The sequence below is a fragment of the Uloborus diversus genome, chromosome 9, assembly GCF_026930045.1.
Source record: "Uloborus diversus isolate 005 chromosome 9, Udiv.v.3.1, whole genome shotgun sequence".
In the NCBI taxonomy this organism is placed as follows: Eukaryota; Metazoa; Arthropoda; class Arachnida; order Araneae; family Uloboridae; genus Uloborus; species Uloborus diversus.
In genome coordinates, this window is record NC_072739.1 from 17,740,831 (window position 1) to 18,003,027 (window position 262,197).

Here is a 262,197-nt window from a genome sequence, read left to right on the forward strand (position 1 = left end):
TAACACAATTTTGGTATAAATTCTCTAATATGGGGGTGAAAAAAATACTTGCACATATTTACATTATATGTCCATCGAAAGCTCTGATTTTTCTGCAGAAGATGGTACCTGTTCGAAATTTCTAAGTAGAATAAAAAACGAGTTATGAGTTTTTTAGTTCCATGTTCGAATACTTACCTCAACTCAATACAGTATTTAGTATATCATCTCAACTCCCTGTCGATAGCGAAATTGTTGTATTATTGACTATCTTTGCTTTTCGTGACCGTTCAAGGCTTTTCTCAAGTCAAATCTTGCACAAAGCAAGATTTTTGCACAAGATTGGCAAATAATACATGGATTTGGCTGATTATTTTCCATTTTAATGCAACTTTGAGGCAATTAATGCGTTTTTTTTTTTTTTTAATTTATTTGTGTTGACTGGGTATTTAATCGATGAGTAGGAATCTAGCCAAACTTTTTTTGTGGAATCATTTCAATAGCCAAGGCATTCGGCTATTTTTTCAACTCTCGCTGTTTGTGAAGCTTAAGAATACGCTATACTGTTTTTCGGTTTTCACCATGTAACCAAATATCGCCATTTCTTTAGTATTTCTTTCTTTAAATTTGTTAACACTTAAAATTATTCGCCAACTAAATCAAGAAAATCCATAAACAGCACAAAAACTTCCATTAATTTGTCTTTGTGCGCATTTTCAAACAATTGCCAAATTTTTACTATTTATTGAAACATTTCGGGTAGCAACATTTTATATTCACCAGAAGTATCTCAGTATTTGGCAACACTATCTCTTCGATTAGAATGAGTAACACACAGTTTTACAAAATAGGGAGGAGGAGCCTCATTTAAGGTATCCCAATACGATTAATGCAAATTGGATAACATTTTAAATCACAGTAAGGGATTACAGGCGGCTACTTTTTTTAAAAATTTGTACTTCAATAGCAATATACAGAAAGTTTTAGACTATGTTCGGAAAAAAAAATAAATAAGTTAAATCTTTTTAAACAAGTGAAGTTAAATTTCATACTTTCGAAATTCCTCAAATTTGTATATGTTTAAGTATCGTTTTTTTTTTTTTTTTTTTTCGTTTCTAAAAGAATACTATTTTGTTCTTAATACTTATTGCCATTTATTTTTATGGGTTAGAAAAGAGCTCTATTTTTAATCACGTCAAAGCGGTGTGTTTTGAGGAATTTCAATTACAGCAGAGAACGAATAAAAGTAGCGATTGTTTCTCATTATTATTACAGACCCAGGCAACGCCGGGCATTTTTGCTAGGTACAATTATCTGGTAACTAAATAAAGTTATGAAATAGAATCGGCCCCTCTACCCCCAGTTACCGTCGAATAAAGATTAATTTTTCGCCAGGAACGTCCAAATACATGCAAAAATTTTCTTTATAGCGTCTTCTGTTTGGAATTAAAAATCATTTCTTATGAATATGGATTAACCAAACATTTTCGCAGTTTCATAAACTTGGCAAGTCTCTGGCGAATGTATGGTACTGTGGTCCTTTGGCGAATAATAATGGATTTGGATTTATTTTTTTTACATTTTAACGCTGCTTTTAATTGCAAAAATATATAATAAAACTAAACAAAATTACATTTTAAAAACTTATTTGATAGAAGAGTTATGATAACGTGTTCGGTTACGGAGTGTTCAAAAATTTGGGCGTTACAGCTACTACAAAAGTTTTATTAAAATGTAAAAATTTCGCCAAATTAATTTTGGTAAAAAGATCATTAAGTACTATGAGGTATTGAAGTTAAAATTAATCCGCCAAATTAGTGAAGCAACACTCTTAAATAACATTAAAACTACTATTAAAATGTAAATTAATCCACCAAATTCATTTTTATTTCCAATCTTACCAGGCGACTGCGTTAGTGCATTGGCGAATTATTTAAAATTTTTATGAAACTTTTCATTTTCTTTTTTCTTTTTCCTGTGTGTATTTTAAAGGGTTAATGATGCTAATTAGGATTTTGTGGATGTAATGTCCCTATTTTAATGGCGACAATGGAGAACATTGTTCTTTCTTACTTTCTTTTATTTTGTTTTTATTTTTTTATTTGTTTTTTTATCCTATCGTACCTGTACTGATGAAGATTTTTGGAAAAAATTATGACTGAGATCATCAGAGGGAAATGTTATTTGAAAACGCTGATAGAGACCATTCTAATAGAGACTTCTGGGGATTTTTCGCTTTGCGAAATGAGAAGTTTTTTGTACAATTTCTTCATTTAAATGGGAACTTAAAAAAAAACTGTTGTCCTTACTATGATTTTAATGGTATTTTCACTCTGAACTTTTTGATATTGTCATTAGGATCGTTTACGTTATTTAGAAACAGTTGATTTCCTTCTAATGGTGATTTTAAAGGTTTGATGTTCTCACTCTAAAGATACATTATTAGAATCAGGATTTGTAGTGATTGTTGACCATATTTTGTGACGATATCTCCGGTAAGAAGCTATACATTACAGATAACACAATAATTTAGATAGTCGATGTAGCGCGGGATATTATTTGACGGAGATCGGGATTATAAGGAAACTGTTTCACTTTATTTAGGAATAATTGACCTCACTCGAAGAGGATATTTTGAGAATTACCCAAACTAACTTCTTTAGAACTCCTGAACGTTTTCGTGATTTATTTTGTGTGATTTTTTGGGTGTCTTTCCAGTTTCACCGACATTTCATTTACTCGCCTTCTCCCTGGTTTTCAGTGTTAATCATACTTTTTGATACATTTAAAGGGGCTGGTCATTTCAAATGTCGGCGAAACTGGGGAGAAACCATTTTTTGGTAACTATTTGACCTCTGCCTGTGTTGACCGTTAACTTGAATCGATTGAAAAAAAACTACATCAACGAGAGCGAAACCGCGGGTAAAAGCTAGTATATCTATATATATATATAAATGGAGTTTGGTAAATTTGTTCCCTAAGATCTCAGAAACTGCCCGGCAGATTTGGCTGAAACTTTCACCGTTTGTTCTTTATGGCACTAGCGAGGTTTGTAGACCAGTTCGAAAAAAATCCGACTGATAGTTCCTTTTTATTCTAATTTGTCCAAATTTTCGCATAAATGCCCCAATATGACGGTGAAAAAATATGTGCACATATTAAAATTATGTGTCCATTGAAAGCGCTTATTTTTCTGCTGAAGATGGCATCTGTTAGAAAGTTCTAAGTTGTATGAAAAACGAGTTATGGGCTTTTTTATTCCATGTTCGAAAGTTTTCCTCAATACAATTCATTTTTTAGTGTATCATCTCAACTCCCAGTTCAAAGCTAGAATTGTTGAATATTTTTGTGTTTCGTCTGACTGTGTGAGGCTTTTCTCAAGTCAAATCTTAAAGTAACGTTTTTTCTCCAAGAATGGCTAATAACTAGATTTGGCTGATTATTTTCCATTTAAACGGAACTTCAATTGTAATTACTGCGTTTTTTATATTTATTTGTGCTGATTGAACACTTCATCATTATCCAATCTAACAGCAGAAACCTCGCCAAAATTTATGTAGAAAGATTTCAGTAGCGGATGCATTTGGCATTTTTTTCAACTGTCGCGGTTTTTGAAGCCAAAGAATATGTAATAATGTTTGTCAGCTTTCAGAATGTAAACAAAATATCGCCAATCAAAGAATCTTTAAAAACTTTTTTTTACTGTAAAATAATCCAGCAACTAAATTAGGCAAATCCATAAACAGCACAAAAACTTCCATTAATGTGACTTTGTGCACAAATTCAAACCAACGTCAAATTTTACTACTTATTTTGGAAACATTACGGATGAAATTGTCTAGCGCCATTTTATGGTGACCAAAAGTATTTTAGCATATGGCGACAATATCTCTTTAACAAAAATTAGTAACATACCGTTTTACAAAGTAAGGAGGGGGAGCATTATCCAAGGTATCCCAAAACGCAAATTCGGTAATATTTTAAATCGCACCAAGAACCCACAATAATGAAAATTTTCCAAAATAACTAAAGCAAGTTTAAGGGGATCACGGGCGCGCGGCTACATTTTTTTAAACAGTTCGTTCTTCAATAGACATGCAGAGAAGGTAAGACTCAATGTTAAAAAAAAAAAAAAAAAAAAAAAAAACAGTATTAACTGATAAATCTTTTTAAACATGTTAAGTTTGATTTCATATTTCGGAAATTCTTCACATTTGTATACGCTTAAATTTCGTGTTTTCGTTTCTAAATGAATACTATTTTCTCTTTTTACTTACTGCTACTTTAGTTTTATGAGTAAGGAAGAAGCTAGATTTTAAATCACGTCAAAAATGTGTGTTTTAAGTTCTTTCACTTAAAACAGAAAACAAATGCAAGTAACGATTGTTTCTCATAATTATTGCTAACCCAGGCAACGCCGGGTATTTTTGCTATTAGTTGACATTTTTCTTTGCCAAAGAAAAAAACATCCGCTTCACTTGCAAAAGGGCTGGGTTCCGGTAGCGTGGTCGCTTGGCGAGTTAGGCGCTGAGCAGTTCAGTCTAGGATTATATCTTTAAAGCAACCGTAAATGTAATTCATTGCTTTGGCGTTTTGTTTTGGAAGAAAAGAAACTTTTGATTTGTTTTTATCAGAGTGAAATGTACGACATTTTCTTCTTTTTTTCTAACGATGATTTTTAAATGTTCCACTGGATGTTTTTTTTTTTTTCGTTAGACGGATGGATTATGAGAGCGTGGTTGCTGGGCGAGTTTGGCGATAAACAATAGAGTTGCGGAACTATTTTTACATTTGAAAGATATTATTTCCACAATCAGTTTTGAAGCTATCGAATTCCGACAAAATATTCGTTCTGTGGCCCGTATGTCGTATGCGATCCACTAAATCCTCCAAATGTAATCTAAAATCATACAAAAAATCAATTTATGTTCGGAAATTATGTATCACTCAAAAAAAAGTCATTTATACGTAAAATTTTAAGTTTCCAAAAAAAAAAAGCGAAAACTTTAGCTGTGGGAAAACTGCAACGACGTGTTCACCAGTAAAGATAAAAGCTATTAAAAAGAGTTAAAAACTCAGTAAATAACAATGCGGAACGATATGCGTAAAATTGGATTAAATCTAAAATTTTCATTTTGATCAAAATTTGAGAAGGTATTATTCGACGTCACCAGCTCGTTCAAAAATCTCTTTCTGCTTATTTATTTATTTACTTATTTTTTTGATGATAGGGGAGGGGTGGGGGGGGGGATTTTTCTACACACATTGTTCTGGGCGTAAAAATTTACTTTCTGCTGCTATGTTTATCACCTATTCTTTCGGAGTGTATTTTCTAGATGTCGCTTATTCACGGTCCGCAGTATCATTTGTAAACATGACCGACTCGCATTACATAAATATGTATATACTTCAAAATATAAAAATATAATACACTGGAAGTTACACAAGCAAATGTTGATTTTTCAGATTTAAAGCATAATTGAGGATTTGTGAACAGAACTCGCATATTTGATAAAGCAAAAGGTTTAATGCATCTTCCCTGTCCTAATGAAATTTAGAAATTACGATGCAGTCAAGTCTGCCACAGGGGATGGCGACCTTTGATTGTTACGGAGCGCCCCCAACACTTATAGCCCAAATTAGTATTTATCTTGATTATCGTATGAAATAGTTGTCATCTGTTTGAGTGAAACAAAGACTGATTATCCGGTTTTACAAACTGGTACTGTAGTAGTTCTACATGTGCATTGTGCGATAACACAAATAAGTGGGATTATAAATCTTCAGCATGGCACTGTCTTCAAATAACATTTTTCAAGTAACCCTCCGCTGATGTTGTGGGCTTATAAACCTATTATCCCAAAAATTTCCAAATCCGATCCTCAGCCTCATTTATGTAAAAAAATTTTTTGCAACACTCGCTTTCCGAGCTGAGCGTCTGAACTGGTCAGACGTGTTTTTTCTCCCTGCTCCGTGCTGCGATGCTGAAGCAAAACACACGGAGGATATCGGACGCTCTCGGGGATAACGGCGTAGAGGCCTTTCTCAGGGCCGGCGGGGTTCCCCTCGTCATCAAAACCGTCCCCCAGGCCAGCACTCTCGTATCCCCCGCTTCGACCTCATCTACGACTTCCTCTCGGAACGATCGACCAGGACGACGAATCAAAGGACTTACTCCCGACTTTGTAGCTGTTTTTGAAAGATACAAGTACAAGTACCAAGAGGTCTATAACAAGATAGAAGGTTGCTCCGACAAACCTACCCTAGATGGAACTCATACGTATCTCACACAGTTACACAACGAACTCAATGCCTTGCACCTGGCAAATCATACCCACGCAGAAAACGTTATTTGCGACGACATAATGAGATTCCGGAAAGCGACCGAATGGCAGATCCACCAGATGTTTCCTCAGCCAAGACCCTCAGATCCAGACACCAGCAGCGACCTGGACTCATTTCTACAGAGCCCCTCAAAAAAGTAAAACGATCCTCTCCCCCCGTGACGATTCCCAGCAAAAAGGACGATCCTGTAATTCCCCTTAGCAACAAGTTCGAGCCTCTCGCCAGCAAGGTTGACGAGCCACCCCAGCGACTAATGACGACTAATCCTAGTATGCCTGACGCACCTGCCAAGACTAACAAAGCCAAACCAAGACCCCCACCCATTACGATTGCTGGCGTCGACGAGCCAGTTAGGATACTGGAGACTCTCGCCAAGATGTGTTCGGAGCCCATCCAGGGTAAAATTCGAGGAAATGACTTGCAGATCTTCCCCACACTTGTCGAGGACATGGAGCTGATCGAAAGTAACCTGCAAGACCAGAAAATACAGTTCCATAGCCGTCTCCTAGCGAGCAAGAGGCCCCTCAAGGTGGTGATAAGAGGTCTTCCCTTATCCCACCCGACCAAAGAAATCCAGGATGACCTGACTTGAATGGTCAACCTGACCTGGAGCTGGTTGAGAACTTGGGTGATGAGCGACATGACCTGTCCTGAAGATTGTAGTTGTTGAAGGGCAATCGGTCTGGGTATGAAGTCGGTGGGAGCTGTGCGTTGAGTCCTTCGGGTCCATGCATTATCGGCCTGGGCTGGAAAAGTCCTTGGGGTCCTGGGCATTCGGGGTTTCGGCCTCTCGGGGCAGACGGTAGCGTTCGCTGAGTGGTCGCCTCCGCAAAGGGCGCAGCATGCAGGAGTGGCTTTGTCCTTAACGCATTCGTAGGACCTGTGGTCTTGTGCGCACTTGAGGCAGCGGGGAGTTCTGTAGCACTTGGCAGTAGTGTGGCCGAAGCGTTGACATCTGTAACATTGGGCGGGAATCTGCTTCGGGCGGAGACGTTCCACGGAGATGTGGAGATATCTTAGGTGGCTGACACCGAGCACGTCGTCAGCATTGTCCGTCCTGTTGAGAATGGCGATGTATAGGGGCAAGGGTCTCTTTTCCGGGCCGGCTAGCATCTGTATAACCTTCGTGACTTCAAATCCAAAGTCAGGTCAGGTTGACCATTCAAGTCAGGTCATCCTGACCTGACTTTGGATTTGAAGTCACGAAGGTTATACAGATGCAAGCCGGCCCGGAAAAGAGACCCTTGCCCCTATACATCGCCATTCTCAACAGGGCCGATCCTAGCAGGTGTGCAGAGTGTGCACCGCACAAGGGCGGCCAAAGCAAGGGGCGGCCGCAGGCCGCATCATATAGTACTTTTAATCAAGCAAAATTCCTCAAGAATTTCTCAAGATAACATAATAAGTCGAATAATTATGCAGAATTTTAAATGTTCAATTATCAAAGTGCCAATTTTCCAACAGTATAGCATAATAAGAAAAATGGAATGTTAGAGCACATTGTGTTGCTCCATTATCCATTAATATCAACTCTTTACTCACTTGCTTCATTTGGTTGCAAAATTTGTGACAGAACTGGTAATCAGGCATGGATACAGGGGAGGGGCTCTAATGCTAATCCCCAGTCTCCCAAGCTGTTATTGACCCTTAACAATGAAGACATATTTTATGTTAAAAAAATTTTTGCTGATAGAATACTCTCGTAAGTATTTCAAACAACAAATTCTGTGTTCAGCAGTCGTGGATGCGTGGAGACTGGAGAGACAATGGAAAATTGCGACTCCCCTGAGAGTCAAACATATATAATTAACGAACTAAAATTTTTAATTTTCCCTCTTTACAGCAATTTTTTTCTAATTAAAATCACGAAAATGAACTGCCCGGTTTCAGATCAGGTAGGAGGACAGGGCCCTTGCCCTGGATTACAAATTTTAAGTGTAGCTCCAAAACGAAGATCCAAAAGGATGCCTTGACGAGACTAAGAAAGGCTTCAAACTGCGTTTTTAGGACTTTAATTCCGGAAAATTTCGCTGGTTGAACCACCGATTTTAAGGACCCAATGAAGTCTCTTATTCACCCTTTCTACCTTAATGTGATCAAACATAGCCTAAAAATGGTGGCTCCAAAATTTCTTTTCTGGGAACAGCTCTTCCTAACGTCATCAAAAATTGCTCAATGGTATTTTTCGAATTTCTTTTTTGAAATTTTTACGGTAGAGGACCCTGAAATTCATTCCCTAAGATTACTACCAAAGATGGTCTGAATTAGCGTCTCTAGAGAGGCCCCACATCCTACCCCCTCTCACTTAACGTATTCAAAAACAAACTAAAATTGAGTTTTTCAATCATCAGTTTCGAAGAACTTTGGGGGAAATACCGCGGATCCCCCTTTTCTCCAACGTAATCACTATAGCTCAAACTTTCGTTTTTAGGTGGTTCCGTGAAGCCACCAAACCCTTCCTGCCTAAACTAGCCTGAAATTGACTTCAGTTTCAAAAAACAGTTCTTGAGGGCACACTGAATCCCCAACCGCTCTTTGTCCCATCGTTATCAAACAATGCCTAAAATACGATTTTGGGACTTCCATTTCTAAAATATTTCGGATGGCATACGTAAGTTTTCACGGCGCTAGGGCATCTGGCATTCCCCATCAATCAGAGACACGTCTTTAGCTGTATTTTTCAGATATTAATATCGAAAAATATTCAGAAAGATCCGCTGAAGTTTCTCGGTTTCCTTAACGTCACCAAAGATAGCACAAAATTGCGCTTTTTAGAGCCCCAAAACCCTTTCTTCACAAAAATAGCCTTAAATTGATTTTAATTCCGAAAAATATTTCTCTCAGTTCGGAATATTTTCCCTTTTCCCCTATCGTGTCCAAATCTAGCGAAAAATATGTTTTTAAAACAATAATGCCGATAAGTTACCAGAGGAAAGATGCCAGACCCCCTACCGTCACCAAAGACAGTCTAAATTTGAGTTTTAAGCTTCAATTTTGAAAACTTTCGATAGGAGACGACCGAATCTCCCTCTCTCCAGCAACGTCAACAAAGATAACCCAAAATTGCTTGTTTAAAACTTCCGTTTCAGAAAAATTTCCGAAAGAGCGCCGACCCTTTCTAAACTAAGGTTACAAAAAATAGCTGCAATTTAACATCAATTTTGAAAGAATTTTAGGAAAGAACTCCAACAGTACTTTTCCCTCAAGTCTCAAAAAATTTCCTAAAATTGCAATTTTTGACGTCAATATTGAAAATTTCTCCATGGACCATGAATGTTCCCGACTCTTTTGTCCTTGCAACTTGCAACCAAACACAACCAAATATTAACTACAGCTATTTTTCATACGCCAATTTCGAATATTTTTTGGGGGCGATCCCCCCCCCCCCCCCCTCGTTTCTCCCGCCTCCGTCTTTCCTCTGATGTCACCAAAGACAGGCTATAAAATGCGTTTTCACGATTAGTAAATTTTTTGTACCTATTACTTTCTTCAAAGATATAAATTGTACCTAAGGAGCTTTTTCAAACTTTTTACATAAATTCATCCTTTTTGTTTTTATTTTTTAAATTACAACTTGATACAGAAATTTGAAGAAAGATTTGTACGGGCGTTATAGTTAAAAAATGCAAATTGCTCTTCAGGGGCGGCACATTAGGTCTTTGCACACGGGCGGCCGACACCCTAGGATCGGCCCTGATTCTCAACAGGACGGACAATGCTGACGACGTGCTCGGTGTCAGCCACCTAAGATATCTCCACATCTCCGTGGAACGTCTCCGCCCGAAGCAGATTCCCGCCCAATGCTACAGATGTCAACGCTTCGGCCACACTACTGCCAAGTGCTACAGAACTCCCCGCTGCCTCAAGTGCGCACAAGACCACAGGTCCTACGAATGCGTTAAGGACAAAGCCACTCCTGCATGCTGCGCCCTTTGCGGAGGCGACCACTCAGCGAACGCTACCGTCTGCCCCGAGAGGCCGAAACCCCGAATGCCCAGGACCCCAAGGACTTTTCCAGCCCAGGCCGATAATGCATGGACCCGAAGGACTCAACGCACAGCTCCCACCGACTTCATACCCAGACCGATTGCCCTTCAACAACTACAATCTTCAGGACAGGTCATGTCGCTCATCACCCAAGTTCTCAACCAGCTCCAGGCCCAGCAGAAGCAAATTAACGCCCTCATAAGCGATCACGCAGCCCGAGCGAGCCTGTAAGTTTATCTCCCCCCCCCCTTTTTTGTATTGACTTTTCCCAGGCATCCTAAATGCCTGGAGGCTCATTCAAAATCATTCCCTTCCCCTGTAACTCTAGCATTATCCTAAATCTGGGTAAAGATGCGAAAGCATCATAGGCTCAAACGCAAAATGTTGACTCTCTGCAACACTCGCAGTTGCTTGGACGCCTCGCTTGACCTTGTACTAAAATAGACAGTCTATGCCTCCCCACGACAGAGGAGGCACATGAAGAGGAAAGCTCGATAAGTGATGGTCTTCCCGGTATCTGTGGGAGCAAGAATTTAAACTTATAAATAACTGAACTGTTTCAAAAACTGGTAGTGAGTATAAAAGTGTCTCCAAATAACTTATATTAAATTAAAATATTAAAATAATCGTGACCTCGATTGTCTCAGCTCATTTTAAGATGACTCTCGCGGGAAAAAGTGCGCATTAAATTTAAATATTTTTACAAGAAATGAGAAAACAAGCAAAAAGAAAGATAATCACAACTACTGAGTTTTGCTAGTCGTAAAAGCAGAATCATGAGAGAAAATTGAAAATCCCTAACTAAAATCATTTACAAGTGTTTTGTTTGTTAACTCATAGGAATTGACAGTAGATAAGAATTTTAAATGATTAAGCTTTCTAATATTGTGTGCCAATAATGAAATCGTTACCAATCGCGTAAATAAAGGCTTAGAATTGTTCTTAAAACTTACTTGAGAAAGGTTATTTATAACATCAGTTCAATATGAATCAAAAGTCCCAAACGAATCCTTTCGCAAGCAGAAAAAAATGTGTTATTTCGATTGCTATCATCGGGTCAGTCCGAACACATATAAAATAAAATACTTTTTTTTTTCTTTTTTAGCAATCACGAATTGCGTACTATCTTCACTTCTTTCCACAAATCATGTGCGGCTTTATTTAATTTATATTTTTTCAGGGATTTTTTTTTTCTTTTTTTTGAGCAATTACGAATACTATCCTCACTTCACCAAAAAGGATGTTACATTCTCCTTTTACAGATTACCATGACGATGGTTGTTATTAGTATTTATTTAGAGAACGAAGTTTTCGTCATCATATAGTTACAAATCGTCCGCGTTTTATTCATTTTTTTTTTCGGGGCCCAACTCAAGCAGACTTTATATTTAAAAAAGAAGGGTTTTTGGGTAAAATTACGTTTTTTCAGGCGAAAACACTTGTATGGATGAATTTAAACAGTAAAACTTCATCTAAATGCAAAATTTCTCGATTACTCATACCCATCAGTTAACACTGATAAGAAATAAAAATACATAACGTAATACGCTCTAAATAATCTTTATGATAAATGTACTGGTGGACATTGGCCATAAAATCACAATCTTAATTACTGCATCCTTATCGCTATTTTATTTTTCATGGATATGCCTCGTATTATCTATTTTCTAAAATCATGAGTCATTCTTAGACGGGTGCAGATTTCTTTCCCATTTACATTCCATTTCATCTGTAGAAATATGAACTTCAACGAGTAGGGTCCTATCGCAATTCGTGTTTGCGGAAAACTCAAGATGTCGAAATTCACATGATTTTTTTTTTTCCTATAAATAACAAAGGACAGCACGGAAAAGGAAACGTAACTAAACTTCCAAGTGTTGCTACCCCCAAAAGTAGGATCAAGGGAAATTTTCAAATCTTTTTCAAAGCCTTTTTGCTGAAATAAATAAGAACTATTTTGTTTATTTAACAGAAACTGGCAACAGATAAAATTTTTAAATCAGTGATCTTTCCCTCGTCACCAATCGCATGCATGAATAAAAGCTAAGGATTGAAATGGATGATAAGGCTTATGGATGAAAAGACATCCGACAAAACCTTTTTTCGGATGTCTTTTCATCCATTAGCTCATTTCTTTTGCATTGATGAAGGCGTTCCTTGTAACGCCGAAACACGTGTCTGCAGTAATCTGCAATTTGTGCTTTCTGACGTTGTTACTTCTTACATAACTTTTCAGCACAAAAATATTTACTTATCTTATGTTACACCATGCACTACATTTTCATGGTTTTCAAAAACTGTTAGATTGATCAATGTGGTATATTTTCGGGCAATAATAAGTCATCTTTTACCATTAAAAAAAAATGGTTTCAAGGGCACTTTTAGATAATGTTTTGACTCACATATATGATATTAGCATGTTTTCTTTCTAAAAAAGAATGTATAAGAAAGTTTCAAAATAACGATTATCAAGCCCGTCTTAAATGATTCTGAAATATTAATTCTGAAACATCACTCTGAATTTCATATACATTTCTTTTACCATGTATTTTCTAATTCTAAGCGAATTATTTTCATGTTTTGTTTTGTTTTCATAATTATTTTAGGATTACCACAACTTGCTGATTTGCAACAACTGTATTTTTTTAAAAAGAAAAACATACTTATTTTTGATACCACTGCGCGATAAAAAAAAATAATAAAAGAAAAGAAATGAAAAAGCCTCTTCAAAAATGCTTTTGACATCATTCTTGCGGAACCATGAGGAAAAATGAGCCCCTAAATCCAAATATGACCACCGTCAGCCCCTTCCCCCTCACTTAAAATTTTTCGAAGTAGCATCCCCCTAATTAGTTTCCAGTATTTAGACAGTTAAATATCCATTATTTATTATTTTTTTTTGGAGGGGAAGAGAACATTTATCTGAGGTGCAAGAGAGGTAAAACGTTCAAAAGCATGAACATTTGTGGTAAGGACCCCTCCTTACCCCCCCCCCCCCCCATGAGGGAGTAATCCCTTCTCCCATCCCATACTCACTCATGGGGTTACTACAGCAAGAATTAATAAACTATGGGGGCGATGCATTACCCCAGAAATATAAATATACATTAATTATAATATAGGAAGGTTCATTACTGAGGATCTCGCCACTGATATCTTTTTTTACTTTTTAGTTCATACAGCTACAAAAGCGCTTTTTTATATTTTATTTTGTATCTATCATTTTATGTTTGCGTACACATTTTCAATAACTTCTTTCTTCAACTTTATATAATAAAGTAAAGACTTGGAATATAGACTTAAAATGTGCCTTTAATTTTAACCATTTTCGTACTTTTCCCACGGAAATGGGCGGAAAGCAATTCGTCAACGCAAGGAGAAAGAGGACAGTTTTATTACGGTTTTGGGGAAAAGGACTTTTTAAGTGTTTGCCTCGTTTGTTTTCTTTGTACTACTATCTTCAAGCGGGGAAGGGGGCTTCATTCGAAGAACACACACCCTCAGCAATGGGATGCTTTTGATCAAAAGAAGAAAAACAAGCGTTGGTCACTGCAGAAAAATACTTTCTCACGATTGATTCAAATTGCCCACTTTCTCAACATATCCATATCCAGTCCATTCCAACGATTCATTCTCTATTAACTTATGGCAATTCTATATTAATCTTATGGCAAACCAAAGTGATTTTGTTTGCTCATGCTTCGTGTGTGTGCGTGTTTAAGAAATGTTAAAAAGAAAAAAAAAATTGCTATGGGCGGAAGGGTGGGGGAGATTACGGAGAAATTAATTTAAAGGTTTGGTAAATGTCACAGGTAAGTAATTATAGTCCTGTGATAGGGGCACGGGCCCTCTGTGCCCCCCATAAAACCCGTTACTGCATACTTGTTAAAACCTTAATTCTGCACCATTCTATAGATATGCACACAGCACCATATAATGCTCTTCTCCAACCTGGTTCTCATTCTTATTCACATGCGTTAAATATATTTGCAATCTTATAAATACCGAAATTCTAGCTTTTGTTTTGAGGCTTTTCTTGAAGTCAAGGAATTTAAAAATTTTCTTTTTTGGTTATTTTTTCGCAATCTATCGGGAAATTTTGAAAATTTTTCTTGTTCATGCCTGATTGTTGAACACGCGTCACTTGACATAGCATTCATTTTCGAGGTAGATTTCGCAAAGTAGGGCGAAGCAGCTAGTTAATTATGTCGGAATGTAGATTCGGACCTGCCTAGAACCTCCACAATTGAAGCTCAGAAAATTATTTCTTGTCACAACACAAAGCATCAACTGATATACACAACTATAGTTCCAGGCTCAGATCCGTACATTTTAGGCCCCCCTGCAAAAACCTCTGTAGGGCCCTAATGGAGCCCCCCCCCCCCCCCATAGGCTGGTAGCTTAGGCAGATCCAAGCCTATATAGTTCCGACATTCTTTGTAGATGTAAATGATTCTAAGAAAAATACGTAGATACTCTATATTGGGAAGTACCGACACATTATGTATGACTTTATGCTATACGACTGCTTTTTGAAAGTACTTTTTAATTTCTAAATTCCTGTTAGTTTTAAAAAGTTTAGTTTTCACAGCCTTTAAATGCCTAATCTGTATAGAATAAAGCTGAAGAAAATGAAGAAGAAAGTGCTAATCTTTTATGAGAATAAAAAATTTTTGATTTTTGTTATTCTTATATAACTTTTTTGTTAAACTTTCAGGGTGTTTATGATTTTAAAATAATTAATAATAGTGTTGGGAGTTTAAATATAATTTCTTTTAATTTTTTCGAACTATTTCTTTACATTGTAAAAGAAATAGTCCTCAAAAAGATGAAAATATAATGCGATATGTCACAAATCTGTAAAAAAAAAAAAAAAACTCGGAATTGTGTAAAAGGAAAATTGATAAGTTTTTTTCTTCAATAAATTCTTTCCTGACGATAGAAAAAAAATTGTGTTTCAAAAATTATTATACCTCATAATTTTAGCTAAAAGCTTTTTTTTTTTTAATGTTTCTGATAACGTTGGTTTTTTTAAAAATAAATTTTAGGAAGACAACACAATACTTACAAAAAATATCTGCTGAATACTTGAGAAAGAAAACCTAAAACTTCCTTGTAGAAAAGAGATAAAGAGAGAAACATACAAAAACAATACTGTGAATGTAAAAAGACTTGTTTTCGTTTTACTTTAATTTTCGCGAGCTCATTATTATCGCGAAAATTTAAGCCACACGAAATATTTAAACTTTCTATTCTATTCACATACAATTCACTAAATTTTTTGTCTCGCAAAGTCACCGATACGTTCATTTTCGCAAAAATTACGACTCGTGTAAGTGCTTTTACAGTAAATGGTTAATAAATTGAAATCAATCTGCATTTGTTTAAGAAGTACTGTATTAAATAATCCTACGTTCTCGATGAAAAATACTAACATTTTTAATTATGCAATCAAAATTTTAATCAACAAATTATCTGTTTATTCTTACTCTTATTAAGCGAAACAAACAAAAAACGAAGGGAAAGAAAAACATATCTCCGAGCGCTCCGAGCGATGGAAGTTCCCTTCCTCTCCTTCTACGTCATCTCACGTCACCCCAAGTCTTGGCAATAATGGTTGCCGAAAAGTAGCCAAATTTTTATTCTTATACTAAATAAAAGTAAAAGAATTTTCTGCTTAATGATGTATATTTTCAGCAGACCGACAACGTGATGTGGTTAAAAACCGGTCATTTGATAACAAAAAGCAAATGGGTTATTTTTAAATATTTTTTAAAGCTTGCGAGCGTCCTCGTAGACTCCAATGCTAAGACCAGTTCCTAAGCCTAACGAGGGGAACATTGGGAGATTCGAAGGTTGCATCCTACCCCAATCCGATTCGACCCGATCCGCACTCCAGGGTTACTATACATCTCACTGGAACTACCGCTCTACCACCGAAGATAAATCATGCAGGGCTGCCAACGTTGGAGAAACAACCTGAGGGGTGACAGGAAAAAACGTCCCCAGCAAAACGTCCCCGGAAATAACGTCCCCGGAAGAAAAGTCCCCGGAAAAAATGTCCCCTAGGAAAAAAAGTCCCCTGGAAAAAACGTCCCCGATGAAAATGCGTCCCGTGTAAACAAAATTGAGATGCAAAGTGTGTTACCATTTCCACTGACGAATTGAATTTCGTGCAGTATTTGTTGGAATACTCTGTTTTATGGTAATTAAAGAGCATCACTGTGCGTGAATTACTGTATGTAAACAGACATAACGTTTCATTAACAAAATGAAAACGAATGTTTTATACACGGCGAATAAGTTTATTCAACGAGTTACCAAACAAATAAAATAATACGTATTAATCGATTTTAAAAAACTGGTAGTTTTTGATGCTCATGACTAATCCTCATACTTTATATACCTTTAATATTTGGTAAGTAAATTTTACTGGTGGCTACTTGACAATATACTAAACTTTATATTTTTTGTTTATTAAAACTAAATAAAACCGCTAAAATATTGGTGCACATGCAAACGTAATTTTTAAAAAAAAAAAAGCCTTTAATTACTTATGTGTTAATTACTTATTCGGTGTTAAAAGAGCGTGCGTCGTACACTTTGCATGCATCAGACAAATGATTTCCCATATTCCGTAAATTAGCGTTGGGTGAATTACATTAGTCGGGCTTTGAGGTACAGATTTATAACATTAACATGTAAAATAAATGTCGGATTAGTTTGTGAGGATTTTGAAAACTCGATCAAAACCAAATAAAAAAAAAGTCCTCGCCAAAGCAAGGAATTGTTCAGATTTTTATTCCTCGTACAAAGTTTTTCTTCTTACAAAAGTAACGTAAAAATATTAACAAGTAGGAAATATTAACAAGTAGGAAATTTATTAAAAACTTTTTTGTGAATTATTATGCATGGTTTTAAGAATATTCTATAAATTTTGGATCAAAAAATATCCGCAGACAAGCCGGTGACAGAAAGAAGATTTGCGTTGTTCACTGTATCTCAACTGACTTTTATCTGAAACCAAATTATAATTGAATTTAGTCAAAGTACAAATGTAGCAATATTTTGTAGCGTAATCACTGCAGTTTTTTCAGCCTATTGGTGGCAGTTAGCGTTGGCTAAGGCTCCTAGCGTTGGCCAACGAAAATAAAGTGTCAACTGTTTTTTTTTTTTTTTTTTTTTAAATCATGGCAGACCATATTTCTTTTCAAATGCAACTGAGAAATAAAGTACAGTAAATATCTAGCCACGATTTACAGACTGGCATTTTCAGTATTCATCTGACTTCAGAGATAAGTATAATTGTGTTATATAATTGGATAGAATATATAAACATAACTTTAATGCACATTTAGTGGAATAAAAAAACATAAACTAATTTTTGTAGATAAATTTCAAATACTTTATTTACTGATTAAAAAAAATGAATAAACTGGTAAAGCAATTCAATTTAGAAACAATTTTTTAAACACTTGATGAAACATATCATTTTACTCACTTTTCCTTACACTCTCATACTTCAAAATTAATTAAACTATAACATATCAAATTAACTTTTAAAACAATTCAACTTAAGAACAATTTTTGAAACGGTTGATAAAATATAACTTTTTTTCTTAGTTTCATTTAAATGATTTAAATGATGATTTAAATAAAATATTACGACTTAACTGTTAAAACGATTCAATTTGGAAAAAGTTTTAAGTCACTTTATGAAACAACATTTCGCTCACTTCTCATTGCAATTAAAATATTTATGTTTAACAATTAAAAAAAAACTGATGCAACACAATATTGTTCTCATTTTTCGTAAAAATTGTGCCTATTGTAATAAGTTAAAACAAAAAATGCAAATAAACTGTTACGGCATTTCAATCCAAAAAGATTTTTTAAAACGGTTAATTAAATATAACATTTCTTTCACGTTTCATTAGAATTACGTACTTTATAATGAGTTGATGTAAAATATTGAAAGCCAATTCTTAAAGCAAGTTAATTTAGAATTTTTAAATTAATTGACAAAACATAACATTTTGCACACTTTTTCGTTCAGTCACACCCCTTATCGTGAATTGACACAAAATATAGCAAAGAAACTGTTAAAACAATTCAACTTAGGAACAATTTTTGGCACGGTTGATAAAATATAACATTTTTCTCAGTTTCCCTTAAATTTCGAAACTTACAATGAGGTAAGGTAAAAGATTGCAAACAAGCTGTAAAAGCAACTTAATTTAAAAACTATTTTAAACACTTGACGAAATATATAATTTTACTCACTTTTCCTTACAATTACATACCTCATGATTGATCAAAATAACATATAGCAAAATGACTGTTAAAACATTCAATTCAGGACAATTTTTGAAACGATTGATACAATATATAATTTCTTTGATTAATGATTAAAATTACATATTACTTTGTAATGGACTAAAATAAAAAAGGCAAATTAACTATTAACACAAAACTTAACATTATCCCTTTTCATCAAAGTTACTTACGTGTAATTATAGGAATTCAAACAAAAATGTTGCAAATAAATGCGACAGCTGGGATAACCAATTTTAAACTGTAAAATTAAAATTATGTGCGATACCACGCAAATAGTCCAAAAGGTTTCTATTTTCAAAATCATTAACAATTGTCAAAATATTTTGATGGCGTGTTTTGTATGATTTTCTTGGGTGTGGAGCAACGAAACCAGCAATGCACTGTTCAATCTCAGCTTCATTTTTCGATTGCTCTAATTTGAGGCCATCAGTAAATTTCCAAATAGTGGGATGATCCCCAGACAACAAAGAAGAAAATGATTGGTGCCAGCCCTCTATCGAATTATTAGTCCTCGGTATGTTCCTTTTTGTGACTTCATGGCAGTTCCACATTTCTACCGAATAACGGGGAGACCTTCTTCTGTTTGCTCGCACGAGTTGTCCAATCCAAGTGCTCTCAAAATAATTTAAGAGCTGGCCGAGCATTTGTTCATGTTCTTCAAAAAAAGGAGAGCAAAATAATTGCTCATATGATTCGACTACTTGACCCTTAGGAACGAAAGCCAAAGCAGGGAGTTGTCGAAGATACAGTGCAAAATCTGGATTATTATCATCACAGTAATTTTTTCGCACTTCCCCTGTAACATTTCGGTAAACAGCTTGGCAAAAGGGAAAAAAGCAGCCATGTATTTCAATGGACGGAAATGTTTCCCGTATAGCATTTTCTGCTGCTTTTTCGAAATCTATTATAGCGAACTTCGGCCTCCAGTATGATCGCAAGCTTAATATCTCATCCAAAACCCTTTTATACGTCCCTTGTTGTTTATTTGGCAAGAGAGCAAACACTAACGGAAAGTTGCGATTATATTTCACAGCGTGTATAGTGTAGAGCTGCTCAAAGGGTTTGGGAGTGACTTTAAAAGTCCCATCAGCAAATATTTCTTCCGCCGAAGCTAAAAGATCCAAATTGCGGTTAGTGCCAAATATAATTATGCGGTGAGGTCCTCTTCCACTATCGTAAACAATAAAGCTTTTGCCTTTGTGTTCGTTATATGGCAAAGGAATATCAAAATCCAAAAAGCATTGCGGTTCTGGAAGAGGTGCTGCAACTCGATTTCTTTGATTCCGTATCGTTCTTTTCAATGAATCTTTGGTCGGTAGTTCTGCTTGCGCTGACAATGGCAAATTCATGACTGCCTCGGCTATGATGCGTCCAGGTGCTTCTTGAGTTTTTTCTGCCGCTCTTTTAATTTCATTTTTTACAATACGCATTCTTTGGCATACACTGTCTTCAACGTGGTTGTGGCATCCGCGTCTTTTGATGACTTCACCACTTCGTGTGTGAACTCGTCCGGCACACTTATTAACGTACCACTCTACGCATCTCCATATTTCTTTTTCATCTGTTCCGTTCTTTTGCTTAACATAGGAATATCCCTCATCGTGCAAAACATTTCTACCTTTGTTTGATTTTGTAAACGTTAAAGGCATTTTGCATTTCAACAAATATCAACTATACTTTCCATTCAAGCAGTCATATGCAACCGAGTCTTTTGGCGGCAAAAATGTAGTTTTCAAAGCAGCGCATGCGCACTTGACATCAGTTTCTTATTTTCCTCTGCACAGTTTCCTCAGCAGGGACGCAGCAAAGCATTAAAATATTAAAACCTGAAATTCACTTTTAGCGATTACAAAAAACAGAGAAAAAAAATCTCCTATTAAAATTCGAAATTCAGTTTTTAACTTAAAGTACCAAGAAAACTACACATGAAATTAAAATGATTTTAGTGACGCCATCTATTAGCTAGCTGCTTAACTAGAGCCGTACTACTGTAGGGGATGGAGCAATTAACAAAGGCAGCCACGTACGCGTCTTGTTAACCAGCTACTTAACAGATGGCACCACTAAAATCCTTTCTTAATTCAATATATTCAACCAAATGCTGATAAAATTTTAAACGATTGCATAAAATGATAAAAAAAACTTAGCATCTCAATTTTGTTTATACGAGACGTTTTTTCCAGGGGACGTTTTTTCCTAGGGGACATTTTTTCCGGGGACTTTTCTTCCGGGGATGTTATTTCCGGGGACGTTTTGCTGGGGACGTTTTTTCCTAGAAACAAAAATTGTAGTTATAATAACTAGATGCCTTTTTTTTTTTTTTTTGAATGCAACCTGTTTTTCAGAAACCAGTTGCTACATAGTCCTCGAGTTGTAACATTTCGCAAAACAACGGTTCACACTGATCAGTTTCATGGACCGGATGTGACCCGTGGGACGTAGGTTGGGCACCACTGGTTTATAATATTGTAAGAAGTGAAATAAAAAAAAGGAATACTTGGGTATCATCATTAGTTTTCGAGCTGTAAGCGTATAATCATAATACTGCTATTGCAATGTTTCGGAAGGGGGGGGGGAGAAAGAGGAGTGGGAGTCGGGACTTTGTCTTCTTTCAGTGTATACTTTTTGTACTAACATCTTGAAAAACATCCGCTTTCCCCAAATTAGTTGCGACACGAAAAGCGCATAATCATAGTACTGCTCTTGCAATGTTTCGGAGGGGGTGGGGAGGAAAGCAAGGGGGTGGGGATCGGAGCTTTGTACTTTTTTAAAGAATATATTACGTACTAACATCCTGCCAAAATTCAGCTTTCTCTTAATTAGTTGCGACACGAAAAGCGCACAATCATAGTACTGCTTTAGATGTGTTTCGAAGGGGGTGAGAGGGGGGATAAAGAGTGGTGGGGGTCGGGACTTTGTACTTTTTTAAAGAATACATTATATACTAACTTCCTGCCAAAATTTAGCTTTCCCCAAATTAGTTGCCACACAAAAAGCGTATAATCATAGTACCGCTATTGCAATGTTTCGGAGGGGGTGGGGGAAAGCAAGAGGGGTGGGGGTCGGGACTTTGTATTTTTTTAGTGTGTACTTTATGTACTAACATCCTGCCAAAATTCAGCTTTTCCCTAATTAGTTGCGAGACGAAAAGCGTATAATCATAATACTGCTCTTGCAATGTTTCGGAGGGGGTGGGGGAGAAAGCAAGAGGGGTGGGGGTAGGGACTTTATATTTTTTAGTGTATATTTTATATACTAACAACCTGCAAAAATTTAGCTTTCTTTAAATTAGTTGCGACACGAAACCTTTATTGACTAGTTGTTACACATCATCATTATCACTTCTACATATTACAAGAGCGTATGTTCGCTGTAACAAGTGCCTTAGCAACTTTCTGTGGATTCGCTGATCCTACCGGACATTGCACAATGCAGTGGCTCAGAAATTGAGCCGATGACTCGTTGAACGTAAGCCATCCCATTCGGTATTTTATCGTCAAAATTGGACTCCTTCTTTTTCTTTCTTTTTATTGCGAATTTTCTCTCTTTTTTCTTAATTATTGAATAAATATTTTCAAGATTTGAATAAATTTTATGTGCAGGGTTTTCTGTGAAAAAGAGATGTTCATTATTGTTAATAATACATTTAAAGCTATTTATATGCGTTCGAGGAAAAAATAGACCAGAAGAAAGCAAGAAGGTTGCTATAAGGTTTCCCGATATGCCACTTTCGTCGTTTACATGGCACCAGTTCATGCCCAGCCTAACGTTACTGATGTCGCCAATTGGCACATTTCTTTGCTTACATTTAATCTATCTTTTCCATGAGCACGCCATATTAGATCTCATTGTGTTTTACTCCCCTATCACATTTTCATGAAAAACAGGGTAAACATAAAAGAATATCCCAGTTTAAAAATTTATATTTTTTATAAACTATTATACTTAGCACTGTTAATGATACATAGATAAACAGTCCAAGTGTTTTTTCACTCAAAAATGTTCGATGTGTGCAGCTTTCGTAACGCGACACACTTCTAACATACATTTTTGAGCGTCTCTCTGTGTATTTTTTCGTAATGCTACACATATACTATCTTTCAGTTCTCGCAATGTTGTAATCAATGGTGGTGTATAGACACTGTCTATACACCACGAAACCTCATTATAAAAAAAAATCACATATGGTTAGATTTGGGGATCTGGCTCGCCAACGCATAAACATCATCACCTGCACATCCATTGGTAGAAGTTGTTTATAGCACGTACTTAAAGGAATCCGTCAAATGAATTGCATTACTTTTTTCGTTGTTTGTTTGTTTACTTTCTACTGTAGAAAAAATATGAAGAATTATCAATATATATTTTTTATGTGTTAATAGACAAGGACAAGGGGTTATCTTTCGGTACCATTTTCTCCGCTGTTTGTCAACCGATTTTCATCATTCTTTTTCTGTTCAGTGGTTGTGGCAGAGTTTTAGTGTCCTCGGTAAAAATGTTTGAACTCAGAATTGACGGAGATATTAATTAAAAAGGCATTTTCGCCCTGAATGGCTCTTCCTACACGAATGGATGGCTCACTTTTTACGAATTTGACAAGGTGGGAAAGGTCTTAAAAAATACACCCAAACGAAATTTTTCTCGAGGCGTCCCTGGTCCAATAATCTAAATCACCATAAAAAGAACGTATAAGTTTTTTTAGTTAGTGAAACACATAATTTTTAATTTTAACCCTTTTCTTTGTGAAAATTCATTGTTGGTAGCGTGAAACAAAGTTTTAATTGGTTTTTAAGTTTCTCTTTCTACACGAAAAATTTTTTTTAGCGCTTCAAGCTTGGTATGGTTGTAAAGCCCATAAAAGTACCCTTTAAGACCCCCAAAAGCAGTTTCAAAAGGCGAAGTGTCTACAGTGACGAGACAAAAAGCTAGAAGCAATTGTAAGTTGATAAAAATTTCATTTTTATTTGCTTTTTCACTTCATTTGCGTGAAGAAATTAACATTGACTAATAATAAGAGTTGATCGAGCTATGGCAACCCTTTTTCTGCTCACAAACCTAATCATGTGACAATATTCGTATGCTTTTAACGGTCCGCAAAAGCAAGGATTTTCTTTCTCAAAAATGAATAAATAAAAAAAATTAAAAAAAAGGAAAAGAAACAAAGGAATGAAAATCTTCACCGGTCTGCGACTTTTTCCAAGAGCTCTCACCGGTCGATGGGTCGAAAAAGATTGGGAAACGCTGGTCAAGACCGTTTTATCATGCACAAAGACTGGCCAAATGGCTCAAAACCAAGTTTTTCAGTGCCAACCCCCCAGTTGCGTTGATTTCGAGGTGCGCTGCTTTGCTTTTTCCAAGTGTACCGTAATTTGGTGTGAAGTCCGACTACTACAGTACACACGTGCCACGAGAGACCCCCCCCCCCCTCCCCGCTTACAGCGTACATTGGCAGAGGCATATTTGAACCACCAGTACCATTCATGGCATTGTCAGTATAACTTCTCTTTGCATCACTTTGCGGTTCATTTCCATTCCCCCTGCGACTAGCGACCCTTTATACTAAGAGATGCGACACAGGCTGAAATAGCGTTTCTGCGCATACTTCCGAGTCGAAAAAACCGTCCAACTCGAATTGGCGAGGGCATCCGCGCCTGGAGCGTTATCGCTTGTTTGGCGCAGAGCAGCCAGTTTCACGCGGTCAAAAATGAATATTCCACGCTTAATTTTGCCGTTTATGTATCATATCGTGTTTTTTATTTATTTTCAAGGATTGATATATTTGGGACAAGTGGTATTTCACAATATTGCTCTTTAGTCCTTCGAAATAAATCTTCGGCTGGGCCGGATTTACCTATAAGCTAAACAAGCTATAGCTTAGCCCCCCCCCCCCCGTTTTGTTGGGGCCCCTTACTCCCGACTCCCAATAAATTGCATGATTCGTTCCTTAAAAAATTGAAAAGTACTTGAAAAGCCAGTACCTAAGGCATTTAATTATAATAAACAAGCAATCTGCTCAATAAATTTAGTTAAGAGAGTAGTTAAATCTAAAACAGCTGAATTTTGAATTTTTTTGCCATACATTTTGCTTTGATACAGACTAATGAATGAATATATTTTAAACACTACGCAAATCAAATCTTGTTAAAGGTTTATAAAAAAATTTAATAATAATATTGAGGCAAACCTAACACGGCAGCGCTGCGTAGCCTTCACAATGTTGCGAGGTTATGTTTACGACCCCAACCATAGAACTTTTTATACACGTATTAAACACATTTAACATATTAAAAATTCATTAATATCAATATATGATATTTTAAATAAATTTCAGTGATGAATTAAGTTTCAACTACTTAAGTTTCAACTATTTTTTTTTTTTTTTTACTGGAGCATTTTGAATTCAAGCACATTAGCTTTTAATATCGTATGAGGAAGAAATCCGTAGAACTGAATTACAACGAAAATCGTTTCTTCGCTCAATTAAAATTTCATTCTGTAAAAGAATAATTGAGTGCATTATTTGTGCAAGTCATTTAAAAAAATTTCTATTTAAAAAAAAAAAACCCCGTCGAACTGAATTACAACGAAAATCGTTTCTTCGCTGAATTAAAATTAAATTCTGTAAAAGAATAATTGAGCGCATTATTTGTGCAAGTCATTTCAAAAAATTTCTACTTAAAAAAAAAAAATCTTTTTTTTTTTTAATAAATTTATTTTTATTTAGTAAAAAATTATTATTGGATTTTAATTGGTGATAAAACTAATTGTGGCAGTGATAATACTAAAAGTTTAAAATGCGCTGACGAAAACGTTTTGCTTCCATCGGGAATCGAACCGACGCCCTCTCTACCCCTAAGCGCGTCCCTTATCCACCATGCTACATAGCCTCGAAAACTGAGGAACTAAGTAATGTTCATATACGATACTGCAAGCATCGTGTTTCCAAAAATAAATATTGAAATTATCAGACATCATGATAATTTTAAAATAAACGTCGGATTTATATGTACTAATATAGCAGCAAACCCTGCGAAAACAGGAGGAAATAAAAAGAACTAAAATGTTTTTAGAATGTAGAAGCCAATTGATTCAAAAGTTCACGCTATCAGATTTAAAAAAAAAAGGTCAAACGTACACTTGCTAATGGTTTTAAAGCAACAACTTTATTATATAAATCACGTAAAAGAGAATCCTTCAATTATCCAGCTTTGTTTGTTTGTAAATACAAACTTTTTAACATTGAGTACAGTAACCTGATTGGCGCGTGTTTAAATCCCGAATGTCGCCAAAGCATGCTTCTTTCATGAATCGGAAAATCCAGCATTAAAACTAATATTACAGGAAAGAAAACACTATGAATTTCGAAAGAAAGTAAGTTAACACATTAAAGTATATCCTAAATGTATCGGTTTGCCATCAAAGTCGAAAATATCGCTTAGGTTACAAGAAACAAAACCTTGAACGTAAGCCTGGCAAAACAAAACAATTTTTCACAAATTCCTGGGAAAATTTTCTCCTTAGTGAAGGCAAGATATAGGTAACCAACACGTCAAGGAATGTAAAACCAAAAATTAAATTGCATAGTTTTCCGTATTTTAAAAGGAATCCACCTTTTTTCTTTAAGCGCGTGTTGCGCGCAATGCAAATCCTATGGACGGGAACTTGAGCGTTGGACGGTTTTTACCAGTGACCAATCAGCGCGCAGTACAACTGTGTCGCATCTCTCAGTATAAAGGGTCGCTACCTGCGACCGGCGAAGCAACAAGACGTGTTTTGCGCTCTCCCGCATGAGGAAGATACTTTTTCTCCCGCTCGGCCACCTACCTGATGATTCTCTCTCCGTCCACGACGGGTTAGGGTCCCCCTTCCCGCAAGTAGCCCGTTGGTTTGCCGCGGCCTTTTGAGATAGGTCCGGTATATCCTTCCGGCAAAACCGGGTCGCTTCCCGCTCGGCCCTTTTCAGGGCCATATTTGAGCACCTCCTCTTAGGAGTTCCCCTTTTTTCAACTCATGATGTCACAGTCTTCTCCTCCCCGCCCAGACGTTGGTCTACAGTCAGATACAGACGCTCCAAGAGATTGGGAACCTCACGAGGTAAGATGTTTTGGAGTTGACTACCCCCTCCCTTCCCTCCCTGTCAAAAGTGTTGAGGAACTTGTCTCTAAGATAAACCTCTATACCTTACAAACAAACGATGTATTTAAACTGGCAACTTGTGATGATAATCTACGCATCATATGCGACTTTTATGACAAAAAGATTGATGCTACTGACGATATAAATGCTAAATTCGCCCACGTCATGGCCAAGCAAAGGGCTATGAATGTCCGTGTCTCTCTTGCACATCATCTGAATGAAAAAGAGACTACTCGCCTATTTGAGGAAAACCAATTACTGAGAAATCAGAATGTTAACCTAAATGCTAGACTCACTGCCCTCGACACTAAACCATCAAAGAAAGCTGCACCAAATAACAGCACGACTCCCATCAAAGTCAGTATCCCTGTTGGGAATTAGTTTCAAGTACTGACTAACACTAAACTTGTAAAGAAAGTTGAAAAATCTAAATTCGCTGCTCCCAAGAGCAATAGCAACAGAAGGGTACTCAGAAAAAATACCAAACAAATTCGCATCTCTCAAGACTCAGAACGTGATTCCATTGATCAAACTATAGAAGATGTTGTTAAAGGATCGGCTAATACAGCCCTTAGTCCTATTGTGGAAACCACACCATTTGTACGTGCAGAATCAGTTGACCTCACCTCTGTTAATGGCGAGTCTGAATATGATGACATAGAAACACTCACAACAAATGATAATGACATTCCTAATGATGATAACTGTGAATTTCAATCACAGAAACTAAAAAGAAACAACAAAATTCCCCCCATTATTATTGATGAAATCGAAAATTCTGTTAAATTCATAGAAACTCTTAATGAGCTTACTAATAGCAAAATTACCGTAGAATATACTGGCTCCAAATACATTGTAAAACCTCCCACTGATGACGCCTACCGCACTATCGTTAGACACCTAACCCTAAACAATATATATTACCATACGTACACACTCAATGGGGATAAATGCCTATAAATTGTCATTAGGGGTCTCCCCCGTGACACTGACATCTCCTTTATTAAGGACAAGCTTGCCGAACTCGGGTTTCACCCCGACAATATATCCCAGATGCACGGGAAAAATCGACAAGCTCTCCCCTTATTCTTGGTCAATTTACCTCGCAACGAGGAAAGCAAACAGATTTACCACATAAATTATTTGCGATATTTTCAAATCAAAGTTGAAGCACTCAGGCTTAAATCCTCCCCAACACAATGCTTTAGATGCCAGGACTTTGGCCATTCTAGCCGAAACTGCTACAAGCCCTTTAAATGCCTAAAATGTGCTAGCGACCATCCGACTAGGGATTGTACCAAGCCTAAAGATACTCCCGCCAAATGTGCAAACTGTGGCGGTGACCATACGGCAAATTTTAGGGGTTGCCCTAAGAGGCCCCCGATAGAAATCCTAAAACTTCCCCCACTGAAAATCCAAATAACATTGTTAAAAATTCAGTGAATTTCCCAACATATGCTGAAAAGCTCCAAGGCTCCCCCACTGATGAGACTCCCCTCTCCACTCACACCCCTCCCTCCGATCAAATACAAGACTTAAGCAACTTGCTCAAAAACTTCACCAAAATCCCCCAACTGATTGCTAATATCCTCAAGGGAATGCAATCTCTCATGCGGGATCTTAATGACCTCAGTGCTGCCTTCCAACATGAATAGTACGCCTATGCTTCGCATCTGCTCATGGAATGCTAATGGCCTTCTCTCTAAAAGGGGGGAGGTCGAAAGCTTCCTCACTGAGCACACTCCTGACATTTTCTGCGTTCAAGAGACGCATCTTACCAATAACAATAAGGTGTACTTCCCTAATTACAAATGTTATCGTAATGACCGTACACATTCTCGTGGTGGCGGCACTGCGATCTTCATTAAGTTTAATATCCCCCACTACTCTAGACCCTGCTCCACGACTGGTTTTGAAAATACCACTATTGTCTGCAATATTGACAGCAAACTGGTTACTATTTCCTCCATTTATTTTCCCCCCGGGAATACCTTTTATGAACGTGATTTTGACAAATTACTTTTCCTCAATTCTTGCTCCATTTTAATTGGCGATCTAAATTGCTAGCATGAGATATGGACTGATGGTGTCCCAAATACAAATGGAGACAAACTTCTAAACTATATCATTGATAATGATGTCCAGCTCATCGCACCTGACACCCCCACCTATTACGGTACATCATCAAATTCCACCCTTGATCTCGCACTTTTAAAGTGCCTTAACTATCATACTAGGATATCAGCTGTCACGGAACTTAGTTCCGACCACTGCCCTGTCTTCCTTGACATTGGTATTTCTATGAGCTTTCCCGAAGCTCCTATCACCTCAACGATCACCAACTGGAGCTACTACACCAAAATTATTCATGACCGAATCCAGGGAAATCCCACCATCACCTCTATATCTGATATTGATAACTGCATCTCCACACTTACTGACAACATGAAATTTGCTCTTGAAAGAGCCAGTATTAAGAAATTCTCTAAACGCCTCCCTCTCCGATTTCCTCCCAATATCATTAATCTTATGAAATATAAAAACAGAATTAAAAAACACTAGCAACTTTCCAAAAAACCTGCTGTTAAAACTAGACTTAATGCCATCCAAAATGAAATTAAAAAACTGACTGGAGAGCATAAGTCGACTACTTTTAACAACTATCTGGGTTCACTTGACAATAACTCAAAAGCATTTTATACACTTGTCAGAAAGTTCTCCAATAAGGCGCATATTATGCCCACTATACATGCCGATCATGGCAAGCTGGTTTATACCACCCAAGATAAAGCTAGCGCTATCGCCAGCACTCTTGAAGACAATTTTCAGCTTAATGCTCATGAGTACGACGAAGATACGATCTCCGAAGTTAATCGGAGCATAAATCGTTTCTTCCAAGCTCCTCCCACATCTGTTCCTCCCCCTATCATCACCCCTCTTGAGATCATGATTACTATCAAGCACCTCCCAGTTAGAAAAGCAGGTGGTGAAGATGGTATTAAGAACGTTCATCTAAAGCACCTCCCCCTCAAAGCTGTCACTTTCCTTGCCAAAGTTATCAACAAAATATTCACACTTGGCTACTTCCCCAGCTCTTGGAAGAATGCTGTTGTCATACCCATCCCTAAGCCCAACTCCGATCATTCCTTCCCACAAAATTACAGACCTATTAGCCTCCTCTCTTCCCCATCCAAATTAATCGAGAAAATCCTCCTCACTAGAATTAAAGAACATATTCACTCACATAACCTAATTCCTGACTTCCAATTTGGCTTTAAAGAAAATCACTCTACCACCCATCAACTTGTTCGAATGATAAATTTTATCCAAGATAACTGCAACAAAGAAAAATACACTATTGGTGTCTTCTTCGATATTGCTAAAGCATTTGATAGAGTCTGGCATGCCGGACTAATTCACAAGCTCATTCTACTTAAATTCCCCAACTACATCATTCACCTCATACATAGCTACCTCCACAAACGTACCTTTCAAGTTAAAATTCAGAACTACTTATCAAGTAAACATAACATCATGGCTGGAGTGCCCCAGGGATCGGCGATAGGACCGACCCTCTACAACATTTACACTTATGACTTCCCCACTCACAACTCTCATCTAACTTGTCTCTTTGCTGATGATACCAGCATTCTTACCGGCGACCATTGCCGTGGCTTTGCCAGACATCGTCTACAAAAGTATGTTAATGGCATTCTAGATTACCTTAACAAATGGCGGATCGCCATAAATGCCAGTAAAACACAAGCTATTTGCTTTTACAATAACGACATCAAAAAATATCCTAAGCCCATCCAAGTTGGCGATGATATAATCCCCTACTCCAATACTGTCAAATACCTCGGTGTCCATCTCGATAAAAGCCTCACATTCAAACCACACATTGATAACGTTATAAAAAAAGCTAACAATAAGATTGGCTACCTCTATGGTTTACTTAACAAAACAAATTCCCTTAGCACAAAACATCGTCTCTTACTGTATACTACCATCATCAGACCAGCCCTTGTCTACAGTATACCCGCATGGGGGTATGCTGCCAAATCTAACATTGCAAAAATCCAAACAATACAAAATAAGATTCTTAGGAAAATATTTAAAGCCCCGTGGTACGTTTCCAACGCTACTCTACACAATGACTCTGGAGTCAATCACATTACTGACTTCATCATTGACACCTCTACTCACTTCTTCACAAATCTTGAAAATCACACCAACCCCCTTATTTATGAACAGGTATTATATACCTTTAACTCTGGCGGGAAAAATCTCCCGTCGGACTCAATGTTTATTCATTACACTCTCCACTAGTCTCCTATACCAGGGCTAGCAACCCTAGTATAGCTAGTGACATTGTTCACTTGCTCCCCCTCGTGGGAGTTGCTGCAACCTGCCAGGTTGGTCTGGCAGGTTGCTTTTCTCCATCTCATGACTTCGTTCATGTAAATTTTTGTATTATACTTCATACTTATTCTCAACTTCATGTTATTATTTATCCTAGTATCTCCTATTTATCCGGATTTTCATTATTCTTCTATTACACTGCCTTATCTCATGTTGTAAATATGTAAATATGTATATAGTGTGGCCCTGAAACGATTCCTTTTTTCTTGTTTTTCCTCCTCCCCCCCCTCCCCTCATGACCTAACTAATGTCAACTCCATCACATCTTATCCTTCATACAGAGTAAAAGAGCTTCGCTCTGACTCAAAATATTTATGATCTGTATCTGTATCTGCGGTTTGTATGGTTCTTCCCCAAAACAAAATAATCCGGACAGCTAAAGCTCTTCTACTAATGGGTATGAGAGCTAGTGCATCTGAGAGAAATTTGAGTTGCCTCAATCGCGTGGGGTGGAAGACGAAAGAGAGGGACTACGATTTGGAGTACAGCAAATGCATGCTGATACGTTATTTCATTTTCTTTTTGCACTCTATCTGTATTAATCCATGATGTCATAAACCACGGCTTCTCAAACTGTGGTCCGCAGACCACTTGGGGGTCAGCGAAACCTTAGTAGGGGGTCCGCGGCGGGAAAAAAATAATTTCAGAAGCAGATAGTAATATATATTTGATTTTTGCGAAACCGTGAAAGTTATCGTCAGGAAAATATTAGTAAATGTTTGATAGACATAACCAAGGACATAACTTCAAACTGCACCTTAAAATCTATCTGCCAATACACTTTACTTCGAGAATCTGACAAGTCCTACAAAAAAAAAAAAAAAAGAATGAAATGCCTTAGTGAGTGCCTCGAGAAATCGAGAATAATTAGCTTGGAATTAAAGACAAAGGGGTCGAGACTTGATAAAACCTTCGAGTGATAGTAATATTAAATGTAATTTTCGAAAATTGAACTACGCGCAGCAAGTGCCAAAATGAAAAACATTTTGCTTGATATTTATCATACGTTACATTATTCAAACCAAGAACTGCAAAATTTATTGATCACAAGATTTTTAAAACAATATTAAAGAAATTATTTAAACAATATTCGCTACAGATATGTCACAAAAATATTTAAAAACCGGCATTTATAATCAAGTCTCGGCATGGCTACCTTCAATCGACCTGCCCCATCGCGGGTAGCCGTGGTCTAGGTCAAATCGTTAATACTGCTTTTGTATTTATTACTTATGTAAGAACTACTATTATCCCCCTTCTCGTCTTCGGGAAATAACTCTTCAGCAATGCTCTGCATCTCCCGAAACTGCCTGTGTGGTTTGAGTAAAAGCAATTTACATAAACCATGTTCTGAATTAGACGAACCGTTTCCAAATATTTATGACAATTTACACTTGAACTTGGTTTCAAAATACTTCAAAACACGACTCAGTATGATCTGTATATTTTCCTGATTCCTCAAGTTTTTCTTTATTCACAGTCATGACGATTAATACTTTCAAGAGATCATATAAGTTCTATTCTGGTAAAAGATTTCACAGTTTCAGAAGAGTCTACAAAGGAATAATGAAAGTGTCCGAACTTGAAATAATAAGCGTTTAACACCTAAAAAACAAAATGACCGATGATGTTTTCGCAGAATATCATATCAGGCAGGCTAAATGTTGTGATCATTAAAAAAATATCCCGACTTGTGACCCGAAAAGTAATCAAAAACCTTAACTTCTAAAAAATTAAGATAAAAAATAAACACCACATTTCGACCTACTTTCATGCAGTCAGAAACTAAAATGTTAAGGTAAACAAACGCAACTGGATTTTAAATTCAGTTACGTACCTTCCTTTTCCATTTTCATAAGTTTCTTTTACTAAATAACATCACGCTTAAATTCAATAAAAAAAAGATTTAGAACAAAACGAAAATACGGAAACAATAGCGAGCAATTAAAAGAATATCTAAGTTCCGACGGGACATGAACGTGGAAATAACAGAAGAGATTTTTACTGTTGTCTTGATAGCTCAGTTGTCCGACGTCATGTAAAGTTGGATTTGAATAACGTTTGTCAAACTTTCAGATTTGATTTTTGTCCGGTTTTATAGGCCACATGCTTCTATGTGAACAGTTTGAAAATCGCTGCTCTATAATGCCACGGGAATGATGGCCACGGTGACTTAGAAGTATTAGGAGTTCCCCATATCGGGAAAGTTCTACAGTTTTAAACACGAACGCTAGGTGCACAATTTATAAAACGGCGTCTTGAGGCTTAATATACTTTTAAATAAAATGCTACTGGTGGTTAAGATTTATTTCATTTCGCATTGGAGTATTTATTTTCGACTGTAGAAACTAAAATTTTCCTTTTCAATTAAGACTTATCATGCTGTTTTCTATAGCCAAAACCGGACAGCACACGTAGTTTGGTCGGAACGAAAACCGGCACTTCAATATTGAAAGTCCATCTTCAGTCGTTGTGCAGTAAGCAACTGATCAATATTTTCGAATTTAACGTTCAACCATTCAATATTTATCAAAACATGTAACAGGTGATCAGAAAATGAGTATACATTTGAAAAATTGAAAACACATGGAATAATGTTTGATCCACATGCTTGAAATGACATGGAGTTTTATTGCAACCACGAAAAAAAAAAAAAAAAAAATCTGCGCAGGATTTTTATGCAGGATGGCGCTCTACCTTCATACCGCTAGTCGTGCGAAAGGTCTCTTGCTCACTTCGTTTGGAGATGAATTAACAATGCACCGCGATCGACTGACATCAGTAGAGAGGCTAAAATATAACATCAACGCCCATGTCTCAGTATCTTTTTCTTTTCTCCGTGGTTACTGTAAAATCCTATATTATTTCAAGTGTGTCTGGCAATTTTTACCTCTCTTCATACATTTCCGTGTATTATAAAATTTTCCACTGCACACTTATCTTCTGATTAGTCGACACATTGCTTCTCGGCTTCTATTTTGATATTCACTTAGGCTTGCCAGACGTCCCGGCCGCGAATTTAGAAACACGACCGCGTACGCAGGTCGTACAGATGGCGCTTTGGTCGCATTTCATTTGGCGCGGTTCGACTCGTCGCGTAAATGCGCCAAGGAAGCGATATCGCTTTTAAAGTACTTGCGCGTGCGTAATTATGTGATGTCTGTTTTTTTACCTTTGTTGTTGGTATTTCGTTGATTTTGTGATATGAATGGGTGTGTGGTCAAAATCGGTTGTTTTGCTACAAACTTCGATGTTTTTTAGCCTACGAACAAAACTCATTGTATTACTGAAATATTCTTTTGCGAATTTTTTCTTTGCATCTGAAAGTTCTGTGTTGAACTATCCTTGACATGAAAATTAAGAATGTTTCAATTTGTTCAACTAAAAATTACAAAACATTAGAAATTAATTCTTTAAAACCACGTTTGAATGGATGTGGTGTCAAAATGAGTTATTTTGCAACAAACATTTGCTTTTTTTAAACCTTCGGACATATCTTTATTGACATTGTAATATTCTTGCGTGAATTTCTTCTTTGCATCTGAAAGTTCTGGGTTGGATTGCCGTTGCGATGAAAATCAAGAATGTTTCAGTTTTCAAACTGGAAATTGCTAAACATTAGAAATTAATTCTTCAAAACCACCTTTTAATTATTTATGCATGTATGCGATAAATAATTATTTGAAGATATTTCATTAATTTAATTACTGATTCTTGCTTCGTTTATCAAAAGTAGTGATTTTATTCGTTTAAAGTGTCAAAGTGTCAACTGAAAGTAGAATTTTTAGCAATTAAAGTACAATTGACGTGTCAACAAAAAAGAAATCTTAATCTAGTTTGTTGACATACTTCATTAGTATTTAAAGGTATTTAACTGGTTATGTACATCGTCTACATTTCAGCAACAGCCTCAAGTGATTGAATTAAAACCTTTAGTTGTATTTTTAAATGCTTTCTTTTTTTAATGTTTTTTGTGTGCGTATTTTTTAAGTAAAGTCAAATCTCAATAACTCGAAGTCTCAAAAGACCGGTAGAAAGCTTCGAGTTATCGGTAGCTCAAGTTATTAGAGGTTCCTACGGTATTCTCAAGAGTTTGGGGCCCAGTGAAAAGTTTGAGGTGAAGGTATATTCAGGGGTCTCATCCCCTAAAAGCAAGGGCGTACTCCCTCTAAATATCGGGAAGACCCCCTCCCCCCCAAAAAAAGTGAAAACTACCCCTCAAAACAGTCCCCAATCCCTAAAAATTTTAATGTCGCACTCTGCACCCTGACCACCCCCACCCCCGCCCTAGCTAGGCACCCCTGGTATATTCGAGTTATAACTCTGCGAGTTATCGAGCCTCAACTGTGAGTAACTTCGATAGGACAAAACCAAACATAGTGACAGTAAATAAAATGAAAATCGTCACCAAGGTTAGAAGTGGGCAGTCTCGATAATTCGAAAATTATTACTCGAATATTCTTTTATCTCGAAGTTTTGAATGAAGTGTGAAGTGAAAAAAAGGGGGTGTTTGAAACGAGCACGAGCACTGAGAACACTGCACAATAAAAAGCATGTTGCAAGGACAAATGTTTCAAGGGAGGGATGATTGATTTCATTACGTATCCTTTACTACACATCTTGGTAATCTCCCTTCTGTTAGCATCAAAGATAGCCTAAAAAGGCCTTTTTTGAACTTTTTTGAATATTAAAAATTTACCAGTGGGGATGTACCCCTCCCTTGTATTTTTCTGTGGTGTGCTGGGACAGGCTGAAAGTTGTAGAGGGTGCTTTTCTGGGTAGTCGAAGAAATATACTGAGAAGCTGTCTGCATTGAAATGTTACAAAGCACCAAGTGCTATAATACTGCTAAAGAAATGCAGAACATGTTGTTTATGCTGACGCAGATTGCATTCTATTGAACAGTAATGAGATGTTTATACTATAGTACAGCATGCTCTATGAATCCACAGCAACAAAAAGGCTTCGTGTTTTAACTGTCCTACACAATGCTGCCTGCTACCTCTTTCATATGGCATATCTGGACTGTGATGCTGTTATATATGCCCTTCTGACCCTTTTCAAAACTTTTCCATATTCTTTGATCACCTTATATGTCGTATATCTTGTATCGTAACTTTACACCTCAGATCCAGACTAACATGACTCCAAAAATTTTGCAATCTTCACTTTATTACTGCATTGAACGTAGAATACCATTCCGTGTCAACATATGAGATCCTTATTCTATGAAAGATATTCCTTTACAAGTATTAGCTGCGTTAAAAGAGCGCAAGTCCCATCCTTTCTATGCCTCAGACAAACGTTTTCGCTCTCTCTTGAAAGGTAACGAAAATGGACTAACGCTAGTCTGGCTCAGAGGTACAGGTACCATAACCCTAAATTTGATTTGGTTGCATCAATACATAAATATCAAAACATTTTATTATTTTAGCATAAGCTGAACAGGTCATCAAATTAATTTTGTGCTCATTGTCTTTGGAAATCATAGTTGAGGGTGTATACACACAAATATCATTAGCAGTTAACCTTGAACAAAATTAGCAAGTTGTTTCTTCACATCCCATGATATTAGGATCCCATTCTTTCCTTCTGTGCATCTGAGATGAAATAGTTCTTTTTTTTAACTTCTCTACTCTCAAATAATAGATATCAATCAGAAACCTACTGCAAGTAGAATTTACACTTAAAACAATATTCCTTTTATCTCATACAAAATGGTTCTATGAGAGGAAGGAAAATAACTGTCTTAGAAGGTATTAAAAATGAAGTGATTATTTAATTAGAGGGAGAAATGTGTTGTTTAATTTATATGCTAATTTTATAATTGCATTGAATTTTTAATTGAAAACCGTATAAAAAAGATTTAAATGCTGCATATATCTTGCATGATTATTAAAAAGCGCTTTTAGTAAATGTTAATTATGATTTAGAAAGTTTTTACCTTGCTTGCCTTTTGTATCTAATATATTTGTTTACGTTTTAAGTCATAACACATGTGTATTTTTGTTTTTATTATGATCTGTAGTTATAAAAGGGAAAAAATGTTTAAAAAATGTTCTTTTCGGTGCACAAGCTAGTGTTTTGCAAAATTACTAAAAAGGAGAAACAAATAATTGCATTACTACATGCTTTTATTTTAAAATAATAATAATAATACAAAATGCTATGGCTTTTTGCATTAGCTCTATTAAAATTTATTTTTTGAGTTAAATTACGATTTCTTTTCGCTTTATATTGTACTTTGCACTTAAAGGGTCTTCCTGCGGGGATTCTGTTTGACCCTTTGGGCATTCCACTTCTTCTTGAAATATATGTCGGTTGAAGTTTTATTTTTCTACCTTTCCGTCTGGGTGAAAAAATTTTACTTATTAAATTTAATTTTTGATTCAATTATGTGCCCGTTTTGATATTTTTTAAATAGTCAACTTTGTTAATTTTGTTTTGTCAATATTTTCATATGACACTAGTCTTTTTAATTCGTCTACAAATAATTGCTTATCTTCAGCTGAGGTATTAATAACTTGAGAACTAGTAGAGGAAGCCTGTATTTCGTTTTTGATTTCTTGATGGTCAAGAGTCACTGATTTCATTGACTTCATTGTCTAATATGACATTTTCAAGTACCATCTCAGAGATGATGCTTCAGTTAAGCCAAGAAAAAAATTAGGGGCTGGACATTTGGGACCTAAAGCAATTTTAACTAATTCATGCCTATCTATATAATTAAGTTTGGTACTATTAGGCAATATAAGTCCATTTTTATCCTTTAGCAAATATTCGTAAATGAAGTCATTAGTAAAATAGAAATAATTAGTAAAAAAGTTAGAAATTTAAGCGGCAATCACGACTTGCGCCTGTGGCTCGAAGGCTGGCGATGAATCCCTTCCCAAACGTTTCTCCTTGCCAATCGATCGTAGCGCCATCTGTGCGACCTGCGAACGCGGTTGTGTTTCTAAATTCGCCTCCCGGTCATAGCGCAAATTAAAGTTATAAGTTTGACCGAAAACCTTATTCTGGATCTTTAAAACAGGTTTTTCGGCTAAAAGAAACAATTTTTAGACCTTGGGTCTATTTTTCGTCAGTAGCCAGCACCATAAGCTATATAATAAGCCGTAAATCAAAGAAATCGATCAAGAATTGAGGGACTTTGGCGTAGAAACCAAAAACAGGCTACAGAAATAATATATAAGGATGACTCTTTTTCATGCATGATACATAATTTCCGTACATAATTTAATTTTTGTATGATTTTAGATTACATTTGGAGGATTCAGTGGGTTACATGCGACCTACGGGCCACAGAACGAGTATTTTGACGGACTTCGATAGCTTCAAAACTGATTGTGGAAATAATTAGGCTTTTCCATTTACTCCCTGGTCTCTGGGATAAAAGGAAACATGCTAGAGTAAACAAAAATTTGGTTTTCGTTGGCTAACAAACAATCATTTAGAGAAATGTTTCATACCCAGTTACTTTCAGAGAATCTTAGACACCTCACGCCTCAATTCATTCAAAAGAAAGGAAAGTATCGAAAGGTGGAACACATTAATTTTGAAAATCTTGGGATTCATTTTTCTAGTTTGATGTACCAATACCGTTCACAAATTTATTGCTTAGGGCTCGTAAAGTTAGAACACCGTAAAAAGTTATTTGGAGACACTTTTATATTGTCTACCAGTTTTTGAAACAGTTCAATTACTTATAATTTAAAATTCCTGCTCCCTCGGTAATTTCGATGCATGAGGATTTCAGTTCATGTGCCGGCTCTCTCGTGGGGGTAGGCATAGTATCAGAACATGACAATTACCGAGCGGCCGCCACCTGAGAACTAGGGCTAGCGAGGCGTCCAAGCGGCAGCGAGTGTTGAAAAAAGTTTTTAACATAAATGCGGCCGAGGGTCGGATTTGGAAATTTCTGGGACAATAGGTTGACAAGCCCACAACATCAGCGGAGGGTTACTTGAGAAATGTTAATTGAAGACAGTGCCATGCTGAAGATTTATAATCCTTATATATTATTTCTGTAGCCTGTTTTTGTTTCTACGCCAAATTTCCCTCAATTCTTGATCGATTTCTTTGATTTACGGCTTATTTTATAGCTTATGGTGCTGGCTACTGACGAAAAATAGACCCAAGGTCTAAAAATTGTTTCTATTAGCCGAAAAACCTGTTTTAAAGAACCAGAATAAGGTTTTCGGTCAAACTTATAACTTTAATTTGCGCTATGACCGACAGAGCTGAGTAGCTTGATCGGCAGAGCGTTCTCTTCGTAACCAGGAGATTGCGTGTTCCGGCCCACGTCCGGACAATCTGCACCAAAAAAATCAGAGAAATATCGCGCATTACATGAACACTGAATTAAATGAATAACAACTATGAGGGAATAGAATAAATGAGAAGGAAATGCTCCTTGCTGATATGAAAACATTCAGTAATTTTGTGCTAAATTACTTCGAAATTGCACGTGTTTTTTTTTTTTTTTTTTTTAAAGCTTTGGCTCTGGAATGAAAATTAAAGCATAATGTAAGCGAAAATATAAGTAACAGGTTTAAGATTTCTGACTACAATAGAATTATATATTCAGTACATTACCGCCCATTAGCCAGGGCTAAAGCAGAAATACGTGAAATACACCGCCAGCTCAGTCATTTCCAGCCGAGGACTGCAGTTTCGTGCTTATTAGCACTCATCAGCCCGGCATAGGAAGGAAGCCAAGAGTGCGAAACCAGTTTGTTTCGCACTCTTGGCTTTCTTAAGAGGTTTTCCATCTCCAGCTCAGTCACTTTCCTATGCCGGGCTGATGAGTGCTAATAAGCACGAAACTGCAGTCCTCGGCTGGAAATGACTGAGCCGGCGGTGTATTTCACTTACAATAGAATTGTTTTTTGTTCAAAAAAACAAATAATAAATCGTATATTGAAATATATATTCTTCTAATGAGTTTTTGACTCTTTGTACAAATAAATAAAATACTACCTCAATTTGAAGGGTAAAAAATATATTTTTTCTTCTTTTTGCTAAAAAACAAAAAGCTTATCACATTTTTACTACATTCGACAATATAGGCTTAAAAAAGAGCATAGGTCAATTTATTTTGTATTTTAACCGTGCTGTTAAATGATGAACACGTGCTGCCATCTAAGTTATAACGGTTTAAGCAGCCTGCGATAACAAATTGTAAAAATTTTCAAAAATAAAAACATTTTTCTTCAATATCTTATCTTATATATTAATCCCCTCTCATTTTAAAACTTATCAGGCTGGCCAATGACGAAAAAAAGACTTACGGTCGAAAATTCAAGTTTTCGAAATCGCCTCTTGCTGTTTCAAAACCTTGATGCTGCCTGTAGTTCTTATGCATTTTTTAAAGCAAATTTCTAATGCAGTTTTCCATTTTTTACGCCGCTTTCGGCTAAAAAGAAAAAAAAAAAAAAATAGCCTGTGTGTGTGTTCATATTTTAATAAAGCTTAACAGCACTGGACTTAGTTGTTCGGTTTAATTGATAAGTTTTTTTCGGTAGAGCGCTCGGCTATAAACTATCTGAACTTCAGCCAAGCTTGGGCTGTCCGACATAATATCAAATTTATATTAGTATTACGCATTACATGTGCTCATAACATACACACCTAATAAAATAAATGCAGTGGGAATGCTACTTGGTGTTTCGACTCCTTTATGCAGGCTACAGTTATCATTCGGATAAGTTGATTGTTAATCGAACTGTGTTCTTTGACTACATCCAGACCACTCAACATAATGTAAGCATAAAAAAATATTTACCTAAAGAAATCCTTTTTGTGCAGAAAAACATTTTTATCGTATGCTAAAATGTAGATGTTTCTCATAGCAGTGTTCGACCTTTTGTACAAATGAAAAAATACTACGCCCGATTAAAACTACGATTTTCACTCAGTAAACCTTTAATTTTTTATTCGCGCGAATACGATATAAAGCATTAAAAGTATTATCAACTTCATTAGCAAGAAATTATTTTCTACTCCTCTGCTTTCTGCTGAAAAAAAAAATACATTTTGTCTACGTTCGAAAAATTGCACTTAAGAACGGACTCAGTTCAACTGGTTTTGGTTTTGAATTTTAAGTGTTCGATTAAAAGAGAAACATGTGAGGGCATTTAAGCCGTAACGGTTAAAGCAACCTTCTATGTGAAATAGTTCAATATTCAAAGATAAAAACACTTATTTTCAATCAAATTTATTACTTCTCTAGAATGTTTGTTTCAATCGCTACGTGAGATCTTCGTCATTCTTTAATCAAATTCCATGCTTTGCGAATAATTTTAAATCGTATCATGCTGGTTAATGACAAAACACAGATGCATGATCTTATTATTATTATTATTTTTATTTTTTTTGGCAAAAAGCTTTTTTGCTGTTTTTTACTACGCATTCCTTCAATGAATAGCTTTCGAAAAGGAAGGCGCAATTGCTAGGTTTGTTGGGGTGTCGGGCTGTTAGTCAGAATGGCGCCAATTCGAATACGTGCCAATAAATATCTCTTTAATGTTTCTTTTTTTCACGACAGATGCTGACATGTACAGGACTGTATTTGCCACAACCTGTTTTTTCACATGCACAATTATTGCTTTTTCACGAGTCACCACTCAGCCACACTTTTAATGACATTTATGTTTGCAATGAAAATATGTACGATTAAAAGGGGAGCTATGATCAAATTATCACAACGTTGTATTTAACGAGGTTTTGTTACTGATGTCTTTAAATTACATGCCTTCTCTTCTGCGCTTACTTTTTTTTCGGTTCTTCTTCATAATGTTCTTCCTTTGAAATTCTTAAGGAGCGAAATGCCTTATGAAACGATTTGAAGCACAGTGCGGAGTTCCGCACGGGTCGACTAGTCAAACATATTACATTTTCAGTAAATTACCGCCCATTAGCCAGGGATATTACTTTTTGTTTTTTAAATTTTTATTCTCCGCCGCGGGCCCCTACTAAGGTTTCGCGGACTCCCAAAGAGTCAACGGACCACAGTTTGGGAAGCCCTGGTATATGACATCATGGATCAATACAGGTAGAGTGCAAAAAGAAAATGAAACAACGTAAAAGCACACATTTGCTGTAATCTGAATCGTAGTACTGGGTCCCTCTCCTTCGTCTTGCATCGTACATAATGTTACGAAATTCTCTCAGAAACTCTAGCTCCTCGTACAAATTTGTGGATGAGCTTTAGTTGGGCTGGAGTTTTGTATAAATAAAAAAATGCAATGAAGTTGTGACGCAAAAAATATTTCTACTGACAACGCCACAAATGCTACTGGTGGTTTGAATATGCCTCTGTAAATGCATGCTGTTTAGGAAGCGCAGTAGAAATAATTCAGCTTGTCCTTTCTTTGTGTGAATGTGCTGTTATCACGGAGTAGGAAGAAGGAGAGAAATGTCCTACGGGTTTGCTACACTGCAAAAAATAATTGTTGTTTTTACAGTAATATACTACTTTTTCCTACAGTTTAATACTGCTTTGCTAAATAACAGAGAAAAACTGTAAAAATATTTTAGATTGCGCAAAACGATGCCCAAAAGGTGTTTCTTTCATACGGGAACAGAAACTAATGAATTCAAGATATTGGCAGCCATGTTTTTTGATGATTCAGGTGTGCTGAGGCAGGACTGCTGAACAGTAATCCAAGTTAAAGGTAAGTGCTGATTATATTATTCATTCCCTTTTCCTCAAAATATAGTTTTCTTTCTCATCGAGAATGTATGTAAAATAACAGTTTATTTTGAAATCGCAATTCGTATCCCAATATTCGTTGATGCTGACTTTGCGATTTCTTATAGTTGCTAAGTTGTAGCGATTGCTTTCTAGCAAAAATCCGAGTAGTTGTTGTTATTCTGAATATTTTATTGCATGTGTGATAGTTTTTAAACATTTTCTGAAACTCAAATTTTATTTAAAAATAAATCAATTCCTTTCTTGATCGTATTTAAAGTTATTAGAACATTAAACTTTGTGTATGATTATATTTTGTGTTATATACTATGTCAGTACTTAAAATTTAAATTTTTGGTTCTCCTCTGATATGCCCCCCTCTTGGCGAGATTTTAATTTTTCGCTCGATACGAAAATCGCCAATAAGGCGATAACTTGGCAACCCTGGTTTTGCAACTTGAACGCTGGAAAGTAGTTTCTCGCTCGAAGTCTGTCTTTTTGCACGTGTGTGTATGGTATTAGGTAGGTGCTCATATGTTCCGCTCTTAGGGAGATTTTAAGTTGAATACTCTAAAATAAAGTTTCAATTCAAACTTTATTTTAGAGTATTCTTTTTCTTGTTGTTTTTTAATGTTAATTTAGTTGAATTTTCTATTTTAATTATGAGTTTGGTTTGTGATGTTGTCCAAATGTATCAATTGAAATTTTTGAATGAATCTTCTTTTTCTTTTTCGTCAGGTCGTCCAACGTTTGGACGTACCGGAGTCCTAAATAGATTTTTTATATATATATTTTATATTTAAATATTTTTGTAAAGTAATGATAATAAAAAATGGGATAATTTCCCTAAGAGCGGAACATATGTGCACTGCCTCACGTGAGGAAGTAAAAGAAAAGTAAAAAAGGTAAGTGAACATATTTTGAATTTTTGTGTTTTTAGTGTGTTTCTGGTAGTTTGTATTTTGGTCTGGTTGGCATTTTATAGCACAAAAATGGTGTTAATTTCACATAAAATCTGTGACTTTATTGTATACTGAACGGAGGAGATCTGTGACTTATATCCGACTGTGATGTATATTAAAAGTCGGAGGGATAACGGACCGAGCGGCAGCGAGGTCCTGGCGAGCCCAAGGTGTCATAGTACTTTCGTAATGAGACCGAGGCAGGGCCGGCGAGCCGAGGTCTCATTACGAAAGTACTATGAGACCGAGGGCTCGTATCCCTGAGAAACAACGGAAAAAAATTAATGCATTAATTTCATTAAATAATTAATGACATAATTTGAATTTTTCCTGTTGGCGCTAAAAAAGCATCGCTAAGAACGATGTATGACATATGACGTCATACATAGTTTTCTTGGCGCCCCTTTTTTGGCGCCAACAGGAAAAAGTCGCCAAGAGGGGGGGTATATCAGATTTGTTCCAAATTTTTATTTTCTCTAGTGAATTTTTAACATATCGCGATTGACTTCTTTCTTCTGTTTTTTTTTTTTCTTATGTTCAGTTTTAAATTCTTTAACATTTCCCATTTAACCATTTTATTGAAAAATTTTACGTTATAGCATCAGTAGCTATTATACATAATTCGATGAATAAAATGAAAATAAATAAAATAACAACGTGACAGAGAGACATGCAAACAGTATACAATTTACTAATATTTTTTGTTGAAGAATTTGACACTGTGGAAATACAATACTCTGATGTCTGAACGACTCAAAATTCTCTAAAATCGGGAAATCGGGAGCCAGCTTTCATACTTAACGGTCGAAAGTAAAATAATAATAATTGAAAAAATCATCAATAAAGAACTCAAAAAAAAAAAAAAAAAAAGCACTCAAAAAATAAGCATCTTAAAATACAAACACAAAACCCTTGTGTTTTAAAAGTTTTATATTTGCGTCAGCAGGAAATTAAAGTTTTACTTCAGGAAAATTGCACTAGTACCATTGAAACTTGGGAACGTAAAAATTATTTTAGAAACTATATTCAAAGGCACTCGATTGGAGGTCACGGGAAGTCTCTCTGACCTCCCCAAAAATGCCATACTGGGAAAATTTTGTCTGGCTATTCGGCAAATTTGGGGACATAATTGTAATGTTGCAATTTTTAAATTCTCGAATGTGCAAATTTCATTAGCTATTGTACTTAATTGTGCGTACTTAATGTGTGCATTTACCAGTATTTTATTAATCGGCAAATATTTAAGTTCCGTTTGGCAAATTGAGATTATACGCCTTCCTAACGTATTTAAGTTCAAGTCGTGCCTGGCTATATTTTAAAATTTTCAGCTTTTCATTTCTGATCTGGCAGTGTTTCGTTCTCGTCAAAATTACAGCTTTTAAATTTAAAGTAGAATATTTACATTATTATGCATTGTTTGTCATATTTTATTCGCTTTGAAGGGCATGCTCATTTAGAAAAGTAGATGCTCGAGAACTACAGTAGAATTTGAAACTCTTACAACCTTGAAACTCATCAGTTTCCTTACATTTTAACTTTTAGAACACTTTGAGTCTTAAATTTTGGCATGAACATGTTCAGGATGAAGACAAAAAGTATATTATAAATAATGAAAAGTGTGATTCTGTACTTCACTGTCTTTCACTGCTTATCAAAAGTAAAAATATGTCAGATTGTTATCCGTGTAAAATGAAAAATTGGAGAATTTCATTTAAACCTGTAACGGAGATTCAAGCCAACACCCGGTAAGATCTTTTGCATTTGAATACGATGGGTTCCTTAGCAGTTGAGTTCTTTAAAGCGGGGGGGGGGGATTATTTTCACAATAATAGACGATTTTTCAAGAAACTCTCCAGTTTATTTCTTTAAGAAGAAAAGTTAGGTTTAAGAACATTTTGTCAGGTTTCAAAAGATAAGAGAGATTTGTGGCAAAGCTCCGATAACGGAAAGGAATTTCTGAACTCCCGGTTTAAAATTTACCTTAGCGACCAAAGCATAAGAATCGAAAAAACCAACAAATCCTCTAGTTCACAAAGTAGCGTCATAGAACACTATAAGTCAACATTAATTGCATGGAAACTTTGAAATGAATCGGGTTTGCCTCAGCACTTTTGAGCCGAAGCAGCTATGTACTTCCACTGCTTACGAACTAGAGCGGCTTTAAAAGGAAAAACCAAACCCTTTTTTGAGCTTTTTGGGGGAAGAAAGCCATCTATTAAACAAAACCTATTTTGAGCTATTTGGGGTAAGAAAGCCATCTATTAAACACTCCCGGGGTTTTTTTGGATGCATTTCGTATATTGGACTTCCAAAACAGAAAATAAACAAATTGGATATGAGAACTCAACAAGGAGTCATGGTAGGATATGCGTTTCATACGAAAGGTTACAGAATTTGGGATCTCAAAAATCGCGAAGTGACAGAAACGCTGAATGTTAAATTCGATGAAAATAAATTCTGGACGAACCCCCCCCCCCCCCAGGAACGAGAAACAGAGGGACACAGTTTTATTTTACTACTGAGTAAATCTGAAGTAGAAGAATATCCTGAAAATCATAAAATAGCATGTTGAGAATTAAACGGGTTAAAGCAAGTCCAAGGCAAAATAATGAATACAGGGATAAGTATTATTCTATTGAAACGACGGTTCTAAAGTCCGAATCGTGAAGCCGAGGTTTATTGTTCTGAAAATAACATTGAATATGACACAAAATATTTTAATTTCACTTGTGATGATAATTCAAGAAAAGTATAGGATTTTTATGAAGATAGGGGGGATAATTCAAGTATGCTAGAAACTAACATTTCCGAGATTTAAAATTGGCAAACGGAATGGCTCAAGAAATTCAGGTGATATGAGAAAGAAACGTTTACGTATTGGTTCCACTGAATGAAAGTGTTTGAAAGAAAAAAGGGTACAGATGTTTTTTTTTATTTAAAAACAAATGAGCAGAATGAAATAATGCGCTTCAAGACCAGACTGGTAATTTTAAATACCCACTAGGTGGGGGGGGGGGGGTACTTTTCGAAAGGTGTTCTCTCCAGTAATTTCCTTTCCTTTGATTGAAGCTTTCTTTTCATTTTTTGTGTATAAGCTACATTGAGTCCATTTCCATGTAGATGTTCGCAATGCGTATCTATATGCGGATGTAAAAGAGGAGATTTGTGAGACAACCTGAAAGGTTTGTCCGTCCCTGAAATCTAAATTTTGTCTGTAAATTGAATAAATCATTGTCATTCTGATACAGATTACGCCTCGAATCACGACGACCGGATTTCAATGGGGGGGGGGGGGGGCTTGTAGTGTTTTTGGATAGGGTACGAATAATATGGTGGTACATTCAAACAAAAATGCGTACAACTGTCAACGATGGAAGCGGAGTATATTTCAATTAGTGAATAATATAAGGTTGTGGGTTAAAGGAATTTTAAATCAATTGGCTACGAAAAGAGTTCAGAATTTTAGATTGTCACAGTACTGAGTACTATTAATCAATTTAGTTGCAATCGATTTTTCTAGTTCTGCAATTGAAAATTGCAGAACTAAGCAGATTGATGTGGGGTACTATTTTCCTAAGGATTTGATTGATAAAAATGAATTTGGAATACAATTTGATGAAACTAAAAATAATGTAGCTGATTGTTTTACAAAACCTTTCTCTAGGGAAAATTTACATAAAGCTTGAATTGCAATGACATATTTTTCTAGGGTTTTTTTTTTTTTTTTTTTTCGAAATGTTTCAATTATTCCAATATGTTTAAGTTATAATTTGTGCTCACAAACGGGTGGCCTGTAATATATTTCTATTTTTTTTTATTAATGTCTTAAAGTATTTCATTCCAGCCGCCTGAATTTCCTTCATCTAAATTTATTCACTAATGCAATATTATTTCTATGAGTTTAATGGTATGCAAATGTAAAGAACTACGTAACTTGTGACCAGAATTGAATGGGTGGTCTCATTTTATCAAGATGGCAATTCGTGGTTGTGTTCCGCTTGGAATTTCAAAGAAGCCTCTAGTCTGAACGATGTTGCGATGATTCACTTAGTGACATGAATGCCGGTAATGGAAGTTTATAAGTATCTTTTTCATTTATATTTTTATGTTTTAGGATGTAATTTGTAATCACAAATGCTTTTGAGCTTTAGAGCGTTCTTAGTCACTAAAGCCTATCCTACGGTCTGTGTGCCATATTGGGCCCCTGAAGCTGATTTTTGTGTGCCCGTTGTCAGGTTTTATGTTACAATCAAGAACTATGTATTGGAACAAGATAAACTAAATTTTGTTTTGATTTAAATGCGATGGATCATACAATTCATTTACGTCTGGGTTTTTTAAACTTGTAATTCAATATTGGTTTTTATGGGTAGTTGAATAATATCATTTCAAGAACCACCGGAATATGGAAATTTCTGTTAGTGCTAAATTAAACGTAATTTATTTCATTATTTATTTATTTTTTTATTTTTATTTTCCAGTAAATTTTGGAGCACTGATTCTTTGTTTTTACATGTTAGTAAAATTGAAGGAACCAAATCATAATGTTAAGTACTTTATTATTTATTGTACGTATGTTTGTAAAAATTTAAAGGAACAAAATTTAAAGTTAACTTTATAATGAGAGCAACAATAAAGATTAGAGTTTAAAGTACGATGTATTACAGCGTATGAAACTTTCTTCGTATATTCAGACTTGTGACACTTATCAAACAAAATTATAGATTATTTTTATTGTAATGTAAATAAAAAGCAGTTATTTTGCAAATGTGAGCATATTTAAATTTACAGTTAAAAGAGGTGCGGTCTTCTGGCAAGCATTTCCAAGAAGGGTAGCATTGTTTACAACAAGGACGGCGGGCCAAATGTGGACTTACAATTTCTTAATGATTAGAACTGGCAGTATCAGATTTAATCTATTTCTTGACAAGTTTGTCGATTTATTCTTTTGTTAAAGACTTTCAACTTTTCTGATCGATTTTCACTTTTTACTTAATTGACTTTAAGTCATCTTGATTTTGGGAATATAGAATTGTTTCTTCCGAGTTTCAGGTAAATTCTGAAAAACTTAAAGATAAATTGTCTAAATCCTATCAAAAGAAGTAGCACTTTAAAAAAAAAGCCGCTGGCGGATTAAATGGGGATATCGATAGCTGTTCAAAACGGGGGGGGGGGGGGGGTCCACATTTTAAAAGACATAAAATATAAATGAAACATCTTAAATTATGCTTAAATATTAAGACAGATATAAGATATTATATCTGTCTTAATATTTAAGCATAAGCATAATCTGCTCTTACGGTATTATTTTATTTCAACTCAAATGATTTTTTTATGCAGTTCCTTAGTACTTAGAAAAAAAGCTCCAAAAAATTAAATTTAAACAATATAACAACACAATTGTGGAATAAAATATATGAAAAAAAAATATTTTAAAAAATTAAAAGTAAAATATTTCATATTAAGTACAGAAATCTAAATTATTTTACATCACACATTGTTTCCTATTCAGATTTCTAATAATGGGCAGCTGTCGAAGAAAAAGAATATGAAGCTGGTATCAGTTGATCATAGCTCGAGCTGTTAACAAGTGTTGGAATGGAATATGAGTTAAAGAAAAAGAAAGAAAAAGCTACTAAAGCAACTCGGGGAGGGGGGGGGGGGCTAAAAGAGGCTAGATGAAGTATTCATTATTTTAAATGAACACCTCAATATTTCCCAATTGGTTGTCCTAAACGTCGACCTTGCTCCATTTTCTAAAAAAATAATTCTCTACCGCATCCTAATTATTGCTTTGAAGTAAACATATTGCAATCCAATAATCTGGAGCCTATTATAAGAAGAAACTAGTTTCAAGTTTTATTATCCTTAAGATATATATTCTCCCGATCACCAATCACTTCAGTTATCCGATCGAAAAAAATAAATATTACTCTTAATGAACGGTCTCCTATGTATTACAAAATCCTTCAAAACTACCGAAAGTTAGAAGGATTTTTTTAAATTGTATTTCAGAAACCAGTATAAGTGCATTTCTTGACATGGAAGATAAAATGTAAGATTATGTTCTTTCTTTTTTCTTTTTTGAGTTCTTATGTAAAGTATTCAGATTAGGTCTATTTTAATTAGACACTAATAAACCATCGTTTCAATTGCGTAGTTTCCAAATTGCTGCACAGCAGTTTATTTTTCTCCTTAAAACAACATATTTAGCGCTTAACTGGTTCCTGAAATAAACGATTCAATTACAATTTACGTATATGTTAAGCGGTTTCAAAATACAAGCAACTTCCAAGGCAATCTTAATTTCAGATCATTCAGAGTCCTAACTTTAATCGTTTTAGGGCGTATTTTGTACCTACGTAATTTGATTTTTCCATGAATGTTTTTTGGTGTCAACAAGTTTTATGAGATTCTAACAATTTTTATTTTGACAGATGCTTTCATGATATAAGGAATAATGATGGCACCTAAGTCGGCAAAGATGTCACAAAGAAGAATCAAGTTTGTAATGTAAAAATATTGGCCTTGGCATTTAGCAAATTAGCATTCGGTTTTAAATGAATTTCTGCAATTTCACTGTAAAAACTACTAATCGATATTTATAGGTGATGTATACGAAATAAAATAATTTGGCAATTTTTAATGGTGTGAATGTTTCATTTTTTCTCATGAAAACAGTATAACATAATATAAAGTTATATAATTTTTGGAGTAGTAAAATCAATTTTTAACTTTAATACTAGTACTCATAAACCTGCAGATTTTATTATACCGAGTGAAAAATTGTTTCTGTTTAGTAGCTCTGGAATTTTAAACCGTCACATATTTATAGTTTTCATCTATGTAAATTTTAAAAGGTTAATAGGATAAAGTATTATCTAATCTATAATAATCAGTTTAGAATAAAAATCATTCTGTGCAGTCTAAATGCTGTATACTGCACATATGGTGTGAAATAAAATTAGTTTGTTACTAGTATTTCTCAAATAAAGTAGATCCAAATGCAACTTATAACATTAAAAAAAGAAGAAAACCATGAAAATATTCTGTTTTACCATAAAAGAAAAATAAATGCATATAATTGCATGCATCAAGTTAAAATAAACTTAAAGGTTTAATGGATTGCATATTGCAAAACATTTCTCACGTTATGCTGCACATTTTAGCATTACAATAATGCTGGAAGTGAAAAAAGTACTTTTAGTGAAGATACGATGTAGTATTTTCAGTTATATATAAAAAACCTTTCTCATTTTTACTACCTCCATGGATCACAAAGTTTTGTATTATGAAAAAGCTATAACTCTTCTTAAAATAAAGCTTCAGACCATATTTTGCAATTTCCTTCAATTTGTAAATTTTTAAGTCTGCAATAGAGCTAAAAGTTTTTTGTAGAAATGAAAATACACCACTTTTTCTTCTTTAACATGTGTTTATAAAATATTGAGATGGGGCATTGATTTATTTTGTATACAAGGAAATTAATATCAATAAAACATATATTTAGCAGCAGTTAACTATTTTTATGTAAAAGTGTTTTATATTTCTTTATTTGTCGCTTTTCATAGCCTAAAACATTATTTTTGTTGTTGAAAAACTTAAGAAAAGATAAACAGATTTCGTATGTAGGCTGATTTATACAACGTACATACTGTCTCAATTGCTTTACTTTTCGATATTGTTCTTCAGCTGTAAAAGTAGTGATTTCGGCTATGAAAAGAAACGATAGGGTGAAAAAACCCTTTTGCATAAAAATTGATAACTTCATTTTATGGTTTACTGTTGTTAATTTTACTGTACAAATCATTTATAAAACCGTATACTACTGCTGCTTTTATGGCACAATTCAGTTGATTCCGCAGCATAATACTGCTAATTTTACAGTTTGATACTGTTAATTTTGCAGGGCAATTCCGTTACAAAACAGTATATAACTGTTAATTTTACATATTTTCTCTGTTAAATTAACAGGTCAAGTCATTCCTAAAACAGTATATTACTGCTAATTTTACAGTTTGATACTGTAAGTTTTACAGGGCAGTTCTATTAAAAAGCAGTATATTACTGCTAATTTTAGTTTATCGCTGTAAATTTCACAGTAAAAGTCTATTATAAAACAGTATATTACTGCAAATTTTATAGTTTAGAATCGTAATTTTTGCAGTTTTTCTTTGGAATGCGAGCTGCCAGTATTTTACTGTAAAAACAACAGCTTTTTTTTGCAGTGTAGCTGTTATTCACTTAATTAAGTGTTAATGTAATGCGCGATATTTCTCTAATTTTTTGTTGCAAATTGTCCGGACGTGGGCCCGAACACGCATTCTCCTGGTTATGAAGAGAACTCTCTGCCTATCAAGCTATTCAGCTCTGTCGGTCATAGCGCAAATTAAAGTTATAAGTTTAGCCGAAAACCTCATTCTGGTTCTTTAAAACAGGTTTTACGGCTGAAAAAAACAATTTTTAAACCGTTGGTCTATTTTTCGTCAGTAGCCAGCACCATAAGCTTTAAAATAAGGCGTAAATCAAAGAAATCGATCAAGAATTGAGGAAAATCTGGCGTAGAAACCAAAAAATAGGCTACAGAAATAATATATAAGGATATGTTGAGAGGTTTACTCCTCCATATAATCCTGATTCCCTAAACTTCCAAGTCAGAGTCATTTGTAATAACACTACTGACATCGATACTTTGATAAGGGATGTTCCTTACGAGAAAAACTAGGCCTCCACCACCCCTGTCTTTTCTATCATTGCGGTAGATATTATAACCCTTAACCTTGATAGAAGCACTAACATTTAGTTTAGACTTCTGAATGGCAATTATTTGGGCACCGTGAACTTCGGCCAAGCTAAGCACTTGATCCAATTTGGTCCTCGAGGCAGGAGTTGACATGCCATTTATATTTATCTGTACAATTTTTAGAGACTTACATTTCTTTGGAGACTGTAACACACTATTCAATCGAGATCCTCTACCTAAATCTCGATCGCGACCCATTTTTGACTGCGCGACGGCCGATGCAGCATGAGTTTCAGAGAGCGACAAAATCATAGCTGGAGGATAGGAGCAGCTTCTGTTGTCAAAGAAATGACAGGAGCACCATAAGGTAGAAGTCTGACTTTGCTCCGATGCCTGCAGACCTTAGCTGGGCATGTTGGAACGGCCTTCACGCCTTGGGTAACCCTAACAAGAGAATACTCTTCCGACGTACTTCGCCCGTTCCGCCCAAGAACACCCCCTCGCCACTTTGAGGCGGGCTGCAGGACTTGACGGGGAGGCGTTGCTAATCCCCGCTTTAACCGGTTAATGCTAGGGTTACCCGCTATTCTTACTTTATCCGTAACATGCTTTCACTTTTGTCACTTTAAAAAACAGTGACAAAGTTACTACAACTGAACTCATTGATAAATTTAGAAAATGAAGATATCGTCAAACAATGTAAAGTTTTTTTTTTCTTCTGGCAGCGGGAGGGGACAGCTGCCCGCTTTTCCCCCCCTCTGGATACGCCCATGGAATAGGAGTAGTAGTCAAACTGTCAAAACAGAAAAAAAAAAGTCATGCATCGTAAGATAATAGATATCACGTCAGCAAAAAGTATTAAATTCTGAAAAGGTGTTCAATCTAACTTTCAAAAATTCATAGAGCTTCCATGGTAAACGGATTTTTAAAAAAAAACTCGGTAGATAACATAAAAAATATATCGTTCACAAAATCCTATTTACCAATTTAGCTCTACTAGTCGACCGGTGCGGAACTCTGCACTGTGCTTCGAGTCGTTTCATAAAGCATTTCGCTCTTTAAATATTTCAAAGAAAGATCATTATGAAGAAGAACCGAAAAAAGTAAACGGAAAAAAAAGTAAGCGCACAAGAGAAGACATGTAATTTGAAGACATCAGTAACAAAACCTCGTTAAATACAAAGTTGTGATAAATTGATCATCGCTCACCTTTTGGTTGTACGTATTTTCAATGCAAACATAAATATCATTAAAAGTGTGGCTGAGTGACTCGTGAAAAAGCAGTAATTGTGCATATGAAAAAACAGGTTATGGCAAATAGAGTCCTGCCCATGTGAGCATCTGAAGAAAAAAAAAAGAGACTGTAAAGAGAGATGTATTGGCACGGATTCGAACTGGCGCCATTCTGATTAACAGCACGACACTCCAACAAACCTAGCAATTCTAGCAAACCCAGCAATTGCGCCTTCCTTTTTCGAATGCTATTCATTGAAGGAATGAGTAATAAAAAACAGCAAAAAAGCTTTTTGCCGAAAAAAAAATAAGAGCATGCGTCTATGTTTTGTCAGTAGAACGCATGATACGACTTAAAATTATTCGTAAAACAGGGAATTCGATTAAAGAATGAAGAAGATCTCACGTAGCGATTGAAACAAACATTATAAAGAAGAAATAAATTAGACAGAAAATAAGTGTTTTTATTTTTGAATATTGAACAATATCCCATAGCAGGCTGCTTTAACTGTTACGGCTTAAATGCAGGCAAATGTTTTTCTTTCAATCGAACACTTAAAATTCAAAACCAAAACCAGTTGAACCGAGTCCGTTTTTTAAGTGTGATTTTTCAAACGTAGACAAAATGTATCTTTTTTTCAGCTGATAGCACAGGAGTAGAAATGATTTCTTACTAATGAAGTTGATAATAATTTTAATGTTTCACATCGTATTCGAATAAATAATAAAGGTTTACTGGGTGAATCTCGTAATTTCAATTTGGCGTAGTATTTCTGCATTTGTACAAAAGGTCGAACACTGCTATTAGAAAAATCTACGTTTCAGCATGCAACGAAAAAATTTTTCTGCATAAAAAGGATTCCCTTGAGTAAATCTAATACTTTTTTATGCTTGCATTATGCTTAGTGGTCTGGACGTAGTAAAAGCTTTAAAAAAGGAAGTACACCCTTCTATTAACAGGGCAACTTATCTGAATGAAAACTGTAGCCTGCATAAAGGAGTCGAAACACCAAGTAGCATTCGCGTTGCATATATTTTATTACATGTGTTATCTGTTGTATGTTATGAGTACATGTATTGCGTAATAATAACTCTAAATTTGCTATTATGTCGGACAGCCCGCGCTTGCCCGAAGTTCAGATAGTTTATAGCCGAAAGCTCTACCGAAAAAACTTATCAATTTACCGAACAACTAAGTCCAGTCCCTTTAAGCTTTATTAAAAAAAAAAAAAAAAAACACATACACAGGTTAATTTATTTTTATTTACTTATTTATTTATTATATTTATTTATTTATTTATTTATTTATTTTTTGCCGAAAGCGACGCAAAAAAATTGGAAAATTGTATTAGAACTTTGCTTTAAAAATTTTTTAAAAAACTACATCACCCCGCCAAGGAAACCAAACGTCAGCAGCCAACAGAAGCAAATCCACCGCCAAAGACGAAAGAAAATAAAACCGACCAAGAACAAGATTACACGACAGAACAAGTTGGTTTTTTTTGGGGGGTTTTCACCCCTCTGTATCTCAGCCACATGAAGACCCCCGGAGTTGATTTTTGGTACACTCAATTTCTAGTGGCCCCTGACGCCGTAAACCGAAATACAATTCCCTGGACCATCAGGGGGAGGAGGTATTAAAGTTATAAAATCGCTGTTCAAAAAAGTTTTCGCTGTCTTTGACAGGGCTACAGCCCAGAAGAAAAAAGGAATCAAGCTGAAATTTCGCACACACATTCCTTGTGTCCTACTGATGTGCCTTTTGACCCCCCTCCCCTTCCCCCCTCGTTTTTACCCCCCCCCCCCCAAATTGGACCTTCCCGGGGTTCTATCACAGCCCACCGGGGGCTATGGTAATGATTTTTTGTATACATATTCTTGGGGTGCCATTGAGTACATATACAAAAATTCAACCCCCAGGGACATTATGGGCCGGAGTAATTGAAGTTTGAAAATCACAAATTTTCCCTAAATTCTTATGTACTTACTCTCAGCTCATAGGGTTTGTTTATCTCGGACAGCAATTGCAAGGTTAGAACAGATCTAACAGTTATTCCAAAGTTGTCTTAGGAAATGAAATTCAATCAAGACTAAAACATAGTCAACTAGACAGTTGCAACTAGACGTTAAATCGCGGATATCACAAATTTGCCACAGCGACTGCGCATGCGCGCAGACTTAGCTCATTGGGCTTTCTGTTTTCAGATTCTATGTTGTTTGTTTATACTTAAGCAGAAAACAAATTAATGAATGATATTAGAATGCTGTCCTCTCCCCCCTCCCCCCCCCCCGAAACTTTTGCTGATACGAAATTTCCTTCCCCCTGTTTTTCAGTTTTGATATATTTATGGAGGGAAGAAATTTTAAATGTTGGCGCGAAACTGGGTTAAAACCATTACAATATTTTACGTGACAAATTATATGAAACTGTACGCATATGCGCATATGAATACGGCACATATAACTTTTTAATTGAAAGCGAAAAATAGCACTTTTTTATTGTTTTGCTTATTTTCTAAACTAAAGGATTTTTCACAAACACATAATGAATTGAAAATATATGAAATACGTGTGTGGATATCCGTGCTTTGCAGTAATTTGTTAGCTGAAAAAATTTCTGCAATTAATTTAAGCAAGACTTTTAATGAGCTTAGTCCGCGCGCAACATGCGCATTCGCTATGGCAAATTTGGGATATCCGCGATTTGACATCGAGTAAAGTTGTATAGATCTTCTGACACATTCAAATTTAAAATATTTAATGGCTTATTTTTTTTTTTTTTTTTTTGCTTGGTGATAACATGCGTTATTTCGTTTTTTAAATGAACTTTTAAACAAAACTAGGTATTAAACAAGACAAAGACTTCTATCAAGAAAAAGATAAATCACCAAACAATTAAATTTATCCCATAAAATGTAAAATAAACCACGATTTAAGAAAAAATGTCATTGAACAAAAAGTGTAAAGCTAGATTAAAATAGCCCTTAAGCTGTAAAACATTTAAAGAAACCTCATGAAAATACATGAAATACACCGCCAACTCAGTCATTTCCAGCCGAGGACTGCAGTTTCGCGCTAATTAGATGATTAGCTGATTGATCGCGCTTAGCTGATGTGTGCTAATTAGCGCGAAACTGCAGTAGTCGGCTGGAAATGACTGAGTTGGCGGTGTATTTCATGTATTTCTGCTTTAGCCCTGGCTAATGGGCGGTAATTTACTCATGGAAATGTTGAATTATTTGTCAAATAAAGAAACTGTAATAGAATTTATTGCGAAATTGTAAAGTACTCGAAAACAATAATTTAAAATATAGTATTTTATTATTCAAGAAGTTTTCTTTGCAACCGAGAGGAAGGATACAAGGATTGCAATAAAATTTAAACCGCCCAATTCTCTCAAAAAGAACATAAAATCTTAATAGTCAGAAAATAACTTGACGTAAAATTAGGCTAGCCATTATTGTTCCTTAAAAACACAAGACAGCGTTGTTTCAATTGAAAATTTTCTGACTTGAAGTTCTCGATTCTAAAAATACAGACAAAGTAATAATATCAATGCAAAAAGATGTGATATCTCATCAAAAACAACCCTGTTGTAAAACTTTCCCCGCCAAGAAAACCTTTAACTTTTCCGCACAAAAAAGAAAACCTGCATCCTAAATCCAAAAACCCTCAGTCATATTATGATATCTAGTTTGCCCACTAAGTATCTGTCAAACTATCATCCTCCCTCTTCTCCTTTTTCATCACAGCTTCTTCCATTAGAACCTCCTCCCACCTTCAACTCCTCAGAAATATGGACAGATCTTTTAAATTGTTTATCTTGTTTGGCGGGAAGCTTTTTGCTCACCAAGCAAGCACTTTACTTTGAAAAGCATCATAGGTGAAAAAATTTTTGCGATACGATAAGTAGTTTTTTTTTAAATTAATTTTTAAAGTTCAAGCGCCTGTGACGTCAGATGGCATAGGAAGTGACGTCCGATAGGAGAGAAACGCTAGCGAACCGGTTCCCATGTCATGGGAGAAATCGAAGAAGCGCATTCGACTTCGAAGATGAAACGTAAAAGGCTTATCTTCTCGCGTTTCTGGAACATTAAACCTCTCATCCTCTCGGAAATATTCGAATATCACCATTGATATTATTTGAGGAAGATTATTTAGATTGTGCTTTAACGAATCCGGCCTCCATAGTGTGTTCAAAAGGATTATTGAATTTCTAAAAAATAAAAATATCAGCGCGCTCAAAATGTCCCTAGCGAAAACAAGGGATCTTCGGCGGAAGGCTGCACATTCGCGCCCTGTGACGTAGGCTCGTGACGTTTCAGAAGAGCGCACTTTTGCGCGTGGATTTTTAAAAATCCATTAAAAATCAACCACGGTGTTTTAAAATTCGGCGATGGTGAATTTTTTATAGTTTTGAGGGTCAATTAACAATATGCAATAGCCAAAATATGAACATTTAATAGGTTGCAACTTCCCTATTAAAACAACACGATTCGGTATTCACAATCATGGCGCATGCGGCGGGCATATATGGAATCCGTACTCGCTAGACCCCATGCTGCGAGCAAGTGGGAGGAGTTAACATTTTCGCGCGCTCTCACATCAACGTTTTCCCGCGTCAAACCGCGAAGTACCTACGCTGTCATTCTCCTGATCTGCCTGTGTTTACTTGCGTTTTCTCTTAGTTATATAATTTTATTTTCTTATATTTTTGAAAAGCATGTCTGGTAATTTGCCTACGGGATATAGGGTCTGGTGGGGGAAAGTGGTCAATGGGGTAAAGTGGTCATAATTCAAATAAATGCCTATAGCTTCGAAATTAATGTTCGAATGAATGTGAAAATTTTATTTTAGGGTAGTGCATTTAGAAACTACATTTTGAATACAGAATTTTATAACTGGCAAAATTTTATATAGATAAGAAGCAAGAATCATAAGAAACATATGGAATCAAACTCAAGGCTGATGCGCTTCATGCACATAAAACCAGAAACTGATGGATGCAAAACAGGTCACAAATTTATTACACAAAGACAATTTTACACAGTATTTTAGGTTTTGAGAAAGTTTTCAAGTTATTGATGAAATTTGCGGCCGGCAGCTATAATACATGCATCGCAATCACTCTGTTGCAATTAGAAATGAAGGCTACTGGCCTGTTCAGCTATATATTTTATGTCAGTGGAAAAAGAAATGAATGATTGTTTACTAAATATTTTCATTGTTGATTTTGAGTAAAATTTGGGGAGGTTTGGATACTATACAGTTGAATCCGCTTATAACGAGGGTGATGGGACCTTGATATTTGCTTGTTATACCCAGGTGCTTGTAAAAACTCCAGTTAGTGTAAAAAATCAAAAATATTCATTCATACATGCTATTGTTTTCTGTACAGTACCAAACAAGTTTGTGAATTTTCTTCGAACTGCCTTATTGTCTCTTATGTTATTGTTTTCAACGCATACTCATGGACCCAAAAAACAGTCATTTGCACCTCTGGTTTCGAAAAAAAGCTTTTCTGCACATCAAAAGTCACGGAGCATGTTATTGCGGGGTTGTTCTGCTTCATATTTTTCACATTTGTCAGTTTCTTTACTTTTTCATCTGCACTTAGCTTGAATTATAGCCACTGAGTGATAAAATTGACGTTAACAAATACTATATAATTTTCAAATGCTTCTTTACACCACCAAGTTAAAAAAAGGGGGGGGGGGAGCCTCTCTGAGTTTGACTCATCTCATCAGTCATCACTAACTTACGACTGACTTCAGAATTTTTCCAAAAAAGAATAAATTGAGCTGGAAGTCAATAGCAATTTTAGGTGCTAATATGCTATTCTAGCAATGCAATATTTTTGCAAATTTCTCTTTATTAATTTGTATTTGTAAGTTTAAATTTACAAGAATCGAAGCTGTTCATTGGAAAATATTTTTCATTGAATTTTACCTTGAAAGACTTATAAACTGCTTTGCTGCACTGCTTTAAGAATGTAGGTGGCTATGTGTAAATTTGATAGTGTTCCCTTGTAGCAACTAAATGATTTTAAAGGGAAGTTTGTTCCTGTCACTTTGACTTTTTCGGGGGGAAGGGAGAGGGGCAATGGGTGTGTACTCAATGCAAATTTAATCGGAAAGCATTAAAAAAAACCACTCCCATAGCAAAAACGTTACTTTCTTAAAGTTGGGGAGCACTTACCCCCCCCCCCCCCCCCCATTTTTCACTAAAATTTTTGACAGAATTTTTTTTAATACTAAGTATGAAAAGAGATGTTGACTTTGTTGAAAATAACTACATAATACCATTAATAATTTCCATTAACTACCAATTTTATTTTCAACCCCCCCCCCCCCCAACATTATGATATACCGCAAAATACGAAATACCATATTCATTTGTAGCAGTAGACAGTTCATCTTTTCTTTTGCATTTTGTCTTTAAATAAACGGAAAAGTAATTTAAGTAACAATTAAATTATTCAGATTTTAGTTGTGTTTCATAGATGGCGCCACTAGTTTTTCAATAAAAAAAAAAAAACTAGAAGTAAATGACCAATTAATAAAAGGATTTTAGATGTTCACTTTGCCAAACTATTAAAATAGTGATGAAAAGTAAAATTATTTCTGCTAAAGAAATGCTGCTTATCATATGGCAGAGTTATGCGTTCATATCAGCAAGGAGCATTTCCTTCTCATTTATTCTATTCCCTCATAGTTGATATTCATTTAATTCAGTGTTCATGTAATGCGCGATATTTCTCCAATTTCTTTGTTGCAGATTGTCTGGACATGGGCCCGAACACGTAATCTCCTGGTTACGAAGAGAACGCTCTGCCGATCAAGCTACTCAGCTCTGTCGGTCATAGCGCAAATTAAAGTTATAAGTTTGACCGAAAACCTTATTCTGGTTCTTTATAACAGGTTTTTTTGGCTAAAAAAAAAAACAATTTTTAGACCTTGGGTCAATTTTTCGTCAGTAGCCAGCACCATAAGCTATAAAATTAGCCGTAAATCAAAGAAATCGATCAAGAATTGAGGGAAATTTGGCGTAGAAACCAAAAACAGGCTACAGAAATAATATATAAGGATTTTTGCCAAACCTTGAAATCTGCCGTCAAGTGAATATGAATGTTTGATAGACATAACTTCTAAGTGCATCTTGAAATCTATCTTCCAGGATACTTTACTTCGAGAATCTGACAAGTCTGGCAAAAAAAAGAAAAAGAAAAAAAACCTTAGTTAAAATAGTTTTTTAAAAACAATATTATTTTCGAAACCATGTTTCACTGAATTTTGAACTCTAAAAAAATAATTTGTCCAGAGCCTAAAAATTTTACCTTGCTCCTTAGATTGTACAAGTTTTGTCAGTCTGTAGATATGCAACCCCCCATTTTTGTCTTGGTTGGAAAACAAAAACACCAATCGTCAAAAAAGCAAAGCCCGTTCTCCTAATAGCTGAATTCGAATTTTCAAAACATGCAACCACCAAAACTAAATACCGAAGCTGTCTAGATGCTGATCCTATTATTTAACAGCTGTCAAAAGTTAAACCCTAAGTATTAAACTGTGTCAGTTAAATCATCCTCACTTTCTCCCTTAGTTAGAGGTTCGATTTCGAATTTTAATCGCTTCGTTACCACTTGATTTCTGTCTGTTCAACTTTATTTTTGTACTCCAGAACTTGTGAATAAAGTAAAGCACTATAAATACCTTCCTTTAAAAAAAAATAGTAGCAATATTCCCCTCTACTTAGCAATAGTTAATTTAATTAAATCCAATAATATCTTTTAACTGCGTGTATCTATACACTCTGTCAGGGTTCCGCACTGAACATTTGTCCATGAAAGGGGTCTGCTGGCTAGTAAGTTTGGGAAGCCCTGTCATAAACACTTCACAGAACGCCTCGCTTCTCCTTACTGTACGTCATATGCCAGGTACCCAGTTTTGGATCCCCCATAGGATGCCCATATAGGGGGGCAAGGCGGAGCTCGAGCCCCCCTCTTTGAAATGAGAAATTCCTTGCTTTTAGTGCTTTTTTCTTTGCAAAATTTATAAAAATTTCTTTTTCAGCCATTAATAAATAAGTTATTAAAAATGTCAACTTTTAATGCGTCTAATCTGTACTGAAATCAGTTTCTACGGGGAAAATATTTTGCTAAACCATGGGGAAAATTTTTGAGCCCCCCCCCCTTAAAATTTTGCATATGGGCGCCCTTGCAAACGAATAAGTGCAAGCGGAACGATTTTTGTCCGATGCATGGAAAAACTTTTTCTATAAAAAAAACTTTTTTGTATAATTTGATATTGTTATTACCTTAAAGCGAATGAATCAATTATAGTAACCCTGTAAAGTTAATTCTAAATAACTAGGATTAAGTGATTATTTTCTATGATAATCCACTGAATTTAATCTATCTACTTACCATAGAATCTTGAAAATTTTACCTTGAATTTTTGAAACTTGGGTTGAAAAGCCTTTCAGATTTTAATAATTTTTGCTGACATGATATCTTTTATTTTACAAACATGTGAGAGTAACTATTTTTCATGTTTTGACCATTTGACTGCTACTTTCGTTCTCTAAGGATTGCGCAGGACTGATCTAACAGGAGCATAGTAATCCTGATGCTCACACATTGCCCTTTCCCATTTAGGAAGGCCTACACGCAGCATTTGCCAAACCGATATACATTTTGCTTGATATTTGTCATACGTTACATAATTTAAACTAAGAACTGGAAAGTTATTGATCACAAGATTTTTAAAAAGTATTAAAGAAATGATTTAAAACAATATTCTTAGTAACAGATATGTCACAAAAATATTTTAAAAACTAGCATATATAATCAACGGCATGGCTACCTACGATCGACCTGCCCTTATCGCAAGTAGCCATCGTCTAGTCAAATGGTCAATATTGCCTTTGTATTTATTACTCATGTAAGAACTACTATTATTCTCCTTCTCATCATCAGTAATAACTCTTCATTCAATGCTCTGCATCTCCCGAAACTGCCTGCGTGGTTTGAGTAAAAGCAATTTACATAAAACATGTTCTGAATTAGACGGACCGTTTTCAAATATTTATGACCAATTTACACTTGAACTCGGTTTTCAAAATACTTCAAAACACGACTCAATATGATCTGTATATTTTCCTGATTCCTCAAGTTTTTCTTTATTCACAGTCATGACGAAGAATACATTAAAGACATCATATAAATTGGATTCTAGTAAAAGATTTAACAGTTTCAGAAGAATCTACAAAGGAATAAGAAAAAAGTCCGAATTTGAAATAATAAGCATTTAACTCCTAAAAAACAAAATGGCGAATGATATTTTCGCAGAATATCATATCAGGCAGACTAAATTTTATAATCATAAAAAAAGTATAATCCCGACTTCACCCGAAAAATAATCAAAAACCTTAATTTCTAAAAAAATTAAGGTAAAAATAAGCACCCAATTTAAACCTACTTTCATACAGTCAGAAACTGAAATGTTAAAGTAAACCAATGCAACTGGATTTCAAATTCAGCTATGTATCTTCCTTTTCCATTTTCATAAGTTTCTTTTACTAAATAGCATCACATTTAAATTCAATTACAAAAAAAAAAACAAAGATTAGGAAGAAAAAGGAAAGACGGAAACAAAAGCGAGCAATTCAACAATGTCTAAGTTCGGACTAGCGAACATGAAAATGGAAATAACTGAAGAGATTTTTACTGTTGTATTGATTGAACAGTTATCCGATGTTGTGTAAAGTTGGATTTGAATTCCATTCATCAAACTTGTAGACTTGATTTTTGTCCGGCTTTATAGACCACATGAGCCTATGCGAACACTGAACAGTTTGAAAATCGTTGCTCTATAATGCTATGGGATTAATGGCGACGGCGACTTAGAAACTGTAGGAGCTCTCCACATCGGAAAAACTCTACAGTTTATAAATTAGACGTATCTAGGACCATAGCATTATAATTGGCATCTTCAGACTTATTATATTTTTCAATAAAATACTACTGGTGGTCAAGATTTATTTCATTTCGCATTGAAGTATTTAGTTTCGACTGTAGAAACTAAAATTTTCCTTTTCAATTAGGACTTATAGTGTTGTTTTCTATAGAACTTCGAACTCAAATATAGCCAAAACCGGACAACACTCTTAGTTTGGTCGGAATGAAAAACGGCACTTCAATATCTAAAATCAGCTTCAGTCATTGTGCAGTAATCAACTGATAAATATTTTCAAATTTAACATTCAATATTTATCAAAACATGTAACAGGTAATCAGAAAATGAGTATACATTCAAAAAATTTATAACGCAAGAAATAATGTTTGATCCACATGCCTAATGACATGGGGTTTTATTGTAACCAAAAAAAAGGGCAGGATTTTCATGCAGGCTGGCGCTCTACCCCATACCCCTAGGCGTACAAAAGGTCTCTTGCTCGTTTCGTTTGGAGATGAATTAACAATGCACCGCGGTAAAATATAACATCAACGCTCATGTCTCAGTAGCTTTTTTTTTTGTGGTTACTGTAAAACCCTACATTATTTCAAGTGTGAGTGGCAATTTTTACCTCTCTTTGTACATTTCCGTGTATTATAAAATTTTCAATTGCACACTCATTTTCTGATCATTCGGCGCATTGCTTCTCGGTATCCTATTTTGATATTCACTTAGGCTTGCCAGACGTCCCGGTTTTGAAACAAAATCCTGGTGTCCCGGCCTTTTTACTTCACGTACTGGCAAAGACAAATTTGATTTAAGTGACCAAAAAGGTCTAAAAATAATTAACCATGAAGGAGTATTTAGGATAATTACTTTATCATTTGTAACATTGATTTGTAAAATTAATACCGGATTAGCTTGTGACAATTTTAACAACATGATTATAAACAAAAAGGACTATAAAAAAGTCATATAAAAGTGAAAAGTATAACAAAATATTGTTCAACTTTTTATTCCTCATTCAAAGTTTTTTCTAGCTAGAAAAAAATGAAAATATTTATATCTCGAAAGTGAAATGTTCCAATTTTATCTGCTTATGCCATTTTTTACTACCCCTGTTTTTAGATGCATAATTAATAACCATTTATTCATAGCATTAAGAATAAACTGCCCTATAAACCGCTCCAAAAATCAGCCAGCGGTGTTTACAAATTTGAATGCTAAGGATGCTTGAACATTTCCGAAATCAGTCAAGCCTATTCACTAGTACTTTTCTGTTTCAGTTTCGCATTGTAGAAGCCACTTTTAATTCTGTTAAATGAAGAATGACTTATTACAAAAAATGCAAGTCAAGAATTTATGTTTTCTACATTATCACATCTCAGTATATGATCATCCTCAGGGATGTCTGTTTTGGTAACTTCAGCTATTCCCGACCTGGAAGTAACTCGCAACTCCAACAAACTACAGAGGCACTGCAGCCACCGTGTACTCATAGGCGTCGGAACCGGGGGAGCTAGGGGAGCTTGAGCTCCCCCTGGAATATTTCAAACCGGCTCAGCCTCCCCCGAAAAATTCTAGCATTGCAGCTTATTGCCGTACATTGATTTCCTCAAACCTGATTTCAAAAATGTGATCTGCCTTTTCTAGGAATTTCGGAATTTCCACCCAATAAGCAACAAAAGCAGGGGGCAGACGGAGTGGTCAGTGCACTTGAATTCACCTTCACCCTTTTTTTACTGTTAAAACATCTCTTGATTCCAGAAATGCGGAAAAATGGGCTCTACCCCCGCGGCCAGCGAAAATCAGTACCAGTACCAATATGGATTTGCTCCGCACCTTGAGCTCGTGTTTCGGCTTTCGAGAGCGGCATTGCAGTTCAGTTCATATTCTTATTGGTTTTGCATGCGGTTCATTTGTCCAATGCGGTGGCGAATCCAGAATTTTATTCTGGGGGCGGCTGAGGTAGTTAAAATTCTTGCTGAGGTCCTCATTGTCATTACCAAAGTTTATCGATGTAAACGAAAGTGTTCTGTATCATTATCTGCTATCTAGGGGTGTTAATGACTAATGAATCTTTCTGAGTTACATTTGAAATTATCTAAAATTTGGTATTCAGTGTTAAAATTCTAAATTTTAAATGTATATTCAAAGTTTTTTCATTCGTTTAGACAAATTTGTTATGCAATTTTGAAGGCAAAATTTTCAATTCTTGTTAAGGATGCAAAACAATTACGCTGACAAAATGATGTAAATGAAATAGAAGAATGAAAAGCTGAAAGATGTTAAACAAATAGTGAAAAACAGCGAGAAAGAAGACAAAATTTTAAGAATTGATATTAAACATGAAAATTAAAGAGAGAGAAAGAAAGAAAAACAAGTAGCTATTATATCTACACTTTTTTCTCCTTTCCTTCTTTCAGTGAGTAAATGTATAAATATTTAGAACAGGTAGGGAAAAAGTTCAGAAATTTGAAGGGAAATTTCGGAAAACTAACACTCCCTGTATCTGTTACTATCGCAAATTTGTGTATCAACTTTAAGAAGAGCGAAAACAAATTAATTGATAAAGATAGAATGGATGTAGGAAATTATATATATATATTTTAACATTAAGATGCATAGACAGAGGGTGAAAGAATTTATTTCTGGTATGGGGGTGGCTGCAGCCTCATAGCCCCCCCCCCTGGATTCGCCATAAGTCCAATGATCACAAAAAGAGATAATAATGAGCCAGTTTGGCATTTAAATATGAATAACATAGAAGGTGCTCCAGACATGACTGAAAAAAGGTTACTAAGCTTGTTTGTACTTGTTCAAATAATTTCAACTTTCCAAAAACTTACAGTGGCTCCCAAAAGTATTCGTACACTTACGATTTTCAATGAAATACGCCATTATCGATTCGTTAAAATTAATATTTTGGAACGGGTATTTAATTATAAGATCTATGATTTATTTTTTAACAAAACTACATGAAAATTGTTAATAACATAATAAAACTTGATTTTTAAGAAATCAATAATCAAAAAAGTGCCAGAAACTTGATCTCACCAAAGTCTTCGTACACTTTGAAAAAATGTCAAAAAAACTAGTAAATAATCTAACTTTTTACTAAGTTATTATTTAGTAGAATATCATGCAATATCAGCAACAGCTTTTAAACGTCTGGGAATAGATTTCATTTTTTTTTTTCTTTCTTTCTTTCTTTCCCTTTTTTTTTTTTTTTGGACAATTTCTGAGTAAGTGTTCAGCCGCACTTCGAGTCTTACTGTTTGTAATTCGTTTTCCGTTTCAATAGTGTATTTTCGTAATATATCCACCAGATATCTCCAAATATGTTATATTAAGTTTAAATCTGGCGATTAAAGAGATATTTCTAAGCTTAATGACAATATTTGTGGCACCAAACACAAACGTGTGCTTCTTATCGTTATCTTGATTAAAAAAAACGAAGTTGTTTCCGATTGCCAAATTTTGGGCTAATAATTTAAAATTGTTTTTAAAAATATTTCACTGAACAGCATGATTCATCGAAAAGTTTAAAACTTCCAAGTCCTGCACCCTCACACAAGAACACCTTCACTGTCCTGATTAGCTGATCCCAACTAAGTTCTTTAGATTTAATTTCTCATTTTTTTTATTTACAATTATGCAACAATTTAACCCAAAATTTTGAATTTATTTTTATTTTTAAGTAAGACGTTGTTCCAAAATGTTTTGAGCTTATTTATCATTGATTTTACGGCGGAAAACGTAAGCTTTCTGTTTTTCGCACGAACAAGAAAATTTCTGCAGGAAGAGGTCCCATTTAATCCAGGTAATCAGAGAACTTGGCGAATAATTTTAGGGGAAAATTAAACGAAAATGTTTCATTCAATTCTGCAGAAATTTTTTCATCACCAAAAGGTGTATTTTTCATAATTTTTTTAAACTGTAAATCTCCGATCACGCCTTGTTAACTTTGCATTTGACATTTTCTTACCTTGTTTTCGATCCTATTCTTGTCTTTAAAGCATTTTATCAAGCACTTCACAATAGAATGGTATAAATTAACTAATTTAGAGACATTTCACCCCAATTTACGGCTACTGAAAGAGAAAAAACATCAAATTTCGAATTGTGTTTTTGGTTTATGCGCATAGCTGCCATTTTAAAATAATAAGCAGAATATTAGGGCATAAATAAACAAAAAATTAAAGCCAAATGACTTTACAGTGTGTCATCACAATGCAAAAATAATAAAAAAAAAACAACTTATGATAATTTTAATCATGAGTTTATAGTTTATTCGAAAATATTTCAGTGTGAGATGACTTTTGTGGCGTATTTTTTTCTCTGACCCTTCGTCTTTTGACAAATTTCAAAAATAAAATCTGGCAATATTTTGAAAAAAAAAAAAAAACTACTGGGTTTTATTCAGAATGGCATAGGAATATTGTGAAAAAAAAAGACTTCATGTTCGAATTCAGTTGCGCGTTATTTTGATTTTACTACAAAATTTCAAGGTGTACGAACACTTTTGGGAGCCACTGTATCTCATTTTAAGTTATCTGACCCCTCAGATTATACTTTAAGAAGTTACAGTTATTCTTGTTTTTTGAGCAATCACGATTGCTTATTGCTTTCATTTGACTGTTTGGATGTGCTATCATTTTATTTTCCCGCCAGCACCCTCTGCAGCACCACCGTCGACCGGCCTCACGATGCTGCTCCTCTAGCGAAAACCATCTCCAGGTAGCGTCAATGTCCTACACTTACACGCATACATACACGCACGTACAAACAAACACATACACCTACACACATACACAAACACATACACACACACGCATACATACGGACATATATACACACACCTACACACAACTACCCACACACTCATGCCTGCACGGAGACACAAACACATATGCCTACACACACATACACATTCCCCCCCTACCACAAACACTCATACACACAACTACCCACACACTCATGCCTACACACAGACGCAAACACATATTCCTACACATACATACACACTCCCCCCCTACCACAAACACTCATACACGTATGCCTACACACACATACACATTCCCCCCCCCTACCACAAACACTCATACACACAACTACCCACACACTCATGCCTACACACACACACAAACACATATTCCTACACACACATACACATTCCCCCCTACCACAAACACTCATACACACAACTACCCACACACTCATACCTGCACACTGACACAAACACACACGCCTACATACACACACACACACTCACACACACTCGTGATTGCGAAAAACATAATTTGAATTCCAGATGTCAAAATTCAAATTAATTTTTTTTTTTTTTGCTTTCTCAAAATTACGATTTTTTCATCATTTACAGATATATTTTCATGCCAAAATTGTTACCTTTCATCTATTATTGCAGAAAAAAAGCCAACAATATTTTATAGTTTCTATCAAAGACTCAAAGACTTTAAACTAAAAATTTATCTGAACAATATAATATATAGTGAACAATTCATTTTAACACATATCCAACGTTCTGTTTTTCCTCCCTCCTGTTTCATCCATTCCCTTTTTTCTAGTTCTCAGAAAATAAGAAAGTCTTCTAAATGCTACGCTGTCGAAGCCTCCCCTTTCCTCCAAAATTATTACAAAGCGCCTCAAATTTTGTTTTCAAGGCTCAATTCCCTGAAAATTTCCGGAAGAGTGTCCTTTGAATGCCTTGCCCTCCAACAACATGGGAGATTATGTAATATTCCGTTTTTGGGACTTCAATTTCAAAAAAATTGCTGGACCCCTAACGCCAACAAATATGATCCACAGTCGCGTTTTTCAGCAACAACAATTTCGAAAAAATTAAGAAGAGAAACCTCTGAACTTTTTCTGATTACATCATTGAAAAACGCTCTTTATTAGGACTTCAATTTTGAAAAATTTCCAGAGTAGAGCCCTAGTACAGCCTTTTCCCCTGCCATCATTGAAGGTTGTCTACAATTACGTTTTTTAGGACTTCCAATTCGAAATATTGGGACGGAGATGTAAATCGTTCGAAAAATCGATCGAAGACAATCCTTCGAGTCATATTTTCACTCAAGGCAACAAATATGGTATATAATCGCGTTTTAAGACATTAATTTCGAAAATTTTTCAGGGAGGGTTTTCAAACCTTTTCTCCCCTTAACATTATCAAAGATCACCTATAAGTTCGATTTTAATACAAGAATTTTGAAAATTTTCCGGGAGAGACCCCGAAACACCTCTATTTCTACGTACTCATCTTCAAGTACTAATCGACTCCTTTTCAAAACCAGAAGTTTCATCACCTCATTCTCTCTATAAACAATTGTATATATACAATATTCAATAAGAGATGGAAGCTTCGAAGCCAATTTTTTATGGGGAAAAACGTTCAAAAGCCTCCCCCCCCGTCACCCCCTAAAAAAAATTATTTTCTGGTTGCGCCTCTGCTTCTACCCCTTAGATTCCAGACACTTCTTATACTGTGTCCCAGCTCCCCCTACTTCTACAAAGTTCCTACGCCTCTGCGTGTACTGGTGGATGAAAAAGGTAAAACGAACACATGCCGTAGCGTAGAAAATGCTAATAAGCCTAGTAATTTTTGTTTGTATGCATGACTTTTTTGTTTTATTCTTTTTAAATTAATTTTTAAAGTCTTGTTGAAATTGTGGCCCATATAAGAAGGAAATGAGAATTCAAGAATCATTTCTAAACGTTAGAAATTAATGCAAATTTCGTAGTTCGTAGTTGTAAGCACCCATTTCCCCGATGTTGAATTCCATATTTATCAATTCTTGATGGTTTATGTTCGTTGTGGCCATGAGAACACTATAAATATTTCATGTAGCAAAACCTTTGTTTATCAGTGTTATCAAAAGTGGAAAATGATACTTCTTTCTCTTGTTTGGCTAGCGCTAATTGTTTTACATTTGTAGCTGAGTTATTTCTCAAATTGCCAAATCAGTTAATTAAAATTTTTTTCTGTTTCATATGTTTCCAATTTCAGAATTAAGATTCAATTCTTTCATGCATCATCATTAAAATTCTCACGGATACATGTTGGTAGTTTATTCTCACCAGTAAGAAAAGCAATTTTCTTGAAATGTTTTATGTGTCTTTGTAATTGTACCGTCGTAACACCCATTCAAAACTTTAGTTACAACTATAAATTATAAGAGAACACTTCATGGGATGTTATAAATTAGTTCCAGCAATCAGATTAATAATATCTACTTATTTATTCTTGTTTTGTACATATTAGTGCTCGAGTGGTCAATTATTGGTAGGTGGTCAACCACTGGCAAATCACCCTACTTTAGATTTGGTGCAATCCCCTAATTGTTCAGTCAGGCAATATTAGTAAGGCCAAAAAATCCTTGTGCAGGCGGCACTGAATTTGGGGAGCCTACAATGGCCTTCCGTCTTGATTATCTAGCTAAACTTTTACAAGTCGCTTAATCAACAATGTGAAAATCTTATAATGTACAGCTCAATTTCAAGAAAAAAAAGGAGAAAAAAAATCAATTTTTGCCTCCCCCTCCCCCGCCTCATCTTTCACACCTCTTTTGACCCCTCACATTTTTTGGACTTTTTATGCCCTTGGTTATAGTATATGCTTACATTTCAATAAAATATAATTTTAATAAGGAAATTTTAATTAAATTAACAAATTCATAAGAAAACTAATTTCAGTCTGGGTTTTTACCTTCCGTAAACGTGTTCTGATAGCAGTTTTCATTGCGAACCCGTTGCGTAAAATCGAAAATGAGTCACTCAAATATTTCTACTTCATGGTTCCCACTCCACATATAGCTCAATTTTAGGAAAAAGGGAAAAAATCAACTTTCGGGGTACCCCCCTGAACTTCTGACACCTCACTTTTTTGACACACTAGTTGATTATGTCTCGACTGTACTAAACATGAAACACTGGCCATGTGCATTAAGCAATTTCCACTGAAGTAGTTTGAGAAAAAAAAAAAAAAAAACAAAGAAAGAAATAGCACGAAGCAATGTTGGCTACAAAACGAACAAAATTAACAAAAAAAAACAGCCAAATCCAGTAGATAATGCTAAAACCTTGAGGTATAGCGACTATACACAACTTAACCAACTCAACCAATGCTAATCAGTCGGATGAATCGCCCGTTCGGCAACTTCTTGGCGGGGTTTTTTCGTCTTGATATGTTTAGAGAATTGATTCGTACAAGACAAGACATTTCATTTTCTACAGGCCTGGGTGAAACCCATTTACCTGGTATCGAGTAGGGTAAGTGGAGTAGGCAAGAAGTGTTTAAACATTCAATACTTGGAACATAAAAAGGGGGGGGGGAGGGGGAAAATGTAGACAGGAGGGGGAGGGAAAAGGGAAAGTGAAATAAAATAAAGACATCATCAAGGCCACACTTGAAAAAAAAATTGACAAAAATTGAAAAACATTCTGATTTGAAAAAAATAGTATTTTTGGACATTTCATGAGATTTTACAGTGTTTTTTTTCCTCACTTAAATGAGGAGTGAAGTAATCAAAAGCAAATTGCAAAATCAAGGGCGGAAGCGATCATTAACATGTTTTTAGGAGTATCATACTAATTGACCCAAAAAACTGGTAGCTATAGAAAATGTTAGAAATTTCAAGCATTGCATTGCTGCATTTCCTTCACTCATACGTGGACTTTTCATCAGAATATTTAGGATCATGGATTGAATAACAAACAGGGTGAGAGATTCAAACAAGACATAAAGATATGGAGAGCAAATATCCAGGAAGATGAGACAGAAACTTGCTTGCCGACTAATGTTGGATATTAGCGAAAGATAAACCTGGGATTAAAAAAACCTAAAAAAAGAATGTCAAAAATAAGCATCAAAGTAAAAAGTACGAACTTGAATAGAAACTCTCTCTCTTTTTTTCAGAAAAATATTTAAAAAAAAAAAACTTTGATTCAAGCTTGCACACAATTTGCTCTTTTTGATTAGTTGACCATTTTATGCATGTTACACCTCAATAAAATCAGATCAAAGTATGTAGTACGTTGGGGATTTTCTTCTAGAAACTGAACCATAATTTAAAGTATAAAGTTTAAACCGAAGGGAACGTTCAGTTTTGCTCTTGAATAGAGGCAGCACGCGTAATATTGAAACGGCAATTTTCATCGATTTAAACTAATAAATAATAATTGATTGCTGAACAATCAATGTGAATCAATAAGAATCGATTATTGATTCCACATATAATAGATGAAAAAAAAGTACTTTAACCAGATACTAAGCGCAAACTTCACCCAGAGAATTATGTTTGAAATAGAACTTTAGCAAAACTAAAAATCAACTTTACAAAAAAAATCCTGACAGGATGGAAAAAATGGAGGTCATTTTCAGAATCAGGAGACCAAATAACATAAAGATCAGCCAAAATGTATTATGTATTTTTCCAAAACTTTATTTTCGCACAGTTGTGTAGTTAAACAAACACATCGCTTTATTACTCGAATCATAGCAGGCACTGCCCTTTTACTTCCAAAAGTAAAGTCCCTTTTCAGAGTTGAAAAATAATATTTGGTTCAAAAGCGATTTTTTATTGATAAATTGATTCATTTCACGAAATTTAAAACAAATATTTCCAAATAAATAAAATTTTCTTGTGTTTATTTCTGAAGAGTGGAACATTTAATTAGGTGGGGGTGGGGATCTATGGCGGTCATCTGTCCCGATTTTCTAGGAAAAATTCCATTGTTTAGAGGTCACTTAATCAGTATCGTAAAAATCCAGTAACATATAGCAAAAGGGAAAAAATCCAACTTTCCGGGTGCCTCCCCCAAATCCCCATACTTCTTTTGACTCCCCACTTTTTTGACGCACCAGCCGGCTATGACTTGACTGCACTAAATATGAAACATTGGTCAGGAGAAATTGAGCAATGACCACTGGAGCAGTTAGAAAAAAAAAGGCTACAATTTGAATTCTGACATTTTGAAATCAAGTTATGTTTTTCGCAATCACGAGTTGCAACAGGACCCTAATCTTTGGGGGTTATTGTTTATTAAAAGGATGAATTTATTTTTATTATAATCAGTGGCTCAATATCAAGAACACAATTACAGGCTATATCTTTGATATTCTAAATCCAAGTCAAAATGAGAAGTTCTCAGTCATTTTTAATTCAAATAAAGCAGAAGAGTAAAAAAAAAAAAAAACATACATACATACAAAAGGGTTTAAACTAAATGCCAAAACATATTTTGATGAGATATTAAAACCACCATCCAAGGGAGACTTTGCTTCGACTAAGAGATCAAGTTAAATAATTTTCACTACAGGGCTTTGAGAAATGGTTTTCGATTGAGCTTAATATAAAGCAGTGTATTAAAAATCAATCAAATCAACAAATAACAAAATTATTTTCTCAACTAATTTCTGGAAAACAAAAATCTATGTAAATAAAACAAAAAATTTACAGGGTGACCTGTAATTAACGTGTTGAAAAGAAATCACAATTTCTCGACAACTGTTTGGCGTATCAAGTCCAAACTTGGCAGTGCGTTGGCGGATTTTTTTTATTTGCGCAGTCTCATTGAGTTAGTTGGCTTTTGTTGTTTATTTTTCAGCGAAAATGTCGAGATATAGCATTTCTGACAGCATTTTCATAGTTCAAAAGTGTAATTCAAACAACCACAGCCTAATTTTAACTCAAAGAAAGTTTGTGACTGAGTTTAAGCTTAAAACAACGAACAGATTCACTTCTGAACAATATGTTGAAACTTTGAGAAATCAGTTCAGTCCAGCAATTCAAAGTGAGCTGAATTTGGAAAGCAAGTGGCTCATGCAAGATGCTGCCTCATCATTCCAATAAAGTGCTTGATCTGCTTGAAGAGCACTTTAATGAGTGGATTTTGACTTCAGGGTACCCGAAATCTAAAAATATGGGAATTAATTCTCCCGATTTGAACTCCTGCCATTCCTTTTTGCGGGTCATATCAAAGGCAAAGTTTATGCTAGAATCCCCCAAGAGCATCGAAGATCTGAAAACTGCGATTCAGATTGTTATTGAATGCATCAAAACTTCAACCCTTTAGGGAGTGATGCCGAGTTAGAGATGAAAAACACATCGAAAATGTATCAAACAAATTCCCATGTATTGTACTTTGATTTAGAATTTGAATTTAATTTTTTTGAATCGGTAGTTTTTGAGCAATTATTTTTTTTAAACATCAGCATGTTAATTGCTGGTCAGCCTGTATATAGTACAGTGCTGGTAAAAAAAAATTGCATCACCCTCGCATTTTCACAACTATGGGATAATGTGAGAAGTTTTGGTTGACCGATTAACAATGAATGTAGGTGAAATACTGCAAAACTTATAAAATAAACATTTAACAGAAGGAATCCGACAACTGTTTAGGTAGATTGGGGCTGTTTCCGGACCAACTCAAACTGCTGACCCCATGCTCGTTTTTCCATTTCTGAACCTGCGTGTGAGTTTAGAGAAAAAAAATTACTTAACCCAATGTGAATTTAAGTCTAATGTCAGGATAAAGGTTTTTTAAATTGTTACTTACCAGTTTTGCCCTATGGCACAGAGCAGAATCATCCTGGAAAATGACATTTCGAACTGAAGTAAAGAGATCCTGGACAATAGGAAGCAATTTCTCCTCCAAAATGCCAATATACACCTGAGCGTTTACTGTTCCTTGCACAAAGTGAAGCCCACCAACTCCTTGATCAAAAATACATCCCCAAATCATCTGAGATACGGGATGCTCGACTGTGTGTTGAATGCAGTCGGGATCATATTCCTCTCCTTTGCGGCGCCAGTGGACGGTGATACATTTTTTTTTACCACCACTGTATGTATATGTGTGTGTATGTTCCCTATCCAAATCCAGTTTACGTCGGATCTTGATCAAATTTGGCAGGGTGGCACTTGGGCACCCGAAAAGGAACCAGGAGGGTTTTCAAATGCCTAACAAATACTGAAACGTTAAAATTTTTATTTTAAGACGCGAAAATGGCATTAAATGGCTCTTTCTACCCGAAACAATTACGCAATCAATTCAAATATAGTATCATTTGAAAGCTAGTCGAAAATACTCCCTTAGATTTTTTTCCTTCTAGAATCCAAACCACCAAGTCCCTAAAATCATCAACAGAAAAGTTCTCAGCACTTTTAAGTAAAGGAAAACCAATTTTAATTCGAAAATTTATCGTCTGCCGATAGCTGTTTTAATTAGCGTAATAAAATTCTTGCTTTTGCTTTGTGGTTCTTACTGTATTCGGAAGATTGAAAATGTTCCCCCTTTTGGGTATTTTTCGGCAATCCGTCACGAAATTAAATTTTTTTTTCTTCAAGCCTGATTGTTGGTGTGTCACCTCACATAAATTTTATTTTCAAAGCACACTGTGCAGAGTCATGCAATGCAGCTAGTAAATAAATAATTAAAAAATATAAATAAATAAATGAGTACTTTTGTTACAATTTTAAAATAACTGCAGAACAAATTGGGGTGTTTTAAAATTTTGTTTTAATTGGATGTTTTTATGGAGAAAATATTATTATACATGAAAGTTTACCTAGGCATGGAAAAAATAGCATTCCTTTCTTGTGTTGGAAGTTTATAAGGTAGTCAATTGTTCTTTTTTAGCTCTTTTAGTTTTTGACACAATTCCAAATCTTCATGTTAAAAAGTAGAGCGAAAATTCCAAAGAGTTTTAACACAAAAACCAAGGTAGTTTGATATTCAACTAAACTGAAAAATGTCATGAGACTGTAAAAGATTTTTTAATTATTGGTCATATGATTGGTTGAGTAAAACACAAAAGCCAACAGTTTACACTTAACGCCAATGGTAGGCAACCCGTCAAACTCTGACCCAGTTTCAGAGTAGATCATAACAACAACATTCTGGACCATGTTTTTCATCAAAGAAAAAAAAATCTATTGTTTTCTGGAAAAAAAAAAAATAGAACTTCCAAATCAAAAGTTGTTTAATATTTTAAAAACTTTTTATGACTGCTAGAAATGTCATCAAGAAAAATTCTTTTGCTTTTCATTTTTGAAAAACGTTTGCAAAAGTTATATTATAGATTTGCAGATAAAAGTTGGTATAAATTTGGTAAAATCAAACACTTTCTCTGAAAATTTTAAAATAAGAGCAATGTCAGAAGGCGCAATTAAATGAAAACACTATTTTAAATGGTGTTTTTATCAGTTTTAAGAGCATTGGGAGGATCCCCCCCCCCATTCCCGAGTTGATCTTGGTATTCGCCAAAATTGGAAAGTAGATCGGCAGTTGGTTTGGGTTGCCTATCACTGCCTTACACTGTCTGAGGTCAAAGTGAGATCAATAAGAAATCATCTTCATTACTCAAAAAACAGCTAAATAAAAAATATTTTTATTATACAGTTTAAAAATAAACACAACATTTGGTCCTTAATGCAGTGAAAATACTCAGTCAATATCATCATCAATGCTACAGTCGTTGGAGGAAAAATTAGAATACTTCCCCAAGAGTTTATCTTCAATACCAGTTTGATTTATTGCCATGAGAGGGTACATTGCTGTCCTCAAGCTTCTATACAACATGGGAAATTGAACTTCTTGAGATGCTAGAAGCTGTTTCATCCTGTGACGTTCCTGAAGTAACATTAAAATGATTAATATATATTTTCATTTAGGAAAATTAAATGACTTGAAAACAAGAAACTTTGTGGCATAAAAGTTGTTGTAAAGAAGAAAAAAAAACACTAAGGCTAAAAGAAAGTTAACATACCTTTGGGGCTTCAAAACAAGCTGGACAATTTTCAGGAATTACAGGAAGTTTTTTCTAAAATATAATAATATTAATGAAATATGTGTGAAAACTAATTTTCTTTGCAATAGGTATAATTTTCAAAGAAATGTAAATAGGGGGGAAATGGTGAATAAAATTAAGACAGTACAAAAAAATCAAAATATCAGAAAATCAAGCCTGTTTTTTTTTTCTTGTATGACATTTCTTTAAGAAGATTAATGAAGCATGACAAGCATAAGAGAGATGTTTAAGCATAGAACCTATTTGAAATAAAACTTAAATTATAAGGAAATCCCAATAGTAATAAGAGCTATGAGAAAAAAACTTATTTTGCACCTCTATTTTCTGTTTTTTAAACAAAAATTATGCATAAAAAACATTTCAGTGAAACAAGGAAATCCCAATAGTAATAAGAGCTATGAGAAAAAAAACTTATTTTGCACCTCTATTTTCTGTTTTTTAAACAAAAATTATGCATAAAAAACATTTCAGTGAAACAAAAGCGAAATATGACATAAACTGGATTTTTTTTGCACATTATCACTAATTCAATAGAAATATGACTATGTGCCCCAAATTTTCAGTTCCTGTCCTGACTTATTACAGCTTTTTTTTTTAGTCCCAAATTCAAAGCATTTTTCCTGAATTATTCCGAAAAACAGTAGTTAGCAATACTAATTATTGAAACAAATGCTAAAACCGAGCAAGTATAAAGCTTATGAAGATTTTGGAATTGAGATCAGGCAGTTTAAAGCGACTGAAAAATATGTTAACCAGCAAAATAAAATTTATTGAAAATTGCAGATTTTTACAAGAAGGTCAAAATAGAAAAAGGAGTTTTTAAAACATCTATGTTTAGAGGAATTTAAAGGTATTTGGGAAACAATACTTTGTTTTGGTTTACGTTTTATACTGCACGTTAAAACAAAATATTACATATTACTGTTAAAAATGAAACAAAATTGCTGATTTTGATTTCATCAATCTACATACCATCTCCACCACAATAGCAAGAATAATAAAATAATTTGTTTATTATTTTTTAAAAATTATGATATATAGCGCAATATTAATAGCAGACAAATTCGGCAAGTTGGTATTGAAAAATAAAATGAAATGAATTTTCCCATCAAAATAACTTCCAGCAGATGAGAGTCATACATCATCCACTGTATTAGCCCCATATTACAGTCAATTTCCAGTAGTTTTTTTTTCTTTTTTTGCTTAATAGCTGCCTCTAACAAAATGAGAAGCTTAGCATCATTTATATTGATCTACTGCAATTGTTGGAAGCCGTTCGTCGGCAGCGCCGTCTGGAAAAAGTGAACAAATGTTGCCACTTCTAAATAGGAAAGATTTATCTCCTCCCTTCTAAATCCCTGGCTACCTGACAATGCTTTCTTCACTTTTGTGTTATTGCTCCCCTTATTGTTTTGAGCAGTGTACATATAAATTTAAATGTGATAACAGGCTCCAGGCCCAGGTAGGCTGGTCCTAGTCAGTTTTTATAAGTTCCCAATGAAGATCAGCGCCAACGAGAGGTCGTGTCAGCCTAGTCAAAGACTAGGGGCCCAGATCAAAACCAAGGTAGTATAAATTTTATAAGTTTTATGTGGGAGGGGTCCGGTGACCAAACTGAGAAGGGCCCAACCTTAACTCTTGGTGGCTCTGATGAAGATAGATGTAATTGTTGTTAGGCCAATTTCAGGAGTCACAAAAGACGGCTCAACCCTGTTGCTATAGCTGCACAACAGCTTTTATGTAGCAAATAAAAGCACTAAACAAACTGAAAATTATGCCTGAAAGTTGAAAGCATCAATGAACGGTGTTATGCAAAAATGGGTTAAACCACCAACAAGCAGTACTTTTGAGTAAATTGAATTCAAAGTTGAACTCCAATGCTCAGTTTAATTGACATGGGTAGGCATTTTGTTCATTAGATGGCATTTGTCTTGCAGAATTTCACTTAAATAATCTTCGTACTTCATAGTACGTCAGATTTATCAGCCAACTCAGTCAACTACTCATTTTTAAAATTTTTGTTGGTTAACACATTTTTGTATCCAATGAATGAGCATGAGGGAATGGTAAATAAGTTACAGAACAGTAGAACCAATGACACAAATTAAAAGTTAAGGAGACAGATTTTGTTGCAAATGGTGTGAAACTAGCATAGTTGATAGAAAATATGCTTTTAATTATCACTCTATAAAGAACAGGAAAGAAAACAGGCCCCAGAAATAGAAATGATAATGCCTGGGGCCTGTTGGCCCCAGGCATTATCATTTCTATGAACAGCCTTGGAGACACTGGGTACCTGCTACATTTGGAGTTTTCAAATCCATGACTGCAGTTTGTAACTTTCCATGACTCACAGGATGCAAGGTTTTTAGAAAAGACACATTTTTCACAAAAATTGCTAAATTAGTGCTTTGTGAAAATAAAATTACCACCATGCAAATACATATGTGATAGAATATTCAAATTAAATCAAAATGTAACGAGCTGAGCTACTATTCTAACTAAAAAGCAATTAAGGCAACATATGAATTTAATTTTATCTCCAAGCTAAAGGCTTGTGAATAACTTTTTAAGTCAATTTTATTTTCAAAAATATTAATAAATGTAAGATAAACACTGGTGAACATTTTTGAGAGTCATATCAGCTTGAACCGACTCGGATGCAAATGGTTCTAAATGTTCGAGTGGATGTGGCAAAACGACCAATGTACAAGTCTTCAATTACACAATATAAAATACGAGAAGAGTTAAAAATATTGGTAAATGCAAAGTTTAATGTCCCCACAGAAGAATTACATTGTAAATAAAACGTGAGAGTTTTATATAAGCAGATGCAGTAAGATTTTAAAATGCGTACAAAATCGGAACTTGCACACAAAAGCGTAATAAACAGCTAAAATGCGTTAATTTCATGTAAAGCCTGTGTGAGTTCTAGAACTCCAAATCCGTGACCAATAGTTAGTTTCCATAAATTTTGAGCTTTTTCGGCTGAAAATCATGACTTTCCATGAAATATTTTGATCATGAACAAAATCTATGATTTTCCAGGTATGTGAATACCGTGTACATATTATTTGGTTTTGTATTTCTCTAGTGTGTAACATATATACTGATGCAAAACTCCTGGTTTTTAAAAATAGTGGCAATTACCTGTTCACTAAACTGCCGAAGATCCTTCTCACGAACAAATACAAATGGTCTGATGATTCTCAAAGAAGATGATCTATAATACAGACACATATACAATATTACTTTTATTGAATAATATGTTATAATTTAAATTTTTCATATGAAAACAGCAACAAACTTATACTCTATGACTGTATTTTAATCTTACTGCTGCTTTTTTGTTTTTTTCCAAAAACTACAACTTGCATTATAGAAGTCGCAATATTTCAATCTATAAGACAGAAAAACGAGCCATTTTAAATCGAAATCTGTCTACAACTTGACACTAATTTTCAAGAATGTTTGAGGAAATTACATTGAATATTTTTGATGGGGTTTTAGAAAAAATGGCAAACGTCAAAAATTTAGATGGTTAAGGAGGCTATATAACTGAAAGAAAGTCTTGTATACTTTTATAATGCATGAGTTTTAAATGATACTTCCTTCAAAACTTTTGTGAAGCACAAATCAAAATATTATAATCTGTTTACTATAAGCAACTTCTATTTTCTTTAAGTTTTACCTTTATGGCTTGTTTCAGTTACTAGAGAATTTTATGAAATTCTAATTATAACCTTACCAATTTTCAATTTAATGTCACAATTGCATTAGGCTGTACATTATTACTTCAGTTCTGAGTTAGCAACATTTGTTTTAGAAACATTACTAAGAAAAAAAAAAGAGGATGTTTTTTCCTGCTTTTTAATTAGGGATATAGGGATATCAGCTTTGTGAAAGTCTTATTAAAATGAATAAGTGACGTTTTGCAGCTGGTATGATTTCGGTGATTATGAGATAGTAACACCACTGAATCGAGAAATACACAGAGATTCAAACGACGGCTAAATTTGATGGAGATAAGGAAACTAATTCAAAAGAAAGGATTCAGTATTTTTATGGGGCAATAAACACAGTTAAAACTGTAGGGTACTGCATTCAAGTTAAATTCAACACCACAGTTAAAGAATTAAGATTGATAATGATAAAAAATATTTATGTAATTAAAACATTTGTAATGTTTCAGTTTTGAAAGAAAAAAGTAAAGTAGCAGTAATTATTTCTTATACTTAGTTATGTACGCATTACCTTTAAAAAAGGTAGTACATATATAACTAAGTATAAGTAACTAGTACTAGTAGCAGTAATAGTTCTAGGCATTTTTAGCTTTCCTTATCAGAAATATTTTGGGCAATTTACTGATTTAAGGAACTGTCAGTAGCTTATTAATGAATAACGACAGGTGCTATGACTTAAAATTAACATTAATGATTTTATGAAGGTCTAAAAATAATAAAACATAAGAAGTTCCACATGACTTATTTCAAAATCATAACATTTTGAGTTCCAACTAAAAGTGATTTGCAAACTTTTTAATAATTTGCATGTGTTTGGAAGAAATCCTTGAGCTGTATGCAGGGGAGAACATCCCCCTCCCCCTCTAAGCAAGGGCACACCTCGAAAATGCTTTCAAAATCGCCCAAAAACAAGAGCCCACCAAAAGGAGAAAAGTACTCCTAAAAGCATACCCTTACAAATCTTAATAGTGCAGCCTGTGCCATGAACTCCTCCCCTCCCCCATTTAGGCATGCCAGTGGCATGTTCAAAACTGTGCTCAACATAGACTAGACAACAAGCAAATTTGTCGGCACATGTTAGCTTAAGTTAAAATTGCAATGTAAGATACAGTGTCAGAACTCTAATATTTGTTGTGATGATACCATAAGAAAGTAATGCAATTTCTAAAAAAAAAAAAAAAAACAGTAAAATTTATGCAAAAAATGAGATTATAAACAGCTACTTATTATAATTGATAAAATAATAAGAAATAAATAAATTTAAACAACTCAAAAGAATGTTAATTTTTAGCTTTTGTCAGCAATTTCAATCGAGCTGCTCTTCTCCCAGCAACAACTGCAGATAGAAATCAGGGTTGAGAGTGGTCAGAGAGCAAAAAGGAGGAAATCTAAAAAATTTCGTAAAAGGGATGGTATCCAAAAAGTTTCGTGAAAAGGATGATATATAACACCGCATCAAAATAGAACCTAAAAGCAATGATATTCGAAAATTCAACAAAAAATGTTTAATTTACCAGTTTTAAAGGTAATACGTATATATAACTAAGTATAAGCAATAATTTTGTACAAATTGCTGCATTGTACTATTTCTTGCAAGAGTGTTTATTCCTAAAAAAAACTAAATTTTGAAAACAAGGCAACAATTTCTAACCCGTGAGTCCTTGAACAAAGGGTTGGAGGAGCAAGAGGTCAATCTTGGCTGCATCACACAATAGTGTCAGTTTTACATATTTTTTAGAGAAAAATACATTTTTTCATTAAAAACATTTGAGTTTATAGTGTTAAACGAGTGAGAACATAGATTTTAAAATTAGGTCTGTTTATAAAGTAAAACTTTACAACAGAGAGAAAAATCTAAAATTTCTTTATGTGGTAGAGCGTACTTTTCATAGTAAGAATTGAAAATAAATACATATGTATATAAAGTATTGGTTATCTTTTTTCCTGCATTGGAACCTAAAATTTGTTTTCAAAAACTTCCTAATAGAATTTCGTAATCAAAAGAACAACTTGCAGTCGCCTCATTTAATTATGAAATCTCAAAATTTTTAACAGGCTGTAAATCCTAAACCATTTGCGATTCACAATGAATATGACTTTACACTTTCTTAAATACACAAAAAAGTAATCATGCCAAGTTTCAATAAAATTCGAGACTGTGGGTGCTAAGCCACATTTTTTGACTGACTTTTGCATTTTTTTCTAAATTCAATTAAAGAAATAAAAATACTATTGAAATGATGAATAAAAAGAGCAGATATGAGGTAGCATATAGTAAAAAAAAACACCCAACATTAAAAGTAATTGAAATATTTGCAGGATGCAAAACGATTGAAATCTCAAATGAGGCATGTAACTTTCGGCGCAGCACGTTTTTGACGTCGTTGACATAATTATAAAACATACGTTTTTGGCAGATATCGCGGAGGATGAAGATTTGAGGGGAAAAATAGAAAGAATAAGAAATCGGGGACCGAAAATAAAACAAATCATATTTTTTTTCCCGATTTTTGAGAAAAATAAAGCTTGAAGAATGCAAAAAAAAAAAAAAAAAAAAAAGGAGGAAAAGGAAGAAAGGTTTAAAAGCCAACAGAAAAAGCCGGAAAAATCTCATCACTGTAAAAATATAAGCACACAGAGAATGAATCTGCAGTTATTAAAAATCAGCTATCAAAATTGTTTGAACTCAGAGCATCTCATATCTATTTATAACATTAAAAACAATAATTTTTTTCAAAAATAAATAAAAATTTAACAATTTAAATGAAACTAAATTTCGAATCATATTGCTGTTAATATTTTTCTAATAAACATAGTTTTGCAACAAAACTTTTAAAACTTTCTTTGTCAAAGAAAACAACAATGCCTCTGAAATTACTAAGGTCTCTCAGAGTCATAGACAACTTCACCACATGTATTTCTATCTGTTTCACTTATAAACATTGAACATGCAATTTCTTGCAAGTCGAAACAGACAGCTGAAATTTTTATTAGTGAACTAGTTTGTTAATATGTTGATGTCGTGCATCATTTGATCAACCAGTTCTAATACACAATACACACAACAATATCCAACTTAACTCAAAGGCAACAAAATATTTTTAAACATTAATTTTTTTAGACATACTTAAACACATTACATAAATTATTTTAAATGTATAACAACAAGAGCAAATATCTTACTCATCTGTGTAATGTGCCTTCATGGTCCGTAATCTCCCATTATGGAAGACAGACATCAGAAAACTAAAATAAAAAGCAGAGCAAACAACAATATTACACAGGAAATTACCATAATTGTAAATAGGGTAACACAATCACATCATTTATTCAACTGTCCAGGTACTTAAAAACTAAAAATAAATGAAAAGCAATTTTTCATAGTTATGGTGCTTTCACAGCTTAGTTTCTCAACAAAGAAAACATTTATTTAAAAGCACACCAATCATATCCACAATTGAGCACAAATACTTAGAAAAATTGGTGGAATTTGACATTTTGTGACTTTTGGCTTTCTTTTCTGAATGACTTATCAAGATTTTTCATTAAAAGGTTATTTGCATGTCAAATAGTGCACAACTCATTCATTAGTAGATTGATCCTTGAAGTTGATTAAGAACTAATGTGCTTCTAAAAAGCTACGTACAACAAATTAACTACTTCATTTTATTTAAATACGAAATTTTTAAAAGTGCAAGCAACTTTTTTTTTTAACAAAGAAATCAGTTCTTGTGAGCGAATACTAAATTTCTAAGTTGAACTATGAAATCAATTTTAAGAAGTAGGGTAGATCGGGGCACATTTACGTGGATTTTTTTCAATGAATTTTCTAACTTTTATGTTTAAACCTAGGAAATTTTAGACATTGTGGTTTCATAAAGCAGTTAATGCAGTCAAAATATGTATATTCAGCTTGTGCTTCTAACTGTAGAAAAATGTTTTTTAAGTCCAAGTCAGTTGCTAAACTAGACCCGAACACGGGGCAAGTTTACGCATCAAGTGGGTTGCGTTTATGCACAATAAAAATGATACCAAAGAGTAAGTGGTATAGATATTTAAACAAATTTAAATGTTTTATTTCTCTTAAAACACTTTGAAAATAAGAAAATCACATAGTTAATTAAAAAATATTTTATAGGCTAAACTAAAATCATAGGGCTTATTGCTAATGAGAAACAGAAACTATTTAGTTATCTTCTTCATCACTGTTAGATTTTACTAACAAAAATATAGTATTTCTTTTCCCATACTTGTCATGGGACTGCGTTTTGACATCTAAGACGTTGAACCCTGTCTTGTCCCTTTTTGGATTGGTTGCGTGCTTTCATACAATAGATGCAAGCACAATTTTCTATTTTGTAAATTTCCTTTTTACTGAGTGTACTAACCTTTTACCTGTCGCAGGTTTCGGATTTATACTTTTTTCTTTGATGTGCCATGCACCCCCCCCTCCACCCATTCAGGCATGCCTACTGCATTTACAAAACTGTGCTCAACATAGACTAGACAACAAATAAATTTGTCTATACATGTTAGCTTAAATTAAAATTGCAATGAGAGATACAGTGCCAGAATTCTGTAATATTTGTTATGATGTACACTATGTAGCATTAGAAAAAGAATAAGAAATGAATAAATTAAAAAAACTCCAAAGAACGTTAGTTTTTAGCTTTTGTCAGCAATATCAATCCTGCTGCTCTTCCCCCAGCAACAACTGCAGATAGAAACATATACCAGAATGGGAAACAGTACTGCTCAGTACAAGAGCTCAAATCAGCAATCGAGAAAGCTTGGTGCAGACCCACTCTCGAAACTTTCCATTATCTCGAGCTATCAATGGAAAGTCGTGTATTTGAGCTTATTAGATGCAATGGTAACACCATAGGATACTTACAGACTTTAATGCTTTCTAAAATGTAAATATTTCGTTTTTGTGCATAAACTTTTGCGACAGCAAAAATTTTGATTTTTTTATGACATCTTATTCTAATTTCCATGAATTATTTCCAAATTCCAAACATGATTTTGTAAGCTGATTGTTTAAATACAGTAAAACTGTCTTAGCTATTCGTTGTATACTTTTCTTTTTATCAAAAGATTTCGGTTGTGCTTAAACTTGTGCGCTGCACTGTAATAAATAATGGGTTCATTATGAAAGCAATGTGCGTTTTATGGAGAAAAAATAGATTTTCTTCAGAACAATGTTTAAAAGTCTTCAAAATACTTTCCTCCTGCATCAATGCACTTGCAGCGACTTGTTTGCCACGCCTCAAAGGAATCTTGAAACTCCTTGAGGGGAGAAGAGTCCCAGGAACTTTGTGACATGGTTTTAAAGGGAAACAAAAGAAGTCACATGGAGCCAAGTGGGTACTGTAAGTCGCTTGGGGGACCACCAGGGTGCTGCTCCAGGCCAGAAAATTGATAAGGATGAAGGCGAGTGCTGAAAGGAAAACATTGGGATATTGTGGAAAACATCCAAAACTTGTAACAACGTTATTGAGAAACATCCCCGTTGAGGAGTTTCAAGGTGCCTTTGAGGCGTGGCAAACACGTCTTTGCAAGTGCATTGATGCAGGAGGACAGAATATTTAAGAATTTTAAATATTTGGACAAGTATGATCAATAGATCTATTTTTTTTCCCATTAAATGTGCATTACTTTCATAATGAACTCCTGCACGTCTGGCATTCTTTTCTTCAAAAAGAAGCACACATAAGGATTACAGGGGGAAATGGAAATATTTGGGTACATGGATTTGGCATGCACTTCAATCAATAAAGAATGATTTATGTTTGAATTAAGGGAGAGTCAGTTAAGTTTTTACTGATTAAAGTCAATTACTTTAATGAAGTCAGTTGTTAATTACACATGAGTGGAAATTTGCTGGCATGATTCTAAAAGCATTGTTGCAGGATTTTGACTTTGATTGAACGTCTGTACAAAAATGCCGATTGTATAATTACATGTTACATCAACAAGAAGGAAGCAATTTTCAAACTAATTTTACTACTAATCATTCAAACACAATTATTACATAAAAATACAGTTGATTCTCTATTTAAAAACTTTCAAAGGATCATGAAAAATCGTCCTTAAGTAGAAAGGGTCCTTATATAAAGTGATTTTAAAACTATTGCGAAGTATCTGGGACCTGAAAAGTAGTCTTTAAATAGAGAAAGTCATTAAATAGAGCATCTTTAAATGCATCGTTAAACAGAGAACCAACTGTATATTTCATTTACGTGCAGAAAGTAAAAGATTTCTGCTGTGGATGAGTCAAACTGCTTCAAAAAATTGCCCCTGCAAAGAATACACACTGTTGAGTTGACAAAATGAATACCTTTCAGCAAGATCGTCAAGATGCTGACCAAGCGCAATGACATTGTAGCCTTCTCTACGAGCACAGGCATAAATTCTTCCCCGTTTTAGTCGGCTGCAGAAGCTGCAGATGGATGAACATTCAACATTGGCCGCCTGACTAATTATATCTGAAAACATAAAATGTAAGACTCAACTTTAAAGAACAATTAAAAATACAAATAAATAAATAAATTAAATATAATTTTGTATTTAGGGTTCTCACAAAAATTAACAATGAATATCTCTAACTTTCAGATTAACAACTGAAAATTTTCCCAACCAACAATAATACAACTTCACCATTTTATAAAATAAATATATAATAACTTCCATCATCTCCTTGACCCCATACCTTTCTTTTTAATTTTTACCAATCTTCATTTTTAAATTCTTAACTTTGTTCTTATATGTAATGAATAGCAACAAATAATCTGTTAATGACAACTGATGAAAATGTACATTAGGTTGTTTGGGATAAATGGGTTATTCCCTCAAAACTAAAATATGTGTAGGACTTTTATTTATTTATTATTAATTATCATGTTACATTTCATCACACTACACTTCATGTGACTTTTTTTCAAGTCTTAGAGTTTATCTCAAATAAATTTTCTAAAGAATTCTTTTTGGAGTCAGAATTTTTTTATGCTGTTCCAGCAACACTTTCAAAGAGGGTTTTGAAGAAGATATTCCAAGTTAGTTTTTGCTATCGTTTATTAAAGTTTTATATATAGGTTAATTTAAAGTGCATACTGCAATAGCAATTTTTACTCTAAGTATTATTGATAAATGTCTTACAGGAGGGATTTCCTTACCCCATAAACTTTCACTACTTGAGGTAAGTGTTCTAATTATGTGGTAAGTGATTATACCCTCATTATAGTGATGATCCCCAAAGCAGAATACCTAACGATGTTCTGCAACGTAAAATCATTTGACCAAAAATGTGTTCTGCAAGTACTTCACGCATTGTATTTTCTCAAAATATGAACTGATTCCGGTGAAAGAAATGAAACATTTCATGTTTTTGAGGTGTTTGATCAAAAAATTAATGTTTTTCGACCGTTTTTGCTAACTTTCTTTGCATAAAAAATATTTTCAATAATAATATCATCCCAGAATTAGGTTCATATAGTGTAATTGAATAAAGAATATTCACATAACATATGATTGACCTATAACGCTTTGTGCTAGAGTGCACACCAGCTGAAAATAAGTCGCTTTGAGAAAATGCAATTGAAAAAAACTGCTGTGAATATTTTCCAATCTTCAATTTTTTAAGTGCTCATAGCATTGGAACTAAACAAAATTTTGATTTGAGATTGTGTCAACATATTTTTGAATAGTTCTACTAAAATTTTATGAACAAAAAATGGATTTTTTTTGACCCGTCTAAACTGGTTTCTCCCTTAAATTGCCCTAACAAGAGCCATTCAGTGTTTCTGATTTCATTTTCAACTTACGTTAGATAATTTACCGAAACTTTTGATCAATTGCATTATGTTCATTCAACACTGCTTCATATGTCAATATAAAATATGTACCTATAGATTAAAGATTTAATCATAAAGCTACAGTTACATCATCAAATTGTTATGTAATTACTTATTTCTAAATTAATACTTTGCAAGGTTTACAAAATTATAGCAGTGATTTTGATGCAATCAGAGATAGGGTATAATCCACATATGCCGTATACTCTCAAACATTTTTCAGACACATAGCATACACCCTCAAGCTTCAAAAAGTTTCATATTATGACATAATATGTATATAATGCATACACACATTGCACATAATGGATTACTGGGAGTATACCCTCTGAAAAAATGGTGGAAACATCATTGGATGCAATTATAAAGCTGCACCAAGTAAGCTCGGACGGCACACAATTTCTGAAGTTCTGAATTAATCTTGGTTTTAAGAGAAATCAGGATTTCATTTAATGATTTTTTTTTTTTTCAACTTAAACTGTTGCCTACAAATATTCAGCAGTAACTGAGAAAAAAAACATGAAAAATGCTCAAGGACTACCAGTGAAATAGAATTGATTGACAGGTAGGCATAATCAATTTTTCCCTGATACAAGATTAAATTAATAAAAAATCTCCCCCTCTTTCTGTGTGTTCGACTTTCCCCAAACAAACTGCAATTTCCTTGACTTTGAAGGTTTGTGGAAAACCTGAAATTAGCACAACACACACAAAAAAGCCCTAAATACTACGTAGTGTCCTAAATACTACGACTAACTCCACAGTACTTCTTAGGAAATCCTTTACTTTCAATTTATGTATTCTTCTAGGTATGGACTCAATTTGATCAGTTATTCAGAAATTAAGACACCTTGCACAAATACCTTGCTCTTCATAAAAGTATGGGACATTCAAAGCTTTTAAATATCCTTTCAGTGGGCTTGGATCATATGAAGGGCTTTTTGGATCAACTGTCATGGCTCCTAATTCAAACAGCACATCCTGAAAGAAAAAAAAATACATCAATTTTTTTTTTAATTTGAAGGGAATTAATTCAAATGTTACGAATAGTAATCAGAGCCGTAGCAAGACGTCTGTCAAGGGGATACTCTGTGGGGCAAACATATAGGATTCCCCTGTCAAAAATGCTCTTTTATCCTCAATGAACAGCTTACAACCATTTATTACTCCAGACCTCATGGATTCAGGCATAGAACATGGACTGGTGCCGCCCATCGCCTGCTGATTGTACTACCCTCAAGTCGCTGACTAAATACAAATCTAGCCAAACATCTGCTGAGAGTGGCAGTTCCTCAAAACAGTGTCCAGGCTAAAAATGGCAAACTCTGCTAATTGGAAATATAAGTAGAAGCAATCAGAGCTTGACTTAATTTTTACATAAGCAGTCACACACATAAAATGAATTAGATAATGAGAAAAAGATTTTAAAAAGAAAGGAATAACTTTAGTTCTCATAGTCGGACTTTACTTTTGTGCTTTAAGGGAGGAGTCTCGAATAGGCGACCACCTCCTTTCCCAGACCACTGATAACAATGTACAAATTTCTAAATAAATACTAACGAATATTACAAATACTAGCTAATGCCACTTTGGGCAAGTACCAAGTTACTAAATAGCAAGAACCAATTGAGAAGTAATTTATCAAAACGGGCATATCTGTTTTCCAAAAATGTTCATCAGGAGGAAGAAACAAATTAGGATAACCACTAGAGCAGCCAGAAATACCTTCTGGAGGATTTTTTTTTTTTTTAAATCAAAACAGCCTTTTCATATGCATAAACTACTGTATTAAAATTTGCATTTATGTTGAAACCAATGGCTCTGGGGGGGGGGGGGGGGTTCACCCCCAAAACCCCTCCTTTGTTGCACCACTGAGGATAACAGCAAAACAATTTTATCCTTTTCTCTGGGCACAGAAAAGTCTAACGGATTATGTCACAGAGTAAGAAATGTTGGCATAAAAAAACAAGGAAATGTTGCCATCTTAATTTTGGATATGTGCCCTTTTGACCAAAAAACCTGAATGTTGAGAGTTTAAATTTTAGCCAAACACCTAATATTTCACCAACTCATATACTCATTAGCGTGGGCCGACAAAATCAAATTTTTACAGCGCACTTAGCCTTAGTGCGAAAAATTTGTGACTCCCTAGTGCTAACTACTCTGCAAAATTTCGTGACCCTGATTTTTTGAGATGTTTAGAAAGACATCAAATAAAGAGAAAATTTATCAAATATTTTAAATTCCTCTGAACCTTAGTGCAGTAATTTCCTAACACAAACTACTGTGTAAAATTTCAAGCCCGTGAGTTAATTTTTTCTGCTCTGGCAAGAAGTCTGAATTTTGAGAATTTTACATAAAATTCCTTAAGTACGAGTGACATGTTACAAAGCAGCTACACACCTAATAGGCTGCAATAATTCAAATTTTTAATCACATCAACAGCATAAGAACACCCCTTGAACCAGGTCCTTCCTGTAAGGGGTTAGGATGAAGAGGGTCAATGGCCCCCTTACTTTAAAACACTAACGTTTTTACATATAAATGGGCGTGGTTTTGTAGTTTTTGATAAAATTTCATTGAATTCACGCCCTTTATCCCCTCACCCCGGAAAAATTGAAATAATAGGCTTGTCTTGAACTGAAATAGGCTTTATTTCATTGTTTATACCGGAAAAATGATAAGGAAGTCACGTGGCTTAAATATTTGTTAGAAGTTGTCTGTTGTATCTGATGCATATTTCAAAATACTTAAAATTCACTAGATTAAAAGCTGGAATCGTTCGCCAATTGGAGCAAAAGCTTCGCAGACTTCTCACGTGAGGTATTTTCCTTTTACATATTAACAAACTCTCGTTGCGGTCTCTTCTAGTTTGTTGATGGTTCAACATCCATCCAGTAAAATTAAAAAAGGCTGTGTGACTCTGAAAAGCATCCCATAATTGGTTTTAAGCCATTAGATTGCAAGTTGACCCGATGATGTTGAGTAAAAACCAACAATATTTACTAATATCACATGCCATAAAATAAGGCGTGTGCTCTCCTTATCTTACTAACGGCGATCAGGGTGCGCTAAATATGTCTCGCTGTCTGAAAACAGCTAATGGAATATTGAGTTTTTACACTTTAACTATAAAACCACCAACTTGTGCAAATCTTGGTCAAGTTTATTAATGTATATACTCCATCCTGGTTTAAAATAAAAACCAACCATTCTATTGGAGACAGAGCTAAGCATACGTGCGAATTCTTTTTACATCAAGATACTTGCCAAAAAAGGTATCAATGTAATTGATTCCGTCAATTGCTCTAAAAGGTACATTTTGTAGTTTTAATAATGCATAGTTTACAATCTTTAGAAGTAATTTTATAATTTTCCCTCAATGAATAGAAATCTGTATCCTAAATGCAGTTCTAATGCTTTGCCTATTTCCCAGAGAGTTTTTGTATTTGTATAAAAACATTGATTTTAATCAAATTTTTTCTTACATGCAATTTATTAGAACATTTAAGACCTTGTAAATTTTGCATATCTACCTACTTCCAACAGCCACACAATACTAATACAAAAAAAATGTTTTTTTTTTCCATTGAAATGTATACTTCCTGGCCGGAGCAGAGAAAATTAACCCAGAGATAGGAAACTTAGCATAATAATTTGTGTTAAGAGTTTATAAAATTTAGGACATTTTGAATTTTTCTGGGGGGGGGGAGGGCATAACTTAATGAAATTTGATTGGAAAACCACAAAACTAAGCCGACTTATAAGTAAAAGTGTTAGTTTTCTAAACTAGGGCATTAACCCCGTTCACCCTAACCCCTTAAAGGAAGGACTTAGTTCAAGTGGTGGTCTAATGCCGTTGATGTGATTAAAAATTTGAAGTATTGCAGCGCATCAGGTAAGCAGCTATTTTGTAATGTTTTAAGGAATTTGAAGTAAAATTCTTAAAACTCAGGCCTCTTGATAGGAGAAAAAATTAACTCACAGGCTTGAAATTTTATGTAGTAGTTTGTGTTAGGAAGTTAAAAAATTATCACACTAAGGGCTTAAAGTTCAGCGAGATTTAAAATAATTTGTAAATTTTCTCTTTATTTGATGTTTTTTTAAAAATCTCAAAAATTCAAGTCTCTTGCCAGAGCAGAAGACATTAATTCAGAGTCACAAAATTTTGTACAGTAATTAGTATTATGGAGTCACGAATTTTCCGCACTAAAGCTAAGTGCTCAGCAAAAATTCGATTTTTTTTTGGCCCACCCTAATACTCATATCCAAGTACTTTAACCAAATGACTAGTGGATAAAAATTTGGGAAATTTTGGATATGTGTTCTTTTGAGTCCAAAAGTTTTTGTACATCAGATTCATTCAGAATATGTCATCTTGGTTAAAAGTTAAAATTACAGAGGATAGTTTCGTAAAATTTTAAACAAAAAGTCAAACTTTATCCTTAAATAAACTAGGATTTGAACAGCTTAGACTTTTTGAGAGTAAAGCATTTGATTAAGGTCATCTGAAAGATTTGGAAAATATAAACTCAGATTTTAGAAAAAGTGGATAGGTTCCTCTTGATAAATAACTTCTTAATTGCATTTGAAAAGGACCACTGACGCACACATACATTTACAACATGTTAAACTGTGAGCTTTTAAAAGTGCTCAGCTTATTAACTTTAAGTGGAAGCTCAACCAGGACGTATGATACTTCATGTAAAAACATATTTATCTTGTACAACATCATGAAGAGCCAAATTTAAAAAGTAACTTATTTATTATGGCTATGATATATACAATGACATGTTAAAGGGAATATTGAGAATACGCTCTTTACATTATTAAGTAGCTCATAATACTTTAAATGACTTCTGAATCTAACTTTCTAAGTCAAAGTATGAAACGTTAAACATAATGAGCTATGATATTCATATCAAGAGCAGTAAGCCGAAACTATCGGCAAAAACGGACAGACTCAACTGAGCTGCCGAAAGAAACAACCAAGTCTGACTTGGGTTGCAAATTGAAAAGGGAAGAGAATGAAGCAAAGTGCCGGGAGCTTAAATGCTACCGGCAATTTGCATATTCTGCTGACGCGATCTCGTTGCAAGAAGGAATGAACAAATGAAAAACCTAATGCAAATTAAGGTTGCCAACACTTTTGGAAAATAATTTACTTCCTTTCGTAACAATGGCCCGCCTCTTGCAATCAAGATCGCATCAGAACATATGCAATAAAAATAACAATTTAAATTGAAATATTTCATTTCAGCATCTTGACTTGAAATTCTGGCACTGCAAAAATTAAAGTCCTTAGAACAGCACTTTCTTTTTTTTCAAAAAAATCAAACAAGTTGATGAATTGATCTGTTGACCCGCATCGGCTCCAGCGAACTTTGAAGGATCCAGAGGACATCATTATATTGGGAATGACAACATCAAAAGTCCTACTCGTGCTGTTGCGTTTAAACGCTCCAGAATTTCCAGATACATGAAAACAAATAACAATCAATAACATAATATGAAAATTTTTACAAAAAAATTTGCCAAAGTACACATGGAAATGTAATTGGACTTCGAAATTTTTTTTTTTTCATTTTAAAAAATTTCTTATGAAAAAGTTTAATTTAATTTTGTTCAAAGGTTTTGTAAAAATATCCGCGAAATTTTGTTTTGTATTCACATAATTTAAATCAAACAAATTTTCTAATATTAAATTTCTTAAAAAATGAAGTCTGATGTCTATGTGTTTTGTTCTACTGTTTTCTATTGGCGAATTTGAAAAATTAATTGCTGCTTGATTGTCGCAAAGTAAGTTAAACTGTGGTTTGATCTGAATAAATTCAAACTTTACAAGTTCATTTATTATGCGAACAATCCAAATTAATTCCTTTGCAGCTTCAGTAAGTGACACATATTCTGATTCCATTGTTGATAAGCTAACACATTTCTGTTTAAAAGTTTTCCAAATGATAGGAGATTGATCAATGAATAAAATCATTCCGCCAATCGAAATTCTATCATCGCGACTTGCTGCAAAACTTGCATCACTATAACATTCAACTTTTAAATTTGAAACGTTAGACAAACATAATTTCAGAGATTTTGTGTAATTTAAATAGCCAAGAAGTTTCAGTAGAATATTCCAGTGATTCAAACCTGGGTTAGATTGAAATTGAGATAATATGTTTACAGCGTAACTTAAATCTGGTCGCGTTCTACTTGCAATGAAGGAAATGCAACCTAAAATGTTACGGTAAGGCAATTTAGACATCATTTCAATTTCTTCCTTAGAATTCGGACATTGATCTTTGGAAAGTACAGTTCCTACACCAATCGGCAAAGAAACAATTGGAAAATTGTATGTTTGATATGTTTTGCATACTTTGTTGATATAGCTTTGTTGATGAATAAATAATGCATTGTCTATTTCCTCAAATTCAACGCCTAAAAGTTTTTGCGTTTTTCCGAGTACTTTGATGTCAAATTTAGATTTTAGACTAATAATAACATCATTCAGACATTTGTTATTTTCACAAAATACTACTATATCATCAACATAAAGTATTAAAATTACACTTGATTCAAAAATATAAACACAATTTGCCCATGATAATTTCTTAAAATTTAAACCAATAAGAACATTATGTATTTCCAAAAACCATTCACGACCCGATTGATGAAGTCCATAAATTGCACGATTTAATTTACAAACATAACCAATTTTCTCAGGATCTTGAAATCCCTGGGGTTGTGACATGTATATGTTTTCCTTTAGAGGAGCATATAAATAAGCACATTTTATATCAAATTGATGATGAATCCAATTCAGTTTACACACAAAGATAGAAAAAAATAATCGTACCAATGAGAATTCAATGACTGGACTAAATACCTGGTCATAGTGAATACCTTTTAATTGTCTATGACCTTGAATTACCAGGCGACTTCTGAAACGAATAATTTCATTTTTATCGTTTCTTTTCACAGTAAAAACCCAACGATTGCCAATTACTTTGGAATCAGCCGGTTTAGGCACAAGACTCCAAACGTTCCGGGTTTGCATAGTATGAATTTCATCTGACATTGAATTGTACCATTGGTCTGCCTCTGGTGTTTTTAAAGCATCATTGAAAGATTTTGGTATACGAACGTCTAGTCATGTTTCTGAATTACTCATGTCTGTAAAATTTACTTTCCCTGAAAATTTATTTTTCCCACTGAAATCAAAATTTTCTTTCAAATATTCTATTTTGTGAGATCTGCAAAACGCTTCAACATCATTATAAGACCGCAGTCTTGCGTTTGCACCTTCAATTGAATAATAGATATCGGTTCGTGATTTGTCAGGACGGGGAACAGCTTTCCGAATCCAAACAATTTTATCTGGAATTAGGGTTTGACTAGTACTTTGTTCATCGTGTTCCAGTACGGACACTGGTACAACATCATTGTCCCCCTCACTTAAACTTTCCCGATCAGAATCATTGTCGGAATCTGACGAATCCAGAAACTTAGTTGGGTCCAGTGAGGCTCCACTGCACTTAGATTCTGCTTCAAATCTAACATTAATCGATTCCACAATTTTCCGTTCTGTAGGAAGCCAAATTCTATATCCCCTTGTTTTTAAAGCATACCCGACGAAAATACCCTTTTTGGCCCGCATATCTAGTTTCCTTCTTAAATTTTTGGGGGTTCCAAGAAAAACAGGATTACCGAAAATTTTCAAATGCCTGACCGAAGGTTTTCGCCCAGAATAAAGTTCAAAAGGTGTTAAAGTTTGACCTTCATGACAAACACGATTCCACACATACGTGAAACATAGTAATGCCTCAGCCCAGAACTGATTTCCTAGTTTACTGGAATGTAAAATTGCCTTTACAGCGTCTAGAGCTGTGTAATTGAATCTCTCACTTACCCCGTTTTGCATTGGAGTATACGTATTTGTACGTTCTGGTCTTATACCCTGTTCATCTAAATAGGTCTCAAATTCGGCACTGCAGAATTCTAGTCCATTATCAGTTCGGACATTTACAATTTTCGTATTCAAAAACCTTTCAGCCCTTTTTTGATACTTTTTAAAACATTCTAGTGCCTGACTCTTTTCCTTCAGCGGAAAAACAGTGACTTTACGAGAATAATCATCAGTTATAGACAGAAAATATTTAAATCCCCCAATTGCGACATGTGGAAGTTTTCCACAAAGATCCATATGTACTAGTTGTAGGGGTTTTTCTGATCTGATCTTATTCAACGGCTTAAAAGAGACACGTCTAGATTTAGCTATTTTACAGGATTCACAATTTAATTCAGTTTTCTTAAAATCACCTAACCCATTTACAGCATTATTTTTACTAGTGTTAACAATATATTTAAAATTAATGTGACAAAAACGTTTGTGCCATACATTTAAATTGTTGTCAAATTTTCTACTAGAAAAAACACTATTAGATTTAGATTTTAAATCGCCGGAGTTGTTGGAGTTCTGACTAGAATTAGAACTTCCGGACTTAGACTCTACTTTTACATCATTTTCAGAAAAAAGAATCTGATTTTTCGGCTTTGCCGATAAATCATCAGTTTCGCGTTCTTTAATACTGTTAAGTTCCTTTACATTTTTACATTTATAGATTTTATTATTTTTAGTTTTTGCATTTACGCTTCTAGGGTATTTGGGCAAGAAAGAATAAAGCCCGTCTTTACATTTTGCAGATATTATAATTCTACTTTGATCTTTAGATTTTACATTTAAAACTCCATTTTTACATTCAAATGAATAACCATTTTTATCTAATTGTGAACCAGACAAAAGATTTCTCCGTAAGTTTGGAGAATAAAGAACATTATTTAAAACTAATTTGTCTTTATTACCTTTAGAGTCCAAAAGTAGCACAATTCTACCAGTTCCTTCAACCGGACAGCTTGGCCCTTTAATAGCTGTTGTAAGGCTGGATGCATTATTTGGAATATAATGCACAAAGAGTTTTAGGTCATTGCAACAATGATGGGTCGACGCACAGTCCACGTACCAGTCATTGGATACTTCTTCTGTGGAGTTGACACTGCAAACAAAATTCGATTCTTGCTTCTTTCTTTTGAAGCATTTCGCTTTCGTATGGCCGCATTTCCCGCAAAAACTACATTTTATTTTGTTTTTCTGTCCCGCTTTAATGGAAGTTTGAAAAGCTATAGCCGATGACTCAGAGTCCTTTTGCACTAATTTTAAACGAGATTCTTCAGCAAGTAATTCAGTCAAAATTTTATCAAACGTAAATTCGTCTTCTTTCCATCTATAAATTGACTGTACAATCTGCCCAAATTCAGCAGGCAAGTAACGAATCAACTGGAAAGACTGATAATATGACGGGATAGGTTTTCCCAAATCCTCTAACTGTTTGATAAGAGTTTTTAGTCGACTTGCATAGATATCAACCTCTTCACCTAACTCAATGTGACAATTGAAAAACTGGTCTGTCAAATCAATAATTCGTGCACGAGAGTCTGGTCGGAAATGCAGTTCTAATTTCTTCCATGCTTGAGAAGGATCATCAATCTGATTTATCAAGTTCTTGTATTCATCAGATATGTGCAAATAGATTAAACTATATGCTTTGTCTCTGCGTTTACAAAAGTCTGAAGTTTGCGGTGAATCTTTACCTGGCTCTTTTTCAACTTCGGTAACTAATCTCCAGCAATTTTTGCTCATTAACAAGGCTTTCATATCGTTTAGCCATGTGGAATAATTTTCCCTATTTAATTTCGAGATTTCCATGTTGAGCAAAAAATTTATCTGGCCCGCCGTCTGATAGACTTCTGTATCACGTTCGATGTTGAAAAAAAATTTAAGAATTTACGCATACCATCTCGTCAGGTTGGGCAAACGGCCCATAACCGATTTGTTAAACTGTGAGCTTTTAAAAGTGCTCAGCTTATTAACTTTAAGTGGAAGCTCAACCAGGACGTATGATACTTCATGTAAAAACATATTTATCTTGTACAACATCATGAAGAGCCAAATTTAAAAAGTAACTTATTTATTATGGCTATGATATATACAATGACATGTTAAAGGGAATATTGAGAATACGCTCTTTACATTATTAAGTAGCTCATAATACTTTAAATGACTTCTGAATCTAACTTTCTAAGTCAAAGTATGAAACGTTAAACATAATGAGCTATGATATTCATATCAAGAGCAGTAAGCCGAAACTATCGGCAAAAACGGACAGACTCAACTGAGCTGCCGAAAGAAACAACCAAGTCTGACTTGGGTTGCAAATTGAAAAGGGAAGAGAATGAAGCAAAGTGCCGGGAGCTTAAATGCTACCGGCAATTTGCATATTCTGCTGACGCGATCTCGTTGCAAGAAGGAATGAACGAATGAAAAACCTAATGCAAATTAAGGTTGCCAACACTTTTGGAAAATAATTTACTTCCTTTCGTAACACAACATAAAAATTCCCAAAATTTAAAATATTGCTATGAAAATGCTTCAACAAATGTCACCCAAATAAACTACATTTAATTGGAAACATTCCCACTGTTCCTTTACGTCATTTTAGAAAACGGAACGTTTTAGCAGGGTTGCGAACCTAGGAGAAACGATTTGCGGTGCATTTGTGCTGATTTTGAAATTTTACAGAGCATTTCGGTATTTACATATAAGTCATAAAAAAAAAAACTAAAATCACCTATCTAAGTTTTTGTGCTTTGATAACCATTTAAAACATTAACACAAAAATAATTATTAAATGCACCGACGAGTGAGAGCTAGAAAAGGGTTCTACTATCTCTTACCTTTTTCTTGGCATAAAACTGGTGCTGGCGTAGAGTGTGAAGTAAAGAAAGAGAATCTTTTCCTCCTGAAAGGCAAACCAGAACTCTATCACCAGGTTGGATCATATTAAATTCATTCACAGCCTAAACAAATAATAACAACATTTAGAAAGGGTATTGATTTCTGTAAAACTGAAAATGTAGGATAAACAGCCAATCAAAAAATTCTGAACATTATTTTGATGTACTGAAGGAAATAAGAAATGTAAGCAGGTAATTTTTATTTAATTTTTAAAAATTGTTTTTTTTTTTTTTTCATTTATTTATGTATGGTGGTGGTGTCACTAACAAAAATAAATAAATAAGTAAGTAAATAAAAAATGAAAAGAAAAAAAAATAGTTTTTGAAATAATTTAATCTGAACTATCCATTAAAAATATATCCGATTGCCGTCAACAGTATCCTTTTCCAAGTTCTTTAAATTCTTGCTAAGCAAAACCCACCTGCCCCCTTTTTTACCAGAAACAAATTCTGGCTATGTCTCAGACTGCTGCTTTAACATTTGGATTTTTTTTCCTTCTACACAATAGTGATTAAAGGATACACTTCCCAGGAATGAAAAAAATTGCTTTTACGTAAGGAGAAGTCTTTTTCTACGATAAAAAATAAATAAGCATGGTTGTACGGTACTATTTACTTATAACAGGCCAAAAATAAAACAACCTCAGCAGCAAGAAAGTGATAACTGCATATTGAAAAAGTATGCTGCTGTGGGCAAGTAAACGGCAGTATCTGAAGAAATGAGTTTTCAAGATATTTGAAGAAATGTGTGTTGGAATCAATACGAACAATAAGAAAATGTTGGAATTGTATTAGAAATGACGTTCCAATAGTGATCTCTGAAGAGGAACCTTGCTAAATGCAAACCAAAACTGTAAACTGAAACGGGAACTTTCAAATCCAAATGAAAACTTATTCATTTTTGTTCTGCGTTCGCATTCATATTGTATAACAGTCAGTCTCTCTCGAACCACCATAGTATGTAGATATGTGATATAATGTTAGCTAATAAATGTATTTAATTTCTTTATTAGTTAAATTATTGAGCAGTGACTACATAAAGCATGTAACAATGACAACACTACACAATTAAAAGAAATATAAAATGATTATAGAGAGAAAGCTCAATGTGAACAACAGATGAACAAATGAAAGTAAGCTCTTGGCTTATCTATTATCATCTTGTTTTATTTAAATTGATTTCATTTTAATGGATAATTATTATTATTAGAATGGCCTACCGATTTATAATAAATTGGATGTTTTTTTAGAACCTTGTTTTCAGCGAAAACCAAATAAGCAACCTTGTACAATAAAGCTAATGTACAACAGATGACAAAAATGTAAAAAAAAGAAAATTCTGCAGTTACTGTCCTTAACCTGCCCACGGCAGTATACAGGTATATCCATAGGACCACAAAGTAAACTAGGTATAAAGTTTATTTATACACAAGAAAAGGGGAATAAACCCATGAAATAGCATTATCAAACACAATGAGAACTTTAAAAAAGTCAAAAATATGTACATCAGACAAAAACAATTTTACAAAATAAATTACTTTTTTTGCCTTATGAAAGAGTTACAAGTACTCTTATAATGTACGTTATAAATACGTTTTTGAATGATGGAATTTTTTGAGTTATTGGTGACACTAGAATAGTGTGAACTAAAGCAACTTGTGGCTTTAACTTAGCATCAAATAAAAAGAAACAGTTCGTTTGAAATGACACATGTAAACTTATATTTAATCAACAAGGTTTACATGGAAAGTACTTTAATACTAAACAAACTGGCTGTGGCACCAAAATGGTATCAGATATAAACTCTAATCATTTTGTTATAATATCAGGCAGGCCCAAAATTTCGCATTAACAGGGTTTGCGTGTATAAGCAAATACACTTACTTTCAAGAAAGGCCTGAAGATGCAAGCAGGAGGGGAAAACCATTTGCATTTCCTCAAGGCTTCAGAAGTTTCGGAGGGATTTGAAATCACTAATTTGTTTCTTAGACTACATGTAATTTGGCATTCTTGATTGTTGTTTATTTCTTCTTCCAAACATAATCTATCTCTCTCGGGACAAACAACATTGCCATCTTGAACATTGCAATTTTCATCAACTAATTTCAATGGTGAGTCAAGTGTGCCATTTGAGCTGCCATTTAAGTAGGCATGTGGGATTTGTTTAGCAGTTCTTACGACAAATACAGGATTTTTGATTGGTTTAACTTGACTGCCAGTAAGGTATTGAGTTGCTTCACTTGGTAATAAAAACCACCTTATTTCAGATGCCTCTGTATCAAAGACAAGTTGCTGATCAGGCGTAAATTTCTTGGTTGCCATCTGGAAAAAAAAAAAGCTAGATAAGACCAGTCAATAAACATAGAAATAATATGGATCCCTAAAAATCACAAATACATTTTTTTTTCCAAAATTTGTGCTTTTAAAATGCTCTAAATGAATATGATACATAAATTATTAGAATGTATTCTAGTTATAAAACAGTTAGCCAACATAAAATGTAAATAAAAGTGCAAATAAAAACATTTCTATAGTATGTATTATCTATCTATTAGTATGTTGGTTTGCAACATTTTATTTAAATATTTATAAAACTGATTTGCTTTCTATTTTCCACATTTCAACTTCAGGCGCTCTTCTCTTTCATAGAATTCACTGACACACTTAAGCAAAAATGACACACTCAAGCAAAATCTGAGAGTCAAACCCAACCAGAATAGAAGGCAGAGGTACAACACAGCGGTTCTTGAAACAACACTGATCATTTAAAGAGTTCAAAAATGGAAAACATGTTACCAGTGAGACACTGGGAAACTAACAAGATATCTAGAATCCCAATTTAAAATTTCACTTTTTTCAAAACGTAATGTTTCACAGATAGTTGGGTATTGGCCCTCAGTAACTCAAATGTATCCGAACAGAATATAATTTAAAATGTGAGATCTGTACCACCAGCTAGAGAACATCATTTTAAGTTCATCGTAAGGATTGTCATCATCGGAGGGAAAGTTTTTGTGTCCTCCTCCCAGATTATTAGTTTTATTATAAAATTCTGCAACATACAAACTGAAGGTAAGTGTTGGCAACAGCTAGCAGACTGCTTTTGTGATTGATGATTTGAGAACATGTTGATTGCATCCACAATAATTTCCGTAACTGCTGAGTCATTCATAGTTCCACTTTGAGCATTTTTGGATGTATTCATTAAAAGACATTTAAGATTTTTTTAAAAATAAAATTTAAAGGACAATATCTTAAAAAAATTTGAAACTTTTAATTTTGAGAAAAAGTTTTTTTTCCCTCCAAAGTTTTTCAAACTACATATGAAATTAAAGTGCATATGGTTACATTTAAAATGAGTTATTATACAACTCTGTTGCTCGTATAAAACTTGAATTAAAACATTGCTAACAAGTAAAAAGAAGTGCTGTTTAGTGAAATTCAAAAATCAATTGCACATCGATCATGAATGATATAAAATTATACATAAATTTAAGACTTCAAAGAGTAAGGTTTCTGAAAGTTGCAAAGATCTGAGATGATCACAATGAGATATTTTTTTGATTTGACATGGAATGACCCAAAAACCTAAAAAAAAAATAGGGCCTTTGATTAATATTTAGAGCTTTTGATAACTAAATAGGAGGCAGTGAGAAGCAAAGGGATGCAAATACTGAAATTAAAAATTTGGAGATAATCAGTACAAACGATAATAGAAACCCGCCTATGTCTTGGGACACAAGATGCTACTAATATCTCTGGTGGGTGCTGCTATAAAACATTAGATTTAGAGAAAAAATTCAATGAAGGTCTACCTAGGATCTGAACTTTAAACGAGCTTTACTCAAAAGTTTAAAAAGTCCACTAACATCACTTTGCTTCTGATCGACTCATATGAACTTTAGAAAGATCACTACAAACAATACTTGGAGAGGGGCTTTTGAAGGCCTTTGAGAACCCTGTATGCATACCTTTATCATATTTAAAGTGCAACAAACCAAACTTCAATCACAATTTTCATTCAATCCATGGTGCAATCAAACAAATGATTAAAAAAAAAAAAAAATCCAAAAGTTTTCGGCAAAAAATATGTTGCATAACATATGGAAAACTGTTACTGATGCTTTAAAGTTACGTTCATTCATAAAATACTTGTTTTTCTGAGTATAATTAATTAACTATCAATCCTTTTCCTCAAGAGAGCATAGTCAGCCTACTTTCCCTTATAATAAACCCACACATAAATAGCCCAAAACTTTCAGTAAACTAACTAAATAGAAAGTTTTATCTTTCTTACCTGTTCAGCATTCTGAAATTGTGTTTCAGCATCACGTAACATATCCTGGAGAAAGAACAGAATGCTTTAAACAATACTTGTGTTTATTATAAGAAAAAATTAATCTCAAAAATAAATTATCAGCAAAAACAGCTAGGTGAGGAGATTTTGCATAAAATAACAGCAAATGTTAAACAAGTGGCTTGATGATTAAAAAAACAATGCAAGATTTTTCCCAAAATTCTATCTTTACACAATTGAAAAAAAAAAAAAAAAAATACATAAGTCAATAAATTAAAAAAAATAAATAATTAAATAAAACAATTAATAAATAAGGAAAAGATTTGTTTTTCAAACTGTTTGCACTTGAGAATTTCAAGTTAAAAGAATATGATTTGATTTGCTATTTTCCTATTATTAGACAAAAGACAGCAGCTATTTTATGCATGCACTAGTGGTACCCGCACGGCTTTGCCCGTAATAGAAAAATTAAAAGGTCTTTAGGTTTGCCTGTATATTTACAAATAATGTATGGTGAATTTTCTTGCCGATTGGCTTGTACCCATGTTACAGTTCCACGTTATGATAATTTCGTATCTCACCAATTGGCTTGTGCCCATATTACGGTTCCACGTTATGATGATTTCCTAATTTACTCGTCCATCTTATGATAATTTTCTTAAAATTGGAATAGAAAAAGAACCACATCGAATTTTTGAAAAATTGCTTCAAGGTGCACACCCCCATGCTACAAACTAACTTTGTGAAAAATTTCATGAAAATCGGCCAAACGGTCTAGGCGCTATGCACATCACAGAGATCCTGACAGACAGACAGAGATCCAGACAGAGAGAGATCCTGACAGACAAAGATCCGGACAGAGAGACTTTCAGCTTTATTATTAGTAAAGATTACATGCATATTAAGTTTGAGTTTAACATTAGTCATTTCATTTGAATGCACATGTAGGCTCATAATTAGATAAATGCCATTCCAAGCTGAGGCACAGGGCACCAAAGTTTTCATTTTTTAAAAAAGGTTTTTATAAGTTAAACCATTACTGGATGCACCTGCTCTCTCTAGAAGCTGGTTATCATATTTGTTATCCTCCAAACATTAAAGTTCTGTACTTAGTAATTACAGTATAACTTTGATTTAACAATACCAAATTTAAGGATTTCCTCAATTTAATAATATATTTCACTGGACCGGATTCGACTGTATTAGATGTCAATGCTGCCATGCTAAGCAGATGTGCGGTACCTACGGTAGAGCTCAAAATGAGAAATTGATGATTAAAGTTCTACAACTCGTGTTTTGACTTAAATGTTCAACTTGCAGTAGTTGCAGGGCTGCACAGTGTGGCATAGCAGGCAAAAAATCCACCAAACTCGCTGGTTTTGAGCTAGAATCTCAACGATTGAGAAAATAAAGTCTTGCAGGTTAAAACCTAACACCCTGTACATAAATTAAGCTTTTTCCGCTATTGTACAGATGCATTCTCGTGGAAATTGGTAGGATCTCAAGCTGAAATTCGGACTTGAGCGATTTTTCGGTGCTTTAGGGAGGTTTTGACCTTTTGAACTTTGGAAAATGAATGATAAGTTGCAGTTTAGAATTGAAATGTATTTGTTCTTGTGCGGGAAATGTGCGAAGACGGTTAAAACCCATTTTTTCAAAGGACAAAAACCTGAAAAATCATATTTTTAATGACTTATATGGTGGAAAAAAGTAGAGACGTACCGAGTACTCGGTAACTACTCGGTACTCGGCCTACTCGGCCAATATGCCGAGTACTCGGTACTCGGCCGAATTTTGATCAGATACTCGGCCAATACCGAGTAGTTGCAAAAAATTGAATGTATTAAAATTTACAAAAAAACTCAAGCATATATAATTTTCTGCAAACATTTACAATTCAAATTTAAATTTTGAGAATAATGAAGTTTGAAATACTTCAATGGAGTAAATCTTGGCTCGAATGTCTCGAAAGTTAATAAAACTTTTTTGTTAAAAATTGTGCAAATATGGAATTTTTGCTACAAACTAAAATTAGTTATAAGATATATAAAAGTACCTTAGCTTTAAAAATAAAAGGAAATAAAACAACGTTAGAAGCACAGTGCAGGATCACTGCAGACATGTGTTTTGGCGTTACGAGGAATTTCTTTTTCAATGCATAAAATGTGAGCTCGTTGATTTAAAGGCATCCGGCAAAAGTCGAATTTTTTGTCGTATGCCTTTACATTCTTTAGTTCACATGTTATGCCCTGAAAAGACGATCCCTGTAACACAGAAAAACGTGTCTGCAGTGTTCCAGCACATTTGTTTTTTTTTGCTTTTAAAAATTATTTATGTTTAGCGAACTAGACATATAATGAATAAATTTGTATAATTTGTTTTAATTCCAATTTGATAAGTCATACCTTTTATTTATTCATTTTTAGTTTAAAAAATATTATTTTTGCAAAATTTTGTAGTTAAATTTCAACAGGAATTTAGTTTAAAAACTATTATATGGACAAGGAGGTCTATACTACTATTTCAATAAGTTCAAAATTCATTGGTGTGTGTCGGTAGTCCTTCTTTCAACATAATTGGTACTGGGAAACTCGGCCGAGTAGTGAAAGGCCGAGTTACTCGGTAACTCGGTACTCGGCCGAGTAGTAAAAGGCCGAGTACTCAGTACTCGGCTACTCGGCCAAAGTGCTACTCGGTACGTCTCTAGAAAAAAGCATATCTTAACACCCAGCAGCAATCAAAAGTTGTGTTTTATCATCCAATTTCTCGATTTATACTAAGCATTCAGCCACATATCAGGGAAAAAATATAGTTATACATTTTAGTTTTCAAAATCGCAACTTGGGTCCATTCTGAGCTCTGCGGGGCTTAGGGGCGTAAGAAATTCAAAATTTTAGCACCGCTACAAAATAGTTGAAGAATTTTGCCGCATTTCGAGCTGTAATAGAAGATCCTAGCACAAAACCTGCAAGTTTGGCGGATTTATGCCCACTATGCCACACCAGTCTGGCCGTAACCAGAAAATAATTTCGAGGAGGGTTTAAAAACTTTCATGTGGTGCTTTGAGCTATTTGTGCTAATGGGGCATTCCACGGAAAAGGGTAATTTTGTCCCGCACGTGACGCTTCATATATTTCATAAAAAATAATAATTTAAAAGGATAATTAACAAAATTTTGTTGCTTAAGAAATCATAAATGCATGTGTGACTTCTTTCACAAAAACTTTCTTCAAAAATTATTTCTTTTTTATGAAATATAGGAACCGTCATGTGCAGGACAAAATGACCATTTTCAATGGAATGGGTATATACATTTTTTTTTTCAATGTTTTAAATAATTATTTCTAAACTAACGAGATATGTTTCCTTTACGTTGGAACTATAGCTTCCAAAATCTACAATTTGTTTTGTTATTACTGTATTAATAGAGCAAAAATATTAGCTTATTCATAAGCAAGTTACCAGAGGCTGACTTTGGATGTCCCGCATGTGACACATATAAATAAATTTTACTGTAAATAGCAAAATTGTTTAATAAAAATATAATTGTGTCATTAGTATCTTTGTATCAAATGTAAAGATTAAAAAAATTGCTTACCCCTGTTTCATCAAAATATTAAGAGATATGACAATAAGTTAATGAAGTTTAAGCGTATTCTTGCCCCGCATGTGACGGTGGAATGGCCCTAATGTTCAAGTTGTTCGTTTATCTATTATGAAAGCGTTTTATGCAATTAATATACATATAAAAGCCATTTGAGTTTTGGAACAATATTTTTTAAAAAATTTTAAATATAAACAAACATTTAAATGTCAAACCAAACTTTTTTTTGGGGGGGGGGTGAACCCTAAGAGCCCCCCTCCCTTGTATATGGCCCTGAGTAGTTGTTTCATAAATAGCTAATCTAACCTACATAAGATTTTTACATTTTTGTAAAATTCTTTATTCAAAATTAATAAATGTAGTTACGACAAATTTTCTCTTCAATACCTTTTCATATACTAGGTTACTTTCATCGTAAGTGACTATTACTAGTCATTTTTAGAGGTATCTTCATAGATACGAGAAAAATACCTTAGTAAAACGGCCTTGATGTATCATTAAATAATACTGAAAACATCTGCTTATTTGGATTTTGCTGTTGCTTTATTTTGTTAATACAAATCTAACAGAATAACAGCATTCTAAAAAATTCCATTTTCAAAATTTCGGACATTTAAAACTCTAAACTATAATAATTTTCTATTCTTAAAATTCCAAGAATGTCTTGACGCTATAATTTATAACATTTTATTTTCTAGATTCATTTTAACCAAGCATGAAGATAATTTTGACAGCAGACAATACTTTAAAAAATATATATTTGGCCGTAGAATGAAATCAGAGTTCCCACTTCCAGCAGATTGAGAAATAGGGCTTTTATTACCTTTTTCCCGACACATTTTTTAACTATACAGGGCCACTTCATGCCAATTATTTTTAATGTCCTAAATTTATTTATATGTTTTTTTTTTTTTTTTTTTTTTTTTTTTAAATCTATCATTCATAATTGATGAATAATTTTGAAATTAGTTAAAAAGCACCTTTTTTTACTTGACAGCAGTGCTTTAAAATGTTATAACTAAAGTTCTATGGGAGCTACAAAGTTGTATAATAGCTCATTTTAAAGACAATTACATGCACTTTAATTTAATATGTTTATGTAAATTGAATAATTGATGAGAATTTCTTTTCATAAATTGCCAAGTTCAAAAATTTTAAAGATAGTGTCTTTTAAATTTTTTGGAAAAAAAATTTACTATTGCACTTTAATGAATACAGAGAATTTCAGAGTGGGATTATGAAAGGATCATCAGTTATGGCAAAAAATGTAGGACACATCACTACAATTTTTGCTAAAACTTTTTAGTAACTGCACAACCCTTCATGTCCCACTCTGAAAAATTTCGGACACTTTTATAAACTAGTATGTTGTGGCCATCACGAAACTTTCTTCTATATTTTTCTTTTTTTTCTGATCCCTCCCCATGCTTGACGAGGAAGCAATATTCCCAACAAAAACAAAATGACACATGCAAAAACTTGACGACTATCCCAATGTCTGAATTATTGCAAAAGCAAAGCAAAGAGCGAAAATTGAAAGTTATTTTAAAAGCCTTGCTTGAATGAATTACAAATATTTTATTTGTTAACAAACATAAGATGGCAACAGTTAAAAATTTTAAATCATTGGGATAATATTTCCTATCATTTCCATACAATTAAAATCACGAGAAATACGCAGACGACAATCTATTACGATTTATCTTTCTTATTGTTGCATTAATAAAAATATTTTTATTCGCAAAAAAAAAAAAAAAAAATCAACACCTCTTGGAGCGATCGGCGTCAAAATAGAACCAAAGCCTGTTTACATATGGATTCACATATATTCCAAATTTCAACCAGAACGTAGCATTACTTCTTGAGATAGGGCACTCAAAATGGAAAAAAAGAACGGGTGATTGCGCTACCCCCTTTTTAGCTGTTGACACAAAAATAAAATCAGTTCTTATACCCACTAAGGGCTACTTGCCGATAAATTTTTCTTTCATTCCGTTCATTATTTCTTGAGATACAGCAGTCACAATTGACGACAAAAAACGTTCTATAGCTCACCCCCCGTTTGAGTTATTGACGCCAAAATTGAATCAGCACCTGTTCCTGTTAATACCAACATATGGACCAAATTTTGTTTGATTCCGCCAGTTACTTCCTGAGGAATAGCAAGCACGCGTAACTCGAAAAACGTCCCATTGCTCCACCCCCCTTGGAGGAATTCGCGCCAAAAACTAATGGGCACAAGTTCACATAGGGGCACATATGTGTACCAAATTTCGTTCGATTTCATGCGGTAGTTTTTGTTGTAGAGCGGCCACAAAAAACTGGTCACACACAGACGTGACACACATACATACACACACACATACATACATACACACACACACAGACAGACAGACATTTTCCAAAAATGGTCGAAATGGACTCAGCACACCTTAAAACGTTCGAATCCGTCAAAATTCGAAATTCGAAAATTTGCACGAATCCAATACTTTCTTCTATATATTAGATATAGAAGAAAGTAAAAATACATTATAAATCAAATAGTATTTTTAGAAAAGTTAAAGGGCACTATTTCAAAATTTTTTGTTGTAAAATTTTGCCGAAAATATTTTTTCTCAAAACACGTTCAAGTTACAAACTAAACTGCACCTAATTCTTTTTTTAAATGAGCTATTATCTATTGAGCTGAACTCTGTTTCTTTGATAAAACATAAGCTCTAACATTTGAAAGCAAAATTTAGCAAAAGATTTTCCACTTTTTTTGCCATAACTATTGAGTCATTTATAGTCCCACTCTGAAAAATTTACGATGTATTCAAAAAGTACATTTAAGATCATATTTTTTTCAAAAAAGTTTAAAGGTTACTATTTTAGATTTTAAATTTTGTGAAAGGTTTCTTGAAAATTATTCAACTACATATGAAATTACAGTGCATGTAAGTGCCTTTAAAATGAGTTATTATACAACTCTGTTGCTTCCATAGAACTTGAATTAAACACTTTAAAACAATGCTGGCTAGTACAAAAAAGTGATTTTAACAAATTTCAAAAATTAAGTACACATCATTTATGAATAAAAGATTTTAAAAACAATATTAACATACATAAATTCAAAAAATCAAAGAGTAAGGTTTCTCAAAGTTTCATGAAAATCTGAAAATTTACGTTGGGATATTTTTTTAAAACTTTGACATGGAATGACATAAATTCTAAAAAAATAGGGCCTCTGATTTATTTTTAGGGCTTTTGACTACTAAATATGGCTTTGAGAGGGGCTGCTACAAGCAATACTTAACTAGTATGTTGTGGCCATCACGAAACTTTCTTCTATATTTTTCCTTTTTCTGATCCCTCCCCATGCTTGACGAGGAAGCAATATTCCTAACAGAAACAAAATTACACATGCAAAAACTTGACGACCATCCCAATGTCTGAATTATTGTAAAAACAAAACAAAGAGCGAAAATTGAAAGTTACTTTAAAAGCCTTACTTGAATTAATTACAAATATTTTATTTATTAACAAACATAAGATGGCAACAGTTAAAAATTTTAAATCATTGAGATAATATTTCCGATCATTTCCATACAATTAAAATCACAAGAAATATGCAGACGACAATCTATTACGATTTATCTTTCTTATTGTTGCATTAATAAAACTATTTTTATTCGCAAAAAAAAAATCAACACCTCTTGGAGCGATTGGAGTCAAAATTGAACCAAAGCCTGTTTACGTATGGATTCACATATATTCCAAATTTCAACCAGAACGTAGCATTACTTCTTGACATAGGGCACTCACAATGGAAAAAAAGAACGGGCGATTGCGCTACCCCCCTTTTTAGCTGTTGACACTAAAATAAAATCAGCTCTTATACCCACTAAGGGCTACTTGTCAAAAAATTTTTGTTTGATTCTGTTCGTTATTTCTTGAGATACAGCAGTCACAATTGACGACAAAAAACGTTCTATAGCTCAACCCCCCTTTGAGTTATTGACACCAAAATTGAATCAGCACCTGCTCCTGTTAATGGTAACATATGGACCAAATTTTGTTTGATTCCGCCAGTTACTTCCTGAGGAATAGCAAGCACGCGTAACTCAAAAAACGTCCCATTGCTCCACCCCCCTTGGAGGAATTCGCGCCAAAAACTAATGGGCACAAGTTCACATACGGGCACATATGTGTACCAAATTTCGTTCGATTTCATGCGGTAGTTTTTGCTGTAGAGCGGCCACAAAAAACTGGTCACACACAGACGTGACACACATACATACACACACACATACATACATACACACACACACAGACAGACACTTTCCAAAAATAGTCGAAATGAACTCAGCACGCCTCAAAACGTTCGAATCCGTCAAAATTCGAAATTCGAAAATTTGCACGAATCCAATACTTTCTTCTATATATTAGATATAGAAGAAAGTAAAAATAGAGTCTTTATAGGGGCTTTTGAAGTCTGTAGGAACCCTGGAAATGCTTTATTGCAAAAAGAATTAGATTTGAATATTTTACATGAATTTCATTTTTTCAGAACTGCATTAAAAAAAAAATAGAAAAAGCTGAATATTTACTTGAACATTTATGTAAAGTTTTATTAGCTTTTATTATCGACTTATATCAACAATTCAATTCAAAGGTAAACTAATTTTAGTACTCTGTTACAAGAAACTTACATTATTAAATATGCTGCTTTACTAGGGTATAAAAGTCATATCTACAAAATTACTAAGGAAAAAAAGAGTAACTGCTCAGATATCACTTTAAAGGCTTAGTATTTGTCACTTATGTTCAAATTGCTTTAACAAGCTACACAACCCCGGGGGGGTCGACAACCCCGGGGGAGCGGGGAAAGCAGTGAGGGAGCCGTTTGCTAAAACACTCATAACTCGTGAACTATTTGAGATAAAACACTGAAAAAAGTGGCAATTGAAGCAACAAAACAAGGGCTTCATAAAATCTAAATACGATTATATACCAATCTTTGTTGGTTTCTGAGTAAAATTACATTTTTTGCAAACAAGCAAAATTTTTGAATAAAATGCGCAAAACAAACTTTTTTGACCAAAATTAATTCCAAATCAAAATTGTTTGATTTTTTTTTCAAATAAAGTCCTAAATATCATTATTCAGTTTGTTAAAACTATTTCAGTACTGTTAACGCATTGAAAAACAAAATGACAGTAGCAAGCTCGAACGCTATTCGTACTATAGTTTAGGATCTGAAGGGGGACGCCGTTTACTAAAACACTCATAACTCGCGAACCGTAGGAGGTAAAGCACTAAAAAAGTGGCAAAAGATGCAACAGAACAAGGGCTTGAAAAACCTAAATATGCTTATAGTTCTATCTTTGTTGGTTTATAAGTAAAATTTCTTTTTTAGCAGTCATGCAAAAATTTTGAATAAAACACAAAAAGCTTTTTTTTCCCAAAGATAAGTTCTTTTTTAAAATTATTTAACCCTTTAGGGAATCAATAAAATCTGAAACTTCATCATTCAGTTTGTTTAAAACTACTTAATTATTACCAATGTGAGCGTTAAAAAGCGAAATGGAAAATGCAAGCACTGTCTAAGTTGGCGCATTGAATAAAATGGCAGTATGTTAAGGAGAAAAAAATAGCTTTATTATCATTCATATTCATTCTTCAGTTTACAAACTTATTCTAATTGCAAAGTATTCAATTATGGCTTTTTTTTTGTTAAATTTTGTTATATACTGCTTTAAATTTGAGAGGAACTAGGGAACCAGGCCCACAGTAGTTTCAATTCAAATATAATTTCATTTATTTCTATTAATTTATATTTTCAATTTGTATAAAAGAATATTGCGGGGATATTTTTGCGGATATTGTTTTTTGTAATTTACCCAACAAAGAACAATGATACAAGAAATAATATGTTCTAAATAAATATAAAAAATGAGAAGCATCCTTGAGCTTTTATGAAAATGAATATAAATATAAAATTATACACTATAGAGTACTAAAAAAAAAACTAATTAAATAAAATTAGTAAAATAATGCATATTAAAAAATAATTGCAGAATATCAACATGCATACATAAAGCATTAATATATCAGAAATTCTGAAAGCTGGATCATGCTCTTTTTTGTTGACTTGTGATTGTTCTGTTGAATCGTTCTCTTCCGAGTAGTTTGTAGTTTATGGGTTTTTGCTTTAGCCTTAATAGCACAGTATTTACTGCAAGATGAATTATTATTAAAACATTTACAAGATTATTTACAGTTCTTGCCTGCGCAGGTTGGAATTAAACTCTCTGGTAACTCTGGCTGCATCATAAGGTGTGGGGCTTTATTGTTTTATTTTCAAGTGAAACCCAAACTTGGTTACATCTAAAGGCACTGCTACGATACAGGGGAATTGATTCAATAGTACACTTGAGCAATACTTCTTAGCACATGTTGGAAAGAATTGCAGGAGCATGGTAGAGAGCTGATATTATATTTATTTCTGATGGAAATGATAAGAAATTATTGTGTGTAATGGTTGCATTTGCAAGAAATACCTATTTTCTTGACAATTTTTTTTATAATACAGCTTCTAACAGTTGAAATTTTGAAGCACTCAGATATTGTTTTAATGATAATTCTAGTGTACAAAAAAGTTTTTGACTTTTTTGGTAAAGTGAAAGCATACTTTTTTGTTCTTATTTTACTTGTTGAACCGCAGTTGGAAAATGCATCAAAAGCTTGTAAAATTTTAGATGCTTTTCTTGTAAGTGCTCCTGAAGATAGATGCCATCCTAAAGCTCTTTTCCTTTCCACAACACCAGCACACGAAATGGCAACCTCTGTCCTTTAACAAAGATTGCCAATAAGAATTCATTAGTTTCTGATCTATAAACTATTAGTTACTTTTTTCCCTATTTTGCACTAAATCATATGCAGGAAGATAGATTCTGTTCCGTGTTTTGTCCTGGTTGGACTCGGGCATTTCAGAGGAATTTATTACTTGACTCTCAGATTTTAAATAATATTCATTTTCATTTTCAGAGTTACCAGACACCAGAAGCTGATTGGATGCAGGAACGGATATGTTACATATTACTTACTCTGAAGTGTACTTTTAAAGGTTCTTTTTATTTTCAGGAATGGCTATGATACGAAACCACTGGTTTGGTACCTAGTGATTTTTTTATAAGCGAAGGAGACTTTCCTGAACTTCTGGTTTTTAAGTTATGAAAACGACAGTGAGATGTACTGATTGTGTTTAAGGTCCACTCGTGTAGTTTGTCTATTGCAGAGAAAATTTTATTTTTTTTTTATTTGGAGACCTGCAAAATCTTTGCTGCATTTGAAAGTAGTGCTTGGGACACTATGGACCAGAGTCATTCCATTAATAACTTGAACTTTGTTCTTAAAATAGGGTGCTTCTTCTAGAGTTTTGCTGCAAGAAGTATCATTTTCAATTACATTCACGAAATCGCACCTCTAGCTTTGCTTCAGTGAACCATTCTGATGAACCTAACCTAGCATTGGGCTTATTGTATGGGAATGATTTTTAGATGTACTAATATCACTTTTGAGCTAACGTTTCCCAGGTTAAATGTTTTTTTTTGTTTGTTTTCTTTTGCTGTTTTGCAGTGAAGACATTGACATTGCAGGACTTCTCTGGATAAGAGACTATTCACATTTTCTTTAACGTTCCACTGAAATTTTGATGCTGCTTATGTGGCAATAGCCTCGCTCACTATGTTTCATAACTCAGGTGTAAAATCTGCAAAAGGGCTACTCTGATAGTTTATCCATTCCGTAATTACTTCGTACTTGCAAACTTGCATGTTTTAATTTTTTAAAAAGTGCCATTGTGACCCATACTAAGCAGCTATAATGCGTTAAAGGTTAAATAATTAAATAACTACTTAACTGGGACATTGTTTTGATACAAAATAAAACCGCCAAAACAGGAGAGCCACAAAATTTACTTTGGCGTATAGTCTTCCAGGTACATTCCGCTAACTTTTTTTTTTTTGTGAATTACCTCGAGTGTTTTTAGAGCTTGCTTTTATTTCACTTTTCAACGCTTTCATAATAATTTCTGTTGGCATAAATTTAGGTTAAGGTTAAAATCCAAAAGTTAAGATATTTTAACTAAGCCAACATTAACTGGCCGTGTAATGTCAAGTTGGAGACAAGCAAAAAACATGTTTCAGAAAAATACATTTATTAAATATGACTAGAATAACATCCCCATAAAATACACCCCCAAAATATCATAACAAAAGTGGTTCCAGAAAATAAAGAAAAATGTCACCAAAATGTCGATGCAATCGCTTGCCACTCCGAAGGATCACCTTGAAGACTCACAAAAGGTCCGCCGAATCACACTTCAGGAATGTCCATACTGAACAGGCAACATTACACAATTCGTAGATCGGTGAGCATCACAGGTAGACACGTGGAACACACTTCCCCGACATTTTAATTGGCCGGACACAACACAACTGGTTCTTCACCTGGACTCACTAATTCCAGGACTTGGAAGATTAAATATCACATACCAAAAAAACCCCCGCTAGCATCGCGGGGAAAAAAAAACCCCCACACGTGAGCCGGACTAGGCTTCACGATCAAACACAACAACCGGGGATCGTTGAGAGAAGAGAAGACGAGAGGGATCGCTTGCTGCCACTCGCCACAATATATATGTTTTATCAACCAATGAGATTCCATGCCTCGATGACGTCACCCCACTAAAATCTACTTCGACCATCACTCATTTGCATATTCCACTGCCGCGAATATTCGTACTCCTCTCCATAGCACGTGCGGTCAACGAGTGGAATTAATTCGAGTCGATCAGGTGACAACTCAACTTTTCTGAATCGACACATCGAGACATGCAATCTCCGATGGTTTCAGTAAACAGTCGCCATTAATTATGGCGTGGGGGAATCGTCGATTGAAGTGTTAGCACCAACTAGTTGACAGGTTCTACTTTTACCAGACTGGGCTTAAAGTAGGTACACTTAACTTTAAATTATTTTCTTTAAATTATCGGCTGTGGACCGAGAATAAAAAATAAAATAAAATAATATTTTATGCTAACAAATTCCCCCCTTCTCGGTTACACAGCACGATACACTTCAAAACGACATGAAAACTGACATATTTCAAACAACAATTTAAAAAAATTTTAAACACTTTTGAGAAACACTGAAAAATTTACACACTTGAATATTAAACTTTTACATTTTCATAATTACCAAAAATGAGTTTGCACATTTTTTTCAATGTACCCCGAGTCAGAGGCTTGGTAAACATATCCGCAGGATTTTCTGCGCTTTTCACATATTTTAATTCAAATGTATTCTCCTCTACTAAGTTTCTCAAAAAAATTTGAAAATTCTATTGCAGCTATATTGTCACAATTAATTACAGACCCGGTAAATTTATATCCAGCTATTTCAAAATGTGATGTTTCTTCTAAAATCCTTTTTAACCACACCACTTCTTTTGCTGCTTCTGTCAAAGAGATATACTCAGCTTCCATGGTGGACAATGAAACACACTTTTGTTTAAATGTTCGCCAGATAATAGGTACTTTGTCAATGTAAATAATAATTCCCCCCATCGAAATCCTATCGTCCCTATTTGCAGCATAGTCTGAGTCAGAAAAACCATTGATTTTAATTTCATTTATTGCAGATAGACTTAATTTATAATAATTTGTATATTTTAAATAACCTAAAAGTCTTAATAAACACTGCCAATGTCTTTTACCCGGATTTGCTTGAAATTGAGATAATAGATTAACTGTATAGGCAATATCCGGTCTAGTTTTCCCTGCTATATAGGACAAACATCCCAATAAATTGCAATAAGGTACTTTCTCCATTTCTTTTATTTCTTGGTCCGTTTTTGGACAATCACCTAAAGACAAAATTGTACCTTTCGCTATTGGGAGGGTCGAGTATGGGTATTGATACTTTTCAAAATTTGCACAAACTGTCTTAATGTAAGAATTTTGGTGTATAAAAATTCCCCCATTGATTTCTTCAAATTCTACCCCCAATAATTTTTTAGTTCTCCCTAATTCTTTAATATCGTAATGTTTTGATAAATCCTGAATTGTTTCCTGAATTATGATTTCATTTTTTCCAAAAATTATTATATCATCTACATACATCAATAAAAACACATTTCTGTTTCTTGTATAAACACAGTTACTACATTTAAATTTCAAAAAATTCAGACCTTGGAGAACCCTATCAATTTCCAGGTACCAATTTCTCCCCGATTGATGGAGACCATATAGCGATTTCTTTAGACGGCATACTCAGTCTTCTTTTCCCGGGATTACAAAACCCTGTGGTTGTCGCATATAGATTTCTTCATGCAAATCAGCATAAAGATATGCGTTTTTTACGTCTAATTGAAAATGGCTCCAACCCAGGAATATCACCAGAATTGAGAAAAACATTCTGATCAGGGAGAAATTGATAACTGGGGAGAAAACCTGAGAATACGATTCTCCTGCCACCTGCCTGTTTCCCATCGCAACCAATCTGCTTTTAAACCTGGCAATTTCCCCTTTAGCATTCCTCTTCAAGTCATAGACCCACTTATTACCAAGTACTGGTTTACCAACTGGCTGGGGAACTAACTGCCACACCCCCCTTTCTTGAATCACTTTCATTTCTTCTGACATGGCTTCTTGCCAATGTTTTACTTCTGGGGTTTTCAAGCATTGATTATAGTTTTGGGGAATTAGCACTTCTGACAAATTTGCCTCTGGCTCGGGTTCCATTTGTTCATTAGGGGAATTAAAAATATCAAACAAAGGATTATAAGGTACATTTTTACTTTTGAAATCAAATAGTTCAGGATTGTAAACAATGTTATTCTTCTTACAATATTTTTCTACATCATTGGGTGACCTTAACCTGGTTTTATTTCCCTTTTCATAGTAGTAGATATCAGTACGGTCCCCTGTCTTTCTTTTTACTGCATCCCTCACCCATTCAATTTCCTCACAAGGGGTGGGAGCCTTTAGTTCATCTATCTCTTTATCTAAGAGAACTTCACTCATAGGTTTAATAAAAGAATAATCATCATCATTGTCTACATTCTCATTCAAGTTTGATTTCCCCCAAATTAAATTTTCCCTGAAGTCCACATTGATAGTTTCAAAAATTTTCTTTAGCTCTGGGTCCCAAATTCTGTACCCTTTTGCTTGGGTTGCGTAGCCCACCATTATGCCCTTCTTACTCCTTCAGTCAAATTTCTTTAGATTTTGTTTTGGCATGCCTCTGTAGGCAATACATCCAAACCTCCGAAAATGCCTTACTGATGGCTTGTTTCCCCAGAATAGCTCAAATGGGGTTTTCCCCCTTTCTTTTAGGACTGTTCTATTCCTGACATAATCGAAACATAAGGCGGCTTCCGCCCAAAATTCTTCCCTTAGTCCAGAGTCTTTCAGCATTGCCCTAACCCCATTCATTAATGCCAAATTGTATCTTTCTACTACCCCGTTCTGTTCGGGAGTATAAGGGTTGGTTCTTTCTATGCTGATGCCTTCTTTAATTAAGTGGGTCTCAAAATTAGAATTTGTAAATTCCCCCCCATTATCAGACCTTATGGCCAAAATTTTCTTGTTGAGGGCTCTCTCTACATGCCTCTGGTATCTAAGGAAATATCCAAAAGCTTCATCTTTTGACTTTAGAAAGTAAATAGTGGACTTCCTTGAGAAATCATCAATTATGGAAAAAATATATCTTTTCCCCCCTAGTGACTCCACCGGAAATGGCCCTGCTAGATCCATGAAAAGAAGCTCAAGTTGTCTTTTAGACCTTATCCCTGGAGTGGGCTTAAATGAACACCTTCTTTTCTTTGCAATAATACAAGGCTCACAATCTGGCCGGTTTCTACTTTTTATATTAAGTCCTTTGACACAGTTCTTCTTTTCAGTTTCCAAGATACTGTCATAATTAATATGGCAAAACCGTTCATGCCACAACTCCAGGTCTAATCCTTTGACCTCGGTTACATTTACATTTGGTGGTGAGTCACTACTTTGATTACTTAAAAATGAGGTGGGTTTTACAAAGTACAATTTATCAATTAAAAATGCAGAAAAAAGTTTGATACCATCATTATTAAAAATACATATTTTACCAGGATACCACCTTAATGAAAAACCAAGACTGTCTATCCTGGATCCGTAAAGCAAATTTCGTCTAAGTGTTGGAGCATAATAGACCTCATTCAATGTGATGGTTACTAGCTTACCATCTGTTTTAATTTCGAAAACAATTTTCCCTACCCCCTCGACTTGACTATTTACATTGCCCACAGCTACTTCCCTTTTTGTATTTTTAACAGGCCTCAATTCACAAAATAGGTCCCTATCTTTACAGAAATGTGCCGTGGCACCTGTATCCAGTAAAAATACTGGTATTTCCTCCTTCAAATTTGTGTTGTTGGCCTGCACTCCTGATATCTTACTGATGGTGCAAAACATTCCAGCCTTAGGGGTATTACCTTGTTTGACAATATTACGATTACCTTTATTTTGATTAGTTGGTTTTCTGCTCCAACACCGAGCCGAAATATGCCCCCTTTTGCCACATGTGAAGCAAACTCTCGTTTCAAATTTATTTACATTTTCAACTTTCCGCCCAGTCTGGTGTTTATTCTGAACTGAAAAAGCATTAACACCTGAACTACTATTTCCAAAATTTTCATTTCCTAAAAATTTTAATCTTCCCTCTTCTGCCAAAAGTTCATTCAAAACATTTGAAAAGTTAAATTTACTTTCATCCCATCTATAAATATTTTGTACTATTCCCCTAAAATTTTGATCTAAACTACGTATTAGTTGAAATCCCTTTAATTTCTCATCCATTTTATAGCCATTCTCCTCCAACTGTCGGAGCAAACACTTCAATCGAGCCGCGAACATTCCAATAGTTTCTTTTTCATTAATTCTGCTAGAAAAAAACTCCTCCCACAATCCGGCAACACGGGCTAAAGACGGAGGTTCAAAATTCAATTTCAATGACGTCCATACAGCATATGGATCGTCTAAATCATCTATCAGTTGTTTTAACTCATCCTCTATGTTGAGGTAAATAATCGCCACTGCTTGGCCCCTCCGTTTCTTTATTTCTGCCGAAATACGTTCTTCTAATTTTGTTTGAGTTAATTCCCATAAATATCTCTCTATCAGTACCATTTTCATATTTTTTCGACCATGTTGCCCAATTGCAGGAGTTAAGTTTCTTAATGTTTCGATAGTCCCGTGCCATTATTCTGAAAACTTTTGCAAATTTGTCTCCAACTAAAATGACATTCGACCGAGCTCTGTTACCACTCTGTTGGCATAAATTTAGGTTAAGGTTAAAATCCAAAAGTTAAGATATTTAAACTAAGCCAACATTAACTGGCCGTGTAATGTCAAGTTGGAGACAAGCAAAAAACATGTTTCAGAAAAATACATTTATTAAATATGACTAGAATAACATCCCCATAAAATACACCCCCAAAATATCATAACAAAAGTGGTTCCAGAAAATAAAGAAAAATGTCACCAAAATGTTGATGCAATCGCTTGCCACTCCGAAGGATCAGCTTGAAGACTCACAAAAGGTCCGCCGAATCACACTTCAGGAATGTCCATACTGAACAGGCAACATTACACAATTCGTAGATCGGTGAGCATCACAGGTAGACACGTGGAACACACTTCCCCGACATTTTAATTGGCCGGACACAACACAACTGGTTCTTCACCTGGACTCACTAATTCCAGGACTTGGAAGATTAAATATCACATACCAAAAAAACCCCCGCTAGCATCGCGGGGAAAAAAAAACCCCCACACGTGAGCCGGACTAGGCTTCACGATCAAACACAACAACCGGGGATCGTTGAGAGAAGAGAAGACGAGAGGGATCGCTTGCTGCCACTCGCCACAATATATATGTTTTATCAACCAATGAGATTCCATGCCTCGATGACGTCACCCCACTAAAATCTACTTCGACCATCACTCATTTGCATATTCCACTGCCGCGAATATTCGTACTCCTCTCCATAGCACGTGCGGTCAACGAGTGGAATTAATTCGAGTCGATCAGGTGACAACTCAACTTTTCTGAATCGACACATCGAGACATGCAATCTCCGATGGTTTCAGTAAACAGTCGCCATTAATTATGGCGTGGGGGAATCGTCGATTGAAGTGTTAGCACCAACTAGTTGACAGGTTCTACTTTTACCAGACTGGGCTTAAAGTAGGTACACTTAACTTTAAATTATTTTCTTTAAATTATCGGCTGTGGACCGAGAATAAAAAATAAAATAAAATAATATTTTATGCTAACAATTTCGTTATTTTAAACAAACTGGAAAAGGATATTTCAGATTTTATTGGTTCCCTAAACAGTTAAATAATTTTGATAATTTGAAAAAAAAAATGCGTATTTTATTCAAAATTTTTGCTTGTTCGCGAAAAATAGAATTTTACTCAGAAACTAAAAAAGCTAAATATAATCGTAGTCATATCTAGCTTTTAATGAAGCCCTTGTTTTGCTGCGTCGATTGCCATTTTTTTCAGTGTTTTATTTCAAATAGTTCGCGAGCTATGAGTGTTTTAGCAAACGGCTTCCACCACTGTTTTCCCCCTCCCCCGGGGTTGTCAACCACCCAGGTGGGCGACGACATGTGGTTTCATAATCAGATATAGTATAATTTTGCGTCAGGTCTTTCATGCATGCTGAAAACCCCCCTTCAGATCCTGAACTACACTGCAAATCGTGTTCAAACTTGCTATTGTCATTTTGTTTTTCAACGCGTTAACAGTGCTTAAATAGATTTAACAAACTGAATAATGATATTTAGGACTTTATTTGAAAAAAAAAATCAAACAATTTTGATTTGGAATTTATTTTGGTCAAAAAAAGTTTGTTTTGCGCATTTTATTCAAAAACTTTGCTTGTTTGCCAAAAACGGCATTTTACTCAGAAACCAACAAAGATAGGTCCATAATCATATTTAGCTTTTATGAAGCCCTTGTTTTGTTGCGTCAATTGCCACTTTTTTCAGTGTTTTATCTCAAATAGTTCGCGAGTTATGAGTGTTTTAGCAAACGGCTCCCCCACTGCTTTCCCCCTCCCCTGGGGTTGTCGACCACCCAGGGGGGCGACGACATGTGGTTTCATAATCACCATCATGCCTGCAACAATAATCAGAAATAATATTGCGTCAGCCTTTCCATGCATGCTCAACCCCCTTCAGATCCCGGTCTATTAAAGGTATTTGATTGCAAGGGTTTATAACTGTTCAAACAAGTCAAGTTTTCAAGCTAGAATCAAAGCAATCAATTTTATAACTATTTATATTCTTTGTGCTGAACATTTAGCACATTTGACTGGGTCTCAAGTAGCTGTGTTGTAGGGATTTCATAACATTTTTCAAGTTCTTGCAGAGCATATACACATTTTTTCCTATTTGTCAGTTTTTTCTTCTATTTTGACCAGCGATAAAATTTTGTTTTCATCACATTTTGGATCACAGAGCTTAATACTCAAGCAAGAAATCACTCATTTGAGTGCGCAAGACTAAGGATGTATAACTGTTATTGAAAATCGAACATTCATTGTTATGTAGCTACAGTTTATTTTATGTTATAAAGTTTTTTTTAATTCAAAAACACTTGTCCTAGTTATTGCTTTAAATTTTGCTTGATGTTTAAGATATTTAATATATCTTCAACTTCTGCTTATTAAATTAGTGTTATTCTTAGAGTCCTCACTGCATATCATTTTCAGAAAGATAGAAGATGGAAAACTGACCACTCATACTCATTATAAATAATACAACAACGAGTTTGCGAGAAAATTAGAACCCTTTTGATTTTGAAAATAAAATCTGGAAGTATATCTAGTTACATGCACACAGACACACAAAGGGAAGATATTGCGATAAAGAAGGAAAAGAGCTACAGATATTTATTAAATTACTTTGCAGCATGAAAAAAGTCATTACCATCATACTGGCTGGCTTTTCACTGAACTGTTCCCCTTTGACAGAGAAAAATCCATCTTTATAGGATATTGACCCAAGCCATTTCCTTCCAAGAACAACCTACAAAAATGAAAACGATGGTAAAAAAATTTTAGCGACAGGCGTCATGCAAACAATACAATGCATTGTAGTATTCAAAGTTTTTTTTTTTTTTTTTTTGTCTGTGCTTGTGTCTTTTCACCACTTATGTCGTAGTTCTGAAAACGTAAATGTAGACAACTTCCAATAATAGGAGGGTGGCTTCTGGGGGCTCTCCCAGGGAATTTTTTTTAATTAAAGTCCTTAAAACGCAATGGTAAGCCATTTTGGTAATGTTCAGGAAAGGATGGGGTTCAGCCACTCTCTTACACAAATTTTTTAAACTGGGAGTTCCAAAATCCCAATATTAGGCAATCTTCAAAAACATTAGAGAAAAGGGTGTTCGGAACTTTCCTCGAAATTTTTTTGAAATTAAAGACTTAAAAACGAAATAGTTTGCCATTTTTCATGAGGTTAATACGTGTTTTGAATGCATTATCAAAGGTATGGAGTTCAGGAACTCTCAGTCGGCAATATTTCGAAAGTGAAGTTCCAAAAATGCTATTTTAGATGATGTTGGATGATGTTTGGGGTAAAGGCGTTTAAAGCTCTATGTCATTAGTTTTTTGCCAATCGTAAACATTTTTATTACAATAATAAAATAAATCATTGAACATAAGATTTTCATATTTACAGCATAAATCAGTTCTGATTCTAACACTCTACCTAAGGTAGCGCATACAAACCAGAAAAGAAGGAAAGCGCGGGGAAGGGTATGGGATTCCCCTAAGTTCACCACAAATGCCCTAAATTTGCATTTTTAAGGCTCCAGTTTCTAATTTTTTTCAAGGAACAGTAGCTCCCTTACTTATATGCATGAAAAATGATAATCTAAAGTTTTAAGACTTCAATTTCGGAAACTTTTTGCAAGAAGCTTATGACTCTTTTCCTCCTTAAGTCATCCAAAGATAGCCAAGAACAGAGTTCTTAAAACTTCAGAAACAGAAGTTTTTCGGGCAGGGCAGAGGAACCCCCCCCCCCTCACTCTCCTTGTGTTCACCAAAGACAACATAAGTTTACATTTTAGATTTTTTTTTTAAGAGTAATTCCTCTCCCCTTCCCACATTGCCAAAGAAAACCAAAAGTTTGAAAACTTCAATTTTGAAAATGTTTCGAGGGGGAGACCCCTGACTTCCCTAACTCTTAACTCACCTAATGACAGCCAAAATAGTACTCAAATAATATTTCAATACTTCAGCAAAGAGAAATTCTTGGGGTTGAGCCCCCCCCCCCCCCCTCCAAACTGCTTCCTCTAAGTTTTACTTAGATTTCTGGTTTGTAACTCCAGTTTTACAAAAAGAAAAAGTTTCAGAAGCTGCCCCCATCCCTGCTTTTTTCCACTTTTTCATCACCACAGACAGCATTACAGTTTTAGGAACTTAATTTCTAAAATTTATCGAGAAAAAGCCTTTGAATTCCCTCTTCTTAGGTCCCCCAAAGATTGCCTAAAATGAAGTTCTGAATACTTCAGTAGTAAAAACTTTTCTGGTGAGAGGAATCCTCCAAACTCCAACCTCCATGTACAATAAAGATGATCAAAAATTGCGCTTTTAAGACTCCAGTTTCGGAATTTCGCCAAAAGAAATCCCTCCTTCCCCCAACATTACCAAAGACAGCCTAAAAGTTTTAACATTTACATTTTTTGGGAGAGGGTCCCTAATATCCTCTCCTTTAAGTCATCTAAGTATAGCCTGAAATAATACTTCAGCTACAAAAACATTTCAGATTAGAATAGACAAAACCCTCTCTCATAAATTCACAAAAGATAGCATGAATTATTAATGTTTTTAAGACACCAATTTCCAATTTTTTTCAAAGTCCCCCCTCCCCTCCCCTTTCACATCCCTAAAGAAAGCCTGATCATTTTTGACTTAAAGAGTTTGCAGATGAAAAATCCTGAACCGCCACTAATTTCAAAAATGGCTTACAATTGCATTTTTAGATTTTTTTATTCTAGACTTTTTGAACCCCCCCCCCCCTCCCTTCGGTTTTAGGTTATCAAATATATAAACGTTTTAAGACATGGTTAAATTTGCGGGGGATCACGCTGTTTGCAAAAGTAGCGTTTCTTCGCGAACCTGCACTGCCATTTTTTATCTTGTTTCCTTTCTCTCTCTCCCGCCCCTATTTTCATTCCAGCAAGTGTTACATTGAAAGACATCAGAATTCAGTAATTCATCAAGTTTTGGTCGTTATTTAACAGTAACATGTCAAAACTGCAGGAACAAGTTGCCCATCAGTGTTTCAAACCAGCTTTTGACTTTCTTGATTTGTTCCAGAATTCTGATTTTTATCGAATATTCAAAGTCCCTGATAGTTTCAATTTTTCCAGGTGTGTGGACACCCTATGCTCCGGCAGCATACAGATATGTTAGTGTAAACATTCCATCCCGACAGCAATCACTTTCCACCAGTGATTCAGATTCAACGTTAGACAAAATTTTCGTTAATTTTTAACATTATTTCGTTAATTTTTTTTCATTAATTTAATTTTCGTTTTTCGTTTCGTTGGAGGGGGGGGGGGAATCTGCGTGAATAGCCAACAACACTAGTCTGTAATGCAGTGACTTGGCAGTAACAGAGCTACCTAAAAAAAGTTAAATGAGTCGAAAAGTAAGCCCCCAAAAGCAAGTGGCAAACAAAATAAGCCCATGACCGAAAATCAAGAGACTATTGATGTAAATTCATGGTCATGTAACAGTATAATGATTAAAGCATATTTTCAAACATCCTATTTTTCTTCCTTTTTAGCCAACTTTCCCAGTAAAAGTCAGGAAAAGAAGAAAAAAGCATGAACGAATGCTTAATGCATTTTAAAAACGCGTTTTTTATTGCGAAAAACAAAAAAAAAGTCAAAAAGATATAAAATAATTACATAAATATCGAAAAATTAAAAACTGGAAAGTAGGGTATTGAGATGGGGAAAAATGTCTGTCAGTCTGTCTGTCTGTCCCCCCCCCCCACTAATAACTTTCGAATGAATAGTCCAATTCGAACAAACTTTTGTTTTGTTCGAAAGATCTCGGCGAGAACACCTCATTCCCATATTTCACTTTTTGATTTGAACTATTTTTGTTCAATTTTGAACAGTTCAAAAAAAATTAAAAAGTCAGTAATCCAACATTATTAAGCACAAAACTTGCGATGACTTTTCATCCAAAAGCTCACACTTCTTTGCATTGAAAAAGGTGTTCCTTGTAACACCGAAACACGTGTTTTGCAATCATTTGCAAGTTTTGTGCTTAATAACGTTTGGATTACTGACTTTTTAATTTTTCAGCACAAAGGTATTTATTCTTTATTTATATAGTTCAAAAAAACTTAACATTATCGCCTACGAGGAAATTCAAGGCAATTCCGAACTGTGAGGCGAATTTGCTTCAAACAAACTTTGTAGGAAAAAGCTTTTGATGAAAAACTTGTATATAAAATATCTTTTTGATTTGAACAATTTTCCGTTCAATTTTGAACAGTTCAAATCCCTTAACATTAGCGCCTTCGGGGAAATAGCTCGACGCCAAACTCCAGACTCCGACTCCTGTGCCCGACAATTAATCGCACTCCGACTCCCCGACTTCGGCTCTGACTTCGTAGCTTTGGCAAAAATTTATGGAGGACAAATGACTGACTCCAATTCTTGGATATTCGACTCCGACTCCTTCATCTAAAAATGAGATTGACTTCGCCTCCGCAGCTATGGTTTTAACTGTGAAACACTTATTGTTGATATGACTTGTTTTTATTTTCACGCTTAAGTTTTAGTTTAGGTATTCAGTTTTTGGCAAATAAACTCAAAATCATTTATGTTTAACATAACTTGTCTACATTAAAATGTGCACAGACGATTTTTTTTTTTTTTGACAATGAAAATTAATTTTTTAAGTTGACATTTTATTCTTTTTATTTATTTTGGTAAGTGCATTAATTCATTTTAAAAATTAATTTTGGCAACGGGAAAAAGAAATGATTTTTTTTTGATATTATGTATTAATTTTAATGAGCTTATTAATTTTATTTTTTTTTCTGTTTGTTTGTTTTGAAAGCTGTTAAAGATTTTTTTTTTAAATTTTTTTAGATGAGTGAAAAATATTTTATTCCTAGAAATCAGCTTAAAATATAAAAAAACTATGTTTGAAAAAATTTGTGATTTTAGCTATTTTTGAGAGTATTGATCAGGTTCTAGAAAGTAGTATGGGTATATGGGAAAGTAGGCTTGTTTAGTTCTAGACAGAACTTCTTTTTTAAAAGTAAAAACTGAAGGAAAGTCATCGAATATCTTTCTGTCCCCTCCTCTATTTCGGAAATTTCCTCCAAGACCGAAGGTCTTGCACCCATGACAGCAAGCTGAATATAATATTTTGGGAAAGTTTGTAACAAGAGTAATTATGAGACAGTCACAGTGCGAGTTAATGTAACTATCGGCTTTATGAATAACATGGTATGAAAATGACTGTGATATATAAACTTTGATATTCATATATTAGCTATAAGTTATTGACTCAAAACGGGATATAAGGCAGAACTACAAGAGTGTACCACAGTTCGGTTGCGACATTCATACTACAGTTTCACCCTAGTTTTTGGCTCCTCAGTTTAGAATAGTCTTTAAAATTATTTTGACTATTGCAGACTGATGAGTCCAAAACAAGGATGAAACTGCAGTCTCTGTATATAATAACAGGGCAGTTGATACGTGCTTGGAGGTTGCAAGGCCCCGATTTACATGCAAGCCCAGGCTTAGGGGCCCCCAAAAATTACAAAAACAAAAATTCATAACGAATGGTTTCATTTGTTTTGCACTATAAAATGTTTCTAAATTTTTTTTATTCTAATGTAACTTTAAAAATTGAACTGTTATTGCTGGCTCCGTTTTAACAAGGTTTATGAGTTCAGCTGAAAACTAACTCTCACCCATGGAGTGAGAAAACTATCAGGAGTGATATCTAGCGTAGAATGAGACCAATCAGATGTCACTTCATGTTAGTACAGACTACTGCTTAAGGCATTTATTTTCTGTTGATTTACAATGCTTCAAAATGCTTGAATCTTTTGTAACTGTTTTATGTAAGTTTAAAAGTACAAATACATTGATTCGAAATTAAATAGCTTCAGAATTTCCTTTCCAAGGAAAATTTGGGGACATTTGAAAACTTTTTTGGGGACACATAACAAATTCAAATAAACATTTTTTTTAAAAATCAGATCGAGCTTAAAAGCTCAACAAGAAAATGTTAACAGTTAAAATATTATGTTGAGCATAAGAGCTAAAATATCAAACTAATTATTTCATATTTTTATTAATGTAGATTAATCTAACATTTAACTTCCCCTTTTCTCTTTTTGTAAGCAATTGGAAACTGGTTTGGGGAAGGAAAAGTCTTAGTTTGAGGTATTTAGTGACATTATCAAAACATATTGTATATATTTTTACACCCTCAATTTACTGCAGCCTATAGCCATGCAAATGTCTATGGAGTGAACCTAAAAAATATCAATGATGCAGATTTGGCATTTAGGGTTGGAAATCTGAGTGAAATCAACAGAAATCATAATTGGCAGAAAAACGTTACTAACGGCCACTTATTTCTAACACGGTCACACTTTTATTTTGAAGCAAACTGTTTCAGCCCATCAGAGCTTAACAGAGGCTAGCTGAATTCGCAAATCAAGTTGGAAACTCTAGGAGTGCCAATCAGGAAAAAATTTCAGATTCTTTTATCACTTGTGAAAGTTTTTTTACAGCTTACAGATTAAAATTTGTATTCTTAGAATATACTGCTTCTTTTAAACCCCAATATTTATAGAAAATAACAGATCAACAGCAAAATTACAGAAATTTTCTGGAATTATGAAATCTTAAAATTCTTAGCATCTTTTTTCCTAATACAAAGCACACAATTTATGATGTGTGTTAACTAATAATGTCTGCAAATACAAAAGTTTAACTCATGGTTTAACCGTCCAAGAAGATTTAAAAAAAAAAAACTGAAATACTTACTATACTACTAAAACTTTTGAGTTATCAAAAGTTCCCAAAGCCTTCTCAAGAGTTTGGGACCCGAGAAGACAGACATATAAAGGAATATACCAGTTATAAGGCTTTGAGTTATCGTACAAGAGTTGATTGTACATATTTTATCATTATTATTACAGTCGGGTACAGAGGCAGTACAGTTATTATCGGTGGGGTTAATTCAATCAACCACTTGATTGCATCAAATCGTCCGAAACAGAACAAAATCCAGCTTTACTAAATTAGTCGCTTTATGGAATAAAAACTGTTCAGAAAAAATGTGATTCATATAAGTGGCAGTCCACTGTATCACTATTATTTTCAATTACAAAACTTAGATGCTTGAATTTCCCCACTCATTCATTGGCTATTTAAAAAGCTTACTTGTTTTAATTTATGCTTCCATTCTCCAGTCTCTGGGTTGAAAATGTATTGAGGAAGTAATTTCCAGCCATTTTTAGCAATCAGAGCTATGGCATCAACAACATAATTTATATCTTCATCGGGCATGAAAAATGGGAAAGCAATACGAACAAAACCAGGACGGAGCACCTCTCTTTCTGAATATTCTCTTTGCCTACGCAAGTGAGTTCGATCCAGCAAACTGAAAGAAAAAAAAATTTTTAGTCACAAACAAATAATTATTTATTCACACCAGTGGCACACACATGGAATTTTGAAAGGGGAGGGTCCAAGGTTGAAAGCATCATTCTCATATCCTATCATGCTAGGTCGTCAAACTTATTGACTTGATTTTATCAATTCCCAATAACGAAAAACAGTAAAAAATAAACTATTGAATAAATAATTAGCATTATATAATAAAATAACAAGAAAGCAAAATAATTTACGCTTTTACTTTTCTCATAATCAAAAAATGAACCCAAAAATTGATAGAATCTCATTTTAATCTGTATCTACAAAACTAAAAACATGGTTATTACTGTGTTTGTATTTATAATAACCATTCTGATTCTAATAGGCAATTTGTCATAGGACAAGTACACAAATTTTTAAAAATCTCTTAACAAGAGGATTTTGTTTTTTCACTTATTAGAACTGAAAATATTGTTGCCTTTGTTTGAAATTATTCTACGCACAAAATACATAGAAACGTAATCAATTGGGGGGAAAAAGCAAGACCTATGGGAGAAGTCCCCCCCCCCGGGACCCTCCCTTGTGAGCACCACTAAATCACACAATATACAAAAAATAAGTGAATAATAATCTAATAATATGACAAAAGCCTCAAAAGTTGAATGAAGTTATAATTATCCTAATATTTTCACTAGAGCTGGAAAATTTTGGCTCAACTCAATCCCAAAAATCCTACTAATATTAAATATTTATATTTGTTTTTTTTTTCCTCCAAAATTTAATTTTAGTTTCTGCAAAGCAATACAGCACATACAAATGAGGGTTTTATTATTTGGTTTATTTTAATTAGTTATAAAAAATACTAATTAATTTTCTTTAAAATGTTGAATTATGTAATCTGTTAATACATAAAATAAATGTTTTGTTTTTAAATAAATACATGTTTCACATCAGATAATCATTACATTATCTTTCATAATAGTAGCACACCTGCCAACATTCCAAGAAAAAATTCCAGTAAATAACTGCAATGGTATATTGTATTAGGGCTTTTTTTTACTGTCCCTTAACCAACAATCATATGCAAATTGTTAAAAACACATAGAATAATTAATTGAAACATGAAACTGAAGAATAAAAGATAAATTTATACTTAATACATATTTTGGGAAAAACAAGATTTGTAGACAAATGAGGGAATTTCTTTGCAAAAATAATTGTACAGGGATTGTTTTTTTCTAAATTTCCTAAATGAAAAGATATTTTTTTGCATTTTTCTTTATTGAGATTTTTTTTTTAAATCGAGAAATCGCAAAAAATGGTCAAAGTCCAGGAAACTCTTGGAAAAACCAGTAGAGTTAGCAAGTATGTTGTAGCAATGAATGTACTAATAGTTGGTTCAAAAAGTAAATAAATAAGTGAATAAAAAAATAATAATAATAATAATAATAAATTTAAAAAGGGCTCTTTTCAGAAAAGTGCTCTTAAGGGCAGAAAAGTTGACAACAAATCAGCAAGCAGGTTGCAGTAGTCATAATATACCTGTTTTCAGCAAGGAGAGTATCAAATCTTTGTGCAAGATCTTCATTGATGCCCAAAAGGTCCAAAGCATAAGGCCCAGCACAAGCACAGCCACTACGAGACTGAATACCAAACAGGTCGTTCAATAAAGCAGTAACAAAATTATGGTGCAGATACAGTCCTGACTTTGGATGAGAGATGACGAAGGAAAAAATCGGCAATCTTGATGCAGAAGAACTCCCTAATAGTTTCAGCTCAGGAATATTTTGACACCGTTCTAATACCAATCTAGAGTAAACATTTTATTTCAGTAAAATGGGGGAAAATCAGAAAAATAAAGTGGAAAGAAAAACAAGAACATGGGAAGTCATTTATATTAGATACATAATTTTTGTCACGTTAATTTCATGGAAAAACAAACAATTTTTCCCGCACATGACAGGTCATATATTTCATGAAAAATAACAATTTAAATCGGTAATAAACAAAATTTTGTTGCTTAAGAAATCACAAACATATGTCTTATTTCTTGAACAAAACATTTTATTCATTTTTCCTTTAAAAATTATAACTTTTTAATGAAATACATGAGCTATCACATGTGGCACAAAATAAATGGTTTTTCGTGGAATGGCCCATAATAATCAAAGTAATATGACGAAGAAATAATATAAATTGCTTGCTGGTCTCTAGATAATTTTAGAAACTTGAAAGCTCACATTAATAATTCAAATTATAAGTGACCACTTTTTTTTTTGACGCAATTGACTGGTTTTAAAATTCATTACTTTGATTTCCATTTAAAATGTACAGACCAACTTTGAAATCAGTTTAAATCCATTAGATTTACAGCCAAAATAAATAAATAAATAAAAATAATAATAACAATAAAAATAAAAGGAATAGGCAGAGTTTCAAAAGTAAATATCTAGAGATAGTAATAAGAAATTAAAAAAAAAAAAAGACTTTTATGCAGAAAAGTAAAAGAAAATATTACATTGTTAAATGGTACAAATTTGCAGATTTCTGCAAATAGAGAAAAAATAAAATCAATGATGGTTTTTTTCTGTTAATTTAACTCTACTATTTGCAGCACATACTGTGCATTAGGGTGTCCCGAAAAAAAAATTCCGTTTTTCTTAATGCAAGACCTCTCAAAATTTGCGAAATCGATCGTAAATTACAAAAATAATTTAAAAAATAGAATAAAACTATATCTTCAGGGCTCTACCGATCGTCAAAGTTTTGAAAAATTGTCATTTTTATGGCAACTGAAAAAGAAGTACTGTGAATAAAGTTATAAATTTACTGTGAAATAAAAGCTCGACAGCTGGAATAAAAAGATCGTGATTCGTAATATCAACACGAACAGAAAAAAAAAAAACATATGGTGATTACTACTGTAAATGCCTATATGGGAATAACCCCCATTTCCGCAGTAGAATCGTCCACGAAACTTGGCGCCACGTCTCGATTTGCATGCAACAATATGTTACTGACGACTTCGACTTTGTTTGGTTTCAACTTGCTAATTCCTTTTACTTGTTTCGAGGGCTTTCTTGGCTTTACTCACGGGTGTTTTCTTTGTAGCCAAAGTAATTTTAATGCTATAAAAGTACAGTTGCAATTGTTAGTGTTATATGCCGATTCTGTTATTTTTAAGTAATGAGTTCGAGACGTAGTGAGACTACTTGTGCTATACTGGGAACCTACAAGGAACTTGATGATCGGCAGCTACCTACTGTAAAAGACGTCATAAAATTTATTTTATTTGTCAGGAGCGAACAGAAATGTATGCATAATGGAAAGGACCCTTCCAGTTCAGATATATATACAATTGTTTCTGAAAAAATCAACAGTATTTGGACAAAAGCTTCAATTCCAATCGTAACTAAGGAACGAGTAATTCAATTATTAAAATTCTATTTCGAAAAGTACGTCAATTTTAAACGATACCCCAGAAGCAAACGAAGTGATAGTTTTGAAAATAAACTGAAGTGCTTTTTAGAGTCATCTGAGAAGCTCTTCGACGTTGCGGCTTGTAAGTGCCCTGTATTTGAGTCTTGTTCGTGTTTCAAACCTAAAAAAGTTCCCATCAATGAGAGAAGTTTCTTGTTGGATCAAAGAAATGACAGGAAAATGGTGATAAGAGGTGTCGATAAGAAAGAAACAGCTAGATTAATGAAACAACAGCAGAGAAAACTTGAAAGGGCAGCAAAAAAAAGTCTTCTACTGAAAATAACGATTCTGTCTCAGCAAATTTTGATGACGATTCGATGCGTGAATTTTCTCCAGAAACGTATCCCATAACAGAGACGAATACGGCCTCTACAGGGACACCAATCAACTTCAACGACAAATAGGAATACACTGATCTTGCCAACAGTTGCTAAGGTCTGTGATAGATACGGTTTGTCGACGCGATCTGCTGCTGCTGTTGCTTCTGCAGTTTTAGCTGATGTCGGCTTGGTTTCAAAAGAAGATTTAACTCTAGTTGTTGATAAAAACAAAATCCACAGAGCTGTAGCTAAAGCTCGGAAAGAAGCTTCCAAAGATATTGAAAGTATTGTTATAAAAAGCATTTACTTTGATGGACGTAAAGACAAGACTCTGATAAATGAGAAAATAGGAACTCGTTACCATCGCAAAGAAATTTTAGAAGAGCACATCTCAATTTTAGCAGAACCCGGATCAATTTATTTGGGACACACAACGCCAAGTCGTGGCACTGCAAAGGCAATTCTAACTTCGATTACAGCTCTATTAAAAGGTCAATGCTTGAATTTAGAAGACGTGATATGCGTTGGATGTGACGGAACTGCAATAAACACCGGTTGGAAGGGTGGCGGGATTCAATATTTAGAGGAGTATTTGGAAAGACCATTGCAATGGTGTGTGTGTATGCTTCATGCCAACGAATTACCCCTTCGTCATTTATTCTTGACCTAAGATGGTTGCACTTTGGGTCCTAAAGAATATTCCGGACCTATTGGAAAACAGTTAGCTGGTTGTGAAAATAAAATGACATTGTCTTTTTGCGCGGTGGATGGTAATTTGCCTAATTTGCCGAAAAATGTGGTTGATGAACTAAGCACGGATCAAAAATATCTTTATGAGATTTGTCAAGCTGTATCAACTGGTTTCTGTAGTCCTGAGCTGGCAAATCGCCAACCTGGAAAAATGGCGCACTCGAGATGGCTTACTTCTGCTAATCATATACTCAGACTTTATGTAAGTACTCTTAATCCAACAGAAAATGTGCGATTACTTGTTAACTACGTGGTTAAAGTGTACGCTCCAGTTTGGTTCTTAATCAAGCAAAAGTCATCTTTTAAGGAAGCAGCCAAACATCTTTTTCAAATGATTGTGTACTCTCGATTTTTACCCGAAAACTTGAAATCTGTTGTGTATTCTGTTATCGAAAGAAATGCTTTTTTTGCGCACCCAGAAAACCTGCTGGTCAGTATGTTGTTTGATGATAGGGAGCACATTCGGGAGTTAGCATTACGAAGAATAAAAAAAGCTAGAGAGGCTGAAAGTAGCACTAAACGCAGAATATTTAAAACACCAAAAATTAACTTCTCTGCTAAAGATTATACGGAAATAATTGTCTGGCAAGAGTCAGGTTACAGCACCACCGGTTCTTCGACATATTTCTAACGAGAACCTTCAAATTATGGCAAAAGATAATAGCTTAGAAATCGTTGACTTTGCTTGCCACTCACAATCTGTGGAAAGATGTGTTAAACTAATAACACAGGCTTCACAAAGTGTTACTAACGCTACTTCTAGAGATGTGTTGACCTAACAAATTTTGTCTAACTCCCGCAAGGAAGGTAAACACTAAGTTTAGCAGATGCCTTCTGTTTCACATTTCTGTAGCTATCAAGTGAATGAAATGTCAGAATTCAAGTTGTATGGCTAAATCATTTTATTTATAATTATCCTATAATTAACAACTGTAAAATACAAAACTATAACATTGGTAAAATGTATAAACAAATATGAGGAATTTCAACTCTCAAAAACATCCTTCATGTTCCAAAAGAACATCTTCAAAAACACATTTGATACCCTAATTTGACTTATCCTAAAAAATGTTTCAAAAATTTTAAGTCCCTAACTCTCACGGCGAAACTCTAAAAGCCATTCCCTAAGTGCAGGACGTCGCCACAACAGCGAACGATCCTCTCAAAAATACGACTATCGTCAGTCGAAAATGAGAAACGCGAGCAGAAGAAGTGATCTCCTTCTCATTTCACCCTGCTTATATAATACAGCGCACTCTATGCACGTCACGCCGGATATGCCTACGTAAGAGCTCAGTCTGGATGCTTCCAGAACATTCGATTTGCCGCGGAGCTATCGGGAGATTACATCATCTCCGCTCATGCTCTGACGTCACATCCTTCTTCCTGACGAAACACGTCGTTCGAAGTCGCTCTGATGTTTACAGGTTGATTCTCCCGTACGCGAATTGAAACAAGCGTCCTTTAAGGGACAAGATTAACTGCCTTTTCATTATTAAAGAAATACAAGTGAGTAAAAACATTTACACTTAGTTTTCACTTAGCTTTCAAATAGAATTGTTGAGAATATTTCTCAAATAGACATTTTTGGCTATCAATGCCCTCCCTTCTCGACAATTCATTTGATCTCACATATTCATTTAATTTCAAGCATTGTCTGATTTAAATTTCCAAAAAATTCTCACTCTTCTAAATTTCTTTAAAGACAATTTATCACACAAAAAATTAGTAAATTTTTAAATCTAAATCTCACGTTAGTTAATTTTTATCGTTTCAAAAATTCGTTAGTTTCAACATTTTGTAAAAACAAACACTTAATATTCTTCTTGAATTTAAGTAAAACAACATTTGCACATCACAACAATAATATCACCAAACATAACTTTTAAAGTCCTATAGGAGTCCTAGAGAAAAAAAAGTTCAACCATATTCAGTCCAAAAATTCTCAGTCACAATCGTATCTTCACAAAATGTCACTGATCTTAAAAAAAAACGCAGTTGACAAAAGCTCACGTTGGTGGACAGACATCAGATTTAATCTGAAAAATAACGATAAAAACCACAAGTAACTGTTCTAATATCAGCAATTTAACAACAATTGTATAATATGTATAATCATAATAAACAGTTTTGAATATAAGTTCAAGCTTCATTTTTGATCAAAAAAAAATAAAAATAAAAACAGAAGTATATAAGCTCATTTTTACATTAATTTAAGTTGACAATCCATACTAAAAAAAATTTAACAAAAACATAAAAAATGACTTTCTGCACGCGTTTTTCACAAATGACTGCTCATCATCGAAAAATGATTATCAAAAAATTACAAACACTTTCTACAATAGATTAATCACTTGAATTGAAAAAAATTTCTTGGAAAAATTTTAAGTCGTTTTGGGTTAGTGGCTTCGTGAAAATATCTGACAAGTTAGATTTACTTTCTACATATGAAACAGTAAAAATATCTTTAGCAATCAAGTCACGAATAAAAAATAATTTCACATCAATATGTTTACTCCTGTGATTTTCAATTGGTGATTTTACAAAATCCAAAGAAGCTTGATTGTCTACATAAATAATTGCTTTTATTTTTATGAACTTTAAAAGTTTATTTTTCAAACATTCTTCCAGAATTCTGTCAAACCACAATGTTTCTTTTGCCGCTTCTGTCAATGCTATGAACTCCGATTCCATAGTTGATAAACTAACACTCCGTTCTTTAAAAGTTCTCCATTCAATAGGAGCTTTGTCTAACATAATTATTTGACCCCCCAAAGAAGTTCTGTCATCTTTATTTGATGCGAAGTCTGCATCTGAAAAAGCTACTATTTGGATTTTACTGCATTTTAATTTTAATTTTAAATTTCGGGATTGATAAACATATCCAAACAATTTTAAAAGGCCATCCCAATGACGTTTTCCTGGGTTATTCTGAAATTGACTAAATAAATTTACAGTGTATGCAATGTCTGGTCGTGTTCTATTGGCTATAAATGCTAAACATCCTAACAAATTACGAAAAGGAAACTTAGTCATTTCAAACTTTTCATTTTCTGTCTTAGGACAGTCAGAATTAGAGTAAACAATGCCTTTACTTATTGGAAGAGAGGTAGATGGGAATTTGAATTTCTTAAAACGATCATACACTTCTTCTATATAGGAAGATTGATGTAGATACAATTCCTTTCCCATTAATTCAAATTCTACCCCTAACAATTTCTTTGTACTTCCCAATACCTTCAAATCAAAATGTTTACTTAAAGAATTAATTACACTGCTTATATGACTTTCCTTTTTACCAAAAATCACAATATCATCAACATATACAAGCAATAGAACATTAGGATTAAAATATACACAGTTACATGATTCAAATTTCTTAAAACCAATTTGTGATAAAACTTGTTCTAATTCATAAAACCACAAGCGTCCACTCTGGTGTAACCCGTAAATAGCCTTATTTAATTTACAAAAATAATCTTCCTTTCCTTTTGTTACAAATCCGGGAGGCTGGCTCATATATATCAAGTCATCAATTGGTGCGTATAAGTAAGCGCTCTTTACATCGCACTGTATATTTAACCAATTTGCACATGTAATTAACAGAGAAAAGAAAAATCTAATTATTCCAAAATTACATACTGGGCTGTATGTCTCATCAAAATTTTGGTTTTTGATCTGATGCATGCCGTTTGCTACCAATCTGGCCTTATAAGATTTAACTACCCCTTTCTCATCTTTCTTTAAAGTGTAAACCCAGCGAGACCCTACTGGAACAACATTTTCCGGTAATTTTGCCAAATTCCAGACTTTTCGGCTATGCATAATTTCTAGCTCAGTCTCCATTGCTTTTTGCCATTCAGCACTTTCTTTTACCTTTAAAGATTGTTTGTAAGTCCTAGGGATTTGAATTTCATTTTCTAGTCATAAATTCTTATTGTTTTTCTTTGAGCTTACAGACACATTATTTACTTGCCCCTCTGTTAGATCTTTCCCTTTAAAACTAAACTTATCTGGATCGTATTTTATATCTTTTAATTTACAATACTTTTCAATGTCATGTTTAGATCTTAACCTTTTCTTTTCGCCTTTCTCATAATAATATACATCATTTCGTGTGCTATCCGGTCTTTTCACTACTTTTCTCACCCAAACTGCATCGCGTAGGTGTAAACCACTTTCGCTGTCAGAATCCTCAGATTTAGAACTCCTTTCGCTTTCCCCGCTAGCAATCGAGCTTTCAGAATCGGTCGAATCTGAACCCTGCTGTTCATTTGCCGTTTCATTCTCGCTCAAGGTTGCAGGCGGAAGTGCCATGGGCCATGATAGAACTCGATTCTCCCCCTCATTTGACTCATTTCGAAAGTCAGTTTGGAAAAAATAGTTTTCTTTGAACGATACATTTATTGATTCTATGATTTTGTTGCTGTCGGGCAGATAAATTCTATACCCTTTTCTATTAAACGCGTAACCTATGAGAACACCCTTTTGTGCTTTTAAATCCAATTTCTTTCTTAATTGTTTGGGCACACCAACAAACAATATTGTTCCGAAAGCGCGGAGATGCCTTATAGAGGGTTTTCTCCCCCCATAAAGTTCAAATGGGGTTTTAGTCTGATTGGCATGGCAAACCCTATTCCAGGTGTACGTAAAATATTTCATTGCCTCTGGCCAAAAATTCTGAGGTAAACCGCTCTCCTTTAAAATCACCCGCGTACTATCGGCAATTGTTCTGTTAAAGTTTTCTGCCGTCCCATTCTGTTCAGGAGAATAGAAATTGGTTAATTCATGATGTATACCTTTCTCCTTAAAAAAATCATCTAACTCATGGTTTACGAACTCAGTTCCGTTGTCTGTCCTTACAGCCTTGACTTTCTTTCCCAAAAAATTTTCCGCTTTTATGATATGATTCATCAAAATTTCGGGTACTTGGCTTTTAAACTTTATAGGGTATAGAGAACTTCTTTTTGAAAAATCATCTATAACAGATAAATAATAACGTTCTCCATTTCTACCCTCAACATTGCAAGGCCCCCAAACATCACAAAAAAGCAAGTTCAACGGACTGTCTGACTTTGTATCCCCAATAGGTTTAAAACTCACTCTTCTGAATTTTCCTAATTTACAAGTGTCACAATTAATTTTAACATTTTTAAATTCTGGTAAACCATTAACAGCTTGTGAACTCCCTGTCTTTTGGATACATTCTGTATTTATATGTCCGAAACGTTTATGCCAGGTTTCAATATTTATATGATTGGACTCTAAAAAAGTATTTTCATTATCAGTATTACAAACAGGCAATTGGTTTGATTTTACAGAATCAACAATATATACACCATTTTCTAAGTTTGCTTTAAAAATCAATTTACAAGTTTTATCTAGTACTTTCACGGAGCCACCACCCCCTTCAAATTTAGCACCTCCCAAATCAAATTTGGGTCCGGACAATATATTTCTCCTTAACCTCGGTGAATACATGACATTTTCTAAAACAACAGATCTATTTCCGAAACGAACTTTAATTTCCCCGCTGCCTTCAATGGGAAAAGTCTGTTTCTTGACTGCTACTGCCATTTGAACATCCGTTAAGGGAGAAAATGTCCTAAACCAGTTCCGGTTATGGGTATAATGATGACTGGCCGCCGTGTCAAAAATCCATGTCGATTCCTTTACCCCTACTTCATTTAAATTTGCCTCTGATAAGAAAAAGGATCTATACTCACATCTGTCAGTTGATGGAGATCTCCGCCTGGCCGTTGTATTTCTATATCTGGCTCCTCTCCGTCGACGATTCCTTCCTCGTTGGTTCGATCTTCCCCTAGAATTTCCATGTCCTGTGGTGCTTCCTCTCTCGTTGACTGGACTTGGGGACTGGTTCGTCGTGGGATTTTGTTGTCTCAGCTCTGGGCAATCCTTCCTGAGATGTCCAATGCGGTCACATCTGTAACATCTTTGCCGATTTTGAACTGTCATCACCTCAAGCCGCTCCTTAGTTTTCGTCTTCAAAACCATGCGGTTCTCTTCAATCACAAGATCCACTACCAGTTTTTCGAACTTGAAATCCTGGTCACTCCTTGTAAGCATTGCTTGGACTAGATGATCATATTCTTTAGGCAAGTTCTGTAAAAGCTGGAAGCAGATACAGTCCTCAGGATATTCGGGATATGTAACCTTAATTCGATCAAACAATCGTTGTAAACGGGCCGCAAAAAGGGAAATATTTTCATTTCTTTCAGGTTTTGAATTTTGCAGTTCCAAGAACAGCTGCATCCGGGCGCATTTGTTATCCGGGTAGAAGAACAATTTCAACTTTTTCCATGATTCTCGGGGATCTTCACAATTTTCGATAATCTTCCTAAGTCGTTGCTCAATATTTAAGAAAATCATAGAAACTGCTGCTCTCCTCCGAACATGGTAATCTTTAATATCCGCTTTTGTGATTCCTTCCTCTTTGTTCTCGATCGGTTCTTCTTCTTCACCAATAACAATTTTCCAGCAGTTCCTGTCCATTAGCAGGAACTTGAGGTTTGTCGCCCATTCGACATAATTCGAATCATTCAATTCTTCAATTTTAACTGTTTGGGTGGACATAGTTCTTTACTGGACAAAAATTTCGTATCGTTTTCAATTCAGAAATTATTTCATCTCTTCGCTTCGATGAGATCGCTCAAAAAATTAATTTCCAAATTTCTAATCGATATTTCATCCAACAACATTTCTTCTTCAAATTCACTTTCTTCAAGCTGACGAAATGTGAATAGGGAAGGGCAATCTGGGCCCATAACCCTCTTGTTGACCTAACAAATTTTGTCTAACTCCCGCAAGGAAGGTAAACACTAAGTTTAGCAGATGCCTTCTGTTTCACATTTCTGTAGCTATCAAGTGAATGAAATGTCAGAATTCAAGTTGTATGGCTAAATCATTTTATTTATAATTATCCTATAATTAACAACTGTAAAATACAAAACTATAACATTGGTAAAATGTATAAACAAATATGAGGAATTTCAACTCTCAAAAACATCCTTCATGTTCCAAAAGAACATCTTCAAAAACACATTTGATACCCTAATTTGACTTATCCTAAAAAATGTTTCAAAAATTTTAAGTCCCTAACTCTCACGGCGAAACTCTAAAAGCCATTCCCTAAGTGCAGGACGTCGCCACAACAGCGAACGATCCTCTCAAAAATACGACTTATCGTCAGTCGAAAATGAGAAACGCGAGCAGAAGAAGTGATCTCCTTCTCATTTCACCCTGCTTATATAATACAGCGCACTCTATGCACGTCACGCCGGATATGCCTACGTAAGAGCTCAGTCTGGATGCTTCCAGAACATTCGATTTGCCGCGGAGCTATCGGGAGATTACATCATCTCCGCTCATGCTCTGACGTCACATCCTTCTTCCTGACGAAACACGTCGTTCGAAGTCGCTCTGATGTTTACAGGTTGATTCTCCCGTACGCGAATTGAAACAAGCGTCCTTTAAGGGACAAGATTAACTGCCTTTTCATTACTAAAGAAATACAAGTGAGTAAAAACATTTACACTTAGTTTTCACTTAGCTTTCAAATAGAATTGTTGAGAATATTTCTCAAATAGACATTTTTGGCTATCAAGATGGCTTCATTAGAACCAGGTTGCAATCTCGCGCAGAAATGCCAAATTTTGGACACAAAAATAAGTTTAAATTCTAAACTTTTGTCATTATTTATAAACTGTAGTTTGTTTATTTTGTTTTCTTGTGCTTTGTTTCATTAGTTTCTTAAATAAAATGCTTTCTAAACTTTATTTTTGTATTTTTTAAATCATATCGTTTAGGTCTGTCAAAAATGTAAAATATGCAAAACTTCAAAGAGCGGTAGAGCCCTCAAGATGACACGCAATTCCATTTTTTTTACCTTTTTCGTGATCTGTGAAAAATTTCGCAAATTTTGACACCTCTTGTGATAGTGTAGCTCAAAAATTTTTTTTCTCATATATGGACGGGACACCATACTGTGCATGCGGATATTTACTGCAAAACAAATACAGGTGTCAGAACCAGCCTGAAAGAATTAGACTACAAATGATCAGACAGCCCAAGCGTACAATTTACTCACGAGCATATTTCGCCATCTCTTTCTGCAATGACTTTGGTACTCACAGCATCCTTCAGCTGGAACACCATGCCAGCCCTGATTGCTCCAATAATAGAGGGAGTACCACCCTCCTCCCTCATCTCCACATCTTTTAGATACCGATGAGTGTCTCGGGTCACCTTCAAATAAAAATTATGATGATCTGAAACTCAGCCTTTTGCATAAATTGTATGAGGCAATGATAGGCAAAGAAATGTAAGTAGATGGGTTGAGTAAAATCCTCGACTGATTTTCGTTGATTTTTTTTTTTTTTTTTTGAATCAGGTTGCATACCGCCGTGCTAAGTGCAAAAGTCGCATCTGCAGCCAAGTTCAAAATGAGAAATTGCCAATTAAAGTTTTTCGCCTTCATGTATCTGATTCAGATGCAACTTTTCAAGAACTTTTTTAAGAAATATATCCCATTGACAAATGATCATAAAACATTGCATTTAGGTCAGGTGAAATGGGTGACAAAGCACCACATGGTGATCAAAACACAATTTTGATAAAAAGTGAAGATACGACTTTTGCGCTTAACACGGCAATATAGCAGTATGTATCATCTCTTGCACCAAAACAGAAGAGATGTTCTCCTTTAGTATCTCCTGTACTGAATATGTCGTTTTAAATTTTGGCACTGACATCCTTTTGCTTCTTACTGCCTCAGAAACTGTACGATAATATATGATTTACACTACAAAAGCAGGAAAACTAAATTTTTGACTTAGATGGGTGTTTTTGATAGGCCACTTCGAGATAATCGAGTTCAGCTGTGGGGTTGTTCATAAATTGTGTCACATTTGTTAAAAATATTTTTGACCCTATGTTTCCAGCTTTGTAAAAAAGGGTCACACTGAACCATACCCCTCTCCTTCTCAGCCACGCTATATTACATTAACATATACTTGTAGTTTAGAATCAGGACACTATCATATTTCAAATTCAGTTTTTAAACTTTAATAAATTGTGTTTTAATAACAATAATGATCATACTTTCAGTTCAATACCATCATAAGTGCAACTTTTTAACTTTTAAATTTAAGGTTGTATTGCAGTGCTAACACATTGGACTTTGAAATGAAATACAATTAAACTAGTTTTTTTCAGTAAGTTACTGTCCTCCCTGGCTGTAGGGCAGTAACTTACTGAAAATACCGTGCCTTGCCTTCAATCTTCTGAGTTGAACCGAACCATTGCTTCGGTCACTCGTCTGGTCACAGCTAATTCTACATTAGCTACCAGTTTGTTCGGCACTCTTGGCTTCCTTAAGAGGTTTTACACCTCCAGCTCAGTCTCTTCCTATGCCGGGCTGTTGAGTGCTAAGTTGGTGGAGCTTTTATTTTTTAAATAATCATTTTTAAGTGTTCTTTCATCAAGAAACTAAGATGAGCACTTTTATTAACAATAAATAAATGTAGTTTTCTGCAAACATTACTATCACATGTCAGCATGAGATTTACTGATTGAGAGAAAATGTTGATTGCATTGAGAGTAGCATGAGATTACTGACTGTACAAAGTAAAAACAGAACAAAAAGTTTTGAAAGTACATAAAACTAAATGAAATACAAAAGAAAAACTCTTGCAGCTAATATTCACATGCAGTGATATTCTCAGCATGTTTTCCAAGGGTATACTCCTAGTAATCCATTATGCACAATATGTGAGCGCGTTCATTTAAATAATATGTCATAATATGAAAATTTTTGAAACTTGAGGGTATACGTTAAATGTATAAAAAATGTTTGAGAGCATACGGCTTATATGGAGAACCCTATGGGAACACCACTCTTCACACGACATTAATATCATTTGATAAAAAATACGTACATATTTTATTATTTTAATTCCTTTTACTAAATGATGGTTTAAGTAATATTATTATTTTTTTATTTTTGAACAATTATACACATGTATACAATGTTGCAAATTTTCTTGGGTAGATACTTTTCTCCATTAACATATTGTTTTTAGAAAACCTTAAAATTTTTATAAATTAAAGGGGTACTAACAATCAAAAAATACATTTTAATCAAAAGTGCTCCTAAATTAGCCAGCTGACCACAGGCTCCCAACTAAATTTGTAAATTTTCATGTCCAGATAACATAATATTATTTTATTTAAACAATAAGAATATTGGCTCAAAGAATATGGAACAAATTTTGAATTTATTTGGGAAAATAAGGAAAGGGGAGAAAAATAAATCATCTGTCAGAAATCAACTATAAACTATTTGTAAAGACAAAATTAGAAAAGAAAAAAAATGAGGAAGAAACTAGTAGTATTAAAAATAATCATCATAAGCACTAATCAGCCCACCCGATTAATCGGTCAATTATCAACAGAGAATTAATCGGTAATCTGCCAATTTGCTTATCAGCGCATTCTAATATAGAACTTGATATATTTTGCTTTACATTCATGAAAGAAAAATAAATATCAAGAAATAACAAGACTGTATAATAAATAACAAGATATTATTTAAAACCACAGCAGTTTGCATTTAAATAAGATGTTATCATTTGAAATGAGTTTGAGATATTAATATATATTTGAAAATGAATTTATATATTTTCAGAAAATAATAACTAAATTATGTATGGATTGAGATATACAAGAACGTACAAAAAATATGGTGCCACCGCCAGGTTCTTGAGGAACAGGATTCTTGAACAGTGTCTTTTTAGCTGCCAAAATACCTAAAAAAAATAACATTGAATGCAATTTTTTTATTTTTCTTTTCTTTTCTTTTCTTTTTTTTTTTTTTTTTTTGAGGTGGGGGGGGGGGAGTGTAAACATTAGTAAGATTTCATTTTTTCAATAAAAAATATTTTTTAATAGAAAAAAGTTAAGATCCCTCCTACACATCCCCACATGTGGTCACTACGAGTAGTACTATTGGAATTTGAAACTGAAGCCAGTTAAAATAGCTTAAGATGATCATTAATTCAAAATAGAGATAATTCCCAACACAAAATTCAACATAATTCATTTATTTTGAGGATCATTAGAACACATGGAATCAAAGACCTAAATACAAAATTCATTTGAGGAAATCTAGGATCTAGGTGGGATTGGTACGGAAAACCAGGTCATATATCAGTGTTGCCAGATTGGGGGAAATTTCCCCATTTTGGGAAAATCTTGTGCTCCCTGGGGAAATTTTGGGAAAATGGGTTTTGAGGGGAATTCTTTGGGGAAAATTTCTTCTTCTTGGGAAAACCTGAGGAAAAAAGAATATTTTTTTGAATTTAAATTCGTGTCTTTACATCTGGTAGTTATTGTTTGTATCAAACAGCGTTGGTTTAGCTTTGCTCAAACTTACGGAATTTGCATTTTGCATATTGTGGAATATTATTCTATGGAATTTGCATTAATGTTATGCCTGAGTGACTAGTTGATACGTGAAATGGGTAAAAGTAAGTGAGTGTGATGAAGAATGTTCTTGGATAAATATATACAAAGTTCATTGTTCAAATGTACACACAGAAGCAGAGTAGTAAATGCAAGTAGAAAAGGATATTCCACTATTCTTATCTCTCGGTTAGGCGCGTTGATTTATGAGGACAAAAAAAAAAAAGGAAAAAAGCGAAGAAGGGAAAAATAAAATGAAATTGGAGAATTTTATAAGAAAATTTGGTTATTTGGATTTTTTTTTTTTTTTTTTTTTTTTTTTTTTGTCAAGAGACAAAAATATCATAAGAAGTCGATTGATTTCATGAAAATATTAGTGGAAAAATACTTTTTGAATTTGGGGAATTTTGATAGAAAACATCGTTTTTTGAGGAAAATTTGGACAGGAAGTGGGGAAATCTGGATTTGACCATCTGGCAACACTGTCATATAGCATTTGGATGAAAGGAGACTTCCACTTTTTTCCTTGAAAAGGTTTTAATCATTAGGTTGTAACTAAAAAAATGCACACCTCTAAGTCACTTTCAATATCCAGCTTTGCTTAATACATGTGTGCTAATGCAGAAAATCTAAATTCACAAAAGGATTAGGACGAAAATTGCACTAAAAGCCTTAAAAATATATTTAAAAAATAATAACTGTGAAACTACCTACTAGTGACTACTAAATTTTCCTGTTTCAATTTCTTTACAGTCAAGCCACTTCTGAAATCTTTCTATGCCTCCGCAAAAGGGCCACTCCCAAGTTTAGAGCTCTTGAATTAAAACATTATTACGGGGCAGAAATAAACAAAAACAAGCTGATGTGTGCCTCACATGACTTCTTTTTACTCCAATTTAATGTCATTTTCTCATTATTGGTAATTTCACTCCAATTTAATGTCATTTTCTCATTATTGGTAATTTCAATGTGATTTAATAGTTTACTCTAAATATCACCAGCAGTGGTCAAATTGAAACCAGATTTTTTAAAAAAAATCGCCAAATTTGTCGCCAAGTTGGCGACAAACACCACTTTAGTTTACATTGAAAATAACAATGATTCCCCCCCAAAAGGGGCAAAAGATCCCCTTAGAAACACCCGAATGCAACCAAAAGGCGAGGTGCAAAACCAGACCCCACTAGGAGTCTACATACCAAATTTCAACTTTCTAGGACATACTGTTCTTGAGTTATGCAACATACATAGGCACATCCGCACATATGCATATCCACACATACCTACATACGTACATACAGACGTCACGAGAAAACTCGTTATAACTAACTCGGGAATCGTCAAAATGGATATTTTGCGTGTCTATGCATTCTTAGGCACTTATTCACGTGTGGTCGAGTCGAAAAAAAAACTCAACATTCATTTAGAGGTGAGCAAAATGGAAATTAGGGTCGATTTTTGAGTGAAAATTTTTTTGTGAATACAATATTTTCTTTTTTGAAAAAGGAAGTAAAAAAAACCACATAGAGAGAGTACCTAACTGGTGCTGTTGAAATTTTTTAACTCTGAAACGAAATGACAATAGGTTCAAATCCAATGCACAGAATGTAGTGAGGAATCTCATACGTGCAAAATTATGCATCCCACAAAGCGTTGACAGTTAAGCTGGTCAGAAGAATCAAAAAATATTGCTGGTTTATTGTCCCCAAATCAAAAACACAACAAAACATTCTAAACCACCTAGCTTTAGATAAGAATTGATACCAACAACATTTGTGGCAATGAGAAGTTAAGGGATGTAAGTGGACATTTTCAAGTTTTGAGTATAATGTGTTTTAAGTTGCGGGCTCAATAGGCTTTCATTGATTTTTTTTTTCTAAAGCACCTGCCCGGGCTACTAGTACCCAAGACAGAGGAGAGGATCACCTACCATTTGTGCTGTTCATCTCCAAATTTTTAATTTTTCCACTTACATCCCTTTGTTTCTCACTGCCTCATTTGATAACATACGATTCACATTAGAGGGGAAAGTAAGGTGGGATATCCAAATCTGACCAAAATTTTAGATGGTATTTTAAAATTTTAGTGGGAGTATTATTTTTCTTTTTTTTAAATTTTATTTTTTATTTCTTGAACATTTCAGACAATTATTAATTTCAACTAAGTGTTTGCAAAGCATGTAGCCTACAACTTATTTAACAAGCATAACATTGAAAGAGAATGTTCCATTTGTTTGCTAGAATAAATTATAATATTTTATTACTTTAGAAATAGATTAATTTTTAAATAATTAACATTAAAATTGCTTAATATCTGCTACATAGGAAATATTAGTTTTTTAAATCAATCATTTACTAAATGGTGTGCTAATAAAATACTAAAAATGTATATGAATGCCTCCAAAAAAAAAAGTCCGAGAATGGCGACAAAATATGCCGACAAAAGCATTTTAATGCAAATAGGAGCAGAAGAAAATTTAAAGTTTCAAAGGGTGTTTGAGCATTCAGCAAACCCGAATAAAGCTATTTTCAATTTTTCCCTGCTGTTTCTTCATGGGTATTCTTTCATTCATTGATAATAAGATGGCAGCTGAAATTACAGTAAGCCATTCCATTTATACTGGCTATCTTAAAAAAAAAATGAAAACTCCGAGATGAGAAATTTGGAGATACTTTTAAAATGTTTGACCTCTAATGTTGATCAGTGGGAGCAGAATGCAAATGGATTTTAACTAATTGAGATTTTAGAAAAAATTGCAGGAATTGTGCAATCCCACATCCTAGTGCAAACCCAGTGATAAGGGGATATACATTAATCACATAAAAATGATTTTGGCAAATTTTTGCCCCCCCCCCCCATCTTACATAAGATTCCATTTTGATTTTCAAAATAATGAAATAACGAATCTTACATCACTGGAATCGTTATTAAATTCACTGTTAGTAATTATTTTTAAAAAACCTTTTTGCGCAAAGAAATATTTACTAAAAGGAATCTAGACTGCATGTTTTCTAGACAAATATTTTTTGTATATGATGCAATACTAATTAAAAATAAAACATGCCATACACAGTGTGATTCTTTTTTTTTTTAAACACTATTCATTCTTTGAAAAACAAGTAAAAAACTGCTCATTCAAATACGTTTTTTACCTTCCAGAAGCAAATGAAATATTATCACTGCCAAACCACTTGACCGCATGATTTCTGATATAAGATATCGACTTGGAAAACATTACGTAAGAATGAGTCTGACCCTCCCCCCAAGTAAGGGTATGCAGAGATTTTTTCAACCCCCCTCCCCCTCAGGATCCTTACGTAATTAATAAATGGCCCCTAATGATGATGATAATGGCATAAGTATTAGCAGCATTCAATGATATTTAACTTTCAAAACGTCTTCAGAAGAAAACTCTGAGAAACAAATGCTTTCAAAGCACATTATTCAAGAGTCATTGATACAGACCTGGAGTATCTGGTCCACCAGCAAATTTGTGAGGAGACAGGAAGACAGCATCCTTATAGGCAAGCCCTTCATTTTCTCTGAAATGACAAAAAAAAAAAAAAATTCAAACGTATCTTTACACAATAAAAATAGCATATAATTGTACAATACTAACTTATAGTGTAAGTTATAATTTATTATTATTTATTTATTTGAAGAAGTATTTTATTGATAATAAAATTTTAAAAGTTATGTTAGAGTTTCTTAAATTTCAAAATGCCAAATATTATTCAAGGAGCTCTGTTAAAGAAAGGTTACCCAGAATCCCAAAACATAAGTAAGCAAATTTCATCTGCAAGGTGTAAAAAAAAAAAAAGAAAAAAAAAGAAAATGCTGTTTTCTTACATTCAGAGCAAAATTGTTTATAAAAAATAAGAAAAATGTGAAAATTGAGAACTAAGTTTGTGAAAAACTTTTGAAGTAAAGCTTTTACTTTTATTTTTAATCGCTCCTCATGTTTCAATTTTACATTTGAATGGAATTTTTCATGTTAATGACTTTTTCCTTTTATTTGGTATATTGTTTTATATACACTAAAACCCCTCTAAAGCAGACACTAACGGGACAATATTTTTTGTCCGCTATAGAGGGGTGTCTGCAGGACAGGGGTTTGATGATGTTATTTGCCTTGGAATCAGGGAACTAAAAATTGTCCGCATAAGAAAGGTGTCCGCATTTGAGGGGTGTCCGTTAGGAGGGGTTTTACTGTAGTAATGGCTTAATTTCATTATTTGGTCTTTGTTTTAAAAGAATCATTTTAATGTAACTTTTATTCTTGTTCAAAAATTAACCACTGAATTTTTAATTACTACAATCTTGATTTTTGCAATGTTTGAGAAGAAGATAAGTACTTTGTTTTGACCGATACCCCGTTAATACTCAATGCCTGTCGCTTTCTCACTTTTAACTAAAGTGAACCCAAATCCAGGGAACAAGGACAAGTAAATTTTGGTATGGAGGATACTGCCATCTATCGAAGGTATCAGAAGTTAAGTCCGTTTCTAAAAGAGTTTCTAAGATATTTACCTAATTCACTGATAAAGGCACATGTTGTATGTAACTTTCAAACATCATATGTACCTTAAGTTAGAACTTTATGTAATAATATTGCTCATTTGGAAGAAGAGTGAACAATACAAGAGTAAAATTTCACAAGGGAAGCGTTTGAAGTTGAACTCTTCAGGTAATTCGCATTAGGAAAAGTAAGTTTGCTCTGCTTCCCAGTGGTTAATATTCGAACAAAAAATCTGTCATTATTTTCCAAAGAAGACAACGTCCCTAGAAGGTCTTTAAGCGAAAAAAAAAAAAAGAAAATTAAAAATTTTGTTTTGTGGCCTCTTATTTTCAAACAAGCGATATATTGTGAAATACACCGCCAGCTCAGTCATTTAAAACAGAGGACTGCAGTTTCGTGCTTATTAGCGCTCATCAGCCCGGCATAGGAAAGCGACTGAGCTGGAGATGGAAAACCTCTTAAGGAAGTCAAGAGTGCCAAACAAACTGGTAGCTAATACAGAATTAGCACTGACCAGACGAGTGACTGAAGCAATGGTTCGATTCAACTCGAATTTTGAAGGCAAGGCAGGAATATTCAGTAAGTTACAAAGTGTTGGAAATGACTGAACTGGCGGTGTATTTCACGTATTTCTGCCTTAGCCCTGACTTAGGGTGTAATTTAATTGAATAAGCGATATATTGTTTTCGAAAAATGTTCACATCAAAATAAACACTAACAAATGACTTACCCTGTAATAACAGGATTCATGTCAATTTTGACATAAGGACCAGCACAAGCGTAATCCCAAAAAGACAATGCTCCATATCTGTGAAGAAGTATGGAAACGGCTATGTCATCAGTCAAGATGCCTGTTATGTTTGAAGCCGCACTAAAACTTCCTATCAAGTGGCAACTTTTTCCGGAATATTTCTACAAAAAAAAAAAAAAACAATAAGAACTCTTTAAATTAGTAAAAATATTCGTAATGTATTTCTGCTATTGCACAACTATTTTGAACATTAAAGAATACAGTCAGAAATCCATATATCAGAGTAGCAAATTGTCAGAAAAATATTCGATGTATAGAAATTTCGATACATAGAAGCAATTTTAGTTTATCATTTCTTGCTCCTAAAATATTTAAAGTTAAGGTTAATTGTCGTGTATGAAATTAGAGTGAAAGTTTTCTGAAAGTTTCTGCAACAAAATATAAATACCTGGAGTTCATTTTCAAGGCACTTTAGATCAACAAGTCCATTTACGTCTTCCTTAATTCTAATGACCTAAAAGAATGAAAGAAGGTTGGGAATGGATCACAGAAGAAAATTTTTTATACTAAAAAAGGGGGGAGGGGGAGATAATGTGATTAGGATTAGCATGGAAAAATTCATGCCTCTTGGCACATTTAGAATTCAATTTCAATTTACTACATTTAATGTCAACATTGTTTGACCAATTCATACATCAAATGATGTATGAATTGGTCTAGTAAATGGTTAATTCCCTTCTCAGCTATGTTTAAAATAGTTTTTTAGTTCCCAGCCAAAAGTTTTTCAGAAATTTCCAATTTTCAACACATTGAAAAGAACGCATAAAGTAGACAAGAGAAGTAAATATAAACAAAAGAAGGGAAAAAAAACTTAAGCAATATTTCATTTAAACAATTTACTTCAGCTTATTTAGAATTTAATTACAATTCACTAGATTGAAAACCAGTATTGTTTGATCAATTAAAAACCAGTCATGTCTAGTAAATGGTAGATTCCATTCTTCGCTATGTCTAAAATCTTTTTAAATTTCTTTAATTCCTAGTCATACGTTTTTCATGAATTAATGACTTTTAACGCATCGAAAAGAATTCTTAAATAACACAAAAGTTGTAAATGTAAACAAAAGAAAAAACAAACAAATTTCTTAATTTTTAAGCAATATTTCTTTTAAACATATCACTTTAATTTTCACCAAACATAAGCCTTTTGGAAATGGATTTTGTAATCAAATATTTAAACTAGAGTTAGAATTGAAAGAGTTATTTGAATAACTCTTTTGACTTTAACTCTTATCAAATTATTCAAAACTACCCCAATTCATCAGAGCTTCATTTTTAGGAATCTTTCTATATTTTAAGGAAAATCTTGCTCACTTTATTTTCAACTTGTTTCTGTAATTTAGTTGGCTCCCCCCACCCCTCTTTCTTCTATTAGCCTTTATTTTTCTTTTCAGAAATTTTGTGTTCTTTTTCTTCATTCTTTACAGTTATAGAATTTGCCATTTCTTTTCTGGCCTCAGTTGCTTAACCTTCCGCCAATCACATACCTTCTTGTGTAGGTTCTGTACCAGTGAAAAAGCGTTTGAACATGGTTCGCAAGGGTGGACTAGCCAGGTCGGCTAGTCGGGGATCCCCGACTGGGTCAACAGCCGAGTGAGCCACTTTCAGCAATTTTTTTACTGAACTTAATTTAAATTCACACCTAACATTTTTTTAAATCATAATAAAAAAAAATAATAAATAAATTTAAAAAAAAATAAATTTGTTTTCTCTATGTGTAAAAAGAGTTTGAAAACCAGTTTATTCTTTTTCCATTCCTTAGTAGGGACCAAAGTAAATAGCTCCCCTAAGTCTACACGTCTGAATGCTTTCCTCTCATCAACTTTCTCTCTAGTTTTTAGACTTTGGGGACCATGGCTCCCACATTGAGGAAACGGAGGGGGGTCAGAGAAATTGGGGGTTGACGCGGCCTGAAAAAGGGCCCGAGACGAAAAAAGAGGGTTAAAACTTTATATTTGTACATCTATTATCTAAAAGAAGTACTTTTGACTGAAGGAAACAACCCCATTGAGGAACTTGATGCAAGAACCAGTTACGTCCAAACTTTTCCCTTTTTTTTAAATTCAATTTTTGCATGGGGAGAATATTGATGTTCCGATAGGTGCAAAAACGAGACACAAATATAAGATCATACCTCTGCGTTGTAGTAAATATTGTGGGAAGATATTAGCCTTTCTGTCGGACACTAGTGTTGTTTGTTGGTCTTACCAAAAATGAGTGAATCTGGACTTACCAGGTTCTTGGATCAAGTCCCCTTATTTGAGTTTTTCAGATTTAAATATCGGAAAATTGCCAGACAAAGTCTTAAAATCTTTGCCGGTCCCTTAAAATTACTAAAGATAGCTTAAAATTTCACTGATAGAAATTTCCATGGGAGACCTCCGTAACCCTTTTATCTGCACTGTAGCCTAAAATTGATTTCAGTTTCAGAAAAAAAATACCCAGAGGGAACTAGTGTTTTCCTCAGACCAATAAAAAAAAGTGCAGTGCGCGTTCTGATAAAAGGGTACTTTTTAAGAGAAATTTTGTCCAATAAAAAAGGTGCTTCTTTTACTTTTTAGTATAGGTGCTACAAAGTTCAAGTGTTTTCGATCATAATTATTTTTAAAATATTTAAAAGCTTTTTGATATTTACAGGGTGGCGACAGGAACTGTGAAAAAAGTTCCCTGACTTTTCCCTGATTAGGTTCATCAAATTTCCCTGATTTACGTTACCAATGATAATGGTTTCCTTTCTTTGCTCTACTTGAAACCCACTGTATGTTTGTAAGAAATGCAGTATTTTAAATGTTTTAAGTTTTGTAAAGCTGTTGAACTAAAGAAATAATTTTAAAAAGATGCTGTTTTTTTAATAAAATGTTTAAAAAAAACATATCAAGTCAATTTTTTGGGGAAAACACCCTACAAAACAGTATATTAAATTTTTCTATATGGAAAATTATATAAAATTAAAAAAAAAAAAAAAAAAACTTTACTTCCAGTAACCACTTAGCATAAGAATTTTAAGAAACTATTAAAATCACTCTTAAAAACATATGTGTATTTATGATAGAATTAAAAATTAATTGAAATTATTTTGAACTAAATTTTCAAACAGTATAATAATTGTTGCAAGAAAAACAAGTAATAGTGAAATAATAGAAGTAATGTGGTTATTCTTATATAAGTAATTGATATATTTATGCAAAACAGATGAAACCTTTTGACATCCATTCATAGGGAGCTTTTCTCTAATCAAGAACATAGGTTTTAATGAACACAAGTTAACTCTATTTCAAATGATTTCAGTATGCATCGAAAAAAATCTTAGGTTGCTTTTGTAACAAACAGCTTTAAAATGCAAGGGGAAAAAAAGAAATTGGTTAATTTCAAAATATATTAAAGAATACAATTTGGTTTTAAAATAAAAGAATCATTTAAGCCTGAAAAAAAGAAAATCTTTCTAATCTGCAGTGACAGAAAATAACGGCAAAAAAAAAAATTTTTTTATTCAAAGTTCAGTTTTAGCAATTACATTAAAAACGTGAAGAAGTAATAACTTTTAAGCTTTCATCAGTATTAATTCAAAAAACAAAGATTTCTTCTTGAAATCTTAATTACAATATGCTTATCACTTCTAGACAATGAAATAAAGGCAAACGAGCTAAGTCATTAATGAGGGGTTCCTCTTTGCCTGTAGGGTTATTTATTTTGCGTAATATTGAAAGCGTGAAAGCAAACTTCAAGCTAGGTAAAATAAACAACTTTACAGACACAGAAGCAATTTTAGGAAGTTCATCCTGTGGTTAATAAGTAAAATGCAATACTTTGACGTTGAGGAAAAAAGATGCACAAATATGCGGCAGGGTATAATCGCACCTCATTAATTTTAACTTTTTTTTTTTGAACAGATAATTGGCGGAAAATGCATAGAGAATTAGGGTGCTTAATTTTGCAAAGCAAAAAAAAATTTTTTTCTTCATAAAATCAATTTTCTCTGATTTTTGTTATTTTTTCGAAATTCCCTGATATTTCCCTAACTTTTCCCTGATTAATAATGTTCCCTGACTTTTCCCTGATCTGTCGCCACCCTGGTTTAGTTTTAAAGGTAATGCTAAAAACATTCAGATATATTCGAATCATATTCCTATGGATAAGTGATTGAAACAAGGGAGTGATGTTTCAAGGACAGGCTTGTGTGAATGTTTACCTTTTGGGGGGAAAAAATCGCTTTTGTGAAGTTTTGTTTAAACTTTGAAGAGGCAAGGAGGGTTGATTAAGTTTAGGGTCAAAGGTTAGCTTAAAAGAGGTAAGGCACGGCACCCTCTAAAAAAATCTTAGGGGAAACACTTGGGAAAACTGGTTTTTTTTTCCTTTTAATATTCCCAAACATATTATAAGACAATGTTTTTAAATTTTCAATGTCGGCAGAGTCACCAGATTCCTTGTGGTAACTGAATAGTAGTTTAAAATTGGGTCAAATATACTTCAGTTTTTAAATGCTTCAAAATGAGATCACTGAGTTTTCCACTCTCTCAAACGTGATCAAAGATATTTTTGCATTTTTTAATAGTTCAAAGTCGAAACGTTTTCGTAGAGAGCTCCTGATGCTTCTCTGTTCCATTAATTTTACCAAGGGTAGCCTAAAATTGCACTTATAAAACTCTCCATTTTGAAGAAATTCTGGGAAGAGCCTCCGACATTTTATTGTAAACAAAGATAGACTTAAATAGACTTCAATTTTGGGAAAAAAAATAATAAAAAGACAAAATCGTGGGGAAACCCCTTTTTTTTCTTCTTCTCTAACGTTACCGAAAATTGTAAAATTGCGGTTTTTGACATCAACTTTGAAAATATCGCTTGGAAGGGAACTATAGAACCCCTTCTTCCTATTCTTTTCTCCTTAAGCCTATATAGATCAACCAATTTCGAAAACTTTCTGGGGGAATTACCTGATTCCTCCCCTTCCTCGTGTCCTTCCGATGTTGTCAGTATAGAAGAATAAAGATGTGCCTTTTCAGACTTATGACCATTAGCAGGGGCCTATTGGCCAAATGGTTTTTCGGGGCCCCTTTGTAGTTAAACCTCACCAGTGATAGGAACAGAGGACCCAGAGGGGTTATGTTATGCAGTCAACCCTTACAATTTTAACCATTGGCTAAAACAGTTTAGGTCATTTGGGGGCCTCTAAAAATTGGGGGCAATATGCCATGGCCTAGTTGGCCTATTCAGGAATCAGGCCCTGACCATTCGTATCTTTCTTTCAAGGTACATAAAAAATGTGTCAGTGGTAGCTTTATTTTAAGTTTCACAATTTTCTTTTTTTAGAACTTTAAAATTTGATTTAGAAACTTAAAGGAAACTAGGAACTAGTGGTAGTTTAATGTCTCAGCTTGACTCGGAAGAATCGAGATCTGGTACTGTTTGATTTAACTTTTTTAATTTACAGAGGAGGGCCAAAATATTATTTTGCCGACAGGGACAAAGTCAGCCAGTCCCCCCCTGATGGTTCGTATTCCTATTTTGTTAACAGATTTCTCATTGGTATTCGGTTAAACGGCGAAATTTGATTTTTAAGCTGCTTGCTTTTCTGCCTCATGCTCTTATCGGATATCTTTTTAACTGTTTCTTTTTGTATTGAAAAAGGAACACCGAACCTTGAAACACCGAAAAACTTTCATGCAGTAATCCGCAATTTTTTGCGATAAATCATTGTTATATCTTCATTTTACTGTTCGAGAACCAAAGTATTTATTCAATTCCCATTATAATTTAGTCTGAGCTTAACTTAAACTTAATGAGGCTCAGAGGAAATGAATCCTAAGAAGTCACTGCAGCTAACTAATATTATACACATATATAAGTTATACAAAAACATACTTTGAACTAAATTCAAACTCATTTACAGAGGTTTGACAATTTTAAATAAGCATAAAACATAAGTATTTGTATTTTTGTAAAAGATGATATTTACTTATTTAATTATTATTATTAATTTATTTAATTTTTTTTTTTTTTTTTTTTTTTTTTGTGTTTAATATGGGATATCATATAAGTATTTCTAATAATGTGCTATCAACTTCAAAATTCAAAGTCAATATGGAGATGTGAAAATGTTTGTTCAGTGAGGAAGGTGAATCTCATTTCCTTTAAACAATACGATGCAATTCAGCACAGCAAGCTTTTTGATAGATTTGCTAATTTGGTAAACCAAGTTTGGAACAAAAATATTCAGAACAAAAATTTTTGAGCAGTAAGTCAAATTTCAATTATATTGGAAGTAGAGTAGTGTAGACCGAGACTAGCTCAGTCACTTCCTATGCCGGGCTGATGAGTACTAATAAGCAAGAAAATGCAGTCCTCCGCTGGAATGACTGAGCTGGCATATTTCATGTATTTCTGCCTTAGCCCCAGCTATACAGCGGTAACTTATTGAAAATAGAGTAGTGTAGTTTGTATTTCCATTAAATATAATAAATATTCTTCCAATAAAGACCTTCATATGCATAGATATACAGCAGCATGATCATTTTCATTAGAATTTGTACATTTTAAATGAAATTGATTTTTAATATCCAAGACTATAAGCATAAAATACTTAAGTTCACATTGGAGTCAAGAAAGAAAAACAAAATAGTAAAGTGAAGCCCACACGGTAATAAAAGAAAATAAACAATCACTATAATATTTTTTTTTTTTTTTTTTTTTTTAAAGAAACTAGTTCAATACTTCAGCATTGATTTCCTTCCAAGGCAGCAAGTTTGAATGATGTTCAAATGGACCAACAAAGACAACCTGAAAAAAAAAATGTTTCCATTAGATGTATAAAAATGTATTTTTCCTAAACAATCAACAAATAAGTTAAATATGCACTTAAAATAGGAATGCACCTATAAATTGGCAATAATTGACCATTTTATGGAGTTTTTAATTGGGTATATTTCATCAATTAATCAGCAAAAGAAATTGCTTTAATTTAAAAAAATTAAGCATGCATTGAACAAGCAATTATAGGGTCATTCCATAGACTAAAGTAAGATTCATAGCAGTTTTCGTAACTCTTTTTGTTTGAAACTTTAAGCATAAAGAATAATTTATGATTGAATTTGGATTTAAAATTTTCATGGTTAATATGTGTCAATTATACCAAGAACTTGATACAAAATAATTGCAGATAGATATTTTTTTCAACAAGAATGACATTGTGGCTAACGTAACATTTGTGCAACCCAGAAAAATGCTCATGTTATGATGCAAATTTTTCTCAAAGTTCAGCTGGTCTTTAAAGAAGAAAGCTGTCCAAAAAAAAAAACAGGCTTAAAATGATTGTTTTTAGAGAATAACCCACATCATAAATTCAAGTGCAAGTACAAATGTGACGACCAGGAACAGGCTCTGAGCCCAGCTAGGCAGGTCCTAGTCAGTTTATAAGTCCCCAATGAAGATCGATGGCCCTCTTAAAGCTATCCACCCCCTTCTTGTTTCCGCCTCATCCGGTAAACTGTTCCAAGTGCATACGACCCTACTAAAAAAGTAATTTTTCCTTGTCATTGGGGACGGGGACATGGTGGTTCCCATCCAACCATCTCCGATTTGGAGGATGTTTTAGAGAGGTGCAGATATATGACTTTGGCTATAACCTACTCAAATTTTTAGCTTTCACACAAATTCAAAGGGTGCAAATGCATTTTTCAGATTTTAAGGTTTTAATTTTAAAGAGTTTATTTTAAGTTATTTATTTTTTTATTTATTTTTTTCACCTTCATTTCTTACAAACTTCAAACTCCTTTTTTACCTGATTTTAATAAGGATTATTTGGATCTGTTACCCTTTTTACAATGGGTATTTTTAGGGGACATTGTATGCATTTTAATGGGAATTTTGAACAACTGGTGTCTTTTTTATGATGGTACAGATATTTTACATCAATTAGTGGCACTTAAGAGCATTATGCTTTACACAATTAATGTAAAGTTGACAAAATCTGTTATTGAAAATACATTGTTACAATTCTGAAAGAACATAATATAAAACAGAATAAAATACAGTTAAAATTTTCAAGTAAAGGAGTTTTTAACAACCGTCATTTCATAAAAATGTTTTGACCTTTATACACAAGGGCGTGCACAGAAATTTTGGGGCTTATCAAAAATTATTTTTCTGGGCCCCCTTCCATATTGTTTGCAGCTATATTTCACGCCTGGTTTTAAATATATTGGGTCCTCTTCAAGCTCGGGCCAACAGATGTCCCTTCTCCCCCTTGTGCACGTCCCTGTTTATACACACAATTTATCTTTAAAACTAGCAAAGGAAATATTTAGAATGGGAGGGGCTCAAGCCTCCTTCTTCGCCTTTGATGGGCACCCATGCAGACGTCACCATGGCACTTAAACATAAGTTCTTGTTTCTAACACTGTTCAAGATCTAAGAAGGTTCTTCTGCCTTTACATAAGAGTTTGGTAAGACCTCATTTGGAGTATGCCGTTCAATTTTCGTCTCTTTACCTCAGAAAAGATATTTTTTTATTAGAAAGGGTTCAAATAAGGGCTACTAGACTTGTAAGAGAACTTTCAGCGTTAGGTTATGATAACAGACTTAAAAGGGTTAATATGTACAGCCTGGAGCAAAGGAGAGTCAGAGGGGGACATGATTCAGTTGTTTAAATTTGGCAGAAATTAATGGGTTGAATTTTTACACAGAAAGCAGCACAAGTGGTCATTGTTTTAAGCTATTCAAGTCTCAGGCTCACCTGGAAATTAGGAGAACTTACTGCTTTAGCAGGGTTGTGGGCACTTGGAACAGCCTACTGGAAGAGGTGGTAACGAGCAAGGGGATGGATAGATTTAAGAGGGTCATTGATCTTCATCGGGGACTAATAAAACTGACCAAAACCAGCCTACCTAGGCCCAGAGTCTGCTACTGGTCATCACATTTGGATTTATAATTATAAGATAGTTACTTTATGCAAATAACAATAAGACATTACAAATACTTACCACAGGTAACTGAAAGTTCAAAGCATGTATGAGTTTATTTACAGCACTTGTACAGCCATTTCCAGTGAAAATGATGGCATCGTGTTCACTAGCATTAATAGATTTCCTAATAATATCTCTAAAAAATGATACAGATTAAAAGCATTTGAACGAAATAATGTTTGATAAATAAAGATATTAAAAGTACAAAGTGGCAGTCCATAAATGATGTCACACTTTTTTTTCCAACATATTTTATCCCCCTCTCGCCCTTTATCACAAAGTGTCACACTTCACCTTACCCTCTCCCCTCTTCTTGACACATGGCATGCTATTTTCATTAGCATGTAATTTTATTATAAAAGAGTTTGATGTCACCTTTTTTTTCTACTACCTCTCCCTCCCCCTCATCACAAACTCACAATTTCATAAACCCTACTCCCTAACCCCCTAAAAGGGCGACATCATTTATAAACATCCCAATTTGGTAATTAGAAACTTTGAAAAATAATGTCACAAAAACATGATTACACAAACTGATAACAGCTATGGAACAGTATTGATGAGCCCTTGCACATAATAACTTAGCTTAGCTAATCTTGAGGCCTTGAGAGCAAATCAAGTTAACAACCAAAATTTTATTACTACAGTAGGCGCCACTTAATTTGATCACTTTGAGACAAATACAATTTGATAACAATAACCAAAAAGAATCCAGGAGACACAAAATATTTTTTTTCCACTTAAGGTGCATTTATTTTGGCAACCTCAAACTAAAATCACAATAACTCAACTGAACGCAGTTTTAAATTATAAATTATTAAATTAACAGAATGGAAATAACTGAATTATAAAAAGTTAAAGCTAAATTATGCAATTTTTAATCACATAGTAATAAGTGAAATAGAATATGACCGTTTTCCTTGACATTCGTAAACCAGTTTCAAAGCACATTCAGCTTTTCTATCTTTTCTAGCATGGTTTTGCTTGTTGTTTAAATTTTAATTTAACTTCGCTTTGTTTTCAATCCTGACACAATTCTTTAATAGTTTACAAAGTAATGGCAACAATGGAGGTCCTACATCAATGCCTGCAACATGTCCAGCGAATGAATTTTTTTCGGTGCAAAAGAAAGTTTTCTTAAGGGGAGTCTGTGAACACTGGGGGCGAACTTTCTGTAGCTCCATTCCTAGAAAAATTTTGAACTGCTATTGAAAACCACAAAATGCTACACAGAAAGTTAATCTCGTCAGGGTTTGCCTATGTATTTCTGTTAATTGAGGAACAAAAACGGGGGGAAAATTGAAAGTTTATGAAAAAATGATAACAATAAACGAAGATGCTGATTACAATATCTGAATTTTTTAACTTGTGTTAACATACAAGTGTTTGGGACTTCGTGATTCTGATAACATTAAGCGAATGATAACATTAACCGTGATCACATTAAGCGGCGCATACTGTATATGTATTATCTATTGGTACACCCACAGGCATATAGGATTTCTTTACGGGTAACGTGTTTGATAAAAAGAAAAAAATAAATGTAATGTATTTTCAAACTAACCTCTTACATTTTTAAAAACAGCTTAATGTTATGAAGTATGTAATTTGAGTGTGTTCCTATAATAAATTTCACTTGTCTTAACCTTTTAAGCTTAGGATAGTAGAGTAGTCCATCATTTATTGACTAAGCACTTTGTACCACATCTATTTGTTCATCAGGGGTTGATCTAGGCAGAAATTGGGTCTGATTTGCAGTCGCTTCACAAAATTCCACATCGTAAAAGCGGTCAAGTTCAAAATTCTGCATCATAAAGCAGCTCCATTCGCTACATGTAGCAGATACCCAGCAATAAAAATTTGTTTGAATGCATCATTTTTTAAGATCTAGATTAAATCTAAGAATTTTAAGCATCTTTTTTTATTTATCACGTCACTTGCTCTTATTATACTCTTTAGGACTTCCTCAATAAAGTATGACAAATAAAAATGCTTTTATATTATGCTTTTCCAGTAAAAAAGGCAAATTCATGAAAAAAAATTTCACAAAAATAAAGAAAATTCACAAAAAAAATTTTTTTTCACAAATACGGACCCGCAACCCCCCTCCCCCCCCAAAAAAAGCTGGATCGACCCCTGTTTATATTTTATGACTGCAATGCATGCATGACTGCAAATTGTGTACTATTTATTACTATTTTTTTTATTTATACTGAAAAATATCTTGATTCACATATAAAGCTGTAAAATTAATTTTTTTGTCTGATTAATGCTATATGACAAATTCAAATTTTATAAATATAAAAAAAAGAAAACTGGGCAAATAAAAAATTTTATTTGAGAAGGTATTTTTTAGACAAATATGTCTGGCAAGCAGGCCCGGATCTAAAAAATGTTGCTCCCCCCCCCCGTCCCTGCAATAAAATCTGTAGGGCCCCTCCCAGAGGTCAGCAGTGTATATTTACAACGATAATAAGTCTTAATGCTAGTTTTTTTCAGATTTTCTTTCAATTTCTTGGCCGTTGGACCCTTTTATGGTTGTGCCCCCACCCCCACACACTGTGGGTACACAGATCTGGGCCTGCTGGCAAAATATGTAAAATTTCAAAGAATTTTTTAGCCCTGATGCAGAGACAACTACCTTTAGCCAAAAAAAACTTAACATCTAGTCAGGACTGACAAGAGGCCATTTCAGCCAAGTTGAAAACTAGGAGCTGTTTGGTAGGCCCAAAGTAAAACAAAATATATAAGATTTATTAGGGAACGGAGGACCACTGACCAAACTGGCAAGGGACCCAACTTTGCTCTTGGCAGCCCAGCATTTTGCTCATTTATTCACACGTAGCGATCGCAATACCGGTATACCGAATAGAGGTATTTCGAGAAATTTTGCAATTTCATAATACCGGTACTTGCTGAGGTAAAATACCGGTATTTTCGCTATCAGCTGAAAACAATAAATAGTTTCAATTGAAGTATTTTCAAGTTAACTTATTAAATATCTACTTATATTTTAAACTTTTCTTCAAATTTCTTTTTCCATGATACAGAACAAAAATCAATCTATTAATGTAAAAATTTGGCTTCAAAAGCACGAAATAATTGAATGCCATCAAACAAAAGTAGCGGAAAGATTTCAAAATGATATTGTCATTACAAGATAGTGATATGAATCAGGGGCACCGACTTGCAAAAATTATTAAGGGGGGGGGGGCAGACATCACCGAGGGTTTAGGGGTTATATAATTCTACGGTTCTCCCCCCCCCCCAAATAAAGGTCAGATTTTTGTATCTTGAAAATGCCAATTTACATATTTTCTGGTGTGTATAATTTAAACAAACAAACAGCATTTGGCACGGCGTTTTGGAAGTAAAACAATCCAAAAATTGGCATACAAATTTTTCTGGTTCAACTAGATCATGTCACTTGTCTTAGTAAGAGACTTTTTTTTTTTTGTTCTATTTTATGGGGATCCATACAATGCCTCAGCTAGGCATTGATATAAGGTAGGGCACTTGACTTGTATGGAAGGGCCAAGGGCACTCCCAGAGACGTCAATTTAAATATATATATATTGGGGGGGGGGGGGGGGGCATGCCACGAGAATTTTTCTACATTTGAGAAGAAAATAGTGAGTTTTAAAGTTTTTTAAAAGCATTTTAAAGTCATATAATCAACATTAGTATCCCAAAAACTCGACAAGCCTGACACGTATTTTTTGGCATTGAAAAATGGAAAAAATAAATACAAACACGCACATAAAAAGGTAATTTAATTTATGCATGCATTTTAAGACCACTTGTTTTTCATTGGTGATATCGGCTAACATATTGAAGTGTAAACGTAGTCGCTCAATGTCTAGGTCATTTTTGAAAAACTTCGTTGATTTTTCAAAATTTGTTTCGCCTCTGTTTAATAAAAGCAAGCACTCTTGTTCAACTGCTATGATCTGTGTGAGTCCAGTTGATGTAAATCGCTCAATAATGCGAGATTGCACCATTTCAAAAACCTCAATGTATTGCCTTTAGGATTTTGAAAGTGTGCTAGAGCTGGCTTCGTTGTTTTCATTCTTCTTTGGTATATGTCAATTCTGAGGGAGCGAAGAATCATCTTTTTGTGAAGGTTTTCTTTTAAACTCAATCCCCAAAAGTATTCAAAACTATCACCACCTCCCGTTTTATATACAAATCAAACTCTCATATATTTTTTCCAGATCAGCAACACTTAGGTGAGCACGCCGCAGTGCTGCCCACGGGAAACAGACTTGACCCGTAAGTTCACGCACTGGGACAAATTTTTACAGTGCTTGCAGCACTATCATTATTCACACTACTCGTTTTCAGTTAACATGCTTACTACCGTAATAATTATTTGTTTTAACTCATTACTGAATTTATTTTACAAGGTAAACTATCTTCAAACAAGGAAAATAAAAGATAAATTTATGAGTTTAGAAAGTATAATATAACTAATAATTTTCTTGATTTATTGGGGGTGGAGGTTCTGCCCCCTCAAAAATATTTTTGAGTGGGCTCAGGCCCTCTTAGGCCCCACAGAGTCGGCGCCACTAATATGAATCGCATTTTCGTGCGCTTTTGTACACTATGTTTTTTATTTTTTCCGTTTCCCTGATCACTCACTTTTCCTTTTGTGAAAGTTAGTTTCAAGTGCAATTTTGAATGCATTTGTGATATGAACAATTTATTCCAACCATCAACAATAGCAATACTTTATGATTTCTTTTTTAATTATTTGCCTCAACTATACCAAATTTTGACAAAAACTTTTTTCTTGTTAGCATAACAAATAGTAATTTGTTGTCACCAATATTGGTTGTTATCCTCTCTCACTATTTGGCTTTATACCTGGCGAGAAAATACAGTCGAGTTCCGACTTTTGCGATGGATGCGTTCCAAGACTCCTCGCGTTAGTCGAAATTTCGCGTTGTGGAAAAATATATGTATACATTTTTTAAAAAGCATAGACACACTTTTAGACACTTATAAACACCCCTCAAACTGCTTTAAAGCCTTCCTCAACTACATGCTACAGTTTCTTACATAAAGAACTGAACTTTTACTGTATTTAAAAAGTAAAAAACTGTTTTATTCAACATTAAATACTATAGATGCACAAAATGAATGATGAATGGGAGAGAAAGTCGTAAAATAAAACAACAAGGTATGCACAGTATGTAGTACAGTAGAAGACCGTTATAACGCACATCTTGGGACCAGAGCTTTTGCGTTATACAGGTTTTTGCGTTATATAGATCATTTCACAAATTTTGAAACTAATATTCAGAATATATCTATATATTAGCACTTCAGAATGAGTTTTATCTGCAATGAGTATTAAAGCACCAATATTACAATTAGTTGTTCACAAATAAATATGTTTCACAATCAAAAGAAAGTGCATTATCCTGCACTTCTGCTAGCTTCATGGTTTGCATAACAGCTGCATTTTCAAGAGCCATCTGGTATTTTCTATTTACTGTAAGTACTAATTTTCCCTTAAAAGCTTTGAATTAAGATGGAAAGATGAGAAACTATTTCAAAATTTGATTTTCCTTACAATTTTAGTGCTTGCAAAGCAAAACAGAGGGATTTTTTAAACTTCAAAACATATTGTTTACTTCTGAAAAGTTGTGCGTTTTATAGAGAATTGCGTTATATAGATCGCCGTTATAACAGTCTTCTACTGTAATAATAAAATACTGCACTATAACAGTAGTGTACAGTAGATACAGTAACAATATTTATGAGTTAAAAAATTAAGAAAGCGATTATTTATGCTCCACATTAGAGACGTACCAAGTACTCGGTAACTACTCGGTACTCGGCCAACTCGGCCAATTTGCCGAGTACTCAGTACTCGGTCAAATTCTGATCAGATACTCGGCCAATACCGAGTAGTTGCAAAAAATTGAATATTGTCCAAGACAGATACTAAAATGTCTAAAAAAAGAGCAAGCATTATATTCTGCAATCATTTACAATTAAAATTTATAAGTCAAATTTAAATTTTGAGAGTAATGCAGTTTGTAATGCTTCAATGGAATAAATCTTTATTTTAATGTCCCCAAAGTAAATAAAACTTATTATTAGAAATTATGCAAAAAAGTAAGTATAGAAAATATAGAATTTTTATATTAAAAATGGATTTTTGCGACAAACAGAATTAGTTATAAAACATATAAAAATACCTTTGCTTAAAAAAATAAAAGGAAACAAAACAACGTTAAAAGCACAGTGCGGAGCACAGGCACTTACTTATTTTGGCGTTACAAGGAATTCCTTTTTCAATGCACAAAATGGGAGCTCGTCGATTTAAAGACATCCGACAAAAGTCGGATTTTTTTGTCAAATGTTTTTATATTCTTTAACTCACATGCTATGCACTGAAAAAGACGTTCCTTGTAACGGGAGGGGAGGGGGGCAGAAACATATGTCTGCAGTGTTCCTGCATATTTGTTTTATCTGCTTTTAAAAATTATTTATGTTTGGCAGATTAGAACTATGATTGGTATACAGTGAAACCCCTCCTAACAGACACCCCTCAAAGGCGGACACCCCTCTTAAGCAGACAATTTTTAATTCCCCAGTTCCAATGCAAATAACATTATTAAACCCCCATCCTGTGGACACCTCTCTATTGCAGACAAAAAAAATAGTCCTGTTAATGTCCGCATTAGAAGGATTTTACTGTTATTTGTTTTAATTCCAACTTGTTTAATCATACCTTTTATTTATTTATTTTTAATTTTTAAAATAATTTTTTTTGTAAAATTTTTGACACAAACAAAATTGTTTATGTAATGCGTAATTAAATTTCAGCAGGAATTTAGTTTTAAAAACTACTATATGGACCAGGAGGTCTATACTACTATTCCAATAAGTTCCCCAAATTCATCACATGTGTGTCAGTGGTTCTTCGTAAAACATAATTGGTACTTGGTAACTCAGCCGAGTAGTGAAAGGCCGAGTACTCGGTAACTCGGTACTCGGTCAAAGTGTCACTCGGTACGTCTCTACTCCACATTATTCTTATATAATACATTTTTAAATACAGTTGCTTAACCTCTTCTCTTATAATGTTTCAATTTGTGGAAATAAGCACTCTTCCTATAACCTCTTTTTTCCACAATACAACAACAGCTTCCATTTTCATAGTGTTTACTTTGCTCGACTACTCTGCAAGCTTCAATATTGAAATTAAGTTCTGAACTTTTACGGATATCTTTTTTTTTACGTTTAACTTGCTGATGGAAGATTCACCGACACTTATTGTCGCGCTACCCTCTACGTTTTATAGTTGTTCAAGCATATTAAGAATCTTAGCTTTTTTTTTAAAATCAGAAACACTTTTTTCTTCCCATTTTCAAACTTAAGATGAAGGTGCCATTAAGATGCCATATTTTCATCAACTTTAAAAAATGAATAAATGAAAGATGCTGAGTTGTTTATTTGATGCACTAACAATGCAATGCGTAAACTAGTTTGGCGTGGGAACTTTCGCTGTCAGTGATGCTTGAAAGGATGTAATAACTCGTTACTCGTGAAAAGTTCGCGATATAGCCATTTCGCGTAAGTTGAATTGCATTGTAGCGGGAGTCGACTGTATTTAGAAATTATATAGTGCCTTGAAAATTTGCATAGAGGTAAAGCACAATCAATTGAAACATATTTTCAGATATTTACATAATTATAATTGTAAAGAATTTTTAAAAGAAAGTGAAAAGGAATAAAAGAAACTAAGATCAAAAATGTAGTTAAGTTTACTGTAAATTTCAAACCAAAGGGCTAATAAAAAGCAAACATAAAGCGCAACTGCTTAAGAGAAAAGGATGTTAATTTTCTCTTAATATTATTGTCTCTTGAAAAGAAATTACAACTAACTATATATATTTTTTAGAACAATAATAAAACACAATAAAAAAGAAACACACACATACACACACAAGGATTTATCCCAAAATAGCACACAAGACAGCAAATTATTTTAAGATGAAGGCTTCCAAACAATTAGAGGATTTGGATCGCGCATTGTGTACAGTACCAGCGACCTGCGTGAATTCAGAAAGAGTGTTTTTAAGTGTAGGAAATTTGAGAACTTATATGAGTTTCAGGCTTAGAGAATTCAATAGATGCATTCTGTTTCCACTATTATTGATTTTTATTATGACATTCGTTCCTTCATTTTGTATTTGTTCACTGTACGTTTTCGTAAATAATACAATTTTTGTAAAAAAATTACTAAATGTGGCAACGATACAATATGTTTTCAAGTATTTTTTTGAGAAATTTCAAATACCGGTATTCCAGTATCACATTTTAAAAATACTTAATAACGGTATTGAATTTTTGGTCCGGTATTGCAATCCCTATTCACACTTCATCAGAGAGTTGTAGATCTAATATTTCCAAATTAATAGCCTTATGAAAACCTATCCTTCTTTTTGAATCACATTGTACAGTTAGCGGTAAAAAGCATTTTCGTTCCTTGAAAAAATATGGAAACGAACACTTACTTTGCTTCATGTCGAAAGTAGGTGCTTTGTGATGATGTTGCAGTAATGGTGGTGTGTGTGTTCCCGTAAAATGGGAGAGCATTCTGCCGGATGTAATCTTCGATGAAATTTAAGGGTTGGCCAGAAGCAGCATAGTCACAGTATATTACTAAATCGTAAAAGAATGACAATTAATGATCAGAAATTTTACCCCTCGGCTTTTTGGTAAAATTAGAAAAAAGACAGAAAATTGTTTTTAATGATCAACTCCATTAGCACAGCCAGAAATAACTTCTGGAGGAGGTTTCTAATCAAAACAACCTTTTCATATGCATAAACTACTGTATTAGAACTTGCATTTATGTTAAAACCAATGCCATGGATTTTGTCAAGCAATTATCAAGTAATTTTTCATCAATTTCTGCAGGGGTCTGTCCAGGATTTTTCACAGGGTCCGTTTTTTGAGAAAAATCAAATAATTTTGTGAAAAATGAATTAATTTTGTGAAAAATCAAAAAATTTCGCAAAAAAAAAAAAAAAAAAAAAATTTTGTCAAAACAAAATTTTAGAATTTAGAGATGGCACAGACGGCATCAATTAAACTTAAAGTTGAGTGTTTTCCTCTTCTACGTCAATAAAATCATTCTGGATTTTTTTTTCTGATATTTGGCGGGGGGGGGGGGGGGGAGGGGGGGGGGCATCGCTGCTTCAAGTATAAATATTTATCTACCATTCTACATTCATTATGTTAAATTATACTAGATATATTTCTGTACAGTACTTAAAATAATTGTAACAAAAATATGAATAAATAAAATAAAATTCAGAATAGGGTTCAGCATTCAACTTTTTGACCCAAGACATTCTTAAAAAGCAAAGAATTTCGTTTAAAACTTATAAATTCCGTGATTTTAACAAAAATAAAAAGATATTTCAATTGTTTACCTCTTAACAAAGTGTAATAATCATCAAAATTTCGTAAAATCGGATTCCCATAGCGGATGCAAAGAGATCGCAATTCTCAAAGTGAAGGCATCAAAAGTATAAAAACGGCTTGTAAAAGAAATGTTTTTGATAAAATTATTTTAAAATTGCATTTTAGAGTCCTATGATAAACATATCATTAATATCTGTAGACACAGTTGACCCCCCCCCCAAAAAAAAACCATCTATTCAGCATTTTAATTTTTGACTCATAACAGAAAATGGAATTTTGCTTTAAAAACTTGAAATGAGAGTTCTAACAGAAATAAAGAGACTTTTCACTTATTTGAATGCTATAAAGCGAAGTTAGCTTGAAAAAAGAACAAAATATGATTCTCATATCGGATGTTAAAAGATTGCATTTTTCAAAATGTAGACATCTAAAGAAAAAAAAAACAGTAATTAAAAGAGTTTATTTAAAGTTAATCATCCTTGTTAGCATCGAAAAATCAAAACCCAAAAAATTTTCTCCCAAAATAACAATTAAACATGGCACCCGCACCGTAAAAACACAAATATTGACAAGCTGGCAAAATGATGAGAATATTTCCTAATCAAGTCATTATAAAGGTTCAACGCCAGATGCTAAGTGGTGATAATTTTGAAGTTGGTAACCCTATCTGAAGCGATCATAGTTTTTCATTTTTTCCTCATCATTACTATTCCTTTGCAGTTCTAAGTTCATTTTGCAGATATATATTATTATTGTTTATTAAATCATGAGAGGAGAAAAGTGCTTACCAATGCCTTTTCAGAAAAGTTTACAACACCGCCGCTAATTAGCTGTGATAAAACAAACAACCATTATATTTATTTGGCAGTAGCAATTATTTATCACTTGCAGGAGCATCGCAAGAGTGCCGATTTTTTTTTTCAAAATTAGCCGATTTTGTATTAGCTAGTTCCTCTAATTGGACTTGAAAAAAGGTTCAAAAAATTATCGGTTTATACACAGAAATATGATTTGCTCTTTCAATAAACAATTTGTGATAGATCCGATCTTGTTTATCAGAATTTTGTGAAGAGTCCGTTTTGTTTGATCGGGATTTTGTGAAAGGTCCGTTTTGGTTGATCGGATTTTTGTGAAGGGTCCGTTAACGGACCCAAATATCCTCTGGCCAGACCCCTGTTCTGACACTTGAAAAATGGTACGAAAACAGTAAACTCTTGATCTATCAAAATAATAAAACGGATATACATTGATTTAAAAGATATTGTTATGAGTCCAGGAAAATGCAAGCGATTTTTTAAATGACAATCCAATTTTGTGAAAAATTGCAAATTTATTTACAAATATGTGCTCAAATCAAATAGGAAATAATTGCTAAATTATTTATTACAATTAGGCATCATTTAAGGCTGTAAACATATCAGTGAAGACTTTTTACATCCAAATGCACAGAAAAACGAAGACAAAATCAAAGCGCAAAGGCATCACAATAACAGAGAATGGAGCGAAAGCAAGCTCTCCAGCACACAGCTGACTGTCAAACCAGACTGAGACTCACTTCAGAACCACTCATGTTATATAACATTGAAAGATCATTCCAGCCTTTTCCATTTAGGAACATTCTAGTATTTTTTATTTAAGAATATTATACTACATTTTCTACAGGTTACAAGAATTATCCATTTATTATTAGCATTGAAATACCAACGATTTACATGTTAATGCTCAAAACGTCGCCAAGCTTGCGATATTTGGCAATTTCTCAGCAAAAATTATGCCAAATTGACAAAACCTCTTGAATTCCTCGCCAATCTCATAAGCGCAACGTTAAATGATGCACAGCAATCAAAATCAACATACAGGTATAGTTTCAAAAACCAAGGTAATTTTAAGCAAAAATTAACGGAATATACACGGAAATTTAGCAAGATTAAAACAAATTAAGAACACAAAAACATAAAAGTAATAACAATTTTTAGCAAGTGTAATAATATATATACGCATAATGCAAAATTTGGACAAAAATATTCCGATATAATTGGGCATTTTTTCCCCTATTCATAAGCAAGTCGCCTATATGCATACATGGTAGGCCAGTCATTTTCCAAAGAACTCATAGACCTGCCAATTAAACGAAACTACAATTTGCTTCCAAAAATCGAATAATTCATCGAAAATTAGTACAATACAGAGAGTTAGAAATAAGAACTTAAATTTAGACCTAATGATGCCACCTAGAATAAGTTTCTAGACACATCAAAATATATAATGTAGGGGGCATTTTAATTGATTCAAATAAATACACATCCAAAGTGTCTTATTTAAATAGAAAAATGCTTCAAATTGATAGTATCATAGGTATTTGAAATTGCTGAAATATGCAGTAAAACAATTATTTTTGACAAAGACAAAATGGATTCTATTTTAAAATTACTTTTGCAATAGCTTCTTCATATCAATTAAGTCTCATTTATAATGGGCCAAGGAAAAAAAGCTTTGATGCAATTTCAAATTTTAGGTGTCAAATTTGGGGCCTGTACTTGGAAATCTAGGCATCAAATAAAGATTTTCAGTTCAAAATACAACTAACGACAACCGCTTATTTCTAACACTGCACACACACAGTCAAATCCACTTAAGCGAAGTTGGTTATGATGAAAAACTTGTTTCAGAGAAGACTGATTATCTCAAACTCAAATCACATAGGAACAATAAACAATCTTTATACAGTGGAATGCCCGATTTTTGGTTTTCTGTTGAAGCAGTGACAAAAAACACTCCAAGCGAGAAAACGTAGAAGAGGCCTTGTTAAAAATCTAAGCATAATTTATAAAAATCGACTCTTAGCCAATGAAGTAGTGGGGTCTTTGCTTGTTATCTATTTTTAGATACAATTTTATTTATAGCACTATAATTACCAACAATTTTTTGCAAATTTGCTTCTAAAGGCATTCATTAATAAAAATAGTTTAAAGAGTTTTTATGCTTAAAATAACTTGATCACGGGAACACCCATGATTATTTCTTCATCTTTGTGATTATCATTGAAAGCGTATAGTAAATCTGATGTTGAAGGAATTCGTGATGCATCACCAACTTCTAGAAAAATTTTATGAGTGTCAGAAGTTCTAGTGCTCAGCTGTCATGAAGAAAAAGTCAACGATCAGAGAAACTTCCACTTGCAGACAAAGAACAATTAAACAGCAAAAAGAATACCAGAGCGGCTTTAAACAGCTATAAAACATATTTATCTTGAAAAAATATAAATATAAAAAACAGTTTGGGTGAGTTTCGTAGATGACAAATTATTTTGTAGAAACGGGTATCAAGCAACGTAAAATCTGGTATCATTTAACTTAATCAGTATAGAATTTTTCATAGACCAGCAGAAAATGACGTTCAAAACGGGATAACGTATAAAACAGGCAATTTAAAATTGGAGTTCCACAGTATCAGTACAATGAAGTTTTGGTGCAAAGAAACAATTTCACTGGTCCCATGGTCTTCTTTAGAACTGGTTTCGAACATAATATATTTTGCAGAGAATAAAAATGTACTGGAAGATGGCTAATATAACGTGGCTCTTTAATAACAGGTCTAAAAGTAATGCAGGGCATTACAGACCTGTAAGTATAACTTCATTGGTTTGTAAGATTTTTGAAACTTTTTCCGAAATCAAGATCATGAATTTCTTAGAAACAAGCACAGTCAATTAGCGATAATTTGAATATTACTATAGCTCGATTTTTGTAATCAAGTCCCGACCCCTTTGTCTTTAATTCAATACTAAGCAATGTCAATATCTCGAACTTCCTTTGACTCGAAGTTTTTTCAAAGACGACTAGAAATTTATTTCAAAAGAACAAAAAAAAGGGAAGAAAGAAACAAGTGACTATGAGAGAAAAATTAATTCACCTTCACTTGTAATTCCTGCACAATAGACCTCTAAAAAATCAAGAAGAGCACCTGTTGAGCAAATGTGCGACAAAAGAGTTATATGTGCGAAAATGAATTAGCTTGTTTTCTTTTGTTGTACTGAACTGTTTACACTTTGACATGTTACTAGACTACAAATTTGCTTTTAAGCTGTCAAGTCAACTGAGTACCTTTATTTAAAGGCTGACCCAAGTTAAGATGCGTTCCCATAGCTCATATAAGAATAGGAGGGAAAATTTTGCTTTCGGTTAGGAATTGGCTGACTGGAAGGAAACAAACAGTAGTTGTGAGGGGAAATCATTCTAAATAGAGTGATGTTTTGAGTGTGGTCCCACATTGATCCAATTTTAAAACCTCTTGTGTTAATTATTTTTATGAATAACATTTGTGATAGTATTTCTAGAAATCTGAATTGTTCTGCCGATGATCTAAAAGTTATGGTGATTGTAGAAAATAAAGAACAAGTAAAACCGCTTCAAGAGGATTTAGATTTTATTGTTAAGTGGGTGGATAGGTGGGGTATGGCAGTTAATATTGGGAAATGTCAAGTGCTATATTGAGGTTATAAAAAAAGGGTACAAGTTATTATTTACAGGGTTCAGTCATTAATCAGGCAAAAAATGTTCTTGATTTGAGCGTCTCAATAAATCAGTATTTTAAATTTAATCAACAGTGCAGCATTGCAAGTGATAAAACCAACAAAATGCTTGGCTTTATCAATAGATCTATTTCAAAGTTTTTTCTGCCTTAACATAGTGGTTAGACCTCATTTGGAGTATGCTATTCTCAGTTTTTGTGGAATAGGTATACCATATTTTGGTCTCCTTATCTTGTGAAAGATATTTCTTTATTGAAAAGGGTTTAAAGAATAGTTACTAGGATAGTAGGGGGACTTCCCGTTTTAGGTCATAATATCAGACCTTAAAGTCTTAGTATGTATACCCAGGAGCAAAGGAGAGTCAGAGGAAACATGATTCAGTTGTTTGAGTTTACCAAAATGATAGAGGTTTATGGGTAAAATTTTTGAACGGAAAGCAGGACAGGAGAATTTAAATCTCAGGCTACCTAGAAATTAGGAAAAATTACTAGTTTAGTAGTGTTGTGAGCAGTTGGAATGGCTTACCAGAATAGGCTGTAATGAGAAGAAAGTAAATACCTTTAAAAGGGCCATTGATCTGTATTGAGGACAAATTAACTGACAAGGACAAGCCTTGCTGGTCCTCGCATTTGTAATTTTTATTTGTACTTAATCATTATTATTTACTAGCTGAAAAAAACAAAAAAAAAAAAAAAAACATTTTTTCCCTGAAAAAATTGCAAATCATTACATAATAGTGAGCACCAGGTCCTCACTATTATATAATCATATTACCTCATAATGGGGGATTGGGGGGGGCGCTCTCCCTCCCCCGATATGAAAATTGATATTTTTGTATATATGGCCGTGGCTTTTTATGTTTTCCGATAAAATTTGTTTTCTATACAGCGTGCGGTCCTACTGAAAAATTTCGAAATGAGAGCTTGGTGACCACATCAAAAGATTATGATAATGAATACAAACCTGACTTTGAACCAAAAGGGCCATCGAACGTTGCTTCATGGCTTGATATATTAGCATATATTTCATTTAATAAAGTTGTCGTTTTAATTGAATCAGTGGGATCTTGTTGCTCGACAGAATATTCGTTGGGAAAACAATAAAATTTCCGATCGCCACAACTTTTTGTTGCGACAGTATTCGAACCGCTTTCATTCATCTTGCTCTCAACAGTATGAAAGCAACGAAAGCATAGACAGCAGAACGCTTTTTGTTGAAATAAATACAAAGCTTTGTAACCGCATACAAAATTTAGTCGAAACATACAAAGTGTAAGCCTTGTAGAAATTTCGATCAGCGGACGAGAAACGGCCAAATCCGGATTTGAAGCATTTGATGGTTGAAATATACAATTATTGATGATTTCTGCGGAATAGATTTGATTTTAATGAGTCCGACTTCAAGACAACCATAATAAACACACGTGCATCTTTTCGGTTACGGCTATTGCGCCGAGATCCCGGCGTAATAGAGCTTCTCGCAAGTTTCTTACGCCGGAAATAGGTGGCGCTATACACCGGTTTGTCGACCATTTTCCCGGCGTAATAGCCATCGAGGATATAACAAATTTGCCACAGTAACTGCGCTTGTGCATGAACTTTGCTAATTTCAAAAGCCTTGTTTAAATTAGTTACAAACATTTTATCTGTTAACAAATCGCTGCAAAGGATGGATACACACACTTATACTTCATACATTTTAAAATACATAAACAATAATAAGTGAAAAACACATGTTTCAAATCAATATTTAACATTATATTTCTTCTTCTTCTTCTTTCCGGCGTTTCCACGCAATTAGATAGGCGATATAGAAACAGATTCCTTCCACCCCAATTCACACAGTTCGCACAAACTACAAATAATCCGCTTTGGCGAGAGAAAAGAGAGGAGGACCAAACATCCCTTTTCCTAAACACATCTACGGAACATCTTCAACACGGCCCTCCCGTAAGAAGGGATCGCTAGAACGTCTGGATTAGAGTCCCTATATGAAAACGTAGTTTTCAGAGTTGCGACAACGCGGCATCATTTTCCTATTGGTCGAAGACCGCCTGAGGCAGTGTTTCTTCTTCTCCCGTAGGATTAACATGGAGCGCATGACAGTGCTGTGGAAAAACCCAGAATCTGGAAAATTTAAGGTGAGTCCAAGATTTTAATGCTCATATTACTGTTCTACAATGTTAAAAATATACGTGTGTAGCTTTACTTGAGTGAGTCCATTCCTATTTCTTTAACTATCGCGTAATTATATCAAGAACATGTGTTCCAGTGTGCTAAAATTCCCTTCTGACACTTTATTTGGGTCTTTTATAGTTAGTTTTCCTGTTAAATCGATTATTCCAATCACAACGTTATTGAAAAACAACACTTTAAGACAAGGCAAAAGTTTAAATTGTGTAAATTAAATTTTTTTAACGATAGATCTCTGTATTCGGTTTGGCGCGATCAATTTCGTGCTTGGCGACGAGTGGAAGTAAACAAAACATACACTTGTGATGTACGTGAGGATGTCTTAACTTGTGATTTGTATTATAAATGCTGTATGTTGCAGAAATTTTTTTTAAAAATAAATGTGACTTGATATTAAAACCCATTTTAACTTATGTTTTAATGTTAGGGTTTTTATTTTTCCTGATCATTGACAAAAATTGACTTATGTATCGTTTTTAATATTCCTTCAAGCTATAAAACTCCAAGTTAAATCTTTTCTTTATGCAACGTAAGTATTTACAGTGTCACATTTTTGTTTTTTGAAAGGAGATGCAGAGGAAATAAAATGCTTATAAATTAATTACAGAATTTTCAATGCTTGCTGGCAGTATCTTTTAATAACATTTAGATTTAAGGAAAAACGATTTGTTATGATTTTCTGCTAAATATTTATTAGTTAAAAATTGTAAAAAAAAATGTCAATTCGATTATGAAATTAATGTCACCACATGAATTTGCCAAAGCGTTTGAGGTGGATATGAAGTAGAACACTTGCTTGATACACTGCAGTTTTTATCGATTTTTTAGGTTGAGCGAGCCAGTTTAAAATGTACTATTTTATTAAAAATTTAATGAATTGTAGGCAGTTTTGGTTATTTTGGTAATTTACTCTTTTTTATTCAACAAGCACGTCACTCACTGTGTGTTCCATCATAAACAGAAAACTGAGATGTTCTAAGTTCGTTTCAAGTAGTGTGTTGGTACTTTTTATTATGCTCTAATTAGGGTTTACTAATTTTTAGGTTGCCTAATTATTTCCTTTACATGCTACTCTTTCTTTATCATCTGAAAATAAAGTGCATACTATCACCCCGCTTCAGGTTAGTAAAAATTTCTATTTTTATTGAGAAAATGATTTTTAAATAATTATGGCTATGATTGATACATAATTAAGTTCTAACAAGTGTTGAATTACCTATGAGATCAGGACCGTTATCATGAGTTTTGGAGATTGTAAAAGTCCTCCCAGCCACAGCTTTTGTTTGTCAGAAATTAGGTACATTTAAAGTTTTGGGGGTTGAAATATCAATACTTTTATGATAAAATGCTGAATCAAAGATTTTTTAAGTGAAACTTTTTATGCGAGGGCTTTGAAGTTATGATCCAACCTTTTTGTGTGACAAAAAGTGGTGGGGATAAGCAATGTCTGTTAGAAGGAAAGCAGTGGCTTGCTTGCCTTCAGGTATTGGAGAAAAGTGAGACATTACACTCTTCTCACTTCCTTTCTCATTTTGTATGGTTGCATGTACTGCATTCAGGCAGCGCAGAGATCACTATGTACATTTGTAATTACTTACTTTAGTTATCGTAAACAGATCATTTCTCTTAAGAAGGAAGAAGATGATCATTATCAGTAGACACATGTATATAATTTTATGTAAAAATATGAATAAGAAACACAATCTGTTCAAAAGTGTTTGATGAATAGTTAACACCTGTTTCATGTATATCGTGTGTCATTATGACACCACCTGTTTCTTGGAATCAAACTTTAGAAGAATTCTACTCTTCTAGATAAGCAGAAAAATAAGGTACATGAAGTTCTTACCCCACATCAAGTTCGTAAAAATTTCAATATTTGGTGGGAAAATGATTTTTAAATAATCCTTTCTCGATTAATGTGGAGTTAAATTTTAACTAGTGTGGAATTGCATTTTAAAATAAAGGCTGTCATTGTGGGGTTTTGAGATTATCTGTTAAGATCAGGGTTCGAAAATATCCGCTATTTGGATATACAGTCGAGTCCCGACTTAAGCGAGGGATGCGTTCCAAGACCCCTCACGTAAGTCGGAATTTCGCGTTGTGGAAAAAGGTATGTAAAAACTTTTATAAACATAACCAATAATTTTAGACACGTGTAAACACAACCTTAAACAGTTAAAAACCTTTTCTTCACCATACCTTACTGTTTCTTACATAAAGAACTGAATTTTTATTTGTATTTTTAAAAAAAGCTGTTTTATTCAACATAAAATTCTGCTATGATGCACAAAAACAATGATCAATGGGAAAGAAAGACCAGGGCCGATCCTAGCAGGTGTGCAGAGTGTGCGCCGCACAAGGGCGGCCAAAGCAAGGGGCGGCCGCAGACCGCATCATGTAATTCTTATAATCAAGCAAAATTCCTCAATTTCTCACAAGATAACTTATAAGAATAAATATGCTGATTTTTAAATGTTCAATTGTCAAAGTATGTCGATTTCCCGACAGCATAGCATAGTTTAAAAAAAATAGAATGTTAGGAAACATTGTGTTGGTTCATTGTCCATCAATATCTACTCTTAACACACATGCTTCATTTGGTTGCAAAGTTTGTGACAGAACCGGTAATCAGGCATAAATACAGGGGAGGGGAAAGGCCCCCTTCTGAAGCATGAAATGGTGCCGTCTAAAAAGAGCACCGAGGGCGGCCGCTAATGTTTACCCCCCAAGTTTTCGTAGACCTAAACAATGAAGACATATTTTAATTATTAAAAAAAAAAAGCTATACTGATTAGGTGCTTTCGCAAGCATTTCAAATAACAAACTATGTAAAAAACTCTGTTTAACAATCGTGGATGCGTGGAGAGAAAGTGGAAAATTGCAACTCCCTTGAGAGTAACATACATGAATGACGAACTAAAATGTTGTACTTTTCCCCCCTTTACAACAATTTTTCTGATTAAAATCTTGAATAAACTGCCCGGTTTCAGATCAGGTAGAAGGACAGAACCCTTGCCCCGGGAAGCAAATTTAAATGTAGCTCCAAAACAAAGATCCAAAAGGATGCCATGACCTCCTTGACGAAACTAAAGAAGGCTTAAAATTGCGTTTCTAGGACTTTACTTTCGGAAAATTTCGCTGGTTGAACCATCGATCTTAACGACCCAATTAAGTCTCTGATTCACCTCTTCCACCTTAACTTAATCAAACATAGCCTAAAAATGTTGGCTCCAAAATCCAAAACGTGTTTTCAGACGACAGCCCTTCCTATCATCAAACCTCATAAAATTGCTTTGGCATTTTTCGAAATTTTTGCAGTAGAGGACCCCGAAATCCATTCGCAAACATTACTACCAACGAAAGTCTCAATTAGCGTCTTTAGAGAGGCCCCCTAATTCCACCCCCTCTCACTTACCGTATTGAAAAACAAACTAAAATTGCGTTTTTCAAACATCAGTTTCAAGAACTTTTGGGGGAAAGGTCCCCGGATCCCCCTTTCCTTCAACGCAATTACTATACCTGAAAATTTCGTTTTTAGACGGTTCCGTAGAGCCACAGCTTCCTGCCTAAACTAGCCTGAAGACTTCAGTTTCAAAAACACTTTTCGTGAAGGCACACTGAACCCCCGCCCGCTCTTAGTCCCATCGTTATCAAACAATGCTTAAAGTACGATTTTGGGACTTACATTTCTAAAGAATCCAGGAAGAGAACTGCCATGCTTATGTAACTTTTTACGGCGCTGGAGCATATCCATCCATCAGTCGTCGAGGTGAGGTGGACAAAAGTCTATAGTTATATTTTTCAGATATTAATGTTGAAAAATATCCGAAAGATCCATAGAAGCAACCCAGTTTTGTTAACGTCACCAAAGATAATATAAAATTGCGATTTTAGAAATATCTGCTTAAGAGCTCCAAAATCCTTCCTTCCCAAAAATAGCCTATAATGGATTTCAGTTCCGAAAAATATTTTGGTTCGGGATATTACCTGAGGATAGCCGCCAGATCCCCTACCGTCACCAAGGACGGCCTAAATTTGCGTTTTAAACTTCGAAATCTTTCGGTGGGAGACGATTGAATCTCCTTTCCTCTTGCAACGTCAACAAAGGTAACCCAAAATTCCGGTTTTAAAATTTCAGTTTCGGAGATTTTTCGAGAAAAGCCGATCCTTTCTAAAGCTACGGTCTTAAGAAATAGCTTCAAATTGATTAATTTTGAAAGAACTTTAGGAAAGACTGCAACATTACTTTCACCTAAAGTCTCGAAAACGTTCCTAAAATTGCGATATTTGACATCAAAATTTCTCCATGCACCTTGAATATACTTGACTCTTTTGTCCTTGCAACCAAACACAACTAAAGATTAACTAAAAATATTTTTCATACGCCAATTTCGATAATTTTCTTGGAACAATCCTCTTCCCCTGACGCCTCCCCCCACTCTTCCCCTTCCTCCGTCCCTTCTCTGTCACCGAAGAAAGACCATAAAATGCGAAAAGCAACAACGTATAAAAAGCACAAATTCTGCGAATTTGCTTTTTATACGTTGTTACTTTTCGTTTCTTTACAACAGCACAAAGGTACTTATTTATCTTAATATAAAAGGAGTTTTTACGACTAGAAAAATTTGGTATCTATTACTTTCTTCAAAAATAAAAATTGTACCTAAGGAGTTTTTTAATATAAAAATTTCTTCCTTTTTATAAGGTCATTTTTCTGTCCCCCCCCCTTTTATTTAAATTCGAACTTGGCATAGAAATTTAAAGAAAGATTTATATAGACGTTAAAGAGAAGTCAAAACATGCAAATTACTCTTGAGGGGCGGCACATTAGGTCTTTGCACACGGGCGGCCGACACCCTAGGATCGGCCCTGAGAAAGACATAAAATAAACCAGTACTGTACATATGGTATGTAGTAAGGAGAACAAATGCCCTATAGTTGTACTGTACAGTTGATTCAGTAATGATATTTGTAACTTAAAAAAAGTGAAAATGATGATTTATGCTGCAGTTATTCTAATATATTTTTAAATACAGTTGCTTCATTGGTTCTTTTATAAAGTTTTCATCTATGGCATTACCCCTCTTCCTGGTTTCTTTAATTTACAATAAAAAACAGCTTCCATTTTCATAATTTTTGCATTTTGCTTGGATACTATTACTTGGTGAACTTTTATGGATTTCCTTTTCTTGACTTTTAATTGTACGTATGGAAGATTCACTCATACCGTCATACCTAATTGTTGTGCGACCCTTCGAAGCATTTTTTGGTTCAGCTTCAGCTTTTCAAGAAGCTTTACCTTTTCTTTAATTGTCAGAAACTTTTTCTTTTTCTTTCTATCTTCACCAACTTTAGATAAAGCAGCGCTCCTAGGTGTCGTTATATTTTGTTAACTTTCGCATTTAGAATGAAAAAAAGATAATGGAAAATGAGAAGTAGTTATTTATATAAGCGATAAAAGACTAGTACAGTGTGGGTACTTCTGCTCTCAGTGATTCTAAAGGGATGAAGGTCCGTTCACGAAAAACAACTTACTCACCGCGGTTCCTTTCCGAAAATTTTCATGTTGCAAGCGAGGAATTCGCGGTAGCTCAAAAATTCTTTACTGTTGAAAAAATCGAGTTATAGCCATTTCGCGTAAGTCGGATCGCTTTGTAGCGGGAGTCGACTGTATATTGGATATTTTGATATTTATCCGATGTTTTCAACCAATGCAAAATAAAGTGTTTTTAGTAACTGCTTCCTTAAAGAGGATTATTTATTTATTTTCTTATATTATTATTATAATGCATAAACTTTAAAAGTAATTTTTATTTCATTTTTTATATTCATTTATTACATGTTTATGATTTTACCTTACCCACTCAAAAAGTAATTCAATTGCATCCGAGTTCATTTCAACCACTCATAAAAATAAATATATAAATAAATAAATATTCAATTTATCAGAGCGTATCTTAATTTGTTGAAGTCTTTAGAAAATCAATACTTTTGTCAGGAAATAGAACATTGAAATAAAGGGGAATTCAAATGCTCTAAAACAGTGGTGCCCAACATACGGCTTTCAAAACTGATTCATGTGGACAGCTGAAATATCAGGTATAGATAAATGAATTTACTAAAAAATGTGGCTTTATTTTAAAGAATTTAAGTTCAAGTATCAGTATATTGCATTCTCTATATTTTTACTTCACTTAAATTTATATATTAAAAACAAACAAAAACAGTTTATAATTAATTTCTTTAGTAAGCACTCACATTTTTTCAATCACAATCACAAGTAAGCACTTTGATGAGGTGGTGGCATTCACGTAAAAGTTTAAAACAGGAGTTCAATTTTTTTTTTTCGCAATCTTGACTAAAACCATTAAAAAAATTAATTCATAGTTTTCTGAAAAGTACTCAGGACTGCTGAAATAACACTTTCTGGAATAAAATTTGTTCAATATAACTGTACCATGCGATTTCATTATAGGATTTGTAGGACCATAGGAGCTATTTGTTGGTCAAAAAATAAAATAAAAATATTAATATTATTCAAATAATTGGAACCCGTACAACATGCCCCACTGTCCAACGTGCCCCACCTCCCCCTACAATTTTGTTGTGGATATTCCTGAGTGAGGTGCAGAAAAAACAAGCAAGTTTTCTCACGGTTCCTAAAAAATTTAGAATCACAAACGTTCATTACTTTTAGTCGTCATAAACTGATGATTTCTCTTCTTAAGAGCAAAGATGATGCACAGTAACAAATATGTACATAATTTTGTGTACATAATTAAATGAAAAGCAATCTATGCTAGTCAAAAGAGATTGATGAATTAGGTAAAATATTCCCCTGTAATATGTGTGTTACTTTTTCAAGTGTTTTTAAAACACACCCTGTTATTTGAACTTAAATTTTACAACACACTTAATGCAAAGTAGTTGAAATACAGCTCTATTTCAATTAGAGTGTGTTTATTTATTTTCCATTTATAATTTTATGAACTAGTTTAAAAAAACATTCCTGCCAATTGTGTTCAGCCGTATTGATGATTTAGCACATTTGAAGAATTTTACTTCTGCTTTTAAATTTGTTTGCCCTTAATGCTTTTTAAGTTTCTTCCAGATATTCTGCAATTTGAAGAAAGCTCAACTACTGACTGAATTATAGCCCTGATGCAGATGTCCTAGAAAACTCAGGATAGTATTGTACTGTTCGCTTAAAGAATTGTATAATAGAATGATCTCCAATATTTAGTTTACAATGATGTCCAGAAATCATTTTCCAAGTTTTCTTAGCTTGACAGCTTTATCACAACTAATGAAGTTGTTTAAAAAAAACAATAAACTTCCATACATAATATGCCATTCATGTTTGTTATGCTTCTTATTATGCTGATGACTTCAGGAAATTTGTTGCCGAAATGGTCTTTGGACTTTCAACAATGACATACAAACCAACAAAAATTCTGTGTTTAAATGCTAAATAGTGTAATTAAATGAAATTTTGTTCTTCATACAAACAGTGCTGTATTTCTGATTTGTCACACTTATATTATCATATTTATTATCATTCATTTGTATAATAATATTGAAATGTAAAGAGGTAAAAGGAACAATAATTTTGCAACAGAAATTGAGAAATAGCTGGAATTCTGTTTTGATTCTCTTAATTTAGAGTTTTGAATTTGTTTTGTAAAACAAATGCTTTAAGGTTTATGCTTGTTTGTCATGTAAAAATATTGTTTTCAATTTAGATTTTTAATAAATTTTTCGGTATTCAATGCAAGGCTAGGCAATGCAATTTAGGTATACATAAAATTATGAAAGATATATTTAGGTTTGTTTATTTCAGCATTAAATGAACAGTTCATTGATTCTTATTCTCTTTGTGTAGTTATCCAGAAATCCCCCCCCCTCTCAAGAACAGATTTTTCTCCCCACTTAAACTACAGGACAGGATTTGAATAATTGCAAATAACACCAATTTTGGAAGGGATAGGTAGCAACTGTTATCTTAGTCCACTTCTGACTGTCAATGCACCTTCTCTGTTTCTGACTAAATTCTGGAAGCATTTTTCAGGATGTTGGAATATAGGTCATATTCATCCATCCATGATACAGGGTAATGAATGGAATTGCAATCTATATGAAAAAATCTGAACAAAAAATTCAATTTATTTCAATCAAGGGTTTTTTTTTCCCACAAACACTCACTTCACAAATAGTATAAAAGAAAATAAATTACAAGCATCAGTATATTTTGCCCTGTCTAATCGAAACTCCCTAATTAAGTAGATGGGAGTAAAGCCTATAACAAAATTTATTTTCTTTATGCTTATAAGTGACTGAAATTTTTGATTAAACTTGTGCTTTGTCCATAGTTATTAGTTTTAAGAAATGATACTTTGGAGTAAAGAATTTTTAAAAATTTGATAATAATAACCACATTTTGAACATGTGAATATTTTAAAGTTACGTTGCATTTTAGAAAACACAAAGATTAATCTTTGCTTATTTTGTTACTTAAGCAGTTATTGACAATAATAGTTTGCCCCAAAATCTATAAAAACTACAAATTCTGTTTTGGTACCCTGAATTTGATTTTAATTGCCTCATTGAGAAAAATGTCTTTGTTTTCTTTTTTTTTTGTGTGTGTGTAAAAATGTCAGAAATTCTATGTTTGAAATAAAGTTTACAGATGTAACAACACCAAAAAATAAATTGAACATTAGAGACTTTTGTTGTAATCTTTATGTGGTAATGACCTGAACTGTTAGTATGGAATGAATGAGTTTTCTTCATGCTAAGTTGTATTTAAAATCTCTGTCAAAATTAAATGTAAACATTGCTTTTCCACGAACATTAAAAATATGTACAAGTCCTCTACTGGTGCTGGGAATGATTTTTTTCTTTGTTTCATTAAGAAAGTGTCTACTTTCTTTTCTTTATAATATTGTTTTGATTTGAAAATATTGTTCAAAATGTAAGTAATAGATGCATGATGTGATACAGAAAAATAAATAAATAACAATAGATACATTTGTTTCTTATTCATATGAGTTGAAAATAAGTAATGTTTCAAATTACACCCCTTCAACTCCTCAATTTATTTCTGAATATTACTATCTACATCAAATTAAAGTAATAATTTTCAACTTTATTCAAATTAATATTTTAACCAAGAGTGCCTGCTGAACCACTAAAATATTTAGAGGTTCTTGGTATTCTTTCTTTCTTTTTTTTGGGGGGGGGGGGGAGGTTACCTCGTTTTGACCATCTACCTATTTCTAGTATTGAATTTTCAAATTTTTCTTTGCATATTTATCTTTCAAATTTTTAATTTAATGTTTAACTTAATGACATTTAAATCAGAAAATTGTACAGGGTAAACGTAAACATGCAATTTTTTTAATAGCAAACCATTTTTATTAGTAATATTGCTTTTTAGATGGTTACAGGAAATATTTCTAGATTTAAAACTCTTTATAACGCTTGCCTTTCCAAAAAAAAAAAAAACCCAAGCAATTTCTAATGTGCATTATCTGTCGTTCATTTATTTATTTTTATTTTCTTACCTTTTTTTATCTCTTCATTTATTTTATTTATTTTAAATCAATTAAATTCTAATACATGGAGGTGAGAATTCACATGCTGCAAACCCCCCCCCCCCCCCCCCGAAAAAAAAGAAAAAATAATAATAAAAATTATTTTTAAAAAAAAGGCAGATTTAAATGGATATATTTTTGCTGAAATTAAAAAATAATAAATTATTCCTTAGTTTTAACTGTAAAAGGCATGTGACAGCAAAGTTTCACTTTTTGAAGATTTGCCCATTAGTGACTGAAGTTTTTAATTAAACTCATGTTTTGTTAACAGTTAAGGGAAACGACACTTTGAAGTGAGAAATTTTAAACATTTTGCAATAATAAACATATTTTGTACATCAACTATTTTGAAGTTACGTTTTATTTCAGAAAACACCAAGACTGTTTTGCCACATAAATATAATAGTCACGAACGTTTAATTTTAAATCCTGTCTTGGTACTCTGGTTTTGATTGCTTCATTAAAAAAATGAATTTTTTTTCCGGATGAAAATGCTGGAAATTATGTGTTTTAAATAAAGTTTTTAGATACAATAACACCAAAAAATAAATTTAACAACAGAGATCTGTGTTTACAACAATAAGATCATGCTATTGATCTGAAGACTTAGCATGAAATAAATGAGTTTTCCTTTTGATAAATTGTTTTTAATTTTTACTTTTTGCATTCTCATAAAAATTCAAAATAAGTACAAGTCCTTTTTTTGGTGCTCTGAATTGTTTTAATTTTGTTTCATTAAAAAAATGTCTACTACCTAACTACCTTTCATTCTAGTATTGTTTTGGTATAGAAATGTTATTGAAACTTTTAAGTAATAGATAGTGTACTTTCGAGAAATAAATATAAAACAATGGAGACATCTGTTTCTTATGCATATACGAAAGTTGAAAAATATAATGTATCAAAATACATGTCCCCCCCCCCCCTTTAGCTTCCCAATTTCTTTCTGAATATTTCGATCTGCTAGTTAATTAATATAATTTCAGTTTTCAACTTTATACAAATTAATCTTTTAACTAGGTGTGCCCACTAAACCATTGAAATATTCAGAGGTTCTTAATCTCTTTTTTGGAGTGTGGGGGAGGGGGGGAACGAGATAGGATCCCCGCAGTGTGGGGTGGCCCACGTCTTGGGGTCCAACAGCCTATGAAATTGAAGAAAAAAATTTTTAAAAAAACCTAGCACTAAGACTTATTTAACGTTACAAACATACACTGATCACCTCTGGGGAGGGGCCATACAGATTTTGTTGCAGGGAGGCCCAAAATGTATAGATCCAGACCTGGATAGGGTACCTTGTTTTAAGCTTTCTACATATGTCTAGTATTACTCTTTCAAACTTTCCTTTGCATATACATGGGTGCAATACCCCTAACACCCCCCCCCCCCCGTAGGTGGCCATCCCAGGCATATATTTCCCTTCGGAATTTTTAAGTTAATGCTAAACTTTGTTCCATTTAAATCTGAAAATTGTATTTTTCCCCCTTTATAGAAATAAAATAAGTAATGCTTTTGATATCAATATAAGAAGTATTTCTAAGTTCAAAAATCTTTACAAAGCTTAATTTAATGTAGCAAAAAGAAGCAATTTTTTAAGTTCGTTATTTGTTACCAATTTATTTATTTTCATTTTCTTAATCAGTTTTTATCCCTTCATTCATTTTGAATCAATTAAAACTAATATAATTTTCGTTGTCTCGGAATCTTTTGATTAAATTAAAATTAATGGTATTAAAGAGAATAAGGTTTAAGAAAAAATCTGCTTTTAATTCTGCTAACACAGAGCCATTTTGTCTTTTTTTAATGTTTGAATCTAAATCGAGCGTTTCATTTTTTGACAGCATGCATTTTCGAATCAGCGTGCTTACATCCTTCATACCCGTTTCAGCCACTCTTCCCGCTCCCGCTTGTGATTATTTTTTTAAAGGAAACTCGAAAGCGAACAAGGAGCCAATCTTGCAGCTCGGCGGCAACCCTATTTTCCCCCTGTAACCGGTAGCGCTTTCCGAGCGTAGCTGTTGTCGCAACTCTGAAAACTACGTTTTCATATAGGGACTCTAGTCTGGATGGAAGACATCGTCATGAGAGAAATTTTTGGCGTTCAAGATAGAGATGATATGTTGTCTTTGCGCATGATGAATAGCTTGTCTCTAGTTAGAACTGATTTACAAAGTATTCTGTTTAGTCTGACTTCGCTGTACCTATTAGTTATCCATTTAGGTTTAATTCTGAGGGAGGGAATGAGCTTTTTGTTTTTATTATAATACTTTGAATTGTTCCATATTATGCCTCTTTCTTTGTAGAATTCACTTGTTAAATAATTTTGTAAATCTCTCCAGGAATAGATGGGGATCATAGGTGTATTGACGTTTTGTTCTGCCTCTTTGGTGAGTGAATCTGCTATTTCGTTGTCTGAGATTTCCTTATGTCCGGGTACCAAAATTAATGAGATCTCTTGATTTTCGGCCATTTTCTTTAGGTGCGTCCTGGTATTTTTAACTAGAAGATCATCTTGCCTATTTTCATTTTGGAGGGCCTTAACTGTACTCTGTGAATCTGTGAGTGGAACAACAGGTTTGTTTCTTTTTGGGGAAAATTTAGCGAAGTACCAGATTGCTGTGAGTTCAGCAGTAAAAATAGATGAAAGGGGGAGAGAATTTGTAACTTTCGATGAATGTTTTATTTTAAGTTAACAATTGAGAAGGCTGTTCTCGATTTCTTTGAGCCATCTGTGGCCCAAAACTCCTTATCTCTATTGGAGTGCTTGAATTTGTGGAAAGACTGCTTTATTTCTTCTATGATTGTAGAGGTCTGAAAAGTGAAGTCGTCGATACTATATTTAATTTTACATTTGTTATTTTTCGAGTTGGGGTTTTCTTTACAAAGCCAGTTGTCTTCGATTTTAAGGTTTCTAATCAAATTAATTATATGTTTGTAAATTTCCTTTTCATCTTTGTCAGTTTTCCAGTTTTTCCAATTGTCTCACTTGCTTCTGTAGTTTTTATTCCTATTAACAGTACTGTTTAAGTATTGTTTTATATGAAAAACGACAGCTTTTTGTTTGGATCTGATTTTGATAGTGTCAATTTGAGTAATTTCTCTAATTAGATCATTAGGGGGCAAAGGTGTTGACGCCCAAGGCTTTCCTGATAATTGTGTGCTCTAGAGTGTTAATTATTGTGCAGTTCTTCTTAGTATTGTTTAATTGGATGTGGCTGCCATAGTTAGATTGAGCAATAACGGTTTGTTTAATGATTTGGATACTATTTTTGGTGCTGATGCCGTTAACTCTGTTTGTAATCCATTTGATGATGTTGGAGGTTTTGAAAAAAAAAAAAAAAAAATTCCAAAGAAAGAGTGTGAGCATTCCATTTTAAATTATTTTGATAAACAATACCTAAGATCTTGTGGTCGGGGCTCCATTTTATCTCAGAACCTTGCACGAAGAATTTATCAGTGTTTTTGGAGTTTGACGGAGTGAAATCAATGATAACTGTTTTGTCAACTGAAATTTGTAATTTGTTTTCTCTGAACCAACTTTCCAGATTTTCCATCGTGTTGTTGAGCTTTTGGTCTGCCTCTTGTTCATTTTTCCCAGTGACAACAAAAGAGAAGTCTTCGGCATAGCCAAATATATTAGCATCGGGAATGTAATCAACTAGGTCCGTGAAGTAGCAATTAAATAAAAAGGGAGAAAGAATGGTCCCCTGGGGCAGACCGCAGTTTGTATATTTACATGTAGAGTGTACTCCTTTCCAATACACAAAATTTTTTCTATTGTGAAGGAAGTTTTGAATCGAACGGATAATAAGGGGTCGAGACTTAGGGTGATTAATTTTCTTATTAGCGGAGGAATCTAAATGTTGTCGAATGCTCCCTTGATATCTGGAGATAAAACGTAGATGTGTCTTCTTTTATTCTGTTTTCTCTTAATATACTAAAAAAATCGAAATGGTACTCATCGGCTCCTCTTTCTTTAATAAAACCATAAAAGGAGTTTGGAAATTTTTTTTAAACATTTGCCCAACTGTTTAATCTGTTTTGGATGATCTTTTCAAGAATTTTACACGTATTTTAAGTTAAAAATATGGGTCTGTAACTTGCAATTTTGGACGGGTCTTTATTTTGCTTTCTAACTGGGATAATTTTAGTGGCTTTCCAAATTTCTGGGACAATACCTTCTTTAATACTTCTATTGAAAATAGAGGCAAGCTTTTCGATGCATATAATTGGTATATTCTTTCAGTGTTCTTGAAGAAATTCCATCAGTTCCAGGTGATTTATTTTTTGAAGATCTAATGGTAGCAATAATTTCTTCAGTTCCAATGTTATGTGATAAGGTAAGAAACTTATAAGAAGGGGATGAATTTACCCAAGCAATTGAATCTTCATTTTTTCTAGTTGAAAAATATTTTATAAAAAGATCCGCTTAGTCTTTAGCATTCATAAGTTTGTGGCCTTCGTTTTCAATGATTAAGTTGCTATTGATGATATCTTTAGTTGTAAGATATTTAGTTTTGTTGAAATTTAAGTATAAATTTTTTGGACTATTAATGTTGAAATGAATTTTTTCCAGAATTCCTTTTGAGATTTTTTAACAATTTTTTTAAATATGGCTGTGGCTTTTTTTTAAATTGATCCAATCCTCCAGTTTTTGTGTTCTTTTCGCAAGTTTTCTGCATTTGTCCCTCTCTTTCTTTCTTTCTTTTTTTTTCTTTTTGGCGCATTGAAGGTTCCACCACCCATTTTTGCAGTTTGTACAGTAATTGACAGTATTAGAAGCAGAGGTAATAGCGTTTTTGATCGTGTTGTTAAAATTGTTTAGGTCAAGATCCAAATTCTGGATTGTGGAAGGGGCGTCATCTTGACTGTCTACAAGAGCTGAATTCTGATTTCCAAATTTTTGCATTAGGTCTCTTGATACATAATCCCAATTTACATAACTTTTTTTTTTTTGTTAGTGTTGATGCTCATGTTGCCTTTTATTAAAACCGAGTAGTGGTCACTAGTTCCTGATTCCTCAATCCTTGACCGTATGAAATTAGTCGCGGAGGTATTATGAATAAGTGTTAAGTCTAAAATCCCACCGTCAATGCCTTTGTTGATTCTAGTGGAAATTATATCATTTAATAACACTAGATTAGATTCAATAATCTAGTTTGATAGTTTTCTTCCACTTGAGCTCGTGAGACGATCCCCAAATGTGCGGCTCTTGGCATTAAAGTCTCCAGTGAAGATGGAGTTCACAGCAACTAATTTGTTCAATTCATTGAGAGTTTCCAGACTGATTATCCCGTGAGGTCTATAACAGTTAATGATGTCAAAATCAATACTGTTAACGTGAACCCGAGTGGTGAGGGATTCAAAACCCGGGATGTTATTATTGATGCGATAGGATGAGATTTCGTCTTTTATAAAGGTACATATTCTCCCCCCTTTATGAAGAAATGGGCGTTCTTTGGAGTACAACGAGTAACCTCTTAAGTTGGGGAGTTTCGAATCGAAAAATACATAATATCGGGAAAAAATACAAAAAAAAATCAGGTGTCTAGGGTCCTCTCCTTTAAATTGCATATGGTGAATTTATTTATTAAAGAAAAACAATTGATTCCTGACTATACACTATTAAATGCAGATTCAATTTTTAATTCGTGTAACGCCTGTCCAGATGTGAGACCGGCGGATACATAAGCTGAGTCAATAACGTCTGCGAAATTGAATACCGTCCCGTCGTTCTACGAGATGGCAATGGATGTGCTTTGAATTGAGGCATCAGATGGTCATCCGTGAACGCAGATTTGCAAGTGACAATTTTTCACTGTAAAATGGAACACTTAATAAACAAATATATATATATATATTATATATATATATATATATATATATATGTTGCAAATCTGCGTTTACGCATGGCCATCTGATGCCTCAATTCAAAGCTCATCCATTGCCATCTCGTAGATCGACGCGAATCAATTTCGCAGATGTTGTGGCCTCAGCTTATTTATCCGCCCGTCTCGCATCTGGACAGGCGTTACACGAATTCAAATAACATGAAGTTTCCGTCTATTCTCGAGATCAAAGGGAAGCAAAACTTGTAAGTTATTTAAGCGATTTTAAAACTGGTAGATAAAATAAGTATCCTTGAATATGCTAGTTCATGTTACACTTCATATTTTAAATTTGACCAGAGCAGAAGGGAGTCAAACCTCAAACACCCTTTGATTTAAGTCATACTGCTAATCCTTATACGGTAATATTTCCATAGTGATGTCATCTATATAAATAAAACAAAGAATATACAGGGTGAACAGCTAATAAGCCCTAATTTCAAAATTAAACATCTTACAACAAAGATCGATAGAATTATGTGGTAAACTGTACAAAAACTGTAAAAACCGTGGAAAAAGTTTAGAAAATTTAGTTATAAAATTTGTCAGCAGATGGCGCTGTTATCAAAATGACCCATCAATTGCCTTTAAAATGTGCTACGAAGTATGAAGTGATCAGTACGACTGTTGGATAGTGAAAAGAGGCTAGCGTAGAAAGTGAAATAATGTATTCCATTGCAGAATGTTTGTTTTTGGTACTAAAATCCCGCTGATTACAACACAGTCCTACGGCAAAACGTCGCAGTTTTCAAAACCGATCGAATGTTCTACTGAACGTTACTTGAAACTTCTGGAACAATTTGTTAGCAATCAACTAGCGTTGGAGTATTGACCTGGTATCGACTGGTTTTACTGACACAGGAAGAGATTGACTTCCACTAGTGATAGGCATAATCGAGATCTTTTGATAATCAAGATCTCGGGAATCGAGTACTTCTGATAATCGAGTGATTGATAATCGAGATCTTTTTAATTCGAGAACTCGAGCGATTGATAATCGAGATCTTTTGAAATCGAGAACGCGAGCGATTGACTTCTCAAGATCTTCCAAATCGAGTACTCAAGCGAGTGACTTCTCGAGATCTTTGGAATCGAGCACTCGAGCGATTGACTTCTCGAGATCTTTTGAATCGAGTACTCGAGCAATTGACTTCTCGAGATCTCTTGAATCGAGATCTCAAGATGTCTTAAATCGAGATCTCGAGATGTTTTAAATTGAGATCTCGAGATGTTTTAATTCGAGATCTCGAGATGCTTGAATTGAGTTCTCGATTAGTATCTAGACTTCCTGAGTTCCAGAATCAAGTTAACTTTTACAGGGATGCCCGCTAAGGGTGTCCATGGCGCACACAAGGCCAATAAAATTTTAAGGGGGGAGGGGGCTGAGAGCGTCTTTTAAATCTCATTGGTGGGGGGGGGGAGCTCTTGTCCTAGGAGTTGCTCCATAATATTTGAGAGGGTGCGCCATCGCTCTTGAGGGGTCGGGGAGTGGGCAACTCTGACTTCTAGAACAGTCGACTTCTCGAATTGTTTCTGTAGGGTTGCGCACGAGGGGTACCATCAAGTTCGTAATTTAGGGGGTCAAGAAGGGGCAATTCCCGCCCCCCTTCCCGGGCTTTCGAAATAATTGTTCGGACATATATGTGGGCGTAGGTTTTATTAAATTGTATAATAGGCACTGAGTACATAAATTCTTTTATCCCCCCCCCCCCCTGAAAATTTGAAATAACGGGCCTGAGTGTCATGATGCGCACTTCTGTCACTGTAATTTTTAGGGCAGGCCCGATGGGGAGACGATTGAACACAGGGGCCAATCGCCTCCCCGGCTTTAAAAATCGATGTTTTTTAATGTACGGGAACGTGCTTTTTGTAGTTTTTTGTTTAATTTTGCACTGGGTACATACCCTTCGTGCCCCCCCCCCCCCCAAGCTTCATCTTGGATGGACCTGTTTATGGGGTTCAATTTGGTAGGTTTTAGGGTTTTAGTCTCTTTTTAAATAAAGAGTTTCAATCCTTAGAAGGGAGGGATGTAGGGCTGAACTTTTAGCCTGCACCACTGAAATTTTTAGGAGTGGTTTTTGAGACTTTATCTCAATTTTTGGAGGGGGGGGGGGGGGTTCGCGGGCTCTTTTCCTAGACAGATGCTCCGTAACATTTGAGAGGGTGCGCTATCGCCTTGGGGGCGGGGGGGGGGAGACGCCCTCGACTTCTATAACATCCGAGTTTTTTTACAGGGGTACCATCTAGAAGGGGCGACCTATCTTGGCTTTTAGAAATTTTTGTTTCAATTTAAATGAAGTTTTTTCTGTTAGTAGGAATACTATGCATTGATTATATGCCCTTTAACCCCCCCCCCAAGTGTAAAATTTGAAAAATGTGCCTGAGAGTCATGACGCATATGTAGCTACTGAAACTTCAGTTTACTGGGTTCAATTTCCTTCGCCCCCATCCTTGAAAAATTCTGTATTTTACATTCAAGTGGAACTAGTTTTAGTTGTTTTCCGATAAATTTTGCATCGAATTTTACTGAATCTGTTTCAGGGGGTAAATTTAATAGTCTTCATTGTGGGTCTCAATTCTTGGGGGATGCAGATTCAACGAGAACTTGATTTCGGCCGCCTTCAGGGGATGTATGATTCGCAGCTATCACGTGATTGTTTCGAATGATTTCGGACGCTTATTAAGCAAGTTGATAATGTAAACAAGTCGAGGAATCGCAGCTCTGCGCAAAAAGACTCATTAGTTCTTGTTTATAGCTTTGCTTTTTTTTTTTTTTTTTTTTGCTGTTGCTGTTGAGAGTAGGGTTATCTGACTAATATAGGGGAAGGGAGAAGGGGTAAAATATTTCTCGCTATTATTACAGAGGATTGGGATTCCCGGCGCATTAAAATAGTGCAAATGTAAGTGGAATCGATTATTTTGCTTCTTTCATAATTCGCTCTTTTTATTTTTATTTTTCACATGTTGGCTTGGGGAAAATCTAATAACAGTATTTGCAGCGAGTGAATTTTAGATGTTTCTGAGTACATAAAGAAGTTTTGATGCTTGTCGTGTGGAATTAATTTTAGTTAACATTCTTTGGCCCAATTTTTTAATTAAAATTACATTAAATGCAGATTATTATTGTTTAATTTGAGTAAGAATTCTGGCAAAGTAATTAATGTGTTTAGTTATATTCTTAGGTTCATTTATAATTGAAAGAATGAAATGAAGAAGCTTTGGACCTCTTATTGCAGATAAGGTCACTGCCAGTGAAATGAAACTGTCATCAGTCGTTGTTGAGTCACGTGACTTGAGGTGTTTTCACAAGTTTTTGCTTAGCGAATGATTGTACTAGCTCCTTCCATTTATCACACCATCTTATTCCCATCCTGCTCTAAGATGAAAACACACGCCTGGACAGTTGCGAAAATATTCCTTCCACTGCATATACGTTGATACAACATACCAAACACCTCCAGGCAAGAACTTGGAACAACAATCTCGATTCTCAGTATACAATACCTTCGCCAACCAACTGAGAATGGAGACTAACTTCGGAAGGTTCATACCAACCTGTGTGGACAAGAATTCCTGAGCTCTCGAAACACTTTATGCAACTTATCTCCTGTATCTGTGCCGCAAGCGATGCACACCTTGTAAATGTATTAAAATTGGCATACGATGGACGAAACTTTATCTATGTTAAGGCCATCGTTCCGAAAGCGATTGATGATTCAAGAAAATTTTAACAAATCATTTAGTTATTGTTGCATATAAAAATTGAACAAATACTTCAGTGCTTGAAAAATAAAAGAATATAAAACAGCGTATAAAGGCAGAAATTCATAGGAAAACCATATACATATGTTTCAAGGGAACAAGGAACCCCCTTTTCACCCATTCGACAAAAGTTTGTCGGATGTCTTTTCTTCCATAAGCTCACATCTTTAGCGTTGAAAAGCATTCATTGTAACAAGTGTACACAGTTTTTCTGCTGATTCCTGCCTTATACGTTGCTTTAACTTCTTGTTATTATTGCATAATATCAGCAAGATGCTGTTTTATTTGGATGTCTTACATTTCTGTCTTTGACAATGTATTGTTGATTTTGGGTAATAGTGTACATTCTTTTGTTTCTTATTCGTGGACCAACTGTTTGAAATCAATCCTGCAAATTACCCCTAAATAAGCTAGAATTTATTTACATATACACAATAATTACATCACAAACATTACATTTGTTACGTAACCATTATTGAAGTTGCTCTATTTTTTCTTAAAACCAGCATTAATTTCATTGTTGTCATATTGGCTTTATGTGCTTTGCTATTTCGTTTTTGTGAACGGCAACTGTTTGCAATATAATAAAAGTTATATATACCATTCGGAAGGTAATTTTTTGATGCACAAAAAGTAAAATACACGTTTTCAGTTACATATACACAAATTCCAAGTTGTTTTGCAAATTGTCTGAAAAAATAAAAATAAAGAACAAATATTCTTAAAACACTTTCAAATAATTCTAGTTTTTTAAACATGAAGGATTATGAAAAATATATCGTTAGAAAGCACGCTTTCTCCTGATTAAGAATCACTAATAATATATGTTAATATCCAAATACAAATCTGAGTTACAGATTAAAATGTAGACTCGCATCACGAAACTTGGCGACTATATTTTGACGCCAATCGCTCCAAGAGGTGTTGATTTTTTTTTTTTTTTTTGCGAATAGAAATAGCTTTATTAATGCAACAATAAGAAAGATAAATCGTAATAGATTGTCGTCTGCGTATTTCTCGTGATTTTAATTGTATGGAAATGATCGGAAATATTATCTCAATGATTTAAAATATTTAACTGTTGCCATCTTATGTTTGTAAACAAATAAATATTTGTAATTAATTCAAGCAAGGCTTTTAAAATAACTTTCAGTTTTCGCTCTTTGCTTTGCTTTTGCAATAATTCAGACATTGGGATGGTCGTCAAGTTTTTGCATGTGTAATTTTGTTTTTGTTAGGAATATTGCTTCCTCGTCAAGCATGGGGAGGGATCAGAAAAAGGAAAAATATAGAAGAAAGTTTCGTGATAGCCACAACATACTAGTTTTTTTTTTATTTTATTTGTTAATTTTTTTATTTTTTACGCATCTAATTGTTTTAGATGAGTGAGGAATATTTCATTCCTAGAAATTAGCTTAAAATATTAAAAAACATATGTTTAAAACAATTTGTGATTTTAGCTGTTTTTGAGAATATTGATCAGGTACTAAAAAGTAGTATGGGTATACGGGAAAGTAGGCTCGTATAGTTCTAGACAGAACTTCTTGTTTATGACGTGATACTTGAGACCTTTAGATTAGTGAAGTGTGTCTTAAGAAAGAGCGGAGTGAAAAAACAATCGGTTTGACAATGCTTATGAAAAGTTAATTGCATTGGATCGATTTACGATACAGAACAATTATATTGTTGTAAAATGAAAATTAATAATTAAATAAGTATAAAAGGATAAATTAGCAAAACCTCTCAGACCGGTTTTTGAAGTCGACAATCGACTGCTTTGGAGTTCTAAAGTTACAATGAGGACATGACGTTTTTCTTGACGTGACACTTGAGATGTCTAGACGAGTGAAGGGAAAAAACATTCGGTTGGATAAATACTTATGAATAGTTGTTTTTTCCCTCACTAGGTAGCGCTGTAATGAAGGTTTGCTATCGAACGCTTTAAAGGGCGGAAAGCAACACTGGAGGAAGACGAGGAGCGATTTGATCCGTTTTGAGACGCTCTGCCCATGCAGCCCGATGATGGAATTTTCCCCTACACTATACCTCAGCATAGGCAAGGGATACGCGTGAATGTTTGTTTTTACAAAATGTTCACGACGAACGGAGCTTTCTTTATATATTTATGTAAGAGTTGAAAATAAACAGGTTGCTTCGAACTATCTCTTCATTCTTTATTTGCATTATACATGTTGAAAATAAATCATGGAGTCGAAGTGCATGCCGCATGTATGTAGTAGAGATTAAAGCCCTACTCCGGTCCTGAGCTATCTGCTTCTCCTGGTCGGAGGCGTCCATGTCCTACACACACGCACGCTCACACACTCACACACATACCCACACACACGCCTACGTGCATACACACGCCTACGTGCATACACACAGGTCTACACACACACACACACACACGCCTACGTGCATACACACAGGTTTACGCACACACACAGGCCTACACACTTACACACACAACTATGCACACGTAACCGCCCAGGAGGAGAGGCAGGTTTGGGGGGGGGGATGGGGGGCAGGAGCTGGGTTTATGGAAACAATAACTCCAATGAGTCTTGTCTCAGTTCGCGATTGCGATAAACATAATTTGAATTCAAGATTTCAGAATTCAAATTAATTTTATTTTTTTTTTTTTTCTAAATTAAATTTTGTGCTCCCCTTGTTTAATCTACTAGATTTTGTAGCACAAAAGTACTCAATTTATTTCAACTACTGATAGTTTCGTTTACTTTTTTCTGCATCTAATTCTTTAATAGAATAAAAATTAGAGTTTTAAAGGTGCTATTTGACAGGTAAAATCAATTGATAAAAGCAGAGGCGCCCCAAATTTAAATTTTAGGAGGGGGGAAATTCTCAATTTGTCGAATGCAAATTTTGCCGAATGATAAAATACGGGCATGCACCAATGCGTACATCTAATGAAATGAAACATTTGGGCATTTTGAAATTACAATTTTGCAATTATGTCTCGAAATTTCTGAATCTAACAGACAAAATTTGCAGAGCAAAGACAAAACTTTTTCAGACGAAATTTGTCATAGCGATCTCCCATCGGAGTGCCCTAGGTTAAATAACATTCTTTTTGTAATATTTTATTATAGTATGCATCTAGAAAACATTTAATGATGCGCTTGATATCAAAACTCTTGTTATTATTATTTTTTTTTTAAATACATAAATAAAAAATCGCACTTCTTCCCAGATTATTTGCATTGAATTGCGAGTATTAATATGCATCAAAAGTAGCGAAACAAAGTTCATGTTTGGGATCTGTAATAAAATGTAAAAAATGTTTTCAATTATAAAGACTATTTCTAAAGCTTGGTTGGTACTAAAAAGTACATAAAATAAGTACTTTTATGGTTTCTTGATTGCAACGCTCAAAAATTGAAGTTGATCTTATTTATGTTCATTTTGAAGGAAGCAGCTATCTTTTCTCTCAATTTTTTCATTTTATTTTACAAGTAATTATTGCTTTAGAATTAACATAAACATACAGATATTCTGATCAATTGCAATTTTCGAGTGTTGCAAACAAGAAGCCATATACTTATTTTATTTTATACTTTTTAGTGCTAACCAAACTTTTAGAAATAGTCTTTGGAATTGAAAATATTTTTTACATTTGATTTTAAATATTTTACGCTTTAAAATTTATTTAAGGTATGAGTTTTTGAAATTTTTAAAATATTTACTTGTATCCTATCCTTCTTTTTAAAAAAATGTGTTGCACACTACGAAAGAATAAGTTATATTTACTATTAACCTTTTTTCAATATTGCTGATTTGTATGCTATGATCGAATTTAACTAATACTTTTGAACAACTACAGCGGAAAAAAAAAAAAAGCTTTTAAAAACGCCCATAAATATGCTTGCATAAGTTCAGCCTTGAAATTATTTGTTAAATTTATTAATGATTCACTTATTCATTGTTCTTTTTTGGCAAGAATTAAACAGCGGAAGTATGATATATTTATAATTACTACTGTTTTTCATTGTTTTTGAAAACAATTAAAAGCCGGAAGCAAAACGCAGTGGTTATGACGTAGAAAGTATACTGAAAAATAGTCTTTTAATAATAATAAAAAAAAGCTGATTTTTTAACACATTGATTGCCGTCGATTTTTAAAGCATACTTAAAATACTGTATGGGAGGCAAAACTCTAATTAAAACTAAGTCGAAAATTTCTCATTTGAATTTAGCTCACTTTATCTCTAAGAAACCCTAACATTTTCTAAAGGAAAATCCCGCAGCCTTCAAACCTTTAAATTGAATCTGCTTTATTTTTCTCCAAGAAAGAAAAAAATTGTAATATTCAACAAATTTGTAGTTGATAGTTCAAGTTGTATAAACAGTGCCTTACCTGCTCTGCAAACTCCTTTAGCATTTAACCATAGTGATAAAAAAGATAAAGGTTGTTAAATCTTTTTTATTTTTTGACGTATCTATAAATTGATTTAAAACTATGTATACATGATGAGCAAAAAATATCCTGGGAATCAAATAAAAAAAGCCAAACCTCGAACTCGCAGAAAAAAGTAAAGGCTATGAGCTAGAGAAGCTCCTCTTGAGAGAATGATTCTGAGGTCCAGTCTCTTCACGTCACATAAAGACTTCGCCAAATTTCTTGGTATATGATGAGGGAGGGCATATAATGGCTCCGATTCCTGAAACGGTATGCGCCCAAAATGTCGCGGGACAAAATGTCGCCGATCCAAAATGTCGCCGGCACAAAATGTCGCCGGTCCACAATGTCGCCGGCCCGAAATGTCGCCAGTCCAAAATGTCGCCGGTCCAAAATGTCGCCAGTCCAAAATGTCGCCGGCCCAAAATGTCGCCAGCCCAAAATGTCGCCAGTTCAAAATGTCGCCGGTCCAAAATGTCGCCGGCCTAAAATTCGCTAGTTCAATTTGTACGAAAAATTTAAATGTACGTCGATGCTTTCCAGCATAAAAGTTGCGAAAGAATATTAATTGCCTTTCAAAGTAAGTTCCTTCAAAAATTCCAAACGTTTTCTCCTGTCTTAATTCGTAAACATCAGATTAATTCCAGAAAATTAATAGTTTTCAGAAAAACATACGTTTTTCTGTATACTATTACAAACGTAAACATGTGAAAGGCTGCTGCAACGGAATTCTCTTTCTCGTTTAATCTGATTAATAATAATACTCAAGATGTAATGTAAAGGATCAAGATGTAACGCAAGGATTCAGACAAAGAATTGGTATGGAAGTAAAACTAAACTGTTCTAAACGCGAATGAAAGAATAGTGAGGCGTAATGTGAATATGGCAAGAGAATAGGCGGTTTGTATTTTTTGGCGTAATGAAGTAAAAACAAATAACTCCTTCACTCTAGCATATTATTACGGTAGCGACAGGTCAGTCATTTAGGGGATCAGGCGGAATGGCCCTCGACTTTGAATTTTTTTTGTATACAAGTGGAAGTGGTTTTTATAGCAATCCTATGAAATTTGCATTGGTTATACATACGCCCGTTATCCTCCCTCTCTCCTTTCACTGGAAAAATTCGAAATCACGGGCCAGAGTGGAAATAAAGTAGAAAAGTATCTTAATGAAATTTAATTTTCTCATAGATTTATTAACATTACCCTAAGAACTGCAAAAAAAAAAAAAAAAAAAACTACGTTTTCAGTGAGATATACGTTGGTTAAAGTAAGATCAAAACTGTTCTGAGACTTTTTCTGGAAATGAAACTGAAGAAGTTTAACAAGACTGCTCGAGACCTTCCTCTGAGAGGACATTTGCATGTCCTTTGCTACCGGGATTTTGGGACAGCAAAACAAATGTTTAACAGAGATGAAAGATTATTGCTGTGGGAACTCCCATCTCTTATGAGTAAAATTCTGAAATTACGTCTAAATGTTCACCGTCAAATCTTTTGAAATCAATGAAACCCGTAACTGCTGAAACAGGTGTCTTTCACTCAGATTTTTGAAAAACGACTCTACGCGATGACAAATATTTTCAATTCTCAACATTCATGAAATTTATATATTCGATAGAACATCAAGGGACAATTTCAGAACAGCTATTTTATTGAAGGTTTTCAAGAGGATACTTTCATGCATGCGAAGTAGCGCTTGTCAGCTAATCACATTTTCCAATTTCAAATAGACAAGAAAAAATTTCATAATGTAGGGTGAAATAACTGATATCAATGAGATTATTCAGATCAATTTTGACCTAGACTTATTTTTAAAATGAGTTTCAAAAAGTAATAGTTCCAGCTCAATATAGCTTGGTAATTCAGAAAGAAAAGAATATTGATGATAATAATAATAAACAAATAAGTTTTTCTCTCTCAGAAAAAATTGCTGTTTTAATTAGTGAATTTTTACTACGCAAATTATATAAGAATGCAAACTCAGTTTTTATTTTAAACTCACGCTAGTTAAAGTGCTACAAAAATTAGAGGAATACACGGCTAATTTAGATTTTATTGATACTATCATGCTCAACCTCTCATATTTAAATTCAGTATATTTTTCACTGTTTATTTAATTACACTGACTCACGTAAACGATTACGAAACCCAACTTATAACGAAAATAATGCTTGTTTTCGTTTAATTTCACTTGTATACTACATTTTTGTATGAATCCTCGCATTACTTCTTGAGATATAGCAGTCACATAAAACGATAAAAATTATTCGGTGATCCATCCTTTTGGGATGACTGAAGCCAAAAATAAATGAGCAACTCGCCCTTTAAGATATACCTGTAGACCAAATTTTGTCTTAACCCTTGTACAGTAGACCCTCGTTTTACGCGGGGGTTATGTTCCACGGAAATGCTGCGTAAATCGAAACCGCGTAAATTGAGACCTAATATTAGTGTCAAAATAGGGATTAGGTTCCGTAGATAAAAAAAATACTTCATTCTAGTGATGACTAATTGTATAATAAGTTTAATGTGTACTGATATCAATTTTTATGCATAATATGCATAAAGAAAACAAACTAATTTCGTGTTCTATTTATGAAGAAGAGCTGGCTATGATAGTCTTTTGGTAGTCATTAAGAATTTTTCCTCTAATTCTTTGCGGAGCATTAACGCATCCATGATCACTTGCGTCATTTCCATGATAGAATCTTCTCTCACTAACAAATCAGAAAGATCATTTCTATTGTCTACGGATGGCTCGAAACTTTTCAGTGTGAGCGTTTTTGGTTGTGTGTCACCGGAGTCGGTATCCTCGTTGGTTTTGACCTCCTTTGTCACTCCTAAAAGCTCTTCTTCAAGTGAGTTCTGAACTGTGTGAGTTTAATCACTTTACTTCTGGTGGAAAAAGCTCTGGAACCAATCGCATAAAATGTCTCCAAGGACCCAAGTTCGATTATTAGCACGCCAAAATGCAGTTAGTTACGTGTAATCTGCAATCTTTAGGAGCTTTGGTTTTGAAAGAGAGGAAAATGTTACCTGTTTGCATTGCCGCATCTGCGTAAAACCGAAACTCATCTGCGTAAATAAAATAAAGGTGTCAAATCTTCAACCGCGTATAATCGAAACCGCGTAAAATAAACCCGCTGGAAACGAGGGTCTACTGTATTAATTTTTGAGATACATCAGTCACAGATAATAAAAAAGAAAGGAAAAAAACATTCGATTGCTCCACCCTCTGGTGTTATTGACCCCAAAATCTGTCCCCCTGCTGCTTCCTAACATTTTATTTGATTCCGTTCATCATTTTTTGAGCAATGACAGTCACGCATATCGATGAAAACGTTCAGTTACTCCACTATCTTGAACGAATTGACGCAAAAAACCTCGCAGCCCTAAATCATACATGGGTACTTGCGGGTATCGTTCGAATTCTTACTACAAGTTTTGACGTAGAATGGCCCCAAAAAATCGGTCACATACAAACGCACACTATTCTTGAAGAAAAGTTTAAAATAATTTAGCGAACGTCAGAACTGAACGCCGTCAGAACGTTTTACAGTTGTTAGATAGCGAGTCACAAGAAATAAGATAACGTAACGCTTGTATTCTATTTGTTTGCTGAAAAACAGCCGAGAGTTGCGAATCAAAACGGAATAATCTTTTTAGAATTTATCAAGAAACTCAGTTAGTCCAGTCCCATTTTTAACGGAGACATTCATTGAAGGCAGTAATCATTTATTCTGCAAATTTGGTGTTAAACAGCATTTTTGTACATTTGCATTTTTCTTACCAACTGAATGAGCGAATTTTGGATCTACGACATTTTGGCCCGGCGACATTTTTGCCCGGCGACATTTTGGATCGGCGACATTTTGGCCCGACGGCATTTTGGACAGGCGACGTTTCAGCCCGGCGACATTTTGGAATGCGACATTTCTGCCCGGCGACATTTTGGATCGGCAATATTTTGGCCCGGCGACATTTTGAACCGGCGACATTTCGGCCCGGCGACATTTTGGACAGGCGACGTTTTGTCCCGGCGACATTTCGGCCCGGCGACATTTTGGCCGCGACATTTCGGTGGCGACATTTTGACCCCAAACCCCTGAAACGGGTGTTACGTTCAATGAAACAGGGTAACGATTGTCCCTTAGGCCAGTGGGGCTAGTCAGTTTAAAAGCTGAAAGGAAGACCGAATGTTGACAGTTTTATGATGTTTAATTGTAGAAAAAGGCTATTTGAGTCATTTCCGCTGTTTTGTATTGGTTAAAGAAGATGTATGTTACGAGACGATAGGATCTCCCCACTCAATTCCGGTGTTTCTTTTTTACCTTTTCTTTCTTGTCAAGAGGAACGCCTTTGATTAGTAGTATCATTTTCTTAGCAGGAGTAGTCCCTGCAAGGAAGAGAAAGTTTAAAATGCTCGATTGTACAAATGACTATTTATGAAAAGTGACTGTGAAACTGCCCTGAAGCGAAGCACTAGGCCACAAACAAATGTTAAGGGGATATTGAATCAGAGATTTTTTTCTAATTTCCTTCACTAAAAATAGGTTTTAGTTTTATTAAAGTAATAAGCTGCGTTTATTTTGTAAAAATAAAACAAGTGGTCGTGGATAATTCTCGGCCGGCCTTTTTCCGTCCAGGAAGGCCAAGTAACAAAGCCACAGTGAGCTTAATCAGCCGCGGAAGGAAATGACAACCCCCCCCCCCCCCGCCCCCCTTACGCAACCTTTACTCAAATAGCAGTGCAGAGAAGAGAATGACAGAAGGTCAAAACACTCATTATAAAACTCAAAACTATACATCACACAAACACACACACACAAGTATTGTATGAAGATGTGGAAAAAGGAGATCCCGGCCACAGCCGCCGGGAGTCGAGGCGGGCACCCCCCCCCCCTCCCTTCATAAAACTTATAAAATTTATACTGCTTGGACTCCAAGCCAAGCCTCTTGTTTCCGCAGGACCGACGAGAGGCCATGTCAGCCTATTCGTAAACTAGGGATCCGGCCCTTGAAGAGACCTGGATCGGAATTGGAGTAGTATAAGTTTTTTCTAGAGGGGGGCCGGTGAACAAACTGACAAGGAGGCCGCCTTGGCTCTCGACGGCCCTTTGTTTCCTACTAAGCACCACCATGCCTAAAACCTTTCCTGGGCTATTGGTATCCTTTTTGGGCCGTGGCCCGAAAATTTTGCTCCTGCTGCCCTGATTTCTTTTCAGCGGCCCTCGGGGGAACCGGCCCTTCTGGCATTTGCCCAAATGCCCACATAGTCAGTCCGCCCCTGGGCAGGAATGTGTGGGTAGTTGTGTGTATGTGTGTGTATGTATGCGTATGTGTATGTAGGCATATGTGTTTGGGTCTGTGTGCAGGCATGAATGTATGGGTGTGTATGTGTGTTGTGTGTGCATGTGTATGTGTGTGTAGGTGTATGTGTGTGTAGGTGTATGTGTGTGTAGGTGTATGTGTGTATAGGTGTAAGTGTGTGTAGTTGTGTATGTACGCGCGTGTGTGTAGGACATAATGCAACCTGGAGACGGCTTTCGCTATAGGAGCAGCATCGTGAGGAGCCAGCCGGTCCACGGTGATGGTGCGGAGGGTGGCGGTGGGAAAATAAAATGATAGGACATCAAAAACAGTCAAATGAAAGCAATAAGCAATCGTGATTGCTCAAAAATCGAAATTCGAAGCGCCTTGTGTCTTAAAAGTTGCCTTTTAGCATCCATAGCGTACTCTTGCTATATTAACCTCCTAGGAGTAATATCTTTGAGTTCCTAAACGCCCAAAATCGTCCAAATTTTCAAAAAAACGACCTTTTTTGAACTTTTTTAAAGTGTAATTATTAGCTCTATGTAAGGTAAAAATAAATCACGGAGTCTGAGTGCATGGCGCATGTATGTAGTAGAGATGAGCAATAGGGTGGTCTGAAAAAAAAAATTAGAATTAATTTGAATTTTGAAATTTTGAATTCAAATTATGTTTTTCGCAATCACGAACTGAGACATGACCCCACTCATTGGAGTTATTGTTTCAAGAAACAGCTCCTGCCCCCCCCCAAACCTGCCTCTCCTCCTGGGCGGTTACGTGTTCATAGTTGTGTGCGTAAGTGTGTAGGCTTGTGTGTGTGCGTAGACCTGTGTGTATACACGTAGGCGTGTGTATATGTGTGAGTGTGTGAGCGTGCGTGTGTGTAGGAGATGGACGCCTCCGACCAGGAGAAGCGGAGGGTTCAGGGCCGGAGCAGCCGCGCCGCGCCGCCTGCAGAGGACGCTGGGCGGTGGTGCTGCAGAGGCTTCTGGTCCAAGCTGAAAAAGGCACGGAACATCAAAAACAGTCAAATGAGAACAATAAGCATTCGTGATTGCTCAAAAAAAAAAAAAAAAGAAAGAAATTTCCTAAACGTTTTAGCTCAATAGCGTAATGTCTTCAAATTTTCAAAAAGACGCACAGTAAACCGAATTTTCACACGATCTTACCAAACAAAACTAAGTCAGCGATATAAATATTTTTAACTCAGAATCTAGACTATTTATCAACTATACATTTAATTTCTTATTTAGGGAATTTATTACATTTCATTTAATATTTTCATCATTTTTGAAGTTTTTATCCATGAATCCAATAAACAAGCACCCAATAAGAACAAATAATTCTGTTTAGCAATTAAAATTTTTCGATCACGAAAGCTTTGTTACCGGATTTTCCTTTACCGAGTCGGAACGAAGTCGACTCATCTTGCAAACAGAACCGCCTTCTTTTTAACGTGTAGAAAAAAAGAAATGAATTTTCAAATTTCTAAGCCTAAATGTTTTTCTTTGCAAATGAAAAAGAGCAAAAAACATAGTACAAATGCTGTTGGATATCATTATGCTCTGATACCAGAGCCCCTCAAAATACATAGGACATACAACAATTCCGTGCAGAGAAGCTGAAATTGTAGCGATCTTAGCTCTCTTGAGCAATATATTCGTATGAAATTTGTTAATCTGATTCTTCTAGAGACTGCTTTAGAGCAGGGCTGTCCAACTGCTAAAGCCCACGGGCCAGAATTCCGGTCACTGATCACCTGGCGGGCCGCAGTTTGAAAAAGTTGAACAATAACCTCTTACACAATAACAATAAATAGTTGAGTCATTAATTATTAAACAATGAAACAGAAGGATTATAAAACGATTTGCTTTCATTTAATGGGAAAACTGAGGCCGATCCGCTTTCTTTACAAGGGCAGGAATGTCAACATCGATGTTTGGCGTTGCCAGCCGAAGAAGGTCTAACAATGAACTGTCGGAGAGGTAGCTCCTGTGACGATTCTTGATAAAGTTCATCGCCGATAGAGTACTTTCGCATAAATATGATGAGAGCAAGCTCTCAATTTCTTTTTCGAAATCATAAGGTCGTAGTGTCAGTGAGGGAGTCTTCATTTTTAACTAATTGCCGGCAGTTTTTGCTTATCTGAAATGTGTCTCTCTTGCCTCCCTATCTCCCCCCCCCCCAACCCAAGACAATACTATTTCTAGGAATTCGTTTCAGCACCAGCGTGCAGGGTAGGACTGCTTGACCTTGACCTGTAGATGTACTGTACCTTTTTTTCCCAATACAATTAAAGGAAGAAAAAAAAAAAGGACGATCAAGAGGAAATTTCGAGACCCCGGCTTGACCAAGAATGTAGTCTCGGAAGCTTCTTCATACCATAAAATGTCGAAAAAAGAAATATGCTGAATAATAAGTAGGCGGGCCGCACAAAGTGTGTTGGCGGGTCGCATACGGCCCGCGGGCCGCCAATTGGACAGCCCTGCACTAGACCACCGGGCCGACATGATTGGTTAACATGCACTTCAGCAGCGCAATATTTAATCAACACCTGTCGTGAGCTCGAAAGCAGCGAAAAGTTGCATGGAGTGCGTTGTTGACTGCGTTGAAACGATTTGTGAGTATTAGTGCAAAAAAAAAAAAAGAAAAAGCAAATAGTTGAATGAATATCTTCTACAGCTGTTTGAAATTTTGTAAAATATTCCATTAGTTCTCAGCCATAAACGATCACGATACCATGTAAACGTTCTTTTAAAAATTAAGAACTACCTACTACAAATAAAAATCTGGCAACAAAGAGAATGCCTAAAGAGGATAAGCCTTCTCAGTTTTTTTTTTTTTTTCAGAGAGGAGTTGAATTGTAAACTGCCAGCTGTTTTTCTTTACGCTTGCAATTAACTAGAAAATTTACCTGTGCCACATTTGTTTTTATACTTTGAAAATCCTAATTCACTCACTTCAAAAATCTGATGACACCACAGCCGGCCGCCGTGAGCGTCTGATCGGTAAGGCGTCGGACTTGAACCCGAAGGGTTCCAGGTTTGATGCTAGCCGGTCGAAGATCTCCGGGTTCGTTAATGGTGACTGGGGCACGTTTAATATGTCAATATGTCGTAGTCGCAAAGTCCTCCAAGGGAATCAATACATCTGTGGGTGGTGGTCCAGGGATTCCTAGGCTTCTGGTCGGTATCAAGAAACAGAGCTGTCTTAAGTGCCCCTTCCAATAAGATACACAACAAATAGTGGTGGGTACAGGGGATATGATATGGGATTGTGGAAGTAACAATATTTTAATAAATTATTATGAGCTGACATGCAAATGCTGTCTAAAGTTGCGCATATTTTGAACAGCAATTTGTTTTCAAGCTATAGGTTCACACCATCTCAATCTCACTCATACTGTAGATCAGGTACCGATTTACTCACTTGGGCACTGACACATATGGTGCCCCCCCCCCCCCCCCAAAAAAAAAAGAAAAATATGAAGGTAATTTTTGGACATTATTTTGATAAAAAGAAAACTCTAAAATAAATTCTTGATTTTCATGTAAGAAAATTTTTTACAGTCGCAGATGGAGAAACTATGATGGTTAAGGTAAATCATAATGTGCTTTCTGCGTTCCTTTGTTTTCTTGTAGTAAATTCATCTATAATATCTTTATAACCAAGTTTTGCTGTCAAACTCCCTTCTATTGATAACAGAGCGAATGAAGATAATTTACTATAAGAAATGGGAGTACGCAAAGGACACTTAGTTCTCTTCAATAGCGAAAATGATCGTTCTTCACTACAATTGGAGATTGGCCAAGTCAAAAACAATTTTAGGGCTGTATCTACATTGGCGAAAGTATCCATTTACCAAGTTAATGGATTTTTTTTAACATTGCGGTGATTAAACTATATTTTTCGATGATTGAACTAAAAGGAATAAATTCATCAGGAAAAGAGTCCTCCAAATCACAGGAGTAAGATTTTTAAAGATCTTTTGTACTTTCTGGAATATTTTGCTAGTCGCATGCAAACAAGCAAGAAAATTTCTTTAATATGCCATCATAGGCTGACATCCTGAATTTTACTTTTGTAATCAAATTATCACAGATTACATAAAAACAGGAAACCTTGAAACTTTGCTTAGAGTCTAATATGACTTCACATTGTCCATCATAAAACTGTTCTTGAGTTTTTTCTTTTTTTTTTTCTGTCTTTTTGCACTCTGTCTTTTTGCTTAAAAAAAAATGATGAGAGAAATTTGTTGCCCCCTTTCCTTTGGTGCTCCGGGCCCGGGCCCCGAATGCCCCGCCGTAAATCAATCAATGCTGTAGATATCCTATCTAGAGATTAAAAATTGCCTGCTAAAAAAGATATCGGTAGCCTTTCCATACATTATGTTATTTTCTACAATACAGTAAGCCACAAATGTTGAGCATTTTAGATTTGTCATTAAGGAAACACAGTGAAACAGATGTGAATTGGTTATTCATTGACCATTAGGTCCACATAATATTTTATTCTATTATACTTTTTGCAATAATTACTATAACTTTACTACTAGACAAATAGCTTTCCTATTTCGTCATTCATGTATACTTTTTTCCAGTGCAATTAACAGTGCATGTCTTGAGAATGAAAATAATTTTTAATGATGACATTAACCCTTTCAGGGGAGCATCATTAATTTTTGAGAAATATGAAAAAAAAAAAAAAAACACCACAAATAGGTTTATTTGATCACCTAGACATAAATTTTTCAGTTAAAAAAATTTTTTTGGCAACTTTTTTCGCTGGGGGTGGTGTCCCCATTAGTTCACATCCCCCACCTGGGGAAGGACAAAAATATGTTTACACATGCAAAAATGAATTTGAATCATTTAGAACAATATGATTGAGTACCTGAGGTAAAATCAAGAAAAATGATTCACTCTTGAGCGCTAATTAAAAATTTTAAAATCTGAAACAAAGTTCCAATTTAGGGGTAAACGAAAAATTGAAAATTTGATGACTTGGACGAGAAGTTGAGCCTATGAAAAAAATATTTTTTTGTTATTCTGCCATCTCATTTTGTTCATTGAACTCAAAACAAGAGGACTCAAGCGATCTTGATTCAAAACATTAGGAAAAAAAAGAGAATTTTTTTAAAAATATAAATTGGTGGTTTCACAGCGCGACCACCGCCCTTGAAAGTGTTAATGGCAGCCAATGAGTAAGCGATCGGCAAATAAAGATATGCTGCTTAAATAATCTAAAACCAATGATGTAGGCGGAAAGGCGGAACCAAATATTTCTCTCTGGTCACACACAACTAGTAAGAAATCAATACTTCTGGATGTTAAAAATTGCTTTTAAATGGATTTTACAATTGCTATGTCTAAATTTTGGGTAACTGACGTTACTTTGGGAGCTTTCTTCACTTTTACGTTAATAGTGGCAGTGACGCAGTTATTGTTATATGGGGAAGTTAAAAATGGAGTAAGTGCGAATCGAAGCTACTAAGAATATTTGTAAGTATTTCATGTGCGTTGATAGTGGAAAAAATAACTCTCTCTGCTACCAACCTGTTTTCTTACTTTCCGTCTATTTTTTTTTCTGAAGAGGGGAGACCGGGGTTAGTTGTTACACGGGGTAAGTTGTTACATTCGAATTTAAAACAAACTGCCAGGAGAAACTGAATTTCCTTGCAGTAGATGATAGCACTCACTCATCTGCATTCCCTGACAATCGCTGGAGTGCTTGCAGTCAGTAGCATGGAGAGTGCTCAAGGAAAACGGTTTTTTGAGCCTGGAAGTAATTTTTCTTTCCGCTGTTATTTTTCTATTTGTGACGAAGCCGTTGCAGATAACGAATTTATTTCTATACCATGTGAAAGCCCACATTTTCTAATAGGTGCTAATGTATTTAAAAGTTTTGTACAAAGATATAATACCAGTGATATGTGCCAAATATTAAAGTGGCTTCATATGGGGCAAGTTGTTACAAATTTGTTGGGGTTAATTGTTACAAGTAACAACTTGCCCCATGCAAGTTTTAATTGAATATTATGTTTTATTTTTGAATGTGATATGGTGGGGGACTATAAAAGCAAGACGGCAGAGGCAAAACACCAAAAGAAATATAAATGGATGTGACTAAAGAAGTAATTGCAGGTAGTTCATTACGAAAGGCAGCCGATGAATTTCATGACACTAGAGAGATTCTGCAGTAAAATGAAAAATGCTAGTAGTGGTAAGTAGTATTTCTGACGATATGTTTTATTGCATGATTTAATTCATATAAAATACTGTAGTTGGATGACAATAGTAGTAATAATAATAATAATAATTCTGATCTCTTTCATTCTATGATTTAATTTTTTGTTAATGTGTATGGTTGAGTAAATAATAATAATAATTACAACAATGATAATAATAATAAATAATGTATTATTCGAATATATAGGTCTTTCTCCAACGCTGCAGGCAGTGCAGAAGTGAAGATGGTTCGCAAGCGAAACCATAGGTCAGCGCCACTTTAACAGAAACACTAGTAAAAAATGTTATACAAGCCGAAGCTGGGAAACAAAAATCTGTGAAAAGGAAATCGTGTCTAACAGAGAAGAAATCAACAAACACAAAGGCAAAAAAAAAAAAAAAAGTGCGTCCAAACAGTGCGTCCTTCAGATGAAGATGATAAAGATTGGTTTTGCATAGAGTGCTCTGAACCCTACTCAGAATCCAAAAAAGCAACTAAACGGCTTCAATGTCATAATTTTGACAAATGGGCACATGACCGATATGCTAAGTTTGATAAATTATATGCTTGTAAAAATTGTAATTCGCGCGCGCGCGCGAACAATGATAATGGTGATGATAGTTTATTAGAATAAATCTTTAATGAAGTAAATCTGTAAAGCCAAAAAGTTTTTAATTTTTAACGTGGTTAAGAATGTTTAAAATTCAACAGAATAAACCACAAATATGTAAAATACATTTTATTACAAAAATATATCTCATGCAACAACTAACCCCATATACTGTAACAACATGCCCCATGGTGGGGTAAGTTGTTACAATCAACATCTATTCAAAAAATTTGAAATATTTTCGAGTAGTGGCTTCTAATCATTTTTAAAAAAATATGTTATGAATGTTAAACAATCTAGATGCATTTAAAAGTTTCACGTGTGTAAATAATTGAAATAATCTAGTGCAAAAAAAAAAAAAAATTGAAAAAAAAAATGCAACAACTAACCCCAATCTCCTCTACTGAGTAAAGTATGATAGAGTTGAACTTGTGGCTTGTTCTGAAGATTGCAATGAAGTAGCATGCGAAAAAAAAGCAGAGAATTGAAAGATCGGATGAAAACTTTACAGACTTAAAACACCAAATATTTTGAAATATTTTTCAAAAAAATAACCAATTTGTCCAAAAAGCACAGGGCTCGGCCGGGATTTGAACCCGGGACCTCTCACACCCAAAGCGAGAATCATACCGCTAGACCACCGGGCCCACGTTCGTAGCTAATTTCAATAACTGAAAAAAATTTCCAACAAGCAAAGAATAAACAATCAAGACACGCAAAGAAAAACCGATCACCGAGAAACGTACCCGCATGACAAGCCGAATGGAAAAATTAGCACATTTGTAGTCTTTTTCTCTTTCTCCGTCCTGTTGACCTATTTATTCAACACCAGATGCAGAAAACTTGTCCACGTGACTTTGAATTAAAATTTAGAAAATATCTTAAATTTTAGGAAATGTTGAAGAAAAGGCAAAATCTGCAAATATACTCAGACGGAAGATCACCGAGACAGCAATATTAATAACGAGAAAGTCGCCCGTCAAGGGATGACGGGTGAAAATTGCTTCTATATTTGAACGAAGCCATTGCCTAATTGGTGAAATTTTGATAGTTGGAATTGTAACCCTACCTCCAGTGGATTAACCCTAAACTGCAGTAGATAGCGTTCATTGTTTTCGTTTCTTCATTCTCCTAAAATGACTGTCTTACCAGTAAAACAGTTAAGTGAGCGGATCGAGTTCAGCCTAATCACGATAAAGCCTTTCCCTGCATGTCAAACATTACCAAATCATATTATCAAATTATCATGCCGTGGCGTGAGCTTCATTGTTGAAACACGCGGGTTATTCGATCATCGGCTATTATTTGTATGAGGATAACTGAGAGAAAAGATTCACTCAGGTGAAAAAGTTTTATATATTTCTTATTAAAATAGAGGTTTTCAGTTTATTGTTTACTCCTTTTAATACAACTGGGTGGTAAGTAAGCAGGTCACTGAAGGAATGTCTTAAATATTCCTACAGTAACTTTTCAGTAGGGATTCAATATTTATAAATCAGTATGTAAGAAACTTTTAGGACATCAATGGTTCTGTATCAAGATCGAATGAAGGGAGGTAACTTTCATTTCATCGTTTAAACTTACGAATATCTCAATTGTTGAATGGAAAAGAAAAATTCTCAAAGACGTAAAACGATTGATAATCAGATCTTTGCAGCCTGATGAATACAAGAGAAAAAGAAGAGGTTAAGACAAATACGGTTACTTTGAATTTCAAAAACATATGAAAAAATTCGGTCCATGGACGTCTCTCTTAATCATTAAGAAGCACAACATTCCTTGATTAGAGGGTTATGAGATCGCGGATACCTTGGCGAAAGTTGGTGCTGCTGAGGTCTCAGAGCCAACGGCATCACTCACCTTTCAGGAGATCCACTCAAAGTATAAACACAGGGATAATATCACTTGGATTGTCCAGCCAGAACACCATTGGTACAGATGTTCACGATCAGGTGGCTCCCTGGCCCCTGGGTTTGACAGATAGGAACAAACAACTCTTGTCCGTTTTCGTAGTGGACATCTTAAAACTTTAAGATTTTCGGAGGGGGTCGCAGATCTTTCAGACTTGTTTCAAGTGTTCTGTTGAGCAGGCTTCGCCTGACCACATACTGTCGTGCCTGGGGCTCTCCAGGAGGGATTTGACTGAAGATCCAATGACGGTGCTGGATTTCTTGAGGGTAAAGAAACTCATGGACCTGGTCTAGCACTGCTGACCATGGGGGCATGCAACAACAACACATTACTTGATTTCTGCCTACTTTTTCGATGACTTTAGAGCTTTTGACTACAAGTTCTCCTTGCAATATACCAGACAGCTTGGTTATCCCATCCAGATACAGCAGTTTCGTTTTTATTAGAACTCATCAGTCTGGATTAGTGAATAAATCCAGACTTTTAGTTCTAATTAGAGCAAAACTGCAGTCTCTGGATGCGATAACTGGATTGCCTGGCTTATTGCATGCAGTTCTGCTTTAGCCCTGATGGTAATTTACTGCTAAATTCCCAAGCTTTACCATCAATTCACGAGTCGAACCGTGCCATGATGCGGACACGCACCGGTGAGATACATTTATTTTATCTACCAGTGTGTTGGAACTCTCAGCTTCAATTATATGACATTTGCCTTAGAGCCTTGTTATTCACTATTCCAGAATGATGAGTTTTGATGTGTTTTTGCCGTGTTGTTTGTCAAAATACATCAGGACGTACTGTCTTTTCTCGAACACCGCAACTAGCAGCTGCGAACGGCTCCAATTCAAAAAGGGGTGATGGTTTAAGGAAGCGCACTTCCCGATGCATTCAGTTTTTGCTTGCTCGTTACTTCCTTCTTGTTATCACCCCTGTTTTAATAAAACCAGAAGAAACCTGACGCATGCACAAATTCGAGTGAAGTTTCGCGTTAAAAGATCGGACAGTAGGGGGAACCCGCGCCGTCATCTTTGATTCTAGGTGCGTTTCTTCGATTTTTGTTTCACATCACAAAACTATTTACTTGAGGTTAAAATTACTTATCAATAATTAAAGAGCATAAAATTGCCATTAAAAAGGTGTTTTAATCTTTATTGTAGATGTTATAGGCGCAAAGATGTTTAATTTCAAAGTTCATGAATCTTGATCCAGAGTCAGAGCTAAAATGGAAAGTGATGTGTAGGCCTTGATTTTCATCTTACGTCAGAGTAAGGTTAAAATCCTCTTCTTCAGTGGCGCACACAGGAATTTTGCAAAGGGAGTGTCCAAGGTCGAAAGCCTCATTCTCATATCATATCCCAATACGTCGTCAAACATATCGACTTGATTATATAGATTTCCGGGAACGAAAAACAGTAAAAATTAAACTATTGAATGAATAATTAGCATTATTTAATGAAATATACTTCAATAAATATAACCAGAGGGCAAAATAATTTATGCTTTTACTTTTCTCATAACTGAAAAATGGATTCAGTTTCATAGAATCTCATTTTAATTTGTAGTTACGAAACTAAAAACATGGTTACTGCGTATTTATTATCACAATTCTGCTTCTTATAAGTGATTTGTTAAGGAAAAATGCACAACATTTAAAAAAATCTTTTAACACGAGGATTTTATTTTTTCACTTATTAAACTGAAATTATTGTTCCCTTCGTTTGAAATTATTCTACGTTCAAAATACATAGAATCGTAATCAATCAGGGGGGGGGGGGCAAGACGTATGGGAGGGGTCCAGAACCCCTGTACCCCTCCCTTGTGTGCGCCACTGCCCCTCGTACCTTAGACATAATAACTTTTGTTATTCGTAAAATTGAAATTGCTTTGCCGGAAAGAACGTGTTAACATGCCTTTTGGAAAATCCGATTGCAATCAAAAAACGAGGTGAACGACTTGATGCAAAATTTAAATATTCTACAACTAACCTTTTTTGTGCTAGCCAAGATACACACATATACATACCCACGCACATAGATACAGACGTAATGACAAAACTCGTCAAAGTGCATTCGGGCATATTCAAGTTGCGTGTAAGGCACATTAATACGTGCGGACATTGTGAAAAACTAAAGTCAAAATTCGTTTAAACCTAATTAAGAGGGAAATTTGGGTTGAAATTTGTGTGACAGATTTTTCGTGAAGATAATACCTCCTTTCCTTTATACAGGAAAGTAAAAGGTGCTCTTCCTTACCTCCTCCGAATAGAGAAATTTCTTTTATCTGAAGAATATTCCGGATAATCCAAGTTTTCAGCCATCTGAAGTGATTTGAGCCTCAACTATTTCAGATTTTCAAAACGCTACTGATTGTTCAACCTTTCAAAAATCAAAACAAGTGCTCCCAAACAGCAACGCAGCAGACTAGACACATGAAACTTCCACAAATATTGTCTTGACCGCAATCAGAAAATATATCTCCAGTGGCGACACCAAGTGTCAGACAAGAGAGACATAGGGGGAAAATACGGCTACTTTACCCTATATACTTTCTGGTTTTCAAATTGTTTAAAAAAGAACACTCGGGCTCGGCCGGGATTTGAACCCGGGACCTCTCACACCCAAAGCGAGAATCATACCACTAGACCACCGGGCCGCGCTCTATTCATAAATCATTTTTCAATGCAGATTTGTTTATTTAGCGTGCAGAGCACCTACCCGCATCACATTGAAAGCAAAAGTAAACAGCATTAATCCAGTTCATTCATTTACCTATCGATAGATGTCGTAACCTGCTTCAATCTCCACCAAACCAATTGGATAGCAGAATTTCATAAGTTTCTCTTTAATTCGGAATTATTACTAATTTGATTACATTTTACTTTTTACTACACTTAAAAATGAGTTAACAAGTATTAAACACCAGCCTCTTTTTTAATAGAGAGTTGGTTTCTGCTTCAGCAATGTTTCATTACTATTGCATATTCTCATATTACGCTAAGTGCGATTGCTTCCCTGAATATTGATTTTACTTCCATGTTTTCAAGAATCTGAAACTCTGTTAATAAATTATGATTGAACACTGATCCGTTCTTGTAGTAGTGCGCTTCTTAAAGCCATAGAAGATAGAGTGGACACCCTCTATCTGAACACTCCCTCATGTAAACATCCCATAATTCTGAACACGTTTTGATGGTAGCGGCAATACATACGCATTATCTCGAGTCCTTTCATAATAATCGCCTCAATATTCAGAACACTTTTCCACAGATCCATGAGTTTTCAGAATAAAGACAATTTACTGTACAGAGTAATAATGTACAGGTACGTATGTGTTAAGTAAATCCGATTTTTTTTAAAACTTAATACGAAGTTGGAGCAACTAACACAAATTATAAAACCCTGGCGTAGGCGGCACGTACGGGGAAGGGGGGCAACTGCCCCCTCACTTTCAAAAGTTTGGGGTTCTTGCCCCCTCACTTTTCAGACATAAAAATTAATGATCGATTGAAAAAGGACTTTTATGGGATGGATGGCTTATTTCTCGAGAGTAAAAATTAAAAATTCCAAAAAAAAAACTTTTTTCATTTATTTTACAGGAATTGAACTTTAAAATGGAAGATGAGAGTCTACGGTTGCCACTGTCACAATGTTTGACATCAACTTTACCAAAAAAAAAAAAAAAAATCTGCTTCAGAGGTCGCGCTTATCCCTACACTTTTTTGACCTCCTCCCACTTTTTTGGTGACCAGCCGCCTATGAATCCAAGTTCCGTGCCTACTAACGGCAGCAAGGGTGCCCATATGCAAAGTTTAAGGGGGGGGGGGCTCAAAAATTTTCCCTATGGTTTAGCAGAATATTTTCCCCCTGGAAACCGATTTCAGTACAGATTAGAGATATTCAAATTTGACATTTTTAAAAATTTATTCATTCATGGCTGAAAAATAAATTTTTATACATTTGTGCAAAAAAAAGCACTAAAAGCAAGGAAGTTCTCATTTCTAAGGACGGGGGAGCTTGAACCCCCATTTACATCCCTATATGGGTGCCCTTATACAGCAGTGGTTTTACTAGTTGGATAGCGCTGTGAAAAAAGTTCAGTCTTTTTGTTCCATTTCAAAAGCTGAGCAACAACTTGTTCAACACCCTCAGAGGCACTGATTTGGAATGGGGCCTTGAAGGATATTGTAACAATGATAGATTTAACTTGCATCAGTCACCATTAGAATACACGGAGGATCTTCAACCGGCTGGGATCGAACCCGCAACTCTCCAATCATGAGCCGAACGACTTACCTACCAGGTCACCATAGCCTCAAAGTAATACACACACTCATGATGAGCTCGTTCACATTTACTAAACAGCTCACTGCATGTACTTTAAAAGTTCGAAAAGAAAATTCTCTCAAAGAAGGGAAAAGAGGAGGGTTGGATGCGTTCCTTACCAGGCGTAAAGCTGGTACGATGTATCGGGCACGATGGTGAAGACCCATTGAGACGGCCATGGGCTGATTTATTTTTATTCGATCACGAGCCTTTTAACTCTGAAAGAGGACTGCGAATTCTCTATGCCTTGCCTCTGCTTGTTTGAAAAAATGTAACTAGAGAGCATCTTTTCCACCAAAATAGTTTAAGCCAGAAAGACCTCGCCAGTCCTGGACTGTAGAACTGAAGAAGAAAGAGAAGTGCTTTCGCGCCTGGTGGTAAAAGTATGAACTACTTATTACAAATTTATTTTGTCTGTGGTCCATATATAGCGTATACCATTGTCCTATGACTTACCGCTGTTAGAACGAACTCTACGTAAGCCAATTAATGTAACTTGAATTCGGGAACTGATAGTGGAAGCAAACAAAGCAACGTGACACTTGGAGGGACTCTTATTTAATTGGCAATGGGTGACGAAAACAGCACCAATCAGATAAGCCAAATGTTCCTGAGATGAATCGCTAATCCAATGAGTAGTTCATGAAAGTTGCAAATGTTGGCGTCAAACAGCAACCCTCTCTGTTTGCTTCTGCTATCAATTCTCCCTGAATGCGCAATAGTGCAATTTAAGATTAGAAAATTGTTTGTCAAACAGAAATCTCCTAACTTTCGTGTTTTTCTCAAGGTCTTATAAAAACAATCTCAGAGTCCGCCGTGACTCTGAGGTCACATCAAATTTCATCATTATGTTTTCTTGCAGGGCGTTATTAATCTGTTCACGAGTATGACTTCAGAAGTGCAATCTGGTTGCTTTATATTTAAGTCAGTGGTACAGACATAGGCTAATTTTTCAGTCGTAGAATCAAACTAATTTGAAAATTAAAAAAAAAAAAAATCAAATCCACCTTAAATGTTTTACACATTTTTTCATCGTTCTGTCCACATAAATAATTAACACATTAGTGAAGCACAGTTTTGAAAAAATAATTAAAAGTACTTAGATCTTCATTAATAAGGGTTTAAAAAATAACCAGGGCTCGGCCGGGATTTGAACCCGGGACCTCTCACACCCAAAGCGAGAATCATACCACTAGACCACCGGGCCACGTTAATACGAGAAATCACTTTTCATTCCACATTTGTTGATTTAGCGTGCAGGAAACGTACTCGAGGACATACCCGCATCGCAAAGAAAGCAAAAGTAAACAGAATTAATCTTAGTTGATTCCTTTCTCTATCGATAGATGTCGCGTAACCAGTTTCAACCTCTCCCAAACTAGTTGACTAGCAGAATTTCGTAACAGCTTCCCAGATTCATTTTGAATTATTACTAATTTACTTACATTTTACTACACTTTAAAAAGAGTTAGTGAATACACGTGAATGAGTGTACTCGTATTTCAACAATATTTCATGATCATCGCATATTAAGCTGCCTTTTTCCCTACAGATTGATTTTGCTTACCATGTTTTTAAGAATCTTAAACTCTGACCATAAGATGTGATTGAACATGGATCAATCCTGTTATAGTGTGCTCCTTAACGAAATCGAAGGTACTTAAAAACAATGGACAAATATGTTGGTAATTCGTTTTTTCTTAAAACTCATTATAAAGTTGGAACAACCAACACAAAATACGCAACCAAGGGTCTTCTCCGGTGCCAACCACAGCAGGGTTCGCTTGGAATGCCGTGAAGACAGCTCAGTCTTTTTAATCCAGACCAGTAGTCGAACAACCTTGATACAGCACCTCCCACAGGTACTCATGTGGAATGGGACCTCGAAGGATTTAGTGACAAGGACAGATTTAACTTGCATCAGTCACAATACACGGATCATACACGGAGGACCTTCAACTGGCTGGTATCGAACCCGCAACTCTCCAATCATGAGTCCCACGACTTACCGACCAGGCCACCATAGCCTAAAAGTAATACACACACTCATATTTAGCCCGTTCACGTTTACTAAACAGCTGGCTCACTGCATGTATTTTAAAAGTTCGAAACGAACATTCTCTCAAAGAAGGCAAAAGAGGACCATTGGATGCGTTCCTTACCAGGCGTAAAGCTGGTACGGAACGGTGTACCGGACACGATGGTGAAGACCTATTGAGACGGCCATGGTCTGATTTTATTTTATTTGATTCGATCACGAGTCTTGGAACTCTGCAAGAGCACTGCGAATTCTCTATGCCTTGCCTCTGCTTGTTTGAAAAAATGTAACCGTAGAGAGCATCTTTTCTTCCAAAATAGTTTAGGCCAGAAAGGCCTTGGCCAGTCCTGAACTGTAGAGCCGAACAAGAAAAAGAAGGGCTTTCGCCCCTGGTGGTAAAAATATGAACTGATAGTTACAAATTTATTTTGTCCGTGGTTCATGTATAGCGTAAACCATTGTCCTATGACTTACCGCTGTTAGAACGAACTCTACGTAAGCCTATTAATGTAACTTGAATTCGGGAACTGATAGTGGAAGCAAACAAAGCAACGTGACACTTGGAGGGACTCTTATTTAATTGGCAATGGGTGACGAAAACAGCACCAATCAGATAAGCCAAATGTTCCTGAGGTGAATCGCTAATCCAATGAGTAGTTCATGAAAGTTGCAAATGTTGGCGTCAAACAGCAACCCTCTCTGTTTGCTTCTGATATCAATTCTCCTTGAATGCGCAATAATGCAATTTAAGGCTAGAAAATAGTTTGTCAAACAGAAAACTCCGAACTTTCTTGATTTTCTCTAGATCTTATAAAACAACCCTCAGAGTCCACCGTGACTCTGAGATCACATCAAATTTCCTCATTATGTTTTCTTACAGGGCCGTTATTAATTTGTTGACGATTGTGACTTCAGAAGTGAAATCTGATTGCTTTATATTTAAGTTGGTGGTACTGACACAAGCTAATCTTTCAGTTGCAGAATCAAACTGATTTGAAAAAAAAAAAATAATAAAGCAAATATCCACCTTAAATGTTATACACATTGTTTCATCGTTCTGTGCACATAAATAACTAACATATTAGTGAAGCACCGGTTTGAAAAAATGATTAAAAACACTTAGATCTTCATTAATAGGGTTTTTTATGCAGAATTAGGGAAAAAAACAGCCAGGGCTCGGCCGGGATTTGAACCCGGGACCTCTCACACCCAAAGCGAGAATCATACCACTAGACCACCGGGCCACGTTATGGCATCAAATCACTTTTCTTTCGAGATCTGTTGACTTAGCGTGCAGGAAATGTGATTAAGAACATGCCCGCATCCCACAGAAAGCAGAAGTAAACAGAATTATTCTAGTTGATTCATTCACCTATCAATAGATGTCGTTACTACTTTCAGTCTCCACCAAACCAGTTGGGATAGCAGAATTTCATAAAAGCTTCCCTGATTAATTTTAAGGGGCCGTGGTAGCCTGATCGGTAGGGCATTGGACTCGGGGCCGGAGGGGCTCGGGTTCGATCCCCGCTGGTCGAAGACCCACCGTCGTCATTAAAGGGGACTGGGCGACGTTAAATATGCTCGTGGTCTCAATGTCCTCCAAGTGAAACGATACCTCTGGGGGTGCTAGTACCAGGTAGCTATTAGCTCTTGGACTAGTTCTAAATTCTCATTAACTGTCCGATCCGGTGATGGTGCTGCCATCTATCGGTATATAAAATAATGGAGGCAAGGCACATAGTATGCAGATCCCTCGACATAATACAGTTGTAGTCAGTTGTGACTCTTGAATAGAAATAGAAATAGAAATAGATTAATTTTAAAGTTTTATTAATTAACTTTTATTTTACGACACTTTAAAATGAGTGAATGACTGTTAAAAATCACCCTTCTTTTTATTACTGACCTTGTACTCGTATTTCTGCAATATTTCATGTTCATCGCATATTCGTAAGGTGCCATGTTTCTCTCCTGACTGATTTTGCTTACCATGTTTTTTAAGAATATGAAACTCTGACCATAAAATTAGCAGTGGTTTTATTGCTTGGATATGGCCCTGAAGACGGCTCAGTCTTTTTGATGAAGCCCAGGAGCCGAACAACCTTGATCCATCAGCTCCCAGAGATACTGATTTAGAATAGGACCTTGAAGAACTTTGTGACAATGGCAGATTTATCTTGACCCGGTCACCATTAGAATACACGGAGGATCTTCAACTGGCTTGCATCAAGCCCAAAACTCTTCAGCCACAAGTCCCATGCCTTACCGATTAGCCCACCACGGCCTCAAGGTAACACGCGCATATCCACATATTCAGCCCGCTAACATGGACCAAACAGCCGACTCACAACGTGTACTTTAAAACTACGACTTGAAAATTTACTATAAAAAGGGGGAAAGGCGAATCGTTGCGGTTGAATTTGAAATATGTTCCTTACCACGTACAAAAGAGGGTAGCGTGGAGATGTTATTTATCTACTGCAGGCTGTAGTGTAAACGGTTGCTATTGAAAATCCCTACTTTCGGCTCTAAACCGGGTCATTGCATTTCTTTTGTAAGCGCAGCAGTTGAATGCCGAACAAACTGAGAAAAAATTACTACACTCGTATCACCACAAAGGTAAAAAAAAGATTGAATGAAAAAAATATAAAAGTGAGAAAAAAAATCACAATAAAATGCAGTAATTCTTTTTTTTTTTAATCATAGACAGAAATATCAAGACTCCTAGTTTACCTCAAGAACTGAAGTTTATACCTAAGACAAAACCACACGAGTAGAAAAATTACCGGAAAAACTTTAACAGCTTGAAAAAAACTTCATTGAATAATTTTTTTGTACATAAACATAAAAAAAACGTCAACTGGGCTCGGCCGGGATTTGAACCCGGGACCTCTCACACCCAAAGCGAGAATCATACCACTAGACCACCGGGCCACAATTATTCCACAATTTTTATAATGGAATTCTTAAGAATCACGCAAAAGAACTATAACGGTATTAGAACATGCATGCATGGAGGCAAAACACACGAAAATAAAAACAGCTGCCGGCAGACTAACTGATTTGACGACAGAACTTACTGAGTGACACATGGAAATATTTATCAGCAGCATGCTTAATCCAACTGATTAAAAGTCTCAAAAAGTCAAGCCCGAATTTAGCTTCTCGCCAACCTTTGACAGATTTGAAATTTGCCGCCTTGCCCCCCTCAAAAAAGAAAAAAAAAGAAAAATTTCCTTGACTCAAAAAACGCAGAAATTAGTGTTCCCGAAATTTTAGCATGTGAAAAACTAATAATGATGTTTTAACACTCAGGGAGTCACGATGGGAGGTCACTGTGACCTAACAAAATGTTCTTTCTTTGGCAAACTTTGCTGAGATAATATTGGAAATTGAGATTCTTTTTTCCTTTTTTAGATTTCTCTGCAGTTGCTTTTTAATGATGCCTAACGTTTCTTCTGATAAGGTGTTATGTATGTATGTATGTATGTATGTATAATATTCGTGCATGCTCGCATTTTATGATTCAATAAAACGGGATTTTTATTTGACAAATTGAAAATTCTCTTCATCGTTTTGAATCAACTTTTTGAATATATTTTTCTGTGTTATCACGTTCACTCACTTGAGTTTCTTACCACCCCTCACTGTTCGATGGTGTTTCATTTATAAATTAATACTGGATTGCATTCCAAAAAATCCAAACATTTTGCTTTTGAAAGTTGCCTATTCTAAAAATATGTATCTTATTGAAAAAACTTTTTGAAGACTTCTTTTTGTTCCTCGGTTTTTAATTTAGCATGTTTCCTCTAATCAAAATCCTTCATAGCTATTTTCGTTCAAGAAAAAGAAATGGAAAAGGAAGGAATGCCAGTATAATAGATTACTTTCAAAAATAATAATAAAAGAAAAAAAAATGCGTGATCAAAGCAACGTTTGCTGCCCCTTAAAATTTTGCCGCCCTAGGCAACTGCCTACTCTGCCTATTGGGAAATTGGGCCATGCAAAAAGTGTTGTAGTTGCTTCTTAAAAAAGAGGGAGTCGGGGCATATTTTGAGAAGCTAGTGATGGGAGCCAAGAAGGGTATCACTTCCAACGGGTTAATAAAGGGCAGAGCCCCTTGTCTCTAAAAGAATCCGAACACGACTTGGAAATTGTAATCAAAAGAAAAGTCAAGTTTTGATTCCTAATTTATACTCATGGACGTGAAAACTCTATCAAGAAAGATTTATGAAATTAACCGAAGCTTACAGAAAGTACCTGCAAATAATTAGAAATATAGAGCAATCGTTAATTTGTTACACAATAATAAACATGTGGTATTAATTTAGCTCATTTTGGAGGATTCCTTCATGATTTTGCATTTTTTTGTAAACTGGAGAATAAACTTCCTTGTAGTAAGCCCTGTAAGAAAATCTTTCTTTTTCTCGAAATAGAAGAACTTGTAAAATACGAGAAAAAGGGGTGACGGCAAAGCAAAGTGGCCTCTCTTTTTACTTTCTTTTACAAAAAAGGAAGTATTGTATTCGCAAAAAAAATTTTCACTCAAAACTCGACCATAATTTCCATTTTGCCCACCCTCGAATGAATGTTGAGTTTGTTTTTTTTTGGCTAGACCACACGTGGATAAGTGCCCAAGATCGTATAGACACGCGAAATATTCATTCTGGCAATTCCCGAGTTGATTACGAAGAGTTTTCTCGTGACGTCTGTATGTATGTGCGTATGTGTGTCGCATAACTCAAGAACGGTACGTCCTAGAAGGTTGAAATTTGCTACGTAGACTCCTATTGGGCTCTAGTTGTGCACCCTCCCTTTTGGGTGCATTCGGGTGTTTCTAAATGGATCTTTTGCCCCTTTTTGCGGTGAAATCATTGTTAACTTCGATGTAAACTTTTGTGGTGTTATAATTTGTCGGACACTTGGCGATAGAGGTGGAAAACTTCTTAAGGAAGTCAAGAGTGCCAAACAAACTGGTAGCTAATATAGAATTAGCATTGATCAGATGAGTGATCAAAAACTCAGAGTCCTCGGCTGGAATGACTGAGCTGGCGGTGTATTTCGTGTATTTCTGCCTTAGCCCTGACTATAGGGTCAGTAACTTACTGAAAATAAGTTCGAGTTTAGATTATGTAAATTCTTTATGTGTTTTTGGTAAGCATTTGAAATTTTTGTTTCGTTTCGAGGCAAAACGATCATTCTATATTAGACGACTCAACTATTAGTTGAATTTCGCAGCTATAGGTCAGATCTTTTTAAGATAGTAAGAGTAACTGAGGGGGAAAAACATAAAAATGACAAGCAGTAGAAAGTTGTAATGAATTTAAAAATTTTATTCAACATTTAATACTAAAAGGACAAATTATGGAAAAACGTGTCGGGCTCGGCCGGGATTTGAACCCGGGACCTCTCACACCCAAAGCGAGAATCATACCACTAGACCACCGGGCTACACACAGATTATTTATTCGACAAATCATTTCTTAAACGAAAGCAAAGCAACATGTAATCATAAACGCACACACCCGCAGCAAGAAAGAAGCATAAATAAATAGCATTATTATACTGCATCATTTATTTTGCTACAGGTGGTTTCTGGTCGCCGACATCTAACTACATTATAGATTTTGATATTTTATTCAATAGTTCTTTTCCATTAATTACGAAATACCTCTGGTGCCCCCCCCCCCGTTTTCCAAGTGCCTACACTTTGATAAAATGTCAGAAAACCGTAAACATGCTCCTCAAAACTGGAACCTAGTACTTTGAAATTCCCTAAATTTCGTTTGTGTTCAAGTTCAATTTTCATTTTTCGCATTTTTTATAGAAATTAGTTATTCTGCAAGAAACATTTTTTTCCTTCATTGAAACATTTAGTATTTTACTTTAATTTGAGAAATGAATTTAAATCTCGTTGATGTGAATTGGCAAACTCAAAAGGGATGAAAAAACAAATATCAGAAAAATTTTCAAGTCTTTCTCCGACAATATTAGAGAAAGATAGGGTTCAGTTTAGTAATAAAAATAGCCTCATGTTCAAACGTGCTTGATAGATAACAGCAATCCAGAAAAAAAAAATAGCAAGAAAAGATCGTGTTCTCAAAATGTGTGTCCCCCGAGACGGACAGGCTGACTTATCTGACATTTTGGTTCCACGACAGAATTGGACTCGACCTCGTTTCTAGTACGTATTTATAAATACGTTATAATATTCGCTGGTTGCTATGTCGTAAAAAAATTGCTGTAAGTTGAGTAAAATGTCACTGTCACTGAAGGTGAATCTAGAAAGATGACTTAGTTCACAAATTCAGCAAAAAATGTATCGGAAAATATTTTTACCGTAATACACCTCACTTTCACACCTTGTTTGTTTTTAATTTGTATTAATTAAATCGTCTTCATGCACAAAATAAAATAATCAAACATCAATCAGGTAACACACCTAAAGCTTGGCCACCAGTTTTCTGCAATGAAGCTTTTGTACAAATAATAGTTTTTTTTAAGCCCGACTATTTTGGAATCAAAATATTAAATAAATCAGCTGTGTAGGCGCCTTCCTCAAAACAACTCATAGTTTGTGGTGCATTTGAATGGTCTTGCGGCATGGCAAGGTCGTGATTTAGTTAAAGAACGAAAATGCAATAAAGTGAAAACTATATTTAACAACTCAACTCGATCAACAGATGTTTCAGCATCAACTATTTAACATCTAAAACTAGTCATAATATTTTTCATGATTGCTTGTAGTCTTCAGGACGATTCCACTTATATCTGCATTCATGACAGAGCTGTCAGTGGTTATAGACCAAGAGCTGACCCCCCAAAACACGATTTATCTCTTTTATGGCTTGTGGCTGGTTAAAATAATAAAAAAATGCAATTTAAAACTTTGGCTCGAATCCCCCCCACTAATTTTGGGTCACACGGCTGCGTGGGTGGATGAAAGGTCAAAAAAATGAAAAATATCAAAGTGATGAGTTAAATGGCTAAAAACTATATAATAGCATTAAATTAATAAGAAAAAACCCGTAGCTAATTTCCCCCCCAGCTATGTTGGGGCGAACGTGGTGCCCCCCAGGGGTAAAGTATCGATTATTAAACTTAAAAAAAAATGATCACTTTCGTGGGGGGGAATTTTACAGGGTATTAGTTTCATTATTTTGATTGCCAAAAAAAATTCACCTCCAGTAACTATGGGTCAATTTGTCAAAAAAATTTTTTTTTGTTCCTCTTTATTTGGTTCAAGTCGAGTATTATTCGAACTTACGCATGACTGTTTAAGTTGCAAAAAAAACCCCCAAAGTTTGAACGTTTTTTCATTAAAAAAAACTCGTAGCAATCCCCCCCCCCCACACCTATGGAGGGGGTTGCTACGCGGTGCGCAGTTTTACAACGTGGTGCCCCCCCCCCCCAGGGGTGAATTGTCGATTGATTAAATTAAAAATAAATGATCACTTTCGTGGAGGGAATTTTACAGAGTATACATTTAATTGCAAAACAAAATATCTCCTCCCCAGCAATTATAAGTCTACTAGCTGCATTGTCAGGCGTTGCACGGTCTACCTCAAAAATGTACGTGTTTTCGCCGTTCCAAGCATTTTATACAATTATATAAATTTTCTCGCTTTCATTACATTTCTTATTGCTGCTCCACTCTTATTAGTCAAAGCGCAATGTTATATAGCCTATAGCCTTCTCAATAAATGGACTATTCAACACAAAATGAATTTTTCAGTTCGAACCCGTCGTCCCTGTAGACCAAGAGCTGAGCCCCCAAAACACGGTTTATCTGTTTTATGGCGGGTGGCCGGTTAAAATAATAAAAAAATGTGATTAAAAATTTTGGCTCTAATCCCCCCCCCTCCGCCCACTATTTTCGGGTCACACGCTGCATGGGTGGATGAAAGGTCAAAATAAAAGAAAAATATTAACATAAGTGAAATGGCTAAAAATTATATAATAGCATTAAATTAATTAAAAAAACCACGTAGCAAATCTCCCCTCCAGCTATGTTGGGGCGAATGTGGGAGCCCCCCCCCCCCAGAAGTGAATATCGATTGTTAAAATTAAAAAAAAAATCACTTTCGTGGGGTTGGGGATGGGGAACTTTAAAGGGTATTTGTTTCATTATTTTGATTTCCAAAAAATCTCCCCCCCCCCCAGTAACTATGGGTAAATTTGTCAAAGAAAAAGTTTTTTGTTTCTCTTTATTTGGTTCGAGTCCAGTACTATTCGAATTTTCCCATGACCTCTTAAATTGTGAAAAACAATTGCAATTATTTATTCGGTAAAAAAAACACGTAGAAAATCCCCCCCCCCCCAGCTATGTTAGGGCGAACTTGTTGCCCCCCAGGAGAGAATTATCGATTGATTAAATAAAAAAAAAAGATTACTTTCGTAGAGAGGAGGGATTTTCTCAGAGTTTACATTTGATTGTAGCAGGAAAAAAAATCCCCCCCCCCCCCAAAAAAAAAAATGTTTTTAATTTAAATTAGAAATTTTGAAATATTTTTCAAAATGAAAGGAAGCAATACAGCGTCCGTACATCTGCTTCTACCATTGTGAGCTCAGCATGAAAAGAATGAAGGGGAAAGTATACGCCTGTGATGATTTCTTCTTGCTGTTTCGAGGGCAGTTTCGTCAGTGATCAACTGTAACCAACACAGTGAAGTCGTTATAGCTGTTGGTTTTTCTTTTCGGAGCACGCTGTACCGAATCCTTAAACTGAAAACGTAAAAAAATCCTTTTTTCAAAAATATATTTTGATGTTTTTATATTATGAGTGTTTTAAAGGGTAATTTTAAGTGTAGCCAGCCACCAAATAAAAGATAATTTAGTATATTATCTCCAGAGTATACATTTAATTGTTTTAATTGCAAAAAAAAAAAAAAAAAAAATCTCCCCCTACCCCAGTAATTATGAGTTTATTTCACAAACAAAAGTGATTTTATGTTAAAATTGCAATAACGACGTTTTTACTTGTAAATGTTAATGCGTTAATCCGATGCGTTAAATGAATTTTTAAAATAATAATTTGGAAATTCATATAGATTTATTTACCTTCAGCATATTGGTTGTGATAGTGTCTATCTAGTTTGATAAAAATGTTCTTGCAATCTCGATGATATAAATCTGCTTCTGTTAAGAACTCGGAAAAATCTAAATCACGGAATTTCAGTTTTCAGTGTTTTCGAATCTTTGAAACTTTTATTCCTTCAAATAAAGTTTCTGTCAAAACATTATCTTTTATCTGGTGGCTGGCTACACTTAAAATTACCCTTTAAAACACTCATAATATAAAAACATCAAAATATATTTTTGAAAAAAGGATTTTTTTACGTTTTCAGTTTAAGGATGCGGTACAGCGTGCTCCGAAAAGAAAAACCAACAGCTATAACGACTTCACTGTGTTGGCTACAGTTGATCACTGACGAAACTGCCCTCGAAACAGCAAGAAGAAATCATCACAGGCGTATACTTTCCCCTTCATTCTTTACATGCTGAGCACACAGTGGTAGAAGCAGATGTACGGACGCTGAATTGCTTCCTTTCATTTTGAAAAATATTTCAAAATTTCTAATTTAAATTAAAAACATTTTTTTTTGGGGGGGGGGGGATTTTTTTTCCTGCTACAATCAAATGTAAACTCTGAGAAAATCCCTCCTCTCTACGAAAGTAATCTTTTTTTTTAATTTAATCAATCGATAATTCACTCCTGGGGGGCAACAAGTTCGCCCTAACATAGCTGGGGGGGGGGATTTTCTACGTGTTTTTTTTTACCGAATAAATAATTGAAATTGTTTTTTACAATTTAAGAGGTCATGGGAAAGTTAAAATAGTACTGGACTCGGACCAAATAAAGAGAAACAAAAAACTTTTTTTTTTTGACAAATTTACCCATACTTACTGGGGGGGGGGGAGATTTTTTTGGAAATCAAAATAATGAAACAAATACCCTGTAAAGTTCCCCATCCCCAACCCCACGAAAGTGATTTTTTTTTTTTTTAATTTTAACAATCAATATTCACTTCTGGGGGGGGGGGGCTCCCACATTCGCCCCAACATAGCTGGAGGGGAGATTTGCTACGTGGTTTTTTTTTAATTAATTTAATGTTATTATATAATTTTTAGCCATTTCACTTATGTTAATATTTTTCTTTTATTTTGACCTTTCATCCACCCATGCAGCGTGTGACCCGAAAATAGTGGGCGGAGGGGGGGGGGGGGGGGATTAGAGCCAAAATTTTTAATCACATTTTTTTTATTATTTTAACCGGCCACCCGCCATAAAACAGATAAACCGTGTTTTGGGGGCTCAGCTCTTGGTCTACAGGGACGACGGGTTCGAACTGAAAAATTCATTTTATGTTGAATAGTCCATTTATTGAGAAGGCTATAGGCTATATAACATTGCGCTTTGACTAATAAGAGTGGAGCAGCAATAAGAAATGTAATGAAAGCGAGAAAATTTATATAATTGTATAAAATGCTTGGAACGCCGAATATACGTGCATTTTTGAGGTAGACCGTGCAACGCCTGGCAATGCAGCTAGTAGACTTATAATTGCTGGGGAGGAGATATTTTGTTTTGCAATTAAATGTATACTCTGTAAAATTCCCTCCACGAAAGTGATCATTTATTTTTAATTTAATCAATCGACAATTCACCCCTGGGGGGGGGCACCACGTTGTAAAACTGCGCACCGCGTAGCAACCCCCTCCATAGGTGTGGGGGGGGGATTGCTACGAGTTTTTTTTAATGAAAAAACGTTCAAACTTTGGGGGGGTTTTTTTGCAACTTAAACAGTCATGCGTAAGTTCGAACAATACTCGACTTGAACCAAATAAAGAGGAACAAAAAAAATTTTTTTTGACAAATTGACCCATAGTTACTGGAGGGGAATTTTTTTTGGCAATCAAAATAATGAAACTAATACCCTGTAAAATTCCCCCCCACGAAAGTGATCATTTTTTTTTAAGTTTAATAATCGATACTTTACCCCTGGGGGGCACCACGTTCGCCCCAACGTAGCTGGGGGGGAAATTAGCTACGGGTTTTTTCTTATTAATTTAATGCTATTATATAGTTTTTAGCCATTTAACTCATCACTTTGATATTTTTCATTTTTTTGACCTTTCATCCACCCACGCAGCCGTGTGACCCAAAATTAGTGGGGGGGATTCGAGCCAAAGTTTTAAATTGCATTTTTTTTATTATTTTAACCGGCCACAAGCCATAAAAGAGATAAATCGTGTTTTGGGGGGTCAGCTCTTGGTCTAAAAGGTTAACAGTTAATTTCAGAAAGGTTAAATTTTTTTATCGGAATATTTTCTTGGTCTTTTCCAGATATGTTATTAGCAGAAATTGGACACATTAGCTGCTCATTATTTTCCAGGAAAGTTTCAAAAATTTTTTTACAGTGAGACAATAAATATATGGGCATGTCCTCCATTACCGTTCAGCTTGCTGAAGAAGAAGACATACGTGACAAGCGCATTTTTAAGAAAAGATCAACTATTAAACAGGTTTAGTAATTGATGACGAAATTGAACAAAAATAATACACGCAGAGATCTCACAAGAGTCATAGTGCATTTACAGACGCTGAAAACACTCAAACTGCAATGACTTGGCCTTTCTTACCAACAAAAACACTTCGTGTGTAAATGATTCGTTTCTCTGATTACCAATACATTTATCATGGCAATGTCTCAGGTGCCCCATCATCCCTGAACAATGTTTTGTATGCAATGATTTGGTTGTTGCGTCCTTAATGACACTTTGCACGGCAATGGCTCGGATGCCAGATATTTAATGACATTTTGTATGACAACTGATGGGCTACTAGATTGTAAACGACAATTTGGCAACAACTCAGCTGTCAGATCCTCGATGACACGATGATCGAGGTCAATATTGCGCTCTGCATTAGAAGAAACATACATCTACAGCATTTTGACCATCCAACGTATACTGATCCGTTACTTTCATCATTGAAAGTGGTTGATTGCATACTATACTAAAAACAATTCAGAAACGTTCCTGGAAAATAATGGGCAGCTGATGTGCCCAGTTTCTGCAAGTAACATACTTTGCAAAAAACAGAAATGTTTTCTGATCCTAGAATCTTTGTGAAGTAATTCTGTAATATCTCCGGTTAAAGGCAGTCGTGTTTCTGCCATCTTCCTGCTTTCCCAAGTAACCCCTAAAAGCATTTTTGCAAACATGGCCACAGCTAAGAGAGAATTGCTAACAAGAACCATGAACCTAACTCGCCTGCTATTCTTGCGAAACTACGGATTCCAGAGACTTATTCGCGCTCATTGGGAACAGAGTCATTGGGAACGTGAAGGGGGCGTAAAAGACCAGGAGTCGATACACTAAGTCATTCTTTATACTGGCAGATAAAAATATTTTTCACAACAGTGAAAAGTTTGCATTAGTTCAACTTGTAGCAATTCAGGTGTTTTTTTGAGATTAAGACTTGATTTTCTCAGGAAGTGGATAAAAACTTGTGAAATCTCGAAACGTCCTATGGAAATGATCAGGAACGTTTCATTTTTTTTTTTTTTTACAGTGCAAAGTGCAAGCATTAATAAGCGAAAAGAATTTGCGGGTGTAAAATTTTTCTCTTGTAAAATCATGCCTTGTCATTGGTACTGTTTACCTTTTTGCCTTAAGTCCTATTTCTACCTGGATGTTAAGGAAAAGAAGTACTTTTATGTTCTATCTAGTGTCGTCAAATTTCACGTTGTAGGAAGTATTCCAGTAGCACTTACATGCTTTCATGCCCACGGTCACAACAGGGGTTTATGGAAGTTAACTCCCCTAAACTATTGTTTTTTAAGACATGTATAGTGCAGCTCTGGTTAGTTGAGCTGTGACCTTGACTACGTTTACCTGTTTTAGGGGAGTTTAGTGAAAAATAGACGTGTTATTGGCTCCGATTTTAGTTGGAATATTTTTGAAAAACTACTAAGAAAGTTTCTCAACTCAACTTAACGCCAATTATCCCTATTTTAAACAGAGATAAACATTGTCCGAGTCGGAGCTCAACTTCTCAGAGCCTCACAATACGATGTGCTTGTTCGTTCTAGAGAAAATCTCAAACAAAAACTCTTTTTCTATTTACGCTATTTACAGTGTCTCTTCTTGGTTGACAAACAAATAATTCAATTGAATAATTGAGTATTTAATATCTTTAGAATAAATATGGCTCTGAATTATATCCAGAAATAGAAAACATAGTTTTTTGACCTTACAAAGAACCTTCTTAGTACGAAATGAAATTGAATGAAAACATTATTATCTGTATAAAAACCACGTTACAAAAAACTGGTTGCTAAGTCATAGATGTATTGTTTAACATATTTTTTGAATATTTTACTGTCTTAATAGGGAGAAGATATTTTAAATTCATATTAGAAAACAAAGTAATGTATAAAAATGGGGTCCATTACGAGATGCATCAAAAAACTGTTATTTAATTTGAGATAAAAAATGTTAATTCAAGATTTACCTAAATGGGCGTTTTACTCTACTTATCATCAATTATCTTACGACAGCAACCAACGACTGCATTAACGTGATTCCAAATACTTGAAACAAGGCTGAAACCGAAGCTGTCACAGAACCAAAATGTCGGCTAGGTCGACCTACAGCCCCTTGAAACGGACGGGGCTGACTTATCCTCCATTTTGGTTCCAAGGCGGAATTTGATCCATCCTTATTTTTAGTATTTATAAATACGTTATAATAATCCCTGGTTGCTATGTCCGAAAATAGTTGATAAGTTGAGTAAAATGTCACTTAAGGTGAATTTAGAAATATTACTTAGTTCACAAATTCAACAAAAATGTATCGGAAATGGGAACTGTAATAAACCTCATTTTCACAACTAATTTGTTTTTAATTTGTATTAAATAAATCGTCTTCATCTACTGAACAAAATAATTAAACATCAATCAGGCAACACATCTAAAGCTTGGCCACCAGTTTTCTGCACTGAGGCTTTTGTACAAATACTATTTTCTTCGCTCGATTAATTTGGAACCACAATGTCAAATAAGTCAGCTTCCCTTATATAGGAGCCTTAGGTCGACGTGTCTCCTAAGGGGTTTCCGCTTGGAACAGCGAATGGAGCTTCTGGAGCAGTTGAATCAAACAGAATATGATGATAGAACTGAATACGAGTCATAGCGCTGGTAATGCTTTTAAGCAGTTTGTTGGTTACGTTTGTCTTCATTTGCATATTGGGGCGGAGATTCTCCAAGATATATTGCAAACTCTAGTATGTTAGCATATACAATAGACTCCCGATCATTCGTGGAATTCGGTGGCACAAGTACCACGGATAATAAAAATCGCGGATGAACCGTAAAAGAGGATAAAATGAGGGACAAAAAAGGTGAAAATTGTCCTTACTCAAAAACTTAGCTGTATTGATGCATAATACATTCTAATAACCGCGAAAATATATACATTGCAGTAAAAATGGTTTTTACTTTTGTACAACGAAATTTAACATTAATCAAGAAAAGTGTATGTACGATGAAGGAAGCACAAAAAGCAAATGAATTAATAAGCAAATCTTTACTAATAATAACTTTTTGGGAAAAAGTTTCTTAGATGTTTATTTTATGCTTGGATAAACTCAATAATTACGTATGGTATTTGTGCATGGGGAGGTGATTATGAAACAAATCTTACCAATTTAAATAGAACTTATGCAAAAATTTTGAAAATAATTTATGGATCTAAACAAGAACTTAATAGAAACGATACTATTTTACAAAAGTCAGAGAAAATCTATAATATCAGAGAAATATATGCACAGAGAGTATTTTATTTTTTGCATAACAACAATAACTAGTTTGAAATTAATGAAAAACAATATAATACTCGAATTTCAGGTACACAATATAAAGTTATAAAACCAAATAAAACGATTATTAAAAAGCAATTCTTTTACTTGGCACCGCGGCTGTTTAATGAACTAACGGAAGATGTTAGGAATGAGAGGAACTTCAAAAAATATAAACAAGGGGTCAATGAATATATACAAAATAACGACATTCTATCAATAATCAACTTTTAGCTGATAAAATATACTGACTTGCCACCTGGGGGGGATTTCGTACAGTATTTTTTATACTATTGAATGTTTCAATGCGAGTTATTGTGTGTGTGTGTTTTTTTTTTTTTTTTTTTTCTGGAGTCAAACAGTCCAACAATTCGTGAAATACACCGCCAGCTCAGTCATTTCCAGCCGAGGACTGCAGTTTCGTGCTTATTAGCACTCATCAGCCCGGCATAGGGAAATGACTGAACTGGAGATGGAAAACCTCTTAAGGAAGCCAAGAGTGCCAAACAAACTGGTAGCTAATATAGAATTAGCGCAAACCAGACGAGTGAAAATGACTGAGCTGGCGGTGTATTTCACGTATTTCTGCCTTAGCCCTGGCTATGGGCGGTAACTTACTGAAGTCCAATAATTGTTCTGTGTAAAATTTTTATTACTTGTGTAAAATTGATTTGTAAATATTACTGTTAATACATAATTGTGTTTGTACTCCATACTAAACCGATTAAAAAACACTACGGACAGTGCCTTTGGCGCTCTTTAGTGTTGAATTTACTACTAACTCATGTTGAACTATAGTCAAGATTTTCTTGATATTTTGTTATGACATTTGTAATTTATGTTTTATAATTTGTAAGTTTTTTAACTTTACTTTATTTTGCTTACTGTTATGTATGTGTATTTTGTTTTGTTAATAAATCTTATCTTATCTTATCTTATCTGAAATTGAAAGTCTCTGTCCGGAGGGTCTCTGGATGTCTGTAGGATGTCTGGATGTCTGGATCTCTGTGATGCGCATAGTGCCTAGACCGTTCGGCCGATTTTCATGAAATTTGGCACAAAGTTAGTTTGCAGCTTGTGGGTGTGCACCTCGAAGCGATTTTTCGAAAATTCGTCGTGGTTCTTTTTCTATTCCAATTTTAAGAACAAAAATATCATAAGATGGACGAGTAAATTACAAAATTATTATAACGTGGAACCGTAACATGGGCACAAGCCGATTGGCGAAATACGAAATTATCATAACGTGGAACCGTAACATGGGTACAAGCCAATTGGCGAGAAAATTCACCATATATTATTTGTAAATATACTGGCGAACCAAAAAAAATTTTCATTTTTCTTTTACGGGCAAAGCCGTGCGGGTACCACCAGTAATAACACAATAAAATAAAATAAAACACAAACAACTGAGTTTAAATTTAAATTTTTCGAAATAAAAAAAAAGCCCTTGTTACTTGCTTTTTGCTTCGAAAGTACGTGTTCTTGCTTATTGATTGACTCGCGGATAATCAAATGTTTACTGTGCAGAAGTAAGGACTACGGGGACTTTACAGAGAAAACTCTGACTGATCTAGCGTTCTGCACCACTAAGTCGTAATGCATAGGGAAAAAAAAGCAAAGTAGTGATGCAAAGCTGGATGATGATGTAGATTTTTTTCAGCTTCACAATAAAAGTATCAAACAACTTAGTCCTCACCAAGAAATTCCAACAATGAAAAATTCAAGTAATAAAACCTACACTTAGCTAACATAATTCCTTTTTACAAAACAAAACCTTAAAAATTGAGCTAAACCAATATCATGAGCTTTTCTGATATGAAAGCTATCAGGTATTCAGAGAAGCTCGATTAACAAAGTTTTCTTTTTTTGATACTTTTCTGTACTTTACTTTCTGTTGGAGGGATTATTTTATGCATTGAAATTGTTACTACTATACTGCACCCATTTGAAAGATAGACTAGCAAATAAATGTGCAATTTCGCAACTCGCGTTTGGCTCGTTCAAGAACAAATTTCTGCCAAACAGACAGTGAAGGCGAATATAGCGTATTAGAAAATTGATAAAGTTCTGACTTGTCAAAGTAACTAAGAGAATGTTGAAAATAAAATATTTAAAAAGAAAACACGCATGAAATACTAATGCAGTACGAAAAATCTAGCGTTTGGCTCGTTCAAGAACAAATTGCTGCCAAGCAGACAATGAAGGCGAATATAGTGCATTAGAAAATTGATGAAGTTCTGACTTGTCAAAGTAACTAAGAGAATGTTAAAAATAAAATATTTAAAAAGAAAACCCACATGAAATACTAATGCAGTACGAAAAATCTAGCAGGGCTCGGCCGGGATTTGAACCCGGGACCTCTCACACCCAAAGCGAGAATCATACCACTAGACCACCGGGCCCACGCTCTGAAAAAACTTTTGCATCAATATTTTAATATTTATAAGCATTTGTTTTGACATCAATGGAAATTAGCAAACCCGCATAATGCCGCAAGGCAAATGTCAATGAGAGGTGACGTACTAACACCTGTGAATGAAAGATAAGTATGAGCGAACGCAACTGATCTGAAGTATAAATGAATGAAAACTTTCGTTAGGAGGAAAAATAGATGAATGAATAAATTTTCGGCTTTATTAAAAGACTAGTGGTGCCCGCACGGCTTTGCCCGTAATAGAAAAATTAAAAGGTCTTTTGGTTCGTCTGTATATTTACGAATAATGGTGAATTTTCTCGCCAATTGGCTTGTACCCATGTTACGGTTCGACGTTATGATAATTTCGTATCTCGCCAATTGGCTTGTGCCCATGTTACGATTAAACGTTATGATAATTTCGTAATTTACTCGTCCATCTTATGATAGTTTTGTTCTTAAAATTGGAATAGAAAAAGAACCACGTCGAATTTTCGAAAAATCGCTTCGAGGTGCACACCCCCATCCTACAAACTAACTTTGTGCCAAATTTCATGAAAACCGGCCGAACGGTGTAGGCGCAATGCGCGTCACAGAGATCCTGGCAGAGGGACATTCAGCTTTATTATTAGTAAAGATTAGAAAGTCGCCCGTCAAGGTATGACGGGCAAAAATTGCTTCCACATTTGAATGAAGCAATGGCCAGTTTGGTGATATTTTGGTAGTTGAAACTCCAACCTTAACTCCAGTGGACAGAGAAAAATTCAATAGATAGCGTTCATGGTTGACCACCATTTTCGTTTCTTCATTCCTTTAAAATGAGTCTTAGCAGTAAAACAATTAAATTACCGGATCCAGTTCGGCCTTGTCAAAAAAAAGCTTTTCCCTGCATGTCAAACATTGTTAAAAACTATTATCAAATTATAAATAACTTACGGAATTTTCGGTGCTTCAACAATGAAATAATGCCGTTCACGCATGCTATGGCATGCATTGTTGCTGACGTCAGAGACAGAGGGTTACTCAATCAGTGATCTTGGCTATTATATTTATGAGGATATAACTTTACTTTGAACAACAACAACAGGAATGAAAATACTTGATTGTCGTAAAGATACGACAGAAGTAAAACTTTTGTATAACAGGGAAGCACTAAATAGGGGGAAGGGTTGTATTGCCTGCCGATATGACGTACTCGATGAACCAATCATTCGTCCTAGAGCAACGCATGAGGACAAACTGACTTACCCTCTATTTTAGTTTCAAGAACGCTTTGGATCCAGACGTGCTTCAAGAAGGGGAATGTGGGGCAAAGTGGAATAGTTAAACTAACTTACTTTTATCAAAATGAAGAAATTGGAAATTTGTTTTGAAAATTTCGGTACATAAAGAAAGAACAATATATTTAAAAATCAAACTTGCATTGACCCATTATTTTGGCACGAAATTTGCACCTTCAAAAAAAGGCGGAAAATTTTCACTTTTTTCTTTTATTGGGGGCAAAGTGGAAAAAATATATATTTTTTTCTATTAAAATATTTTTTATTAAATAAATTAAAATGTTTTTATTATAATGGAGAGTAAATATTTCCTCATTTCACTTTGCCCCGCTGTTTCAGTTGGCTCCAAATTCCCCTACTTGCAAATGTCGCTGGTTTCTGTGTCATAAAAGCAACTGACTGACAGTTGTTAACTAATTTCTTTAAATAAATGATAGCTCTTCGAGATAGAATTCTCGTTAAGAACCTAATTTTAATAACTAACACATTTTCTGCGTCTATTAACTGAAACAGTCAAACACCAAACAAACTACACTTCTGAAGTTTATTCATCAGTATTCTTCAAAGCGGTTTTCGTACAGATACTATAATGGTCGCAATTTGACTAACACTCGCAATGGCTCAATCGTCAGAACGCTAAGCATCGGATCCCGGCTCGAGCCTCAGCCATAAAATTTATGGCATATTCACGACAAAATAGTAGACTTTAATGAAGAAAATTGATTGGAAACAACGAGAACACTAAACAATGCTCCAAACGTGTTGGTTATACACACGTGCTTCAACGGATGTTTTGTTGATAATCAGAAGCTATGATCGGTGACCGGCACGCCGCCTCAACGCAGTACATGCAACCATGGACAACGAGAAAGAAAGAAAGTGGAAAGACCTCATGCGCGACTTTTCGACAAGCAAAAATAAACCTACAGTTGAACCACGGATTGTATGAAATTGGCAAATGCCCTGTTAAGACGAGTCTATCTAATGGAGAAAAATAAAAATTCGATGCGCGCGTTCTGCTTTATGAATGAAACTCTGCTGAATGTAGAGGCTAACATACATCTGCAAACTCTGACATCCCTAAAAACAATAATAGGTACGTCAGTGCCCATCCTGTAAACCGGATGTTTGCCTTTCCATACAATCCGTGGTCAGACAGTACGTCACTTCGTTAGAAAATAAAAGTAGCGGATCAGAACTTCAAAGTTCGCGCACAAAAAGTTTCACTTTAAAAGTTTTAAATTCAATCTCATAAAGTGAGGTATTCATTTCCTCCTTTTTTACGCATTCTCAAAGAATAAATTTTGACTCAAAGGAACGTCTACAGGAACTTTGAACCCACGGTGACTGCTGGCCACCGACCACAGTATTTTCGAAACTTGGGTTCTTTCTACACTGTAAAAACGATTCAGAGACGTTCCTGGAAAATAATAGGCAGCTGATATGCCAAATTTCTTCCAGTAACATTTCTTGGAAAAATCAGAAACGTTTCCCGCTAAAAGTCAGTAACCTTTCTGAGGAAGTGCGAAATCTCCCCTGTTAAAGCCAGTAATATTCCTAGAACCTTCTAGAAAAATGAAGCAGATTTAATGTAATTGATTAGAACCTTCCTGATTTACTAAGAAGGCTCCATAAAAATCGGAGTGACCACGGTCAGAGCTATGCAAGAAGGAACCAAGCATATCTCTTGCCTGCAATTCGTGCCTCGCAAAGCTGTAGCTATCCATTGACCTTTTCGCTCTTATTGGGAGCTTAGTCAACCTGGATAAGCCGTACACAGACCAATAATTAGGCCGATACCGTTATTAAACACGCTCATTCAATCTTTAAACTGGTTGCTAAAAATATTTTCCACAAAGGTGAAAGTCTGCACGCGTGCAACTTGTAGCGATTCAGGAAACTTTTTTGTGTAGATACATGTTTTTACGGGGAAATAGGTGAAAACGTGTGAAATCCCGAGACGTGCCACGGAAATAACCAGTAACGTTTCGGAATTTTTTTACAGTGTATTCCAAATCCGATGCCCTGTCAAGTAAACTAGCGACGGCCGGAAAAAGAAAAATTGTGTTATTGTATCAAAGTTGCACATACAGTGAAATACCGATTTTACGTTTCTCAAGGGACTGGGTTAAAAAAAAGGTAACATACGGGAAATACATAGCAGCAAAACTATACCTACCTAAGTTTACTCTAAAGTTCCAGAGACACGGTCGGCTTTAGTTCTGAGTATTTCAGGAGGCTTCCAGGAAAAGTTCAGGAAGGAAACTGAATTTTAGCGGAAAATGTTTCTGGCTTTTGTAAGACATGCTACTGGCAGAAATTGGGCACATGATCTGACCATTTTTTTCCCAGAAACGTTTCTGAATCGTTTTTAGTGTTCGTTCAACTCACCGAAAGAGAAGGAATGTAAAAACCTTGCATTTATGAAATGAGCACTTTCAAACCTTAACACTAAAAAAGTTTCATGCCAGATGCCGTCCTAGGTCATTGTTAGGCATAACGAGCCCTATCTTGATAAACTAATTATAATTTCTACCAACTGTTAAAAAGCTACAAGAAGTATTCATTGCTCATTTATAGCACAACGATGATTTCAAAAAGCGATGTCATTAAGTTTAGCAGAGTCCAAATCTCATGCTGATTTATATGAGTATCTTTTTTCATATTTCTTAGTTATTTGCGAAATTTGATCATAACTTCCTATATCATAACTAGATGTAATTTTCTCTATTTTAATAAACTTTTTTAATTGTCTTTCAAAAATCTGATGAAGTTATAATAACTCAAGATCTATTCATGAGATATTTATATATGTCTCTCGAAGAAAATATATTCATATGTTTCACTAATTTCACCAATAATATTTTCCCAATGAAATAGTAAGTTTTTGGGAGGAGGAAAATTCTCAGTTTGCCAAATAAAATTCCAAATTTTGCTGAATGATGTAATACAAGTGTGGGCATGTACATGGTGTCCAGCAAAGGACTCCCTGGTTTAAAAATTAAATATCTCCGAAACAAAGGACGATACTGAAATAAAACAGACGGTGTGTTTATTGTGAAACCCATAAAAATCACGAGCAGGAATTTGGAAATTAGTTTTAAAAAATGCCAACAGGTGGTGCTGCCGCTGTAATTGCAACCGAAGTCTATATAAATAGTGCTGAGAAGAGGTTAGTTGTTTCAACAGTAGTTTAGCCCCTCAGATATGCTTACATATACGCTAGAAACTAACGTCCAACCTCTTCGCAGAGCTTTTTATGGAGACTTCTATTTCAGTAACAGCGTGCAGCGCCACCTATTGGCGCTCTCATAAACTAGTTTCCAATTTTCCCGTATATGATTTTTACGGGTTTCACAATAAGCATACCGTTTGTTTTATTCCAATATCGTCATTTGTTTTCGAGATATTTAATTTATAAACCAGGGAGTCCTTTGCTCTACACCCTGTATGAACATGTATGAAAAAAAACATAGCTTGATTACAAACGAAAGGATGGAACGAAAAGGAAGAACAGAAGAATGTATTACATATACTTCCAAATTTGCCAAATTGTAAGACAAAACTTGTTGAATAAGGCAAGTTTGAGGGGAGGGAGGTCATAGTGATCTTTCATCACATCCCGTCGGGGAGGCCAAGATAACTTACTGAACCAAGTACCACGGAATCCTAGAATTCCGTGAAATCAAGGTTGATGTCGTCTTCTCAAAAATTATTTGCTTATATCCCAGTTTTTTTTTTCCATTTCTTACTATTTATAGAGTTGTACAAAGATTGCCAATTGTCAGTTCATGGTTTTATATAAAGCTCGTGCGAGTTCCTCTCTGACGGTAAGAGAAGGACGTTGGTATAATAATTATGCAATTTAGTAAGAGAAGCAGTAAGCACGTATACAGGCGTAGCAAATATCTATAATATTTGGGCTGCTTAGAATGACAGTGGTGTAAGTTAAAAATTTTTTAAACATTCGGTTATGTACGGAAATGTATACCATTTTAGTTCTTCTATTTAATGTGACAGCGATGTAAGTCAGTAGTTCAATATTTTACCATTATGAGCAGCACCAATTATGTTAATTAACCAAAACAGCTGTAACATTGAAAATGTCAGTGGTGTAAGTCAGAAAGCAGACTGACAGCTTTGTTTACTTTTATCAAGGCTTCTCTTGATAACCAGGGACTGATTTACGGCGGGGCATTCGGGGCCCGGGCCCGGGGCACCAAAGGAAAGGGGGCACCAAGTTTCCGTCATCATTTATTTATTTTTTTTTTTGAGCAAAAAGACAGAGTGCAAAAAGACAGAAAAAAACTCCAAAACAGTTTTATGATGGACAATGTGAAGAAGTCATATTAGACTCTAAGCAAAGTTTCAAGGTTTCCTGTGTTTATGTAATCTGTGTTAATTTGATCACAAAACTAAAATTCAGGATGTCAGCCTATGATGGCATATTAAAGAAATTTTCTTGCTTGTTTGAATGCGACAAGCGAAATATTCGAGAAAGTACAAAAGATCTTTAAAAATCTTACTCCTGTGATTTGGAGGAATCTTTTCCTGACGAATTTATTCCTTTTAGTTCAATCATCGGAAAAGAAAATTAAATGACCGAAAAGTTAAAAAAAATCAATAAACTTGGTAAATGGATACTTTTGCCGACGTAGATACAGCCCTGAAATTGTTTTTGACTTTGCCAATCTCCAATTGTAGTGGAGAACGATCATCTTCGCTATGGAAGAGAACTAAGTGTCCTTTGCGTACTCTCATTTCTGATAGTAAATTACCTTCATTAGCTCTATAATCAACAGAAGGAAGTTTGACCGCAAAACTTGGTTATAAGGACATTATAGATGAATTTACTACAAGAAAACAAAGGAATGCAGAAAGCACATTATGATTTACCTTAACCATTTGTATCATAGTTTCTAGATGGGTTTAAATTTTGGAGAAGAGATTAATTGGTGAACCAATTTTTAACTGGAGATTGTGTGGTGTCATTCCTGGTACGTTAGATAATTTAAAATTCAGTTGGAAACTTTACGGATTCGTTCTCATCCACAATTCTATCGATTGATTTAAATCACTTCAAATGACCGGGCAACAACTGTTGTATCTAAAAGTTAATTGCGTGTGCATTAACATTTTTTTGCTACCAAAACAGCACGATTACAGAGGCAATTATAATAAAGAAAATTAAGTTTACCTGGGAATACACTCAATATTAGTTCATTTTTCGTCTCAACGGCAGTGTAGAAATTGTCTGGCTATTTGTTGTACTGTATATTTTGATACAGTTCAATTTCACCGTTTCCAATTCCCAGCAATTGCTTAGATAATACTTGCGCGGATAGATCATGTTGCGTTTATACTCGCATGTTCATGGTCAATCGCATTGTCTCGACATTACGCTATAAAAACGATTGTTTTAAACATGAATTGATTTCATCGGAATAACGTAATGTCTGCCAGAAGTCCCCAGACAGTATTCAGATAATTTCGCCTAAACGTTTATCGTTGCCGTTCAAATCTTGCATGATCATATGATGTGCTTCGAATGAATGCTTTTACTCATGAGCCATAGTACACTTATCCCAAATTATAATTGCTCTCTTTTGCAACACTACAGCCATTCCGTGTTTTTTTCTTTAATGTTACATTGCGTTTTATTTGTTATGAATATCTAATAGGCAACTTTAAAGCTGAATGTGCTGCTCGTCTATCATCTAAAGAAAAGTAGCAACAATGCCTGACTATGCAATAGCCACTGCAATTTTCTGTTGTGAACGTATCTTTGCAAGAATTAATGATATTAAAAATCTCTTGGGGGGAAAAAACAAAAATTAATGTTTCGAAATAATAAGTCTTCTTGGTTACAGCCAGATATGATTTTGGCACCTTCAGAGAAGCATAACGTAGGTTTAATATAATAGCTTGGAATCCTCCTGCTTATCAAAGAAAGCTCTGAAAGCATTATTGCAATCATTGCCAAAGCTAAGACAGACTCTCAAGCAAGTAGTTCGAACGTAACTCGTCTGCAATTCTTGCAAAGTTTCGTGACCCAGGTATCTTTCCGCTCTCATTGGGATTAGGGGTGCGACATCGATGTCGATGTTTTGAAAACATCGATGTTTTTGTTAAAACATCGATGTTTTCAACATTGATGTTTTACTTTTGATGTTTTTTGGACCACCAATGTTTTGGTTTCGATGTTTTTTCGATGTTAATGCTTTTGCATTTTAATTGAAAATTATCATAAAATGTGCTTTAATTTTCACGCTAGGTAATGAATTTTATACTTAATTACCTATACTCCACTTATGGCGTTGCCAAGAAAAAGATCATTTTTAGCAAACATTTTATAAGATCAGTTTTGAACCGGCTGTCTGGTGTCAGAACTTGCAGTCTATTTCAACGCTCCAGTTCCTAAAATAAAGGAAAATCTTATACGTTATACGGTGAAAAATCAAAACTGGTAAAAGTTGCTTTAAAGTATTTGATAGTGATGGCAACTTCTGTTCCATCGGAAAGAGAAGTTTCTCTGACTGGTGGGATAGTCTGCGAAAAGAGAAATGCGCTTCTGGGAGCAAAGTAAACAAACTTCTTTTTCCTAAATTGTCAACACCAATATTCGGGGTTACTTATCGACTTCCCCCAACAAGTCGTCCCCTATCAATATGTGTTACAATATGTGTATAACTATTAACTAACAGTACAACAAATATTTCTTGCTATTAAAAATAGTTGTTAGAATTAATTTTGTATTTTAAAATAATTAGCATAGCTTTTTCTCATCATTCAACTGGCGGTAAGTGCTATGATATATTTTTTCTTGGATTCTTTTTTGATGTAAATTTACTTTTAGTTTCATTCAGTTTGAAAATATTTCATTATTACTATAACTAGTTTGCATTAATCGGTGCTTGTCTTATTATCAATTTTTGTCCTACTATAATACCAAGATGCTGCGAAATTATTCTTATTAAGTTATATTCATGATTTGAGATTCAGTATTTTCAACATATTCGTCGGAAACGTATATTCAGAAATGTATGTTATACGAGGATAAAAAATCGATGTTTTGAAACTTCCCACCTACAATTGTGATGTGAATTACTTTCGACGGACCGGCTACGAACTAAAACCGATTGACCTATTAAATACGTTTAGTTAATCTTGATACTGGTGGAAAAAAATATTTTTCACAACGGTGTGAAATCTGCAATTTGTAGCAATTCAGAAAACTGTTAGACAGATATAGTTAATTTTCTAAGGAAAAGAATAATAACCTGTAAAATCCCGAAACGTTATGTGGAAATAATAAGCAACGTTTCTGAGGGTTTTTTTTATCATAGGGTTTTTATCAGTAAGTCAAACTGTGTTAGGGTTATAGCGATAATTAACTATACAACGCCATCTATTAAGAATTTTTAGAACTAAACAATTAATTCACACTATTATTGTATAATTAATATGTAATTTGCAATAAAAAAATTACAAAATCTATCCTATCTCTTAAGTTGGACCAAATGACACATAGGTATGAAATTTAATAGAAATCGGTAGAGTAGTTTCGGAGTTTACCCCGAACAAACATCGTGACACGAGATTCTTATATATGTAGAAGTATTTTTATTTGCTCATTACGCCTTACCGAGTGAACCCATTTAGATGATTATTTTTTGAATGTATAGGGATGCTCTATCTTAGGTGTGATACCTTTGATTAACCCTATTTGTTCTCAATGAAAAAAATGTTCCGAGAAAAACAAGAACATTTAATTATTTCCCTATTAAATGATTAAGTACACTAAAAATTTAGCAGTGAATTACCGCCCATGCAGTTTACCAGACAGCCCCATTATCACATCCAGAGACTACAGTTTGTGCCAGAGACTTCATTGAAAGCAATTCAAAAGTCGAACCGCAATATGCTGCGGACACTTGCTGGTGAGATACAGAGTGTTCCAAAAAATGACTGATACATTTGAAAAATCAATAAAAACTAAACGGGAAGCGATAGAAATATGCCGTTTGTTGCGTTATGATTGGAACAACAGTAAATCTTCATACGGACGAATTTTCAAACTTAGTTACTATGTTCCTCAACAGATGGCGCTACAGGTAGTTTAAAAGGTATAAAAGGAAACGCTGTTTGTAAAATCGCCAAAATGTCTGGAAAATTTAAAAAATCAATAAAGACTAAACGGACAGCGACAGAAAGACACTGTTTATTTGCTTGAAAAAATAATAAAACTAATATACTTAAAAAAATAGTAAATTTTCATACACGTCTCTTCTAAATACCTGTAGCGCCATCTGTTGAGGAACATTGTAACTGATTTTGAACTTTAGTCCGTATGAAAATTTACTGTGTCCCAAGCATCACGCAAAAAAATTTCTGTCGCCGCTGCCGGTTCAGTTTTTATTAATTTTTTAAATGAATCAGTCATTTTTGGAACACCGTGTAAGTTAATTCACCATCATTGCTCTCTAGTTGTGGTTATGTTATCTCACTTAATAGATCACAGGGCCAAAGTAAGGAGACGTAAGATTTTTACCAGGAGTAAATTGCACTGCGGTGAAGTACAAATCAGTTGGGTAAACAATTAATATTTAAATAGTTTTAGACGCGCATTGGTAGTGTGGTTTTTTTTTTTTTTTATGTAGTGCATTTATATGAAATTTTGTGATGGTAACATCATCAATTTCTAAATCTAAAACATATTTACACGAAAAAAAATTTTAAAAATATTTTTAAAAAATTAAATTTGACATCAAAACTACAGTTGAAAATTGCTCTAAAAATGTAAATTGTATTCTTTGAACACCATCGATACTATTTTAAAACATCTTAAAGAAGTCGGTGAAAAACGATAGGTAAAATGATGACTAACCCAAATTCAGTTATAAATAGAAATTTTAATGGACCCAGATTCTTCAATGGCATTCACATATACATTGATAACAACATATTTGTATAACAGTATAAATGTTTCGTTCTTATTTTTGAGTGGTTATTCTGAAAATATAAACAAAATATGGTTACTTATCATTTTATATATCGTTTTTCGCCGACTTCAAAAACTATGTTCAAAAGAAGTATCAATAGTGCACCACATTTAACTTTTTAGAGTAATTTCCAGCCGCAGTTTTGGAGTCGGATCTATTTTATTTATTAACTAGCGGTACCCGCACGGCTTTGCCCGTAGTAGAAAATTAAAAGGTCATTTGGTTCACCTGTATATTTACAAATAATGGGAGATGAATTTCTCGCCAATTTGCTATGATCATTTGCTCGCCCATGTTACGGTTCCACGTTATGACAATTTGGTAATTTACTCGTCCACGTTATGATAATTTGCTTCGTAAAATGTTCTTAAAATTGAAATAGAAAAAGAACAAAATCGAATTTTCCAAAAATCGCTTTTAGATTCGAGACAACTAGGGAAAGTCATTTAAATTTTTTTTTCGAAATGTTAAGGAGCAGAGAAATAAGAAGGTGCTAAATGGTCTCAAACTAACACGTGTGTAATTTTATTCCATTATGATGCCTCCGGATTAAGTTTGAAGTTTAGATTTCCTAACCCAAATAGGATACGTTCCACGTAAGATTGCAGTAATAATAAATTTTACTTCGTTTACAAAAAAAAGGTGATCAAACTTTCAATTTGCACCTGGTTTAAATTCACACTTGCCAGTTTAGAATTAGAAATGGCTGAAATTTGTGAATTTGGTCAAACGCTTCCTGCCTACTGTGCGACATAAATTAGTAAAAGATGCTAAAAGTCTACCTCTTGAAATGTAGCAGTCTTTTGAAATACTATTCAAAAATACCAAAGAAAGGAATTTACCAAGTTAGATTTTACCAAGTTAGTAAATTCCCATTTGACACTTCACCTTGCCCCCCCCAAATGCATAAATATTAACAATTACATCCCCCCCCTTCCAAAAAAAAAAAAAAAAATCTTGCGAAAGAGAGAGAGAGAGAGAACAGCTTCAGCCTCTAGAAGAAAGTGAAAACAGCTTTAGTATCATACTTCATTGCATCTATTCTATCGGACACGAACAGCGGGGCAGAATTTAAGAGACCTTTACAAGCTTCAAACTTCAAACGATTATATCAATACGTTTATCACTGAAAGCAATACGGTGGACTTTAATATGCTTTCACGGACATGTGATAGATACGAAGTATCCGACAGGGCTGGAGTAACAATTGCTTCAGCAGTACTTTACCCCACCACTTACCCCACCATTGTTAAGAAAAACATGCTTCGCCTCAAACGCAAAATTGTATGCACGAAAATCTGCTCTTTCAAGAGATAAAGCCAGGCAAAATGTCTCATGTTCGATGGCTAACTCGTGATAATCGACTTCCACGTTTTTATGTTTCAGTGGAATCTGAGGTTTGGTTAGCCAACGGGACGGGCGTACTTTTGGGCCGTTTGCATCCTGCGGGTGTTTGGTTACCGACCCCTGACCTAGTGTTCATTGGTAAAACAAACTTTTGAAACACAAGAAAAACAGATTATTTTTTAACGGAAAAAAAATAGATGAGGACATAGTCATTCCTTTGCTCTAACTCACCTGGTCAAACAACTTGTGTGTTTTGAGCTCGCTGTTTAAACATTGGAATTGGATTACAGCTTCAGTAAATCTCTTTTCACTCCCGCCAAAGCACTGGAAGCAAAAACATAAGAGCTATTTTAGTGCCATTTTTTAAGCAATTGCGCTGGATTTATTGCAGGAGAAGTACTTGCTTTTTCACCATTTATTTTGAATATGCTGCATTATGAGTGTTTGCACACATTAACAATAAATATGGTTTTAAAAAGCACATAAACAATTACAGAACAGATATTTAAGCGTAATAAAACCTTCCAGCGATTTAGATACGTGGAAGTTTATTGTAGAATGAGATTTAAGCAGAACTAATAATGAGAGGCATTTAACTCGATTTTTATTTAATTATTTATTTATTAACTGAAATAAACATAGCTGTTAAAATCTGCAGCTGAAATGCACTAGTGTCCAAAAGTTAAAAATAATTGCTCTGTAACTTTTGTCACATAATAGGCATGCTCCAGCTGTCGTTTTACAAGAAAAAGTAAAGCACCCATGCATTTAGGGGATCAGAAACAAATTCAGAAACCAATAAAAGTTTTTTGAGCATCTTTCATAGTAAATTGCTGGGAATACGCTGTAAACTTCAGAAATACGTTTAGGCGCAATGCTGCTGCACTACATGCACGCGAAGCAAGACACTAACTGATGCACAAAATATCACTTATTTATCCCACAAAGACGATCATACATAACATTTTAGATTTTTGGGAAGGTTTAAAGTGACCAAAGGTTGTGCGACCAAAACTCAAGGGGATATTCCAGTTCAAAGTTTTATTGGGTCATACAGTAGAAGAGATTAGAACGTATCGCCCTTTCAGAAGAATGACAGGTCGTCTAAGTAAGAAAAACAAGGTATTTATATTTTTCTTTGCTGTTAAAATTAAATGTAATTTCAAACTTTTTGTGTTGGAATTATTTTTCAATGGAAGGAGACCTAGGGTCAGTATAAAAAGTTAAATTTTGTATTTTTTGACTTATTTTTATTTTCACATCAAACTTTCAATATCTTAACTCTGCATTCAATTTTGAACATTTCTGCAATTGGAAGTATACATTTAGGACTAACGGTTGCAAAAATAAAGGTCTTGCAGGACGGATGGAACACCCTGTACATAAAAATTGATAATTTTCCCACAAATCTTTTCGAGTTTTTACTTTAGAACCCGTACATCGTTTCTCCTGGGTTTGCAAAATATTTTTACAGTGAGGTAGCACTAAAATTAATATTTTTAATTACTTCCTATCAACTAAAGATTTTACAGCGAATAAGAATGAAATAGTGCTTTGGAAATTTTACCTTAATCGTTCACTTTTCTCAATGTATCTTAATCGTGTGCATTTTTTTTTTCTTTTTTTCGATAGTCTTGGACATATAAATTGTGTATGTAAAATACGTCTGTAAAATAAACTGCTTTTGTGACTCATGTTTGGCAAATTGATTGTAAAATTCTTCGATTAATTGTGGTCCTCTTTCAGTTGTATCCTTTACAACTTTGAGCATTTTAATGATATCTCTCCCTTTAAATACCTTCCTTCATTTTGCATTGAATAAGGATCAAATAGGAAAACATCTTTTGGTGTTTGTAACTTATCAAACAGTTTTATTGACTAGTAATTGATTCTATAAAGAAGAAGATCTTTACTAAGAAAGTAATCTAAATCATCTATTGTTACCTGAATTTCTTTATACAGTCATCAGACACGTCTTCCTTATCAGCAAGCAGTTTTCGGAGTAGTCTTTTCCTATCTTCGAAGTTAATTCCTTTATCCAATACGGACAAAGCTATACTAGTTTTCTTCCCCTAAATACCATAAGTGATTTATGTATTTTTCAATCACTGCTTCTTCTGCATGTTTGTCATCATTTTGTACGTGGCTAGTTTTTTAGACACATTATATTATTTAAAGAAGCCTAGATTCGGTTTCTGCGAAAAACCATATCTTCATACAGCATGTAACTGTAAAACAGCGCTGTAAAACAGCATTTACGGACTTTCTCTTCATGTGAAGTCAATTTAAATTGTTTCCTAAATATATAAATTTTCAAACAATAAATTCCTTTTGCCACCCATCTGGCTCAGGGATAAGTTTCAGGTTGCCGAAGACACATCCCTGTAGGAGGGACATCACAAGGAAATAGTATTACAAGTTATGAGAATTGTCTGCAATCTTTTTCCATTCCCCTTTTTACGAACAATAATATATCATCAACTTTGTCTTTTGGAATTTAACAACTATGTGTACTTGATTGAAATGTTATAAGTTCTGAATGATGGAGATCTTTTCACAAAATTTTGAAGCGCTTAAATAACGGAATCTCGGGTCTAGAACTAAGAAAGGCAAGAACTTCTTTAAAGACACACTCTGCAGTACGATTTCAAATGCATAACGATGACAATCCAAATGTAATTTATCACCGTTCAGTTTTTGCTCCAAAAAATTGCGTGCACTATTTAAACGGCCGGTATTGCAAGCAGGCATTATTATCAAACACTAAAGCTTGAGCAGTTAGCAATAAAGAGCAATTGTCTAAGATATCTTATACAACTGAAGAAATATCTCAGGAATTCCGAGTACCTGTGCAACATTGGGACCTAAAGCTGTCACGGCAATACTATCGGCGTTTTTTTTTTTTTTTTTTTTGTTTCCAGTTACATCTGAATGTGGTTTTGCATCAGAGTGAATAGCTTGTTACAAATTTTGAAAATATTTTTATGATTATTTGTTGTAATCTGGCTAATTTTAGCGTTGTTCTATTAATTTTCATCTAAAATTATCGTAGTAACTTAAACTGTAAATAGTTTCTTCTACTGAATAAACAACTCCTTCACATTCGAATGACGTATATATTATTACAGGAAAAGATCAATTCACTCAAGAATGAACTCGACGAATACAAAAGAAATGACCCCTCTCTGACTGACAAAGACTTCTGGAGTCCGATAACGATAACGAATGTCTCTAATAAGATGGAAATCCTCGACAAAATAAGAGAGGAAACCCAGACGGACGCACAAGGAAAACTAGGCAAAAATGATGACCTGATAATCTGCCCGAGAAGAAAGGAAGTATGGGACAAAGTAAAAGACCATATTCAAGAAAAAGGGTACCAGTTCTACACTTCCCTCCTCCCAGGCGAAGAAGAACCTCTGAAGCTCGTAATCAAGAACCTCCCGATCGACTACGGAACAGAAAAAGTCAAGGAGAAACTAGAAGAATACGAGTTCACTGTACACTCCGTCAAGCAGTTTACGAGGAAACCGGATAACCAGCCCATCCCCATCTTCCTCGCAAGCTTGAAAAAAGGTAAGAGATCCCACCTGATAATCAACAAGATAGTCGCTTTTGGACACCTGATTGTTCGGACAGAACCACTAAGGAAAAGATCAGGACCCGTGCAATGCTACAAATGTCAGGAATATGGCCACATGAGCACCCACTGCTTCCGAAAGGAGAGATGCGTAATCTACGCAAAGGAACATAGAGCCCGCGACTGCCCGGTAAAGCAGCAAGGGCAGATGACCTGCGCCCTCTGCAACGGCCCCCACGTAGCCAGTAGCCGTTACTGCCCTCGCCGGCCAGACGGAAGACGACCGCCACCCTGCCAGAGACACCCCCAAAGGGCCCAAGACCAGCCCAGGGAACGAAGGCAAAACCCTCACCGGAACCAACCACCTAGGACACAGGACCAGCCCCCCAAGACACGGGACGAACCCTCCAGGACGCAGGATCAGCCCCCCAGGACACGGAACCTGCCCTCCCAGCAGCAGACGACGACCAGGGATAACTTCAGCCCAGGAATCCTGATGCTTCTCCTCGCCTCCTTGCCGCCAGTACAACCACCTTCTGATGAATTTCCTACAGGGTGAGATGACATCCCCCCTCCCTACAACTGGCACCCTTTTTGGGTGTACATTGATGGAACTTGGAACTTTGATGTCTACTTGCCGATGTTATTGTGCCAGTGAGATCGAGGTGAAAGATCTGCATGGTCTAACGGCTCCCACATAAATTTTGGCTACGATGATGATGATGATGGGACATCCCAGCTCCAGACGTGGACATCACCGCGCGCCTACGGAACGACCTCCGGGCGTTCGAGGCCGCACTTTCGTGAGCTCACTCACACCCTTTCTTCCCCCCTTCTCTTAGTCCCCCCTTCTATCTTCCTGGGTGCCACCCTGTGCACCCCTCTCTTTTTTCAGCTCCGCTCTGCGGAGACGCCGATGTTCACCCTGCAACCACAACGCTGTCCAATGAACCACCTGGAATGATCTTCGGGTAAAAGGGCTTTTGCTCTGCACGTCCGCTTCAAATTACGTGCTGCTGCTCTCGAGATCAGCCACTTCCAGCCTGGAATTGACTGAGCTGGCGATGTTTTTCTGCCTTAGCCCTGGTTATAGGGCGGCAACTTACTGAATATACCACGCCTTGTATTCAATCTTCGAGGTGGATCGAACCATTGCTTCGGTCACTCGTCTGGTCTGGTCAGTGCTTTTTCTACAGGGTGTCCAGTAAAGGACTCCCTGGTTTCAAAATTAAATATCTCGAAAACAAAGGACGATAGTGGAGTAAAATAAACGTTTTTTGCGAAACCCATAAAATCATACATCTCGAGATTTTTAAATTAGTCAGGAACTTTTAAATTAGTTTTAAAAATTGCCAACAGGTGGCGCTTCACACTGTAATTGCAATAGAAGTCTCCATAAATAGTGCTGCGAAAAGGTTCGTTGTTTCAGCAGTAGTTTAGCCTCTCAGATATACTTACATATACACTAGAAATTATCGTCCAACCTCTTCGCAGCACTATTTGCGGACTCTTATATTGCAATAACAGCGTGCAGAGTCACCTGTTGGCAATTTTTTAAACTAATTTCCAAATTCCTGTATATGATTTTTATGGATTTCACAATAAACATACCGTTTATTTTATTCCAATATCGTCTTTGTTTTCGAGATATTTAATTTTGAAACAAGGGAGTCCTTTGCTGGACACCCTGTATATTAGCTACTAGTTTGTTTATCACTCTTGATTTCCTTATGAGGTTTTCCACCTTCGACTCACTCACTTTGATATACCGGGCTGATGATGCTAATAAGCACGAAACTGCAGTCCTCGGCTCGAATGACTGAACTGGCGGTGTGTTTCGTGTATTTCTGCCTTAACCCTGGCTATAGCGCCGGTAACTTACTGAATATACCATGCCTTGCCTTCAATCTCCGAGTTGGACCGAACCATTGCTTCGGTCACTCGTCTGGTCAGTGCTAATACTATGTTAGCAACCAGTTTGTATAGCCCTCTTGGTTTCCTTAAGAGGTTTTCCACCTCCAGTTCAGTCACTTTCCTATGCCAGGCTGATGAATGCTAATAAGCACGAAACTGCAGTCCTCGGCTGGAATGACTAAGCTGACGGTGTGTTTCATGTATTTCTGCCTTAACCCTGGTTATAGGCGGCAACGTACTGAATACTAGTGATGTTGCGGATATCCGAGGGAAAATAAAGATCCGTGTCCGCAACTTTTTTGACGGATCTTTTCTATTCCAATAAATATCTGAAAAAAAAAAAGACTCTTAAATTTCGTTTAAATTAGGGTTTATTCCCTATTTAAATTATAAGGTATCATTTCAGAAGCCAATTTGTAACCCCCGTTCCAAAAGGAAACGGGTAATAAGTTTTAAAAGTGTATCTGTATCTATTTGTGGCATCGTAGCTCCTAAACAGATGAACCGATTTTGATAGTTCTTTTTCCCTTCAAAAGGTGACTTGATCGAAAGTGTTCTTAGCTTGGTCTCGTTTTCGCAGAACTTGTATTTCCAGAAATATTAATAAAAACCGACTTAACGTATTTCAGAATTATGGAAGTAAAAACTTACCTGTACGTTACAAATATTGGTCCCAAATTCAAAGAACTAAGTTTTTTGCGTTTGATATTTCTTTGGAACTTTCAAGTTATATACAGTAAAAGCTATATCGTATTAAGGAGATTTTAAATGCAATTCAAAGCCTTTATACTCGTGATCGGTAGCTATTTCATAGTCGGATAAGGAGAAAAGCTCAATGATTTAGAATTTCTATCCGCTGTCAGTTCATATTTGTTAACAATGTGTGTTCTGACCCGCGAAATCCATCTCAATATCAGGTCGGCATGGGTTTTTTTTTTTTTTTTTTTTTGAGCAATCACGATTCTTTATTGCTTTCATTTGACTGTTTTTGGCGTGCTATCATTTTATTTTCCCAACCGCCACCCTCCGCACCATCACCGTCGACCGGCTCCTCACGATGCTGCTCCTATAGCGAAAGCCGTCTCCAGGTTGCATACATGTCCTACACACACGCGCATACATACACAACTACACACACACACACAAACACATACACACACATGCACATACACACATACACCTCCACACATACACAAACACATACACACACGCATACATACAGACACCTACACATACACACACACACACACACACAAAAACATACACACAACTGCCCACACATTCATGCCTGCACACAGACACAAACACACATGCCTACACACACATACACATACCCCCTACACACAAACACACATACCCCCCCCCACACAAACACACACGCCTACATACACACACTCGTGAATGCGAAAAACATAATTTGAATTTTAACATCTTGAATCCAAATTAATTTTTTTTTTAGTTCAATATTAGTTTCTGTTATTGATTTGGGGTTTCTGTTGTTCTTCATTTTTTTTTTTCGGCATTCTTCAAAAAAAGTAAGACTAAATTCTCTATTTACTGTTTGTAAAGGTGTTCCTGGCTCTGTTATTCTGTCGGTCGGGGTAAGTTGGGTGGAATGGGTCAGCGCTGCATTTATGCTGAAATAAAATGTGAAAAATATTTCTAGCCTGTCCAGTAGCAGCTTTGCACTCTTGCTCCTGTATCCTACATCTAACGAGCAAGCTAGAAATAATTTATCGCATTCAATTTAAGCATCAATGCAGCGTTGACCCGTTCCTTCCAACTCTCTCTCAATTTTAACGGAGATTTCTTTAAAGAGTAAATCATAGTCTAGATTGTATTTTCGCCACAGATGACATTTTGTGAAGAAGCAGTGTTATTATTCTGACGGAAATACCTTCCCCAACAAATTAAACACTTGGATAGTTGAACTGGGTTTAAAAAAAAAGAGATCCGTATCCGTATCCGCGGATCTTGACACTAATGATCCGTATCCGGATCCGGATCCGCGGATCTACCTTTTTTGACGATCCGGCACATCACTACTGAATATACCATGCCTTGTCTTCAATCTTCGAGTTGAACCGAATCGTTGCTTCGGTCACTCCTCTGGTCAGTGCCTATTCTATATTATTTACTAGTTTGTTTGGCACTATTGGTTTCCTTAATAGGTTTTCCACCTCCAGTTCAATCACTTTCCTACTCTGGGATGATGAATGCTAATAGGCACGAAACTGCAGTCCTCGGCTGGAATGACTGAGCTGGCGGTGTGTTTCATGTATTTTTGCCTTAGCCCTGATTATAGGGCGGTAACTTACTGAATATACCATGCCTTGCCATCAATCTTCGAGTTGAACCGAACCATTGCTTCGGTCACTCGTCTGGTCAGTGCCTATTCTATATTATTTACTAGTTTGTTTGGCACTATTGGCTTCCTTAATAGGTTTTCCACCTCCAGTTCAATTACTTTCCTACTCCGGGATGATGAATGCTAATAGGCATGAAATTGCAGTCCTTGGCTGGAATGAATGACTGAGTGAGTGTGTATATCATGTATGCAGAAAGGTAATGAATTTTGTCGAAACTTCTCTAGATTTATAAATAGCCGGGCGTCATGTGAATGAAGTTGGAGGGTTGGTTAGCTTTTTAACGGTCAGCTAGTTATGCTGGAGAGTTTTTAGCTGTGTTATTGTGAAGGTCTTTTTGCTGTGTTTTTTGCGTATTTTGATGTAAATACGTGTGCTACCGTTGAGTTTTCGGTGTTAATTGATATTTGCCTAATTGCTATGGTTAATTTAGCAGTTGTTTACTACACTTATAGTACATAGCTGTAAATAAATCTCCTGTGTTTTTCTCAAGAACTGTGTAGTCATTAAAGAATTTCTTGAAGTGGCCGGACTCGTAACAGACTAAAAAATTTTAATTTAAATTAATGACATTTGATTTTACCTCTTGAAGATTTTCTCTTGCTCTCTTAAGGGATGTACGATTGATCACAAGGTCATTTGAATTTAAATTTACTGCATCATAGGCTGTTAATAAATGAACCTCATCTTTGTCCCTAACATGGCATTTGTCTAACAGTGATGAAAGGCGAGCAGGTATCAATAGTTGTCAAGCTTTTTTTGCTTCGTTGTGGTAAACCAGATATAGAAAAAATGTTCAACAGGTTGGGATAGATACCCATTTCGGTTTCTAAATCTTATGAATTGCAAGAAGAATTTGATGTTAATTAGGGATGCACCGATAAGCAAATTGGCCTATTACTGACTACCGGTTAATCAGCTGTTGAAAATCGGCCGAGTAATCGGTTCTGGTCGATTAATGATCATAATGATTATTTTTTATCCTACCAATTCCTCCGTCACTTTCTTTTTTGACTTTGGAAATAGAAAACAGTTTATTTCTGAGAGACGATTTTTTTTCTCCTCTTTCCTAATTTTCCAAAAATAATTTCAAAAATTCATGCAATTTCATTCAGCCAATTTCGATATTAATGTTAATAAAATCACATGATGTTAATAAAACATGAAAATCTAAAAGTATTAGTGGGAAACCTGTGGTCAGCAGGCAAATTTAGGAGCATTTTTTAATTTAAATTTATTTTTAAATTTTTAGTAATCCAAGTTCTTATTCATCAGAAAAATATATAAGGTTATCTGAAAGTACTCTTCTAAAGGGGAAAAGTATCGACTCATGAATCACTATACAACATTGTACATATATTTGCATATTTATTCAAAATAAAAAGTTAAATTAAAAAAAATAATTTTGTTTCAACCATCAGTTTGTAAAAAAAAAAATATTGTGTACATTTTTTAAAATCATTTTTACATCAAATGATGTTTAAAAGAATGATTTCCTTTTTAATGAATCAAAAATTGATCAGTTAAATAGTAAGTTGTAAAATGTATGATGCAATCATATATATATAGTTACGAGGAACAAAACAATTGAAGAAAAAAATCAAGTTGTGTCACCAAAAGCTGGGGTGAGGGCTACCTCGCACACTTTAGAAAATGATTCTGAATTTCTTTAAGAAATCAAACAAAAGCATTTGGAAGCTTTTTCTTTTTCGTTGGAGAGAGTTAAGGGGAGGTTCTATTTGTTTATTTCTGTCACATTTCAGTCCTTGAAAAGATTGAGAAGAAACAACATTAGTTACATAAATATAAAAAGTAGCTGCAAGGCAGGTGGCATGAAAATTGTTGGGAAGGAGGGGGGAGGGGGTGGCTAGAGGAGATTTTTTTTTCGCATTCCAATTTAAAGGTCCTGAAATTTAATCATTCCTCGCAGTATCATGTGAATGCAATACAATGTGAGAATTATTATTTAATATTTCATTCAGTTTTACGCACTTTCTAAACTATTTGTATTTACTCTGTACACTTTCGTACTGCAGTTCTATTTTATGTTTTCAGCAAATTTCATTCATTTATTGCTGTATTCATCATAGATTCTTGTTGAAGGTAGACTTAAAAATTTTTATGTTGGAAATTATTTGTTCCGCCCATTATTCGGCAAAATTTGGCCCATTATAAATGATTGGCAAAGTGGCCGATTATGGCCGAATAATCGGTGCATCCCTACTTTAAATAGTCAACTGTGTACCGTACGCAAACACAAGAGCAACACGAAGGTAGCAAAAAAAAAAAAAAAAATTAGCATGTACATAATTGTGTTGCAATCGATACATCTGGTAGAATGTTATCAATATCCTATGAAAGTTAAACTTCATGTTCAACAAAGTCAGCGAATTGGCTGACAGTTGGACTCGCCAAAGGGTACTAGTTAAAACCTTTTTCAGATGTATGGTCAAAAAGTAACCCTAGCGTTCTCTCAAGTCCTATTGTGGCTCCATGATTTCAACCTTGACATTAATTGTAAAGCAAAATAGTCGTCAGGGCGGTCGCCTCTCGTATTAAACTGATATAAAAGTTATTTCCCAGTGAATACATCGAGAATGGTTTTTTAACTCACACGGGCAAATTTACCTGAGCGTAAAATCAAAGTGGATTGACTCATGAGCTTTGAGACACATTTCAAAACAATAAAATTTCAGTTAGCTGAGAACGTCGTATATTTATTCAACAACTTATACTGAAAATCCTTACGAATAGGATGCAAAATTAAAGTGAAAAAAAAAGACTCAAGGGCTCGGCCGGGATTTGAACCCGGGACCTCTCACACCCAAAGCGAGAATCATACCACTAGACCACCGGGCCCACATACAGCAACGACACTCATAACAACAACAGAAAATCAAATCAACAGGTGTGAAAGAAATGCAAATGTCTCAACCATTTACTAAGAGTCAGTCGAAAAAAGCCACAACACACATTCCTGCTCTTAGATTGATTAAGTTATCGGAAGCGTAGGTGTCGGGCCCGCATCTGTGTCCCCGGTATACCCCGCAGTGAAAGGGGGGGGGGACACGTCCTTAAGGGACCCAAAGGACCAATAAATTAAAACAAAACGGTGGAAAAAATAGCACTAAAACTGATTAGCGTTGCAAATATACACTACTGGCCTCTGGGGATCAGCTCTACAGATTTTGTTGCAGGGGGCCCAATATTTATAGATCCGAACCTCCTAGGTGTCTCTACATTTCACCGAGTTGTGCAGAATGTGTCTTTTCATAGCCAATGAGAGCAAGCATAACAAAAGCGGAATTCATGGTATATTTTTGACGATTTTCTGCCAAAGTAGGTTAAAAATCGCATTTTGGCAAATTTTGACTACAATTTAGCAGTTTATATCTGCAAAAATAATGGTTTTTTGATATTTTTTCTTTCTGCTTTTGTAGAAAGAAGTTCTTTTGATTGAAAAGGCGAGCGAATGGTACCTCGATAGCTTAAACAATAGTGGTGTTATCCATGTCAAAAAAATTTGGCTCGTTTTAAAAAAGTACAATCCGAAAGGGGTTCTCTTAAAATTACGCATCAGTCTGATATCAGTGCAATGACCCGGCCGGCACTCAGCCCAGACCTCAATCGAAATATCATCCGGAGAATTCTGTCACGTGGTGTCTACCAGAATGTAAGGCAGTATTAATAGCGACATTCTTCGGTATTACTCAGTACAAGAGCTCAAACCAGCGATTGAGGAAGCCTGGGACAGACTCACGCCGGAAACCTACCATGATCATCCACGGATAGATCATTAATGGAAAATCGCATATTCACTCTCATCAGATAAAATGGAAACACCATACATTTCAAACAGATTTTATGCTTTCCAAAACATGAATGCAGTGAAATCTCATTACAACGAATGCCAATTCAACGAATTATCCGTTTCAACTAATTAAATTTTCTGCCCCGATTTTTCAGTGTCTTTTTTAGAAAACTTTCCTACTTTCTTTTTTTGAAGAAAGAAGAGGGAACTTCGATACCTACTAAGCTGCTAGTTACGAGACATACATTGTAAGGAATCACCTGCAAACCTCCTACAAACGCAAGAGCCCCTAACTAGCTCTTTACATCTTAAAAGAGGATCTTTTG

At 34.7% G+C, this 262,197-nt stretch overlaps 1 protein-coding gene and 8 non-coding genes across 9 annotated transcripts; all 9 read right to left on the bottom strand.

The window, feature by feature from the left end:
• Positions 1-77,239: 77,239 nt before the first annotated feature.
• Positions 77,240-176,451, bottom strand: LOC129229473 (uncharacterized). Its single transcript, XM_054863787.1, has 21 exons — positions 175,981-176,451; positions 169,571-169,718; positions 161,055-161,172; positions 158,788-158,853; positions 152,468-152,533; positions 151,999-152,180; positions 150,215-150,291; positions 146,024-146,097; positions 143,379-143,536; positions 132,264-132,530; positions 130,509-130,728; positions 123,995-124,093; positions 104,365-104,409; positions 101,952-102,389; positions 100,008-100,130; positions 90,083-90,200; positions 87,707-87,854; positions 84,550-84,612; positions 80,774-80,846; positions 77,582-77,635; positions 77,240-77,445 (listed from the first exon to the last, which is right to left on the bottom strand). Exons 1-21 carry the CDS (start codon positions 176,279-176,281, stop codon positions 77,260-77,262), a joined length of 3,024 nt encoding a protein of 1,007 aa, XP_054719762.1. The 5' UTR covers positions 176,282-176,451; the 3' UTR covers positions 77,240-77,259.
• A 37,145-nt stretch (positions 176,452-213,596) lies between these two features.
• Trnap-ugg (transfer RNA proline (anticodon UGG)) lies at positions 213,597-213,668 on the bottom strand. The gene has a single exon. It is a non-coding gene; the product is annotated as a tRNA-Pro (tRNA).
• Positions 213,669-217,512: 3,844 nt separating this feature from the next.
• Trnap-ugg (transfer RNA proline (anticodon UGG)) lies at positions 217,513-217,584 on the bottom strand. The gene has a single exon. It is a non-coding gene; the product is annotated as a tRNA-Pro (tRNA).
• A 2,805-nt stretch (positions 217,585-220,389) lies between these two features.
• Trnap-ugg (transfer RNA proline (anticodon UGG)) lies at positions 220,390-220,461 on the bottom strand. Its single transcript has one exon. It is a non-coding gene; the product is annotated as a tRNA-Pro (tRNA).
• Positions 220,462-222,464: 2,003 nt separating this feature from the next.
• On the bottom strand, positions 222,465-222,536 carry Trnap-ugg (transfer RNA proline (anticodon UGG)). Its single transcript has one exon. It is a non-coding gene; the product is annotated as a tRNA-Pro (tRNA).
• A 1,618-nt stretch (positions 222,537-224,154) lies between these two features.
• Trnap-ugg (transfer RNA proline (anticodon UGG)) lies at positions 224,155-224,226 on the bottom strand. The gene has a single exon. It is a non-coding gene; the product is annotated as a tRNA-Pro (tRNA).
• A 2,445-nt stretch (positions 224,227-226,671) lies between these two features.
• Trnap-ugg (transfer RNA proline (anticodon UGG)) lies at positions 226,672-226,743 on the bottom strand. The gene has a single exon. It is a non-coding gene; the product is annotated as a tRNA-Pro (tRNA).
• Positions 226,744-238,488: 11,745 nt separating this feature from the next.
• Trnap-ugg (transfer RNA proline (anticodon UGG)) lies at positions 238,489-238,560 on the bottom strand. Its single transcript has one exon. It is a non-coding gene; the product is annotated as a tRNA-Pro (tRNA).
• Positions 238,561-260,847: 22,287 nt separating this feature from the next.
• On the bottom strand, positions 260,848-260,919 carry Trnap-ugg (transfer RNA proline (anticodon UGG)). The gene has a single exon. It is a non-coding gene; the product is annotated as a tRNA-Pro (tRNA).
• Between the last annotated feature and the right edge of the window lie 1,278 nt (positions 260,920-262,197).

Excerpts from the sequence above, each read along its gene's own strand:
- LOC129229473 (XM_054863787.1), bottom strand. The coding sequence starts at position 176,281 with ATGTTTCGACTAAATTTTGTATGCGGTTACAAAGCTTTGTATTTATTT. Across the intron at positions 87,855-90,082 it reads ATACTTTTATGAAGAGCAAG|ATATAATTAGTCAGGCGGCC; the intron begins GTATTTGTGCAA and ends TTATGTTTTCAG. Across the intron at positions 80,847-84,549 it reads AAGGCACATTACACAGATGA|ATCATCTTCTTTGAGAATCA; the intron begins GTAAGATATTTG and ends TCTGTATTATAG.